At 41.9% G+C, this 251,536-nt stretch overlaps 7 protein-coding genes across 50 annotated transcripts; 3 read left to right on the top strand and 4 right to left on the bottom strand.

Moving 5' to 3' along the window:
* Positions 1-9,632: 9,632 nt before the first annotated feature.
* On the bottom strand, positions 9,633-33,341 carry PACSIN3 (protein kinase C and casein kinase substrate in neurons 3). 7 transcript variants are annotated; one of them, XM_051620417.1, is made up of 13 exons: positions 32,905-33,014; positions 20,063-20,149; positions 19,691-19,856; positions 18,503-18,603; positions 17,922-18,078; positions 16,909-17,144; positions 15,201-15,356; positions 14,462-14,637; positions 13,528-13,648; positions 12,917-13,053; positions 12,223-12,288; positions 11,551-11,711; positions 9,633-9,946 (listed from the first exon to the last, which is right to left on the bottom strand). In XM_051620417.1, the coding sequence occupies exons 4-13, from the start codon at positions 18,554-18,556 to the stop codon at positions 9,831-9,833; spliced, it is 1,380 nt and encodes a 459-aa protein (XP_051476377.1). In that variant the 5' UTR covers positions 18,557-18,603; positions 19,691-19,856; positions 20,063-20,149; positions 32,905-33,014; the 3' UTR covers positions 9,633-9,830. The 7 variants fall into 7 exon arrangements, with proteins under 7 accessions (XP_051476377.1, XP_051476376.1, XP_051476373.1 ...); XM_051620416.1 differs by lacking the exons at positions 19,691-19,856; positions 32,905-33,014 and adding an exon at positions 33,215-33,340; XM_051620413.1 differs by lacking the exon at positions 19,691-19,856.
* A 7,527-nt stretch (positions 33,342-40,868) lies between these two features.
* DDB2 (damage specific DNA binding protein 2) lies at positions 40,869-55,549 on the top strand. 4 transcript variants are annotated; one of them, XM_051621991.1, is made up of 11 exons: positions 40,869-41,062; positions 41,966-42,149; positions 44,977-45,095; positions 46,177-46,368; positions 49,060-49,226; positions 50,329-50,428; positions 51,850-52,027; positions 52,717-52,862; positions 53,102-53,266; positions 53,583-53,628; positions 54,321-55,549. In XM_051621991.1, the coding sequence occupies exons 2-11, from the start codon at positions 41,978-41,980 to the stop codon at positions 54,494-54,496; spliced, it is 1,461 nt and encodes a 486-aa protein (XP_051477951.1). In that variant the 5' UTR covers positions 40,869-41,062; positions 41,966-41,977; the 3' UTR covers positions 54,497-55,549. The 4 variants fall into 4 exon arrangements, with proteins under 4 accessions (XP_051477951.1, XP_051477952.1, XP_051477954.1 ...); XM_051621992.1 differs by lacking the exon at positions 49,060-49,226 and adding an exon at positions 47,217-47,362; XM_051621993.1 differs by lacking the exons at positions 40,869-41,062; positions 41,966-42,149 and adding an exon at positions 42,156-42,240.
* LOC127385831 (uncharacterized) lies at positions 40,984-41,577 on the bottom strand. Its single transcript, XM_051622008.1, has one exon. The coding sequence runs from the start codon at positions 41,575-41,577 to the stop codon at positions 40,984-40,986; it is 594 nt and encodes a 197-aa protein (XP_051477968.1).
* A 355-nt stretch (positions 55,550-55,904) lies between the features above and the next one.
* Positions 55,905-65,820, bottom strand: ACP2 (acid phosphatase 2, lysosomal). Of its 7 annotated transcripts, XM_051621997.1 has the most exons (11): positions 65,602-65,816; positions 65,409-65,504; positions 65,253-65,339; positions 62,282-62,434; positions 61,812-61,910; positions 61,560-61,649; positions 59,186-59,318; positions 59,022-59,110; positions 58,309-58,415; positions 57,915-58,090; positions 55,905-57,826 (listed from the first exon to the last, which is right to left on the bottom strand). In XM_051621997.1, exons 1-11 carry the CDS (start codon positions 65,761-65,763, stop codon positions 57,690-57,692), a joined length of 1,329 nt encoding a protein of 442 aa, XP_051477957.1. In that variant the 5' UTR covers positions 65,764-65,816; the 3' UTR covers positions 55,905-57,689. The 7 variants fall into 7 exon arrangements, with proteins under 7 accessions (XP_051477957.1, XP_051477956.1, XP_051477958.1 ...); XM_051621996.1 differs by having other exon boundaries at positions 59,022-59,318; positions 65,602-65,820; XM_051621998.1 differs by lacking the exon at positions 65,253-65,339 and having other exon boundaries at positions 59,022-59,318; positions 65,602-65,820.
* Positions 65,821-66,087: 267 nt separating this feature from the next.
* Positions 66,088-96,087, top strand: NR1H3 (nuclear receptor subfamily 1 group H member 3). 4 transcript variants are annotated; one of them, XM_051622005.1, is made up of 11 exons: positions 66,088-66,337; positions 78,091-78,184; positions 79,064-79,194; positions 83,189-83,431; positions 86,351-86,617; positions 90,098-90,306; positions 90,554-90,733; positions 91,161-91,260; positions 92,795-92,908; positions 93,713-93,807; positions 94,187-96,087. In XM_051622005.1, the coding sequence occupies exons 4-11, from the start codon at positions 83,314-83,316 to the stop codon at positions 94,331-94,333; spliced, it is 1,230 nt and encodes a 409-aa protein (XP_051477965.1). In that variant the 5' UTR covers positions 66,088-66,337; positions 78,091-78,184; positions 79,064-79,194; positions 83,189-83,313; the 3' UTR covers positions 94,334-96,087. The 4 variants fall into 4 exon arrangements, with proteins under 4 accessions (XP_051477965.1, XP_051477964.1, XP_051477967.1 ...); XM_051622003.1 differs by lacking the exon at positions 66,088-66,337 and having other exon boundaries at positions 76,563-78,184; XM_051622004.1 differs by lacking the exons at positions 78,091-78,184; positions 79,064-79,194.
* A 2,126-nt stretch (positions 96,088-98,213) lies between these two features.
* On the top strand, positions 98,214-172,738 carry MADD (MAP kinase activating death domain). Of its 26 annotated transcripts, none has more exons than XM_051622470.1 (38): positions 98,214-98,253; positions 111,282-111,474; positions 113,562-114,176; positions 117,028-117,331; positions 117,665-117,796; positions 119,399-119,512; positions 120,147-120,227; positions 121,858-121,914; positions 122,658-122,836; positions 123,425-123,660; positions 124,024-124,180; positions 125,128-125,231; positions 126,084-126,277; positions 126,934-127,214; positions 127,830-127,969; positions 129,228-129,329; positions 130,192-130,230; positions 131,252-131,311; positions 131,767-131,869; positions 132,910-133,096; positions 133,271-133,421; positions 135,868-136,074; positions 142,412-142,465; positions 145,487-145,584; positions 145,935-146,018; positions 148,984-149,142; positions 150,825-150,933; positions 151,465-151,527; positions 151,829-151,949; positions 153,051-153,156; positions 155,497-155,607; positions 156,573-156,680; positions 156,765-156,929; positions 158,133-158,205; positions 159,259-159,365; positions 164,652-164,721; positions 169,557-169,603; positions 171,267-172,738. In XM_051622470.1, the coding sequence occupies exons 2-38, from the start codon at positions 111,413-111,415 to the stop codon at positions 171,372-171,374; spliced, it is 5,088 nt and encodes a 1,695-aa protein (XP_051478430.1). In that variant the 5' UTR covers positions 98,214-98,253; positions 111,282-111,412; the 3' UTR covers positions 171,375-172,738. The 26 variants fall into 26 exon arrangements, with proteins under 26 accessions (XP_051478430.1, XP_051478425.1, XP_051478426.1 ...); XM_051622465.1 differs by having other exon boundaries at positions 126,883-127,214; XM_051622466.1 differs by having other exon boundaries at positions 98,214-98,266; positions 126,883-127,214.
* Positions 172,739-184,585: 11,847 nt separating this feature from the next.
* MYBPC3 (myosin binding protein C3) lies at positions 184,586-244,104 on the bottom strand. The gene is made up of 35 exons (XM_051622493.1): positions 244,080-244,104; positions 234,197-234,463; positions 231,925-232,020; positions 231,567-231,653; positions 231,241-231,389; positions 230,325-230,442; positions 228,923-228,971; positions 227,617-227,661; positions 226,012-226,068; positions 225,370-225,372; positions 221,382-221,405; positions 220,402-220,568; positions 219,457-219,589; positions 219,224-219,226; positions 218,657-218,781; positions 217,939-218,044; positions 213,839-214,005; positions 213,328-213,493; positions 212,290-212,396; positions 211,945-211,974; positions 211,650-211,786; positions 210,054-210,131; positions 208,667-208,826; positions 207,377-207,481; positions 203,972-204,160; positions 201,837-201,971; positions 200,502-200,669; positions 199,070-199,158; positions 195,203-195,398; positions 190,622-190,761; positions 189,693-189,852; positions 189,012-189,148; positions 186,234-186,420; positions 185,229-185,271; positions 184,586-184,711 (listed from the first exon to the last, which is right to left on the bottom strand). Exons 1-34 carry the CDS (start codon positions 244,102-244,104, stop codon positions 185,261-185,263), a joined length of 3,816 nt encoding a protein of 1,271 aa, XP_051478453.1. The 3' UTR covers positions 184,586-184,711; positions 185,229-185,260.
* Positions 244,105-251,536: the final 7,432 nt, after the last annotated feature.

Genomic DNA, 251,536 nt, shown 5'->3' with positions numbered 1-251,536 from the left:
GAGAAGCTCCTGGCTGACACATATGCATTGAGCTACTCCAAGATGAAGCCTGATCTGGCCTGCCAGGGCTCATTCTTGACACCAGTCTTGTCTTAAGCAGCCCCTGGTATCTGTTGCTCTCATGCTGCTGCCTTAATTGTGCCTATATGCCCATATCTGGGGTCACATAAATGGTACTGAGGAATCAATTCAGGTAAACGTAAGTGATAGCTTTTCCCCCACAGCTATTTTTAAACCAGTTGAGTTCTCTGATCCCATTCAGGGTGCAGCTGTCCTGACAGTCATACCAGGAGTGCTGATGTCACCCAGCAAGGGCTGGCAGAAACCTAGAGGAAAAAGAGCTGTGAAGGGAGCATTCCCAAGGGCAGCAGGCCTGGGCCCTCATCAGTCATGGTCCATCCCCACAGTACCTGAGCAAGGAGAGCTGGGCAGCCCCAGGTTTCACCAAGAACTGAGACAGCTGGGCAAGCTCATGGTGATGAGGTAGTAGTATGCAGTCAAGCTGGGAAGTCAATCCAGGGGTCAGGATCAGGCCAAATGATTGCCAGGCATGTCTGTGGTGACAAGGCAAGGCAAATCTGAGGTCAGGCTGGTAAGACAGCCTGCAGGTTAGGATCAAGAAGGTACAGCCAGAGACCACTACTCCTTCAACTTAGCTCAGACAGAGACTGGTAAGACACTGGCACAGATTATCCAGAGAAGTTGTGGATACCCCCTCCCTGGAAGCATTCAAGGGCATGTTGGATAGGGCTTGGAGCAGGCTGGTTTAGTGGGAGGTGTCCCTGCCCATGCAGTGGGTTTGAAACTAGATGATCTTTAAGGCCCCTTCCAAACCATTCTGTAGTAGCTCTGGGCTGAGCTTAAATGAGAACCCCCACATCCACGGGCAGGGGTGTGGATAGAGGCTCCAGGTGAGGCTGTTCAGGCTAATTAAGGCTTGTTAGTATATTCAGGGGTCTGAGAGCAGAAACTAGACAGAAAGACAGGAGTGTAAGGTGGCAGGGTGAAGGCTGTGTAAGCTGCTTCTTTTCATGTAGAAGAGCAAATTCAGGTGATGAGTGTGCATGGGGAATGGTGGTGTTCCTGTTGGCTTGAGCAGTCTGAGCCTGAGTTGCTTGCTCCTGCCTTGTCAGGGTTTGTTGTGCAGTGCTGCTCCCTTCCTCTGCTGGCTTTGTTCTCACTAGGTGTGTTTGGCTGTGTGATGGAGGTGTCGTGCAGGGGTTAGAAGGACAGTCTGTTCATGCTGGTGTTACCCCAGCTGGGGCTTGTGAGAGAGAAACTGCATGTGCTAAGGAGGAGCCAAGGCAGTCTCAGGCCAGTAGGTCAGTGTCACACAGCCTGTCTGTGCTAGGAGCCATGTCCCCTCCATGGAGGGTGCAGTTTTTGTTCACTGCTGTGTGCCTTAGGAAGGCGTGCTGCAGCAGAGTTACTCAAGCTTCTGTACCTCAGCTGGGTCCCTTGCAGGCCTTCCAGCCCATGCTGGTTGCTCCAAGTCCTGCCAGAGCTGCTGAACCTGTCCATCAGTTTTACATAAAAGCAGCAGGAAGAGCATGCTGTTGGCCTGAGAAACAGTCAGCTTCTTTTTGTGGCCTTTGTCAGTACAGGAAAGACCTCCTGCTGCTGACTCTTCCCTGCGAGCACATGCTGTCACTGCAGAGCTCTTGCTATTTCCTGCATCTGTTTCTTTTGCATCTCATGTGCTTTGGCACTGAACTTCTGAGCTCCAAACCAGCAGCCTGCTTTTTGGCCCTAAGCTTCCCTGTCCATCTGCATCACATCTGACATCTGACTCGTTCTTCCTGACTGCTGGGACACAAGACCCTGAACCCGATGTAGCCTCCTAATTGGAAATCACCTTGCTGATTTACCTCTGTCAGTAAAAGACAGTCCCTGGCATCATTCCAGAGAGCAAAGGAAAGAAAAGGATAACAACTGGGTTTGTTCCTGGAGTCTGTCATACCTCTGGGGACACTTTTTCAGTACAGAAGTCTTGTCTGAGGTCATGGGGTTACTGTGAAAGAGACAGATGGAGAGGCTTGGGAGTGAAGTGCTGCAATGGGGATAAAACCTGCCCTGCACTTGCAGGTCTGAGCCAAAGGGAAGGGAAAGTGCTTCTCTGGGAATCTGTCCAGAAGCTGACTGACAGAGGGGAGCAGGGGCCTCGCCCTCTTCCCACTACCCAGCAAAGAACACGAGTAAAAGAACTGTGCAGGAGAGGGACAAGGTGGCTGCATCCTCATCTCCTGCTCACACCTGTTGGCCTCATGCATTTGCTGAATGAGACGATCAGGGAAGGTCAGCAGCAAAGTCAGTAAACTACGCAAAAAATATCTGGGAGATACAGTTTTCTATGGATCACAGTGTGAGTGGTGGGGTACCAGGAATCTACAGTGATGCCCTGGGGATAGCAGAGTTCCTAACACAAGGGGTTTTTGTATTTTTTTTTCCTTATCAAGCAGTTTACAGTCACTAACTAATCTGCATATTTTCCCCAGGGCATAGTCAGTAACCCTGGGAGAGAGCTCTGCTCAGTGTTTCAGGGCAGCCTGGCTATTTCCAGTAGTGGGAAGAGTATAGCATAGCCACAAACGGAGAGGGAGAGGAGAATCAGGTAGAAAGCTTTTTCAGTCCCAGAGCAAGGGACAGGTTCTCAGCAGGTATGTCTCTTCCCAGAGTGTGTAAGAGGATTCTCCCAATTTCTTGTGTTTTCCGGAACCATACAGAAAACTTTTCCTTTGGTTAGGTCTAATTGCCCTGCGTTCCCATCAATCTAAATATTTCCTAGGATTGATGCAAGGGAAGCAGCTAGCTGAGGGTTGTGGGTGACCAGCCTGCCACCATGCCAGATTGAGTGCAGTTAGTAGCTGCCTCCCTAGGAAGAAGTTTAGCTCCAAGGTGGGCAGTCACCTCACACACTGACTCCATGCAATGCTTCCAGCAAGATCTAAGATAAGGAGCTAATACACTCTGTATAGAGTGAATATTTTGTTTACAACTTAGACAATTTTATGCAGTCTTACAGATGTTGTGATTTGGAGAAAAGCCAGCAAAGGTAGAAAGAACACACAAATTAAGGAACACAATAGATGGGAAACTCGAGAGAAACTGAGGAGCACAGTCACGGCTGGCTTTTCATAGAATCATAGAATGGTTAAGGTTGGAAGTGACCCTAAAGATCATCAGTTTCACCTCACACTAGACCAGGTTGTACAGTACCTCATCCAACCTGGCCTTAAACACCTCCAGGGAGGGGGCATCCACAACCTCCCCAGGCAACCTATTCCAGCACCGTACTACCCTCATGGTGAAGAATTTCTCCCTAATGTCCAACCTGAATCTCCCCTCTTTCAGTTTAAAACCATTACCCCTTGTCCTATCACTGTACTCTCTAGTGAAAAGCCCCTCCCCAGCTTTCCTGTAGCCCCTTCAGGTACTGAAAGGCTGCTATAAGGTCTCCCTGGAGCCTTCTCTTCTCCAGGCTGAACAGCCTGAACTCCCTCAGTCTGTCTTTGTAGCAGAGCTTCTCCAGCCCTTTGATCATCTTGGTGGCCCTTCTCTGGACCTTCTCCAACAGCTCCATTGTCTTTCCTACGCTGAGGGCTCCAGAGCTGTATGCAGTGCTCCAGTTGGGGTCTCACGAGTGCAGAGCAGAGGGGCAGAATCACCTCCCTGGCCCTGCTGGCCACATGTCTTTTGATACAGCCCAGGATGTGATTTGCCCTTTAGGCTCCAGTGCACACTGGTGGCTCATGTCGAGCTTCTCATCTCCTGCCACCCCCAAGATCAAGTTTGTGTTTCATCCAAAAGGCTGGTTCTGCTGCACATGCTGTCCCTTGTACCCACTCTGGCAAGTGGTGGCTGGGGGCTGGGCCGTGTCCCTTGCCCTGTGCAAACACCGATTGTCTTTGCATTGCTGAGCAGATCTCCTCCTACTCATGTGATTGCTGAAGCAAGTAAGGGAAGGACGAGGAAGGTTTGACAGGGAGAAGAGAAGACTGTCCCTTTCACCTGTGCCAGCTGGTGTTGCTGTGCTGCCAGGCAAAACTGGTGCTTGGTGGAAGGGGCAGGCTGCTCCTGATTGCTCCTGAGAACTTGACTGTTAAGTGAATGTGTGCGTGCACATGTAGCCATATTTTCTTCAGGCATTTCTTTTGTAACTGTTTCCAATATTATAATCAAATGTTTATTTTCAAACATCTGGTAACATTGCTTCTGAATGGCCTGGCAGGTTCTTAGGACTTGACAGGCTTTGGGGATACCCCAAAGCAGAGAGGAACTGGCAAATGTGTCCTGGCCTTTCCTGCATCTGAGAACACATTCTAGACTTTGCTATAATGGTCAGTTTGGAGATGTTACACGTGTCCCTGCTGAGAGCAGACAGTCACTCAGGTGATGTATATCTTCAAGTCACGCTCATAATACCCCATGGAAGCAGGGTGGAGAGACTGAACAGTGAGCAAGTCCCAAGCTACCTCACCCTTGAGGGCAGGCCAGAGCACAGGCATTAACTTGCTGGAGGTCAGAACTGATAGGGCTGTCCTCCTATTAGACATGATGTGCCAGATTTCCAGCAGACATGTAAACTCTCTTTCCTGCAGATCACCCCACTCTCCAAAGTTTTCTAAACTGAACCCCTCTAGTACAGGGACTAGTTGCCTGCAGCCCCTGTAAGTGCAGGGCACATGGCTAGAGACAGTCTTGAAAGCAGAGCAGGCAGAGCTGAGGAAACGGCAAGGTAAGAAAGGCAAGACAAGAAAGCTGTTGGTTTATTATGAAGCTCTTTTGAAAACATATAATTATCCCACAGTGCAAACACCACTGTCAACCAGGTAATTATGAAGGATTTGGATGGAGAAGGAGTAGGTAGCAGCACTTCAGCTCCGCAGGTGGCCACAATGTGTGGAGGGGATGCAGGGCCACTGGTGAGATAGATTCGTAGCACTGTGGATGTAGCATTCCTCAGGAGTTGTGTGGCACCTGTGGGGAAGCCCTGTGGAGAATCTGAGAGAAAGGGCTGGTGTGGTCACAGCTGGGGGCAGTGACTGTTTTGGTGTCGGCCTCCTGCTGAAAGCGGGAACAATAGGCTCAGGAAGGAAAGAGGTAGTGAAGTCAAAGGGGTAGAGTACAGGACCGGGAAGAAGACTTGCAGCTGGTAGGATAGAAAGGAAACACAGGGAGGAAGAGACCACAGGATTTGTAAATAGCTGGATCCAGTGGAAGTGCTGAGACTAAAGAGAGATTATGGCCCCCACACCAAGGGGGAAGAGGTGCCAACCACCACTATGCTGCTTGTGGAGAAAGGAAGTCTCAAGCTGCAGCTGTAATTGCCTTAAACTGAGAGACTGACAAACCAAGAACCTCTGCAGGCACGGTTACTGGATGATGAAAAACAGGACATGGCCAGAAACATAGATGTGTTGAAAGCAGCTGAGATGATTTGGCCTGAAATTTGGTTTGGAAAAGTTCACTGGAACCATGCTGCTTTGTCAAGAGATTCCAATGGAAAACCAGCCGATTTCTTCCAGTCACAGGGCCTACTCCATTGCCATCTCCCCTCCTTTCAGCAAGGTCCTGTACATCTTCTCCAGACACATTTCGTATTTATCCTCTTTGGTCTTCTAAGAACCTAGATAGCTTGGTAAAAATTCTCACTCCCTCACAGCCTCCCATTTTTCCAGCTCCTTGTAGCCTGGACCTGGGCAGTGGTGCAGCACTTTTTGCAGGTGTTTTTTCTGTTTCTCCTTTGTGTGCGTGTGTGCGTGCAAGGTCCCTCTGAGGACACACTGCCTCACATCGTGCAGCTTCACTATTCTTGTTTTGCACAACCTCTCCTACCATCCTCTAGTGGGTATTTTCCAACCACATTTCCATGGGTCAAGATGGAGCTTGTGGCACTGGCTTTGTCTCAGATTCAGCACAACGACCAGTCTGCTGCCAGTCTCTGGGCAGTTACCCTACAAGTGATCACCTACCAGTCTGAGCGGTGTTCAAGCCCCTTATAACTCCAGCACCAGCCTTCCTCACAAGCAGAGCGGGACTTTGTAGCCTGCTGCCTGTAAGTGTAATGCCTGCAGCTCTAGGAATGTGATGGGGGCAGCCCCAGCTCCTGCACAGCCCATGGCAGAACCAGGGAGAACCTACCCGAACCAGCAGAGCTGAGCTCTGCGCGGCTGCCGCCTTGGGCTGCGGCTGCAAACAGAGCAGGGGCGGCGGGACAGTTTGTAGCAGCTCTGAGGGGCTCTGTGCAGGATTGCCACACACTCACACCTGCCTCAGCGCTTCATGCCAAACACACCAGCCACAACAAGGACACAGGGGACGGGGAAGTGGGATGGAAAGTGAACTGGAGCACCAATAGCCCCAGGCTCCAGGCAGGGCTGTGGGAGTGCCACCAAGATTTAAGCTGCTAACTGCAACTCCCAGCTGCCCTCACAGAGCACAGCTGCCCTGTGGGCTCTGAGACCAAGATTTTGCCTACAGGACAGAAACATCATTATGGGTTCAGCAAGCTCAGCTGCTTCTTTGGGGAAATGGGTGTGATCTGTCATAGAGAATCTTTAACTTCCTCTTCCTAGAAAATTCATTATCAACAGGAAATCCAAGCTTTGGGTGATACTATAGAAATCCTTTTCCAGGGAGATGTCAGAACAAAATTAATTATCTGCTAACCACATATGTACAAGCTTTATGAAAATAATAAAATATTACTAGATAATGGTTTCACTAAGTTGTCAGTCAGGCACAGAGATGAATCTGTACATTTTTACAGAAGCCAGAGGGGAAGAAAAAGCTTTGCCTTCTGGACTTCAGGCACAGCAATTAGTTCATGTGTGCATCTCTGTTCACACACAAAAACTTTTGGAATGGCATGGATGACAAGTTTCAACTTGAGCCTTTGTGGTTAACAAAACCTCATTTGCTTCTGTGGAAAACTAAGTCTCCAGGCAGAGCTATTAGTTTAATATATGATTGTTAGAGGTGCTTGGTTATTTTTATTTCTCCCCTCCAGCTGGGTCTTCACTACACAGGCTCTCTTTTACTAATCCATTTGGTTTTGGGTAGCCAGGACTAAATGCCATGCCAAAATTTATGAGGTACAGTCCAGCCAAGCAATTCTTCATTCTTGATGTGTTGTCTCCTGTCCACTACTTCAGCTCTTGGCAGAAATTTCTTATGTGCAAACATTCCTTTAGGGGACTTGTTCACATAAGCTGCAGTGCGTCACTATTTCTGGAAACCATCAAGCAGCCCATGATGATCAGGTGGTTGTATTTTCCTAGGACAAACAAGTCTGTTCAGACTTTGTCCTGTGGAATTTCAGGTTGTTTGTACTGTAATCAGAGGTCCTGTCACTGGACATTTCTGTCCTCATAGCAGGTTCTGGCCACACCTAACTCCATCCCTAATTATAGCCTGACTAGAACTCAGAAGGGGAATTAAAGTCAAGCCTCCATGTTATCCTTCATAACCCCCTTCTAGAATTGTTTGACCTTACATGAAAGGCTAGCATTAGTGTTTGAAAATATCCAGGCTAACAAGGTACATCTCAGTAGGCATTATAGCACATCTCAGGTCATTCCAGCCCTGACTGTTTTTGTCTGCGTTATCTCCCTTGCCTGGCAGGCATGCTCTCCTCACATTCAGGTGTGCCAGGACAAAGCAGCAACAAATCATTCAGCTGTGGGCCAGCAAGTGGAACACTTGCAATTACTGTACAACACTGACAATACTTTACCAGGGACATAACACTGAAAATGGAGACTAGATCCTTAAATAAATCCAAGTGCTTATACACCAAAACCTCTAATTACATGGCATAAGCTTAGAGGTTTCTTCAAACACTGGATGTAGAATAATAGGTAAATTCATAACTAAATCCAGGCATTTTTGAGGTCTGTTGCTTAGGTCTTTAATTGCCTTTTAGGAATACTTGTTATTTTCTTGTGAAATGACATAACTGATTGTGAACAAAATGCTTTAGCTCTTTGGTGTACAGACCTCTTTCCCCATTCAGGAAGCACAGTCCTAGGGATCCTTTCAGCAAGACTTTACAAAACCTGATACATTTCTGTGGTTTCACAAAAGCACTAAATAGCATTATTCTCAGATCTCTTTGTGGCAGACTGCATTTCAAGGCATCCAGTGTGCTGTAAAAGTTACTTTCAGCTCTGGCAGGCAGGCAAAATGCTTTAATCTCCCATAAGTTAACAGTGTTTGAATCTGTCCATCCCCACATCCTTTTCAGTCTACACTGGTTAAAACACCCATTTTGGTTCAGTAGCTGTTGTTAACATTCCCATCATTTAATCCCAAATGTTCACCTATGACTTCAGAATTCCTTATCTGTATCACCCCTTCTCCAAGCAGCTCTGAACCAGTTTACCCTGGTGTGATTGGTGGGGCACCAACTGAATTTTGTGAGCCTGACAACTAAGTTCCTCATATGTGCTAACCCAGAATAGGAATTTCACTACATAATGCTACTATGAACTCGAAATGCATTTCAGCAACAATCTCTAGTGGATGTAGTAAGTAAACAGTTTTTAAATTATTGTTTTTTCCAAAAATGGTAACTCTTCCCTTTCTTGCTCCCTCAAGCTCTCAGGTTATCCTATACAGAACACATTCATCATCCCTCATGTTTGAATATGCAGAGCACTGATCAGGACCACACTTCATCTCAGCAGCCTCTGATGCTTTCCAGGGCAGAAAGACAAGCCAGATAAAGGGGTCTGATAGGTCCTACCTGCTGAACAACACTTAACAACTTTCAGCAATTGAGAGCAAAAAGAATTATCCCTCTATAGCTAATATGCCAGGCAACAGGTAGCTTCCATACTCTGCTACCCTTCATCACAGTGTAGAGGTCTTGGGCAAAGCAGGGAGTGCACTTCTAGCATGTGTAAGTCAAGAATATGTAGAAGGAAATAGAAGGTGTCTGCTGTGCAGAGCATCAATGAAGAGTGGTATAGCCAGAAGCAGAAGCATTAGAAACTCCAAGAGATACTAGTGCATTTAGGGGTCCTAAGCAGAACAACACAGGAGTGTGGCTGCCTCTTTGCTAATACCAGCCTTCAGTGTGTGACAAGGTCCATTCTAATTGACACCGACTCAACTCCAACCTGCTGCCAGACAGTTCAGTTCACAACTTGTTAGTCTAACAACCACATCATGCAAGCAAGAAGCCTCTTTCTCCTGTTCCCAAGCTATAGTATAATTAGTTCCTGGTGTTATTCCAATAAATCTGAAGTCTGTGGGAGGGAACATACAGGTTGCTGAAGCTGTATCACTTAAACCAGCTGCCTTGTCAGGGGAGCCAACAAGTCTGAAGGTGAAAGATACTGAAAGATGTGGGAGAATAAATAGATTTCTCCCAGTCAGCTTGATTGAGCCAAAAAGCAGAAGCAAGACTAGAAGTTCCCTATGGCCCTGCACATCCAAAGTTCCTTGAACAGGAAGCCTGGGGGCAGGGCAGACCCCACCACACCACAGATACATGTGCATTGAAGCCAAGGAAGTCTTGTTTTTCTGTTTTGAAGAGCCACACGTGACACTTATCTCCCTTCACTGAGTACAAGTCAAGAGGATCTGTTCCCTTCTGCACTCCCATAGTGCTCACAGTAACAGAAGTCTTTACTCATCCTTGTTTATTTATTAGAAAATCCCTACAGATCTAGGCATTTAAAATGAAGCATTAGTTACATGGAATACACGCCCTCAAAGTCCAGAAGTTGCTGGATATACTGCAAAGGTGGATTCGGGCCAGCAGTGGCCCAGTGACCTCTGCAGGAGATGCTGCTGTGGCTGAGACACTAGCAGGGCAGTAGCAATCATGATCCAACCTTCTCAACATAGTTAGCAGGATAGAGTCCAACTTGGCCATTAAGAAGTCGGCCCTTGCACCAGCCCTGCTCATCTTCCTCACTAATCTTCATTAGTTCTTCACCTAAAAGCAAAAACAGTCATTAGGAAGCAGCCTTGGGAAAAGCAGCATGGCACTTTTCCTCACCTCGAAAGAACTGATAAAAAGCAAGACCTATTGGTCTGAATCACCACACTTCCATCCCCTTATCACATTGTATCATACTGCAGTTTAATCAAAGGCAGAGTTACTGTCTTCTTCGGTATCTATTCTTAATACCATCCCCTAGGCCAAGGAACTTAGAGACAAACCTTCATTTCTGATGTTCAACATGAGAAATATTTTTGTGCTCTGTATTTCTGCCTGCTTTTCTCCCCCAGAGGAACATGTGTACTACCTAGAGTGATCAGAATGATCAGATTTCTTTCTGAGGGGCTTCTCTGTAGCAGGTAGGAAGTAAACATAAGAGGCTGCTAAGCTCTGGCTGTTAGAACTCAAAATGACTATTCCATGATGGAGTGTCTGGTTTGGCCAGCAAGGCATGGAATCAACTCATTTTTCAGACTGTGACCAGGCAAAGCTTTTAACCTTCCCAGATCTACTTTGGGAAGGGGCAGAAAGATCCCCTTCTCCACCAGCAGAAGGTCATACTTCTGCCAGAAAGGGAATTCTGACTGTATCAATAAGCACATCCCACACTGGCAGAAGTTGAGAAAGAAAGTCATCTGCTGTGAAGCTTAAGCCTCACTGGTGCATGCTGCTCAAAGAAGACTCAAGAAGGGGATGACTAAAGCTAACCAGTCATGCCTCCTTACATCTGCTGGGTGGAAAGAGAGAGCCAAGTCAAGTTCTAGAGCACCCAAACTGTAAGATATCTTAAAGCAACAAGTTAGTGTTAGGACATGTACTAGTGTGGTAACACTGCAGCACAGATAGTGGCCTCAGGCACAAGCCCCTGCTACTGAAGGACTTCAGTGCCTTTTAAAAAGGGGTGTATTCTGGAAAGGTATAGGACAGAGATACCATGTAAGACTCAAACCAAGCAAGATTAGAAACGCTCTCAAGATCCAGATGTCCTCCTGCAGTTGGAAAAGATGGCACAAGCAAACTAAATTTAACTAAAGGGAGAAAAGAGGAAGGTTCTGTTTGCTCCACTGTTCTCTCTCATTCAATCCTCTGCTAGGAGCCAGGGTCTCCACTCTCCAGATACCCATTTTGAGCAACAGTTTGCATAGTTCTTTTATGCCACTTGAGCTCTGCCTTCAGTAGTGCGTGTCAGTCAGCTGAGCTTTCTCCCAAAGCATCTGTCTTCTGGTTACTTCAAAGAGCAATTCAGACCACCTATATATATTTTCTTTTGTATCTATGGCATATAGGAGAAGCAAGACACAGTGCAGAGTAAATGCTTTTAAGAGGAGGCAGGATTTGTCTTACTGCTTGGGGTCTGCTCTCCCCACACAGTGACCCAGGCCTGCTCTTTTTATGTGCTCTCACTATCCCTTAGTCTAGATGAGTTGGGCTGCCCAGTGGATCATCCACCTCAGATGAGTTGGCAATGGGTCAGGCCAGGGGAAGAAGAGTAAGTATCAATTTTTAGGGGGACATCCAGTTCTGAAAAAGCGTTTCAATCATTCAGTCAGCCTGAGTGGGGACAGCAAAAGGTTAGTAAGAGATTAGTGCTTCTGTACCTGCTTTAAAGCTCAGCTCATCAGCCTCCTGTCCTGTGTAATCATACAGCGCTCGTACCCGTACACCTGGTACCTTTATGTCCTCCTCATGCCCGTTGGCATCCAGGCACTTCTTGGGAGTGTCCTCATCTGACCACTCCGAAATTTCTTCCTTTCCTCCGCTTTGTATGTGGAAGGAGAGAGGGAACAAGATGGTTGTTAGCAGACTCATCTCTCACCCATCTCCTCCTGAATCATGCACCACCCTGACTCCCCCCTAGACTGCAATGCTATAGAACAAGGTGCAAGAGGCCCAACAGCCAAGTGAGGGCAAAATGGGGAGGAGAGACATCAGGAGATGCTGAATTTGATTGAAAGCATCCCAGCATTAGAGCATGAAGGGCCAGGTTAACTCATTCTCAAAGTATTTTCACACATGCACACTCTTCATGACCTCACCCTAACTCTAGCAGACCCTCTCACACAAGGAAAGGCCACTCCCAACTGGAGAGCCCAGCTGTGTCCAGTTATTCCAGCTGAGAATAAGACAGACAGGAAAAGCCATGTCTCCCATCCCAAAGACACGTCTGGAATGCTGTTTTCCAAGTCAGGAAAAAAAGCAGAAGGGAAGAGCAGCAGAGGACAGGCATCTGGAACCCAAACACCCCTGAAGAGGCTCTGTTCCATACTAACTTCAGGCAGGTGGGTGCCTTTAGGCTGTCATAGAAGAAGCTGTTCTGCTCCTCTTGATAGGAAAACCTGTAGGTTGGCAAATAGGGACCTTGAATCCTGTGAAGTGCAGTAGTGGCCTTGAGACATCTCTATATCACCATTCTTTTTTTGCCAAGCCCACTTAGGACAGAGTGCACTTTTCAAAGCAGGATGGCTGCTGAAACTGTAGACCATGAGCGTCTTCAGCCTCTCCCTATTCTCCAGCTTGCTTCCTGGCAAGGGAAGCAGCTATACCCAGACTTCTCAGGTAGTACTCAGGACCATGCTAGAAAAAAACCACCAAAACAACCCACTGCCTGCATTTAGAAAACAGCACAGCTAACTGGCAAAGCTGCCAGTTCCCAGTTCTCACTGGGAAGGAAAAATAACTGGGGAAATGTGTGTCAAAAATCTCATACAGCATTAGTCTGACCAGGCTAGATCTCATTACTAGAAGGATATTTACAAGGAAGGCAGCCCGTGAGGCAATACATACTAGACAAAATTAAAAAGATACCCAAAGACCCCTTTCCTACCCTGTCATTTTCAGAGTGGCACAGGCAAGGCCATGGCCAAGGGCCAGGAATGTAAGAGATGACTCCTATCGATGCAACTTAATGACCCTAGGCAGAATGGTACTTTTCCTAACCTGATGGATCCCTGACTTAGCCCTTACCTTTGCCTTCCCTGCAGAGGAGTTTGTGAAACAACACCATCCCGTGTAGGCAAAATGCTGGTCAATGTGACATCGTCAGCCATCTTGCCACTCTTCTCCTTCTTGGTAATTGGCCGCTGTGTTTCGAGGGACCATTCCTATTCAGGGAAAAGCAGTAACACCATCAAGCCACTCAAATACAAAAGTTCTGTGCATCTTTGCTGACCAATACAGAACGAGAGAATACAAAATAATACTTCAGTTGCCACTGAGCTGGTCAGCCAAATGGCCTTGCTGGTGTAGCAGCCACACTCCTGTTGAACCCCAAGGTGCTACAAGAAAGGCCATGGAAAAATTTTAACAGGAACTCAAAAAGCCCTGAGCGCCAAGCCCTGTTTTTTGATCTTGCAGTTGGATGGCTGAAGCATTTTCAGTTTGGCAGGGTTGCATGTATCCCTTTGGACACCAAAGGGCTTGCAACACAGCAGAAGCTGTGTTTAGAACAGCCTTCCATCCTGAGCCTGCCAAGTGAAGACATGGTCTTCCCAACAAAAGACTAGCAATCCACCAATTTCAGTAAAGCAGCTAGATGTTTAGAAATAGTCATAGTACACTTTAGAATGCTACATCACCTCAAACTGAGGCCAATTCATTGCCATGCCTGGTCCGTGAGTGTTGCGCCACCACTTCAGGTCCTCCTGGTTGTCTGCAGCCATGATGACTTGATAGAGATCTCGATACAACGCATGAAAGCTATGACCAGGAACAGACAGAACCATTAGTAACTCAGCCCCTCAGCAATTTCCCAAAAGCCATGAAGGAAGAGTGTAAACTCATGCACAATTGCATAGCATTCAAAGTCTCACAGGATTAAGGATGCTAGAGCAGCACCTGTTCAGCCCTAGGAAAACAGAGCCACACACTTACAGAAGAGTCAGCCTGGCAAACAGGACAGACTTGTTTGGTGTGGCAGTGGCTAACATCTGCCAGCTCTCAGCACAGCTCATCAGATGAGCACTGAAAAAGCCTGGCACATTCTTGCACAAAGACAGATGTTTTTCAGATTTGTTGCCTCTATCTTTAAAGTACAGAAGCACAGAAGATATTTGGCTGCATCTATTTCACCCATGTAACCTCTACATAGGGGCAACTGGTAGGCTTACAGTTTTTATCTCACAAAAAGTCTCTTTACTCAAGGCAGAATAGATGAAATAGCTACAGATACCAGAAGGCAACATAGCTTGAGATTACATATAGCAACGTGGAGGCATTTCGTAGAATAAAAACACACCCACAGGACAGTACTGGACAGCAGTGGAAGAGGAAGGATTCAGAGGCAGAAAGAATCCTTTCTAGGGAGCCTGGTGCTGTCCAAGATCAGAGACACCAGCACTGCTCAGCCTAAAGGGACCAAATGCCAGTTCTCAGACACACTTGAAAGGGTAAGGAGCAAGACCTGCCTAGTGCAAGCCGTCAGCTCCCTTTCAGACACTAGTACTGTCACCCCTCACCAGAGCCCAGGGGACCTCAGCCTGGCAGACTTCCCTCCTGTGTCAGGGCTGGTACCTTTCACTGGTGGACAAGTTGAGATGCTGGTGCAGATTCAGGAACATCTCCTTAAAGAAGCACAATCGCTTGCGCTCTGCTTCCTGGCAGCCCTCAAACACTTGCTCCATGTCCTCCATGTAGCGGGGATTGTAGCGGTTCAGCTCTTCCAGCATCTTCTCATATTGATCCTTGCACTGTATCAACCCGAGACAACAGCAATGGTGAGATGTGTTGCCTTGATGTCAAAACCAGTGACACTCCCCCTGCTCTGGCTTGGGGCTGACAATTTTTTTCCTCCTGCACTGCTGAACAAATACAGCACAGAAAGAAGAAGAAATCCCACTGCTGGTATCCCAGTCCATTGGTCTCCTATTATTCTTGACAGTTCTTTGTTCTTCCTTGCCACCCTCTTCCACGGAGGACCTTCTGCACTTTCATTCTTTTGGGCAGGCAGATCAGCCACTTTCAGTAGCCAAGACTTCCAGCTCTGCAGCTCCAACGCCCTGCACCAAATCCCTAAGTTGTTGGGTTTTTTTTCTTAATTTACTTATAAGTTAGATCTTACCCAACACCAAAAATAAAGAGACCTTAGTCTAAGTTGCTGAAGTCTCAGTGTAACTGGCTAAAACCTCAGGCAACGGAATCTCACTCCTCCTTTCAGGCTTCAGCAGGAGCCATTTCACTGAGTGATGTTACAATCAGTGCTTTTTCCTCATGAGGAGCATCTTTGTGACCCACATCCATTCAACATACTCACCTTCTCAGCCTCCTGAGTGCACTTCTCTACACGCTCCTGCAACTTGCGCAGCTGTTCCTGTGAGACAGATGAGTCTGCCTTGGCATGGTTCTCCCTCGTATGGGCTGTCTTCTCCTCCTTACGAGCTGCATGATAGTTTTTCTTTGAAGTCTCCACCTGTAGGAGGAGTATGCAGAGAAAGGCATGATCCTGACCACACCGATCCTCTGCTACTCAGAGAGGGCAGGTTAACATTTGTTAGTCAAGAGCAGTTGTTTCAGGACAACCTAAAAAGAACACCAATTTGGCATTTAGTAAACCTAACGTTTGGCATTTACCTTTTGGCATTTGGTATCCCCAGATGATCTTTCAGTGCTCACCTGCTATGCAGGAATATAGAGCCTGTTACCAAAGTTTGATGAGGGAAAAGCTGTGGATGCTGTTTATGTGGACTTTACTAAAGCCTTAGACAGTTTCCCACAGTATTCTCCTGGAGAAACTGGCTATTTATGGCTTAGACAGCTGTACTCTTTGAGTAAAAAGCCTCCTGGCTGGCTGGGACCAAAGAGCTGTGGTGAACAGAGTTAAACCCAGTTGGCAGCTGGTCAAAAGTGGTGCTCCCTAGGGTTCAGTGTTGGGGCCAGTTCTGTTTAATATCTTTATCAGTGATCTGGATGATGGAATCAAATGCACCCTCAGTAAGTTTGCAGACAACACTAAGTTGGGAGGGAGTGTCAATCTGCCTGAGCACAGGAAGCCTCTTAACAGAGGGGCATGGACCAGGTGGATGGATGGGCTGATGCCAATCATATGAGGTTCCACAAGGCCAAGTGCCAGGTCCTGCACTTGTGTCACAACAACCCCATACAACACTACAGGCATAGGGAAGAGTGGCTGGGAAGCTGCGTGGCAGAGAAAGACCTCAGGGTGGTTATGAGCCAGCAGTGTTTCCAGGTGGCCAAGAAGGCCAACAGCATCCTGGCTTGTATCAGAAATAGTGTGGCCAGCAGGAGTGGGGAAGTTAATGTCCCCCTGTACTCAGCACTGATTAGGCTGCACCTCCAGGACTGTGTTCAGTTTTGGGCCTCTTCATTGCAAGAAAGACATTGAGGTGCTGGAGCAAGTCCAGAGAAGGGCAACAAAGCTGGTGAAGAGCCTGGAGAAAAAGTCTTACGAGGAACAGCTGAAAGAACTGGGGTTATTGAGGCAGCTGAAGGGAGACCTTAAGGCTCTCTACAACTACCTGAAAGGAGGCTGCAGGGAGGTGGGGGTCAGTCTCTTCTCCCTAGTAACAAGTGCTAAAACCAGAGGAAATGGGCTAAAGTTTCGCCAGGGAAGGTTTAGATTGGAAATTAGAAGAAAATTCTTCACTGAAAGCATAAGAACTGGAACAGGCTGCCCAGGGAGGTGGTTGAACCACCATCCCTGGAGGTGTTTAAAAGATGTGCAGATGTGGTGCTTAGGGACATGGTTTAGCTCTGGAATCAGTAGCGTTAGGTTAACGGTTCAACTCGATGATCTTAAAAGTCTCTTCCAACCAGAAAATAGTCTGTGATTCTTCCCATACAGGAAGAAAGCTAAAAAATCACCAAGAACAAGATACCATCACGACATCCCTCCCTCTCTGGCATTCCCTGCTACCCTGGCTAAACCTAGTCCAGTGGCTCTCACAATCAGGCAGCCAGCTCAGTGGGCCTTCTCCCTCCTTCCCCATTCACACTTTGCTCACATCTTTCATCTTCTTCACCCAGGGTTTCTGGGCCTTGCGGAACCCATCCTCTGCCTCCTTTGTCTCTTTGAAGCCTCCAATCATCTGCTTGTGGTAGGCCTCCTTCTGCCAGGCCTTGATCTTATCCGAGTCTTCACCAGCCAGGTGGTTCCGGACAGCTAAGTGAATTTCACTCAGCTTGTCTGCAGCTGTCAGGAAGGCATGCCAGGCCTTCTCCAGAGTACCATACTGTGGACCTGCAGGAACAAGCACCAGAGAGGTTCTTACACCTTCTGCCCACAGAAGGTAACGCAGATTCTTTTCCTCCTACACACATGTATCAGTATGGAGTCACTTTCTTAACTCTTCCCCCATCACACAAGTCAGCATTGACTGGTCTCCACACTGTCCCAACAGGCAACACCTTGACTGTCTGTCACAGCTGGTCAAACTGGCCATTTATTTTGGGCAGCCTGAACTGTCCCAGATAGTGCCTGCTAGAAGAAGGTTTCTGTAAAATTCTCTTCACAGATCCAGCCTGAGCTTCAGGACAGACAGCAGCAGTAGTTCATGACTGAGGCTGAGCCTCTGCTTCACACACCAGTAGGTCCTCTGGGACATCTATCCCAGTGTTTCCCATTACTTTGCAAGATGCTATCAGTTTGAGCCCACTGCTGCTAAATCACAGCATTAGTAGTTATTTGACTGAAGAAGGAGTGACAGCCAAGCCATCCTTAAAAGTGGAGATCTACAGACTGATTTAAGATTTGTGCTGTCCAAGGACTTGCAAAACTAAACAAATACATTTTCTTTTTTGTAACCAAACATCTGACAATGCAGAGAACACCTCTCCAAGTGAATAAGAGGTCTGGCTACAAAAACACACACAAAAAAGACACCCAAGAAAGTCACCCCCTTCCTGCACAAGGGAAGCCTGTCCCCCAAGGAAACAGCATAATCTCAATAAGAGGTAGTACTCAAAGAAGAGAGTGCAATGATTGCATCCTGTTCCCAGTCCAACGTGACACCTTTACCTTTCTCCACATTGGTCCTCCACTTACGGGACCACTCTGTGAGCTGTTGGGCATAGTTCTTCTCTATCTTGGCTCGCTCCTGGAAGCAGGAGATGAGGTCATTGCAGAGCCGGTACCCATCGTCCACACGCTTCACTGTCCGCCTGTAGTTTCCAGCCTGAAATTTCACACAACATAATCATTTGTACTGTACTGACTTTAATGTTTTTTCAGAACAGACAGCAGCAGGTTAGTCAGTGCATGGGGAGGGAGCACAGCCCCTTCTGAAGCCAGCAGCTGGGGTCAGACCCTCTTCTGGCACTCTCAGGCAGGCACAGCAGTAGCAGGAAGAAGCCAAGTTGCTTTGCTCCTCTCTCACAGCTCAGATCAGCGTTAGCTGAACAGGGAACTCTCACCCCACAGCATCCATGGAGGAAAGGGTCACCTCCTCCCACTGCGTGTTACTGAACCTCCCATAGTTCCTCCCTTCCACTCCCCAACAATATGTCACCCAGGAATCTGAAACTCAACCCCCTAATTCCACAGGTGGGAGGTTAAGAAGACATTCCTACCTCCCTCACACTCTGATTATCCTTTCTTACCTCCCAGAAACTGCCCCCAGGGGCCTCCCCGCCAGCATCATCTTCTGATGACATCACCCCTGTTTTCTTGCAGCAGAGAATTTTTGCAGATTTCAGTTAAGCTGAGAAGAGAGAAAAGTGGTTTCTAACATAGCACTGGCTGAGGCTTTGTAGACATCACGGTTCTCCATGACTTTTGGAGCTAGAGGAGCCCAACTCAGTGCCTTGCAGGCAAGTACTGGCATCACTGCACTGCCAGCAGCAGATGGCTAGATCCAGCAGAGATGTCCAGGACTGAACCTGCCTCCTCCCTCCCTGGAAACAGACAGCCTCCTTTGGCAGGTCTGTAGCACACTGTAGAAGACAATCTTGCCAAACTTCAACTGTACAGATATTGGAGATGCTACTGAATCCAACACTCTTCAGCAGCACCAGACACCTCTGCAGAGATTCCTTTCTTAACCAAGGCCTTCTCAAGAGGGTAGCAAAAGCTATAAAAACTGAGCAGCTAAAGTGAGTTGAAATCTGCCTTGAAAGTAAGTCTTCTGTCAATGGAGAAGACTCCAGCTTCCCAATATGACTCAGGATTATGGTATTACAACAACTGACTGGAGAAAACAAGGCTGAGCAGTCAGCAAGCAGGCATGTCTTGGATGGGGAGGAGCCCTATAAGCTGGGCTTGGGCAGAACTACAGAAACATGCTGGAGCCTACCCAGCCAAACACAGCACACATGCTGGTTACCCCACAGCACTGCTTCCAGAAAACCATCCCTGTAGAGCTGGTGTTTTCATTACACTCAGCTCACTACATTAGGCTCAAGACCTAGGCTAGAAGGTAAAAGGTTCATCTCATCCTCTGTGGTCTCAGAACATTTGCCCATTCCCCATTGCTAGTTTGTGCTGCCAGTTTGTGCCTGACATGGTGTGACACTATAGAATTCCTTGGAGAAAGGTTCAGGGTTGCTCTTGTGCAGGAATGAGAGGGAGGGAGTAATGGAAAAAGGCTGAAGCCTAGTCACACAAATCCACTCCATGGTAGGCAAGCCTGGGTTAATGCAGCATAGATGTCCTTTGCTGCCACTTCTCCTCTTGCACATTCCTAGTTATAAAAAGCTTCCCTCACACCCCAGAGAGCTATCTGCTCATTCTGTCAGTCCACAGAGCACACAGCAGACACGAAGATTAGGTCAAGAGTCCACATCTCCCACCTCCTGCAAATCCTTCTTAGTGGCATGAGTTACACTGTGAAGCACCCCAACACAGATTGCAGGAATTTCCTACATTTCTTCCAGAAACAGTCTGGCTCTGTTTGCCCAGTCTCATCCCATGGAGAGTATCAGGAATAATGCTGTTCCTCTGGATTCCTCCAGAAGGCTGAAAGTTCAATTTCCAGTCACAGAAACAAATTGTTAAATGGGACATGACACTTAGGTGCACGAACCCTGAAACCCAAAGAATACCCCCACCCATGCCACCAGCTGTCCCTGTCCTCCCTCCCCACCATCTGTCAGTAGGCTGCAAAGCTATCTTATTTGCCTCCAAGGCATGGAACTCTACTCTTGTCCCCAGTAACTACATACCTGAAAGCTGAAAGTGAGATGCCACAGAGCAGCAGTGGGCAGCTGGCAAATATGGCCTGAGCTCTTCAAAGTCTGTAAAAAAAGAGACTGGAGGAAACAGAGATGGGCACAGTTAGACACTGCCACTCCTTTGCGGGAGGATGCTGCCTGTTCTGATGCATTGCAATCCTCAGGGTGTCCCCTTCTGCCAGCTACTAGGAGGGGCACCCTCTGATATAGCAGCTGCAGCTACCATGCCTCCTGAGATGCCATGTCCCAGCACGTAGGAGAGATGCCAAATCCCTCTGTCACAAGATCTAGCCCCAGAGAGAGTTAAAATAGAAACACTGGGGCGGCATGACAGCAGCATTCAGGAAAGGTAGCATCACAACAGCTGAGCAATGGGAACAGCTTGGGCCAGAAAGTCCCCAAATAAGCACACTGCCCAGGCCATGTCCATGGGAACTGGTTCCCCCTGGCCATACAGTGTCTGGTTTAGCAAACTCCACCGCCTCGATTCACTGCTGCCCACACTTAAAACACATATCTGGCTTTTGGACAAAAAAGGAAGCACAAACACATACACTTGTTCCAGTCCTTTCTACTAAATATGAAGAGGATTTACATACAAGACAAAGGACTTGATAAGTCTACATTTAAAAAACCCAAACCAAAACTTACAAGAACATATATTCTGGTTTAGAGGCTTGGAGCAAAGCACCAAGCACAGCCCTAGTAGGATGTGGCTCTCTACCAGCAGACCTTTTTAGACCCTTAGTTCTGTAAGCTGCCTGCATCACACTCTCAGAAAACCTTTCATTATGGTATAGGTAACTGTCATCAACTTTCCACAGAGAAAAGGGAATTAAAAGGCCTGCAGACGATAAGGGAAGAAAGGGCAGAAAGAGGCATTTTTGTTTCCCTCCAACTTATTTCCCTAAAGATTTACTTCAATGTCAAAAAGAGCAACAAGCAAAAACCTTCTGCTCAGTCATCAATACCGACTTGGCTGAGCCTGGAAGGTTAGGGCAACTGAGAGTTCATACAGCTGAGAGCAGAAACTGCCAAACACAGGAGGAAGTTGGGTTTTTAGCCAGACATTAAGACAATGTTGGAGGAGTGAAAGAAGATAGGAAAAGAGGAAGAAGGAAAGAAAAGCAGACTGGGTTACTGCAAACAGACTAGGGATCTTTGGTGAGGAAGCGGTGAGGGGAAGAATCGAGATACTTTTGCATGATCCAGGTCACTGGTTAAGAAGTTATAGCTCATCATAAACCTTCTAAGATTTCCCAGTGGTCCCCAGTAAAAGCAGGCTACACAATCCTAAAATGTCAAAGACAAAAAAACCGTAATGAATCACTATGTAAAAGTATATTTAAATCTGTCACAGACCCTTCCTTTCTTTCTTCTAATGAAGATGTAGATCAATTAGGTATGACACACAAAGGTTGTATCACTTTTTCTATTCCACATCCCCATCCCTTTTATCAGGAAGCAATGAATCACAAACATGCCTTCCCTCTCTGGTTTCAAATTCAAGCTGACTACACTGTGCTAGAATTTGGGGGTAAACATGGAAAGCTGCCGAGTGTCAAGAGTGTGGCATCTGATGCACAGTCAAGCAAAAACCAAACATCAAAAACCTGAATCCATTCTTTCTGTAGTTTCCACAATAGATTTGAGCCATACCTACTTATTTTCTCAGGGGTTACATACCCAAATAACTGGATCTACTATCACTAAGAACAGCAGGCTCTGAAACAGAATAGTAGTCGTGCTGAATCAGACTAAGGGTTCTTGCAGCCTCACAGTCTCTGTAGACAGCAGCCAAAAGCAGATACCTTCCCCTGTTCTGAGAACAGAGCAAGCATACATGATGCCTTCCTGCACGCTCTCCAAGCCTCTAACCATTTGTTGACAGGAACTTCCTGAGCGGGATGTGGCACCTATGCATTTAGTAACACTCAATGGATTTCTGCACCATTAATTTCTCCAATCTGCTTTTGAACCCATGAGAGTTTTCAGCATCTACAGTATCACGTAGCAAAGTATCCCATGGCTTAAGGCTATACCATAGTCACTGGCACAGTAGCTAGGTGGGAGAATACAATAAAGTGGTATAGTATTTCTACAGGCTAATCTCCATGACCTGAGTTGCAGCCAGTTGAGCATGTATTTCCATAGCAGTCATATAGACATTATAGAAGTAAAAAAAAAAAATCTAGCCTGGTACAAGCAAAAAGGTCAAAGAACAAGGAGGACCCCTTTCTGCCAGGCTTTTTCTAGACTTCACATACTCCATGAGCCCATGTCAGTCAGCAGATCAAATTGGATCTGCATGCAGACATAGGGAAGGTACTTAGTACTGCACACGGGGGCTGAAGAACAGCTGCTGCTGTCACCCTGAGCCCTAGAAGAGCAATCAGATTGCCACTCCACCCTCTCATGCTCATACCTAGTTATCCCCAAAACACCGCATGTGTTGTTAGCCACCAAAAGCTTGAGACCAGGGAAAACTGAATTTGCCAGGAAAAGCAGACATGAGTTATACAGGCCAAAGCCTGGAGGCTGATGTACAGCAAACCAGAGATGACAGGGATACTTTGTGGACAGCCTGATAAAGCAAGAGCCACCACAGGATTCAGGAGAGCTGGAAGAGCCTGTCCAGTATGAGCAATATAGGTGGAATTAAACTGGGTCAACTAGAGTTGTACGTGGGTCAGCATCACCTACTAGACTCTTCCTGGTGCCACTGCCACCTCTGCTAAGAGGAGGCTATCTAACAAATCATATTTACAGGGCAAAGGAATGTTTATGCCTACCTTCTTGCCTTCCTCTTTCAGCTATCACAGTTAAGAGCTACTTGAGATCTCACTGCAGCTCCTGCAAGACAAGCTCTCTGAAGAAGGAGGAAGAGAGTGACTGTGTCTCTATGCACTTCACACCTTCACCAGATGACGGATGAACATACCACAGACACCACTACAACAAGCAACATCAGGTAGACAAACTAAACCATGCAAATGGAAATTCTGTAGAGCTATAACCCTTCTTGCTAGTCATGTTATAAAAGATACTCCCCTCCTTCCTCCAAATACCTGATCTCACTTATGACCAATGTAATTTTTAGGCCACACCTGCTATCAACTCCCTATTAAGTTATCAAAAAATGGCTCTTGGTCTTCAGCTACAGAAAGATAGAATGGCTCCTGACTGCCTCATTGATACTGCACTCCATTGAGGGAAATAAATGCCAGAGGGCTTGTCATGGCAGAGCTGTTTCCACCTTTAACCATGCTGTTAATCTCACCACCGCTCCAGTCAGTCACACATCTCAGACCACAGATCCCTGCCCTCAACCCAAGGCTGAAAACTTCCCTTTCAAAACAAATGCAATTCTGGCAGCACACAAGATATGTCTTTGTTTCATGTCTGTACATGAGTACAACAGGGTCCTGATCCACAAATAAAAACTTCTAGAACCAATAATCACTCTTCTCCACCTCAGAAACCCTTCTGTAAGGCAGGTAAGCCACAAAGATTCTCTTCCCTCTACACCGCTCCAGTACTTTCAGTCTCCAAATGCCTAAGGCATCACTTCTGTGCAATGTTTGGCTGTCTCCTGAGACTCCTCGTGAGAAACTGTTTTCCTCTGTTTGCCAAGAACAAACCTCTGAACTCTACAAATGCTCAAAGGGCTGGTGCATGCAGCCCTGCAGGGATTCATCCACAGAAACAGAGCTTGTACACTGCCGCACAAGGCCTTCTGCCCAATTTCTGTCCCCTTCCCCAAGTGCAACAGCCAACTGCTGGATACAGACACACAGGAACAAGCCGAGTTATATTTATCTAGTAACAGCAACTGGGACTTGGTGGAGGGACATTTTTATTATGGACCTCTTTTTATTTAGATTCTAAAGTCAAGCTATGCAAGGGTTTTAATCAGGAATGGGCTGCTACTAACTGATTTCCACCTCAGTACAACTAACACCACAAGGCAGCAATGTGAGATTTCTGCAACCAGTTTGTTTGATTCCCAAAGAGTCACTTTTCCTGTACAGCAGGCAATGGTGAAGGTATTATTTTCACTCCAGGGCACTTCTGGTGTAGGTCTCATCTGCCGTTCAAGACAGTTGCAGGTAAACATTTCAATCTCAAGAATCCAAACACACAAAGGGACAACAGCCTCTCTCTTCTTACAGAACCACAAACATGAAAACCTTTTATTTTTTTCCATCAACTTGTCAGAAAGGAACTAGAGAGCTGAAGCCAGGAGGTTCCACATGATGCCAGCAGTATAATGAACTGGATTGCTACTGGTACAGAAGTGTTATGAAGGTTCCTGATGGAAAGAATTAAATGGAACATGGGACAAGGTGTCCATTCCAGCCTCACCACCTCTGGAGGTGCACATCCAATAGGTCTGAACCAGTGACTGTTATGGTGCCCAGTAACATGCTCTCCACTGCCATTATATAGGAACACTGATATTTACAGGTGTACTTACCTTACTGAAGAGGGGCCGATTCTTGTCTGCAGTGAGAGAAGATGCCAAGTAACATGAAGATCCTCCAGAACTTCCTTTAAAGATATTTATCTTATTGCTGTGGTCACACCCTCGATAGAGTCACCTGACTGGGAAAGGGACTAAGAGCCAGTGTTTTCCAGCCGCTCCCTAAGGAATGAAGCCTGCCAGGGCCGCCTAATGCAGTTTCGAGAAAGATTCCAGCTGATCTTTCCAGCCAGAGAGAGGTCAGAGAGACATCAGGCAGAACAGTAACTACACACAAAGGTCACTTCAGTTACATGCAAGCCTGTAACAGAAGCCTATCTCCCAGACAATGATTCTCTAGAGATCATGTGGCTGTCCACTAGCAAAATTCTCCATGATTATACCAAAGTCCTGAAATACAGACAAGATCCTGCTCCACTTGAGGGGTAGACTTCCTGAGGCTACATGCTGCTTTATTACTCTCTTATTTCAGTCCACAGCTGCTTTATATTGGTCTTCTCCACATTCAGACCAAGATAATGTACTGAAGACAGACATCCCCCTATATGTTACCCCAAATTGATTTCAAAAGGTTAATTTAGAATTAGATACTTAGCACATCCATTACCTATTCCCTGACAGGTTCTCAGCAGCCAAGGCTATAGAACAGGTTTCTACTAATACATTGCTGCTAATCTAAGAGTTAGGGTACCTGACTGGCATAGCTTTACCAGGCAGAAATTGCTTCTCCAAGGAAAGAAAAAAATATACTTCCTTTTCCAATATGATGTAGGAGACCTTTAGTATTACAGGAACACTGATCTATCTTCGTTAACATAATAATATGAGATAATGTTAATGAAGGAATGTATTGGCTATCAAGATCTGTGGTAGTTTATCCCCAGTTGTTCTTCATATGAAAAATGTTATTATAATCTCAAATATCCAGAGTTAAAGGAGGAAGGAAATCGATGTTGGACCATGGGATACCATACTCTAACAGGGCAACAGGCCATGTTCATTTGGTATGTTTAAATGGCTGCTGGAATAATCTTGACATGTATGCTGTGTCTATGTATTTAACAGGCAGCTACAAACAGGATCAGCTGATAGTTTAATAAAGACACACATCCAAGCTACCAGGAACAGCACTACACTAGCCTGCTTTCCTAGCCCTGTCAATAACATAGCTCCTGTTCCACACATTCTCCATTTTACCCACTACCCAGTTCTCACACTCCCTGGCTCACTGCCCTCTCAGGGCAAGGTTCTAACCCACGCAGATGTAGGGAACCTGTAATCTCTACAGTCCCAGTACCTGAGCCTCTTCACTACCCTCTTCCAGGCTGGGTACTTCCCACCATGCTGCATCAGTCTCCACAAATAAACACCAAGCATGCCAGCAAATGCAGGCAATTAACACATCCCTTTTAATCAGAAGGGGTCCCAAACAATTGGAAGCTATTTCTTTCTAAGCCACTGATAAACAGTTGCTTAAAGCTCCAGTCAAAGCTATTATTATACCCCTCCTTAGCTGTCTCATTCTGCACTGAAGGCAGTTTTTTCCAGGATCTACATTTTTCCTGGTCATGTTTTTTCTGCACTCAGTCACTGGCAAGAAAAGATCATTAGTCCATCCTGTAACATTTAGTAAAGGTAACTCATCACAACAGCAGGTTGAGCTAGTCCACCCACTTTCAACCACACTTTGAGTAAAGAAGTTTGTTTTGTGCAGCTTTTTACATGTGATAGCAGTGATCCAAACAAAACAAAATGCCCCAGCCTCATCCAGCCCTGAGCAAAGAAGAGCAAAATAGTGGGGAGTGAAGACAGGGGGAGTTTTCCCTGGTTGGGGTGAGAAAAAAAAACAAACCAGCAAACTCCTGTAAGTCCCTTTGTCAATTGAATATTCACCTCCTGTGATTGAATCACCTTGCAACCCCCAGAGCAGGGATCAAGTTTACTTGAATCCATTAAGAAGTCTTAAGGAACCAGACCACAATCAATGCAATCAACCTTTAGAGGAGCCACAAGCCAGTTAGTTCCATCCTAACACTGAGCTGCTGGTGTTTTCTTGCCTTGCTAGACTGCACAGTAGTCACATGTCTCCAATCAGCCTTCTCTGCCCCTTCCTTCCATTTGGAAGTACCACAGAACCCAGCTACAGTTCTGCAACTTCTGGCTTCATTTTACCAATAGTTGTGCTTTCCATTAGCTGCCTTTTCACAGAATCACAGAATTTTTTGAGTTGGAAGGGACCTTAAAGATCACCGAGTTCCAACTCCCCTGCATGGGCAGGGACACCTCCCACTAGAACAGGCTGCTCAGAGCCCCATCCAACCTGCCCTTGAACACCTCCAGGGATGGAGCCCCCACAACATCTCTGGGCAGCCTGTTCCACTGTCTCACCACCCTTACACTGACGAATTTACACCTGATCTCTAACCTAAATCTCGTCATTCAGCTTAAAACCATTACCCCTTGTCCTCTCACTGCAAGCCCCTGTAGAAAGACCCTCCCCAGCTTTCCTGTAGGCCCCTTCAGGTACTGGAAGGCCACTATGAAGTCCCTCCGGAGCCTTCTCTTCTTCAGACTGAACAACCCCAACTCCCTCAGCCTGTCCTCACAAGAGAGGTGCTCCAGCCCTCGGATCATTTTCATGGCCCTTCTCTGGACACGCTCCAACAGGTCCACATCTTTCTTGTGCTGGGGGCACCAGAGCTGGATGCAGTATTCTACACAAGGGCAGAGTAGAGGGGCAGAATCACCTCTCTCGATCTGCTGGCCACACTTCTTTTGATACATCCCAGGATGGAGTTGGCCTTCTGGACTTCCACTGCACATTGATGGCTCATGTCCAGCTTTTCATCCACTAGTACCCCCAGGTCCTTTTCCACAGGACTGCTCTCAAGTGTGACCTCCCCCAGCCTGTATTCATATCTTGGGTTACCTTGGCCCAGGTGCAGGACCCTGCACTCATTAGCGAAGATATTAAACAGCACTGGGCCCAGCACTGACCCCTGAGGGACACCACGTGTCACTGTTTTCCTTCTGGACTTCGAGCCGTTGACCACTGCCCTCTGGACACAACCATCTAGCCAGTTCCTTATCCACTGAACAGTCCACCCACCAAACCCATATCTCTACAATTTAGTGAGAAGGATTTTGTGGAGGACCATGTCAAAAGCCTTGCAGAAGTCCAGATAGATGACATCCACTGCTTTTCCCTGGTCGACTGATGTATTCACTCCATTGTAGAAAGCCACTAGGTTGGTCAGGCAGGATTTTCCCCCAGTAAAGCCATGCTGGAAACGGGAGGTAAGAGTTGGCAAGTACTTTGCCATTCAGACCAGGTGTGTGGCAATGATATGGCCAATGAATTCAAAGTACTGCATTTCTTTACCTCTGGTTGCATGAAACAGTTTTCTGGTTTTACTTGGTAAAAGCTGATTCACTAAAACTCTTTACTATGTGAATACTTTCCTTCCAAATACGCATATAATGCAGACAAGAACCCGAATCAAGATCATCATCATCAAGGTATTCTGAAGTTCATCCAGTTCCCTTGACAGTTCAAGTCCCAAACAGGCTATAGGAGTACAACCAACTTTTAAAAATTAGAACTGAATAGGCTAAAATTGAGTGCCATGACACCTCTTATGGTAAAGGAGAAGAACAAGGTAAAGCATCACACCCATTGCTTCTGTTCCACACTGTGGTCAGCTCCTCCAGTTTGATGGCAAGGCTCTTTGTTCACCTTTTGTCATCAGAGCTATTTGTTCACTCAGTTGCTTCCTTGCAGGAAAATCTAAACAACATAAAGAATAACTGCAATCATAAGGCAGACTTCAGTAACACATGAACTGGCTGGACTAAGATCAACTTTTACACAGAGTCATTTTGCAGTATTTTATTGGACCAGGCATGTAAAAAGAAAGCATCATTTGCTCTGTGGACTGGAGAGAACATTCAGTAACTCAAACCCACTTTGTGGCATATCCTGTTCAAAAAACAGCTCGGCAGACTCAATCACTTTGTAGGTTCTCCATTCGTTAAGATACCCATATGCCTTTCTGACATACTTCCCAGAGATACACACAAATAACAAGGTTGAAGTAGGGCAGCCAATAAGAACTGGCCTGTGCTGTGGATATTCATACTTCATACATTCTTCTTGAAGTTCATTATCCTGTATGTCATGGAGCAACTTTTATCTACTTTCATACTATGCACAGAATTTGCTCTTTGGAATCAGTAGTGCCTCTTCAAATAATTTTTTTGATCTCAAGCTGAAGAACAGGACTATTAATATAAATTACTTCACATCCCTGGTTATCCGCAAGACTCCAGCAGAACACAAGCAAATGCGACAGTCAGCCCAAAGGGCACACATTACAGAATAGAATTTAACTGTTCACAATCAGTGGCATGTCATTTACTTTCTCAGCCCATTGCCCAAAGCAATGATCTGTTTCTGACCCTCAGGACTCAACCTGACATGTAAGGAAATAATACTGGAAGGCTTTTTAAAAACAGCACAAAGAGAGCAGTCCAGTGGGCTTTATTTCCCTCCTCTGGCCTCCCAAAGCAGCTCCTACCCCACAGCTCAGAACCCCAGTTTTTTTCTTGCATTGCAGTAGGAGCCTGCTGGAGTCAACAACACACTGCCACACAGGTTTCTATAGCTCAGAAGTCCTAGCACAAGGAAGAGCTGACTGAAAACACCAAAAAGCAAAACTAAGTACCTACAACCACTCAAGAAATTAAATATACTGCATCTTCTCCTAATCCTCCATAAAAGCTTCTTGCCCTTGTCAAATACAGGCAGCAAGACTACTTCAGAATTCTCCACACCCCTGCTGCAGCTGATACAACCTGGCACTCTCAGGAGCAGGAGAGGTTTGGCTTGGCAGCAGGGATACTGAGGGAGAGGAGGAAGTTACTGCCAACAGATAATTGTCTATAGGCAACTGAAAAGATTCACCATGTCCCCAGTAGCTCAGGAGGCAAGTACTGTATCTGCAAACATTAAGAGACACAGCTTGGGCAAGCTCATAGCGTGGACAGGACTGAGGAGGCTGAAGACTTGATAACACTGTTAGTTATAGGTTGCCTGCAGCAATTCTAACTCCTCTAGCCTGGAAAAAACTTATTGACAGGTTGTGATAAACAGAATCCTATCACAGTCACCTACTAAGGGAGCATAAAAACCCACACAAGCCTAATGCCTCTGGATCCAAGCTCCCGGTACCATGGAGATCTCTCACATGCCTCTTCAACAAATTACAAAGCCCAGTGACAGCCACTAGATTTAACACACAAATTCTGACTATCCCAGGTCTGGAAGGCTCTTTCCCATTGTGAGGAGAAACCACTGAAGGCTGAAATATGATTAGGATGCCAGTCACACGTATTGCTGATAGCAGTGCCCAGCTTCAGCCCGAAGGAACATGAAACTTCTGTACCAGTCACAGAAACAAAGCTGGATAATTACAGCAGAGCATGCACCACGTTCTTTGCTTTAACATTACATTTTGTGCTGCTGGACAAACTTGTGCCTGGACAGTTAAGAGTGCATTTAGATGCTAAGTTACAGTGGTCACCATGCCACAAGGTAGCAGGCAAAAAGCTACCTCTTGAACAGCTTCTTAACTGCTCCAAGGATGCAAAGTTCTTTTGTTATTATTCAAAGAGAACAATCCCAAATTCTTCATGAAAACTTCCAGATACAGTAGTCACTGTTTTCTGTCCCACCCACTAAGGCCTTAGACTAAAATATTAAGGTTGTTCGTGGTTTTTTTTAATCTATCTGACACAGTTCCCTGTCATACAGCCTCTACGCCCATCATGCTGAGTAACTAGTGATAAAATAGCTTGCCTGATCAGAAAGTCTGTTTTTAGAAGATAAGAGTCCCTCAGAGGTCTTGAACAGCTCTTCTATTGTTTAGACATTTCCCCATGAACTCTCAAGAGCAGCCCAAATTCACACATCACTGATCAGCTGATGGCAAAAATAGAGGCAGTTTATTAATGCTCTCTGATCAAGAGCATAGCTTTTTCCACTCAGGCTACAAGCTTTTATGCTTTTGAGGTCCCCAGTTCAATCCCTGAATGCCAGCCATGACACAGACCAAATCGTTCAAACAACCACCAAATAATTTCAAGCCCTCAGATGGCCAGAATAAAGAATATACAGTATTTGCCACACTCAGTGATATCATATGAGTTCCTAACAGGAGGTGATCTTGCCCCTGGTGCAATGACTAATGTGTTCTCACAGTTCTTCAGTCATCTCCTAAGAGTGGTCACATTACAAATATACCTGACTGTATTGCTGAATATTTATATATATATATATACACAGAGAGAGAGATATATTTATTTTATTTCAGGCTTGTTTTTTTTTTAACTCATGTTCATCCAGGGAAAGCCCAGAAGATTCAGCCTAGTTCTTGTATGATCCACAATAACCTAAAATACTAAAAGGATCAATCGTTGTCATGTAAAGAATTAATTTATGTCCGCAAGATGTTCAGGCTTTTATGACTTGGTTACGCACACAGTCTGCCAAGGACCTAGGGCATTTTGGCACAGTCCAGCCACACACAATCCTTATTCACTCACTGATGTTGGCTAATGGAGTTCCAAGGTGGGCAGCTGTTCTCAGACCTATGCCTAGCTGACACACTGAAGTGATCCCTTTTCACAGCCCGATGACAGTCTTCACTTGAACAAGTGCGGGCAAGCCAGAGAAGCTCAAACTCATAGTTCAAAACAAACAAAAAAGCACTAATAAAGCAAAACAAGGCATCAGGCACACCACAGGGAAGATGGCAAGTAGCTGATCCAGCTCACACATTCACTCTGTTCCAAGCTGCAACTCTAAGGACAACCTTGTAAATATTTTAGGGCATCTCTAGTCAAATACCATTAATGATACAAAACACTGTCAAAGGAAAACAGACTCAGTCTCACACAGAGCACATTGTGCACTTCACAGAAAGGTGAATCCCTGCCTGAAAGAACGTGCCCAGTTATGCAACACACAGGGAGAAGCTCCACTTTGACTCCACCCAGAGACCAGCTCACACCTGGACCAAGGAGTATCTGGACCCTGTCATGTTACCCACACGCTATGGTTGTGCATTCTGCTCCCATTACGAACTGAGAATTATTTGAGTCGTCATAAGGCTTAGTGACTTCTTGGTGACATCTGAATTCCAGGGTGGAGTGGGTGGCTCTGCTAGGGTTCTGTACTGCAATCAGTTACTACAGTATCAGAAATTCCTTTGTGCAAATTAGACCAGCAGTGGATTTGAAGGGGAAAAAAGACTCATCTTCTGTTTCAGAAGGCAGGGAGCATCAGTTGGGTAAGGAAGGGTTAAAGACTGAAAGAAAAGCCCAGACTACTTTGGAGGGCCAGGAGCAAGTGTGCAAAGGTGGTCAGCTAACTTCCCCCTCATCACTGAGCTCTGAGTCTTCTGCAAGCCTGAAGAACTGAAGCAAGCAAAGGACACGTAGTTGGCACAGAAAGTGGTGAAACTGGTTAAGGCATTTGGGCCACGCTAGCTTCACTTATTGATAGCTTTGCAGAGATCACGGTTCCCTCCTCCCATGCGCACTGACAACTCATACGCTGTCTTCTCAAGCGCTGGATGTTCAGGCCCACTAATACCCTCCACGTTTATCAGCTTTTTCTTGCCCTGGGCCAGAGAGGACACGGTAACCCCCGCAGCCTGCGGGGACCAGGCGACACGGCCGCGGGCAGCGCCCCTCAGCCTGCCCCGCACCCTGCCCTGCCCTCCCTGACACCAGGGCTGCTGTCGGCAGCCAGGAGGGACGAAGAGGACGAGCAAGGCCAGGACTGTCCCGTTTACCGTACTCCTCACTCTGGCTGTCAGGAGCCACCAGATCGCAGCCCGACACGAGTGACCCCCGCCCCGAGCCCAGGGGGTGCAGCCGCCCCGAGCCCGGGCCCCAGCGCGGCCCCTTCCCCCGGGGGGTCCTGGGAAGCCGCTTTACCCCTCTCCGCCACAGCGCTGCCAGCGCCCGCGGCTCCGGTTTCAGAGTGGGAAGCGGCTCAGCACGGATTCGGCACAAAGGGGCCCCTGTCCCCGCCGCGGAGCAGGACGGAGGCGCTGGCTCCGGAGGGAGGGGAAGCCCGCGCAGCCCCCAGCGACGGGGCGGCGGCAGGCGGGCTGCGGGGAGGCCGGCGGCGAGGCGCCCGGTGAAGGTCAGGCCGGCCACCGGGCAGCAAAGGGCGCTAAGAGACCGGAGCTCTCCCAGCAGTTTTGCCCAGACCCCCGCGAACAACCTGCCGGGGACCGCGGCCCCGCTGCCCCTCCCGGCCCCGCCGCTCCCCTGCGCCTACCGGAGGTCTCCGCGCCGCTCCGAGCCGAACCGAACCGCGCACGGCCGGAGGCACCACCGCCTCCCGAGCCCCCTCTGCCCGCAGACAGCGCCCGGCCGGGCACCGCCTCCCCCGCCCGCCCCTTTCCGTGAAGAAACTTTTCCCTCGCAGCCGCCAGCGCCGCCCGGGCCGCGCTGCCCGCCGCGGGGAGGCGGCGGCGGGACCCTCCTTACGGGCACCAGGTCCGGAAGGCGTCCCGGCGGCACGGAGGGCGCTCGGCCCGGGGGAGCGGAGCCCTCCCTGCCCCGGCAGAGGCGAAGCCGCTGCTTACCTGGCAGACGGCTCGGCGGGCGGGCAGCGGCCACCTGGGCTGGGAGCGGGCCGGGCCCTCCCCCTATTTCAGGCGCGGGGGCTCCTGCTCCGCCTCCAGCAGCTCCCGGCGGGGCGGACCGGCCCGGGCGCTCCGGACACTCCGGTGGTGGCGGGGGAGCTGCAGCGAAGCTCCCGCCTCCCCGCCCCCTCCGCCGGGCCCTTGATCCAATTAACGGGCCGCCGAGCGGGCTCTGCGGGGCAGGTGGGGCCGGGCTGGGGGCCGTGCCGCTCTGCGTCGCGGTCGCCTCTCCGCGGGGAGAGCCTGGGCTCGGCCCGGAGATGCGGGGCCCTGCTTCTGAATCAGCGGGGAGGGGGCTGCCTCCCCCTCGGAGAGGCCGGTCCGGCCGGGTCGTCCCGCGTGATGGCGGGCGCCCGGGGGGTGGGGAGGCGGCCGTGCGCCGTGCTGCCCGCCGGGGGGGGACGCGCGGCCCGGCCCCGGGGCGCTGGGCTGGGGTCTTCTCTGCGTTGCCCGCTGGATTTGGGGCTTTAGTCGGTTTTTGGTTTGTGTGCTGTACCGGCCAGCTGACCCCCAGGGCCCAGCCTGGTGGAGCAGGAGGCCCAGCAGGTTCCCTAAGCCCCACTCCCACCCAAGCGGAGTGGAGAGCTTTAGAGCGTGATGTTAAGTCACTCTCCCTGCGGTTGGAGAGCAGCTTCGCCTCGGCTTGGCATCTTTCTTTCAGCCTGATTCCGCTAACTCTGTTCAGTCACTCGCCCTTTCCTCCAAAAACCTTTATCTGAATAATACAGACCTCATCTTTAAGCCCTCAGAGACTCTCAATATTAAGCCAGGCTTTCTACATGCCAGGGATTTTGCTTGCCAGAGTTTCCATTTCTAATGCCAGGCTCTGGGTGCGATTCCCCATGACGCTGGGGCAGGACTTGCAGGAGGAACACTGGGAGGCCTTGCTGGCCTGTCTCCTCTTGAGTGCTTTCAAATGACATGGGACACAACTCCAAGGACCAGCTGTGGGTTTGCAGTCATGTTTATTTAACTGATGGAGAAAGGAAAATCTGAGAGCCTTGCAGGAGGAAGGGAAGAAAGAGCACGCTGTAAATCTGTGCTCCCACTTTTCTGGAACAGTACTGGGATGTTTTCTCTCTCTTTACAAATGCCCCAGGTTTCATAGGAGCCAGAAAAATAACTGTACTGATGCCCTTCAGATATGATGAATTGCTGTGTTGGAAAGTGGACATTAGAAACCATTCCACTTAATTTGCTTTGAGGCCAACCCTCTGTTCCTTTTTACCTGCGTAGAGTCCCTGGAAGGTGGGCACCCACGGCAGGTCACTGGGTGTGGTGTGACCATGAGCATCCTTTAAAAAAGTGATGTAAGATGCTTATCGTGTCCTCAGACTTAATAACAGTTGAGAGTACAAGCATCGATTTTTTTTACAGAAACAAAACCAAACACAACTCTTTGACATAGATACTCCCAAATCAATTCAATTCCGAGATTTTAATTCTATTATCAAATTAATATACATTAATGAAGTACAGAAGTGGTAAGCATCTGTCATACATCAATATTCTAATCCAGCATTTGCCCCATGATATGTTTTCATGCTGATTTTAATACTGATATCTCATGTGCTGAGCATCTAAGATAGATTACGTCCTTTTAGGACCTGGCTTCCCCCAGTGCTGACTGCAAGGCGAGGTTCTGACTTAGCATGGCTGCTGCAATGCTTTCCTCCAGTGCTGGAACAGCTTAGGGAAAATGGGATGATCAGGTGAATTAGATCATTACAATAGTGATATTTTTGTTCCTTTTCCTGGTACAGGGCAGCTTAATAATGGTCATGGGATAGAAGGAGGTCAGACAGCATGATACTTAAACTTTCTTTTTTGTCTCTAGGATTATATATTTTTTCCTACTTCTTAGTGGAATATAGGCTTCTTTTCATATGCAGGCCAAACTCTTTACATCAGTAGTCATATTATAGTAGCCAAAATATTAATGCTTTGGAAAAAGATCCTGGTGACAAGGAGGCAGAATACGTAATGGTATTACAAATACTGTGAAGCTGATGATCTTACTCACAATATAGCTTTACCAGGCCTGGTGACAAAACAGCTTTATTCTGCAGTAAAGAACCACATCCCATAACTAAGGAAGAGCCTCAACATAATTGTATCTCAGACAAAAGGCATAATAAAAATAAGCCTAATATACTACCCCTGTATAAATTATACTCCTCTGACTTTGCTGTGTACTGTAGTTTGTAGAGTATGAGACTGTAAATACATATCAGAATACTTTTTTCAAATTGCTTTTTCTCTGGCATGCTTGGTGTAGTGTACAGACAGTTCAGTGTGGAGACACTGAATTGTGGCACCCTGGGGCCAGGGGCATTTCTTCTGTGCATGATTTGTGTACTATCTGCTATTCTTGTCCTCAATGGGTAATAATTGCAAAAATACCTGGCGAGTCTCTAGACAAAAAGCAAAATGGTGTTAGTAATTGAAAAAAATTACTGTATTTAGCATATTGTATTTTGCATTGTTGTGGCCTCACCTTGAGTACTGTGTGCAGTCCTGGGCCCCACAATGTAAGAAAGATGGGAAAGTCCTTGAATACATCCAGAGGAGGACAACAAAGCCAGTGAAAAGGCTGGAAGGAATGTCCTGTGAGGACCAGCTGAGGACTTTGGACTTGTCTAGTTTGGAGAGAAGGAGGCTGAGGGGCAACCTCATGACTCTACTACAGCTTCTTGAGGAGGGGAAGTAGAGAGGGAGGTGCTGATCTCTTCTCCCTGATATCCAGTGATAGAACATGTGGGAATGGTTCAAAGCTGCACCAGGGGATGTTTAGACTGGACATTCAGAAGCATTTATTTATCAACAGGGTGTTCAAACACTGGAACAGGACTCCTAGGGTGGTGGGTGGCCCCAAGCCTGTCAGTGTTTACAAGGCATTTGAACAGTGCCCTTTCTACTATGCTTTAACTTGGTCAACACTGAATTGTCAGGCAGTTGGGCTAGATTATTGTTGTAGTTCCCTTCCAACTGACATAGTCTGTTCCGTCCCATTCTAAAAAGTGCTAACCATGATAGCTCCAAGAGGGAAACGTGCCTGAGGACTGAAGGATAGCTAATGTAACTCCAGTCTTCAAGATGGGCAAGAAGCAGGACCTGGGTAACCAGTCAGCCTCACCTCGATCCTTGGAAAGGTGATGGAGCAGCTCATTCTGGGGGTCATCTCTAAGCACATGGAAGAAAACAAGGTTTTCAGAATTAGCCAGCATGGATTCACCAAGGGGAAATCATGTCTGACTAGTCTGATAGACTTCTATGATGATGTTACAGAATGGATAGGTGCAGGGAGAACAGTGGATGTTGTCTTCCTTGACTTCAGTAAGGCTTTTGGCACTGTCTCCCGTAACATCCTTGTGGATAAGCTCAAGAAGTGTGAGTTAGAAGAGCGGACAGTGAGATGGATCAAGGACTGGCTAAAGAATAGAGCCCAGAGGGCTGTGATCAATGGTGCGGACTCCAGTTGGAGACCTGTGACTAGTGGTGTTCCCCAGGGGTAAGTACAGGGCCCAGTCTTATTCAACATCTTCATCAATGACCTGGATGAGGGGATGGAGTGTATCCTCAGGAAGTTTGCTGATGACACAAAGCTGAGAGGATTGACTGATACACCTGAAGGCTCTGCAGCCATTCATCGAGATCTAGACAGGCTGGAGAGCTGGGCAAAGAGGAACCTAATGAGATTCAACAAGAATAAGTGTAGAGTCCTGCACCTGGGGAGAAAAAACACCATGCACTCATATAGATTAGGGGTTGACCTGCTAGAAAGCAGCCCCATGGAGAAGGACCTTGGGGTCCTGGTGGACAACCAGTTATCCATGGGACAGCAATGTGCCCTTGTGGCCAAGAGAGCCAATAGTATCTTGGGATGTATTAAGAACAGTGTGACCAGCACATCAAGGGAGGTTTTCCTCCCCCTCTACTCTGTCCTGGTAAGACCACATCTGGAGTATTGTGTCCAGTTCTGGGCTCCCCAGTTCAAGAGGAACAGGGATATGCTGGAAAGAGTCCAACAGAGGGCTACAAAGATAATTAAGGGACTGGAACATCTGATATGAGGAGAGGCTAAGAGACCTGGGGCTGTTTAGTCTGGAGAAAAGAAGACAAGAGAGGGACCTTATTAATATCTACAAATATCTGAAGGGTGGATGTCAAGAATGGGCCAGTCTCTTCATTGGTGCCCTGTGATAGGATGAGGGGAAATGGCACCAAGTTACAGCACAGGAAGTTCCACCTCAACATGAGGAAAAACTTCTTTACCATGAGGATGATGGAGCCCTGGAACAGGCTGCCCAGACAGGTTGTGAAGTCTTCTCTGGAGACTTTCAAGACCTGTCTGGATGTGTTCCTGTGTGATCTGCTCTGGGTGTGCCTGCTGCAGCAGGGTAGTTGAACTTGATGATCTTCAGAGGTCCCTTCCAACCCCTATGATTCTATGTTTCTGTGTAGATTACTCTGTGTGTACTCTGCACGGGGATGCTATTGCTGGGAGACAAATGGAGCAGGGATAGGTAATGCGCATCTTTGCTGGAGATAACTTGGATAATGGTGTCAGAGTTTTCTTTGGGATTAATACATAGAACATTGAAATAAATACATGTATTTCAGTCTACTTCGGTCCACCTTTTTCGGTTACAAATTCAGAAATCTACCCTTTTTAAAGCATACTAAACCCAAAAGATATTAAGATTTATGTAATTTAATTGGTGCTTTGTTGATCATTCCTGACGAACTCCATAGATTCTGTCTCCAATGATGATGACTTATGCAGACCTATAGGTGAAACTGTTCATCACTGTCATGAAGAATCATTTTCTGTAGTGGTTTCCCTTCCTGTAAATCAAGCCATTGAGGCTTTGGAGGTAAGAAGGGAAGTAATACATTCAAATATTCCTCTTGCTATTTTTTGCTAATGGGGACAGTTCTAAGAAAAATGTGTGTTACAGAGGTGCTTGTGAAGATTTAAGATTTGCTAATTGGGCTGATGTCTATGTTAAAAACCAGACTGTATTGTCTGATGGTGCTTAGAATGTTGTTGTGTATGTCACTCTGATACTCATTCTTAGTGTGAGAAACGTTTGTCGCGCCAATGAGCAGGCCCACACAGATCCTTCAGCGAAGCACAGTTTATTTACATCCTTGCAAGAATAGGTGACCTAAGCAAGTAGGCACACCTATAGCAAGGTGAATAACGGTTTATATTTCCTATTCCCGACGCAAAATTCCCTCCCCTGTTTCCCCACTGGCTGAGTACTCCAGGGTTTACAGCCTATCCGACGCTTCAAATTATCCTATAAATTTCCCGCCCCTGTTTACACATTCCATTCTAGCAGTTTACTTTTTACCTTTTAAGGTAAAAATTTGACCTTTCTTGCCCCCTTGGCTGTCTTCCCAATTAACAATCTACTGGTGTCATCCTGCCCTGAAAAGCAGCATAGAAGTAGCTTTGTTCGGCCTTATCTTGGGCCATAAATCCTTCTCCATGTTCAGATCCTCCAGATGGAGCCCAATTAAGTCCCTCAGTTTCTTGGCCCATAAACCACTCCAGGTGTCATTGGAATGTGTAGATACCTCACTTATCTCAAACAAACAATTATATTCCTAACACTAAAATATATATCTCAAACAAACTATATATTCCTATATGTGGTCCTAATATAAATGTGGTCAAACAAACTATATGTTCCTAACACTAGAATATATATATATGTGAACCAAACCAAACACTACATTTCTAACACTAGAATGCAAAATCAACACTACCATTCATTTCTAACATTAGGAAGGCAGCAACTAATACAGTGTTGATACAGTTCAGGAAAAAAGCACACTGTGCTGGTTTGGTGGGTTTTTGGTAGTGGGGGAAGGGCCCCAAGGAGGGCTCCAGTAAGAAGCTGCTCCAAAACTAGCCGAGGAGCCATTAGAGGGACAATAGATGCGCCTCAGTGATTAACATACGAAAGAACTGAGATAAGAGCTGAGCAGAGCAGTTAAAAAGGAAGAGCTGTGCTAGAGAGGCAGAGCTGTGCCCATAGTTGGTGAGGAAGAAGGGGAAGAAGGTGCCCAAGCAGAAGTTTCCCTGCAACCCATGGTGAGATGGCAGCTGTCCCCCTGCACTCGTGGAGGAATGTGGTGGAACATTCCCTGAAGGTGCCAGGAGGGGTGAACTTGGTCAGTGGACTTGGATTTTGTGGCCGGAGGATTTGCTGCCAGTGGACTCTGATTACGCAGCTGTGGAAGACCCCGGCGCCAGGGGAGTTTGTTCCCGAAGCACCCGTGACTCTGTGGGAAGCCCAGGCTGGAGCAGCTCCGGACCTTGTGGGAAGGACTCATGAAGGAGAGGTTCGTGGAGGACTCTCTCCCATGGGAGGGACCCCGTGGGGAAGCAGGGAAGGACTGTGAGGAATCCTTCTTCCTGAGGAGGAAGGAGCAGCAGGAACCACCAGCCTGTGAACTGACTCTAAACCCCATCCCCTGTCCCCCTGTGCCCCTGGGGGGAAGGAGGGAGAGAAACCGGGAACAAAGTGATTTGGGCCCCAGAAGAAGGGAGGGGTGGGGGTAACATCTGCAAGCCCTGCTCTGTGTGTTGTCTGTGTCCTGTGTGTGTTTGATTAGCGTGAAATTAAATTACTATGTTTCCCCAAGTTGAGTCTGTTTTGCCAGTGACCTTAATTGGTGAAGAACCCTCCTTGTCCTTTGTCTCGAGGCATGAGCTTCTAGTTGGGCTTTGTCCTCCTCATCCCAGTGTGTGTGTGTGGGAAGCTGAGTGAGCGGCCACGGGGCTGTTCTTTGTTGTCGTGTTAGGCCCAAACCATGACACACAGTCTGGGTCTTTGTTGTTTTCCTTAGCAGTATTTCTGTGCATTTCCTACTATGTTTGAAAACGCATCCTTAACTATTGTTAGAGTGCAAACCCTGTCCCCAACACCCAAAACGAAGCCCTAAAGCCCCACAACTGAAGCAGTGGTTATGTGCAGCTATTTCAGGACCTGTGTTCATAGGCCAGCTGTGTGGATAAGAGACTAATTCCTGGGCAGTTACAGGTAGCCCCGAAGCTCCGGAGCAGGCTGCCCTGCCGCGGGAGGGGTGCGGAGGCTGCCTCAGCTGTGCTGGCAGGGCTCTGCCTTCTGCGGTTTTGTCTGCCCAGCGTAGGACCTGGTGCCCTCTGAGCTGATCTTGCTGTGGTTTTTTGATCAGACTTTCAAGTGCGGTTTTTTTTCTGTTGCATTCCCACACCTGGTGCCTTCTGGAAGTTGTCTTTTGAAATAGCTTTTTTTTTTTTTTTTTTTAAATTTTAATTGCTGTTACTTTTGAGCCCTTATCATGTGGCTTTAATGTGCCAATTTGGTGCTCTAGAAACTAAAAAGCATGCAAGATTTGAAGCCCTGTGCCAAAAAAACCAACGGCGTTCCGCCAAAGGACACCCCAGAGACTTGGCGTGTTTAGAGCCAGGCCAGGGGGGCAGCGTGGGCCTCGCGGGCACCTCCCGTGCGTGCCCGGGGCCCGGGAGCGGGGCGGGGGCGGCGGCGCTGGGACAGGCGCCCCGGGCCCGCCCCGGGCCCTCCCGGCCTCCCCCGGCCGCAGGGCCTGCGGGGCACGGCCTGGCGCGGAGGGGCTCGGCGCCGCTCCCCAGGGGCGGGCCGCCCGGAGCCTTCCCGCGGGACCGCGCCGGCTGCCCCCCCTTCCCGCCCCGGTTATGAAACCGAGGGGGAGGGGCCGGCTGCTGCCCGCCGCCCTCGGCCGCGCCGGGGAGCGGAGGCCGCGGGAGCGCAGGTGAGAGCGGGGCGGCCCTTCCCGCCGGGCGGCGGGGGAGCCGGGCCGGGGCCGGGGGCCGCGGCGCTGGGAGGCGGCTCCGCGGGGCCGGGGGAGGCCGGCAGGCGCGGGGCGGGCGCTGTGGGGGCAGCGTGCGTGGTGCCATCCCAGCCCTGCTGAGCGCGGGCAGAGCCCCGCGGCAGCCGCTCAGGAGCCCTCCCTGGGCTGGGCGGTGGCGCGGGCTCGGGCGGTGCCAGGCTGGCGGCGGAGGGTCGGGGGGACCCGGCGCTGCTGACGGGGCGTGACGCGCCGGCCGCGGGAGGGAGGCCCGCGCCTTCCCCCGGCCCGGGGCCGCTCGGCTCCTCGGAGCACGGGGCCCTGCGTCCCAGCCCCGCCGAGGCGAGCCGTGCTAGGGGGGCTGCCAGCCAGCCCGGGAGCCCGGCCCCAGCGCCAGGTGGTGGCTGCGAGGAAAAGTGGCCGTTACGTGGAAGTATCTCCTGAGTGTATCCGGTGGCAGAGCAGTCTGCCATCGCCATCGCCAGACGCTCTGACCTTTTCGTAGCCGAGTCTGAAGAGCTCGGTGTGAGCCGCTAGGGAAACAGTTAGGGCATTGTGTGGTTTTGCAGATGTACTTTATGCAGATCTGTGGGTTTTAAGCTTAAAAGTTTGGTAGGAGCACATCTGTCAAAACATATTCTAGTGCTTTAGGATATGTTCATTTTCATACATGAACAAAGAAGAGTTTATTGAACCCGTTCCCCTCTCCAGCAGAGCACAACAAAAAGCTAGTGTCATGCAGATGGAAGAGGGTACAGGTATAATAACTACTTTCAGACCACTGGGTTGTTTCCTTCCAGCTTTTCTCTCTTTCTTCTAGTTAAAAATGTGTGGCAGCCTTACCTTCGATGCTTTGTTTGCTTTTAGTGGCCAGACAGAATGGCTCCAGTGAACCAGTCAAAGGACAAGAAGCATGAGAGGGCACATGAGCATTGGCTGGAAGAGGCAAGATCAGCTGGGAAGAGGAAAGCGGACTACAAGGAGCTAGGGAATGAAACACTGGCAAAGAAGTTGTTTCTGAGAAAAACGTCCAAACCCCCCAAGAAAATTGGTAACATTTCCTCAGAACCTTACTGTTTCTTCCAACCAGATTTACCCTAAATGACAGGCATCAACTAGTTGAAGAGGGACAATGCCAAGAGGTGTGTTCAGACATGAGTGTTCAGATGGAGTTACATATTGAAGTGATCCACAGACATATATTGGGGTAGTAAATCGTCCAGTCACCTCTCCTAGCGAGTGTGTCCATGTGCACATGCTTCATTTTTGAGACTCTGTACCCCTTGGTAGGAGCCTGCTAACTGAAGATGCTGTCAGAGCTCATTTGAGGGTGGTTAAGTTTTGTGGAATTCCTGAATTACCAGATGTCTACTTCAGTGTAGGACAGAACAATCCTGGTAATACAGTTTTTTTTTCTCCCATAAAATTCTTAATGCAGTTTGATAATCATAAGGTTGGTACCCTGCAGCACTCTAAACTGGCATTTCCACCAGTTTCTTTGCATATTGTAACTTGTGCTACAGTAAGTTGGAATACTTTCTACTTCTCTGTTCAAATTTATGACAGAATTTCCACAAATCACTTATTGTGGTTCCTTGTTTTTTTTTTCCTTTAGTATGTAAATTAAAAAAAAAAAGTTAAAGATTTTTGATATAATGAGGACAAGTTCTAAGATACTGTAAAAGTTAATTCTTTGCATTATCAAGGAAATTCTGTAGGCTTCAGCTACAGCAAGGACTATTTTCATAGAATCATAGCATCATTTATGTTGGAAAAGATGCTTAAGACCACCCATTAAGTCCAACCATGCACATAACACTGCCAAATCCACCACTAAACTGTGCCCTTAAGTACCACATCTACACATCTTTTAAATACTTCAGGGATGGTGACTCAACCATGTCCCTGGGCAGCCTGTTTCAATGCTTGACAACCCTTTCAGTGAAGAATTTTTTACTAATATCCAATCTAAATGTCCCCTGGCACAACTTGAGGCCTTTTCCTCTTGTCCTGTCACTTATTTGGGAGAAGAAACCAACCCCCACCTCTTTACAACCTCCTTTCAGGTAGTCTCTTCTCAGCCTCCTTTTCTCAGATAAAAAACCTTTAAAGCCATTGTTTGTTTAGAAAATCACTAGAGTTACTGCCTTGTGTGGCAATATTACACACTTTCTGCACAATTCTGTCCTTAAGGATCTAGAAATCACTGAAGTGTTTCTCAACAGTCATAGGTACAGGAGTGCTATGATTTTGTACATTTCCATTGTCTGGTCTATAATTTCAAACTTGGAGCAGTTGGTAGTGTGAAGAGTGGATGTGGAGAAAAAATACTCTGTTTGAAAGGAGTTCTGTGTATAATTGTGGATTTTTAAAGCATCTTCTGTAGTTTATTTAGCTACATAATTTTCATTCTAACTTTATGGACTGATTTTCAGATTTGTTCAGCATCTGCAGTTCCTGTAAGATCAGAGGGAACTGGATGTAGCTAATACTTGGGAAAAAATGAGGCAAATAATATTTTTCCCTTAAACCTTTTAAAAAAAGGTTAAGCCCTTTGCATTTGTGCTTTTCCATGCTTTGCTATAGTTTGGATTTCTGAGTGCTTTGAAAAAAAGGGATTTTTTTCTCCTGAGCCATATAGGACAGATACAGTTTCTTGCCACTGAAACACCTTTTTCAAGGGTTTCTTCAGCAGATTCTAAAAAGGCCTAAAGTTTGTTTCTTAACAAATTATCCTTGGCAATAAAAAGGACTTTGGAAAAAACGCCTCAATTTCCATCACCTCTGAAGAAGGAACTGTAGATGCTAATTCTTCTGTGAAGGAATTAGAATATAAATACTTTTGTACCTATTTCAACAGGTGTGACAAGTGTTGGTACTATGTTGGCATGTGAACAAAGAAGTTAATTTGTGCATTTCTAGGCTCCAGGATTGCATTAAAGAAAGATTTTAATTTAGGTTCTAATCGTATAGAATGATTCCCATGTTTTTGGTCTTCCATTTTTTTTAATAAATATCCTTAAATGAAAATAGCATTTTTGTTTTTAAGAAACACTTCTTTCCCATTTGATGTCTTAGATTCCCTGGGGTGTTACAGACCCATTACCATGGGGATGACTAGATCACAGACACAGGACTCAACTAAACCATTTTTTATATAAAGGTCCCTGAAGATAAAAACTTGGAACGTGAACAGAAAGTAGAAGCGTGCTGTACTCTCAGCAAAAATCCCTCTGAACAGAAAGGTTTCCAGGCGATGAGGCGTCAGCAAGTCTATTATCACAAACAAAACTCGCAGTGCTGCAGGCAGAGTGGACAGGCTACAGCACAAGCAGATGGAAAGTTCTGATTCACTAGCAGGCATTTCAGGAACTGTGTGGGAGCTCATGTTGCTAAGCTCGGGGAATTTTCAGGTGTTAACTTTTCAGCTGGTCACATGTCTGACCTTCCCTTTGCTGTACCCAGGGCCGTACCACCTCCCGTGGTGTATTTCAGAGTTGCTGGGGCCTTGGATAACTTTGTTGAATTTTGGGTATGATCCACTCAAATTGTATATTGTGTAAGAAACGCACCACCTGTGGTATTGCTTTAGTCCTCTCCTGTTGTCTTTTTGATAAATGTTTGGCAAGGAGAATGAAGGTTTAACAAACTGAAGCATACATAAAGCTCTGGGAGGCTGTGTAAAACACTGGATTCCATAATTGTAGAAGCTGTTGTACCTTAGACATGTAAGAATAATATTTTAGAGACTTTTATCTTGTGGCTGAAGCTTTTAATGGATGTAGCAGCAAATGCAGATGTCTTCCCCATGTTGTTTAGTGAATGAGCATGACAGGTGTTGGCCCTCAGAAAGTTCTACTCTTTTTTTTCTCTGGCAGGTTGGAGTGGAGGTGGGTCTGTGGTGAGAAGCAACCATCAGCTGGAGAGGCAGTGCAGCATTGTCCATTATGTCTACCAGAACATGCTGGGAGGCTCCATTCGATCACGGCTCAGGCAGGTGAGTAGTTTCTCCTTCATAATCAGTTGGGAATCTCAGCTCCATACAGAAAAACATCTTCAACAAAAGCAGGGAAACTTTAAAGGGGCTTTACATACACCGTTTATGGCTCCAAGTCTGGCACACCCTTACTTTTCTTAATCCTGTAAAATGCAGGAGCTAAAATGGCTTTCCCTTTTGATTGACCCAGCCCTGCCACTCTGCATTTTGTCCTCAGTTGATTTTGTGCTTCCTTGAGTTGTATTTAAACCTATCTACTCTACCAGTTGTTTTATTACACAGTGCTACTTTTGCAGACTGATCTGACTGTTTTGTTGCACCTTTTTTCTATCCACTCTACTTGGCTAGTCATGTCAGGTTTAGTGTTGATTTCCCTCTTCACATATATATGCCACCATGTCCATAATGTTTTGTTGATTTTTAGAGCCATTCTCCTCCTTCATTTGAAAATTAACTTTTTTGTGTAACATACGTAGGTGGGAAGCACCTGGTCTAGCTTTATCTTCCAGATGATTTATCTATTTCAAGTATCCAAATGATGAAGGAATCACCAAGCTCATCCAAGCAGTACCTGTTCCTCAGCTGAATAACATTACAATCCTGTCAGGGTTTCTCATCCCCTATTTCAAGTGTCCTGTTCACTGTTACCCTGTGTAGTTGAGCTGCAAGCAATTTAGATGGAGGACCATAACATTGTATCTCTGGGTGATTTGTAACATTTTGGGATGCTCAGTAAAGACATAATCCTAAGTGCTTTTTACTGATGTGCAGGCATGTTTTTCTCCCTTGTTAATTATCCTGCCTTTTTAGCTCAGCCCAGGAGGCTTAGCTCCCTGTACATCATTTTAAGTCTGATACCTCTTAGTTCTTTGTTGCTTTCTGAGTGCTGTGGCTGATGTGGATTTGTGTAGTTACAGGCTGTTTCCTTTGGGGACAGCATGGGTTTTTCATTCTACAGAGAGGCTAAGAATTTTGTGTGACTGTTCTAACACTGATGGCAATTAGAAATTGTTACCGCTCCTCATTCAGATAATCTCCAAGATCCCTGCAAAAGCTGTAATTCTTTTTATCTTTTAAACAGAGTCTGCAGCTGCCCTTTCTGCGTTCTCTTGCCTCTTACCGCCTCTTTCGAACAGCAAGTCCCTTTGATAGGAGAGTGACATGCCTGGAATGGCATCCAACACACCCCAGTACTCTAGCTGTTGGTTCCAAAGGCGGAGACATCATCCTTTGGGACTACGAAGTGCTTACTAAAACCTGCTTCATAAAAGGGGTAAGCCTCTGGGTGCATGGAATTGGTGGGAGGGAAGACTGGAGTACCATGAAATACTGCAGATCACAACTGAGGTCTGTTGTGCAAAGCACACAAAGGTCTCGGGCTGCAGGGTAGCCAGTCATGGCAGGACTGAGATGCAGCAGCATGTCTGTTGGGTCCCAGATTGTTCTAGCACTGGGGAGAACAGAGACGAGTTGATTAAATTCATAATGAAACAGTACTTGGTGTGTGCTGAGTAGAAAAATAATACAGCAACTGGCAAAACAGTTCTCTTAAAGAGATGCCAGAAACCAGCAGGCAGAGAGGGTCTGTCTGTTTTACGTCTTGACTTTTCTCTGCTCACCTTTTATTCTTTGTCAGATGAGAAAATACTTTTGGGGAGAAACAAAGTCCTGTTATCTAAAGTGAGAAACTTAAGACAGAATTAATGGTTTATATAGCTGTCATGTCCCCTCGTTGCTGTATTCAGCCATCCCCATTCTGACAGGGGTTCAAAGACTCTTAACTTTTATCCCCTTTCTAAATTAACAGAGGTATATACTGGGAGGAGGTATATCCTCCAGAAATTCCAGTCATCTTTCTCTTTTTGTAAATAGTGTGGTGCCAGCCAGCCAGGGAATACGTTGCCTGGGGACTGAAGGAGTTGCAGTTTTGTCCTCCAGGAGGGCAGCTGCCTAGACAGCTATCATGTGGGAAGACATGGTTGCCTTTGCATTCTTGAAGGGCTGTGGTGTGTTTCGCTGTTGCTGTTAAGGACATAGCAGTGAATGCAGACTTGCAGAACACACTTTTCTCCTTCCCCATCACTCAGTGGATTTTTCTTCTGTTCATCCCCTTCCTTGTAGATGGGAGCTGGAGGGGCCATCACAGGAATGAAGTTTAACCCTTTTAACCCTAGTCAGCTGTACACTTCGTCAGTTGCCGGCACCACCACCCTGCAGGATTTTAATGGCAATACTGTCCGGGTCTTCACCAGCACCGAGGACTGGGAGTAAGAAATTCAGCAATGCTTGGGCTTCTGTGTCCTGCTGGCAGGAGCGCTACAGAGACACAGAGAGAGAGAGAGAGAGAGAGAGATATGTTTGTCTCTTCATACGTGGGCGCTGGGCTTTCTCTTCTCCACATACATGTCCTTTATCCTTTGAATTTCAGGGATCATCTCTCCTCCAGGAAGTCTCACTCACTTATTTTTCCCTGAAATGGGGTGGTGGGTAGGAGAGAGCTTTTCTTCACGAAGGGGGAGGACTCTTTGATGCTGCTTCCTGTTAGACATGGGAGAGTGTGGGGATGCCAGTGGATTTCCTCAGTTACCTGTTGTTAAACCTCCCATAGCTCTGTGCCCTGGGGACCGTCTAGCCTCTTCACCTGTCAGCAGTGCTGCTTGTTGTCAGGCAGTTTTTACAGGACAATTTATAGTCCCCTCCATGTTTCTCCATAAATGCCACTGACTTCAAGTCAGGATCACCCCAATTGATTCCACCCAACTTCTGGCACTTACTTAAAATACCAAAATTAGGACTCTGGGCTCCTTCATTATGATTGGAAAGAGGAGATTAATTGCTAGGCACCACTTTGCCTGTGCTTAGAATCATCTTCCCAGCCTGTTGCATTTTTGTGGAATTACAAGGAAGCCTGAGCTCTTTAATTAGTTACTTCAGTTCAGTTCTTAAAGGTAAGTGAGGGAATTTGATTCAGCTTCCTCTTTGCTTTTCCCCACCTGATTCTTTCTGGGTGGCAGCTTTCATGGTTGGTTTCCAAACTGGGTGTTCCAGCTGCAGACTTGTAATAGGGCAGAAGATGAACTCAAGCAGTGCTGAGATGGCTGGCCAGGTGAGCAAGGAGGGGTAGACTGGGTCCTGGGACATGAGGATCTTAAATCTCAGTGGGATGCCTGTCACAGCAGTGATGCCTGGGCATGCCATCTTCCTTCTGCTGCTGTGAGGACAGGCAGCCTCTATGGACGCACCTTTTGTAATTTTTCATTGGCTTCTCAACATACGTTTACAGTGAGACTTTGCTCTGTGAGCAGTAGTTGGAGTGCACTTGAGTATCAGAGTTTGGGGACTCCCAGCTAGCATCCTTCTTTTCTGTCTTTGTGTAGAGTTTCTACATTCCCTCAGTAGACAGCTTGGGAGGAAAAAAACAAAACAACATAACATAGTAACAATATAATGCAGAACATAAGATTCCTGTGCCATTGGGTTAGCAGTAGAATTTCTTTCACTGCTCTCATCCTGCCTGCTGATACCTTGAGAAAGACCAGATACAGCACTGGAAGCACCTTGTAGGGAACTGGTGAATGAAGCCTCTGTAAGAAAAGCTTGGTGCAGGGTTGTCATGAGACTTTGTGGTTTCTGCATGGGATTGTGCTGGTTTTGCGTGTGATCTCCTAAGCCTGGTCTGAGCCAAGTAGTCCACTGCAGAGTAGTCCTACCCCACAGCACAAGCAGCAATGCTGCTGATGAGGTTTGCAGCCCGAAGTGGTGGGGTTGAAGTTAAAGGCTCAGAATGTATGTGCTCAGAGTGGAAACAGGTTAGAAAAGAGGAGTTCCTATATATGTGCTCTGTCAAAGAGCAGTGTATATTGTACCTAGGGAAGCCAGCAGTGTGTTCAAGACAGGAGTGTTGTATTAAGATTTTGACTTCCACTTTTAACCTCGATGCCTCTTGGCTTTGTGTGTATTCCAGAAAGGGCCAGGAGATTCTCTCGGAGACATGAAGTTCAGTCCTTATGAGGCAGTGAAGCTTTATGTGGCATCAGGGGATGGCACCCTAAGTCTGCAGGACCTGGAGGGCAGAGCGGTGCAAGTCATCTCCCGTGCCCCAGACTGCGGCCATGAGTACCATAATGTTTGGTGAGAAGGGAGCACCACAAGGTTGAATCTCTGTACCTTGGGGTTAATGCTGTGTTGCTTCTTGTGCTCTCTAACATCTTCATCTTTGTCAGTAGTAGGAGGCTCCTGGTATGAATTTGTCCTGTGAGGGAGCTTGGAAACAGGCTCTTGGTTCTGACCCTAGCACTGCAGGGTGGGTAACAAGCTAGGCAGCTGCAGGGCACTTAAGCTTTTGCAGTAGCTGAGCTTGCTCCTTGTATCTTCTGGTGACACCATCTCCTGTCTTGCAGATACTGACAGCTTTTCATTTCACAAAGTGTGACGTGAGAAGAGCAGGATAGCTTCCTCCTCTTCCTTGTTATCAGTGTTCTCTTTTGTCTGTAGCAACACAGGTAGCATAGGAAAGCCACAAAACATTCCTGCACAAGCTGAGTTTTGGGTTACTGAGTTTACTGTGCTGCCCTTCTGGTGGTGTCAGGCTCACCACGCTAATTTCCATTACCTTGAATTCTAGAGCAATTTATTTTTGCAAGTGAAGCTTTCCCAGTAAGTTCCTGAAGGACCCCAGCTTTATTATTGCTGCCATTCCCCTCCCAGCAGAGCTGGGGTTAAGATGTGTGTCTTTACCTATGTCTGTATCAGATAAGCATTCACTAATGTTTCCTGGAGCATGGAGTTGAGACAGTTTGATGTGCAATTTTACAGTCCAAAGCTTTTGTCTTGCCTTTACTGCTGCTTCAGTGTTTTGTGGAAAATGTAATTTTAAAGCTATTGCTGTACATTTGTTGATGTCAGAAGGCTGTTTTGATCTTTCCCAAGGTGTGTCCATGGGCAGGCACCAAGCGGCTTTTCAGCCTCTGTTATGTTCTACCATCCCAGTGTGTTACACGCCATCTAATGAACACTTCACAAATTACTAGAAAGTTACTTCATATTCAGACACCAACAGAAAGCAATGCTGATAAGCTGTCCCCCTTCCTGATGCTCAGGCCCACACCATCAGGCAGGAGATTGCAGTTACAATCTGTTGCAGTCTCCCTTGTCAGGGATGAGATGTGAACCAGACCTCCACTGCCTTCACTTGTCTGTGGCAGGCAGCACTGATTTGTGTCTTTCTCTCTAGTTGCTGGTACTGCAGTGTTGATGTTTCTGCAAGCTGCCGTGCTGTGGTGACAGGTGATAATATAGGCAACGTGGTCCTGCTCAGCACTTCTGGTGAAGAGGTTTGTATGGCTCCATGTGGCATTTCCTCTGTGGGAATCTTTGTGGCTCATGCTTTCCTACATTACAGGGATTCTGAAAAGAGGAGCAAGTACCTTGCAGCTCAGGAGAGGAGCCCACTCATTGTCTAGGTGGTGAGAAGTCCTCCACTTCTGCCATTCATTAGACATTTTGACATTGTTGAGTTTAATGGTAACAGTTCCCAAACAGGGACTGTGCCACTGTGCTACCACTTGCTTGAGCATTTTTGCTGTTGGCCAGAGTAGTTACCATGTAACCTGAAGATGTGAGCACCCTCTGCCAACAACCTTCAAGCTTCCAGAAACTTAGTGCACCGATGGGAGTCATTTAGAAAATAGTTCTTTGATATATATCCTTCCGTGACCTTGGAGTAGGTACTCAACTGTAATTCAGCCAGTGTTGGGACAGAAATTGCACTACTGCCATTAGACACGGGAGGGCAGGCAGAGGCAGACTGTGCCATTGCCTCTGAAGTAGTGCAGGCACGTACTAGAGAATAGTTGGAGTGGGCCCTGCTTTCCAGAGCCTGTGCTCTAGCGTCACAGTGGAATTACCATTTCTCCTGCCTGTAAGAGGAACATCTTTAAGACTTTGCCACCCAATGAGCTGTGGCTCGAGGCAGCTGTGTAAATTAGTGGGCAGTCAGGAGTGCTCCAAATGATACATGCTTATTCAAGGCTAGCTGCTTCCTTTCCTTTTTTTCCTCTTGCAAGTGTATGACAGTCTTTTCTGCACTTGGAAAATATCCATTATTGTAGGGAGGATGGGCCAGCTTCATCCTTTTGATTAGAAATAATCTTTAAGCTTCAGATATAATTTTTTTCATGGCCAGTTTATATTCAGTTGTTCTTGTTAATTGAAATATTTCTTCTACCCTCATGTTTTTTTGTGATGTATTTCTAGAAGACAATTATATCTCCTCTTACTTTTTTTACTAAGATAAAGCAAAGTCTTGTTGTCTTCTCCCACAAAGCAGGCCTTTCATTATTATCTTGGCTGCACATTTTCTGTACCTATTCCAGTTTGTTTTAATCTTTCTGCAGATGGAAGGCTGGCACTGCATAAAGTATTCCAGATGTGATCTTGCTTTTTACTATGGCACTAGTACTTCCCTCCATGAACCCAGGATTGCATTTTCCTATTTCATAGCTGTAATAAATTGGTAGATCAGAGTTCTAGAATTAAACAGTTCATTTTCAAGGTCATTCTTCTCCTTTCTTGTTTCCAGTGGATAAACTCTTGGTGTATTTTAGAAATGTTATTACTCTGTAAAACTGCAACCTCTTTACTCTGCACTAGTAAATTATTATTTCTTTACTCCAGAACTTGTTTTTTTGTTGGTTTTTTGTTTTGTTTTGTTTTTTTGGTTTTTTTTTTCTGTGTGATCTTCTGTTTGCTGCAGATTTGGAAGCTGAAGTTGCACAAGAAGAAAGTGACTCATGTGGAGTTTAACTCTCGATGTGAGTGGTTGTTGGCCACAGCATCTGTGGATCAGACAGTCAAAATCTGGGACCTCAGAAACATCAAAAACAAAACGAATTTTCTTCATGTGCTTCCTCATGACAAACCTGTCAATGCAGGTGAGTTGAGATAAGGCTTTCTTTGCATGGATGTCTGCAGAGAGTCCACTCAGCTCGACTTTTATTGTTGTGGTAATGTTAGCTTTTGCTCTGATTCAAAGTTGCACAGTACCTAGAGTTTAAAGTAAGGAAGACAGTGGGAATGTGTGGCCAGAGGCAGGGAGGAGGACAAGGCAGCTGCAGCACACTCTTAGACTTACTGTACAAACTTGCACTGTGCCTTGAGAGGTGAATGTGGAAACATCAGCAGTGGCTGAGATTAGAAAAATGAAATTAGTGGTGCAGTTTCTTTGACAAAAGCAAAGCATAAGACTCAAAGCTTTGTTTGTTGTGTGCAGTTTTACCAGTTCATGGAAGTCCAAACTGTGGATGTCTGTCTCCAGCTTTTCCACTAGCTTTACAGGAGAACTAGCAAGTTCCTTTCTTTGCAATGCTTCTTTCTGTGATTCTAAAATGAGAAATAAAGTCTTGCTATGTAACTCTGTGCTCTAAGTTTCAGCTTTACTGTCTGTTAGAGCTTTGAGTTTGTTTGGGTCAGGTGAAGTCTTGTCTGTTGGGACACATGGCCATATTCACATCCCTATTAAAGAAACAGCTATGGGTTTCCAATTAGAGAAATGTGACTTTTATGTTTCTTGCCAGTTACAGCATTGTGATCTTTTGTTTGCCTTACTGTCCCCCTCTCCTAGCTTACTTCAGCCCAACAGATGGTGCCAAGCTCCTGAGCACAGACCAGCGCAGTGAAATCAGGGTTTACTCATCCTCAGACTGGTCCAAGCCACAGCATCTGATCCCACATCCACATCGGCAGTTTCAGCACCTCACACCTATTAAGGTGAGTTAAGCCAGTGCAGTCTGAGAGGAGCATCTCCTTGATCCTGATTCCTGCTACATTGCTGGCTGGATGTCCACACTGCTGCAACTCCCAGCAGAGCCCTGTTCTGAGGATGCCCGTGTTCCTCAGGTTGTGGGTGTGATGTACAAACTGCTGCTCACACTGCTGGTTTTCTGGTGTGTGTCAGTATGAGCCCAGACCCTTTCTCTGAACTCCCCCTCCCTCTGCTCTGTCACCAGGCGACCTGGCACCCTCGCTATGACCTGATCGTAGCGGGGCGCTACCCAGACCCCAAGTTCCCAGGGTACACGGTGAACGAGCTGCGAACTATTGATGTATTCGATGGCAACACCGGGGAGATGGTTTGTCAGCTCCATGATCCAAATGCTTCTGGTATCATCTCGGTGAGTTGAGCTCTGCAGCTAAAAGGACCACTGTGTGCAGAACCACAGCCAAAAGATACGAGTCAGGGCCTAGAACAATAGGAGCATCCTCCTCCCTTGTGACAGACTCATGCTCTCGTGGGGTAGGGCTGCCAGCTAAAGCTGCTGACTTGAGCAGGGTTGGGCCATGGTCATCTGTGGGTTTTCTCTGATACTTGTTAGGTAACATTGGGTTTTCCAGATCGTTGGTTGTTGTTACATAAGCTGTGGTACTTTATGACTGTGTTACATAAACAGTGATGCTCTTACAGACTCTTGATTCTGTTTCCATTTTCAGCTTAATAAATTTAACCCCATGGGAGACACGCTGGCTTCTGGCATGGGTGAGTAAAAAGAACCTGGAGCACAAATGGCGGGTGGGTTCCAGTCCTAGAAAAGGGTAGGCTTCTTTCTCCAGACAAAAGCAAGTTGTCAGTGAAGGTTTCCCAAACCCCACTTGCTAGTAGTGCTCTGTAATTTCCTACATCTGTAAGAGATCAAGACCTTCTTCCCAACCTTCCATCTTTGCAGTTAAAAAACAGGTTGCTAGTCATCTCCAGTGAAACATTCCTGAGAGCAGGGAGTCTGGAGGAGCTAGAAGCCTCCCCACAGCAGGGATTTGCTGCCATCTGCTGCCCACGTAACAGGAGCAGGAGACATTGGGCGGGCGAGGGGAAGCCTTTTCCTGCTAGGCTGTGCCCTCTCCCTTCATTTCATTGATCTCATTTCCTAGGCTGCAGAGCACAGACTACTCAGTTTTTCACAGGCTGTTTGGGATTAAGGGAGCTGGCTATAGATTTAGGACTTAGACTTGTAACAGATGAGTTTGGGAATTACTTGATTATGTTCCTTAATTAGTTCAAATTTCCATGGTTGCGTGGAGGTAGCATCTGCAATAAATCTTTGCATCCTCTGTCCTTGGAAGTATCTTAGAACAAACAAACCATTTTGCATTTCTGGCATTTTAGGAACATGTCCTAAAGTATTATATCTGATGTAGACTTTCTGATGCATGCCGTTCAATTTTTCCCCTCAGGCTTTAATATTCTGATCTGGAGCCGGGAGGAGATGGTGGCCAAGAAGCAAGAACATCTTTTGAAAGCCATGGCAGTACAGGGGCTTGGAAGCTGGAGTTTGTCCAGACGTGGAGGGCAGAGGCCAGCAAACCCTGGGACAAGTAAACTCAAAGCTAAATTACTGTCTCGAAGCTAAATTCCTGTCTTGGGAGCTGGAGGAGATAAGAACAAAAAAGCAATGATTTTAAATCATAGGGAAGGAAGCAAAAAGGGAGGGATCTAGAGAACGGATTTAATATTTTGGTCCTTTCTGGATGACAGGGTAAAAAGTCAGTGTTGGCAATGGGCAGTGTAAACTGTGCAAGGTGTTAGCCTTCTACTTTGTCCTTTCTCCTTGGACCTGATCTTGTTTTCCCGATTCCCTTTGCTTCCCCTTCTAGAAATTTGTGTCAGTACTCAGTTCCTCCTCCAAGTGGAGTTACCACACATTTTCTGAGGCACTAGAAAAACTTCAAAGATATTCTCAGATCCTGCTGAAGTTACTGCTTCCAGCCTGCCACATCTGCTTGTCATGACTTGTCAGACGTTACCATCTCCTGTAGTCTGCTGTGGAGCAGCTCACGACAGGGTCCCCAGCCTGTTCTAGTCAAAATGAGTTAAGAAACCCGTTGTTAATAAGGTTAATGTCCTAAAAAGGTAGAATGTTTACAGGGGTGAGGTGATGGGTTACTTGGGTAGCCTAGGGAACACCAAGCTCTCCCATATGCAAGCTTCTTGGAAAATACACATCTGTAAAGACCTCAGGCTTAGCCTATTCTGTGCTTGCAGCCATTTAACTATACTACGAGGAACATGATGATGCCAGAGCTCTTTACCTGTCTCAGGGGATGCAAGGGCAGTATGGAGCTGGGCACCTACTGATTGTGTAGTTTCTATTTTCAGAGCTCTAGGCTCTTGCTTGCCACTGATTAGGTAATTTTTTTTTCACCCATGCCTACATGCTTTAGAATGCTGGAGGAAAGTATTGTAAAGCAGAAATGAGCAATTTCTTCCAAACACCTCTGCTCAAAGCCAAATCTTATGACTGCTGTTAAACTGAAAAGTTTTGCTTTTTCTAGTTTGTTTACAAGGCTGCCTGGGCCTTGCTGCTGTCCCGGAGGTTGATGGATGGAACAGGCTCCAGGCCTGCTCAGATTCTCTATGTTCACTTTTATAGTTCTGCATAATAAAGTTTTGTACTAAATTTAAAGTTTTTCTTTGAGAGAGTGGCTGCTTTGAGCATTCTGCTGAACTGCTTTTGTATGGGGGAAGAAGTTACCTTTCTGCAGAGGGGCTAAGAGATCTAGAACAGCAGTGGAACCCCCAGTGATAGTCCTGTGTCTATAGTGGATCCTTCCAAGTTGTATGGGTTGCATGATAAGCTGTACCAAGGCATGGTTGCTGCAGTCAAAAATAGTTTATCTCAATTCTCACTCTGCTCTAAGTGGGACTGTAAATCAGGGATGTACTTTAGGAGGGGGAATGCTGCAGTAAGTTCTGCCTGTTTTCCAACACTGAGCACACTGGTGCTGGCCCTGTGAACTCTTTAAGAAGAAGAATAACAGTTCAGTGCGAATTTGATTTTAATAATGAAATGTATTGGAACAATTACAGAAAGTCATTCATAGTCTAAACATCTAAATCATCATAGAAATCTTTCCTCTGTGTGTGCAAAATTTGCTGTCTTTAAAAATAACAGGTCTGATCCTCTTAAATGCACTTTCTATTACCTCCTTCTTGTGCCTGTTCTCACAGGCAGTAGCTTTTTCTTTATGACTGTCTTGCTGTGCAGGAGACCTAGATTGTATCTTCAGAGGACAAAAAAAGGTAAGGAAGATGCTGAGAACAGCAAGCTGCTGCTGCTGATTTACAGTTCCCATGCTGGCAGATGCCAGTTATGGTATAGGGAAAAGTCCCCATGGTACTCCATAGGAGAAGAAAAGGAAATGTCTGTATTGTAAGAGCCGGCTTCTGGCGCCAAGAGGGGAAGGGAACTGCACCAGAAAGGGAAGTAAAAGCAAGAAGTGAATGTGCAACATCACCATGTGAAGAGCCTGTGCTTCTGGTGCCTGCTGCAGCCTCTCATTATCTGCCAGAAACTACAAGGCAGGTGATGAGCACTAAGCGTGAAGTTCCCTGCAGCAGCTGCAGTGCACACAGAGGGGGCAGCCTGGAGAAAAAAAAATCACACTTTGGACAAAATGCCAAATAAAGGGATCAACCATCACCTGCAAACTGATCATTAATGGTTTTGGGTGTTGTTTTTTTTTTTTTGTGGTTGTCCATCCAATAGGGAAGATAGAAAGAAAAACTATAAAACTTGGCATTTCATCTAGTATTCGGTAAACAGCTCTGCTGCGTCTCTTTAATTAGAGTATAAAAACATTCTGCTAGTAAAGCAAATTTCTTGGGCTTGTAGCTGAAATGTGGACCACCTGCAGTACTGGATATTCCCTGTAATAGGTACTTGAAGTTTGGAGGTGGGGAAGTAATTCAAAGGCTGAATCTTTAGAAGGGGCCAAAGTTTCTAATCTACAGGGACTCTCCTTTCTAGAGACAACATTATACAAGAAATTGGGTGTGGGTTTGTTATGGTCACAGGAATCCATCTCTGATGCAGCTCTTGGAGCTTCTTTGGACCATATACAACCTACTCTGAGCTGAATCTTAGAAACTACTGCCAGATTTTCAATCTTTTCCTAATTCCAAGCCAGTTTTCTCTTGAACCACAATGTGAGGAGGGGAAAAAAAGACCAGTTGCCAGTAGCAACCTCGAGAAACACTGGTCACTGTCTTCCGTCATCTGCAGCAGTTCCATCTGCATGGACTGTCTAAGTCTGAGTCTTGGTGCGTTGTTGGTGAGCTGGGCCCTCTGCTCCAAGCCCAGCCTTCACAGCCTCATCAGCCCGATGGCTTGAGAGAAAAGCACTCAAAGCATCCTGACTAAGAAGAGAGATGCAGCTCCTGACTGCACTGGATATGGCAGCTGATGGAGGCCCAAGCCCCTTTGCTACAGTGATAGTGAGTGGTAACATTTACAATCACTGAAAGGAAGAAAACTCTTGACCAGCTCCAACTGGCTATGTTGGGAATCCCAGACTGCATAAGGTGCATAAGGACTGGGGGCACCACACAGTATACTGAGACTTCAGAGTTAAAGTGTCATTTCCATTAGAGTAGGTCAGTCTTCTCTGGGATGTCACTTTCAGAAAGCATCCAAAAATCAAGTCCAGCTTCATTCTGGGAAGCAATGGCCAAAGCAGAAGAATGCACAGTAACCAAAGGTTCCCAATCATCCTTAGGGGCAACACTGCTCTCTCCTACTGCCTGGAAAGGAGCTGAAGCAGCTGTCAGGCTTGCTCTTCTCCCTCATTGGAAACATGGCGGTAGCCAGGGGGCTGAGATTGTATGCGAAAGAATACAGTCAAGAGGAGGATTATAAGGAGAAGGAGAATGGATCCACACACAGCCAGACCCACAAATACCTCTGCAAAGAAGAAGACAAGTGGTCAATATGAATATGGTATCGTCCAAGCTTTCTCTTTCTGCCATGTTCTGGTCCAGCCTGGGCTCACCTGTGTCATGTATGCTGTTTGCTACTTGGCATTCTTGCTTCCAGTCCTGGGGAACAACAGGATCTGTGAGTTCCAAAAATCTCTGCAGTGGGCATTTATGCTGACATCCAGGGATTTTCAGTGGGAAGGGTTCTTTCCCACTCTCGTTCCGGAAAAACATCTCCACAGAGAAGTTACTGAAAACAAAACACAGCTAGATTTTTTTGTTTCCCTCCAGTTAAGGTAATCCCTTCACAAAAACTCAGTGTGCCCACACTTTCTTTTATTCTGGTGGTAGTTTTCCTCCTAAGAGTCTGTCCCTAGGAGCAAGATTGCATACCCTAGAGTAGAAGCCAGCCTAGGTATCTAACCATTGAGGTGATACCACAGCAGACATCTTTACTGCAGCCCTCACCCATCATCCTCTTGGTACAGCTCAAATAAATGACATGAGGCATATGGTGCTTGAATCTTGTTGTAGACATCTAGAGCCATCTGCAGTGCCACAAGTGTGGTGTCATGCTGAGAAAGAGGGAAAAAAAAAAACGAATCAGTCACCCTTACGGATGTGGCAGGGCAGCTCGGACCATACCAGTAATGGGCAGTGCAGTGCTGAGGGGATGCCACCTTTGGAACTTCCATCTGGAAGAAAGGAGAGGAGCAGTACTGCTAGAACAGTGATCTGTGGCACTGCCAGTGAAGAAGAGAAAGCCAGCCACATATGTTCTGCATTCTAGAATTAACCTCTAGGGAGCAACTTGGGAGAGATGTTAACTTTCCAGTCAGTAGGCTGCTGGAAGTGGGGGATGACTATCTGTACTGCTGAAACACCAGATCTGAGTGTCATCAACTCATCTACCAAATAAAGATAGCAGTGGCTCCCCAAGGTCTGCCAGTCTCATCCACAAGCCTGAGCTAACAGGAACAAAGTGCAGGCTGGGAATTTTCAGGGGCCCCAGAGGAATGATGCCAGATCCTGCATATCCCACCCAGCCAGATGCAAAGATGCCTGTCTTGATCACTGCACGGGCTGTGGAGAAGCCAGAAAGCACTGAAACCATCATCAAGCCCAAATGCTCTTTGTGGAGGAGGAGGTAGAGAAAAGCTAGCCTCCAAGCTCTGACTTACCGCTGAATAGACAAGTAGCTTCAGGCTCTGGTGGGCAGAAACATTTGCTGCTTTGGTTAGGTTTTCCCTTATGTGACCCAGCAGGACCCCTGAGGAAAGGCAACAGCTTGTAAAAGGCAAAAAATAGACAGAACAGCATGAAGCTCCCTCCCTGGTGCACTCACCGCCTTGCAGACGAGATTTTTCTATACGACTGTGGATCCCAAACAGAAATTCAAAACCAAAGTCTTTTAGTTGTTTCAGTTGAGTCATGACATCTGGTGTCACCCATACAGGCAAATCCATTTTGTGTGTTTGCTAGAAAGAGGAACAGAATACTCATCTGCAGGTGACACACATCGTAGATTAATCCCAGAATGGAAGTCAGGGACTCTGGAGCCCTGCCCGTGCTGCTGCTGATTTCCTCCATTATTGTAAATATGCCCTTTTTTATGCTTCTGTCCTCATGCTGCTGTGCTGCAAAGAATATGGCTGGGACTTCATGTTTCAGAAAATAATAAGGCTAAAGATGAAAATCTAGAGGCTACATTTCTGTGAAAGCACAACTGAAGTGCAGTGTTACGTCGTAACGTGGGCACAACAGTCTTGGGACATTTACTTTATGTATGGCTGATTCTGCCCTGCAGATGGCATGCAGTCAAAAAACGAAAAAAAACAACACAGTAAGTGAGAGAACACACACAAACTCCAGGTTTCTGGTGTAGCTGCAGCATAATTTCCTGGCAGGCTCTGAGGGCCACTGAAGGATACTGGAGAAAGTTAAGTGATTGCTCTGCAGACGTAATACTGAGAAGCACCACTGACAAAGCCCGGTAGTCAAGCGCAGAAGAAAGAGAACTGGGAACCAAGAGAACAGTTGATTTGCAGGCAACCAATTACACAAAAAACAGCAGTTGTGGTTCCCTGGCATTACTCAGAGCAATTTTCTTTGCCACATCCCACTCAACTGCCAGAAGATGAGGCTGAATATCCTTAAGGGCCCATTCTGTCAGAGCAGTTCAGAGAAATTCCCATCAGCAATTCAGAAATTTAGTTAGCTTTTCATTAATTTACAAATATAGTATCTGCTAAGTTCAGCAATTTCTTGGACTTTTTTATATTCTCCGTCCAGATGGTAGAGTGAAACTACTGGCTCCAGTGAGAAAAACAATTCTTCTCTTCAGGGCATTGTGAGAAAAAAGGAGGAAGCCCAAAGCAGCTGGAGAGACTCATCAGCCTAGGGGAATAATTTTGAGAGTAAAATTCCCCTTCCTCAAAACTTTCTGGTTTCATTTTGGGATAGTGAGCTAATAATCCCCAAGTTCTTGTGGATTATAGTGGTTGTCTGTTGGCCTTCTGGGCCCAATAAGTAAGCTCATTAAGTCAGTCTTGAAAAGGAAGATTTGAAATTCTTGATCTCTCTGACCAAAGGATTTTTTGTTACCAACAGAAGTTGCTTCACTGTGACTGTTACAAAAGAGAAGATAAGGTTTGTGAAACAAAGGGCAAATGTACATAGTGCAGTGAAGTGCAGTGCAGTGCACTGGAATATTCTCGGCTTGCAGCAACTCAAGCTGCTACTTTACACAGCAAAGTACAATTCCATGCAGATTTATCTTTTACATCCCCCAAATAGTACATATCACTGTATACCACTGCCAGCAAGCTAAGTAGCCTTGCACCTTAGTAGAATTAGCATGACACAGTGTCAAATGCTTGGGTTTCCTGCTTCTTCCACAGTTAGCTAGTTTGACATGGAAGATCTCTGTAAGTTACTTAATCATGCTGTATAGTTGCACACAAATAAACCTGTGTGCAACAACAGCGAGTCTCCTGATACATGACCTTCACTTTATCATTAGCACAGCACAGCTAACCTGTTTTTTTATTTTATTTGTCTTCCTAAGATGTGCTTTCCACAAAACTTCACGAGGAATATAGTTTGTTACTTCACCCCAGACAGTAAAAGGGTAACATCTGTCTCTAGAGTCTTTCACTGGCAAAGTACTTTATCATAGGTCAAAAACCAGATATGGGTGAACCCCGCTTAACCTAGACAAGCATTATTTTCTTTCAGAGATGGCATTAACAGAAGCACAGAAAGAAAAGTGATTAATCTAAAGTAAAAGAGAAATAGAGCTAGAACCAGGAAAAGTCCTAATTTAAGCTCCCAACTTAAATCATAGAGCTCCTTCCGTTTCCAGACCTTACTTAACTCAGATTTGTCCACAGAAACCTAAAGATTTCAGATTGCAGTAATTTTCTAGTGACTTTCAAAAGAGATCTGTATTATGCAGGTGGGACTTTTTTCTGGCTTTGGCACAATATATATATATAAGCTACAAAGTGGGAGGTTATAGGGTGCAAAAGTAGGTAATTCTTGGCATATGCTTCTGGAGAGTAGGAACTGTTATCTTCTGAAAGTAGAACATGGCTTCTAAGTGTAGGGTGGCAACTGTGAAAAGCTGTTTTATGGCATTTTGCACAAGTATCTTCTACCAAACCCAGCGAGTCCTAAAGATCAAATTCCTGCAGCTGTAAGATGATGGCCAAACTTACTTCACAGAACAGTGTGTCATACACACTCCAAACGCTCTCGAGAGAGACATCCCGGATCCCAGTCTCATTTGCCACCATCTGCAGGAATTGCTGTAGGTTTGAGAAAAGAGAAAGGCCTTCAATTTTCTAATCTCCTGCCGTGCGACAGGCACAGGTATTCCTCCCCTTTTCTCAGAGCTCTCATTCTACAGAAGTGATAATACTTTAACTACAAGCCTAAGACCACCTTATCTCATGCAAACAATCACTTACCCAATTCTCTTTGGTCTTATTTACGTATTCTGCTGAGTGCCGTGTTTCATTCTGTAGCTGCTCATACCGTGGGCAGGGGGTCAAAGGAAACTTCAGTAGCTGAGCGGAGACAACAAGAGCAGCTAGGTCATGGAGAACACTGAAGTACAGAATTTGCAGTCAACATGTGCAACTGTAACGAAGCCCTGACTAACAGGATGCATCTATAAACAGTCTCAAGTACTGCCTTCTACCATACTCCAGATCGTGTGTGGTCTGCTGAGGTGCTGCAGCTGACACGTTGAGTGAACACAGCCCCTGAATTCTCATCTTGTTCTGAGAACAGAAGAACCTCTGCAAGGTAGGTCCCAGGAGAAGTTGAAGACTATCTGAGTCGAGATTGAAGCAAAGACTTCTAGAGAAATCAGTATAACTCAGTATAACACACTACTTGAGTAGTTAGTATGTATCCTTGAGACTAAGGGACTTACCCTTTCGGCAGACTCAGGCACTGTGTGCACAGGGATAGGCTGCCAGGAAATGTTAGGGTTGAACATCTGTTGTCCCTCTGGGGGATACAGGCCTGCCAGATTGGCCTCCGCACTCATCAGCGTCCGATCACAGTCTGTGCTGCGGATGAAGATCTGCCAGGACAGGGACAGCCCACCATTAGTAATGCTACTGGAAGCGGTGACACTTGGACGCAGGATGATGCACTTGCTGGGGACCATTGCCAAGTGCCCTGCAGCTGCTCACGAACAACAGGATGACAGGAGTTGAAGTGACTGAGCCTGTTGATGTCAACCTGGGCAAAACTAAGGATGGACACAGAGACAATTTGGTGTGTCATACTGGAGCAGTCTGTTCTGGATCAGTGGGGTAGCCAGATGCACTATGTGGAGATTATAGACAGGAGTCTGAATGTGAGGAGGTCAGACAAGAGCAAGACCAAGATGCAGGTAACAGTGGGCACAGCTAGGAAATAGGCCCCTCACTACAAGGACATTGAGGTGCTGGAGCGTGTCTGAAGATGGGCAACGAAGCTGATGAAGGGTCTAGAGCACAAATCTTATGAAAAACAGCTGAGGGAACTGGGGTTGTTTAGTCAGAAGAGGAGGCTGAGGCGAGACTGTATGATTCTCTACAACTACCTAAAAGGATGTTGTAAAGAGGTGGGTGTCAGTCTCTTCTCCCAAAAAAGAAGTGATAGGACAAGAGGAAACAGCCTCAAGTTGTGCCATGGGAGGTTTAGTTTGGATATTAGGAAGAATTTATTCACTGAAAGGGTTGTCGAGCATTGAAACAGGCTGCCCAGAGTCATGGTTGAGTCACCATTTCTGGAGGTACTTAAAAGACATGTACATGTGGTACTTAGAGACATTGTATAGTGGTGGACTTGGCAGTGTGCTATGTTAACAGTTGGGCATGATGATCTTAAAGGTCTTTTCCAACCAAAATGATTCTATGGTTCTATGAATGCACTGTATTTACAGAGAGGACTGGGGCAAACTCCTGCTTTCAGTTCTAGGAGTGACCTGCTGAAAAAAACTGGCTTCTCCAAGGCTCATTTTTTCCATCTGAGAAACAAAGACAAGAATTATCTGACTCACAGGAGAGGAACAAAAAGGGGAAACTGGGATTTTGTTTGAGCATTGTGGACTCTTGGGATCAACAGGCCAGGATTTATAATTACAGAACTCAGAGAGAGAGAAGTCTGAGCCAGAAAAAAAGAGAAACAAGAAAAATACAGAGAAGTTCAGAAGGTTAAAATGGCAACATTTTGGTATTCTGGTATCTGTACTGAAAACACTTAGGGGTAGATTGGAGAGAAACCAGCGATAAGAGGAACATATAAGAAATCATGAATGTATGTCGTAGAAAACAGCATATTGAATCTGAAACAAGAATAAAAAGAAGAATGAAATACAGTTTCAAGATTGGGATTTGTTTTTAATGTTAAATGAGGAGAATCATAAGAAAAAATACATATGCTCCTTCCATATAGCATTTCCTCCATGAAGTGTATCTCAAAACTCAACGGTCACAAGGAAAAAAATAATTGTCTTTTCTCTTGACAACTTCTACCCACTTTTTGCCTCGTAACTGTGGCTTGGAAACAACTGACTCTGTACTCATTAGGATAGCTTTCATCTTTGGCAAACTCTGAAGAAATAGAAAGGAAAATATTTTAAAAGATAAGGATCTAATTCTAGAGTGTCATAAAAAACGGTTAAGCTCTGAGTGTACATGCTTTCTTCAGCACCTTTTGCCAGGGCTCCAGCTTGTCGCTGAGTCAGGTGACAGATGGTCACACGGTGTCACTCAGAGGCACCACTTCTAACAAGAGGGAGGTTGCTCAACTCGAGCAGGGGCTCAGGCTTGGTTAGCAGAACAGCTTTTGTTTGCACAGGCCTTGGTTTGTTTTTCCTTCCCAAGCAAGAGAAGGAAAACAGTTTCAGCTAGCAAAAGCTTTGTAAGAGTGAAGCATGTTTGGAAAGGAACTACCAAGGAAGGTTAAAGGATCTGTGTTTGAGCTGATGCTGGAAGTTTTGTTGATGAAGCAAATGTCAAAAAAAGGAAGTAATCTGAACTATGGCAAGATGGGTATTTACTGGGGATCTCAAAAAAGGGGGGAAACAAAGACAGAAAATTGTATGGGGATTCTCAGTTTGCCCAATCCAGTTAACCTCCCCAAGTGAGCTCAGATAAAATGAACTGAACCAACCCAGAGGGTCTTCACTGCCCAGCTGAACCACACGACAGCATGCTTCCCCTCAGGACACTTGCTCATGTTGCAGTGTGTTCACTCACACCTCTTGGATCAACCAGCATGGGCATCTGCGGGAATTCTCTACTTCCTTACTTTCCTTCATCTTTCAAATTTCCCCCTGTGCTGAGCATGTGGTTCCCCAAGAGCTCTGCAACGTTTTATAAACTAAACCTAGCAATTTCTCAAGAACCATTATAAAGTGTAGCAACATCCTGGAGAGAGAAAGGCAAATTAATAGCTCTGGGGAACTGAAGGCGTCGATACTTGACAGGTGAATAAAACCCGAGAGGTTCACTCCTGGTTCGGAACTACTGCTTGTACGTGCGGACTCCCGCGAGACCGTGCCTGGGGAGGGCAGGGCAAACACGGGCTTCATTCCTGCCAGCTGGGAGGACAAAAAAGTAACAAGCAGCAGCTCCAGGCGAGCACTGCCGTTCCGCCCCGGGGCGGCGGGTCGAGCAGCCCCCAGCACCGCCGCGGGCCCCGGCCCGGCTGCCCCGGCCCCGCCGCGCTCCCGCGGCTCAGGGGGGAGCCCTCCCGCGCCGCAGCCCCGCAGCCCCGCAGCCGCGGTGCGCACGGGCCAGCAAACAAGAGCGCTCCGAGCCGAGACCCGGCGCTTCCCCAGCGGGAGAAGCCGCAGCCCCGCTCTCCCGCTGCCGGCGGGGCGGCCCGGGGCGGCAGCGAGCACTGACCTCCTGCCGCCGGTACGTGTCGCTGAGGAAGCCGCGGTAGCGCCGCCGCAGGGCCTGGCCCAGCTCCCACTGCTGCCGCATCCCCACCTGCAAAGGCACCGGCTGTCACCGGCTGCCACCGGCCGCGCCGGCCCCGCCCCGCGGCCCCGCACGCACCTGCGTGAGCTGCCCGAAGCCCTGGGGCCAGGCGCCCTCCTGGAAGGGGTCCCGCGGGTAGGCCTTGATGGGGGAGCGGTCTCCGTGCCGGTACACCTGCGGCGGCACCCGGTCACACCGGGCCGGGCCGGGCCGGGCCGGGCCCCGCCACGGCACAGCCCGGCGCCCTCCCGCGGCCCCCCTCCCCCCTCACCAGAGTGACGAAGCGAAGGCTGCGGGGCCGTGCGGGCTGCAGACAAAGCGCCAGGAGGAGCAGGACGGCGCCTCCGCAGCCGCGCCCCGCCGCCATGGCTCCTTCCCCCGCCGCCGCGCGGAACCGAGCCGCTGCCCCCGCCACGGGCCCGCACGGACACATTTTTCCTGCGCACACCGGAAGCGCCGTGGCCGGGCCCGGTGGCCGCCGCTCCCGGCCGGGGCAGCCGCTCCGCCCCGGGGCCGCACTGCGCGTGCGCGGCGGGGCGGGGCGGCCCCGGGGGCTGCGGCACATCCCCCGCGCGGCGTGCGGAGGGGCCGGGCCGCGGGCGGGCCTGGGGCGGGGCGGCCGGCCCCGCTGTCCGGCCGGCGCTCGGTGGCGCGGGGCTGCCCTGCATCCCCGGGGCTGCCCCCGCGTAGGTGCCGGGGCGGGCGGGCAGGCCAGGGCTCGGCTGCGGCTCCTCGCCGAGGCAGCGTTACCGTGAGTCTGTCCCGGAAGCGCCGCGGCCGCTGGCGTCACCCGTGGCCGCTGAGGGGAGGCCTGGACGGGCAGAGAGAGGCTCCGGGATCGCCGCGTCCCGCGGGCCGGCCTGAGGGGCCGCCGTGGAGACGGAACCGCGCGGCAGCCCCGCCTCGGTCCGTCCTGCCGGAGCGCGGTGGAACCGCGCGGGTGTCTGAGGAACCCGGGCTCCGGGTGCCGCCGCCCCGGGGTCGGCTGCGGGGCCGGGCCGGGCCAGGTAAATAGGGGAGATCCCAGGCGGTGAAACGGACGTCGTGCGGCCCGGTGCCCGTCTGCCCCGCCGGGCCAGGGCGCGTCTCCGGGGCCCTCAGCTTTCGCTCCTTGAGCAGGAGGAGGAAGCGTGCACGCGTGTTTGCCGGGGAGCCCCGCGGAGCTGCAGCCGGGCGGCGCAAAGATCGGTCCCTCGGTGCGGTGCTTAACGCTCGGGGCGGGGCCGGGGCGCGGGGCTGCCGGAGAGCGGGGGGTGCGGGCGTCACCCCGCGCCGCTCCGGTACCGGGGCAGCGGGAGGCTGCGTTGTGTTCTGCTGATGCCGCTCCAGGGCAATTCCCGGCGGCGGCTGCAGAGAAAGGGCTGTTGGCGGGCGGAGGCTGCAGGTTTGTTGCTCTGCTGCGGGGTTGGCCCCGCTCCGCCGAGCGGGAGGTGGAGCTGCGGGCACCGGCCGGCCCGGGAGCCTGCGGCAGGGCCCGCCACCGGCCCGCCGGTACCGGGCCCGGGAGCCTGCGGCAGGGCCCGCCGGTACCGGGCCCGGTGCCGCTCGCGCGGGGGGCGGGCCCGGGGCGGCCGCGCCGGCCGGCGGGGGGCGGGGCCAGCAGCGCCGGCACGTGACCCGGGGCCGCGCGGCGCGTGACATCACGGGAGCTCCGCCGCCGCGTCCCGTCGGGAGCAGGGCCGGGCCGGACCGGGCCGCCCTCCCGCCCGCGGCTCGGGCACCTGCGCCACGCGGGGCAGCGGCCGCCGCTCGTCACCGAGGAGCCGCGGGCCGCGCCGGTAACTTTCCTCCTGGGCTCTGGCTGCGGGGGCGGCGGGGCTGGCCTCACTGTCCGCCGGGCCGGCACGGCCGCGCTGCCTGCCCGTGACTCACGGCGGGGGACGGGGACGAGCTGCCCCAGCCCGCAGCTTTCCGGCCCCGCGGCCTGCGCCGGCCCCAGCCGCTGCAGCGCTGCCCGGTGCCGGCGGCCCGGGCGGTGCTGCCGGGAGGAAGCGGGGCGGCGGCCCCAGCCGCCCCCGCAGCTGCCCGCGGGGAGCAGGGAGCGGAGTGCTGGCGGCTCCCGGTTGTCCGGGGCGGGCCGGCCGGGGCTGCGCGGTCGCGCCGTTGCAGAGGGTCCCTCTGCCAAAGAAGTGGGGGAGTGGGCAGTGACAGGGGGTGAATGGACCTGTCGAGTTAAGGCGGGCGCTTTGGGAGGGGGGTCGGTCACTCGTGGTTGTTGGCAGGCATCCGAAGAGCCTGTATCTGCTGTCTCCAGCACGCTATCAGGTGCAGCGTGGTGGTGTGCACTTGCTTGGTTGCAGCTTGTTAGCTTTCCTCTTCCCTCCTCTTCCCCGCTCAACTCTGCGTTTCTCTGTCTTGTTCACCTGTTGCATCTTGTCAACCCCTATGGCAAGCTTTCTGGGACACGAACGTGTCTGTTTGCAGGGTGCTGTTAGAAGGTAACTGTGCTTTGGTGATGGCTCTTCATTGTGCTGTTTCACTGCCACTCCTTGTGCTAAGGCCCACGGATCTGTCACAACGGGTATTTCATTATGGGACTGAAGGAAACCTTGCATCATTAGTGGAAGGAAAATGCTTTAGCTCCTGGAATTTTGTTGTGCCCCTCCCCCCCCCCTTTCATTTTTTCTAAAGGCACAGCAAGGCTTTTTTGGAGGGAGTCTCCAACACTGAGTCATACTACTGACTAACCATTTGTATCCCTGCGTGTCAGCCAGTTTCTGGTGCAGATTGTGTGTTGGTAGAAGGAGTCCTTTCAGCTCTATAGCATGTTTCAAGGTACGTGTAGTATCTGCTATTCCTTAGGTGTCAGGAAGAAGGCTGTAGTTGAGGGCAGACAGAAGAAAAAGGAAAAGCTGTTTTTTTACTTCTTTAAGTGAGTGGAGGGATTGGTCTGTGGAATAAGCATCTTCATCAAGACATAACCCTCTTGCTGAAGTAGAAACAAAAAAGAAAGTTATCTTTCAGTTAGGGAATCAAATACAGGTTGAAAATTTCAGCTAAATATTGCAGAGCTCAGCCCTTCTTCCCTGTGGGTTGTGGAAAGAGGGTGTTGGATCAGGTACGTATTGTGCCAGGACCACACGGAGTTTAGCCTTGTTGCCCTTCTCTGCGATCACACCTGTGGCACCTTCACCAGAAGGTTGCTGCTGCAAGACTTGCAAGGGCAGACTGACTGTGTGGCTTCGTGGTGCAACTCCTTGGAATCCGTCACTGAGTTCACTGATACTTCTTTCTCGTGTGCATATGCCCATACATCCTTCTTCATACAGGAAAGCCAGCTTTTGCAGGAGAAAAGCAGGAGTGAAAACAATTAACAGCCCTCTCTCCCCCTAGATAAAACTAGGGGGAGTAAACCAAAATAGCCTCAGGTAGGACAGAATGTGGTTTGTTGCAGAGCTGCTCCCAGGTTCTGTAGCTGCTGGAGGAAACCTGCAGCTACTTGTATTGTGAAGGGAAGCAAGGGGGAGTACTGTAGCATGGACTATATATATAAATTGCCTAATCTAAAAAAAATAAGAAACAGGAAGCTTTATCAAAGAATTAGTGCGTCCTAACTCTGTGCCTTGGGTTACTGTTGTCTGTCATTTCCAGCTACTGCTGCCAGAGCTCTTTGTGCCTTGTCAGCATGTTTCCTTTACCAGCTGGCTGTGCAGCGAGCAGGCAGGCAGAGGGTGTGCAGAAGAGCAGGCACGTGGCCATACAAATACAAAGCATGAGTTTGCTGCCTTATCCTGATCTCACACCTGCAGGAAGAGTTGAGTTTCCAGTGGGTTAAAGTGCATTTGATTGCTTTGACTCTTCTTTTTTCCAAGAAATATGCTTTTTCTAGGATTAGTCATCACAAGTCAGAGCACTTGTTCTGTGGTAAACAGGACATATTTTTTGCTATTGTTAAATGTTAAGTTGTGATGGTCTCAGACTTCAAAAGTCATGTCTCTTATAATCAGATCTGCTCTGATTGTTTGGCTATCAAGATTGACAGTTTTAAGTTTTGAATTTAAGGTCTTTAACTGGTGCTGTTTTTCAGAAGTTGCGTTCCCATCTGCCCGAGGAAGAGTTAGAATATAATGTGCTTTGTCTTGAATGCATTTAAGGGTGATCTTGCTCTCTCCTCTGGAGGCAGCTGCTGTGAAAGTCTCATTGTTACAGATATGTGGATCTCTGCATATTGAATAGAAAAGCTTATCAGATTGTATGTCACCCTCCCTCCCTTCCACATCCCTCAACACCCCCACCCCCGAAGTAATAAGTTTCACAAACTTGGCAATATTGGATAAAAATCAGTGTTTCAGAACAGAGGTTAAACCTGTCATTCAAAGATACCTTGTTTCATTAGGGAAATTGTTCTGCTGGTCTGCAGTAGGATGTTACCTTGCTTTCTTCACAGCCTAATGATTTAGGAAGACAGAATCACATTCTCTTGACTGTGGGAAGGAACTTCATCTTAGGAGGGGGGTTCAAGGGAATGCTTCCCTTGCTGAAGGGCAGTGCTGACAGGTACAGGTCTGCATCAGGCTGCCAACAGTTGAACTTGGATATTCGATCATACATCTGCTAATATACCAGTACAATGTTTGACTTAGCAATTTTGTTCCTGTTACTGCAGCTAGAAGCTGTATTGTAGTCAGTGGGTTTGTGATGTGTATGATACTGTTAAATTAGAAGAGAAATTTTAAAAATTTATCTGTTAGAAGTGGTGTGATGGGTTACTTTAGCATTTCTGTGTGGTTGTTTTCCTGTGACTTCCTGCTTAGGACAAAATACCTTTTTTCCATTTTTGGAGTGTAGACAAATTCCTTTCTTGTGTCCTCACTCAAAAATGGAGACATCCCTGGAGCCGATGTAGTTTGCACTTTTAGATATGAAGATCTCAAAACCAGATTTCTTGTAAAGCAAAATAACTTGTTTTATTTAGAGTAAAAAAGAAACAGTTAAGGTTCTTATTTTGAACAAACCCAAACTAGTGTTGGTAGGATTTGGTAGAACTATCCTGTGGGATGTGAGGATTGAAGCAATTTAAAAGCCATGCTCCAGAGTCAGCTTGTATTGTGTATGCATAGAAACTTCTCTGGGGTGTACATAAAAAGATGCTAGGTGAGTATCAGACTGATTACTAAAGCAGATGACTGACAAGGGAGTGTCTCCTAACATGTAAGGCTTTCTGTTTTGTTATAAAGTTTTTTTTAAGTACTGGCAAATATAGTATACTTGTAAAATTTCTTGAGGTGAACTGGGCATGGAAACTCTATTCTGTCTCCCCCCAGGGAGGCTGGTCTTGGCACAGCTCTGAAACAAACAAGGTTAATAGGTTTAAGTCAAGGCTTCTCACTTGCTGATTAAAGTAATTACTGAAGTTGGTGATGTAAATTTAGTTAATATAAGCTTTGTTTTGCATTTGATACTTTCTTAAAAGGAAGGTTTATTCTAATTGGTTAGGTTAATTATTACTATTTCTTGCTGAACAGAATGATACAGTGTATCTACCTCCACCCATTTATGCTACTTTATTACAATAAATGTTTACATAAGAAAATGGTTTTTTTGTGCTTTGTAGATGAGTATTTTCTTCCCTCCTGTCTTGTTCAAAACAGCATTTGAATAAAAAGGTCAAATTAAAGATGCAAGCTTTCTTATAATTAGACTGTAATCATACAGTGGATAGATAAGAGAAAGTGCACTTGCTGAAGTGTGTGCTATTAAAACCAACTTACTTTATCAGATTAGTATTATCTGTACTTGGCAAAATGAACCAGTTGGTTTTGGTCATTGTGTCCTTCCAGATCTTAGAATGAGTGTAAGTCATCCTCCTTTATCTTGTTTAAAGAGGTTGGAAAAGAGAAACAGCTCCCCCCCATTTTATGCTGCCTCACCCAGCCTTGAGTGAACGGAGCTAATTTAAAAAGTGAATTGAATAAACTAATTTTACTGTGCTCTTTAAGAAAGATTCTTTTGGCACTTCAGTGCATTCTCAGTCTGCACACTTAGTGACTTTTTAGAGTTAAGGAATTAAAGCTCTTATAAACATTCTCCAGCAACCATGGTGCTGCTTGGATAGGGTGTGTATTTGTTTGTCTAAGTGACTGTTTTAGGCTTTATCATAAATTGTCATTACCTTACAAAATAAACTTAATGATTGTAATCTTGAAAAATGTCAAGTCCACTTAAAGGAAATTGTTTGGAATTCAAAGTCTGTCGAGGGCCCTTATGAAATGAGGGCAAAAAAGCAGTATTCTGCAACAGCTTTGTAGCAGATCTCAGTTGTCAGGGATATACATGCAGAAATGCATTACCCCCAAAGGATTCCACGTGCCATGCCAGTGAATTTTCCTGCAGGATTTTACACAGTCAGCCTGTCAGATACACACGTGCAGTGGCTCCTTGAGCACCTACCAGGAGGAACCCACATGCAAATGTTTACAGGCACATGAAGTTGGACTGGAACAGCCTTGGACACTTGTGGTGGCGCCTGCCTTGACATGCATGCACACGTGCACACAGGGTCCCCTGGCCAGCCCTCCTCACCAGCATGCTTTGGCTTGCATGAGTCCTGCTGCCTGGGCAGGGCAATTCACCCGGCTGTGTGCTCTGAAAGTAGGACAAGCTTTCACCTTGCCTTCAAACACCAATTTTGTGACTTCTCACCCTTGGCTGTTGTCTGTAGGAAAGGAATCATATTATGGTTTCTTTGAAAAGGCCAGGAAGATGTTCAAAAGGTGGCTTCTGAGTTTGCAACTGCTGAGGGGGACAGAATCTAAGGCATCTGCAGGTCTGGGCAGGAAATCCGAGCAGTATGGTTTAAGTTCCATATAGCATTCAGATGGGCAGAGTTGCACTGCTAGACCCGTAAGGAAGGTGTCAGACTCCCTTCCTTAGGAAAGGAAGAGGGAACTTCTGTTGTGAGGAGTGTTTTAAAATGTGTAATACCAATAAACATAGATTATATAACATATCTTCTGCTATCTAGGCATGTCTAAGAAGAGGGGACTTAATTTTCTAGCTGATAAGGCCCTGAAGAAAAATTTTCCATTGGTCTCTAGAAAGCTCCCAAGTTACTGTTTGTTTTCTTAGAAATACAACAGGAGTGAAGAAAGCAGAAGCCAGGAAAACCTCAAGAAAGCATGAATTTTCACACCATCACCTGCACTTTGAGGGGATTTTCTATCAGGCTGCTTTTAAGCAGCCAGGTAGGGTGAAGGCTGAAGAAAGAACAAGAAAACACTGCAGACTTTGTCCTCCCCTCGTTTCAGTATCATCTCCAGCTGCTACTCCCTGATACTTGCTCTGGGTGGTGCCTTTAATAGTGTCCCAGAATCGGCAGGCTATCCCCACCCCTCTCCCTTGATACAGGGATCAAAATAAGAAATCCAGCCACCTGGTGGCTTAGCCCCATTGCCTGCTCCCACACACTCCTACACATGCTCACATTTTCTAGCGCTCATCTCAGGTTTGCAGTTATTTCTGAGAAGTCGGTGATAAAAGCTCTGTGACAGTATGTTTGCTTGCTTGCTTCATGAAGACCCTTCTGGAGTATCAGTCTTTGCAGAACCACTGCCTCTTGGTTCTTCAGTGGGTTGTGTATGATGGCTTTCTTCTCCTCATGGCAAAGTTGCAGTGGGGTTGGGAACAGAGTGGGGTGCTTGCAGCACATTGCTTGTAACAAACCTTGTTTATATTATTTTGCTTGTTTCTATTGGAGCCTTTATGCAAATTTTCAGTCAGTTCTGGGCTATGTTATTTGGGCAATGGAAAAGCATTTGTCAGTTAGCCTCTGATCTCTTTGTGCCTTGTTAGGGGTCCTTCTGGATGGATGAGGGTGAGGCCTCCTGGGCGCTTGGAGATAACCTGCAAACAAGTTCAGTGGCTTTTGTTTCCCATCTAGTGGGTGTGCTGTGAGTGCAGCCATTTCACTGGTTGGTGTTTGAGTGGTGGACTCTCTCCGGCTCTGGACTGCTTTCCAGCTGAGTATTTGTGGTGATGTCAGGCAGTGTGAGAAGGGAACATGACTTGGCAGGACAAAGTCTTCAGAAAGTTCAGCTCTACATTTGGCCAAGAGCCTCGGAGGGAATGAGATCTACACACACATTCTGCTACACAGCCTGTCACACGCCCTCTCACATGCTCCCTTCCTGTCACACAGATCCTCTTTCTGTCATTTTCAGACCTTTAACCCTTCCCTCTTAGCTTCCACCCTGTGAGTTTATAAAAAAACAAATAAAAAAAATCCCCCCTTCATATTTTGCTGTTACTGTACCTTGTAAGAGTTTAGTTGCAATGACCCCCAAAGCAGAAATAGACCCTACAGGCTAGGATCCAAAATAGTTAAGTCAAAAGCAAGGCAAGTTTACTTTGCAACAGAGCTCTCAGTAGTCCTTTATTCTGACCTGCACCCCTGTGCCCAGTCTTCACCGTGTTTCTTGGCAGCTCTTTTGATCTCTCTTCTTGCTCTGCTGCAGTCTTCTGGCTGATCTAGGTTTGGACATGTACATTCCCTGCAGGTGGGAACCCCTCTCTCTCTTTTCCCGTTCTTCTAAGAACAGTATTAGCAGAACCTGCCAAAATAATATCCCTGGTAATGGATGAGTGAAGAATAGAGTAATGGTCAAGCTTATTTTGAAGCAATTTAAAACTCCTTTCCATTAACCCTCTGATGTGTTCTTTATATGGATGTTTCTGTAGTACTGTCATTTCTTCTGACCTCTGTGCTACATCTAGGGATGATATTTCTATGAATGGGAATCATTACTTTTCCCCTACTGCCCTTAAGGGAATCTTAATGAGTTTCCTGCCTGTTTTGCAATCCAGTACTGTATTTCTGTTTTGTCTTTGAGAGGTGTATTTGTTTTGATGGATGCTTTTAGGTGGGCTGGTGCTTGGATACTAAGTGCTGTATAGATGTGTTACAAAAGGGCTGTTTCCCAGAAACAATCCTGTTGCAGTTATGGTGATAGGCAGCATGTTGATGAAAGTACTCCTGGGGTGGGAGGAAAGGAGGAAATCAGGAAAATGGACAAACAATTACACCATAAACAGCCCTCCCTTTAATTCTGTTCTTTCCTCTTTTACCTCTTATTCTTCATGTTTATTTCATAGCTACTGGGGGATAGAGAAGACTAGATTGAATGAGAAAGTGGTCTGGACAAGAGTCTAGGAGTTGAGGGCTTTTAAGTTACCTTCCTGGCTTTGCTGTGATACGTCCTGCAGCTTGTCCTGGGTCATCTTGTCTTCCTGGTAAAATATTGCAGCTGCTTCTTACTGCCCTTATGTGTTTTGGGAGTAGTTCAGTGCAGACAGTAGACTGATTTGCTTTCCTGTTCAGAGGAGTCAGCAGCATTTTGGGATACTGATGTTGAAGAGATAAGCTGAGACAACCTGGAGAGCTAAGCAGATTTCTCTTATGCTAGTTGATAAAGAGATGTGGCTGGAGTAGGCAAGGGTGATGAAATATTTTTCCCTGACTGCATAGCTTAGTGGAGATTTTTAAGGAAACAATCAGGTAAACTGTATGTTGTGTGATTATTTATCAGGATTGTTTTCCACATGCAGAAAAAAAGCCTGCAGTGTTTTTTTCTACGCATAATCTAGTTTGTTTTCTTATTGCTTATGGACTATGTTTAACACTTTTCCCTGTAATCTGCTCTGTCAGGATGTTATTTGGATATTCATTCTTGTTTGTTGGGGGGTTTTGCCTGGTTGGTTTGTTTGTTTGTTTTAATTTTATGTTTAAAGTCCTGATCTCTTGCTTCAATTTGGAGATGACATCAGGATGACATCTCAAATCTGCCGTAAGTCAGACTTGTGTTCCCTGAAGCAGAGCTGTTAACGTTAACCTCTGTGGGGCTGAGTGAGGATAGTAAAGGAAGAATGTGGGATCCAAGATAGAGCTTTCTTTTGTTCTCCAATGTGGCATCCCTGTGAAAGGACACAATGATTGAAGAGAGAGACTTCTGTAACGTTTTTTTTTCTTTGTTTCCATGCAAGCCACACTTTAGAAAAAAAACAGCTTTTTGAGCCTAGCTGGTTATTGCCATTACCTCTGATCTAGATGACACTGTGTATTTCCTGTCTCTTTTGAACCATGTTCTCTGTAAAGACTAAGGAGGCTCTGGGTCTTAAAACTATTGCTTCAAAGAATAAGCAGCTGTTATATTTTGTCCAGCTATTTGTAATTGTGTAGAAAAAGGTGTTAAAGGCTGAGTAAAGCTAGGGAAGTAATCTAGAAAGAAAGGGAGTCTGGACATGTTTTCCATGCTGGCATGCGGTGGCATTTATAAGAAAACTAAGGTGGTGGGGTGAGATTTCAGCCTTCAAGTAGGATGTGAGGAGCTGTCACTGGATGTAGGGTGTGTAAGAGCTGGACAGCAGCAGGAATAGTCAGCTGCAAGCATCTCAACTTCAATTTTCCAAAGCAGGGTCTTGCAAGTTATTTCATAGTAGGAAGTTTTCTAGGCTGCTTGAACGCTTTTAGAGTTTGATTTTCTTCTTTTCGTGCTTGTGTATCTGTGTCTGGTGGTGTGGTTAGAAGTGTGAAAGAATTACACCATTAGCCAGCATGGGGGCCTCAGGAAGAAAAAAGCCCATGCAAACCAAACCCGCATTTGCATAGATACATTTAGATGTGCAAGGGAGAAAAGACTTGCTGGTAGGATAGATTAATTTGCTTGAGGAAATAATGAGTGGTCCTGGCAAAAGAATGCTGTTGCTGTTTTTACCTGAGTTACCATAGGAAGAGTTTGCTATTGTAGCTGATGCTGACAAACATATTCTGTAGACTAGGGCTGGAACCCCTCCTTTCCCCTTCTTCCAAAGGAGTGGTGGTGAGCTGCCTTTTGCTCCTTGGTTTGCAGGAGGGGGCAGCTGCTTTGCTTTGTGTTTCGTCCTCCTGGGAGGAGCACAGATGGGATTTTTCCTGTTGGAAGCTCCCGTCAAAGCCTCCGTTGTGCTTCCTGCCATCTGAAGGTCAGTGCTGATAGCGGTGCCGGGCTGTTGATGAGCTGGGTTTGCAGCCACACACGGGGGATTATTGCAGTTCAGCTACAAATGGCAAGTTCTGCTTGTGTTCATCCCTGTGGGGGCTGCAGAAGTTGGTATTGCTCCAAAGTGAATGTTCTCTGTCTGCTCCCTGTGTCAGGACACTGGCTTCACAGCTCATTTGGCCAGACAGAGTTGAAGAAGGATGACTTGTAATTTTACAAGATGGCTTGGAGGGGAGAGGGAGGTGGGGGGTGCTGCTTCTGTAACACCTCTCTTGCTGTAACCACTCAGTGTGTGCCCTAGTTTTTGCCATTCCTGAGGTGGTTATGCTTGGGGTTAGCCAGAAGCTTGAAAGCTGAGGTCACAGTAGAAAGCCTCAAAGGGGTAGAAAGGACTAAAGGTTTGCTACCTGGACCTGGCTTGTGCCATTTTCTAGAGTTCAAGGGAATTTGTGTCAATGGCCTTTAAGGGAATTTCATGGCAGCAAGGTGGCCACATCACTCCTGATATCACTTGTTATTAATTTCCAGTTCATTAAATAGGAAAAAAGTTTATTCTCTCTTACCACCATCTCCTCTCTTTCCCTCTCTGTCTCTCTCCCTCTTCCTTTGTCAGAGGGACCAGCTTCTATGCAAACAGGAAGAGGCAAGAGCAGCCCCTGTGCAGTGTGAATGAACTCCAGTAACCTCGTCTTCTTTCTCCTCCATTTAGTTACAGGACCAAGGGCATCTGGCAGTTGGGAAAGAAGGAGGGGGGAAACAGAAAGGCACAGCCCATTTCAGGTTCTTACCTATCCTAAAAGCAGTCACACATACACTGTTTTCCTCTTGCTGCTTTTGTGGATGTGGCAGTCTTTGATGAGGCAGAAACCAAGAGGTGAAGACAAGGGCAAAACCAAAACCTCAGCCTTTGGCAGGCAAGGAATAATGGGAGGGAACATCTGGATGAGGCATGTGAACAGGAGAGCAGATGTCTTGCAAAACAGTTGCTGTTGGGGTGAGGAGATTTTTTGCAGAGCTTGTAGGTTCCTGGGTGGGAGTGGACACAGTGCATGCTCTCTTCATCTGATGTACAGTCTGGGGGGAATCCACAGGCTATGTAGGAAAGAAAGAAATCCTGTTCTCTAAAGATCATAGACAAGGAGTGAGTTATGGTTGTGTTTTGTGAGGTTTTTTTGTTGGTGGTGGTGGTTTTGGTTGTTGTTGTTTTTTTTTTTAATGTGGAGCAAAGCAGAGTTACTTTGAGCTGATTCTACCCTGAATTATTGCATTCTGTGTAGTAGTACAATTGTACCTTATGATCCTAATACACTTTTCAAACCACTTTGTTCAATGGAGAGGACTTCCGTTTTGTTTCAGTCCTTTATTTCTTCTTACCTGAGGTGGGAATTGGAATTGGCTTGGAACTTCTGTTGCTGCCAGTGTTTGTTTATAATAGCATATTCTGTGGATTGAGAGCATCTAAGTTGTATTAGGTTCAGATGCAGAAATGTCTGCAGACCTCTTTGCATTTTGTTTGTAATATAAGGTCTAATTTTGGAAGGAGAATTGTATCACTGCCAGTCTCCCAGAACTCACCTTTACGGTGTTTTCCTGTAATAGCTTGACTTCCCTTTCTTGGTTTGCTTCTATTCCTATTAGGCTTGCTGTCTTTAAGAATAACACCTTTTGTCCTGCTGTAAGTCATTGTTATACCTTCCTGGGTCTCCTCCCAGTACTCTTTCAACCAAGTGACACATTTGTTTCTTTTAATCTGTTCAGTTGTTTGTCACTTTTTCTGCTGTTCTCAGAACTTTCCCGTGGCATCCATACCTGACCTGAGTAGGAGACAGTATGCTGTGTCTTGAGACCAAAGCTAAAGGAAGTCTTCACCTTGAGAGCTGGGTGAGAATTGAGTCAATCTCAGGGTTGCACTAGTTCAAAGGAAGAGGCAAATGTGTGGGCAAGGGCTATGCCAGAAGTCAGCAAAAACATGGGTAATAAAGTTGTGGGTCAGCAGCAGGAGTGAAAGCCAAAGAAAGAGGAGGGAGTGGGCCTCTAAAACTCAGCTAGAGAGGCAGAGGTGGGAATAAGATGCTTACCTTGGGGGCAAGAGACCAGAATGCAGCTGTCCATCTCTGAGGAGCAGGCTGCACAGCTTGGTGGGAAGGACTCTTTTGCATAGCTGGCAGAGGCAGCAACAACTTGCACAGCTCACAGGCCAGTGCTGCACACTTGGGCAGCTGCTTGTGGTCAGCTGAAACTTAGGTCAGCAGCAAATGAAAGCAATCAGGAGGCTGTAGTTCTTGGGTTTTTTTTATCAGCTTGGGACAGACAGTGACTTACAAACTCCTCCCAGTTTGTCGTTGTCTTTTTGCTTCTGAGGGATCAAAATGGATAATGTGATTTCAAACTGTGTCCCTGCAATTCTGTGTAGAGAGGGATTAACAGCAGGGGCAAACAGCTATTCTCTGTTCCCTGAGAGTTACAGAACTGTTCTTTCCATTTTTGGTAAACATACTGTTCAAAGTTATTCTGCATGCTATCCTGTTGCACTGGTTTGCACACCTTGCATTTTCATGGTTTGTCCCTCCCGTTGGCAATCTAAAATTTATTTTTCCTTACGAGTTTTAACAGTTTTCACAGGTAATATTACTTAATATTACTTAATTTTCAAAGTGACAGGTTTGCATAGGATTCTTTCTGCCCTGAAGGGTACAAGTGTCTCTGTCAAGTTTTTCCTAATCAAAACCTGTTATATGTGTACTTTTGCCCCACTTACAGACCTACTAGCTGCTCCAGCATTTATTGAGAAATGTGATGATGCAGAGGGAAGGAAGAGGAATGAGCCAACGTGAACTGGAAATAACCATTGTTTCTCTGATACAGCTACAAGTACCAAGTTCCTTGGGAAGGTTTGTGAAAATACTCTGGCTGCTACACCAGAGATGTTATAGGAAGATCATTAGGTCTCAAACTACTGGTTGCCCCTTATGAAAGGTTTGGAACAGTGGTGTCTTCTGAGAGGCTTGGTTCTGTGCTGGTGCTGTGTAGTCCTGTGAAATCTCAGTCCAACAGATTTTTTTTTCTTGGCCATTTAGATCTGCAGCCATCTTTTGATACTTGAGTGTTATGGTTTGGGCCTAACTGACAACAAAGAACCAGCCATGTGGCTGCTCACTCAGCTCCTCCCTACATGGTGGGATGGGGAGGACAAAGGCCAACTAGAAGCCTGTGGGTCAAGACAAAGGACGAGAAGGGTTTCACTTTCAGATTACGGTTACAGATTCTACTTGGGAAAAAATAATAATGTAATTTCACACTAATCAGATGCAAACAGGACACAGCACTGCTCTTTGTGTTGTCTTGCATGTGTTACCCCACCCCTCCCTTCTTCCCGGGCCCACATCACTTTGTTCCTGGTTTCTCTCCCTCCTTCCCCCCAGCGGCACAGGGGGACAGGGGATGGGGTTTAGAGTCACTTCACAGGCTGGTGGTTCCTGCTGCTCCTTCCTCCTCAGGAAGAAGGATTCCTCTGCTTCCCCACAGGGTCCCTCCCATGGAAGAGTCCTCCACGAGCCTCTCCTTCCTGAGTCCTTCCCATGAGGTCCAGAGCTGCTCCAGCCTGGGCTTCCCACAGAGTCACGGGCTGCTTCAGGAACAGTCAGTTCCTCTGGCATGGGGTCCTCCACTGCTGTAGATCCAAGTCTGTGGGCTGCAAGTTCACGTTTGCCCCTCCTTCAGGGGTTTTTCTGCCATATTCCTCCATGAGTGCAGGGGGACAGACTTGCCACCTTTCAGTTGCAAGAGTGCTAATCTTGAGACCATCAGTATCCCAGTTTTTCTCAGAAAGGAAGGGAGGGGGAAGAAATGGAGTAGGGCAAAGCTGGTGGTGACACATCTCTGAAGTGTTTAGTATCTTACTTTGAGACCTGGGTGGCAAGGGCTGGAAGAAAATTGTTTTGCTTAGTCTTTCATCAGTATGTGCTTCCGTGCTGGAGTATGTCTGCTCATCAGGTTCTTCAGTTCTAGACACTGTTAGAGAAAAGTGATTGCTTTGTCTTTTGTTACTTGGCGAGTCCTGATTTCTAAAACTGACAGACGGTAGGAGGCAACACAGCAGATTCTGTCAAGAAGGCCGTGTTCTCTTTTGCAGTTACGGCTTGTATCACCTTTCTTTGCAGTTAAAATGATGGTGCACATTGGAAGATGTGAACCTTTAATAACATGACTATTGGTACAAAACGAGTTTTAGTAATTTGAAAACAATCATAATGCATTTATGTGAAAACTAACTCCCATGCCTAGTCAAATAGCCTCTCACTTGTGTGCCTGCAGGGAAAATGCTAGTTTGTTTTTTTACCTAGCATCCAGAATCACAGAGTCACCAAGGCTGGAGAAGACCTTTAAGAGCATCAAGTCCAGCCTATGGCCTAATACCATCACATTTGCTAGACCATTACAAGAGTACTGCTAATTGTAGTTAGCTCAGCTTTCCAGAGCCTGCAACTGTTACTGCACCTACAAAACTAAAAAATGCGGTGTTTTAGGAGCAGAGAAAGCAAAAGCCTCTCATATCTGGCCCATTCTGTTTTGGGAAGGCTGGAGACTGGTGCACAAAGTAGGAATCTGTGGATTGGTTTTACAGCATGAAGATAGTGACTGGTAGGCCTTCCCCTTCACTGTGTCCTGGGTGTGTACACAGATTTGTACTCCCTTCCCTGTTGGTAACTGCAGACCTCTCAGACATTGCCAGGAAGTCTGCAGTCTCTTAGAAACTCCCCTTTGGGCTCCAGATGTCCTGCTGTGACAGCAAGTTTCACTCTTGCAATGTCAGTCATGGCTGTGTGGATGACATGTTTTGAAATCCCATCAAGCTGGACTCTCCTCTTTTGCTTTCTGGAATAATTGCAGTTGTGGCTGGGACCCCTGAGTTCATGTACTGAAGGCGGTGGGGCCTGAGCATTGTCACTCAGTTCCTCAGCTGGGGGCCAAACTCTTCCTTTGAAAAATTAACTGCAGTACTGCTGCTATTGGCTCATTCTGCACAATGATTAATGTTTGAGTGAGTCTTTTGCTTGGTTTTGCTTGGTTTAAAGGAACGTGGAGATACACTGAGGCAGTACACTTAGCTTTCTTATTTCATGCCTGAACATGTCCAGAGGCATCTGATATCGGCATCAGTGAGAAACTTATATAGGACTAGGAATACAAGTTGGGTTTGGCTTTATTTCATTGAAGTTCCTACCTCCACCTGCTGCTCTGTGTCTCTCCACAAGGTTTTCAACTGCTGCAGGATTTACTGTAGAGGCCTCTTCGAAGAAGAGTTGATTGTGATAGCCATGTTGTTCCTTTGAGGACTGTGAGTCTCTTTGAATTGGTTGCAAATCACATCAGTTAGATTGTAGACTCCCACAGTAGGATTTCTTCCTTTCTATGGTTTTGAGTTTCGTATTTGTTGCCACTTCTTCTATCCTAGATAGTCTGTTTCTCCAGTGATTCAGTGGCTGCATGCACGGAGGGGAGGGAGCTCTGAATTCCTTGTACAGGCTGAGGCTGAGTTTACAAAGGTCATGTGAATTAATATGCCCTGTGGTTTTTAACACCTGCACCTATGATCTGCCACAGTGTAATGGGAGATGGCAGGAGTGCAGCAGGCTTTGACAGTATGTCTGCATTTATACTCCATTACTGTTTCAGGGTACTGGGAGGGGGTGGTTTGTGGAAGTATTGCTTTTATCTTTGCTTTTGACATTCTAAGAAGAGTTCCGTGTTCTGGTCCACATACCCAGGAGGGAAGAAGGGACTTGGGACTGTTGTTGTCTGCCTCTCCCCAGTCAGCACTGTAGGCATGTCCCTGCTTATCTGATACTTTTGCATCTGGGCACAGATTTCTGTCACCTGTTTTTCAAAGAGTGGCAGGCTTCCAGTCCTGAACACAATTACTCAAGGTAAACAGGTACAGGCCTTTAACGTAGTTGCTTTTTAAATCAGTTAATCCCTTTAGCTTGCATTGGTAAATCGCTGAGTTAAGATCAACTGGTCAAATGCATGTTCAGTCAGATTAGGGGTGTTTACATGAGCAGTTTGTATCAGTTTCACTTAGTCTGTGCAGTCAAACCAGTAAAGCCTTTTTCTGTGCAGGTGAAGCTTTTTGAAAAAAGTGATTGGATTTGCTTGCCAGGTTCAGGCTCTGTAGTGGAGTTATCGCAGTATAGTAAAGGTGCTTTTCAACATGGTTTCCAGAAAGGGTGTCCTCAGAAGGTTGGTAGTGAACCTATTTCCTGAGGGTGGCATAATGGTCATTCCCATAGTTGTGACGCTGGCATTACATTTCCTGCTGTAGGTGAGGGGTGGATTTGTCATCCTCATCTTTGATACATCATTGGTCTTTGGCTACTGATATTAATAGGAAAATTCAGTGTTTTGCAGTCTGTGCTAATTAATTGTATCAAAATGGTCTTCTACAGTTTTCTATGCGCTCTGCAGTACATGCCACAAAATCCAGGGCAGCTTGGCAGCAGTGAGCTATTTGTTACTGGAAACAAATTTAACAAATGCTACTGGTTGTGAAGTATGGAGTTTCCCTCTTACACACTTGGAAAGGTCAGGGCTGAAGTCCCCTGGTGGTGTTAGCAGAAAGGAAGACTTGACATGCTTTGATTAAATATTTTGGCAATAAAAAGACAGTTTTGCACCTGCATGTGCTAATCTTGTACCTTTTGCCACAGTTTGTTAAAATGTTGTGTTTCAAAACATGGATTATTAAAAGGGACAATTGACTTTTTTTTTTAATAAGGAAACAAAACCTTGATTCTTGCTTGTGATGCAGCTTGTTAATAGATTTCAGGATTGAATAGTCTCAGTAGTTGAACTCTTGCCTCTTTTCCATCTGTGTTTTTTCCACAGGTACTTCCTTTCTGACTTTCAGTAGCAGAGAGAAACTGAAGAGCTAGAGACACCTGTGGCCCCTTGCTTGGCACTTACAATGCTGCAGCGATGAAATTATCGTGAGCCCTTCCTGTGTGGCCTCCATGGGTCCCACTCAACTCAGCACACAAGATCATGGGAAGAGGGTGGCAAGCGTATTTGAGATGGAGGAGGAAGGGCTTTCGCTCTTCCCTGGCTCAGAGAATCCCCCTGAGCATGCAGGTATGGAAAAATTATTGCGAAATCCATGCAAACTAAAGGCTTTCCATTCTTTCAGCTGCAAGTAGAAGTGAGACTTGGCAAAATTGTAGGGTGCAATTCTCCTCTGCTTGATGCACTGAGAGAGCATGTCTGAAAATAAGAATGACTTACTGATAGTTGAAGATGACTGGGTTTATCCAGGTGATAAATGAGTTGAATATTTCACATTTGATCTTTTGAAAAATTAATTTATTTTTGTTAGCCATATCAAAAGCTGATGAACAATAAAGCTTTACTACAGGGGACAGCTGAAGAGGGGTTAGTGATGCAAAGAAGTAAGTTCTTGCACATTTATAGAATGGTTTGTTTTGGAAGAGAACTTAAAGATCATCTAGTTCCAAGCCCCCCCCATGCCATGGGCAGGGCCACCTTCCACTACACAAGGTTGCTCAAAGCCTCATCCACCCTGGCCTTGAAGAGTCCCAGGAATGAGGCATCCACAGCTTCCCTGGGCAACCTGTGCCAGTGTCTCACCACTCTCGCTGTAAATTCATGTAAGTTCCTAAAATGGATTAATTTAATGGAAAGACAGTAGAAGTTTCTTCTATGCATTTCTGAGGTTAGAAGAGAGTAGGACTGAGATTTTGCATTTATAATTGCTGCTGACGCACACAATCCTACACTTTTAAACTGTAAGAAGACGTAGTAAAAAAAGTCTAACAGTAAAAAAAGAAAAGCTCAAGTGAGGTGTCCAGCAGAAGATCAGCAACTTAATGAAAATAGGACAAATTAAGGTATTTGTTGAACAGTGAGGCAATGGACAATCCCTGATATAAAAAGGTGATCTAAACATTGAATGAGGGCTCATCAGTAGAGTAGAAACAAAGACAGTAGTTGAAAGTTGAAGAGATATTATTTGATAGAGGTCCATAGAACAAATGTGAGGACAGGAAAAGAAAAGAATTGATAAATTCCTTACAAAATGAAAGAAAAGAAGCCACAAAATGTGGAAAAAGTTATGAAGTAGGCAGTCTATCAAAGAAGGAGGATCCTAATGATACTTAAATGTACAGAGATGGCAGTCACGCTTGATACAGCTCACATTTCTGTGTTATCTTTGACTACAGAAAATTACAATAATCAGCTATATAGCTAAAATGGTTAGTGTTCAGAGGTGGAAAATAATTTGCACAAATCAAAGAATAAGCTTATCTGTCTCAATAAAACATGATAATCAGATATTTCTGTAACATCTTAAAGACAGCTAAGGAATCTACAAGATAGACCCATCTTGTGGAAGTAATTGGATTACTCAGAAATACATTAACATAATTTTTAATATATATGCAATGGCATAATAACTAATTTGAAATAACTGTAGGCATTGCATAATTTCCTCCTGGTAATAGATTTTGTGAAGAGAAATACAGTAGAACAAGAGAGGGTAATATCAGAGACTTAACCTTTTGAGTGACATTTTGCTGCTGTCCAATCTGCAATGAGAAGTACAGGCTGAAAGGAATGACCTCCAGACCTCTGCAAAGTCAGTGGGATTGAAAATCAACACCAAGATACTTAAGACTGAAAACCCATACGTAGTGAAGAACACTAATAATACATTCTGAGACTGACCTAAGACTATTTACCATTTTGGGAACTCAAGCAGAATAGTGAGAAGAACAATATGTACAAAAATGAGACATGCCATTGTAACCCTGGTGCTGATCAGGAAAAGCAGCAGCCTTGTCCTGCAAACCAATCCCTATGAATTAACTCCAGTGTAAAGGCTTTCCAGGAATACCTAAACACAATCTGCAGACTTATCAAGACATGCTGCTGATAATCTTTATGAACAGCTGCCACAGAAGAATACATAGTATCTGACATACAGAAAAATACTTGCACTATGAGCTCTGCAGAAGGCCATGTCAGATGTCAACATGGCAAGAATTAAATGGAATTAAAGGAGAGATGGCTGTTAGGGAGAGAATACACAAGTGACATCAGGAAGCATTTGGCTGAAACACTTAAGGTGAGACACATTGGAGTAGACCGAAGATGTTTTCATCTTTGGAAATGCACTGCTAGAGACAAGATTAAGATCTGTCAGAATGACACAGAACAGGGAGCTGCTGCACAAGACCAAATTGTGAGGCAGTAGTGAAGGCCCTGTGTTTCAGACAGAACAACAAGGTTTAGTAAATGAACTGTCAGTATGAGTGTGCTTCAGTTTTAGGAGTGTAGAGAACTCTTCTTGAAGAAAAAACTATAGCTTCAGGTTCCAAAGATTCACAGAGCTTGTGCAGTGTTCTTCTTCCCTGTGTATTGCCCTGAACTCCATGAAGTTGCTGTCTCCAAGTGTTCCCGGTTACAGGGGTTGCCTATTCAATCTGCTTTTTTGTAGGGTCACGGTTTCAGCACTTGTTTTCTGCCACTCTTTTGACTGCTGAACCATTTCTCCTTTTCTTTGTGTGTGAATGTGGCAGTGACAGAAGTAAAAGAACTAGAGGTGAATTCTTAATAAAGATAACTTCTGCACAGTCTTTGATTTCAGCTCAACATTTTTGCAGCTCTTTCTCACGTTGCTAACTTAACTGTCACTCCTGCTGATGGAAAATGCTGAAGAACATCTGGCCTGAGTGTGTTTTAGCTCTTTCACCCTGTTTTGGAGGGGAAAAAGGGTGAAGCTACATCTCCTTATATAGCTGAGGTGAAACAGTTTGCATTATGTCAGCAGTTGGTTTGTTGCAGAAGGGGAGTCTGTGGAATGGGAGACTTGCTCTTTGCATCTGTGTGTTTGGGAGACAGTGGGTTTGAGTAGGGGTATCAGTTACTGTAAAGGAGTGGGGCAGTCAGCTGCAAACACCATGCTTCCCTCATGCGTCTGGGCTTTCTTTTTTTTTTTTTTTTTTTTTCCATTGGCACTGTTCATTTTGGTAGAAAATCCCCCCCTGAAGCGGAAGAAGGGCCCAGCCCCTAAGATGCTGGGAAACGAAGTGTGCAGCGTGTGTGGGGACAAGGCCTCCGGCTTCCACTACAACGTGCTGAGCTGTGAAGGCTGCAAGGGCTTCTTCCGCCGCAGCGTCATCAAGGGTGCGCAGTACGTCTGCAAGAACGGCGGCAAGTGCGAGATGGACATGTACATGCGGCGCAAGTGCCAGGAGTGCCGGCTGCGCAAGTGCCAGGAGGCGGGCATGCGGGAGCAGTGTGAGTGCCGGGAGTGGGGCCGGGCTGGGAACGAGGGCTGTGAGGAGAGGGGCAGGGAGTGCCTGGGGGCCGCGTGCGCGCCGTGTAGGCTGTGTGTGGAATGCATGTGGGAAGTGGCCGAGAGCAGGGATCACGTGGAGAGGTGAGACTGAGAGTGGAACAACACCCAGAGCCCAGGCCTGCTGTATTCCTTGAATGTGCCATTCTGAAGGAACTCGTGGAATATGACATCAGAAGAAAGACTCGCGACTAAGATTTACACATTCTTCAGTGCACTGTCAACTGGATCAGTAAACTCAGGCTTCTGACTGTCTTGTGATCAGGATTTTCAAGGCTGGTCACCGTGCTCCTTAAACAACAGGCACTTTCCTCTGCCTCATACTGTCAGCTCGTGCCAGAGGTCAAGGGCAGCACCACAGTACTGCAGCTGTGTTTGTGCAGGACTGATCTCACTGCTCCCATTAGTGAACTCTGCTGGTTTTCTCACACGAGCCATAAGGCTGCTGTTTCTGAATATCCAGCAATGGTCCTGCTCACATATCAGGAACAGCTCTTCTTGGCCAAGGCATCCAAGTTTCACCCTGTTGCTGGTCAAGACTGACCAAATGGATGGTTGTTTAATGTTAAATCTGTGTGAAGTCTTTTTTTCTGACATCCAGCACCCATAACAGTGTAGTTTGGAAACATTTTATAGAAATACTCTTGCTGAAAATAAGTCCCATTGAGTTGCACCGAGGAAACATGCTGTTCAGTTTTTTTTCAATGTGAAACATGGCACATGTGACACATGTAATCAGTACCTTTGTCACACTGGTTTGTATCAGCTTTGTGGATGCTGTCTTTGCCCCATTTCTCATTGCTCCTGAGAGCTACGAAACATGTATTTGAAAAGCTATGTAGCAAGGGTACCTGTCCACCTTGCTTTTGTTGCAGGTACATAGTAGAGAGCTTCAATGTGTCTGCATTTACTCATTGCCTTGTGTTGAAGACAGGTCAGGAAAATAAGGCTAAAAGGAATCTTCATGTTGTTATTAGCAAGTGCTAGGGAATTTTTGTTGACCCTGTAATCCCTCCTGCAAATTTACCTTATTAGTCTTGACAAAAACTGAGGACCTTTTCCTCCAGCTCTTTCACTTGGAAGGTCACTCTAGAACTTCCCTCACTAATTGCTGGCAACATTCTTCTAATTTCCAGACTAAAGTTATTAATGGCCAGTTTATTGTTCTTAAGCCAGTGTGAACCATGAGGTTTCATAGGTCCTTCATGCCAAACTGCGTAACTTGGATTGCTTTGGATTTAGCATGGGGTAGTAGCTTGCACGTAGGCAGTGTTCCACATAGAGTAGTATCTGGTAACATGTTACTCAGCTGTAAATTTTGTGTGCATCTGAGTGCCAAGGTGAGGGACTATAATCACTTGGATCAATTACTTCCCTTCTTATGCTGACACTGTGACTAACATTCTCTAATCTTACAGATCTCCCTTAATTTGGTAATTATATCGAATGTTTGGTGTTATCACTGTAATTTTTGCCCGTGTGTGTACCTGTGTATGCACCCTCCCTGTTGGAAGTCAGGGATAAAGATTACTCTCAGCTTGAATGAGCGATGTTCTTTGTCTTTTCCTCCAGTCCCATGAACTGTCCATTTCAGAATGCTCTTTCAGAGCAAAGATCCTTCAAGTTTAACATGATTCTTTTGAGACATGCACATAAATATTTGTTCAGTTTTGGGGCCTGCCTTCCTGTGTAGCAGCAATGTTTCCTCATTACCTCTACATAAAAAATGGCCAAAGAAACGTTATTTTTTAAAAATCTTTGTTCCTGAAGATAAGGTTTCTTTTCCAGTCAGTCCCTGTTCTTCTTTTTTGTTCCTTCATCACTAACTGACAAGATGATTCTCTTGAAGATACTATTTGAATCTGGGTATATCTGGTAGTTTCCTATTTATTTATTTATTTATTTTTGGATGCAGCTTCCAGATAGTTTTTGCAGCTTTGACTTGAAGATATAACAAACCTCCTCTACATCAAAATCAGTTAGTTCTTCAGTTAACTTATTTACAGGCCATTAACAAGTTTTTGTATTTAAATTAGCAAATGTGCAGTTGGTCCAATACAAATTTTCACGACACATGCCTCCGAGTTGTTTTATTCCTCACACTGTTACATCTAAATGGGATATCCTTTGACTTGACAACTGAAGAAGACTTCTAGCCCTGCTCCTGAAGGACTTGGAATCCTCAGTGCGTTTTATGCAATGTTTTTATTTCATTATTAATTTTGTGTAATGTTACTCCTCACCAGTCTGTTGCATATGGGCTTTCACTCTCGAACTCCATTCAGCACTTAGTCCTCAAGGGGAAGATGAAATGACACAAGCTGTTAATTTAGCAATATTTTTTAAAGCCACAACAGCAGATGGTACACAATGTACATAACATGGCATGTGAAGAGACCACCTGTTGGAATCAGTTATGACATTTCCATAGAATCACAGAATCGTTCTGGTTGGAAAAGACCTTCAAGATCACAGAGTCCAGCCATAACCTACCTACCAACCATTAACCTAACTCTGCTGAGTCTAGTGCTTAAACCAGTGTCCCTAAGCACCACATCTACAGGTCTTTTAAATACCTTCAGGGATGGTGATTCAACCACCTCCCTGGGCAGCCTAGTTCAGCATTTAATTGCCTTTTAAGTGAAGAAGTTTTTTCTAATATCCAATCTGAACCTCCCCTGGCACAACTTGAGGCCATTTTCTCTCATCCTATCACTTCTTATAAGGGAGAAGAGACTGAACCCCACCTTGCTACAACCTCCTTTCAGGTAGCTGTAGAGAGCCATAAGGTCTCTCCTCAGCCACCTGTTCCCCAAACTGAACAACCCCAGTTCTCTTAGCTGCTCTTCATAAGACTTGTTCTTCAGGCCCTTCATCAGCTTTGTTGCCCTTCTCTGGACATGCTCCAGCAACTCAGTGTCCTTCTTGTAGTGAGGGTCCCAAAACTGAACACTTTATTCAAAGTGAGGCCTCGCCAGTGCCAAGTACAGGGGGACAATCACTTCACTGCTCCTGCTGACCACAATATTTCTTGGCCACCTGGGCACACTGCTGGCTCATATTCAGCCAGCTATTGATCAACATCCCGAGGTCTTTCTCTGCTGGGTAGCTTTCCAGTCATTCTTCCCCAAGCCTGTTATTTTGGGGAATTGCTCAACTGGGAAAAGTCAGTATTGTCTATCTGAGATCTGCAGGGCATCTTGGAGGGACTTTCTGTCCTTTGTGAACACTTTGCATGACAATATGATTGAAAAAATAGTCAATGCAGTAATAATTGCCTGCTGTCTGTGTTGTATGTACTCTGATACCAGATACAGGCAGCTGTGACTTGTGCCTCCCCATCCATAGCATGTTCCCTGGTGCATGGGGTGTTTTCAGCATGCTCCTATCACTTGATTGATCTCTGGCTGTTTCTGATTTAGATGTTCTGTCTGAAGAACAGATCCGACTGAAGAAATTGAAGAAGCAGGAAGATGATCAGGCTCGGACAGTTGTGGTGCGTCCGAACCCTCCAAATCCGCCAAGTCCCTCCCACAAACTGACACCTGAACAGTTGACCATGATAAAAAAGCTTGTGGCTGCTCAGCAGCAGTGCAACCAGCGCTCGTTCACAGACAGACTCAAAGTGACGGTAAAAACCTTACCAGTTTTACTCAAAATAAGAAAAAGTCATGTTTGGAGAGTTGGGGTTGTGGGTAAATGATTCGGGAGAGCAGAGATACTTTAGACATTGCATCTGTGGGCTAAAGTTCTGTAAAGAACAGCAAGGGTTGATGCTGCAGTGTGTCTGTTTTTCTTCTTTGTTCACGTCTTCTTCTCATGTTTGTGCCCTGGCTGCATCTTTCATGTATATTTGTTGTCTCTTTGCCTTCCCGCAGCCGTGGCCCCAAGTTCCTGACCCTAATAACCGTGAAGCAAGGCAGCAGCGTTTTGCTCACTTCACAGAACTTGCAATTATCTCTGTGCAAGAAATTGTGGACTTTGCCAAGCAACTACCTGGCTTCCTGGAGCTGACCAGGGAAGATCAGATCGCTTTGTTGAAGACATCTACCATAGAGGTGAGAGTTTGGCTCCACCACAATACGTAGTAGCAGAGATGAAATAATTTGGGGTACCCACCTGGAGAACTGGTACCATCCCTTATTTTGGGATGGGATGCTGAAGGACCTCAACTATGGGACCATTTCTGCATAGGTAGGCTGTGCTGGCAAAAGGGCTGTGGAGGAGAGTGAGGCAAGAGCCTTGGTAGTGGTAAGCAGGTATTTCCCCCTTCCCAGAAGCAGACACTGGAAAGGATACTGCAGAATTTGCCTTGGAATTTTCAAGCACTCTGAGAGAAACTGCTTGAAGGGGTTTTGTTTGCCTTTTTTTTTTTTTTTCTAAATTTTATTTTTTATTCCAGAGATGCTCTAACACACAGCAAATTATCAATGTTGAAATGTTCTTTCCTGATCTCATACCAAGTATATCTATTTCGGGTTTCAGGTGATGTTGTTGGAGACATCTCGGCGCTACAATCCAGAGATTGAGAGCATCACCTTTCTTAAGGACCTGAGCTATAATCGGGATGATTTCGCCAAAGCAGGTGGTGCATTAGACAGGTGTTTCTTCCTTCCCTGTGTCTTGTGTTTTCCTTCTTAATCTGGGCTACTGGAAATAGTATGTGGGGGCTTAAAGCTGAACAGCAACAGACCAATAACACCACAAACCTTTTTTGCTTTTAACATGTGATGCTAGCTCAGTTAGTGTCTTTATTTTTTTAGGTGTGAACTTTCTTCTGAAGATTTGGACTTAAAGCATGAAAACCTTGTTATAAGAGTGCACCTAGGGCTAGAAGCTGGTGGAAACTTCCTTGCTGATAGCAATCTGATGTGGACGTGTGGTCTTAGTGCGATCACACAATCAATTAGTGCCATCACAACAAATGAAACACCAGTCTTCTCTCCTTTGCAAGTGTATCACTTGCTAATCTGGGTGCATGCTTTGAGTGATGACTTCAGTGCCATTACATTTCAGTTGATATGAAATCTGTTCTGTGCACTAAAGATCCCAAGAGAGTGCTTTACATGTGTCATTCACTCAGTATATGATGGTCTGTGGTGATGTGATTTCTGAAGTCTGTTTCTCCAGAGGCAATGAATGTCTGTAATTTCAGATGAAGGAACAGGAGGTGTATATCTTCAGCCTTTCTGAAAACAAGACTTTGGCTGTCCTTCATGTGTTTTTTTTGTTTGTTTTTTTTTTTTAATTCCTTGGGTAGCTATTTAACCATTTATATTTGAGATGGCTTTTATATACAACTTTCTTCTTTGACACTCTTCCTTATGACCTTTACTTCAGGTTATTAGGAAAGGAAAAAGCAGGCAGCTAGAAAGATTCCTTCTTTCTTGTTCATCCATCTCTGATGCAGTTGTATTGCAGGAAATGAGAAACTTGAATCTTGTTTTTGGGGAAAGGCTTGAAGTTTTCAGCGTGATTGTATAGCACATAGCACAAAGAGATGTGATTTGATAGTGGCCTCTGTGTGTTATGACAATAAACATCTGTGTATTTCTGCCTGACTGCATTGATCAAAGGAAGTGATTGGAAGCCTAAGTCAGGCTCTGCCTCAGCTCTCCCAGCTTTTTGAGCTGAAGGAAATGGCATAGTTCAGACTTCTTGAAACTATATGTTTTTAGCTCAGAGTTCAGATTAATCTGGAGCATGGGATTAAAGTTTTCTTTGAAAGCAAGAGGGCTGCTGGGTTTGAAGGAGGTGATGGCATGAGAGTGGAAAGTGTAGATGTACACTTTGGAATTTTGATGGACTTACTGATAGTTGATGTTGTGTTCCTTTAGCTGTTGCCTAGTGATTTGCTGTGGGGTATTTAAGGCTCTAAGAAAACCCAGAAAAAGCATCATTTTACAGCTAGAGCTGAACCCCTTAGCCACTCTTGCTGGTGCTAACCAGTAGTGGTGGGATGTAAAGGGAGATTTCCACCACACTTGGAACATAATGTGAGGGTTTTACCTGCCTGCCTGTCTTCCCCGCTCCCTGGCCTGCTGCTGTGGTTTTCTGTGAGAGGGAAAGAAAGAAGACAATTTTCATTGCTTCACCTTGTTCTCTTCTGTTTGTTGCAGGTCTGCAGCTTGAGTTCATTAACCCCATCTTTGAGTTCTCAAAGGGAATGAATGAGCTACAGCTCAATGATGCTGAATATGCACTTTTAATCGCCATCAACATTTTCTCTGCAGGTAAAAGGCCAGGGAGATCTGAAGACCTGCAGTAGTGAGTCAGAGGACTGAGAAAGTGCAGTTAAGGAAGGTCACAAGCTGAAGAGGAGTAATAAATAGAGGGTGTATAGTGTCTAGTGATGAAAGAAGCATGTTGCTACATCTGCTTAAGGATATTAATTATATACTGAATTTTCTAGTGCCACCTCCAGAGGAAATCAGATTCCCATTGCTGGAAAAGCGTATAAAAAAATAATCAGCCAACATTTATCTTCCTTATTTAGAAACTGCTCTTTCACTGTTCCCTGAATGGAGTTGGCACCTCTCTGGTGTGGTGCGTGTCACGCGGCTGGAGGGACATCTAGTGGTAGAGTGTTGCGAGGACCAGTGTCGCTCTGGGCCAGGACAGGCCTGTGCAGAGAAGCCACTTCTACTCTTTACTTGTGCTTGCTGTCTTGTGACTTGAAAGATGGCTCAGCTGCTGGAGAGACTTTCCCGTTCCCTCCTGAATGGACAGCTTGTCATCTTTGCTGGAACAGGAATGTGAGACCAAATGCATTTAGTTAGCACTTAGTAGTGCTAACCTTCCACCTTTATAGGAGTCAGATCAGACTCACCATGTGCAGTAGGCATGACTGAGGAAGAACAGTTACAGAAAACTGATATAGCTGCTGCAGTCATGGATGACTGTCCCAGCTGTGCTAGGTGAATGCTAGATGACATTTTGGGGAGAGACCATACCAAGGGACTGGGGTTAGGCAGGGATGTCAAATCCAGGGAAGGTGCCTGTGGCAACTTGCTGACTTCTAACCTGCTTTTTGGCAGACCGACCAAATGTACAGGACCAGTCCCTGGTGGAGAGACTGCAGCACACCTATGTGGAAGCCCTTCATTCTTATATTTGCATCAACAGACCAAATGTAAGTGCCTGACCAGATCATTCCCAGTGATGACACACACTGATTTTGTGTTTAAGTTCCTGCAGTACTGTCTGTGACAGGTCTCTGGCTGCCTGTACTGTCATCCTCTTCCCTTCTGCAGCTGTTTGGTAGCAGCTGTAGATGCAGGATGCAGCCTGCTGTCCTATATCATGTTCCACAGTTCAGCCAGCAGGGAAAGTCTGGAGTTTTGGGATGTGGTGTACTATTCATGTTCCTCCACACTGCTCCCTCCTGGGCAACGTTTGGTTTAGAGGAAGTCAGGGTTGTGGTTTCAGTGCACCATCTGGTGTGGTAACTTGGTTTTGAGCAAAGTGTTGTGTGAATTTACTAACAGCTGTCTGTTTGTCTGGCTCTGCAGGACCGCCTGATGTTTCCACGGATGTTAATGAAGCTGGTCAGTCTTCGGACGCTAAGTAGTGTCCACTCTGAACAGGTGTTTGCCCTTCGGCTGCAGGACAAGAAACTCCCTCCCCTGCTCTCAGAAATCTGGGATGTGCATGAGTGACCACCTGCTCCCAGGGCACTGATATGCTGACTTAATGCCATCTCCCAGCCTTTGCTAACAAGAAGCCAGCCTCCCCTCTCTAGAGCACTGAACTCTAGGCTAGGCAGTGCAGGGATTGATGAGCCTGGGGTTTCAATGTTGTCATGAGACTGTGTAGGAGGCAGCTGGGGTAGATCTGATGGGGGGGGCTGGTTTCAATGTAGTGCCCATATCCCAAAAGAATAGCATGAAACATCTGAAAACGGTAGAAATGAAGACCTTCCCCCCACACACAGACACCTCTTTCTTCAGAGTCTTTCCCTTCTCTAAGCATGTCCTGAGGGCCTGCCCACTGATCCTCTCCTCTCGTTGATTATGAAAAGGAATTTGCAGGAACTTGCCAAACCCTCTCTATAGAGAGTAACCCAGCTCAAAAGGCTTCTGCAGGGTCACCAGTGTACCTGGATCTGAGGAGCTCAGGGAAGTCAATGTGGATGTTCTAGGGGTTTCACTGGGTTTCCTATAAATAAAATCTATTGTATGTGCTGCCCTTTACAGCAATTCCAAGAGAAGTAGCTGTTATTTCTTTGAGACTTCATCTCTAGAGGTGCCCTTTCATTCTGGCCCTCCTTTGGAAAAAGGATTCTTCTAATTTTGTAGTGCCCTTTGTCTAACAGGGAGGCCCTCTGGGTAGGGAACATTTGTGCATCAGAAAGATACCAGGCATTAAGTAGTGGATTTCTAAAATGTAATACATCACAGTTTTATCTCATGGAGGTTCTCAGCCAGCTCACTTCACCTTTGATTTGCTAACAGCTGGAAAACTTCAGTTCAAAACACATCAAAGCATAGATTTTATCTTTAGGCGTGGAATAGAAGAAAGTGGAAGGGACTGGTACCTAGGCAAGGTAGGTGTGGTGAAAGGATCTCAAAAACTTCCAAGAATTTGGAGCATGTTGTATGTGTTCCAAGGTGGCTGTGAAGATGTATCAGCCAAGGAATGAGGACACATTGCATCTAGTGAAATATGTGGGCATTGCGTAAGGTATTGGCTGCACAACTCTCAGATCATGAGCTGCAGGAATATTGAGTGTAATCAGATCCACTTGTGTCTTCTTCCTTTTGCCAAAGTCTTTCCAAGGAACTTACTCAAGGTTTTAGTGATGGTCATGGGAAATGGAGGTCCCTCCTGTATGAGGAGTGCCAGCTGCTTTAGAAGGACACTTGGATCTTGTATCCTTTCTTCACTTTGGGCACTGTGAGATCCACACTGGATTTATGCCCCATAAGTATTCTAGGATTTACAGCAATATTTTATCTGACAGAAGAGAACTATGCTGTTGTAACACATGTTCCTTATTTTCCAAGAAACAACATCTTATGGCTGATCTCAGAGATGTAACCTTAAGTATCCTGGTAGCTTGGTCTCATGAGTCTTCTCTGTCATAGGGGTCTATGTTGCTTGCCCGGTGAGCATCCCAAGAGCCTAGGTTCACATGGCTCATGTTTGTTTGTTTTTTGGTTTTGTTTTTGGCTGTGTATCTGAGCGCTATGCCCGTGGTGAGGGTATCGTGTCCATTTTGCACTTGAGGTTGGTCCCCTGCCACTGGCCTTCACTCTGCACCTTTGTAAAGCACTTGTAACAATCTGTAAAATAATCTGTTGTTTTTTATAACTCATTGCAATTGCAAAAATTCTTGTTTAAATCTGTATTTTTAACTAATCTGTTTGAGAAATGTTAATGTTTATATAAAAGAATAAAGCCTAATACAGGATTTTGACATTCTCTGATGTACTGTTATTGGAGTGGAGGAGGGTGGAATAAATTTTTGATGTAACATGCTCTAGGCTGGTATGAAAGTGAGTATATAGGTTGGTGTGAAGCAAGAAGCAGTGAAAAAGAAATAGCAGTGCAAACCCTGGCAGTTATTTTGGACCTCTACTATTGAGATTGTAGCTGGCTATGCACCTTGCTGTGTGTCAGAGCTGGCAGGTAGGTGAGGTGGATTAAGTGCATGTTGTGAAGACTATGGATTATTCATACGTGCCTCACGGTGATTTGTACAGCTACGTTCAGAATCTAGCCCTTTTATCCCATGTGCTCTACTCCATTTTCTGCATCTCGTGGGTCACCAAAGTTGAAACAGGAGTCAGTGTGCCTCTGGCTGTTGAGCAGATTTCAGCAGGATCCTAGCTGATACCTGGTATGAATGCATCAGAAATGATCAGCATAGGAGAAGCAACAGGAATAGCTGTCCATCCAAAGGGAAGGGGAGAAGGGGAGAAGCAGAGATCTGTCCAGCATCAGCTGCATCCCAAGCACTTGGGCATCCCTTAACCACGATGGGGCAGGGAAGGCTCCACACTTTTCTGCTGAACTCTGCATTACTTGACAGTATAAAATTTTAATTGGAAAACTTAAATCAGAGGAAGAAGGAACAGGAGAAGGCTTATAGGAGGCTGCAGAAGGGTATGGGGTGAGAATAACAAGCAGAGCTCAAGAGCTTAAGCCAGCCCTAGGTGTATTAGAGGGCAGCTGGGCCCTACTCCAAGGATTTACTAAAGAATGAGGCTGTCAGCAGTCAGAGACAGTGGCAATGAAGCCACAGCTTCATTTCTTAATTTTTAGCTGCTTCTCAGTTTTATCAATTTGAAGAGAAAAAGCATATGTGAATTGGAGGGATTTTCAAGGTACGACCCATAATGTTGCTGCTGAAGGCAGAGGTGAAAAGTGATTCTCCTGAGCTCTGGCTTTTCCCATCTCTTCCCATTATTGTGCAATCAAATATAAGCTGCTTGTTTATGTATGCTCCTTGCTTACGTAGTCACATTCTATCTTTTTTAAAGAGCAAATTGGTACAGAACTAGATTTTTAGTTTTATAGCAGCTTCCCAGGTTAGCCCAGGGAGATCCAGTGAGTGGGTGCAGGGGAAGAACTTTCCTTGAGCTCAGTGGCCCTTTGTTCTTAGGAATTTGCAAAATGCTACCGAGACTTGAGGCCCAGTCCTGCAGCTCTAAGTTTCTGTTTCAAATTATTCATTTTGCTAACTTGGCCACTGGAGAAATCCTGGGGGGCTTGAGCTACAGCCGGGGGCCGTGTTCCGAGGGGCTGTTCCCTAATGCAGCAGCTGTGCTTGCTCGATATATTCAGATCAGCAGGGGCAAGAAGATGGACACGTTTCTGAAATCCCAATTCCTCGACAACGGGCAGAGTGTAGATATGGAATATCGGATCAAGTATTTAACAGGTTTGCACCTTTTAAAAAACCAAACCAAACACTGGGATAATGGTGATAGCTATGGTTGCATTTTGGGTTTATTTTAGTAATTCTGGTTTTGTTGATAAACGGATTTTGTTGTGCAGCGTACTGGGTTTACAGGAGCTTGGGAGTAATTTTAAAAAGCTTGATCTCAAGCTTTTTATAACCAAATTATCTGGTAATCTCACGAGGGCAGCGGCAGCCCGGCAGGTGAGCAGCCCGGCAGGTGAGCAGCCCGGCAGGCGCGGGACGGGGGCTCTGAGCACCGCATCTCCCCGCGGTGACAGCGGCGCTTCCCCGCCCGCCGGCCTCGCCTGCCGGGAGCGGCGCCTTCCGCTGGTCGGGAGGCGGCTCGGGAGCAGGAACTGGGCGCTTCGCGCGGCAGCAAGGCTGGAATAACACGACACCAGCCCAGCGCACCCTCGCTCGGACGCGGCCCGGTGCGGAGCTCCCTGCCCGCGCAGCCCCGCTCCCCCCGCGCCACCGCGCGCCCCTCCCGCCGGCGGCCCCGCCCCGCCCCGCTGCCCTGGGCGCGGGAGCGGCAGCGCCCCCTGCGGGCGGCGGGCGGGGCGGCTCCCCCCGCGCTCCGTGCGAGTGGTTCGCTCCTCCCCCCCCCCCCGCGGGTGGCGCGTCCTGCCCCCGGCGCTGGATGCGGAACCGGGCGCGGGGCCGGCGGGGCAGGTGAGCGGGGCAGGTGAGCGGGGCCGCGGCCGGGCGGGGCCCGTGCGGGACGGCGCGCACATGGCAGAAGCAGCGAGCCTGCCCCGGCGTGGCTACGCGTGGGTCGGGCGGGAGAGCCCCGGCGGCCGGCGCTGCCCCAGGTGATCCGCAGTCGGGCAGCTGGCGGCAGGGGCTCCCTGCCCGCCCCCGGCTTTGCCCCCGCCGCCTGGCCGGGTGCTGGGGTGATGCTCGGGCGCTGCCAGCCCTTCCGCAAGGTCACTGCAGGGTGGCCCTTGGCTCCTGGGAGCGGGCCGGCCGAGCGCTGCTCCATCCCCGCGGGGTCTGGCTGCGGGGTGCGCGGCGCCGCTCGCCTCGCTGGCTGCGGTGCGGTGCTGTCCCCGCGGGGCTCTGCCGGCAGCCGGTCCCCGGGCGGGAACGGGCAGCAGCCCCTGGGGGGTTGGGTTGCGGGTTTCCAGCGCTGCAGGGGCGCGGGGCGCGGCGGGGCTGGCCGGCCCTGGCCGTGGCGGTGCGGGCGGCCCGGGAGGGGGCTCGGGCGGCGGCGGGTGCGGGGGCAGAGCGGGGCTCGCCGGGCGGGAGCCGGGATCCGGCCTCCCCGCCGCTTTTCCTCGCTCCCTGCCAGGAGGAAGCGGACAGAAGTCCGCTGGTCTCTTTTGGAGGGATTGGAGGTGGCAGCTTGGTGAAGGGACTGCTGCAGTAATGTGACTGGGAAGGTGCTTTTACTCCTCGGTTTGTAAACAGCAGATCCTGTTACTCCCTAAGATAATAGAATAGGAAATCCACTTTATACTAGGCAATTTCTAATGAAGTGACCTATAAATCAAGAGCCTTTTCCCTTAGAAATGGGTGTCACGACCTTGCTGTGTTGCTCACTTTTATTTTCAGGAGGGGGAGGGAAAGAAAGCTTGGCCTGCATTATTGTTTGTCTGGAGTAATGATAAAGAAGTGCTTAGAGAAGTGATAAGGCTTGGAGGAAACTGATTTGTTGTCTTGCTTTCTTCTCTCCCTTTTCCCCCTGAACTTGCCCCTATACTATGCTGTTTTCAGATCTACACAAATTGACATACATTACAGATTTTAAGTCCTATGTAGATAGGATAGAACTGTGAATCTGGCAATACGTTGTGCTTTCCCTGGGCAAGCCAGCCATTTTCTCTACAGTCAGTGCAACTCTGGGTCAGCATTTCTGTTGGCATGCTCTCAAGTGTCCTTGCTGTGCTCTCTGCAGCATCACTTATCTGCAAAAAGGATGTTACTGCTAGGCAGAAGCGAGGCAGGGAATATATATAGTGGTGTCCTGAGGGTCACATAACCAAACCAAAGTCATCTGGATATAGATTATTTGGGAAGTGTCTGCATTTTTTTATTTCATTCTGCTTGAACCTTGGGAACTGTTTTGAATGGGCACAAGAAGTACTTGCTGTTTTCAGCACTAATGAAAATCTGCAATCCTGACACATCAGAGAGGAGACATCTAACATAGCTAAAATGCAGTTTTTGCAGGATCTAATCTGGCCATCCTCTCGTAGCCTGTTATGTAACACTGAACCCATCAGTCATTCTAGCTATAAAATAGTTATTTTGCTTGACTGTTGCATTGTTAGGAAATCCATAGCTCTTGTACCAAATTTAATACAGTCTGGAACTAATGATAAGATTATTAAGCATCTTACTGTGTATTAAAAAAAAACCACAAAATCATCAGCAAGTCTCTAGAACACTCTTGTTTGGAAATCTTGCCTGCACTAAAAGATCTCGTATGTGCTATCCAGTGGTCCTGCAGTTATCTTGCAAGTCTGGGCTTCAGCGATTTTATCAGATTAGCAGCTTTCAAGCTGTCAGTTTCAGAGTCCTGTAACGTTAGTTTCCACATCATTACTACTTTTAAAACAGTTCTAGGTTTACTGGGTGGACAAAAAGGAAAATAATGTCCACACTGAAGGAATGCTGTCCATACAAAATGTGCAACATGGCCGAGATGTATTTTGATGCTGATACATGCCAAAGCTGTGAATGGTGTTGAACCAAAGGCTGGGTAGCAGCTGGCAAAAAAATAGGTCTTCTAATTTGAAGTTTTCATGGAAAAACATAAATAAATGTTCTAGAAGGCAAGCCTCTTCTTGAACCTTGATACTATTCTGTAACTCTTTGGAAAGCAGATGAGGTATCCAGAAGGATTTTCAAGATGGAAAAGTTTCAAAGGATTTTTGGCAGCCTTGCCTATCTAGCCAAAGTAGCTTTTCAGTTTTTAGAGTATCAGGACTGATGGGTCAGTAAAAATGGTAGAGGCATTAGTGTGTCTCAGGTCTTACTAAAACATTTGTTCATATCTTCCTACGTTAATATTGGCCTTGATTTTGTCTGGCTTGGGGCGAGAGGCACTGAGGCTTATCATTTATAGCTCCTTCCTTCTAACCTCAAGCCATATCAAATATTTAATTTATGTATAGACAGGATATACTAGAGGTACCTCTGGAAAGGTGTTCAGTCTGGTCTATTTAATATATTTTGCAGTGAGTTGCAAAACCAAAAATTAAAATTTCTGGTGTTAAATTAGCAAGTTACAAGGACTGCTGAATTTTAAGAGAATTAATCTCTTCACAGCACTTGAGCTAATAGATTTTCTCTGATGCTTCTTCCCCGATAAATTTGTTAGATAAATTACTTTTTTTTTTTTTTGAAAATTACAGTTAGAGATTTAGTGCATGGGAGTGCATAACAAATGATGTAAAATTTAGTGACTTGGCTGTCATTTCACACAGTAGGTTGTTAACTAGTGACATCATGCTGACAAGATGGAAATTGATACTTTTTTGTTAAAGTTCTGACTTGAATGTTTCACTTACTTTCCATCAGGAAGGAATTGGAGACAGGCAATGCATATGCTACAACCCAGATTAATTCCTGCAAATGTCCTTTGGCCCTATTGTGCCTGCATTTAAGATAAACTGCATTAAATTCCCAGGCAGCCCCTTGGCAGAATGGCCTTGACATAGTTATTCAACACACTGGCACAAAACACAGAATGCAGCTACTGATTTGGGATTTGCAGCAAAGATGAAAAAGGCTTTAGAAACAAAAATAAAATAACTTGATACGCAAGATTAATATCACTTCCCTAGTTTAAATGATTTGCATCTGTCTACAGGCATAAATTTTCATGAAGGAAAAGCATCGTCCGTGACCTAAAAAGACACGAAGTGAAATAAAAATGAGCAGTGTGAGGCATCAGTTAGAAGCAAGTGTTTTTTTAGTGGAATAATCTGTTGATCTGTGGGTTGTGATACTTTTGATGATGGAAGGGGTTGCTGCTTTTCCTTCTCTACCTCAAGAGATATGAAAAACTGTTACAATGACCTACGGTTTGCTCTCTGTAACTGAACCTGTATAATTCAGCTGGTCTTTGCTCTGTTGTCTGAGCTAGAAAATAATTTTAGAGCAATTAGGTTCTTTGTCACTGGAGGCCTTTAAAGCTGTCACAACCACATGAAAATTACTGTTGATGACTGAGAAACTTGTTCCTGATTTGTCTGTTGGAACTAGAATAACCAACTGAAACCCCAGACCGAGCAAAACTCTAAAGAATCGACCCATGGTGCTGCCAGGAGCTCTAGAATCTCCTTATACCAGAGAACTCCCAAATGGGGAGTGCCTTTTTGTGCTGAGAAACCACTGAATTGTGAGAGGTTATGTTTACTTTTAATCACTGCTACTAGTAGGACCCTTGCAGTGATTGAAAGGTAAGAAGTGCTGCTTGCATATGCCTAAGTTACCCATGCTGAGTCAGGTCTTGTGTTGTGTTCATAGGCACAGTGGTTAAATAAGAGACTGTTGTTTCACAGGTCTCTGTGAGAAATAATGCATCAGGGTAGCAGCAAGGAACAAAGTTTTATGGTTTTCTGTTTCTGCCACAGCCTTCAGTATTTCACAGCAGTGGCAGCCCTCAAAAGAGAGCCTGGCCATCGTGTTGCCTTTGATGTACTTGGTAATGTCAGATCTCTCCTTTTTGTTTTCTTTATAACTAATTGATAAACAGTTGTTCCGAGTGGTATTTGTGAGAATCAGGAAATTAACCTTGTTGTTTTACACAGGGGACGAAAATAGCCAGATTGACAGCAATGTATCTGATGACCTCCAGGAACTGTGTGTTATCTTATTAGCAGAGCAGCCTTTTTTTTCTTATCTGTTCCTTTTCTTTGTCATGTCTGTGAGTTCAGTGCTGTGGTTGTGTCCTCTTTCCCTTAGTATTCTGAATTTCCCATGGTCAGTATCAAATGTTTGATTATCTCCTTGCCCATAGCTTTGGCACCAGGTTCCCTGGGTCTTTGCTTGCCTGAGTATATTGTACTTGCTCGGGAACGACCGTTGTGGTAGGGGATGGGGAGTTCTGCCTCTGCCTGTTCGCATCTCATCAGACAGCAGGAAGAGAGGAGTGCTTTCTGTGATAAAGACAATTAAGAATCAAAACCGGTATTCACCAAAATTGCTTCACCCACAGACACTGAACCACTCTGCTGCCATAATCTGCATCTGTTTCCACTTGTTAGCAGTTAAACTGTGCTCTGCTGGAGCTACCAGCTGGGCATGCTCTTTCTGTCCTCTTGACCATCTTGTTTCTCTCTTCCATCATTAGTCTGTAGACATTCCCAGCAGGTGGTGTGTTTTCCCTCTTCCCTTGCTGTGGTGACTACTGAAGTCTAGAAGGTCGTCTCAGGACCCCTTGTTCTGTCACTTGCTGGCCCTAGCAGCTGCTTTAGGTGGTTCCTGTACCTTCTTTGCTTGGAGCATGCTTTCCCCACTGTTGACTTGTGGGTGAGTCTGCCAAATGTGTGCTTCTTGTGTCCCAGAGCTCTAGCAGAGAGAAAATGTTACTTCCTTTGGGTTTTGACCAGCTGGTACTATGATTCATCACCAGAATTAGTAGTAGGATCGGTTTGAGAGTAGAAATTTCTGCTCTTCTGTAGTGTTGATGAAGACGATGGGAAGGCGTGTAGAGGGGAGAAGTAACAAGGCAGGTGGCATATGGGGAGACAGGCTGAGTGTTTCTGAGATGAGACAAAACAGATGTAGAGCTGAGTACCAGTCCTGTGGTGCTAACAACAGCCAAATAACTGGATTATTTAAAATGCTTCTCTTTATATTCCTGTTCTTATTATCCTGAGCAATGTGTCAGTGTTTTCACACTGGTTGTGTGTGTCCACCTTTTTTCTGCCTTATAAATGGCTGGAATTTATTGTTGGGATCCCAGCAAACCTGTTGTTTGTCCCTGTGTGGCCCATCTCCAGGAAGGAAAGTTGAATGTGCCTGCATTTGGTGTTGCCCTGAGTGATGTCACCTGTGAAATGAGCAGGTGAATAGCTTGAAACCTGCTTGAGAGAAGAAGCTACTAGTCACTGGTACACTGCTGTGTGTCTTTCCTACCTGCTGTGCCCTTGGGCAGGTCTTCTCTGAGCTTTTGGCCAAGAGCTGCTTACTATGGCTATGGCAAGGAAGAGCACTGAATAATTTAGCAGTTGCATCTGCTTCCAGCAGTTCTCTCAAATGTCACATGCTTTGATGTTTTCTTGTTAATTTTTTATGGCAGTACATTTGGAGTGTTTGGCTTTTGGAAAAAAGCTGCAGGTGGCTGTGTTACGAGAACTGTGGCCTACTTCTCAAATGGGAACGGGGCAAGAGGGCTAGGAATGGAAGCATCTCTTGGGTGCTAGGGGGGTCTAGGCTGTCCTTAGAAGCAGCAAGGAAGTTTCTCAGCTCAAAGCTGAAGCCCAAAGCAGTTCTGGTTTGGAAAATAATGTTGTGCTGTAGTGGCTGTAGACAGTGAGACTAATTCAGTTTGGAGGCATTGTGTAGGTTTTGGTTTGCCCTTCCTTCCCTTCCCCTCCCTCCCCCTTGCAAAGTGTATGAGTGACTGCTACTGGAGATTTGAGGATCAATGAAAAGCTGATGAGGTATAAATAGATGAGAAGGCTGTTGTATTTTGTGATGGTGACATTGCAGAAGGAGGGACGGGGAAAAGTGGACAGACTTGAAAAGAGTGAAGGGCAGGGAGCCAAAGCTCCTCTCTCATGCAAGTCTCTGGAGATTATTTTAAAATAAAAGATGAATTTAAATTCAAACAGCGTAGAGAGTGAGAACTGGTCAGGTTGACAGAAGGTTTTTTGCCAGAATTTATGTTCTGTGAGAAGATGGTGAGTGGTGCTCTGTGTGGAGCTGCAGGGAGGATCATGAGAGTGGGGTTTCAGGCAGTAAAGGAGGGGAGGAGAAAAAGGTCTTTAACATAAATTCGAAGTGTGTGAAATGAACTGGGGCTGAGGCTAAAATCTGGCATCTGCTTCTTATTAGCAAGCAGAGTACTGTGAAAGTGTGTGCTTCTCCTGTATTGGTTTATTGTTGATGATTTTCCCCAAGAGCCTAGTAGAGTAAAATGGGCAACAGCATTTGCATACCATTCTTTCTCACATGCTTATCGCTCATGGCTCATTCAAGGCCTTGGTCTTGATTTTTATTTATTTTTTTTTTGGTTAAAAAAGCATTTGCTGCTGCCTGCAAGTTCCTATTGGGATTATGCTTTTGCGTTGGCACACTTTGCACGTCCCTTTTGCGCAAGACTTAAAGGAGCAGCTGCAGTGGGTGCCCGGGGAAGCATCCTGTGTATACCTGGGTGAGCGGATTTTGTCAGCTGCCACTGGTACTCAGCTTTCCATGAGCAATCATGACTCCTGATATTTGTAGTATCTGTGGGAATGGAAAACCTCAGTGACTGTGAGGTGTTTAAGGTGCTGCACATCCTACGCTGCCATCTGGCTTGGGGGCCTGCAGTCCCAGGAGGGGCATGTTTCAGCCTTGGCTCCAGGCAGCCCTTGGGTCTGGGCGAAGCGCGTTTGTGGCGTGGGCCATGCGGGGAGCTGTGGGGGTGGTGGAGCAGAGGGGGTAGAGCGCTGCAGCTGCTCTATAAATAGACATGACAGGCTAAGATCTAGGGACTACAGATTGGGTTGCTATGGAGATTGATCTGAATCAGATTACCTGTGGGTCTGTTTTCACAGCATGTGCATGTGTGGCGACTGTGTGGTCTTGCATGTACAGCAGGCTGCTTTAGCCAAGCATTTGGCTGAGGCAGAGGGGAGAGAGGAGGCAATGCTGAAAGGCCAGCATGTGACAAGGATGAGGAGGTCTGTCACTATGGCAACAGAGAACCAGAATCAGTCCAGCTTCACTGTGTGATGCTGCAAAGATGGTGCCTGTCTATGTGGCATGATACTTCTGTTTGTCAACTAATTCTGGTCATATTCAGTTGATTTGTTGACATACCTGTCCATGCTACCTCCATTTTGCTCTGTAAAATGGGTGCAGAGGCTAAAGATGTTTGGATGTGTTAGTACTGTTTTCAGAAGGCAAAAGGATAATATCATTCTACAGTAGAATCATAGAATCATTTTAGTTGGAAAAGACCTTTAGGGTCATCAAGTCCAACTGTTAACCTACCACACTGCTAAGTTGACCACTAAACCATGTCACCAATTTACTCTCTAATTTTCTTTAATCTGATTTATTCTGTCCTCTCCCTCAAGCTTTATGGGTAGGAGGAAAGTGAAAACAGTTGGGTTGCATCTGCTGTTTTATCCATAAGGAACTCAAGTGATGCCTGTGCTTCCAAGGAGTATGCTTTTAGAATCTCTTCGCAGTCCTGTTCTCTACTGGGTGATTTATTGTGCTTGGAACAACCCCTAGGCATTTTGCAGGACCACACCTGTATTATAGACTAACTGTACTAGATAACTATGCCGTTTTCTGTTTTAGACATGCTTGCAATGCTTTGAAAATACTTTTTTTTTTTTTTTTTTTGGTGCCAAAGTTCTAGTATCCTTTTAGGAGTCACATCATTGGAATGCACTGCTGCCTTGCCAAGGTGGATGGTAGCGCACAGAGCAGCTGCACCAGTATAGCAAGTCTGTCCAGGTCTGGCTTTAGAAATTGCTCCATGTTCTGTCAAGTTCTTCCATCAAGATCTAGAGAAGGGGGCATGTTCTCAACTCACCTGCACTGTCATCTGTGTTTCTTGTGTTAGTAGAGCCGCTGTAGTATCTGTCTAATAGGGATAATGGGCTTCCTAGAATGTCACATGTTTATAAGTATAAAACTGCTAGCAGTGTTTAATGTTAATATAGCTGTTAAGCAGACAAAGTGTAAAATGGCTCATATCAAATGGGGACTGCTTGTCTGCTTCTTTAAAAGTTTAGTACACACAAAAATAGTATATGCTATATCAGAGATAATGGTTGGAATCACTTGAAATAGACTCAGAAGAAGTAGTAACCAAAATTTCGGTGGTAGAGATTCCATAAAGATTAGTCAAATGTCTAAAGACGGGTCAAAGCTACCAAGAGTAGTTCATGTTGTGCTTCAAACTGTAGATTCCAGTTCTACAGTGCGTTATGTGAAGTTCCTGGCCACACAGGTGAAGTTGGCTGATCCTAAGGTACTTCCATCTATTTCTCATAGCTTAGCAGATGGCTGTCTCAGTATACTCAAGGTGTGTAACATGAGAAAAAGAAAAATAAGTCAGCTGAAAAGTGTACATTGAAACTCCTGGCCTATTTGTGTTTCAGCTTTCAGTTTAGTCTGATTGGTGTGGGTCTTAAGTTCACAGTAAATGATGCGCTAAGGTCAGGTATAGTGGCTGTAGATCTGGACTGAGTACAGACTGTCTTGGCTGAGAATGATAGAAATTCAGAATATTCCAAGGATGTTTGAGAACTGAAAATTTAGTTCGTTTCAGACATGACTGGAAATTTTGTCTTTTGCAAGGTGAGATTTCAGTGAACCAGAATTCATGTGGTTTCTGTCCTGTAATTCTGGCTGTGTCTTTCACAGTGTCCTCTCTTTTCTCTCAGAAATTGATGATCCATTCCATGCTTTTCACTCAGTCTGTTATTAAATTTAATTGTATGACCCAGATTTGTATTCTAAAGGTATCCATGGGCTGGTGAACTGTGTGGTATGATCCATACCAGATAAAAGCTGGAGATAATGGAAGCAGAAGCTTTTCTGATACCATGCTAAACTATGGTAGAGTTGAAGGGAAAGCAGGGCTTAACATCTGCCTGTTGGAAAAGAATCTTCTGTCCTAATATAATTTTTTCACGCAATTATTTAAATATGTGTTGACTATCATACAGTTGAGTGTAAGGCTGGCCTGTCAAAGCTGGAAGCTTCTTCTTGAGGAAAATGTAAGTGAGCAAAGTTGGTTTAACAGTTGGTTATGTTCAAGTCATTCTTGGACTAAATGGCTTTGTTCCTCTAGCTTTTAAAAGACTGAAGAGCCCAAGGGGGAGATAAGACATGGGTGCTGCACAATTCATGTCTCCTGGGACGAATGCTGGGTATCAGTCTAACACAGATGGCTCTAAGCGGATAAAAAGTCTGCTGCAGTTCTTTCACACTGCCATATCCGTTCTGTGGTGTGGTGCTTTTCCTGAGTGCGTGTTTGTTTATATAGGCTTGCTTTTCTTGGAGGACTTTAAATTGCAGAATACCATGCAGACTGTCCTCTAAGAAGTTGTGCTACAACCTAAAACGTGGGCGTTTGGGGAATTTTGAAGTGCAGAGTAGAGCCAGTAAGAAAAGTGTTGTTTGAACACTTCTTATCTTGCGTTACTTGTGTGTTGTGGGCTAGTGCTGGCTCTGACCTTTGTCTTTGCATCTAGGCTACTGTGCCAATTTCTACTAGTTCGTGAGTATTGCTGACAGCTGCTACAATACATGGGTAGTGTTAATTCTTACCAACTTGTTCACCATCCATATGAGTGCTTATTTAAGTTACTGTGTTCTCTGATGTGATATGTTTGTGCAGTATGTTTCTGTGGTGGCCTTCACTTCTTTATTTTTTTCCTTTTCTTGAGCTAAAGTTACAGGAGGCTTCTTCTCAAGTATTGCTTGAGGATTCAGCCTTCAAAGGGCTGGTTCCGAGATGTTTGCAAAGAGAAAGCAAATTGCAGAAGGCCTTTCTAGAAAAAGCAACGTAGACTTAAGACAGCTTTGGAGAGAGAAAAGGCCATCAATGTCAAAACCTGCACCATCGCAGAGTCAAGATAATATCTCAGTTCAGGTCGAAACGCCAACATGAAAGAGGAGAAATGGAAGTATCTGTCGGCGGTTTGATCTCTTTCTGTTCTGATGTACTTAGTTTGCAAAATCAAGGAGCTAGAGGAAGTATGATATCACATCTCTGAGAAAGAAACTACCTCTTTATTCCCTGCAGAGAGGCTGTCATCTATAGTTCTGTGATCATATTACATTCAATGAAATTTTTCAGATTACCTTAGTTGCTCACTCCTAGATTTTCTTTGTGCCTGCACAAGCATTTGTATGGCCACTTGTTGAACAAAGTTCTAGAAATAACCCAGTGAAAACAAATGTGGCAAGGGAGGAGAAGAGAGGGTATTAGTTTTAGTTCAGTTCCACAATCCAGTTCACCATGTAACTTCTCTAGCACTTATACCAGCACAGAGGAGGAAATGGCACTGGCCTGAAAACAAGCTTTTGGTAGATGTGGAGAGAGGCAGGACTGTAATCTTGGAAAGTGCTCAGATTTAAAAAAAAAACAACTGTCAGAGACTGATGTCTGGCATTGCTAGGATGCAGCTTCAGCCGTTCTAGGGACACTGGAAGCACTGCATATGCCTCTTGTACTGCTCTGCTCAGATACTCTTTTGAAAATGTTATGGTTTTCATGGAGGTCCTCACTAGCACTTTTGCAGAACTGTGGAAAAGCTGTGTAATGAATAGCAGTCATAAGACATAATCTCCAGGCTAGAGAACAGGATTAAAAATACAGAATGCTGACAAGTTACTGAAAGGTAAGTTAAGATCATGGTCCTGTACCCTCTCAGATACTCTATAGTAATTGCAAATGTTTTTGCTGCACTGTGAATGCAGTTTACTTTCTTCACCTTCACTAGTCTCTGTTATAGAGGAAGAATGTACCTTTGGTTACCACTGAGTAGCAGAAGCTCCTCAAAGTCATACTTCTAGGTTACCTCATGGTAACTTATTCCTGTGCCCGTATCTGTAGCAGAACAGTGAGTTCCTTAAAGAGTTCTGGTTAAAGCTCTTTGGAGAGAAAGCAGATAAAGTAGTTCTTCAAACAGAAGGCAGAAAGATTCACTTGATCATCCTTACTTAATCTTGTTCCTCCCAAGTTTATCTATGCCAAGGTATTTGCAGAATATGTTGGTTCAAGAGCTGTCGCAGGATAGATTCTACAGTGTTTTCAATGATTCTCTTAAAATGAAGAAGCTTCGCTTCCTGTGTCTGTATTTTCTCTGTTGTTCAGAGAAGATAATTTCAAAAGGGATTGCTGCTCAGAGGAGGTAATTCATAGTGCTGTCACTTAGGAACCAACAGCAACTGCAACTGAGGATCTAATAAAACTATGCCACAGAGTCTTACAAAATGGGAGGGTTTTGCTTGTGTCTCTCAGGGTTAAGTTTTCTTTCAGTTTGTTATTTCATAACTATTACTTACTGACTACTGTGCTTTTCCTTTTTTGATAAATTGCATATGTACTTGTTCTGTGTGTTTATGTCCCTGCTGGTATTTTAAGGGCTAATGAATAAACTTCCCCAACTCTTTTCCTGGAATGTAAAGGGCTGGTGGAAAAAGCAAATACGTTGCCAGACTTTGAATGTGGTGAGATGCTGACAGTTATGGTGCATTTGACTAACTTTTGGTGGTGAAGTAATGAGAGCAATATCAAGAAAATTACCTAATTTTGCTGAGATTTGCAGGCTGTTAGTATATCTGTTATACTTTTATACAATCAAAATCTAAACTTTATGCTGCAGAACTGAAAGGTTTTAATAAGGTAACAAAAATTCTGTAAGTTCTGTCATAACCTTAGGATGTGAACATGAACTGAAATAGAAACCTTAATCTGAATATGGCCCAAAGAGCAATCAATTCAGTTTATTTTTTAATATAAAATAACTTTTTTCATTCTTTCATTAGAATGTTTCAGAAACTTGTAGTACAGTTTGAGCATCTCTTCCTTTAGTGTGTCTGGAAACTTTCTATTTCAGGAAATGTCTATTTTCAGATTGTTTTCAGTTGTAGGTAGGGAACATTCTAATGTGAAACTTGATTAGTTTTTAAGATTCCACACCCCCTCCCCCCCCCTTTCATGAATTCAAGGAGTATGAGTGGTGAGATTGGAAATAATGATTTAATGATTTTACTGTACTTACTGCATTCTGGATGTCTATCAAGTGTCACTATTGACAAATAGTTATGCTGCGGTACAATACTAATTGTGCCAAGAGGGTGTTTCTGTTTTAAAATGAGCAGAGGAAGTAGCTGCAGAAGGAGGCATAGGTTTCAAGAGTCAATGTGAAGATACACGAAATAAATTACATTGGATAAAGTGAGAGAAACAGTATGGCTTACAATAAAAACTTGTTATTGCAAGCTGCAGTGCGCAGTTTGGTATCTTCCCAGAAGACGTGCTAGAGATCGCAGTCATTTGGGACTGTGGAGATCATTCTTGCTCTAGGCCATGTCCAGGTTAGGGAGGGTGAGGTGCATTATATCACAGAATCTCTCAATATTACCACTTTAGTTATCAGACAGATATATTTCAGGTTGAGTGTTTTTCTTCAGTTGTGTTTAACTGTACAGAATTGCCAGTTAAAGCTGCTTTCCCAAGCACTGCGGGAGTCCCAGGCTTTTACCTAAATAATAGTTTTGCCTCAGACCATTTGATGAATAGCTCTTTTTGCCAGTGATACATTTCTCCGTTTGTCTGTGGTCTTTCTTGAGATCCTCTTGTATTTTTTTGTGCTTTTTTTCAGCTCTCTTTGATTTTGTGGGCATGTGGTTGTGGTTTTGTACTCATGAAGAGAGAGATCTGTGGATGGCCATGACTGCACAGAACATGGAGGCTTTTTGGGAATGTAATTAAGGTCATGAAGATGCTTCCACATGTTTGGTATTCCTGATTGTGCCTTTGACACTCTTGCTTTTCCTGATCATAGGTTGAACCTGCCAGACATTTCCAAGCAGATTGTATTCCCCAAGGCAGTCAACTACAGCTGACTGGATAACTGGCTGCTGGATTGATGAACAGGAATTCACTGAGATGACATAGGGAGGTGTGTCAAGGACAATGGTGCAGAAAAAGAAAATCTGCCCTCGGTTACTCGACTACCTTGTGATCATTGGAGCCAGGTAATGTGAAGAGTCCCAGCTCCACTTTTCCCTGGGCAGCAGAATGGGGACAAACAGACTAGCATCCATTGATGAAGCCTCACTTGGTGCTGTGGAAGTGCTTTCTGGAATGCATGCATATTGCTACCATGATGGGAGCATCTACTTGGGGTAGAGCACATTTTGGAAAACACTAGTGCAGCTAAAGATTTTTAACTTGCAACTTAACCTGAAAAGGGTAACTAAGAGTAGCCAATTTATATATGACTCTGTTAGACTATGTATCTGAACTTCTTTGCTTCTACTGGCATCAGTATAGAGGGATTCACAAACTGAAAATACTGAAAGCCACATGCAGGTAAAATACTAGTTTGGGCTACTTGTCTAGCTTTTGAAGTGTAGTGTGTAAACTCAGTTAAAAAATAGTCTGGAACTTGCCTTACTTGACTGCTTCCCCCTCTAATACTAGTTTATCCTCATAGGAATGACATGAATGCTTTATTTTTAAATAACTTATTAACTATCAATAGGTAAAATCTTAAGCTTATTTACTTAAAGCATATATGAAATATGGGGTTGATATGTGTGCTGTTTGTCAAATACATAGGTGCTCAGTAAATGTTATTTTTCTTTGTTCAAAGTTTATGCAGTAATTTTCTGTCAAACTATTTAATGGGTGTATTCTGAAGTCTATTGTACTTCCATTTCTAAATACTGAAGGTTTATGTTCATGAGCTTGTTGCTTTATATCTCACTTTCTTTTCAGAATGCTTTAGTGCAATATTTAAATCAGCTAAGTGGAGGAAATTACAAAGTCCTAAATAATAATTTATGCTGTATTACTAAGCATTTTCATCTTTTCTTTTTATTAAAGTATTAGCTTGGGAGATAGAGTCAGCAGAGCTATTAAAAGCAGTGATTTTCTTTTGTAAATTGCAAACATTCTAGTATTACTAGTTTTCTCATCTCTCAGATAAGAGAAAAGCCAGTGTCATTTGTATTTTGAAACGGGCAAATCTGAAGTATCAAGGTGAGAATGTCTTGTATGAGATCCTGCAGGAGAGCAATGGTGGAGTCAGTCTCCTACATCCCATTTACTAAATGTGGTAGTAAGTGCTAATTACTTAAGAAAATACTGAAAGATCAGACTTCATAGCAAAGGACTCAAACCAAAGAGAGGCTATTCTGGGGACATATTTTTCTTCCGTAACTATGTTGATGTCATACTATTTCTTTGGCAGTTATTAAGTAGCTTTCATTCAAAAGTAGTGGTAGGAAAATTGTTAATGCCTTGAAATAATCTGTTTTGGTGGAAAATCTGGAATAAACAGTATTGTCTTTCTGTGTTTGTGTTCCATTAGTGATTTGTGGTACAAAGGCTGGTGAGCCAGTGTTAAATTCAAGTCTGCATTTTACTAAGTTAACTAGGTTAACTAGGTTAATAGTAACTTACACGTCAAATCCAACTTGAAAATCAAACACAGATTTATATATAAATGATGTATATCTATGGTTACTAGAAATTTTTAATGAAAATTTTACAGGATGAGGTCCGTATCATTCCACCACTTATCTGAGCTTTTTCCTAGTAAATTCTTCTTTTTCCCACTTAGGAATTGATACTGGATTTTCTCTTAAATTTTCATTTTATGGCTGAAATGGCTGAAATCCAGGGGGTTTTAATCTGACTGTGTATTTGGAGAGAGACAATGTATTTCCTACTAAACTGCTGTTCAGAGACCCATGCAGTTAAATTCATTTTGGAAGTCAAAGTCAGGCAAACATGGCAGTTCAATGTTCTTCTGGGAACAATGTATTCCTGGAAATCTTTTTCGTGGTCAAATTTAAACAGGCACCTTGTGGGCCTTGATAACGATGATACAGATTTTTTAATTTAACCTTTCTGCAACTGTGGCCTTGTGCTAGTGATTGAGCATTGTGGTTAGTGACTGTGAAGCTGTGCTTTCCCTGGATAGGAGGAGAGAGAAGAAACAAAGGTGAATCTGAGCCCACGGGCTCCTGACATGTTAATAGGCAGATACCAAACATTTGTATTGATGTTAGTCAACTATACATGGGTTGTATTTTTTTTGTTTGCTTTTTTGTAGGCAACCAAGTAGTGATAGCGTTGCTCAGACTCCTGAACTGCTGCGGCGTTACCCTCTCGAAGACCACGTGGACTTCCCTCTGCCACCTGATGTTGTGTTCTTCTGCCAGCCAGAAGGATGCCTGAGTGTGCGGCAAAAACGCATGAGCTTCCGTGATGACACTTCCTTTGTCTTCACACTCACAGACAAGGATACAGGTGTCATTCGGTATGGAATCTGTGTCAACTTCTACCGCTCCTTCCAGAAGCGAGTACCCAAGGAGAAGGGAGAAGGCACAGGGGGGCATCGAGCTCGGGAGGGACAGAAGATCCCCAAATCTGGGGATGCATCTGCACCCCAAGAGGAAGTGGGCACCGAGAGTTTGGAGAGTGGTTCTTCATTGCAAGCTCCAAGTACAGAGTCTACCCCAGATGTGAATCGATCACCACGCAGTAAGCGTCTGGCCAAAGGCAGCCATCGCTCCCGGAACAGTACCCTGACTTCTCTGTGCATCCTTAGTCATTACCCCTTTTTTTCCACCTTCCGTGAGTGTCTGTACACCCTCAAGAGACTTGTGGATTGCTGTAGTGAGAGATTGTTGGGGAAGAAGTTGGGGATTCCTCGTGGGGTGCAGAGGTATGTTGAAGGGGAAGAAAGAACTTTTTCCTCCCACTGTTTGTGTCCAAAGCTGCAATTGTCTGCATCATTAATTGTGGCTAGAGGTGTGGTTACAGAAGCAGCCAAACACCAGTAGTTGACCTTTTTGCTCTTTTAACCCAGGATCTCTGTAGAAAAAAAGAAATTATTGTGATGATTTATTTAAAACTTTTCTGTCTGATTCTGTAACCTAGTATGGTTTTCATTTTTTATAAGCCTAAAGCAGCAGGAACCTGCTGACAACTGACTGAGCATGATCTTTTCTGAAGCAGAGCATGGGAGCTGTTTTGGCATATAAGCTCCATGGCAGTGTACGTCAGGCAAATTAGAAACAGCAAAGAAATAACAGGGAGAATTTCCACTTGGGGCAAGAGGAAAACGGTGAAAGTGTGCTTAATGAGCTTATGAAACAATCTGAACTTCGGTGCGGGGGAGAAAAGATTAGAGAAGCAAGAACAGCTGAGGGAGACCAAAGTACAATATTTGAAAGGGAGACTGAGGAGAGGTAGAAAACAAACATGTTGTCTAGGAATTATATGGGAATGGGCGTTGCTAACAGCAAATTAACAGGAACTTGGTGTATTTTTAGTGTAATGTAGTCATCTTACATTTTTACTATTAACATGTTGGGTATGTAACAAAAGCTGTTGCACTGTGGGGTACAGAAGGAACAATGTCTTTATGTATATCAGTCATGGATGTGTATCTGCACTATTGTGTCTGACACCTACACTCCAAGATGATATTTTCCTTTCCAGTATGTTAAGCAGAAAAGAGAAAACATAAAATGAATCTCTGGAGAAGGAGAAAATTATGTTAATAGCAGGAGTGTTGGGACTGTGAGATAGCTCATAATGCGAATTAAATAGCTTGGTATACTCCAAATTTGTCAAAACCAAAAAATGACAGGACATGTATAATTTTTATCTTTATAACCTCTTTACTTTTTGCATGAAAGGGGAAATCTGTCCCATTTGCAGAGCAGTAGTCTACTTCTTGGGTTACTTCTCTGGAATAGTTGTAGGAGTGTGTCCTGGGTACGAGAGTGTCCTGGGCTTAAGACTGGCTCCTGCCTTAAGCAGATTTATCACCTGAATCCACTGACTGCTGGGGAAAAAAATATTCTGTTAGAAAAAACCTTTTTATTTTATTTTATATTTTTTTAATGGAAGTATGTATTAAAGGGAGCTCATTTTGTCACTTGGGTTAGTCTGATAATTACTAAGGCAGAAAAAAAGCTAAATTTCATTATTTTCCTCAACTCTGTGAGTTCATCTGATTTTTTTGTAAGGGGTGCTAAAGTATTCCAGTGTTTGAATGGCATGTGGTGTTTGAAAAAAATTGCTCTTGTTGGACATAATTCTTAAAAAGAAGAACGGAGTGACAGATGAGGAGTGTAAGGGGAGGAATGCTGAGCGTACATCTCTGGGAACAGTAGAGCAGCAGGTCTGAACTACCATGTGGTTTGCAAGCCGTGACCTGGAAAAGTAGAATAGATTTGAAGTGGTGGCAGAATAAAGGTGAAAGTGAATCCTTACAGTTTGCAAAGGGTCCAGTGTGCCCTGTTAACAGCCCAGTGTCCTGTGTTCTACAAGCAGCTGAGGGAAAAGTGAAGGGTAAGAACCATCACAGTTCCTGAAAGGAACTCAGCATTATCTCAAATTGCCTCCTTTTGACCTCTGTAAATTTCTTTAATTTTTCTTGCTTTCTGAAGCCTCTAGTGCCATAATATTTTTTTCTTTTCTTTATTTTTATTAAAGTTGTTATTTTTTAAGTCGTGAACTCTAAGGTAGATCACCTCATTGGAACCCATATCATTCTGAGGGATCTGTTACAGTAGCTGAAGGCATTTATCAGGTTAAATCTTTTTGGAGAATGGCTACAGCAGGAGTGCAGCCTCCACTATGCTACCTTAAGGGTTGAACTGGACAAGCCACTTTGTTGCTATTGTCAGACCCAATTTCAGGTTTTGAATCTCTGAAGGCCTTTAGCAGTGCTGTGCGTGTGTTCTGGCCAGCCTGTCTGTGAGCTATAAGTTTGCAGATTGCTAGCTTAGGACATGGGAAAATTGCTGCCTGATTTGCCACGGTAACCAAATGATTTCTAGACAGCTTTCAAAAATTTATGTTCTCAGCTGAAATGCATCCACTTCTGCCATGGTTTACTCAGATTTTAAGAATGATAAAATGCAATCTAGGATAGGAGGAAAAATAGTATTTTATCGTGCCAAAACATCTGAGGGATCTTTGTGTAGCATATTTTTATTATCTGAGATTTATTTACTATGCTTGCAAAGGTTTGTAGGACTGCTGGAAGCAGAGTTCTACAGTCAATGAGTCTGCCACAGTTCTGGATCAGATATGAGAGTATCCTAAGTACATGCTGGATTTCAAGCAGCAGGGTGATGAGAGGTTTTCAGGGATCAGCACCTAACTGAACCCCTTAAATGAATGAATGAACTCGTAGATGGAAGTGACACTTCTGTGCTACAGAAAGATATTTTACCACAGTGGTTGTTCCAGTAAGATTAAATCCCTGCCTTCCATTCCTCTGTGTGACCAAGTGTTTGTTAGCTGCATCTTTTAATTCTTGGTGGGTCTTCTTTCTCTGGAGGCTTTCAAGACCTGTCTGGATACCCTTCTGAGTGACCCACCCTAGTTTTTGGCTTTTTTTTTTCAGTCTTGCTCTGGCAGGGGGCTTGGACTCTATGATCTTTGGAGGCCCCTTCCAACCCCTAGTGTTCTGTGATTTCCTTTCCCTGGAAGAGCCTTTCAGAATGGCTGTTCGGTGCAGCTCTTGGAGTACTCACCTTGTTGTTCTCCCTGTACAGGGATACAATGTGGCGGATTTTCACGGGCTCCGTCCTGGTGGAAGAAAAGTCTAGTGCATTGCTACACGACTTGCGGGAGATCGAGGCCTGGATATACCGGCTGCTCCGTTCGCCGATGCCTGTTGCTGGTCAGAAGCGGGTGGATGTGGAAGTCTTGCCACATGAGTTGCAGCCAGCTTTGACCTTTGCTCTTCCTGATCCATCGCGCTTCACCTTGGTGGATTTTCCATTGCATCTGCCTTTGGAGTTGCTGGGAGTGGATGCCTGCCTGCAGGTGCTGACCTGCATCCTTCTGGAGCACAAGGTAAGAAGGGAAGAGCTGATCTTTTATATGTACATAGGAAGCTCTGCCCTCTCCAAAACCAGGGTAGGCTGGATGTGTAGAACAACTGTCTCCTGCACTGTATGGAATCAGTTTGTCTGCAGAGGGAAGGAACAGTTCCTTCTGACGTTCCTGTTTTGAAATTTTTGCCCTCCAAAAAAAACATCTGAGACTTGTTTTCAGACAGATTAATGGGAGGTCATGCAGTTGACAGCCATCACATCAGATGCCTGCAGGCTATGATCTTTGTGCACACCTGGGGGCCAGTATTAGAACTGAATGATTGCTGCAGTGGTAACGTTTCCTTGATTGCAGGTTGTGTTGCAGTCTCGAGATTATAATGCTCTCTCAATGTCCGTGATGGCTTTTGTGGCTATGATCTACCCATTAGAGTACATGTTCCCAGTGATCCCTCTGCTTCCCACCTGCATGGCCTCTGCAGAACAGGTACATATTTTTCCTTTATTGGTCTTTTGCACAGGAAGTTTTTGTGATGTCTAAAACTCATATAGGAATAGTCCTTGTTTCCTTCCTTGCTGTTTTCTCAGGGATTGTAACAAGGTCTGCCTTGCAAATAACATTCTTTGAGCACCACTAACTATTTAAATTGCAGGTAACACAGCTTATTTAGGATATCTTCAAAGCATGCTTAGCGAAGAGTAGGATTCAAGGCAGTAGTTCATAGTAGTTCACAAGCAATGGACTGAAAGGCCACAGTCCACAATATTATGGAACATTTCCCCCTACCCTCCCCCCAACCAAGTATTAAGGTTTATTGATGGAAGCCCAGAGTAATGTTTAAGGACACTTGAGGGTTCTTGATTCAGGATTTAGAAATACTGCCTGCAGTTTATTCTTCTCAGAAATTCTTCTCTGCAGAAGCTCATTATTTTGCTTGGAGAGAGAATTTGGGCCATCCTACTACTTCAGTGCTATCTTCCTATTGATACTGAAGATTCGTTCTTGTACCACCCCTTGGAGATAACCAACTGTTCTAAATTTAGAGAATAAATTAGTCTCTCAAGCTGCTACATGCCTTATTGATTTAAACCTTTTTCCTCTGCTGATTCTCTTATCAGAAGCAACCTGAATTTTCCCCTTAGGTTTTTCATATACACTTTAAAAAATATCTATTTCTCTTGCTTCCTAGAAACATAAAATCATTTTGGTTGGAAAAGGCCTTTAGATCATCAAGTCCAACCATCAACCTAGCACTGCCAAGTCCACCACTATACCACGTCCCTAAGTACCACATCTGTCTGTCTTTAAAATACCTCTAGAGATGATGACTCAACCACCTCCCTGGGCAGCCTGTTCCAGTGCCTGACAATCCTTTCAGTGAAGAAATCTTTCCTAATATCTGATCTAAATCTCCCTTGGGACAACTTGAGGCCATTTCATCTTGTCCTATTGCTTGTTTCTTGGGAGGAGAGACCAACCCCCACTTCACTACAACCTCCTTTCAGGTGGTTGTGGAGAGTGATAAGGTCTCCCCTCAGCCTTCTGTTCCCCAGACTAAATCAGTTCCCTCAGCCAGTTCTCATAAGACCTGTGCTCTAAACCTTTCACCAAGCTTTATTACCCTAGAGATGTTACTGTTTTGAAACCAAATTGCTATTACAAGGGTACAAGTAAAGCCATATTTACGATGGCACAGACTCAGTTTGAGCTGAGGGTGTATTTGTCTGTGACTTGCCGCTTCTATAGTTAGGCTCTTACTCTGAGCATCTTTTTTGTTGGTCTGTGGTAGACCTGTGAAGCTCTTAGATTAGCTCTTTATTTCCAAAGAGCCGTGCAGCCATACAAATTGGGCATGGGAGGCTGAAATTTATTTTCTTCTAGATGAAAATAGAAGTTTTTTGAGCAGAATCTTTTATTCTTTTATAAATTACTTTTTTAATGCCTCTGTTTTATGGAATGAGTTACTTATCAATGCCTTGTGTGTTATATCTGCTTTGACCATATTGTGGTTAATAAATAAATATTTGGGAAGTACATGATTATATCAATTGCAGATCTTATCCTTATTAAAATCTCTCTTTCTCTCAGTTGCTTCTGGCCCCTACACCCTATATCATTGGTGTTCCAGCAAGTTTCTTCCTTTATAAACTGGATTTTAAAATGCCCGATGATGTATGGCTTATTGACCTGGATACCAACAGGGTAAGTGACACCCATAAGTTCCAGGGAACTGTGCACTTCCATCAGTGTTCTCACTGAAAATTTAAGAATGCCTGGCCTCAGTCTGCCCACTGCCATGCCAAATTTAGGTTTCTGTTCCTTGTTGTGTCTCAAGGTCTCGATTGTTTTTGCTCATATGGCATTATTTTTCAGTTAATCCATCTGGCTATATCAATAGGAGATAAATCCTCAAACAAATGATAAAGTTATCTTCTTGGGTAATGGTGACCCTGTTTCTTATAGCCCTACCTAAAAAACTCAGTCTGTTAAGGCCTTCCAGCAGCATTGGTTGTCATGATTCAAATGGGACCATGCATCCTGCCTTCTGCTGGGGCACGAGCAGGGCTACTTCAAGGGAAATGTGTATAATATATTTTTATTTTTGGTGGCAAATGGTAGAGTAAGTCCTCCATTGTTTGTGATATTGTAAGCAATAATAACCATAAAGAAGTTAAAATCAAAGTCTTGATGCATATGTCTGTGTGTTGTGTTGTGGATTTTTTGAAGTTGTTTATTACTTTTATTCATTGGTGTCTGGAGTGGTGGAGATTCAGGAGATTCTGTTTTGGAAATTACTACAACTGGGGAATTTTCAGTCTGCTGTTCTTAATTCTAGGTAATAGTTCCCACAAATGCGGAATCTTTGCCGGCATTGCCAGAACCAGAAGCTTCAGAGCTGAAAAAGCATCTGAAACAGGTAATATGCACTTTGAGGAAAGGACTCAGATTCAGTAGAAGTTAGCAGATGTAGTCTTGCACAGCTCTTCTACTGCACTGGCAAGAATGCAAGTCAGCAAATGTGAAGCAAATATGTGAAAAGCAGATCCTGGCACCTCAGATGGATATGAAAATGTATCAAGCTATTCTTACTCAAGAAAGTGTCCCTTGGTCAGTCTTGGAGAGGTCTACTCCAAATGTGGAGGTGGGCTAATCAGCAGTGTGGCTAATTAAGAAAAGTTATAGGGATGTCTTCTTTTGAGCTCCCTGAGCTACATGATTTTCTAACATTGTCTTCCCCTGACTAAGCTAAAGCTGAGACTTAATTTTTGTTTCAGATCTCTCTGTAGTTTCTCTGAAGGACTTTGTTGTAATTTCCATTATCTGTTTAATCTTTTACTGTCTCTGCTGCTTCCACCTTTGCTATTTGTTGGAGGAAGCATAGAACTAGGAATTTTCTGTCAACCTCTTTAAGCTGTATCATTGGCCAGTTAGAACATCCCCCATGTTAGAATACAACAGCATTTTTAGCTTGAAAAGCAGTATCAGTTGATATAGATAAGTGGTAGGTATCCAGTTGCTGCGTTTCAAACTTAACAGAAGGCTGATTTGGAAAAGTGAGTGGTCACTGGGGCTTATAACTGCAATTAATTTCTTAGCCAGGTAAGGGATAATTTAAAATGCTCCCGGATGCAAGAGATGGTTTTGAGGCTAACCTGTTTCCAGTTGGTGCAGAAATTTCCAGATTCCTCCTTACATTTGCCATGTGGGCTTTAAACTCTGACCTGACCCATCAAGCTGTGATCATCTTTGTTTCCCCTCCATTCACAGATCTGTGTGTGAGGTCTCAGTCTCTCCTGTCAGGTCCTGCTAAACCATTAATCAGCTTGGGTCACCCCGGCTGATCGTGTCAAGCAGGTTTTATCTCTTTATTTCTGTTTTCCTTATGCACGCTGCATGCAGTATCTAAAGGTAAAGTGTGTTACTAATGTGATGAGGTGTGCTCTTTTCTCTCTCCTCATAGACCAGGAGAGCAAGTGTGTAACCTCTGTGATACCCTAATAGCTGCTGTCAGCACAGATGGAAGCAATATGTTGCTTTAAGTTTTGTTACATCCACCTTCCCCCTACTTCTGCCTCACCCCCTTGCAATTTCAGGCAGTATTCAGCAAAATTCTCTCACTGGGGCAAAGCTGAATACCAGAAGAACACATTGCAATTTCTTTGAAGATGTGTTTAAAATTCTCAAAGAGTTCATGCAAATACTGGTTGCGTTCCTGTGTCTCATGTGCTTTTGGGTCTTACTCCCAATGATTAAAATTCAGCATATCTGCTGTTCAATTGCAGGAGGAAGTTCTTAGCTGCATTGATAAGGCAGTAGCCTTTCCACTTGCTCAAGTGGCCAGATGTGAATGTTTGGGGGTGGGGCAGTTAGACCTCTCTCCCACAATGTGCCTATTTTGTGGTCCCTTTTATTTCTTCTCATTTGTGATATTTGGTAGTAATAGATTTTTTTTTTTCCTCCCTCCATCTGTTTCTCTGTGGTCATGTGTTCGTCTTGGCTCTGATGGGCTGCTGGTGTTATCATATGATCTTCCATCTTGCCTCCAGTGTCTGGTTAGCATGACTGCAATCACTCAGAAAAAGCTGCTCACTCCTGACAACAAGGTTCTTTATTTTATTCTTTTCCCCTCGATTTTCCATTTTACCCTTTTCCTTTGGAGTTTTGTTTTTTTGTTTTGTTTTCTCTATTTTTTAAATAAAAAGATGAAGACTCAGTGGGCAAATGGGAAAAATTAGGAAGATTTAGGATAGATCTGGGAGTTCAGGACTGATTTACTACTTGTGCTGCTCCAGTGCATTTCCCTGAAGATGTTACAAGAATTGAAGAGGATGGTAGCTTTATGAAGAGATGAAGACCTCATTCAGATGGGAAGTGGAAGTTTGCAGAGATACAGGCAGATGCACGTGTAAAGGTTTCTTCACATTGTTCTGGGATATCAAACTTACTGGTTGAATGGCCAAGTTAGTTTCAAGGCTGCTACGTCCCAAGATATATTCAAATTACATATGGGAGTAACTCTCCAGTAAGTTACATGTAGTGCCATACCAGTGGTCCAATCCAGACTCTGTTTTCCTGTCATGAATGATCTAGCAAAGTGGACTTCCATGCTGCCCTCTGCCTGGCTCAAGGACTCTTTCAGCACTGAGGAGATTGGTTTGACAATCCACATAAAGAAGGGCCTGGAGATATTTGTTGACCATAGGAACCATAGGAAATGGTTTAAGACAAATGAGTGGAGCATGCACAATTGTTGCAATTGCCTAGAGGGCAGGGTAGCTCTGATCTCTTTCTTGTTCCTTCAATAACTTCTTGTGCTGAATGTGTGCATAATATCATCCTTTGTTAGGCACTGGCCAGCATGAGCCTGAATACTCAGCCCATTCTTAATCTAGAGAAGTTCCAAGAGGGGCAGGAGGTGCCACTACTGCTGGGAAGACCACAGAATGATTTGCAATCGACTCCCTCCACAGAATTCAACCCTCTAATCTATGGAAATGATGTGGACTCTGTGGATGTTGCTACCAGGTGAGGCTGAAGGTAGTGTTGAGTCTTTATAAAGTTTGCACTTGAAGGCAGCACAGACACTTCTGTGGGTCCAGTGGTGGAAGCAGCATCTTCCAGACTCTACTGCAGGTTCTACTTTGCATCATGGGGAAAAAAAGAGTAGAAATTGCAGTGTTTATCTCAGATTAATTAACTGCATGCAGATAACTATGTATCTTGAGGGGATTTTTCTTTCTTGCGTTTTCCTGTAGATAATCCACTTTGCCAGGACTGTTACTGGTTCCTTAGCTTAAATTTCAAGCTTTGCAAAAAAAGCTAGAGACTCAGTTGTCACCTTAGCTAGTGCATATGAGAATGATGTGCCTCATTGGATGGGCGTTGGTGTTGAGGTGGTGAATTAAAACAAAGTGATTGTTTGTGGTTTGTTTTTTATATATATATTGTTTTTTTGAAAGACACCCGTTTTCTAAGAAGACAGTTTTTTATAGCGGGTTACCATTCTTCAAAGGTTTGAAACACTGCCTACTGCATTCCTTAAAAGGCTCTCTGTCTTCTTCTCTGATGTGTACTGTGTTTTTATCTGATATATTGTCCTCTGATTCTTTTTAGGGTTGCTATGGTGAGATTCTTCAACTCACCAAATGTTTTACAAGGTTTCCAGATGCACACTCGCACTCTCCGTCTCTTCCCACGACCAGTGGTGGCCTTCCAGGCAAATTCTTTTCTTGCCTCTAGGCCAAAGCAAACACCTTTTGCAGATAAGCTTTCCAGGACACAGGCAGTAGAATACTTTGGAGAATGGTCACTCAACCCTACTAACTATGCTTTCCAAAGAATTCATAACAGTAAGTGTTGATCTCGGCTTTCCTGCACTTGTATGTAATGCGGAAACATAAAAGACAGGGAGATTCATGGGAGGGACTTAGCTTAACACCATATTGTTTCTGCTGGGGAGGGAAATCTAGTTCAAGGAACATTTTTCTATTTTTATGTATGTCCTCATGTGTTTCTTCTAAGTTAGCCCTGCTATGAGCCACTCGTTCCTCCAATGAATTTTACCTCTTGTCTTGTTTGCTTACAGAGAAGAAGTCTTGTAGCCTTCTTAGAGTAGAAACTGTCCCTTTGTGCAAGACTAGCCTCACTGTGGATGAAGAAGCCTTTCACACCTTTAAATGAGTTGAATTAACTCTCTCCTTGTGTTTGTGCAGACATGTTTGACCCAGCACTGATTGGTGACAAACCCAAGTGGTATGCTCACCAGCTGCAGCCCATCCACTATCGTGTCTATGACAGTAATTCACAGCTGGCTGAAGCACTGAATATCCCGGTAGAGAAAGAAACAGATTCTGATCCCACTGATGACAGGTTAGTGGGGAGCATGACTCTCATTACATGATAGTTCCTTCAGATTGCTGGGCCTCTCCTCCTACTGCTCATTTGCAGTCTTCTAGCCTGCTAGGTTGCTGTTTCATTTTGTCTGGGCAGAAAACTGACACTGAACTGAATTGTCTCACTGCTCTGTCATCACAGCAACCTCTTAACCCTTTGCTAGAGTCTTCTCAAGCCTTAATTTAGTGTGATTCTCCATTTATATTTTCCTGTTTACTTCGCTACCTGTATGCCACTTGACATTTGGTATTTCCTCCCACCCTAATGCTTTTTTTCTTCCATGCTCTTCTTTCTTTGGTTATTTATATTCCAGTACTGCAAGTGCTCGCACCCATCTCGCCACTCTTTGAAATCTCTGCTCAGTGCACGTAGTTATGTGAAGCTTGTTAGCACTGCTCACTGCTTGAGACCTTGTGTGTTCACGAGTGAGAGTAAACTTTTTTGATACAGTAGTTTGTATTTCCCTGAGTTTTCCATCTGGTTTATTACCCTATGTTCTCTGCTAGCCTGTGAGATTTTTCAGGCCACGTTTTCTATATTTTACACAGCACCAGTGGTCCTGATATAGTGGGATTTGTCATTACTACAAGAAAGGAATGCTTTTACTTGTGATTTTCAGTTCCCTTGAAGTTGTCCCACACATACACACATATGCACTGAGAATTAATACACTACTGCCTGCTTATTTGTGCTTTACTGAGAGCCTTTAAATGTCCTCCCATATTGTGTATTTGTGTGCCTCCCAGTTAATTAATTTGCTCTGAGCTTTCATGAAGCTGGCTTCTGACTCTTGCCAGAAATGCGTTTGTAAAGATTGTAATATCCTTTGATATGAAAGCAGTGCTGATTCACATCTTGGGAACATCAGCCTTGCTATTGCTGTTTTGCTGCCACTCATCTTTCTTTCTCACCTGTTGTGGCAGTGGCAGTGACAGTGTCGACTATGACGACTCAAGTTCCTCCTACTCCTCCCTCGGTGACTTTGTCAGTGAGATGATGAAATGTGACATTAATGGTGATACCCCAAGTGAGTAACTTTGAGCTTTACTTTCACAAGGTACTCACAGGTTCCTCTTCCTCATTCATCTGCACTGTGGGAAAAATGCCTCCCCTAAGGTCCTGAATCCCAGTAAAGTATTGCTCCATTGTGGTTTTGCTCTGAGGTAAAAGTGTCTTCTATAATCCTGCAGTATCCAGTGGTAGGCAGAAAAAAAGACATTTCTTCTGCTTAGATACAATGCCCCCCATAGTACACTGGAAGGAAGAAGAACATAATTAGGTACTGCTGTACAAAACTGGCTCACAAAATCTGGAAACAAAGTGCTGCAGCCAGTAAATATGTGTAGTATGGGCAGCAGAGTACAAGCATTCTCCTGCCCCCCCATATTGGTTCTCAGTGCTGGTTTTAATGAGTCACTCCATCCTAGTGGGGACAGGAAAATACATTCTCTGTGGCTTATATGGAGGCTGCAGCAATAGCCTTTCCAGTTAGCTAAATCTAGGAATGCCAACAGATTTCCTGTGTCCCAAGGACAAGAGGTGATAATCAGAAGTTGCAACAAAAGAAATTCTGCTTGCACAAAAGGAAAAGATCTTCATGGTCAGTGTAGTTAAAACATGTTCTCAGCATCACAGTAGAATGTCAAGCCTTGGAGACTTTTAGAACTCAGTGGAACAAGGCCTTGAGCAACCTGCTTTAACTCTGAAGTTGCCCCTGCTCTGAGCAGAGAGTTGGAATAGATGAACTCCAAAAGCCCTTTACAACCTAAATTTATATACAGGCTTATTCTCCTGAGCAGTCCTCATGTGCTAGTGATCTTTAGATGGGCAGAAAGCTCAGGAATGCAGTGTTCTTTAATGCAAAATGATGTGTTTGCAGATGTTGACCCCCTGACTCACGCAGCCCTTGGTGATGCTAGTGAAGTGGAATTTGATGATTTTCAAGAATATTCAGGGGATCTGGATGAACAGGCCATGGACAGTGAAAACTCCCAAGAGAACAATCAGCCTCGTTCAAGTTCCAGTACTACAGCCAGTAGCAGCCCCAGCACTGTCATCCATGGAGTGAATCATGTGTGTACTGAGATGAGTTCAGCCCCAAGATCAGCATATTAGGATATAAAGAATGGGAGAATGCACGTGGTTCTTTGAGAAGGGCTAAAGCTAATAGGACTGTGAAACTCTGCACAGATTAAATTGCATGCTCTTTCTGGACTTCCTGAGCAAGATGGAGTTTACTGGTACTCTCTTATGCTGGAACAGAGCATTCCTGTACATAAGTCCCCATGCATTGAAAAATGCAGCATTAATAGAGAGCAGTGACCTAGGTTGTGACTGCAGGAATTGCTTTAAACAGAGTCTGGAAAGACTTGATATGTTAGAGGAACAAGGAGCGGGGTGGGGAAACTCATGCATTTTTGGTCATTTGGGAAGAATGGGAGTTGCTTGCATAACCCCAAAACAGGGCAATGGAGAGCTGTTACCCTGAGCTCACACTTACCAGTAAGACTTGTTTTACTGAGGAGTAAGTCCCTAGAACAATGCAGGAATACTGCAGTGTATGTAAAATCCTAGATTAGAGCCATGGATAGTGGGGATAGGGTTGGGACCCAGTAACAAGCAGCAAAGACCTTGCAGACTTCCCAGTTTGAAATAATTGTTCTTGTCCTGCCCTTCAGTTGTATGTAACGCAAATTAGCGAACAGATCAATGATTTGACTGGTCCACAGGAGTCAGCAGATTCAGCAGAAATGGAAGAGAAATTGGTTGCTGGATTTTCAAACCATCTTCCTTCCTTGCAACTGCAACCAAGCTTTCCTAAGATAAGTTTGGATCGTCATGAGAGTGACAGCACAGCTGGCAGCATGAGCTCCTCAGAGGCGGTGGTGAGGAAGCGAGAGTATGACAATCCATACTTTGAACCACAGTATGGTTTTCCCACGGAGGATGAAGATGATGAGCAGGAAGAGAGCTACACCCCAAGATTTAACCAGAATCTCAATGGAAGCAGGTGAGTCCTCCTTGTCTCCTTCCCTTTTGTACAGCACTATTGGGGTTTCCATCTCTTTCATGTAGTTTAACATTGGTTCATTCAAATGCCTTTTGCACCTGAAGTGTCTTGTTGATCACTTCCATTTAATATTGAAATTCTGTAAAAACCCTTCTGGTTTGAGTAAAGGCACTTGCTCAGTTCCCCCACATCTTTGCTTTTATGTAAGCACTAGGAGCTAACAGAATTTTCATTTTTTCCTAGAAACATTCTAGTATATCACCTACTGATTTCTTGAAACCTTTGAGCAATTATTTTGTGAAACTTTCTCTTTTGGGGAAAGATACTGTAGTGATTCATGACATTGGGTTTTCTTGTTACAGCTGTCAAAGCAGGACCTTTTCATCCCTGAATCCACCAATGCCCTTTTTCAGACAAGTTTTCAAAGCCTGAATGCAAAGAAGCTTTAATCATCTTGTTTTCTCTTTCCTTATTTTTTGTTTGCCAGAAGGTGAGGGTAGTGTGGTGAAAACTGATGAGGAAGAGACTGACATTGATCTCCCACAGTCATAAAATGTGTTGATTTGGGTTGGGAAGAGGGAAAGCTAATAACAGATGTATTTAATTTCTTTAAAGGTCTCAGAAGTTACTCCGTCCAAACAGTTTAAAACTGGCCAATGATTCTGATGCAGATTCAGATTCCAGGGCCAGCTCCCCAAACTCTACTGTCTCCAACAACAGCAGTGAAGGTTTTGGGGGCATCATGTCTTTTGCAAGTATGTAACAACGCATTTGTGAAGCTGGTTTTATTTATTGTATTGGAGTTTATGGAGAGATGGAATAGAGGGATGGCTAGTCAAGAAAATTACTTGGTTGGCAAATTGTTACCAGCTGTCCAGAAGCTATGCTGGGAGCCACAGAACCTGTTTAACTTAGAGTGCTGATAGCTATTGCTTTATGTATTTTTCAGTAAGGACGACTTTGGTTATGTGTTTAGACCCTTGTGTTATACAGCACTTTAGGGCACAGATCAGAATTTTTTTCCATTTCATTGAGACAAAAATGTGTGCAATTTCATGAAGTTGATAAAAAAATCTTACCACTAGTACACTTTCCATGCTGCTGTGTAGTATGATTTGGTGCCAAGTTACATTTCTTGCCTGTCCTCACCTACTTTCGATTACATTTTAACAATAAAACTCACAGCTGTGGAAAACAAATCTGGAGTTTTTAATGAGAGAAAGAAGATATGGCCAATTAAGTCTTGCAACTTAGTGGGGAACAGTGCAGGAAGTTTCCAGTAGTGGGGAAAGTATATTGGATGTTTCTGGTAAAATTGTTACTAAAATTAAGCTGAAAAAAAATAGAACCAAAGCAAATTAAAAGAACATGCTGACATTTTTAATGAACATCTTGAAGTGTTAATCAGCTTTTTGATCTACATGAGGTGTTTTCAGGCTGTCTTCAGGCCTAACCAGATGGTATTCCATTATTGTGTTCTTAAGACCTGTCTGTACTAGGAAGAACTTCTGTTTTCTTCTAATAAATGGAAGAGTTCTATTTGAAAGTACACTTCTGTGGCAGATTTACAGTGTTTCACAAGGCACAGTGCCCAGTCCCCACTTAACAACTACATATCCCAGAGATCTTCAGTTATCCTGTTTTCTTATGTGGCCCCTACCATTCATTTGCTCCAAAAATGAGGATAAAACTAGAAGACACAGCTGATGTGAGATTACCTGTTTAAGTGCAGGAAGACACGTGGATATTGCTGTTACATTTAGGACTGAAAGATATAACAGTTAGGATTATAATATGAAAGCTAAGAATTATGTTTTCGTACAATATAGAATAATCTGATTACAGATGTAGTTGCAACGTAAATGCAATGATGTTTTGCTCATGAGACTTTTGGGTAATAAAGAAGAACTTAATCATTAAGGATCTGGAATAAGAAGGTGAATTACAGCAGTTTTAGGAAGTTTGGATGTGTGCAGAGAGCATTAGGCATTGAATTGTTTTCTTCTATCATAGGCAGCCTGTACAGAAACCACAGCACAAGTTTCAGTCTGTCCAACTTAGCCCTACCAACCAAAGTTGGGAGAGACAAGAATACTCCTTTTCCCAGCCTGAAAGGTAATAATTTTTCCCTTTGTCTTCTATAGCCTTTACAGTTCTTGTGACTTGCTAGCCTGAGGACTAACAGGAATCCTAGGGGTGATGCATTTTGGTAGCTTGGCTTGGTAGTACCTGGCTTAAAAGTATCATGACAGTAAATTGTCTTGCTATTTCTCAGTCAGGCTTCTTCCCAACAATCAAGCTGTGTTGGGATGGGAGACTGCAGGTCTAGCCTCTGCTAATGGATACACTGTGAATGCTGGTTTTGTTTTGTTTGATTTTTAAGTACTTAGTGTAAAGAATGGGAACCAAGAGAAGAGGTAGGTCTACTTTTGTACTGTAGCAATCTTAATTATTAGAATTATTAGCTTTAGGTAACTTGTTAGAGCAATGATGGTGCATTTTTAAGTCAGGATAATGCCAGCCTTCCTGTGGAGACTGCAGTTTACATGGGTTTCAAAAGTGTTTATAGCCTTTTCAGTTCATTAAATAAAAATTTTGTGATCAAAATCAAATTATAAACATACTTCAGCTCATCCAGAGTGAAGGTCAGTCCCTAACTTATGTGCATAATCTTTTCACTGGAACATCTGTTTGTCTGTGGTATCATTAGATACTGTGTTTGAATGGGCACTAGAGAAATTACCCTCTTCCTGTGGGTAGACAGACAGCCTGGTCATCCCTGTACCAGATGTAATGACAGGAGGGTGACTGAGCACTTGCTGGTCCTTTAGCATTGAGACCTGTTCAGTTGCTAAACTGGGGAAAGGTTTTATTTTACCTTTTGAGTTATTCTATCTGATTAGAACTTACTGCTTTTGTTTTAATATGTTGAATTTTTTCATTTATTTTTTCTTCCTCATCATTTTCATCGGTAAAGATTACTTTAATCTGGAAGTGGGAAGGGATGTGGATGAAGGTTGGTATGATGTTTTGCTGACCTTTGACCTTGTAGAAACAAAGGCCAAAAGCTGGTTTTTGTGTTTCTGCTTTGGACTTTGTTTTTAGACAAGTAACCATTCCCTGTGTGTAAAATGAGGAGGAACAGGATTGGTATAATAAAAACACTAGCAGAGACTCTGCACAGCTGTTTTTGACAATCTTTTACCAGTTGGTTATGTTTTCATGTCCAATTGTACTGGATAAGAAACATGCTTTGTGTCAGGGTTATTTCCATGGGTAAACTTAATGACTGATTCCATGCATTGGAAGAAAACAGTGATGGGGTTTGCTCTTCCACGTTCATGCTTTGCACTTCATCTTCTGCACTTTTGTTTTCTTTCCTTGACTACTGTAATCCTGTAGGGCCTTTAATGTTACTATGCAGATATGAGGATGGGATTTCAGTGGTGTAGCCCAGTCTGGTTTTCACACGTGCAAGTGTGTGTGTGTGTGTTCATGTCCATTTACATGTGCATGCTGGCTCACTGGGATTCCCACTGAGTGCTTCACTGTTTTTTGAATGGTTTTGTCTCTATTGTACAGGTGTAAAATTGCTGCTTAATCTTACTGAGTGTTTGTGATATCCTGTGTTTCTAACTGTAATGGGAAATGATGCTGGGACTCCATCTCATTGCTGCTGTTTGACCGCTTTCCATCTTCCTTTTTAATTTTTATTTCAGGCACATCCATTGATATTTTTTCCTCAGTGATGCAGATGTTTTTGATAGTGCCCTTGAAATACAATATGTGCAATAACATCCTTGAAAATGCAATACATTCGTTCCACAATGCCAAATTTCAAGTCAAGCACTATCTCCAAGATTAATTATACTGGCCCTTGTTGTCTTGGACTTTCAAGCATCCTTCCTGCTCTGGCGTCATTTGGGTTTTGTTTTGAGGGAGGGCTGGGAAGAAGCTGGTAGTTGGATTCTTTTGATGCTGATGATGGGGAGTGCAGATATTGTAGTACACTACTAATTGTATATTTTGTGTCCCAGTATTTGGGTTAAATACTATAATGGAGATTATTACTGAAGCTGGCCCAGTAAGCAATGAAGGTGGGTTCCCTACAGCATGAGCTGTGCATGATTTAACAATTTCCAGCATTCCCTATGCCTGACTTTGGGCTACCTTTCTCACTGGGTAACCAGTGCCACATGATCTATACTAGTCACCCCCGATGCATTATGCTTTTACATATAGTGACTAATTTGCAGATGGTTCTTGTTGTGGAACTGCATGCAAAGCAGCCACACTTTTCCTGCTTATCACCTCCTGCTCCCATTACCATCTTCTCTTTTTCTCTCTGCATTACTCCCATTACTGTTTTCTGCCGATGTGTGATGCTAGAATATGATATATGCTGCTGCTTTTTTGGAGTTTCCATTTTATTTGAAGTCTGTTACCTGTAATCCGAGTAGGTGTGTTAGCCTTAGCATTGCTTGTTACCAACCTGGGATGAGGCTGCTTTTCTGCCACCCCTTCCTCTCATCTTGTTTCCTCTCCTGTTTAGGAAACAGACGAGCCCTCGTGGATCAAAAGTCTTCAGTCATTAAGCACAGCCCAACAGTGAAGAAAGAATCTCCATTGCCTCAGGGACGAACTAGCAATTCCAGGTAACATTTTTCATTTCTTTTTCAGTATAAAGTGTTTTTCAAGTGCTTTCATACTTGGCCAGTATTTCCTCAGAAGTCTAGCTGTTGAAAACTAAATACTTTTCTGTAGCCCCAAGTTTGCATGTATTACTGTCCGAGAAGATTTGGTATGGGTGGTTTTGCAGTTAATCATACACAGATATTTTTCTGTGCTTTGAAATGTGTCCTTTTTCTGTCTGAGATGAAACAATCTAGGTCCCTACTTCAACTCGGTAATTATTCTTAGTAATTGAGTCTGTTCTGAACAAGGTAGTTTAGCCAGCAGTTTTAATGCACCATGCAGGGATCAGCTGAGTCACATGAAGCAGTTTGGTTCCATAAATTAATGTGAAATGCTTTTCTCAGCCGTGGGAAGGGACTGAGAATAGTGCAAGTAAACATTGCCTGTGCCTGGACTTTCTCCTCCCTCGCTTGTATAACATGTTAGCACTCTATGGGTAGAGTGAAATTTACTTTGAGCTACCAGGGCTGGGAGACAATAATTGCAAAACAGTAGCTGCAGCTTAGACTGGGGAACGCAGCAAGTTGCACAGGAGTTCCCTTCCCATTCCCTCCCTGTGGCAAAACAAGGTGAAGCAGTACATGTGCCAAGTTGCTGCAGCAGTGCTGTTAGTAGTGCTGCACTTCCTCCTGCAAGGAAAGCCTGTGAGTCAGACAAAGCAGCTGTGGGAGAAGGTTGAGGCATAGAGGATTCCTATGGATTCTCAGGAGCGCTGTGAAGGTGGGGAGTAGAGTGATTGCTAGAGGGACTAGTGGAAAATCTGATTATTGCTTATTGTAGGAAATAACAGACAAAATAAAATATTTCATACTACACCTATAGAACAGAGCCTGGGCTGTGTGCAGTTATGTTAGCAGCAGGCATAGCTAGATTTGAACTTCTTTTGTAAACTTAACTTTGAAAATGCATTTCTGTGTGTATCCTGGCCAAATCTCTCTTCCCATGCAAGCCAAGGTCAGCAGAGGCCTGACTTCTCCTTGCTTCCTCTTAAATCCATCAGTGAGAACCAGCAGTTCCTGAAGGAGGTGGTACACAATGTCCTTGATGGACAAGGTGTTGGCTGGCTGAACATGAAGAGAGTCCGACGTCTGCTGGAGAGTGAGCAGCTCCGTGTCTTTGTACTAAGCAAGCTGAACCGCACCATCCAGTCAGAAGATGATGCTCGGCAGGATGTCATACAGGATGTGGTCAGTGCTGAGCTCAGCAGGGTCTTCGTGCCTAGTGTCTGCTGAGGCTCAATTCTTAGAAAACGTTTGTTAAATTGCCTCCTAAAAGCTGATGTTGCAGTGATTTTGCAATTTATGTTCTTGAATTACTTTCTCACTTCTGAAACGGTGACACTAAGGGGACTGTCGTTGCAGGAGGTGAGCCGCAAGGTGTATAAAGGAATGCTGGACTTGCTGAAGTGCACCGTGCTGAGCCTGGAGCAGTCATATGCAAATGCTGGCCTAGGAGGCATGGCCAGCGTCTTTAGTCTGCTAGAGATAGCACATACTCACTATTACAACAAAGGTAAGCAAAGTATTTATGAGAATACAGTGTTTATGAGCCAAACAAGATCCACCAAGGCAGCTGTTTGGTGGCTTCTGATATTTGAGGGGTTTTACGATCCTTTGAAAATAGGTGAGAACTGAGCCATTGTTACTGAAACCACACAAAGCTTGAAACGGTTTTCTCTTGCATACGTGTAACTGGTCCAAAGCAAAATAATGGCCATGCTGATACTTGATTGAAAATGGCAACTATGAAGCGAGATACAAAACCTGGGACTTTTAAAGATGAAGTGGAAATCCTGAGCGTTGGGGACCTTCATGTACACTGTCCTAACCACAGCATTGGAAAATTATTGCAGACAACCTGAATAGGGAGGGAAGTATTCCTAATGTAGAACCATACAAGGCTTACACTTCACCAGCCATCTTGCATTACACAGTGATCCTTGTAGCACTAAGTGCTATTGGAAAGTCTGAAAAGACCTCGTTATTTTTCAGCTCTTTCTTAAATTTTGATTCTGAATGCAAAATAAAAAAAATGCATGTATAAGGAAAAAGAGCAAAAGATGACAATCTCAAATGTTTTAAAGCTATGTATTTAATTGTAGTAGAGGATTAACATCTACTAAACTCTTTGTAGTTGGTGTTCTGCGTGGCTTGCATCAGGGATTTTATGAGTTGGCTTAGATGCCCCAGGGATTACTGGTGTTTATGTCCAATCATTGTTGGAAGGCTGAGGAAAGTAAGGAGGCTGTGCTGGTGTAACAGTCCTGAATGTGGGGAAAAGGCTGATCATGGTCATTATACTCGTAAGCATTTTCCTCTGACACTGAGCCTAAGGAGAATTACAGAGTGACTGATTAGTAACTGATTGAGTAACTCAATGGTTTTAGAGCAAGACTTGCTGATGTATTGCACAGTGCCATAATTTGATGCTAAGTAGTGTGTACTCAGTAAATCCATTATGGTCACAATAGACAGGATTTGATATAAACTTTCCAAGCCTTGAAACATCTTTGAAGGGCTTCTGTCATTATTACTTGACTTCTTGATTTATGGTCAAATTTTAGCGTTTATTATGTTTTACCTGTTGTCAGTGAGTTGATCTAGAGATTTCTAGAAATGTTTTATAGACATTAGTGCTTATCTTAATGTTTTTTAACACATAGTAGTGATCTAGTCATCCTAAAATTGTTCACTTTGCGTATGATGCATAGTGTTTGAACAGGACATGAGTGATACAGGTTATTTGTCCAGAGGAAGCTGAATCTTAATAAAGCATGGTTGTAATTAATTTATTTTAATATGGCCAGACTAAGGACTTATGTTTAGGAACAAGGACTGCTAACAATAGTAGCAGGATTGGGAGCTGTGTCCTAGGAAGCAGTGTCTCTGAAAATGGCAGCTATGTGTGAACTTCCTACTGTTTACTGTGTCTGTAAAAATTGGAAGGGGGCCACTCTGTAAACCTGGGAATATAGATTTGGGATGCAGCTATTGTATTGTCTCCAGACCCACAGCTGAGATAGTACTTCCAGTTCTGATCATCACATTTTGAAAAACTGAGGAGGTTTCTGAAAAGACCTGCAAGGAATTGGGAAAACACTTTTACTCTCAATGATGAAGCTGTTCAGTCTGTTAAATGTTAGGTGTTGATTGTTTTCAATTATTATATAAATGGAAAGATGTTACTGACAGCAAAATCTTAAATCTACCAGACAAAGGTATAACAAGGTCTACTGATACAACACACTCAGATATTAGGATATAAAATTTTGACTGTCAGTTTCATCAGCTATTGGCACAGTTTATGCAGGATTGCATGAGGTTCTTTATGGAAAACCTAATTTGAATTATTCTATTCTGAAAGTTTTGCTGTAATTCGAACTGTGGAGTTTGATACAGAGAAATAATCCAAACTGCCTTCACGGTCATATGATTATAGGAAGTCTTGGAGAACGATAGCTCTCGTTCGATAGCTTATTGGAGAAGAGCTATAACTGATAGCTTTTGAGAGTTTTTTCCCATCAAGTTTCATTGAGTGTTACCCATCAAAGGCTATTGTATTTGTCATCTTTTCACTGTGAGAGGAGCTCACTTATATTCTAGAAGTGTTATTATTGGTAGTTTAGGCAGAGTAGTTTAATTTTGCACAACTCAGCAGAGGAGATACTGCAGTTACTGTGTCAAAGGAGATTCTTAGATTTCAAATGTACAGGAAGGAGATACTTTGTGTATCCCAAAACCAGCACTTTGCCTTCCTCCTCTACTGTTTCCACCAGTGTGTCAGGCTATCTACAAGCTATGGTGACCTATGGGAATAAATATGGGACTGAGCTATTTCAGTGCCAGGCTTCATGATGTAGGCAAGACCATCTGTCGCATCTTCCATTTCCTGCTCTAATATCCTTTTTCCTTGTTTCTTTGTCTTCCCCCCACCGCTTTTTTTTTTTCTTTTTTCAAAGAACCAGAAAAGAGAAGACGAAGCCCAACGGATGGATCTGTCACTCCAGTTGGCAAGGATCCTGCATCATCCCCAAGAGTGGAGCCAAAACCTGCGAAGCAGCTGCCGGTACCTCAGCTGATGCCAAAGGCACCGAGCCCTGCAGGCAAAGGGCCAACAGAGTTTGACACAAGGAGTCTAAAGGAAGAAAATTTTATTGCTTCCATTGGTGTGTATTGAGGTGCATGTGAAGTGCAGGAGGGATATCTATTTTGGCATTAGGTTCTATTTACATTCTCTCCATTTTAACACACTACATTGCTGCTGTAACATGCTTCATCTACACCTTGGATCTCAAGGAACAATCATATGTGTTTTCACTCTGCTCTTGGATAAACTATCCAGGGTACTTTTCTCCCAGAAACTTTCTAATCTTGATTGTTTCTAAATTTCGTTACACTTTAGGTAACTTTCTTTTTTCCTCTGTGATTGATGTTTTCAAGCAATGAGAAATGGCAAAAGGGAAACAGGGCCAGCAGGGCTTTGGAAAGGGCAGCTGTGGAAGGGACTACATGAAACCTAAGAATTGATGACTGCCTGTGGATTATCTAGATTGCATCCTGATAAAAGTGGGACCCAGGATCTGCTGATTGTTAATAATAAAAGCTGCCAAAAAATGTCAGTTGTAGTGTTACAGTTTCCGTGAGCAGGACTGATGGATATTCCTTCTGTGCAATAGCAAATAGAATGTGTGTCCTTCTAAACAGCATCTGATAGGCTGGAAGTTTTCCCAGTCTAAGTTCTTAGCTGGTATAGCTTTTCTCTGTGTTTGAGAAAAAGTTAGAGGTAGGCTTTAAACTTTTATCTAAAAAAGGCTTTACAGACTTTTTTGGGTTAAAAAAAAAGGGGGGGGTGGGTTTTGGAAATTTAGTTGAATCCAACCTGCTGTGGATTGTAAACCAGAGAAAAGTGCCATCAGCATGCGAGAGAAATTCTTTGTCTACTCCAAAAATATGTCATGTTAAATTTTAGCTGTTGCTTCTTATAGTTTGTTTAAAATAACTTTCCAAATTCCAAATAATTTTAGGAGACACTAATCTTCTGAAATCAGCTACTGTGAGGCTGTACCTGCAGTATGTGGCATAAGATGAGAATGTGTGTATTGGGCAATTCTGTGGCAGGAGTGCAGACACTGGTTGTCATACCCATGTAGTGGCTCCGTGACGTCAAGTCCTTCTGAACTGGTACTGAACCCCTCTGACTTGATTTGCTTTACTGTTTCAAGAGGTCATCTATGGAGGCAGTTGCTCAGAAACTAGTCTTGCACTCAATTTGAAAATCTGTCAGGGAGCTAAAAGAAATTCATATTTCCAGCATTTCAGTTTAGTGGTTTGGTTTGCTCTGGGTACTTAATGTCTTTTCTGTAGAAAAGAGAAAAGGGAACTGGTGAATGAAGCTGCAAAACTGCTTTCCATCATATTTGAAAAGTCGTGGCAGTCTGGTGAAGTTCCCACTGACTGAAAAAGGAGAAACATAACCTCCATTTTCAAAAAGGGAAAAAAGGAAGACAGGAACTGCAGGAACTACAGTCTCACCTCTGTGCCCAGCAAGATCATGGAGCAAATCTTTGTAAAGGCTCTGTTAATGTGCATGGAAAATGTGAAGGTGGATGGTGGCAACCAACATGCCTTCACCAAGGGCAAATCGTGCCTGACAAATTTGGTGGCTTTTAGTGATGGGGTCAAAGTGTCGGTGGACAAGGGGAGAGCAACTGATGTCATCCCCCTGGATTGTGCAAAGCGTTTGACACCATCCTGCAATTCATCCTGGTCTCTAAATTGGCAAGATATTGATTGGATAGATGGACCACTTGGTGGATAAGGAATTGGCTGGATGGTTGCACTCAAAGGGTAGTTGTCAACAGCTTGATGTTCAAATGGAGAACAGTGATGCGTAATGTTCCTCAAGGGTCTGTACTGAAACCAGTGCTGATTAACATCTTTGTTGGTGACATGGATAGTGGGATTGAGTGCACCCTCAGCACATTTGCTGATGACACCAACCTCTGTGGTGTGGTCAACATGCTGGAGGGAAGGGATGCCATCCAGAGAGTCTGTGACAGGCTTGAGAGCTGGACCCATGCTAATTTCATGAAGTTCAAAAAGTTGCAAGGTCTTGCAACTGGGTTGAGGCAATTCCAAGCACAATTACAGGTTGGGTGGAGAATGGATTGAGAACAGCCCTGAGAAGAAGGACTTGGTGGTGTTGGTTGATGAGAAGCTGAACATGAGCTGGCAATGTGGGCTTGCAGCCCAGGAAGCCAGTCGTGTCCTGGGCTGCATCAAAAGAAGTGTGGCCAGCAGGTCAAGGGCAGTGAGTCGCCCCACCTTCTCACTGTTGTGAGACCCCACGTGGAGTACTCAACACAAGAAGGACATGGAGCTGTTGGAGTGAGTCCAGAGGAGGGCTGCGAAGATTATCAGAGGGCTGGAGCACCTCTCCTATGAAGACAGGCTGAGAGAGTTGGTCTTGTTTAGGAGAGAGGGCTCTGGGGAGTCCTTGTAGTGCTCTTCCAGTACCTGAAGGGGCCTACAGGAAAGCTGGGGAGGGACTTTTTGCAAGGGTTTGTAGTGATAGGACATGGGAAAATGGCTTTAAACTGGAAGAGGGGAGATTTAGATTAGAAAGAAAGGAAGGAAACCTTTATTGTGAGGATGGTGAGACACAGGAACATGTTGCCCAGAGAAGTTGTGTATTCACTCTCCTTGGAAGTGTTCAAGGCCAGGTGGAATGGGGCCTTTAGCAACCTGGTCTATTGGGAAATGTCCCTGCCCATGTAGGGGAGTTGGAACTAGATGATCTTTACAGTCTCTTCTGACCCAAACCATTCTATGAAAGTGTGCTTCTGACACAACTAAGAATAAAATAGACTTGAGGCCAGTGTTCTTTTAAAGAATTGAGAGATCTTTTGTTTGGATTGCTGAGACAGCTCCTTCCCCTCAGATGAAATGAAAGCTTCATAGTAAAGGAAATCATAGAGATCAGACACTCCATGTTTATGAAGCATCGTAAGAAGCACTGTTAAAGAGAAGAGCTACTTCTTATGTTACGTTAACTACTGTTGCCAGAATATGAGCCTTAAACAATTCAAAGTCTTCAAGGACAAGCAACAGATAAATTCTTATCAGTGGTTCTGATGCTCTAAGGATTTCCACTTGCCTTCTGTGGAACTAAGTTACAAGAAAGATTTGGTTTCACCAAAACTGATCAAAGTTCAAAAGACTTCATTGCTTTTTCTGAATTTTTTTTCTAACTGGTGTTGTGCATCACCAAGAACCATGAGCTAGTATGCAAGCCAGTTTTTAAGTAGTTGCTGTAAAAAAATATGTGGTGCTGTGTTCATCTGACTGTTGAGATCTAGAAGTAAAGGGAATTTCCATTTGTTGTAGGAAAATAGTTTGAAGCTGCTTGGCTATTACACTTTATGTTCTCTTATGGAAGCATCAGTATAAGACAGTACTCTGGATATAGAGGACCAGAGTTAGTCATGGCTAGGCTGAAATTCCTTCTGTAGTGAAATTCAGACTTCCTCATTCAAACCAACTTATTTAGGGAAGAAGCATTTTATAAACATTTGCATGTTGCTGAAATAACAAAATATTTTAAAATAGTTCAATTTAAACATGACAAAAATGTTTCTGCATGAAGATGTTCCTATACAGCAACAGGTTGCCTGGAAAGATTGTCCATTCTCCATCTGTGGATACAGGAAACTCCTGACTGGACATGGTCCTGCAGCTTCCTGTTCTAGTTGACCCTGCTTGGACCAGAGAGGTTTGACTAGAGGATCTCCAAATGTCCCTTTGAACTTCCTCAGTTTCTTGATTCTATGGTGTTTGGAGGGTGCTTATGGCCTTAGGTTGCAGATAAGTAAAACTCAATCCATTGGTATGTTATGGACAAAATGCAAATTGAACTGCTAACCTGTTGACCTAGTTATAAGAGGAAATACTAGGATGAAAAGTAAGTTATCAATGTGATGTGCTGAAGTCGTGTGTCACTGTTTGCAACAGCCATACATGAAGTGTGTTAGTGTGATGGTTAAACCGCATCTCTGAGACCTAGAAGTGGGGTAGCCAAATGTGTGCAGTTTTCTTGTACTACAGGAACAACAGACAAGTAGGTTTGGAGTTTCCAGATTTCAGGGTGGATGTGTTCCTGCTTCACCCCCTGGTTAATTTTTAGACAGTTGATGGTTTCTTGTGTACCTCTGAAGCATGTAGGATGCTTCCTGGTAACAGGGAAGTCAGTTGGTATTCAAAGTTCTTAATTCTTAGGTGAAGAGTGATGGATGTTTATCAGTATGAGGACTGATCTTTGCTGTGCCTTAATATGTAATTGCTTAGCTAGGAAATTCATTGTGATGCTTCTGATACTTTGTTTCCTAAAAGATCACAGATTATTTTCTTACTTCTGGGGTTCTTGTTTTCCAGGGTCCATGGTCATCACTGGTAGTGTTAGGACACTAGTGGCTTTGAAGTTGATAGTTAATAGTTGCCCCTTTATGTTAGTGGTCAGTTTGGTTTTACTGCATACCTGCAGTAACTGCTAATGAAAATGTCAGTACTTACTGAAATTTCTGTTACTATTTTTAAAATAACTGTTTAATACTGGCAGATTATTTTGATGGTTTTTTGAAACAGAAGAGATTGTGCTACCTACTTTATCTGCATCAGATCCCCTCTGGACTTGCTGTCCTGCTTAGTTCAGGTTCATGTATTGAATGCCACAGTATTGAATGCTCCTTGAGTTTATTTGATGTTTTCCTTTTTTTTTTTTTTTTTTTTGACAAAGTAGTTGAGAGTAAAATCTTGGCTGCTTTTAATATGTGAGGATATACTTTACCCTGAATTAACAGGCAAGTAAGTTAGAAGTGATTTAATGGCAGGTATTGTAGCATTCAGCCTGGTGGTTTTTAAGGTAAAGCCACGTGAACTGAACACTTAAGAGGCCAGATGTTTTCAGAGCCCTTTAACAAACAAATTTGGCATATCTTAAAGAGATTGTTGTCTGTGTCAGTGTATGCTCAGCTAGACAAGCCTACAGGATGCTGTTTGGATCCACAAGCAATTTTATCCTTTGCATCTGAGTACTTATGAAAGTTGAAGGAACATCCATCAATCATGAAGCAGATACAGCAGTCAGCTGGATAGCAGCTGTCTTTCTAGGGGTTTTGCACTTGCTACATTCACCTTGCTCCTCATAAGTTTAATGATAATGCTTTAGAGCCTTCCTCTACAATTGTAACGCTATGCTTTTTAAATTTTGTTTTCAGTAGATGTTTCGCTAAATAGAACTTTTTTAGAGCCTGTCTTGTCCTGATTTCTGCCATTTGTAGGGTGTGATGGGTTTCTGACACATTCAAGTGGCCTTTTAGTGGCTCAACAAGTTTCCTTGAAGAGCAGTAGAAGCCTGTACTTCTTTTTCTTTCTCTTTGCTTTTGCTGCTTTTCTAAGAGTGTCTTCCTCTGTAACGTTCCCAGCTTCAATTGTGGTAGGGAAGGCAGTGCCCAGCATTCAGTCAGTTCTGCCTGTCAGCTTGCAATGTTTCTTTGGCCAACAGGCCAGCACCTGGAATGGTCTGATGTTTCTAAGCAGAAAAGATTACTGCATTTCAGAGGGCTCAGGAATGTGAGTGATAGAAAAGTGCGAGTGCCTCATCACTGTTTTGTCTCAGGGCTAAGTTTAAATGAAGAGAGTGCATGCAGACTTCAGACTTTTGTCCTTTTCTCTGCATTGTGTTCTCTTACAGAATTCCTTGACTTCACTGGAGTGCTCTGACCTAGTTTGAATTTTGGAAGTTGGCCTTAAGCATGACTGATACCTTGCTCATTTTTCTTCTTCCCTGTTTTCCATTCTTTATACCCTGCTGGGAGCAAGTGGATGCAGAGTTCAGTTTTTTGCATGTAGTACTGGTCGATAGGCAGAGCTAAGCATTTAGTGAGAATGCTGTCAGGACAAAAATAACTTGTACTTTTAAACTTTGTGATAATGTTTAAGGTTAATATTGGTTAAATATTGTATTAACCTACAGTTTTCATTTTCTTGGAATTGCTGCTGCTGTTTTTGTGCCTTTTCATTTCAGTGGTATAAACTAGGGACATCAAAATGTTTCTGTGAATTAGAGCTTCTGTGATGCCTACATTTTTGAGGAATAAATATCTGACAATCTTAAAGGCCTTTCTCAGAAAAAGTGATTAACTGCATTATATGTGTTCACAATAGCTGTTTTTCCTTAGCTGGTTCACTGTACAAAGTCATCTCTAATGTTTGAATTTTGTAAATGAGAGATGATGCAGTGCTCAATTCCTAACATTGGTGTCTTGTAAAATGTAATTAACCCTTCACTCAGTAGTTGTCATAAATTTCTGCTTTTTTTTTTTTTCTTTCTTTCTTTTGAGATGAAGGGGTGGGGTTTTTGTTTCCAATTTTTTTCCCCATTTTCACCTGTCTGACCAGCTGCTGACTCTTTCTCTTTCTCTCCTGCTTTCAATGCATCTTGGGTAGAATTGTGGAACAAGCACCAGGAAGTGAAAAAGCAAAAATCTTTGGAAAAAACGAGTAAGGAAATTAAAAAACTTAGAAACTGACTCCTCCAGCCTCCCCATAACTGCCAACTCCCCAGGTGCAGGGTGAGCTTGCATCCATGGCACACAGTTTTTATGCCCACGAGAACAAAGGTCTATCAAGAAAGTCTGCCTTGTAGAGGAGACCCAACAGCTCAGTTTGCCTTGGGGAAATTGTGTTCAGTGTCTCTTCTTCTTTTTTTTTCTTTCTTTTTTTTCCTTCTTGTTGCCTTCTTCAAAGAAGGGGAAGCAGATACTCTGCATCCTTGTTGCATCAGACATATATGGAAGGATTTTAAGATATTCTATCTTGTTTCTTAAAAGTTAAAGATTTCTTTGGCATGAATATATTGATTGATTTATGAGGAATTCAGAATTCTCTGTTTTCTCAAGCTGTGGGATGGCAAATCTTGGTTCCTGGCATTAGCCATGAACAGTTTGTGACCACAGTCTGCGACAAGAAACATTTTTGAGGGGAAGAGAGAAGGTGTATGTGAAGAATTGTATTTAGTGATGACTGTTTAGAGAATAGCCTCATAATAAGGAATCAACCTGATTTTATTTTTTATATCCCATGTTAATGGCAGAGTGAAATAATCTGAGGCTGTTTGCAGAGTCTAAAAAGTAGTCTAAATCTACACAAATCATAACATCTGTTGAAATATGATACTGAATAAAAGATTGAATATATATTACCTGCAGGTGTAGGACAAGGTTTTGTTCTTTTGGTTATCACTGTTGTAAACAGGGACATATCACATAAGAATAATAGCTAGTTTATAGGAAACACCTATCACATCATGGTTGTTAATCATAAATGCAGTTTCTACTTTGCAGACCTAATGCCCCTTTTACAGACTTGAGGGTTGAGGACAATTAATAGCTAAGACAAATGGGTGAAAATTCCTGATGTTCTAACTAGGCCTGGTTTGCTACATTCATTTTAGGCTTCCCACTTAAATACTTAACTCCAGATGTTCTCTTGTACTTAGTTCAGAGAGAATGGGGCAAATGGGGCACCTCTGCAGTACAGCTTGCTACATTTAGGATCTGAATTGCTTTCTGCTGAGCCAGGAGTGTGTGCAAGACAGACAAACGCACAGCACATGCACACACCTGCTCTCCCCAACTGGGCCTTTCAGGGAGGTGCCTGTATTGGGAGGGATAAATCAAGGTGTGTTAGTGTTTTATCTATATTAGACATACAGCTCCATAAAGAAGGGAAGGGGAGGTTTTTAAGTGCCTGGAATTTGATAGTGACAACAATGTGATTGTAATTATTGCTCTCCTTAAACTCAGTTAACAGCATTGCCCACAGATGTCAAAAACCTGAACTGCTTCAGTCAGTTTCACTTGCTTTAGAAGTCAAATTGCTAGAAATAGATCTGAATTATGTGCTGGGACAAGGAACTCTAAGGTTGCTTAAAACACACAGCAGAAGTTTAGTATTCTTGCTGTAGTAATGAGATGTAAAACTTTTTGCTGCATTGTTATTCAGAATTAGAAATGATGGCCATTTGAATGAGTGGAAATAGAGCTTTAGAAAACAGCAATGTATGTTTCCATGGAAAATAAGATTCCAAATTCTTAGGATATCTTTTGTTCTTTTTCTTTTTGTAAATTTTGTTTATGCTTTCTCTTTGCTAGAATCTTTGATTATTTGATTTACATCAACAAAGGTTTATGGGTTTAGAGGCAGAAATCTATAACAGATGAAGAACACTCTGTAAAACACTTCACATAGAGAATCAGTCTTGAGTAGTAAGCTAGTATGTTCTGCACAGCCCACTTATGGCTTTGCTATTCATGAGTTTACATACCATCTCAAACTCACTCCCACAAATCTTTGTATATTATCTTTCTCTCTCTCTCTCTTTCCTCCCTTCCCTTTTTCTTTCTTTTTCACTGTCTTTCCCTCTCTAGTATTTACATATAATCCAAACTTCCGTATTTCCCAGGTTGTTGTGACCAGTGCTTATAAGAGAGAGTGGCATTGTTTGCTTGTAGATACTGGATGTAGTCATGGATATATAATACAAATACTCCAGCTGTCTTCCTTTACTGAATAGTTGGCAGATATGGATATGGCAGAAGTGTTGCATTCAGACTCTCCCTCTTTCTGAGAGCAGTGACATTCTATGTACAGTCTATAACATATTCTTGTCTTGTTATTTACCTTGTTCACTGCTTATCCAAATATCTTTTCAGGCTCTGTCTCTCCATCATTCTCTTTTCTTCCTGCCACCCCATCAGAGAACAATAGATGATATGATTCTAGAACTGCATGAGAGATTGAACATAAAGTTCTTTACAGTTTTTTTCCCCCATTTTTGGATTGGTGGATTAATGAATGCATGACTCAAGGCTTGCTGATTCCTTCTGTTGCTACTTACCTATGTGATTGCCAACTCTGGAGAGCCATTTCTAATGTAACTGGGGAATGTTGTGAAGTACAGCATCATACAAGCTTCTTCCTTAAAATTCTTACTGGTGTAGCACCAATTGTTGCTGTTTATGTTGTCACATGTTGCTTATTTGGCTAGATGGTTGCTACAGGCAACCTAACAAACTCAGTCCAAGAATTTGAGCAAATTAGCTGTTAAAAAATGGATTCTGACCTTAAATAAATAAGCATTCTTTATTTACCAAGAATAATGGAAGTGGCTTCCTAGAGTTGAATGGCAACTGCTCTGCATGTGTTATTGTAACTGGAAGCTACTTCACCTTTGTCTGTCCTCTTTTCTCTCTCTTTTCTCTCTTAAATGACTCAAAAAATTACTGTTTAGTCACTCCTGGACTGTGCCTTTGGAGTATTTGCAATTCTGACTAACTTTTGAAGAATGGCAGGTGTGTCCTGCTGAACTTGTTTGCAGTATCAAGGAATAACAAAAATCAAAGGATGAGAAAGCAAATTTATTTTCTTGATACTTTTCCTGCTTTCAGTCTGTTATCTGTTTTTCTGCCACAGTGTTTTTTCTTGATACAACAGTAATTATTTACTTTTTCCCTTGTTCAGGGCCAGAAGGTGTGAAACACTTTGATTTGGGAGAAACGGATGAGAAGAAATCCCAAATCAGTGCAGACAGTGGCCTCAGTTTGGCCTCAGGTTCTCAGGTCAGTGGCTCCCGTGCTTGCTTTGTTTCTGTCTTAAGAGAGAGCATTCTTCTCTTCACTACTTAATGGTGGGAAGAATTCTAGGGTTTGAGCATTCTTGTGAAAGGCTAATTCAGTAAAATTTCTTCCCTCCCTTCCTGCAGGGAACTGATCTTAGTGTATTCCTCAATTGTATGACCCCATGATCTTTTTGACATGCAGGCAGTAGTTTCTATTTGGCTAGCTAAATAAACCAAGTAAGTGTAAGGTGTGTGATTCAGGACCTCAGAGGAATGGGAAGTAATGTTCTCTCCTGATGATAAACACCAATTTGAATTTTTTTCCTGTCCTTTTTTATGTTTTGATTGCAGAAGAGTGATTTTGACTCTCTTCCCAGTGGAGCACCAGCAGTTATGGTCCGAAGTACAAGCCAGGATTCTGAAGTCAGCACAGTGGTAGGATATGGCCAGACTGAAATCTTGTGTTTCACTGCTTGCTAAAGTGAGGGAGGACATTTCATGCCTACATTTTGTGTGGTGTGGCTGCTTGCTGGTATGCGTGCATAATGTATTTCTATGGGTTCTGTCTCCAGAGCTTCTGAGAGAGTTGCAAGCATGTGTGTCTGACAGAACATACATTGTACTTTTTTAGCAGACTGCATCCTTCATGTATGGTGCTTATTCCTGTTACATATTGCTACATGTTGGTGTATTTATGGAACTGGTGGATTGCAGTAATTTTCTAAATATGCTTTAGTTGTGTATAAACCATCTATAAAGAATAGAAGTTAAAAAATGTAACCTGAGAGAAAAAAAGGCAGATAGTTTGATGCATTTAAAGCAAGAATAAACTTCCTGATTTATTACCTTAAAGCACTTCAATCATACCAAAATATATTTGCTTGCTTTCCAATCAGCTATAAAGCTTAGAGGAAAAAGGTAGCAGGAATGCATTCAGTAAAAAAAACAACTGAGCCTTCTCCATTCCACATGTTATTTGATGTGGCTTATTCTAGGGTTAAAACCCAAGGAACTTTCCTTTTTGTTATTGGTTTTTTTATCTCTAAACTGCAGCATACCTGTGAATATGTAGCTTTTCATGGTCTTTTCTCACCCTGTAACAAGAATAATACTCTGATTGTCTTTCCCTAGTGGACCCAGAAATATGTATTACAGAAATGTATTTTATGGAATACTGCTCCAGATAGAAGAGGGCTCTAAAACTCCAAACTCAAGAAATGTCCATCCTGACAAGTAGGAAACCAAGCAAAGGCAGCAGGAGGCCTGCATGGATAAGCAAAGAGCTCCTAACTGAAGTGAGATATAGAAAGGGAGTATACAGAAGGTGGATGCAGTGGCAGGTGATCCAGGAGGAGTATGCATTTGCTGTCTTATCTTTCAGGGATAGGGTTAGGAAAGCCAATACAGACCTGCAGTTGAAGCTGGAAACGAATGTGTATTAAAACAGGAAAAAGATTCTACAGTACATAAGCAGCAAGAGAAGGGACTAGAGAAATCATGGGCCTGCTTCCAAGTAGGGCAGGAGAACTGCTGATGGATGGAAAAGACTGAGGTATTTGGGGCGTTCTTTGCCACAGCCTTTTCTTGCAAAACTAGTCTTTTCCTGTAAAATTGACCTTCAGAAAGCCTTGGAGACCAGAGGAAAAGTGTGGAACAAGGAAGACTTACCCTTGGTTGCAGATGACCAGGCTAGAGAGGGCTTCTACAAACTAGATATATGTATATCCACAGTTCCTGAGGAGTTCAGCCACAGTTGCTGAGGGAGCTGGCTGATGCCATTGTGAGCCCACTCTTGAGTGTCTCTGGACAGTCATGCTGATTAGGATAGGTTCCTGAAGTTTGGAAGACAGCAAATGCCACTCTTATATTCAAGAAGGGCAAGAAGGAAGACCTGAGGAGATACAGGTTGGCCAGTCTCACCTCTGTCCTTTGGAAAGGTGATGGAGAAAATCTTCCTGGAAAACATTTCCAAATACATGAAGGCCAAGAAGGTGAATGGGACTAGTCATGGATTTACAAAGGGGCAAGCATGTTTATCCAACCTGGTAGACTTTTACTATGAGATTGCTAGCTTGGTGGATAAGGGGAGAGCAGCAGATGTTGCTTACCTCACTTTTGACACTGTCTCCTGTAACATAGATAAGCTGACACAGAATGAGTTGGGTAAGTAAGCAGAGATGTGGACTGAAAACTGGCTGAATAACTGGGCCCAGAGGGTTGTAATCAGTGGCATAAAGACTAGCAGGAGACAAGTCACTAGTGGTGTTCCATGGTGGTTAGTACTGGGGCCAAGAACATTCAACGTCTTCACTGATGACCTAGATGATGGTACAGAGCGATTTTGCAGATGATACAAAACTGGGAGTAGTGGCCAACACACCAGGTGGTTGTGCCACCATTCAGAGGGACCTCAACAGTCTAGAGAAATGAGCAGAGAGGGATCTATGAAGTTCAACAAGGGGAAAATGCCAAGTCCTACATTTGGTGAGGAATAATCTCAGGCACCAGTATACACTGGGGGCTGACTGGCTGGAAAGCAGCTTTGTTGGGAAGAACCTGGGGTCCTGGTAGACAACAAGCTGACCATGAGCCAGCAATGCACTGTTGTGGCAGAAAAGTCAATGGTATTCTGGCTTGTATTAGGGAGGGCATTGTCAGCAGGTAGAGGGAGGTGCTTCTGCTTTACTCAGCACTGGTGAGGCTGCATCTGGACTATTATGTCCAGTTCTGGACTCCCCAGTAGAAGAATAAAGACTTCTTGGAGTGAGTCCAGCTTAGGGCCAGAGAGACAATTAAGGGACTGAAGCATCTGCTGTGAAAGTAGAGGCTGAGAGAGCTGGGACTCTTCAGCCTGGAGAAGAGAAAGCTCAGGGGGTATCTTATCAATAGTTATGAATAACTGATGGGAGGGAATGAAGACAAGGGAGCCAGACTACACTCAGTGGTACCCACTGGCAGGACAAGAGGCAGCCAACACAAGAATTAAAACACAGGAAATTCTGTCTGAACACAAGAAAACAATTTTTTAATTTGAAGGTGTTCAAACCCTGGAGCAGTTTGTCCAGACAGGATGTGGATTCTCCATCTGTGAAGATGTTTAAAACCTGACTGGACATGATCCTCAGCAACATACTGTATTTTACCCTGCTTGAGCAGGGGGACTCACCTGTAGATGACATTAACAGATCACTTTGACCCTAAACAGTTCTGTGATTTTTCTGAAGGGCTTCTTGTGTCTTTTTTGATACTTTTCTAAAGTTAGGATTTGATAAGATTCTGTCACTGAAGGAGAAAAGGCAAATGTAGCCTTGAGTATTACTGCTTTACTTTTTGCCTTAAGAAGAAACATTTTACAACTTCCTTTATTTGTTGAAGGTAACTGCTGTATTTCTCTCTACAGGTTAGTAACAGTTCTGGAGAGACATTAGGAGCAGACAGTGACCTGAGTAGCAATGCTGGTGATGGCCCAAGTATGGAAAATGGTGGCAATCTGACAGGATCCAGAGGCACTGTGTCAGACAGTGAAATTGAGACAAACTCTGCTACTAGCTCTATTTTTGTAAGGGCATTGCAGACTTCCCTTTTGTATTTTTCTTTTCTTTTCAAAATTGAATCTTGTACTGTAATAATTTCAATGTTTATGTGGCAGAGGCTCTCTGATCCTATACTGAGGGTTAATCAGCAATGACTTATAAGATGTAATTTTGTATGGATCCACATACCCTTCTTAATTTCTGCTTCAGTACATGGTTCTTGGAGAATAGTACATTCACAACTTGCACCATGTTATGGGTTCTAGCAATATTTAATTCCCTCTCATTTAATATTTCTCTCAAGCAAATTGGCATTTAATTGCCCTTCAGAGGCAAAACAACATTGATGAGCATGCTTCGACCCCTTACCTAAGAGGAATGGATTCCATTGTTTCTTAGGAGCAGCTGTTTGATCCAGGAATGGGATGACCCACTGGAGGTTTAGCAGCATAATGTTTTGTTGTGTTTTTTTTTTAAAGCATTACTTTAGTCCTATTTTAAGTGTAGTCATAACTTTAAAATATATTTTCCTAATTAGAAGATCTGTATGCAGTAAAACTCAAATGACCTGAGAACTCTTTCTCATTCATTTTGGTTTTTTAAAGTATAACCTCTAATATACATGTTACCAAGAAAATAATTATATACTCCATTTGGCTGAATCAAACTGTCAGCAAAATATGAAAACAACTTGCAGTGCCTTAAGACTGGTCTCTGTATTCATTGTTTTATAATTCTGATAAGATTGTAAAAGGCTTTACAGGGTTTCTACTTCTAATATTAGGTGACAAAAAAATCATTGTGCTTCTTTGCAGATTTATTCTAAAAGAATGAAAATGATGTAACCATGTCTGCTTTTTTAGCTACAAGAGGTTGTCTTCTCATTTACTAAAGAATTAGACTTTTTTTTTAAACTTAGTTTTCTCCATTTTTCTATGTAACAAATTAAACAAAATAAAATTTTAAGAACCCTTGCAACAGATTTAGAATGAAGATGATGGGTGTACATTATATACAATAGATGTGAATTATCACACCATAGTTTACCTTGTGGTAGAAAAATAGATGGGCAACCTTTATTATCACATTTCTGCTGGCTGATAGTCCCAGTACACAGTTCTTCAGACTGGATGACATGTAATCATTTGCTTGACATCATACCTTTATGGTTGTACAGGTTTTTCTTTCATTTATCAGTCTGAATGTAAGAGAGAGCTCAGATAATCATGTCCTGCTTGTGAATACTCATTCACAAGCCTGAGGAAGCTGCGTATTTCTTCCTCCATTCCTCACAATCTGTACAATATCAGTACTATTCAGCTATTTCCTAAACAGTGGAAAAGATTTGTTATTAGTATTTGGGCAAACTTTCTGCATGAGCATATAATAGGGAAGATGACAGAAGAGGTTAATCTGTTCTTTCCTTTAGTTTGGGATTTGCAATTTTATTTTGCCTTAATTTTCCTTCAGGGAAAGCATTTTGCTTCCTCTGTTTTGTGATTTTTCTGTCTCTGTTTTTCTTGGTCCAGCTGTGGACTTCTAGGTGCATTACCTTGCTCTTTGGACAGGGTGATGTTTTGTGAAAGTTTAATGGAGAACTGTCTGTGAAGGATGTCTTGCAAACTGCATCTGTTTAGCACAACAGTGGACTGCAAGAAGCAGCTCTGTGCAGTGTTAAATTGTCTGACACTCCTTGTATTATTTTCAGGCAAAGTCTCACAACCTGAAGCAGAGTGTGAAGGACAGCAAAGGCAGTACCCCAGGGAGAGGCCCAGAAGATGGGAACCAACGTGTCTATCTCTATGAAGGACTTCTGGGTAAACTTTTGTTTTTTTGTTGGGAAGGGATCATTTAGACTGGAGTTCAGGTGAAGTCATGTCTGGGGCAGACCGGAACTTTTTCATTCCCAGAGATTGTTTTTAAACAGTAGAACAGGGGAGTGCATCAGACCATTCAGAGTAAAGGCACAGATTTGCTGGGGGGATTGAGTAAGAAGAGATGGGAGTGAGTGGTGAAGTTTGCATAAAATATAGCTTGTCCAAATCTCCTGCTGTTCTTGAATATTCATTCTTTAAACTGCTGGAAAAAGGGGAGAAAAAATTCTATCCATAGCTTAAGTAAATTCTAAAATATATCTTGATCTTGAAAAAAGGTCCTTCATCTTAAGTCACTGAGCAGAGGAATACTAAACTCAGAGCACTAATGGCCTTCAAGTGTATCCTTGAATTAGGAGTATATTGGCTTTTTAGAAATGTATTTCATCTGGATTTGCTGTTAATCAAGAGCTCTCTCTTCCTGTGTTTTTCATCCTTTCCATTTATCGTTCCTACCTGCTTGGAATGGTGCAGGTAGGGATAAAGGATCTGTCTGGGACCAGTTAGAGGATGCTGCAATGGAAACCTTCTCTATGAGTAATGATCTCTTATCTTTCCACTTCTCTGTGTGTTTGTCATGATCTGTGTTTGTGTGAGATATTCCTGCCTCTTTTGGGCTGTGTTAACGTTATCCAAAAAAGATGTGCTCCTTAAAGAATAGAGATGAAAGGGTTTGAAAAGAATGAGACATATGTCTTTTCTTTTACGCTTTTCTTCAGTTGTGATATTGCTTGTGTTTTAATTGTGTGTTGGCTTATGGTATTTTCAAGGAGTGGGAAGGAACAGGAATTAATCTTAAAAGTATTTGACTGTACTAAATTTTGTATACATTGCATAGGCAAAGAGCGTTCAACTTTGTGGGACCAGATGCAGTTTTGGGAAGATGCTTTTTTGGATGCTGTGATGTTAGAGAGAGAAGGAATGGGGATGGACCAGGGACCTCAGGAGATGATTGACAGGTAAAGTTCTTCAGTACACCTCCTGCCTCCTCATTGTTTTGCTTGGGGCTGAAATAGCAAAAAAAGAAAAATAATTTAAAAATCTGCTGAACATGCTATTGTCACTTTGTTACTATGCCTCATTGTTCCAGAGGGAGCCTTTTGTCTCTGTGCTGGCCAGTATCTCCTGATACTGAAATACTATCTTAACTTTCTGACATGTATTTTTTTAACTCTTTTGGAGAGGTGGTATTTCCAGGTAATGTAAGTGTAATCGCGGTATGAATAGATGGAACAGATTAGATCAGTAGTAAAGCAGGAAATGTCTGTGGCAAGATGACTGTATTCTCAAATAAAGGAAGATATCAGTGTGTTGATCTAAAGTGAAAGAATCAAACATCTTCAGAAACTGCATTTTGAGCCTTCTCATAATAGGTGTCCTTACTTTACAGCTTGTAGTTAAAAGAAACAAGCAAAAAATCCATGAGGGAACCACTCTCTAGAAATATCTGTATGGTTGCTTAAAGCTCTGCTTCTGAGATGTCAAGCTTCACTACCTGCTTGCTTTTTTCCCCCCGGCTCTGTTAATATCTGATCGTTCTCACTCTGCCACCTGCAGTGGTACCACCTGCTGTCATGTGACATGGGATCTGGTAGCCAAAATAAGATCTGGTTTGTGTTGTGCTTGTTTGAAAACTGTTTTTCTTTTTCTTGTACCTTACTGGAAAAAGAGAGTCCCTGTCCACTTCCCTTATCAATTCCCTTCTGCCTTGCAACTGCATTTAAGCTCTAAAGCCAGGTAGCTTTTGTACTGAGTAGTACATTCCTCTTCTGGCAGTTGTAATTGTCATGGAGTTGTGACTGCAGAAAAGAGGAACTGGGTAAGCACAGTGGAACACTGACAACTTTCCCACTGAGCAGATGTTATTTACTCCAGCTAGTTAATAATGAATGGAAATGTTTCATTAGCGATCACAGTGTATTACTGGCTTAGTGTTTTTGGAGGTTGTATCTGCCAAACACTTTACAAATAGTGCTCTGTCCTCTGCCAGTGAGTGCTCTAGTGAAGCGAATGAAGAGTGAGTGCCTATGAGCCTGCTTCAGATCTAGCTCTTCCTGCAGGTATCTTTCCCTGGGGGAACACGATCGGAAGCGTTTGGAGGATGATGAGGACCGCTTGTTGGCTACACTGCTGCATAACATGATTGCTTATATGCTTATGATAAAGGTGACTTCTTTTTCTTTTTAATAGATCACTGCTTAGATTTCAGGACTATATTTTTGTCGTTGTTGTCTTGAAACCATACATCTCTGTTCATACAGCTCAGAACAGTGAAGTAAAAAATAATGTTATAAAACATCTCCTGATCTTAATGAAAACATTGCTGCAGTACCTGGAGATTCTTTGAGGTATCTTGGCTGAGTTTACACAGTTCTGTACCATGGGTAGGCATATACATTGTCATTTAAAATAGACATTTTTTAACCATAACTTTAGAAGATGTTCTTATTATCAAGAGTATGGGTTATAAATTAAGTAGAGGCATCTTCTAATCTGGTTTCCTCACAGCTGACAATTGAAAACTTTAGAGAATTCAGAGGTCAAAGGAGGACATGGGGAGATTGTGAATATGCATATCAATAACTCAGTATGAAACTTGCTATTATTAGCAAGCAGCCCTTTTTACCTCATTTGGTGGGCTGTCTATATGCACCTTAATGCTGTAGGTGGCTAGAAGCAAATTATTTCTTTTAGTCTGAATAATTTCTTAGATACTCCAGATTCTCCCTCAAAGCCACTGGAATTCAGTCTTCTAAATTTTTGGTCATGTTTAGAACCAGCTTAGGTTTTACCTGTAACAGTTTTAACGTACAATACTGTCCAGTATAACAGCTTGACAGTGAGGAATTTGGGAGATAGAAAGAAGGTATTTATTTTTCTTCATATAAATGACATATGAAGGTAAATTTTAAGACGGAATTTGAGTACATTTGGAATGAGTTTATTTCAGAAGAAGACTATGGGATTTAGCCACTAGGACGTGCATCCCAGTGATACTTACAGTAGAAGTAAAAATAACCAGTGCAGTTATTTTCACAAGAGGATGCAAAAGAGGAGAGCAAATAATGTTTGTTTCAAAAGGCAGTCTTACGAGAGATATTGATAGAGTTAGTCCCAGAGGGGAAGAGTGTCTTTTGGTGTGGTGAAAGTTATCTGGTACCCAAGAAAACAGTTTCCTGAGAAAAGAGATAAGGAGGCAAACAGGATATTATGCCTTTGAAACTGCTACTGCTCTGGGCCTAGGGTTATAGATCAAAGGGGAATACAGAGGATCTGGGAGCTGTGATAAAAATAGTTTCTTTCGTGCATCTTCAGAGATGCTTGAGACTGAGGATGGAATGAAGAACTGGGCAAAAGAAGGGTTGTGGGGTGTTGGATTATTTTTCATTACTGATATGGTTACGTTTTTCCCCCTCTGATTATCAATTTGGGGATAAAAGGTGGTGGATCTAGAAATTTGTATATATTATTTGCATATAGGAGTTGTTCATGCAGAGTCAAGGCTTTAAGAGAATAAAGATTGTACCAAGGTAGCTCATCTTAGGGCAGCTTTTAGTAATAACTGCAAAGTTGGAAGGCTTTCTGTTCCTGAGAGGTGAATTCATCTGAGCTATCGAGGGATGCATAATCTTCCAAATGCAATACCTTGGTATTTTAATGTATTTTCTTGTCTTAGGATAGCAGAGCCTAGTAGTTTTTACCTAAAAAAATACTGAAAAACACAATGCTGTCTTTCAAGTGCCAAGAATTCTTGCCAAAGGAAGGAAGCAGGTTGAGTTTGTTTTATATGCTCCATAGCATTAAGGTAAAATAAAGTCCAATCTAACTTGAAGTCAGCACTCAGGCTTGAGTTTACTGTCTTCAAGCCTTCAGTATCAATGGCTGGCATTCAAAAAGCCTTTTGAAATGACACCTGGGGCAGAAATGTTTTGCTTTTGAGGTGCCCTGCAGCTCATCTTTGGGAGCTCTGCTGCTCTGTGAGGACTCTCTGGAAATGTTTGCTAGAGCCCTGACCTAGTCATCAGGAAACAGATTGTGAAAGCACGAGAAATCTGAAAGATATGCCTCTGTGTTAATATTTCTTTTATTGAGGGATCCACAGTTGACTAAATCTTCAAGTCCTTGCAGAGGAAGAGGTGGAGATAGATGAGACTATCTATAGAGCCTGATATGATAGATGAGACCCATCACATAAGTGGCAACATGGAGAACTGAGGTTTTTAATGCTAGTAGTTGTTAGTGGATGGCAGCAGAATTGCTGCCCTGTTGTGCAAGAGTATGCAGGAAATCTGTTGTGCACAGTATCTTTGTGCAGTAGCTGGTGAAAAACCTTGTATGTGCAGCTTCTGCTTGTACTTCTGGGCTAAAGGTCTCTAGCACGATTGAGCTAGAGATTGGTTGTTTTGCTATCCTAGCAATGGAAACCAAAGTATGTTGATCTGGGGAGACAGGCACTGCTGCTCGTGAACAGAGAAGAGTAAATAAATATCTATATTTGCTTTCTAGGTGAACAAGAATGATATTAGGAAAAAGGTGCGGCGCCTGATGGGAAAATCGCATATTGGGTTGGTGCACAGCCAGCAAATAAATGATATTCTAGACAAGCTTGCCAATCTGGTAAGTAAAATAGTGCTGAGTGATGTATCAGTAGGAGCTATAGTGGAGAAAAAAATCTGGAAATTCTTCTAGAAATGCTCTCCAACACTAATTTTAAATTATTGAAAGTATTTAATTACTAAATACTGCCTTCGTATGTATAAAGACTGTGATTGTATGAGCCTGTTTATAGTATTATAATGTTATGCATTTATCAATTAGAACTGCAATACAAATATATAAACATGACACTTCAGTACCACAGTTCTATGCAACCCTAATGTTGTCTTAATATTTCTTTTGTGGGTAGGAACCTTTTACTATGACTGTAACAAGTGTTTAGTTTTTCATCAGTTTCCAGGTCATTATAAGACTTGTAGCAATCAGTTTCTATACAAAACTGTTTTCAGTGTTGGCTGCCATGCAGAATAAACCTCACATCCTGTAATGCTTGTTAAGAATATAGTTTAACACTTAGTACAACTAGTCAGCTTTTAACACAAATGTTACCAAGGTGGATGCAAGTTAAGCTCTTCGAAAGCCAATTTTTTCAAAGCACTTTTATATTTGGAACTTTGTTTTATGCCCAGAAAGACAAAAAATTATCCTACAATTAGTTGGGAAAAAGCAGACTAGTTTACTGCAATGTTGCTGGAACCCAGACACCTCATTATCCCATACTGAGTATGGTACCAGTGTGAATGTTGTTGTATGATGTGGTAACTCATAATCACACTTGTTGCAACTAAACTTGTCAGACTTGTTGAAAACAAACTTGTCAGACTTGTTGCAACCAAACTTACTAGAGTATTTTACTGAAGGCTTTGTCCAAAATTGCCTCCCATCAGCTGCGTTCAACATACTTATTTTTTTCTTTCATTTGTTGACAATGCTTTTAGTGTCACCTAATGGACTTTTATTTCAATAGATCAGGAGAGGTTGGTTTCAAAGTTCATGAATGATTGCATGTTTTTTTTTCCCTCTAGAATGGACGGGAACTCCCTGTGAGACCCAGCGGCAGCCGCCACATCAAGAAGCAGACTTTCGTAGTGCACGCTGGGACAGACACAACTGGAGACATATTTTTCATGGAGGTAGAGAGAAAAATAATATTAATGCAACTAGCAGCATTCAAGAAATAATCCTGGAAATCTTATGTAATATGTTTGTGCTCCCAGGTGTGTGATGATTGCATTGTGTTGAGAAGCAGCATCGGAACGGTGTATGAACGGTGGTGGTACGAGAAGCTCATCAACATGACTTACTGTCCCAAAACAAAAGTGCTGTGCCTCTGGAGGAGGAATGGTCAGGAGACACAGCTGAACAAGTTCTACACAAAGAAGGTAGGCATCTTGTTTAATACACACAATACTGAGGGAAAGACACATTGAACAAAAAAAATCCTTGGTGTATCCTGTTCCATGTTAACAAAAAAATAGCATTCTTGCCCCATGCCAGAAGTTGGCATTATGCCTTCTCATTTACCCAAATTCAGTAGGACAGCAGGATGTCGTTCAAGGAATTAAATGTGTGGCTTTTATTTTTTTAGCTAGAAGGAAACCATCACTATTACTAAATATTGAGTTTGCAGGCTTATAAAAGCAGTAAAAATACTACAGTAGCTTCATGGGGAAAAAGCTAAATAAAACAATGTCTTAGTAATTGAGTTAATTGTGTCATTTTTAATGGCAAACCCAAACTGACAAAATAGGCCCATGAAGAAAATTTTTTACCAGTGTTTGATTTTCATTTAATGAATGCCTACGTTCTTCAGTAATATGAAAGTTGTTTTCCTCTCCTTATGCAAAGGTAAAGAAAAAGCTTAAGCCTACTAGCAAAACTCCAGTAACTCTTAGAACTCCAGTGGCCAGCAAACAAAATGTAAACATTCGTAAATGCAAGTAATACATTGAAAGGTTATTATTTTTGAGATGTATATAAAGGGATTAGACTTCAAATAATTTATTTTACATAGACCATGCCATCATAGTAAAGGTGTGAGTACAAAGGCATGGAGGACAAAAGTAGTACACTGCAGAAGTTACTTGGAAAGCTAATCGCACGTATCTTGGGCTTCAGAGAGAAAATTTTCTTAAATTTGACTCTGAGATGATGGCTTAATATTATTTGGTATTAGAGAGGTGAGTTGGAGGAAGATGGAGAGAAGAATGTAGCATAAGGAAATTGAGTAAGAAAAAGGTCATATGAGCCTGACCAGTAATGTTGATTGTTAGAAGCCAAAAGAAAGGGAGGGATTGTATTATTGTTTTAAGGATTTTTCTACAATAGGAAACTGAATAAAATTGGTTAGATTGCTCATGAGCATGTGCCAAGCCATGGAATCTTCACTAACTTGTGCTATGAAATTACATTAAATAGTTTCTCTGTCAACTAGTAAAACAAATATAAATACCACCTAGTAATTAGCTGTGAACTTCAGTTGTTTTTTTGTTTTTAAGCACCAAATTTTTGCAGATTCTTAGAATCCTACTGTTCTTTTCCCTTACTAATTTGGAAAAATAACCTTGTATTACTCTTATTTTTAGTGTCGGGAATTATACTACTGTGTCAAAGACAGTATGGAGCGAGCAGCAGCAAGACAGCAAAGCATTAAACCAGGTAAAAGATTTTGCTTGTTAGGAACCTTTGTGGTATAATTTGTAATCAACAACATTTTTTAATTAATAACTCATTTGAACATAATCTCCTTTCACTTGGAAATTGTAGGGTAGCTTTGCACATCTGTGTGTACATAGCAGACTTAATGTTATCATTAGCTTATTGCAAAATACCTCACTCTAAATACAAACAAAACCAAAACACCCCTATAAAGAAGTGATACATGTAAGGAGGAATATCTGCCAGTAGAAAGATAACTAGAAGACTAGGGCAGGCAGGCTGGAGAGGGTCCAGAGAAGGGCCAGAAGGATGAACAGAAGACTGGAGAACCTGCCATATGAGGAGAGACTGAGAAAACTGGGCTTGTTCAGCCTTGAGAAAAGAAGGCTTTGGGGAGACCTTATTACAGTGTTCCAGTACTTAAAGGGTGGCTACCAAGAAGATGGAGACTCCCTATTTACAAGGAGTCACATGGAAAAGACAAGGGGTAATTGGCAAAAGTTGCTCCTAGGGAGATTCCAATTGGACACGAGAGGCAAATTTTTCACCATGAGGACAATCAAGCACTGGAATAGTCTCCCAAGGGAAGTGGTAGATTCCCCCCCACTGGATAGTTTTAATTCTCAGCTTGACAGGGTGATGAGCCACCTCATATAAACTATAGTGTTACCTAGGAAGGTTGGACCAGATTAATGTAGTGTTAAACTGTTTGAAAGCCATTCTTCAGAGTTCAGTGGTTCTGCATAAATGAAAATTTTAAAAAAATCATTGTAAGAAAGCATTGTCTAGTTGAACTGAATGATGCACAAGAAACTAGATGAAAATGTGTAGATTGTCATCTATTACTGTGGTTCTCAGAAGGCTGTGAGTGGACTCTACTGAAATGCTTCCTACTGTTCTTAGTAATGTCCTCTTGCTATGCACATCAAATGGAAATGATGTTTTTATTTTTTTGATATTTCCTTTCCACATATCATGACTGCTTTCTGTACTTTCTCTGGTTATTTTTTTCTTTGGTTGGATTTTTATTTTTTTTTAATTAACATGTCACAGGCCCTGAGTTGGGTGGCGAGTTCCCTGTGCAGGATATGAAAACCGGAGAAGGAGGTCTTCTTCAGGTCACACTGGAAGGAATCAACCTGAAATTTATGCACAGTCAGGTATGAGGCAAATCTATGAGAAAACTGTGAGCATGAAGCTTCTTGCAGCATGCCTGTGTATGTGTTTCCTCTTCCCAGAATCTGAAGAAGGACGAGGGATAGCATAATGGTTAAAAAAGCTTTTGTATATTTACATACAAGCATCTATATATATGTGTGTAAAAATATACTGAAATTAAATATACTCAGGAAAACTATCATGAACTGAAGAAAAACACTGATACAGGTTTGAACTTCTTGTTTCTGGTAGTCTGAATTGTCTAAGCAAAAAATAAATGGTAGGCAGTATATTAAGGAACAGAGGTGGTGATCCGTAGTGATCTAAACTGCCCTAATGCATCACGCTGTGAACATATCCTGCTGGTGTAAACAGGTGACCTTAAAGATACAGTGTTGGAATACTGCAGGTGCAGAGGGCAACCTTCTGCATCATATATAATCTGTCTTCTTTTAAAATTTGAGAATAAAATAGGAAAGTGGCTCTTGCTGTCATTCACAAAAATAAGAAAAAATGATTTATTCTTTTTTTCCTTCCCAATAGATGATCATGTGGGCATAGAGGAAACAACTAGATTTGTCATTTCTTCCTTTCTCTGGATGTTGTTTCTGTTGCTTCCTCTGATTCTTGTTTTTTATTTTGCTTTGTGTTTTTTTGTTTTGCATATGCTATTAAATGCATGCTATGCTAGACAGTAGAATCAATTTTTAGGGGAGAGCAAGAGTGTGTGTGTGTGCGTGAGAGGTGGAGAGAAAGAAAAGCTTCTGTCAGTCTTCTGTGGAGTGTTTTTTCCTTTCCTCCTGACTAGACTTTTTTCTTCCCACACAAGCTTTGTTCTTCTTTGAGGATAATCAGTGTAGATCCCACTGGAAGTGCACGTGCATCTCAAACACACACGCTCAGAATCTTTAATACTTCTCCCAAGGTCACAGCAGCACCATGAGCCTCTTTGTGTTCATATGTGCCAGTATAAGGAGTGAAGAGTTGTGAAGTTCCTTCAGTTTTCTTCCTGTTTATTACCAGGGTAGAACTTGGACTACAGCTGACCTGCTGTAGCATTTCAAACCTACTCTGTGATGGAATAGTCTACCTGACTTAGAGATTTTAACTTTTTATTGGATGTGCCGAAGTATGAAGGACTCCAAGAGGAACTCACTGATAGCACAGAAAGAGTTTTCAGTTATTGGAAATGGCAGGTCTAAAGCCTTTGAAAATTAAACCCTGGCAACAGCTTGATAGCATTATAGATGAGAACACACCATAGAGAATGTTGTGCTTGCTTCTCTTTTTTCTTCTGCCAGAAGTAAATAATTACCTTGAGCTCAAACTGCTCATCTCGTGAACAGTCTGTGGTGATGACTACTTCATAAACCAACAGCCAGGCATATATGCATTTGCAGGGAGAAAAGATACATAAGAAGGTAGCTTCATCATCATGGTTTCTTAAGTGTAACAGGCATCTTAACAAGACAAAACACTCAGTGTTAAGCACACAGTGACCACACGTGCTTCTGTCCAAAAGAAAAACTCCAAATCCTGGAACATGTCCTTTAATTCAAAGCCTTTATTTTTCCCCAAAAAAAGACTGTAACAACATTCTGAAAGAAACCTTAGAAAAACCCAATACTGTTGTTATTACACCACTTTCAAGACCATTACCAGTTGAATTTCATACCACAAATACTGAGTCCTGTGCTACCACCAACTTTCCTAGAGTACTGCCTTTACCACATCCTTCCTTACAGACCAGGGTGTTCTAATGTGCTGTCTGTGATGAAAATTACTGTGTCTTTTCTAGAAAACGGTCTGTGCAGGTCAGACCCAGGAAACATGGCAGCTGCTTCCCCCACTTGAAAGACTGATTATGTCTCCTCTTCATCACCTTTCCCATGAGGCGGTAGCAGATGAGTTTCTATTAATTAAGATGGATATTGAAACAAGTACAGTTCTGGAAAATAGACTTCCTTTATTCAGTGTGTTTAATCTTGGTCTGTTGGATTTACATTGCCAGCTGGCAAGGGCATTCAGTGCCATTTAGTAGACCTAAGACATATCCTTATTTTCCTTCTAAAAATAAAGTGTCTAGACCAATATGAAAAGTCTGCCATTTGAGGGCCTGTATGGAATGGACAACTGTACTAGTTATGTGAAGGATACCTCATAGTTGCACCATACAAAAAAACCCCAAAACCTCCAATTTCATACTCTGTGAAGCTAAAGGATGTTTGCATTCTTATTCTGACACTCATCAACCAGTCTGCTTTTTTTAAAAAAAGGTCTAGGTGAATTGAGCTGTCCTATTTTCATATAAATTATATTAACAGCTCCCTAAAGCAGTTATTTCAGAATATGTATATGAGCGTGACTAAAACCAGGATCCTACAGCCATTTCTCTGTGTTGAAAAAGGTTTATTTTGTTTCTTTTGGGTTTGGATGAGGACTCTGACCAACAAATTTCTACAGGACCTCATCAGGCACAGCTTTCTCTTCATCTTCCTCTCCTTACTACATATCCAGGCCCTGCTCTTGACTCTCTTTCCAAGTATTCTTTTCAGCAATGCAGCTTACTAAAAGAAGAGATCTATGTTGCTCTGCTTCATTGGATGTCATAGAAATAATTAATTTAGAACACAGGAAGAGGGGTTTCCATTTAAAAAAAGAAAAAAAAAAAAGGAAAAAGAAAAAAAAGATAAAAAGTCTCTATTCTGTCCTACCTGAGAAGACTGAACATACTGCTTTGGTGTTACAGTGGTGCTTGCTTTCATGAAACTGTTTTTGAAGGCTCTTGATTTGCTGATTTGCAGTGTGTATACTTTCTTACCACCTTGTGAATTCCTCAGGAAATGTCTCAGGTGCATGGTGGGCCAGCCTATTATTGCCATGTGATAGTTGTCTTCAGTGTTCACAAATTGTCTCACCATGCTGGCAGCACATGTAAGTTTGAGGAGAAAAAATGTCCAAGTCTGTCTGTGCGTATCAGGTGAGAGGAAGTCCTCTGGAATAGGGAGGAATCGAGTGTACCTGTGGCATGGGCAGATTATTCTGAGTGACACCTTAAAATCGTGTTACAATATTGGGACTCAGTAACTCTGTCCCTGTTGTGAATTGATCTGTGTGAAAAACAGATGGAAGTTTAATAAAATGCAGCAGGCACATGCCCATCTGCAGTAGGATCCACACTGAATGCTCTGTCTTGAAGAACCACAGTTTCCCTAGGGTAAGTAATGTTATTTTCCTTTCCCGTTTTCTGATTGAGTGAGAGGAGAGCATCTCTGTCCCTTGAACAATGCAGTAAGACTGCCCACCGAATCGTATGTCTTCTGAAAATGGATAACTTACTGCAATTGAGAATTTATTGAGTTTATCACATCTTGCTTCTAACTTTTGTGGAAATGCAGCACTCCTTAACTTTATACTCGGATCATGAGCACCTGGGGCAGTCAAGTCTTCTAGGCAGCTTTACAGTTACCAGCTTAAAAAAAACAGTGTTTTGCCTGAGTCTTTATATTTAGTTTCTGAATTTTGTACTTTCGACTACTATAAAAAAAACTTTTCACAGAATATATTACAGAAAAAAACAAGTGCAATAAAGAAAATGTTCTGTTATTGACTTGTGTACTCTAACTTTTCCTCAAAAAATAAATGTTTTTACCAACTAAACTGATACAGATCATGGGCAAAAACAGGCAAACAAAAAAAATGGCACTAAGTCTCCTTTCCCTTGAGTGTTTGAATGTCAGCAGAAAGTAAGCTTCAGATTTTCTGATGAAGGAAGTGGAAGTTTAGGGTTTTATATTGAGCAAAAATACCCTGGGTCTGTTTGTTAGTTCTCTGTTACAAAAAAAAAACACAACAAAAAACCCTTTTAGCTTTAAAATCAAACTGACTTCTCTCAGATGCACAGTGCATTTACTCATCTCTATTGATACAGATAAGCCTGTTTCTTAAAAACAACACAATTTTTGGTGTTGAATTCCTTTGGCTTTCTTGGGTAGCACATCTGTGATTACATGGGTTGCTGATACTGGATTCAAGAGGGATGCAGAGTTTTCCTTTTCCTTCTTTCCAAGACAATTAAGTTTTTTAAAATAGGTCTCAAGATCATGGTGTTGTAAGTGTATAGTAACTGAAAGTACCAATCTGGAATATTATAATACAGTCCTGCAAGGGTCCTTCTAAAGTATTGGACTTCGTCTGAATGTTAGGGCAACGTTACTCTGTGTTTGTCTTGCCTTGAAAAAGCAAGTATATTAGAATATGGAATTGATTTCTTATAGGACTTTCTGTGGCTTCTTATGTCTGTGTACTGACTCTGACCCTTTTGGAGATGTGCATTTTCAAAGGACTATTTTGTATCTTGAAATAGAATGGATATTGAACAAACTTGTTTATTCATGCAATCTCGGCACCTAGGTTCTGGACTGAAAAACCCAGTCGTGTTGTTCTACTGTTTTGTCTATTGGTGTATGTATGTAAACCATAAATTTTAAAGCAGTTTGGTTTTCTAAGTGACTTCTCGTCTAACAGCAGCCATATGGGAAGTTAGCAAACAATAGAGAAGGGTCGAAACTGTCCCATCCTGCTTAAAGCAGAAAACTGGAACTGACTGTTAAAGGACACAGTTCCAAGAGTCAGTAGGCAGATGATGTATCATAAACTGTAGTAAAATCTTAAATGGCAAGGTTGTCAGAGAGAGGGAAGATTAGTTGTTCCTCACTGGATTAAATTTGACTACTAGATAGGTTAGGAGGATCAGTGTCAGGGTGGGAAGTATAGTGCCCCTTACCTGCCCTCTGTGCTGGAGGAGGATGCATGGAGGGGCAGACACTAACTGGGATGGATCAGAGGCTACAAATCATGCAAAATTTGGGAGCCAGCTTTTTTCTCGTCCCCCTCTTCTGTTGTATTTCAGGTGTGTTGGTATTCTTTTTGCAATAACTCATTTGAGTGCCTGAAGGGGTAGCAATGTTGGATATGTCAGAGTTACTAACTCCTTCGTTTCTCTTCCATGCTTTCTCCTCCTGCAAGGAGCGGAAGGTACTTCATCTTCTGCTGTCTTCGCTTCTTAGCACTTTTAAGTTATTTGTTAATTTCTAGCATTGTGGCAAGTTTGTCTTTTGAATATTTATTTCACCCTTTATTCGTATATTAAACTGTAAATGAACTGGTAGTGTATGCTACAACACTTCAGGTTGTATCTGCTGTGATGATGTTTTTGTTTAATTTTGGGTATTATTTTAAAACAAACCCGACTAATTTTATGTTACTTTTCCTCCTCTTTTTTGTAGGTTTTCATAGAGCTGAATCACATTAAAAAGTGCAATACTGTGCGAGGAGTCTTTGTCCTGGAGGAATTTGGTAATTACATTATTTTGATATTAGGTCTGTACTCACACGGCAGTAACTCAAATTTCCAGTCTTGACATTGAGAGTTGCACTGCATTTTCAAAGATGGGAGAGAAATGTAGATTCCACATGTTAAGTTGCCTAACTGAGAGATGGGTGACTTAACATAAAAATTTACATAGTAATTTTCATCATTTTAAGATTTGTGGCCTAGGTGCTTTTTATTAATAGGCATGTTCTGAGCCTTCTGAAGCAAACAAAACAATAGTTAAACTTGGACATGTGTAGGAATTTTCTGTGGTATGTTCCTTTTTTCATCTGAGAAACCACATTTTTAAGCAGGACTTACAGCTGATCTTTCTCAACACACTATGCTTTCATTCCAAAGAATTACCATTAATTGCAAAGTTTCCTCTTTGCTCTATGTGGAATTTCATTTTTGTTGTATGGAGCAGATAATGTTTTGACAGGTTGCACTTTATTTATCCTGTGGGTTTTGTTTCAGAGTGTGACTGTGGCAAAGAGTTGAAAAGTAAAGGTTAAGGAGAATAGAGAATTTGTGCTCATTTGATCAGTTATTGCTGTTATATATAATCTGCCTACAGTCTAGTTTGGGGAAAATTCTGGATTACTATACACTGTTATTGACAGTGACACTGTACTTAGCTAGCGTCTGAAAAAAATTGTGACTTCAGTCACAATTGTGACTTCAGATGAAGCTCTCTGAGAGAGTGATTCACAAACTTCTCTTGGAATAGTCCCCAAACCTGTATTGGTTTATTCTTCCACCTGTCTGTGACACATCTGTCTAGGTCTTAAGTGTCTGTATGGAACATTTAAAAGCAAGATAAAATTTACAACAATCTTTCCATAGCAGATCAGCATCCATATTTTAATTAATGAAAATCTAAATCAGCAGTCCAAGACCGTCATTGTTCTTTGGTGCTGTGAATGGAATATTCTAGCTGAGGGATTCTCTCTTTGAATGAAAAGACAATGAATATGAGATTGCTGACATGAATGTCTTTGTCCATAATAATGTGTTGTCTCCTTTCAGCAATACAAAGTTAACGTTATTAAAATTATAAAGCCTTTCTGACTACTGCAGTTAGCTTGTTTGCCATAAATAAATTAATCTCCCTGAAGTTTGGGATTTGAATTTGTGAACAATTTTTTCCTGTTTTCTGGAAATACTGTTCATGGTTCAAATGACTAAATCAGTGTATTTAAACCCTGAAAAAATCTCCAGTAGTTTAGATGTTCAGAAGTTATCTTCATTTTATGGTTGCCTATTTGTGTGATACCATGTTTTCACCCTGATGGGCATGATCTACTTACAGAAATTGTGCAAGGCTGTAAAAGACTATTGATGAGTTTTACAAATATGAGAGTTCAGAAGCCATAAAATTAGCTTAAAGAATTCTACTTTTCAGCTTCTGAAATCTCGAACTTGAAAAAAATTACTTGGATCATGAATTTTCAATTATTTTTTGAGAGGTTTTAAGTCAAAGTATTTCTTTTAATAGTTTATTTATATTGCACAAGAAGAAAGACAACTTGACTTAATTATTTCCAGTCAACTTCTATTGATGACTGTAATACAGCATTTAGCACTTAAACAATGATTGTAGTAACTGTAAGAAAAAGAAGAATTTTTTACCAAAAATTTTGTAATCAAAGACTTATGGCAAAAGCTAGAATTGTGATATGGAGCTTATAAAAGGGTAATTTTAAGATGTAATTAAAAATAAACTGGGAGTTGGACATTGCAAACAAAAACTGAGAAATTAAACTAAAAATAACCTCTCCCAAAACAGGGGTTACAGATAAGAACAGATTTAAATGTACCAAATGAGATTTGCAATTTGTCCATCCAGCTAATAAAGAGAAAGGAAGAAAGATGTTGCAGGGGAGCTAACCTTTCTTCTTGTGCAGAGATGAGAGACTGCCTAGGAGCTGCTCTTTTAATGGTTATAAAGATAAGAAGATATGCCAGTCTGTCTTATTCAAGAGGAACTAACATTGTTAATAATAAGCTAAAAGCATTCAGCAAAAACTCGGGTGGACTTCTAAGAATGAAGCTATTTAGCTGTGTTAAGCATTGTGAACCTTGCAATCAGATGCATTGTAGTAGGAGTATACCGAAGTACTGTTTCCTCTTAGAAAGGTAGGGAGTGGTAAGCATGGATACTCCAGCCTGATGGGAAATACTTCAATGCAAGATTTGTTTTTGATTTTGCCAAGCAGGAGTGCACCAAGTTTACTGCTATTGCAGCAGGAAATTAAAGGTCTGTTTGTGTTAATGCTGGGTTTAGATGGAAGCGTGAAAGTTGGAATTGTGATTTCAGAGCAGGATGCAAGCAGAAGTTCAGGAATTGTTGTCCACAAATGGAAGGGGAGATTTAAGCAAGTGAGGAAATGTAAGGGTCTTCCCTCTGGAATTTGAGTTACTGCTGTGTACTTGTGCTTTACTTTCTTGTGGCCCTTTCACCGCCGCTGCTATGAAAACCTTCTTTCTCCAGCAGGTAAAGTGATGTCCCCTAAACTCATTCTATGCTAGCACCATGTTTTCATTCACAGGAGCAAAGGCTGCAAGATGGTGCTTAATAATTTACTTCCTTCATCCACTTAGTTCAACACCATCAGGAATAACTTTTAATGTTGGAAGAAAACTGTTTCTGATAATCTCTTAATTTGAGGCTTGGGACTTTTTTTTATTTTTATTTTTATTTTCTTCTTCTTTTTTCTTAGTATTCTGCAGAGTTAGTACTTTGACTTCTCTTAGTGTAAATCCAAACCCACCCTTCTTACTATTCCTCAGTCCACTCATGAGAATTTTCCCCACTGGAAAGACTGTGAAGGAGTACTTTACTTAAAGACAAGGCAACTTCCTGTGAAGTGGGGAGACAGTATCTTGCCTAGGTGCTCTCCTGTTCCTTCTCTTCCTGTTCTGAATTATGATACAGGACTTTACAGCTTCCCTTCTCTCCTTCCCTCATGGCACAAGGTCCTTACAGCTTTCCCTTCCTGCTTTTTGAAGAGTATGTGAACTGTTGTATGTTATCCAGTGGGCTGTGAGACACAGCTGTAAAAGTCCTACCCTATTTGGCTGTGCACCAGCCCCACTCCTACCTTTATCCCCTGGTGACATGGAGGTAATTTGGAACATCTGGTGCCAACGGGTAAGGTAGCTTGGATGTGCACCTCCTTATCTCTCCAGCTCTAGTTATGGGTATCACTGGGGCAGTGCAGCCTGGGTGTGCACTTCCCCTGTTTCTCCATCTTTAATCTAACTGCTAACTCCAAGAAAAGAGAGAATTGAAACATTAAATGAAAATATTACATTACTTTTTACAATCCTGTACTTCTCACTAGATTTTCTCAAGAATGGCAATACCATGATATATGAGAATTAGCAGGCACTGGTTTATATTTAGAGTACTTTCTCAAACCCAGTCTGCACTGCCTACTTTTGGCCCCTTAGAGTGTGATCCGTCCTCCTCTCCAGCATTTAGCTGTGTCTTATCATAGTTGAAAAGGATGACATCTGCATGGATAGGTTTGTTGTGGACTTTTCCTAGCTATTCATACTGACCTCATCTGCCTCTGTTTCTTTTCTTGTCACTAGTACTATGTGTAATAAAACATTTCCCCTTCCTCTATGAACCTCGTATGATTTGGTTTTGCATCATTTCTGTATTGCTTCTTCTAAATGTTTTTGTTGTGACACAGAAATTCCATGGCAAATTTCAGCTATTCTGGAAGGGAAGTATTCAGAGTTGGTCTTGGTATTCCACTGATCTTAACATTTTTAATTTGCTGTTTGTATGTTCTTAGTGTGGTCCTTGTTCTTTCCTGGTTTCCCATGGCATCTGTTCACAACAATATTTGTAGACCAAGTGTGGGTCAAAGGCACAGTTCAGATGCAATGCACACTAAAAGGATGGTTACAGCTTGTATTTTATGTATTCCACAATGAGAACAAAAGGCAAATTTTCTTTAGCTGTATTATGACTGTTTCCTTTCTGTTAGATTGAGGCAGAGCAAGGGAGCAAGATGAAATTTTCTGGATAATTTTTTTTTTTTTTAGTGCCCTAATCCTCTTTATGTGAAAAATCTTCTAGAAATCCACAAGTTTGGTATTTTAAGAATATGTGCAATGGAATTCAGTATTTATTTTAAGGCAACTTGTTCAAAAGCCATTAACACTGTCAGTGAGTATATCAAGTAAACACCATCACACATATCCTAGACAGGAGGAAGAATGTCAAAGAGAAACTCTTGAAACAGAACTGGGCAACAGTCTTCCAGTTTAGAAAATTTTCTCTCTCGGTTCCTTTTTTTTCTGGATTTCACTAATTTACTACAGAACATCCAACATTTCTTCAGAGATCTGCTTTTCAACAGAGAAGGATTCAAAAATCAAAAGGATAAAATCTTTGGGAACTGCATACTGACAAATTCCAATGGAACTGTTAGCATATATTTAATCATAGTAGACATTAGGCATATTTTGTCATTCATTTTGCCATCTAGCAGGAATAAGTAGTGTGAGAAAAGCCAGAGTCTCTAAGAACCATCAAATATCTTATGGTTTTCCAAACAGGCAGTGAAATATTTTTGTCAACCTGAGTAATTTATGCTGACATTACCAGTATCTTCAAGGACTTATGTAATATAAATGAAGGAAGAGTATCTAGAAGTGAGGAATAGTGAGGTGCTCTGTACCTGCACCTGCTGTCTGTGTGCATCCCTTCCCTTTCCTATGGGAACATTGTGCTATTTCTTTCCCCTTTTCCTCTCGTTTTTTGAACTTTTTGTTTTGTCTCTTGCCCGTCCGGTTTTAGTTCCTGAAACTAAAGAAGTGGTGAGCCACAAGTACAAGACACCAATGGTGAGTCAACTGTGATGCCTTCTGGTAGCTCTTTAGAGGATGTATCTTTGCATTTTCGTATTGTGAGAAGAATTACATTGAGATGGCAGGATTTGCAATGCTAATACTGCAGTGAAACACCAGCTGCTCTGTTGGGATAGTTTTCCTTAAAGGAAGACAACAAAACTTGGTGGTGATTGTTTCTATGAAACTAGAGGAACTCACAGACAGTGCAGAAAGTATGGTCTCTTGTTAAGATAAAGATGCAAGGTAGCTGATCTGGCATGAACTTTAGCATATAAAGACCTAGTGAAATTGTTAAATTTAAGATAGCGCAGAACACAATCCTTAGTACACAGATGGCAAGGGAGACTAGTTCCTGAGCATAACATGATTTCTAACTGAGTTTACTAAGAATTCCCATTTCCTCATGAAAGTGAGCAGTGAGACACATGAGAGCAATATAAGTATTGATTTCTGCCATATATAGGTGAGTTATTGCTGTGGTTTAGTGTTCAGGTTTTATAATATTATTTGAACACTAGCAGTTGATAATGATACTCAGCACTTTTACACATAATAGTTCAATGATCAGGCTTATATGCACTTATGAGGAAGAAATAGAAACCAGTGATTATCATCAGAACTGAAATTTATTCAGTTATTTTTTTCCTGAAGTGCAGTGTACTGAAATCTCAGTCCTTCAAGAAGAGAGAAAAAATACTGAAGAAGCTAGAAATGTTTTAGAAACAAAATGCTCAGAATGTATGTATTTTAAGAAGATAGCTGTATCTTTTAGTAAGAAAGCCCAGTTTAGTGAAAATTAATTATATTTTACACCATTGTTTTAGTTTGTACTATAATACAACAAAACCTGTTATGATTACTACCTTTACAAATATTATAAATGTCAGTTTACAGGACAAGAACTTTTAAGATCACCAGAATAGCCAGTATTAGACCTAGGAAATAAACTAAGTCTAAGTCTTACCTTCACTGAATTGTGTTGCCAGTCACATCCCAAAACAGGATTTTCTGTTAAATAATAGCACACGTAATCAGTTAAAAGCAGTAATTGTAAATCCTCTGCTTTAAGGTAGTGACAAAAATTTCTTAGTATTTTTCATATAAAACATGCAATGTTGGGTTGTGTGGGGTGTTTTTTAATTTAAAAAAGGCAAGCTTGATTCTCTAACATTGGTTAAAAATTACAAGGATTAGCAGTCCTTGTACTTTTGAGCATAAAAAGACAGTGTTGAATAAGGATCCGACTATCTCATGAGTCAAAGTACAGTGTTGAGTGTTTAGTTTTTGTCTTTTTATCAGTCCCTCCCAGAAAATTTTTGTACCTTCATACAACAGCCCAAACCAAATATGTAGGATGTTTTTTTCTAGAGCCAACTGGCAAACTTTCCAGCTTATCATAGTGTTCCTAAAAATGATTAGAATCATACTATCAAACTACTAATGTTTTTGTCCCAAAGGTTTTTTTAATTTGTTATAAGGCTTTTCTTCTCTATGCATCTCAGTTATAAGGTAGTATAGGACATTTTTTCTTGATTTTGTCTATATCCAGAGCAGTTATCCCATGAAGGAAGACACGCAGCAAAGTGGAAATGTGCAGTGGATTTTGTAAAACACTAAATCATCTGAATTTCATTATCTCATTTCTAAATTCTTGTAGGCTCATGAGATCTGCTACTCCGTGCTGTGTCTATTCTCTTATGTGGCTGCCATTCGTGGAAAAGAGGCAGAAAACAAAAGCAAACCACCTCGACCAGTTTCCAGTTGATCATGGTACTGGGAAATGCCAACCCTTTGGCTCACTGAAGTGCAGTACTCTCTTTTTACTGCAGTTACTGGAGCTCACTGTACTGTCTTTTAGGAGAACTTGGTTATTCATATATGACCCTGCAAGTCTTTCCCTATAGGAAAACTGAAGACTTCATTACTCAGTCTCCTTCAATTTCATCCTTAATGGAGTTTTGATATGAGCTGTTATCAGACAGTTTTGATCATCAGCATCCAGCTGTGAGTGACCTACTGTGGCCATTCCTTTCTAATTCCTTTTTTCTTAAGATGACTAACAGCTTCAGTTTGGTTGTTTTTTGGTTTCTAGTGGTACTTGTTACAGATTAATCACTGTACAACTGCAGACTTCTGCTTTCAGATTCTCTGGTATGTGCACAGTGGAAGCAGTCTGGTCCTGCATGTTGTTTAACTGTAGTGTTTTTATTATTTTCCTTCTGTGTTGTTAATTTTTAGCCACCAACGTGGAGTTCTGGTCACATGGTTCTTCAGACCTTTTTGGTAGAGATGAACAATTTACCTTAGTCTTAAAATATCATGTGACAACTGAAGTTTGGCTATTAAATCTGTGGAGGTGATTGCTTCTCAAGTGGGAAAACAAGTGGAGAGAGAAACTTTGAAGGCAGTGTATTGTGAAAAACCCTGACACCTCATGGATTGTGTGGATTTTAAAAGGGGAGTTATCCCACCAGTAAACAGATGCAGATAAGCACTATCTAAAGCAGTTAATCACAGGCATTAGAAAATTAATAATGAAATTTAAAACTTGGAAACATTGGCAGAAGCACACAGCAGACCCATGCCTTTGGGTTTGTAACTACAGTCTACACACAAATTTTCTATTGCAATCTGTAGAACTTGTTCAGAAGCCCAAAGGATTATGCTCTCTCCAAATTTTTAAGCTATTGCTTTTTTCCAATCTGTATCTGTATATCAACCTATCTTGCAAATACTGGGTTAATGTATAACAAAACTCCTACAGTTAATACTATCCATCATGTTCCTTATTTTAAGTAGGCAGAATATGAATGTTTTTTTGCATCCTGTTTTTGTTCTTGAATTGTGCTGCACTTGTCTGGAAAGCTCTTAGGATGCTGGGAAGAGAGACTGTCTAGAGAAAATAATGTTACATGTAAAATACCTGGGAAAAAATGCTCTGATGCAAACTGATGTATGTTTTGACATGTAAATGCACCCAGAAATAGCCCTATTTTGGCTTGGTCAGGGTGTCCACTGTTTTGAATGGGATACACTAGTAATGGGTGAGGAAATAATGTAAATATTATAGTACCATATCTATTTATAGAAACTGTACAGCTGTCTGAATGTGAAAATAAAATGTCATTCAACCAGCAACTGTTTTCATCCTCCTGTGCTTTTCTGTTGATACAACTTTCTCGGAAATTAAGGTAACCAAATACAAAAGACATCACACACTTATATCAAATAATGAAAAACGTAAGACTATAAATGGAAAAATCTACATTTCTTTCTACATAAGCAGTTCAAACTTTTGGGTTTTTTGCTCTTTCATAACATCCATGCAATTTGTCTTTTCAACAAAAACTGAAAAACATGAATAAGGAAAACAGACACACCTGAAATACTGCAATTTTTGCACATGTGCAAATAGAAACAAAGTAAAGGATTTTTCATGCTTTCCTAATGTAAAGGAAAAACTGAAATAAGGCTGGTTTATATTTTCTTGCTTTTGTCTTCTGAGACTATAAATTTTCTTGCAGCAATATTTGAATTTTTAGCAATTGTAGTATTCTTGATACTACTGTGTACAGTGAAGACTGAAATCACTTTGGTCTACAAAGATATTCTGTCTACTGCTATACTGGGTCTCACTTAAATTGTCAATATTAATTTTTAAATTGCAAATATTATTTTAGGCCTATTAACATATTCAAACAAGTTAAAATTATAAGGGAAAGATTATAATTTAAAATAATTAAATACACAGCATTGCTTACTATATACAGCTCCTTTATTTCCCTGTAGAAGCTGTTTTGTTGCAAGTATATATTTCTTAGCCTCACAACTGCAGTCCCTAGTCCTCATGGGAGATTTTAACTACCCCGATATCTGCTGGAAGACTCACACAGCCAGCCTTTCACAGTCTAGGAGGTTCCTCCAGTGCATTTGATGATAACTTCTTAATGCAAATGGTGGACAAGCCGACTAGAAGAGGAGCGCTGCTGGATCTTGTACTAACCAACAAGGAGGGCCTTGTTGAAGCAGTGGTGGTCAGTGGCAGCCTTGGCTGCAGTGATCATGAGATGGTTGAGTTCAGGATCCTGTGTGGAAGGAACAGAATACCCAGCAGGACCAGAACCCTGGACTTCCACAGGGCGAACTTTGGCCTCCTCAATCAACTGTTAAGGGAAATCCCATGGGACAGGGTGCTGGAAGATAAAGGGGCTCAAGATAGCTGGTCAACATTCAAGGACCACTTCTTGCAAGCACAGGATCAGAGCATCCCAAGGGTTAGGAAATCTAGTAAGGGAGCTAGGAGACCAGCATGGTTAAAAAAGGAACTACTGGGCAAACTTAAGTGGAAAAGGAAAATCTACAGATCGTGGAAGGAGGGGCTGGTCACTTGGGAGGAATATAGGAATGTTGTCAGAGAATGTAGGGAGGCAATTAGGAAAGCTAAGGCCTCCTTGGAACTTAACCTTGCAAGTCAGGTTAAGGATAATTGAAAGAGCTTTTTCAAATACATAGCTAACAAAACTAACACTAGAGGCAATATTGGCCCACTGAGAAATAAGGTGGGAGCCCTGGTGACAGAGGATATAAAGAAGGCAGAGGTGCTGAACACCTTCTTTGCCTCTGTCTTTACTCCTGCAGGATTTCCCCATGAGTCCCAGATTCATATAGCCCCAGAAGTAGTCAAGATAGGTGAGGACATAGTAGATGAGGATTGGGTTAGGGATCAGTTGAGTAATCTGGACGTCCATAAATCGATGGGTCCAGATGGAATGCATCCAAGGGTGCTGAGGGAGCTGGCGGAGGTCATTGCTAGGCCACTGTCCATCATCTTCAGTAAGTCATGGGTAACAGGAGAGGTGCCTGAGGACTGGAGGACAGCAAATGTCACTCCAGTCTACAAGAAGGGCAAGAAGGAGGACCTGGGTAACTATAGACCGGTCAGCCTCACCTCCATCCCTGGAAAGGTGATGGAACAACTTATTCTTGTCTCTATCTCTAGGCATATCAAGGACATGGGGCTCATCAAGAGCAGTCAGCATGGTTTTATCAAGGGTAAATCATGTTTGACTAACCTCATAGCCTTCTATGAGGAAATTACTAGGTGGATAGATGATGGTAGAGCGGTAGATGTGGTTTATCTTGATTTCAGTAAGGCATTTGACACCGTCTCCCACAGCATCCTTGTAGATAAGTTGATCAGGTATGGGTTTGGTGATCAGGTAGTGAGGTGGATTAGGAACTGGTTGATGGGAAGGAGTCAGAGAGTTGTAGTCAATGGGGCAGAATCTGGTTGGAGGTGTGTGACCAGTGGAGTCCCTCAGGGGTCGGTACTGGAACCGGTGTTGTTCAACATCTTCATCAACGACCTGGATGAGGGTATAGAATGTACCCTCAGCAAGTTTGCTGATGACACCAAGCTGGGAGGAGTGGCTGACACACCAGAAGGCTGTGCTGCCATTCAGAGAGACTTAGACAGGCTGGAGAGTTGGGCGGGGAGAAACATGATGAAATTCAACAAAGGGAAGTGTAGAGTTTTGCATTTGGGGAAGAACAACACGATGTCCCAGTATAGGTTGGGGGCTGACCTGCTGGAGAGTAGTGTAGGTGAAAGAGACCTGGGGGTCCTGGTAGACAGGAGGATGACCATGAGCCAGCAATGTGCCCTTGTGGCCAAGAAGGCCAATGGCATCCTGGGGTGCATTAGAAAGGGTGTGGTTAGTCGGTCAAGAGAGGTTCTCCTCCCCCTCTGCTCTGCATTGGTGAGGCCGCATCTGGAGTATTGTGTCCAGTTCTGGGCTCCTCAGTTCAAGAAGGACAGGCAACTGCTGGAAAGAGTCCAGCGCAGAGCTACTAAGATGATGAAGGGAGTGGAACATCTCCCTTATGAGGAAAGGTTGAGGGAGCTGGGTCTCTTTAGCTTGGAGAAGAGGAGGCTGAGGGGTGACCTCATCAATGTTTACAAATATGTAAGGGGTGAGTGTCAGGGAGATGGAGTTAGGCTCTTCTCAGTGATGACCAGTGATAGGACAAGGGGTAATGGGTGTAAATTGGAGCATAGGAGGTTCAAGGTGAATATCAGAAAAAATTTTTTTACTGTGAGAGTGACAGAGCACTGGAACAGGCTGCCCAGGGAGGTTGTGGAGTCTCCTTCACTGGAGACATTCAAAACCCACCTGGATGCGTTCCTATGTGATGTACTCTAGGTGACCCTGCTCTGGCAGGGGGGGTTGGACTAGATGATCTTTCGAGGTCCCTTCCAACCCCTAGGATTCTATGATTCTATGAAAATCATAAATTACATAAATTGCTGTACGCTCTACACTGCTGAGGAACTTCAGTCCAGAATAAGACTTTAAAAGGCCTGATAATGGTCCTCTCTCCCTTTTGCTAGATTTATTTTTTTTAAAAAAAGACCAAATGTGGCTAAATATTTGTAGTACTTGATGTTCAATGGCAAGAGAGAATCAGTAACAGCTTTAGACCCTGGGCTTCTTTTCCGCTCTTTAGGTGAGAGCAACTGATGTGGCTTCAAAATTGAAGAAATACTTGAAACATAAAAAATCTTGTGCTTGATGATGGTGACTTGGCAGGTGTTTTGGTAACTGAGAATGTAGACTATTCATCTGAGACAAAGGCATGCCACGCAGTGTTTCCACTATTAAATGCCTAGTGCTGTTCTCTGGATACCAAATGCAGTTCTGGAGATTGGGCTTAAAATTGGTATACGAGCAAAAGTTGTCTGGAATGCAGTCCTCCATCCTTCTCACCTTCATTTCATCACACCTAAGCATTGATAGATACATAAACTTCATTTGTGAGCAAAAAATATATGGTAATTGCATGAGTTATGTCATGTCCCCACTTATTTTGACCTTTAGGTAAGAATTCCTTAGCAGCAGTAAGAACTTAGAGGTTTCTAAACCTTCCAGAACCAAATGGAAGGCTCACTGAGATTAGGTGGTAAGAATAAATAGTGCCAGAAGATTCTTAAAACAAAATTAATAATCCTTCCGGTTTTACCACTAGGAGGAGCCTGTGTCTTAGTTTTCAAGTGTTTCAAGATTACAACCTTTTTATTTTGACATTTGTGATATTTCCAAGGCACTTATACAAATATGACGGAAGATTAACAAACTGGCCTTAAAACTTAAGGCATTTGCTTAACCTGAACAAGTTTATTTTTTCTGGTACAATTCCTTTTTTGTGTAAGTTGGTCTTCAAAATTACCTTTATGTTCTCTGCAAACACTGGTTTTGTGACGTCATCCTGGCAGTTTTCAAAGTGGAACCAAGGTTACTAATTTATCTGTCTTCTGGATTGCAGAACTTTGTTACAATGTTCCAAAAGAATGCCCTTGTGTCTGTGAATGCTGTATCAATTTCTAATGTAAGTGGGTCCACATTTTAAAGGTTAAAGATTTTAACATAAGTGACTGTCACAATGATAGTACTTAAGTGATATTTATTAAAGATACCTCTGGAGAAAACTTGGAAGATACCTGTTGAAGGAAAGAATTAATTACTTTAAGAAAGCCATTGTAAACATTTCCTACACCTGGTTACTAAACTCAGATAATCTCTGCCCTCCTACTTTGACACTTTCAGGATAGCAGAGTTTGTAAGTGAAAATGTTCATCTGGGCATTCAAAAACTAAATTGCTAGTGAATGTAAATAATGAAGAGATTTTATTCCAACTAATGTTCTTAGTGATCAAAGTGGATGTAAAAACACGGCCATGATTCTAAGCCTTCTTAGGAACTTTTATGTAACAAAGTTATTGAAGGTATTTCTCAAATCATGCTGCCTATGTCAGAGGAGGACTTTTTGTTCCCACCGAGTGAATTGTCAATAAGGAAGTAGTTGCTTAGAATAGGAACAAACTGGCTGCTTGCTCCTGTGTCAGGCATAGGCTCCTGTTACTACTGAATTCAGAACTAAACAGAAAATAGAAGCTAATCTCACAGAGCAGTATTTACATCCCAGTTCCCCTTGATAGCCAAATCAAGGCTGATTGATCAATCAGCCAAATCAAGGTAGATGACTGATGACTTCTGAAAGTCAGAAGACATTGCTTCTGAGGTGAGCTCTTCCTTTTGTTAGAAAAATGGCTTCTGTTCAACTCCAAGTCACTGCTCTTAGAGAAGCCAGGTTTGGTGAAAGACATTTCCTAGTTCCTAATGATGAGGGAATTAGGACCAACAAGGAGAAGATTTGTGCAAATGACTTTGTCAGAGAAAAGGCAGTGCCAAAGAGCCTCTTGCTCTTCCAGAAGTCACAACTGAGCCAGAAGCAACTGCTTCTCACAAGGTCAAGACATTTCCAAACAGATGAATGGTGTAACTTTGCCTCTGCTGGCAGCAATGGCTTCACATACAGCCCTGTAACGGCTCTTGTAAGATGTTCAGTGTGAGCAACAGCTTGAGTTCCTACAGCTGTTTCCACTGTGGCCATTTCACTAAAACAGCAGAAATGTGATGATGCTTTAAAGAACAGTGTATCCAGCAACGTATCTGGAGATTTAAAAGCTTGGTGTCAGTGACAGATGAGGTTTGAATGCAGTTTAGTACAAACCAGACTTAGAGAGGACCCCTTTCAGATTCTGTGCTAAGATAAGATAAAAATCAGATCAATATTTCTACCAAGGTTATTAATATAATTAATTTTCTGTTTGTATGTACTTAGTATAATTGCAAGTTTTAAGTTAATTTTTTGTTTGCTTGTGTGCAATGTCTTGAAACTTCTGTGGCCTAATAGTTCAAGCATTGACTAATTTTGTTTGAAAACATCAGTCCAATAAAGAATCATACATACAACAGCCAAGGGCAAACAGTCCTGCTTCTATTGCAACAGTTGCTATAGCGATAAACGTGGTTTAGGAACCTACATAGAAATAGAAATCCCCTCTCCCAAAATAGCTATACATAAAAAGGAACAAACAGTGGTAAGAAAAACACCAGTAAAACTCTATAAACACTTGCTTCCTTTAAGTATATGAGAATTCTGTATTCCCGTTCCGTCCACTCTATTTTTGCCTTTTCAGTTTCTCTTAACTCCAGTGAATGCCAGCCTATCCATAGAGCCCTATCCACAGGGTGACTAAGTGACCTTTTATTTCCTTTTTACCCATCCCCCTGCTTGGATTCCTCTCAGTTTCTTCACAGTTTCTTGGCCTACACTCTATTCTGCCAGTGAGGTTCAGTTCTGCACCTCAGCTTCTCATCAGATGTCTCCATCTGTTTCCCTTTGTCTTTTTTTCATACATTCTTCTTGCCTCTCTGACCACCATCATCTTCCAGCCTCTTTGCCCAAACAGTTCAGATTTGTTCCCCTCCCTGGTCTCTTGCTAAACCAGTCTCTGCCCCCTTACAGCTTCCAGTCATAGTCATCTTCCTCTCTCCTGTTCTTACCAAGCTTTCTGTTATCTTCTTTCATCCCTCAGCCTCATTCCAGCCTTACTCCCTTTGCATTTAAGTAAAATTATTTTTGGTGAAGTGCTGTAGAGGGAAAAGATTTCCAGTCTTAGTTCTGCTGTTATGTGATAGCTCCCAGCAGCAGCTCTTCCCCACACCCCTTGTTAGAAATGGCTCAACCATTTGATATTAAACAAATTTGTCTAAAGCAGACTTGCAACCTAACAAATTGTCTAAATTGTTAAGAGTTTTTCAGTGCTGTAGGAAGCAAAAAAGTGTAAGAGGAAATATGCTTAGTAAATAGGTAGTACTGTTAGACGCAGAACAAGTCCTGTTTCCAGGTATAATTTTTTTAGGACTTCCTAATGATCAAAATCTACTGTAATTGGTTGTCTTTAAGGCAACATGTATAGGAGCTGACCTACAAAGTGGAAGAAAAGCTTAGAGTTTCAGCCATTTTTTTCTAGGTTTGGTGTATGAAAACCAGCAGTAAACAACACGACTGTATTTGAGAGTGATATTAGTAGTCTTTTTGTCATTTTATTTCCTGGAGTAGATCAGGATTACTGGGCCAGTTGTTATCATTATAGCAGGTACCAAGCGAATGCAACCTTACTGAATGTTAAGTTACTTCCATCCACATCCTGGGTTCATATATTTGGGTCCCACAACTTACACTTCCAAGCAAACCAATAAAAACTGTATGTGATATTCCTTATGTTTGTTAAATAAACCATAATGAATATAAAATCAAGTTCAGATCCATGGTGAAGAAAAGGGGCACACTTACCACTTATTTTTTCCACCTCATATCAATTTCCCTACATTTCCGTATCTGCTGATGTTTGATATACATTCCATGCAGTCACTTTTTTGGATTGTCTTCTGTAAAGCTATCCTAATACAGAATTATGACTGAAATGTGCATGTAGCCATGGCAGTTATCTGTGGGTTTAGGGCTGCTTATTGTCAACATTTCTGTCTGGCACAGAAAGCAGATGCTAGACTATTTTTTCCACATTAGGATCTAATAAATGAAACTGTTCTTATCTGTTGCTTTAAAACTTTCACCAGTTCAACCTGTTTTAAGATGTGGTGCTTATGCAGACCGCTGTATGGACCCTGCTCAAAGGCACGTAAAGGATATCTCACTGACAGCTTTTGTTTCCCTAAAATAGAGTTCTGTGGTTGGGAAGCACTTGAAAGGTATCAGTGGGGCTATTTTTAATCTCAGCAGGCTGTTCTTACAAAATCCATTTGTAAAGAGACAGGAACGGCTTGTGTTTCTAAACCTGCTCCAAGATGATATGTTAGTGGCAAACCTCTCCCCTAAACACATGTAACGATTTTATTTCCAAGAAATTCGGTGATAAAAAGAATATAAATTACTTCTCAGATTTCCAGAAACGTCTTTTCCCTTGCTGCTGTCATTTGAATGGCCATTGTATGATCAAATTAAAGAAAAAAATGCTATCAACTAGTATTTTCTTGTCATATCCTACTCCACTGCAGATCGCCCTTGGAATAGCTAGCACAATAATCCTTTCTTAGGACGAATGAAACCTATGAAGCTATCTTAAATCTCTGTCTTGCCCTGTATTGAAAAGCTTTGTTACAATAACATATGGGAACCTCTTTACCACTCACTGCAATTTCCAACAAATAGAATTTGGCTTTTAAATATTATCGTGTAAGCTTAGACAAATCTGAAAAAGTCAAGATAACTGTTCCCTCCTGTAGAGGTAGCAAGAAGGTAAACTCATGACAGGTAAGGCACGTTGCTATTTTAAGCATTCTGTTGAGACAATTTGAGCTGCATCGATTTCATTTGCATTTCACCCTACTGTATCACTTAGGTGCTGCAATTTAAGCAGCAAAGCAGAGGCACAGATCTTCAGCTTGTGCTAAAGTCAGGTGATGGGTTGACTGAAGTGATAATCTAAACTAAAACAATGCAGCAAGGACAATGTTTTAGAGTTTCCAAGCTAGTAAGGAAAGCAAGATTTTTCTCTACTTGTTACTGAAGGCAAGGAGTTTTCTTTGTATTACTCTGATTTTTGCTTAACATTAGAAGGATCTTCCAAGCAGTACTTTATTCACAAACATGAATGTGTGAAAATTCAGGACTTTTTCCTTTTAGGATATTTGTATCAGCATAACAATGCCAGTGCACCTTCAGTTACGAGTATTGACTGGTGTAGCTAATCCTACCTTGAATAACTATATAAAATGCACCAGTACCTAATCTGCAACAACATACACTGATGAAAACGTTTCTTACTACACAGATTACTATTCCTTGGTCACACAAAGATACATCTGCATTGAGGACATAAAATACATATTTAGTAGTTGGCACCTTTTCTACAAGAATAGCTGTAGTACTAGAGCATATCGCTGGATTCACAGTGGCTTGGGGATGCAATGCTACGTGGATCTTTATTAACCAGATTAGGCATTAATCTAATGCGTAGGCAAGACGCAGTGAGCACGTTTATGCTGCATCTGTTACCATGGCTATGCCTGCTAGTGTAAAACTAGGAGCCATGGATTTATGATAGCAGAGAACTGGCTGCAACCTGAGCCACTCCACCAAACGCAGCCACTGCTGGGACTTCAGCATGGAGACAGGTCTTAGACTCCCTTCTTCACCTCCACCTGATCCACTTCCGTTAACAGGAAGAATTAATCATCAGCGGGGGCGGGGAATCATCAGTTAATTCACTCACCGCCTTTCACAGCTTCTGCCTAAGCCCGCGGCCTTCAAACCGGAGGAGGAGGAGCAGCAGGACGAGGCCTGGCGCGCCCTGCCTTAGGCCCTGGTGAGGCCCAGGCCCGGCCTCAGGCCAAGCTCCCGCGCCTCGGGGGCCGGGCCGGGCCGCGCTGCGGGGTCTGCCCCGAGATGGGGGCTGTGCTGGGCTGCCCCAGCCGGCCCGTAGTGCTGAGGTGGCCTCGTCAGCTCCCCCCCGAGCCCCTGCAGAGGGCTGGATTTGAAATCCTCCTCAGGTGCTGGTGCAGCCACTACCCAAACTTCAGGCCTTGGCATTTAGGGCAACCCCCCCCCCGCTGTATCCCTGCTCTGAAGTTCAGTCCCTCAGCATCTTGCTGAGAAGCTGCCTTTTGTGCCTTTCCAGTAAGTTTTAGGTAAGGGCAGTAAGTAAGAAAATAAATGATACAGGCTTGAAGGAGCTGATCCTTCGTCTTTGAGAAGTGAGGATTTGAGCACTAAAGTTATTTCAAGTCACAAAAGGAGAGAAGGAATTCTGGTAAGGTTTGCTTGCATTTGGCAATTTAATTCCCTCTTGTGACTTTTATAAAGAGTATTAAGTGAAGCTTCCCATTGCCAGGAGCAATTAAACATTGTTTTTTAGTGTTTATATAACAGTGCTGAAATTCAGGATGAAACATAATTGATGCTGTGGTGTGTGCAATGTCTGCTATATGGGCTGCAGTGTCAGCTGAGGGTTTATTTGGCTAGCAGGCAATGACACTGAATTGAGGTAGTTTGAGTATTAGAAATGTTACTTAGCATCTCAGTATTTTTTTGGGTTAACATTTGTTTTAAGTAGAGTTTTAGGTGAAGCATGGGGCTAGCTTGACTATTTCTGTGCTGTGTGGTACTGTGTATTTACTAATGCTCTGCAACATCCCGAGGTTTCAGCTAAGTCTTCTGTACTTTAATTAAAAACATCTAAGTATCTCTCTTCCTGGTATGTAGTTAGCGGTAAATTCTTTGAAGGAATGGCATGTGCATTGTATTAGCAGCAAGAAGGTGGAATTAGTAGGTTTTAAATGGAAATTGTGGCAGCATCAGAGTCAGTTTCACATCCAACTGGAAAGTAATAATAGGCCTGAAGAGGTTATGTTTGTCTAAGTCACATATTTTTCACATGAAAGGATTTTTCACTTGAGCAATAACACAGCTTTTTGTCTCAGGAAAACTGTTGAAAGAACTTCAATAGGACTGTTGTTTTTGATGGTAGTTGCTGTCACCTCTGAAAGGCACTTAGTATGCTAAAAGAGAATGCTAGTAGATAAGAATTTTTTTAACTGTATGGCTTATGGTTTTTTGTTTTTTTTCCTGTTGATCTTACCCTGCACACTTCTTTCTAACAGTATGTAGTAACTAGAAAGTAGAATGTTTATCTGCTTAAGTAGTTTTAAACAGATTTGGATTAAACTAATTTACTAACAACACAGGGCATGACAGTATACTCTCTGTGTGAAATACCTTTCTGATAATGATAACAGAATGTATTTGGTACAGAACCTAACTGTGGCACCTGTCTTATTTTTTAAATAACAGTGTTGCTCAGAAAACAAAAGTATGAAACAATGTAAACTTGTTTGCATATTTTCCATAATATTTATTTGTTAAATAATAACAATGTGCAACAGTCAAGTGTTAACCTTTGATAAGTTGACTTTGGTTTTAGAGGTATCCTTCTTTGTTCTAATACTATAATAATCAAAATACACATCTCGTTATCATCAATGTTTTTATTATGAAAACATATTTATGTGTTTAGTACAACTAACGTGATGTGTCTGACACACTTTGCTATCTCAACTGGCATGTTGGAGGCGGGGGAGTAGTATTACTTTAGTCCCTTTGTGTTGGTTCTTCCAAAAGGCAGTGCTTTCTGATTTAATTTTTATCTTTCCATCTTCCCTTGTACTGTGATCATGAAAAAGTACGTTCCAGACAGAAACTACTAACAACTACTGCAGGTCCAAAAAAACCACCTCAATTACTATTCAAACTAGAAGGTGAGAAGCCAGAAATGCTATTGTGTCATTTGATCAGACAAAATTACCTGCAAAAATACATAAAATACCATTTCAATAGCCTTCAGTAGCACTTGATGAAAGTAAGTTTATTGCATTTAACACAAGCTTTTTGTTTTGAAAGTTAATTTATGTGCAAATAATCTTCTTTGCTACATCTTTCACTATTTTGTTTGGTGTACAAAATTGTCTCTATAGGATGTCTATGATTGGTTGCAGAAACATCTAATAACTGGAATTCTGTGCCTGTGTCTTTTTTAAAAGCTAGAAAACCAGTAGTTATCAAATAAACTATTTTCCATATAAGTCAGAACAGTAGCTTTAGCCAGAGGTTCCCAAATGGTGTGTTTTCGATATTGTTCTGCAAAGATCTGCTCAAGACCACAGAAGTGGATATTTCAAGCACTGACAGTAAAAGCAGTAGGAATTCAAGTTACTTTCTATTATGCAGAGATCAGTATAATGAAAGGTGATTTAAATATTATAAATTGTTAGTTAGTATTCTTAGAATTCTGACATTGTTCGTAATAAACAGAGAAGAGGAAATTGAGAGAACTGTAGGAGTGGGGAATTTTTGTTCATTTAGGACATTAGGAATGGATTGTGTTTGCATGTAATTGTAATTTTTGTGTTTTTCAAATATCTTTTGTCTGTAATGGGAGGAAAGTTGTATCTTGATTTCCCCAAATTTCTTCACATGGAGACAGGGGCAGTGTAACTAAAACAGATGTATGAAAAGAGGAAATGTTGTCTGAAAACATGCTGAGTAAGCACGACACTACAAGACACTGTTACCTCCTACTACACATAAAATTAATTAAAGATTAACAGGAATCCTAAATGTAACTGAAACTATCCTTCATTAATTTCTTCAGTTTTCGTCTTTTCGAGTTCCATTCCAATGCTGAGACAGAGAATGGGGAGAAAGATTTATTGTCAATTACATTTCCTTACATGTATTATAGCTATTTAATTTTTTAAAGTAAAAAAATGTACACTTCTAGATTAATTGCAATTTTATCTCTAGTTGCTTGGTTAAACTAATGCCCACAGATTTTTATACTCTTTAGCTCTATGTTAATAAAGGAGCAGTCTCATAGAGCGAGTGCTTGTTGTGAGTTAAGAAAGTCAGCTAAGTGTTCTGTTGTTCTTACAGATTTTTACACTGGCACAGTGTGTTAAAGGTTGAGAGCCATGAAATCCTGACTTCAAAGTAAACCAAATAGATTACTTTGCAGGAATGTGTTCTTAGTATGATTATTGAAAAAACAAACAGAAATCAAAAGCAGCACACACACTCCCCTGCCAACATTGTAATAATTCAAAAAAGTCTCTAGCATGAGTATCTAACAACTGTTTCATCTTATATGTACCCAAACAGCCATTGCTCCTTTATCCAGCTGAATTATTTTGATGCATACCTTGACTTGCAGATGAGTTGAGATGCAGAGTTTTACTGAGGTGCTGGAGAATGAAAGAAAAAAAAAATAAAAATTAAGGTATTGCAACATGTAAGAGGATGCTAATCTTAAATTCAGACTTGGTGCTGAAGGTGAAGTATGATAGCTTTAGAATAGATGTTTTTTCCAGTTATTTAAGGAGATGTAATGTTCCTAAAGCAAGCTTTGGAAGATGATATTATTAAGCTTTGAGCCATGTGTTCACTGTGCCCTAAAACACTGGACAGAAATACTTGAGTTGGCCATTAAACTGCAGGTGAGGTGTCTTAAGCTGAACTGCTTGCTGCCAAGACCCCAGTGAGGATATCAGTGCCCAGCACTGCAGGGGCTACTGTGTACACATTTCTAACTTAGCACTGAGTAACTGAGTAAAATGTTGAACTCTGTGCTGTGTGGAAATACCTTCAGGCTTGCCATGCTGAACACTGATCTCCACAAATGGCTTTTATGCAGGTTGCTTTCACAACTTTTTCTGGTATTGATTCGTATTGACAAGTAGATACATGTGTAGCAGCTTTACCAAAAATATGTAGTCAATATTTCTTACTGTGTTGTAAATGTGACTTTTTTTTTTTTTTTTTCCACTCCTCCTGCCCCTTTGGACAAACAAAATAAATTTAAGACTTTGAATTACCAAGTATGGCACAAAAGATAATAAAATTACTCAAAACACAGTGTTTGTAGATAGACCTCCATTCCATTAATAAGTATCTTCTCTAGAAATATTGTCAGAATTATAATAATTGTTCACCTTCATACCTGTATTACCTAGCAAGTAACCTGACTCTAGAACAACAGTGTAGAATGAAAACCACAGTCTTGCTGGTGCATGTAATTAACAAACTTTTTATATACTACCGAAGAAGTCAGGGTTAGATAAAGGGCAATTATGGTTTATTTTTTTAGATATCCATTACTCTTTCTTCATTGCAGTATTAGTGTTATCCGTAAGATTTGTCTGATTACCTCTGACATCCAGTCTGCATTCTATTTCAGCTTCCCCACACTCATTAACAGCTTTACAGGTGTAACAGCCACCGTCAAATGGAGTGGGTTTCCGGATCTCCAGGGTCAACACACCCTGTTTACTGAACATGCGGTATTTGGCATCCCCAGAGAGATCCATTTTGTTTTTGTACCAGAATATCTTTGGCTGGAGAACAAAAAAAAAAAAAAAAAAATAGAAGGTGGAAATGGAAGACTTACTACTGTTCTTACAGCTTTAATTCAGCCATCTATGGTTTATGCATTACGAGGGCTATATATTACACAGCAGTGTTAATTTTTCAAGGAATCTGTCCTCATTCAGTGCAAACTCATGAAACTAATAATGCAAATGTTCAGTATTTTCTTTAACTTTCAAATAGCATGTAGAGAATGTAGGTCTGTACCCCATTTTATTGAAAATTTAGAAAAACCTTACAAACTGGCTACAAATTAATTCCTTTAGGAATTATTTAATTGTTCTTATTAAAATATCTTTGAATGCCTCAAGTATCTTACAGAGATTATCAGAGCAGAAGTGTCATAGTGGTCTGTGAATCCTGTGTGACCATCTTAGGATGCTGTCACTGTTTGACTCGGGTCAAACCAGGACAGATGCTAAGGGGTTAGACTGGGAAAGGGTTTTCCAAACCATTTAGCATATCTTTATTTTGAAATCTGTGGAGTTGCTAAAGTTCCTATTGGCTTCAGCTGAGCCATAAAGTGGTTGGCTCTGTACCAGTTCAAGCCGTTTTGTTTTGTTTCTGGTATGTGAAAATTTGTCTTTAATTTTTATTAATGAATTTTGACAAGGAAAACCTTGATAGAAAGCAAACTGCTTTTGTTTATCCAAGCTCATATAGTGAAGAAATAGGTTAAAAAGAGTAGAAATCCAAGCTCAGCATTCATCTGCTTTACTTTCAGAACTAACATCTTCTGTTTCTTCACTCATAAAAAACCCCAAAACTACTGTACTGTTTTAGAGTGCATTCAAATCCATTGAATCTCTTGTGTCTTTGACCTGTGATATGCAATTCCATGCATCTCAGTTGCCATGCTTAATTTTCTTTAAAGATATCAACCAGATTTTTTCCTGCCTCAACACATTTTGCTTGTTTTCTATAACCTCTTTATCTTTCTGGGTATGTGTCTTTTTTTTTTTTTTTCCCAACACTGCTGCCAGAGAATGAATATTTGCTGTACTTGAAGTGGTAACTTTTTAATGCCATACAGATCACACTGGTGGCTCATGTCAAGCTTCTCATCTACTACCACCCCCAGGTCCTTCTCCTCAGGGCTGCCTTATGTTTGCATATTATGTTTGATAATCTATAGCTATTCTGAATTTCAACAGCTCTGTCAACATAAGCTACTCTCTGTGAAAAGGATCCATTCCAGAGTTCTGCAGCGGGTACAGAAACATCTTGTTAAGGCCAATTTGGGCAATTCAAGTACAGAATGTATTTGGAAAAGCTGCTTTAAGAGTGTTAGGTGTACTGAAGAATGAGGACTATTTGTAGCCTTCAGGCTAATGTGGAAGGAAGAGTTAGCATGCTCACATTCAAAAGCCTGTGGCTACTGTATTTAACAGCTATAAAATGCAACGTTTTTCTTAGAATCTTCTTAAAACCATGGAAGCTGAATGAAGTGGATACAGATGCACAAAAAAGTCAGTTTACCAGGAGGGAATATCATCACTAACACTAATTTCATGATGAATCTAAGTTGAAGTGCATAGTGAAGGTGCTGGTATTTCTTCTATCGTATTCTTACTCTTTTGCAGATATTTATGTGAGTATGGTTCCTTATTGAATTTTGTCTGGAGTTTGACCAATGAACTGCAGCAAATTATTGCATTAAGACTATCTTTATTTGTTTGAACTTTGAGCAATTATCTTATATGTTTTGCTGTGCAGTGATCAGATCCTTGTACAGGCATGAGGAAGGGAGAAGAGCTGGAAATAAGCATCCAAAAGGGGAAGGATAAAGGGTAATGCATTTTTTTGTCATTGTGCTTATTTAAAGTTACAACAAGATTATGTCATAATACGGTAAATTCCTTCACTGCAGACAAAACCCCTATTTCCCTTTTTTGAGAAACCTAAATTTAGCTCCTAGCTTTTACAGGTTTACTGCTTGTTTCTGACAAAAAAGCACAAATTTTTTTACTTCTTGAAGAGGCTTCAACACATATATTTAGACTGAGAAAATATTCCTGTGACATTAAAACAACAAAAAAAGCCACAAAATGTCACACATGACAGCAGGTCTTACTCTAGTTAATTTTGCAAAATAGCTTAGACTCTCAATAAATTATGTGGATGAATTGACATAACAGAAAAACTGGTGTTCCTACAAATCATTAAGGTTAATGGAACAATATATTATATTGGCTGCTGTTTTCTTGAAAGACTGAAGAGAACAAAGTATACACTGTGAGAATACACTTTGTTGTTGTTGTTTACCTTCTTCAGAGAGTAGATTTTATGTACACATAATACATTTCCAGTGGTATGGTGTTACCATAAGCAATGAGAGTCCTTTCCTCTGTTTTACTGTATTGCCCCACTGGTTCTTTGCACAACCACACAAATGCTTGCACCAGGCATTCTGGCTAAGCACCAGTTATGGAGGGAAGTAATTGGGTGACCTTTTTTCTTAATATAGTGGTGATGTACTCCTGTCAGACTGAACTGGCATGAATTCTAAGGCAGCATCTTGGCTTGTAACAGTATCAATGACAGCTGGAGTAAACTGTACCTTGGGGATTCCTCTTACAGCACAGCTGAGGGTGGCGTTGTATCCTGCAATCACAGAACGATTTACTAAAGGATGAGTGAATTTAGGAGGTTCAGAGAAGTCATGTTCTTTGTAACTAGGTGGCTTATAAGTGGTGCCTGCAATTCAAAGAAACAAAACAGTAAAAACTCTGTTTTAAATTCTGTTGACTTGTGTACAATCTATTTGTCAATTTGCCCGCATGACTCGGAGAAGCTTCAAGCTATGGCATGTACAACAAATCTTTAAATTCACTCTAAAATACACCTCATCTTTAATGCTTGAGTTAAAGTAGGATGTCCTGGCAATCATGGGTTTTCAGCTTCTGTTAAAAATAAGAAAGCCACATGTCTGCAGGGGAAGGCTTCACCACAGACAGCTTAAACTTTTAACCCCCAGAATATAACACCCCTCCAGTTGTATTATTTTCTTAATATAGTTTAGGAAGACTGTGTGATTAAATATTTTCAACAGACATTTGTGTTAGTACAGGAGTTCTGTCTGGATGAGGACTCTGGATGCTAAAATACTTTCTAAATGCTAGTTAATAAGTAAGGATAGTATCTGTAGCAGTGCATTTAGTAATGCTGTATTTTCCATTTACCAGTGTGTTAATTCTATACTTAGTGGCTTTCGTGATCTTTGTTTTGAAGAATATGTTACCTGTTTTTTGGATGTAGGCAGGATTTTTGGTGGTTGCAGCAGTTTCACTCAATCCACACAAATTTTCACTGAAGATTCGAAAAAAATACTCATTTCCCATAATCAGGTCTGACACTACACAGTTTGTGCGACGATAGTGATCAAAAACAGTATACCATTCCTGTAACAAGACTATACTGTTTAGAAATATGCTATGAGAAGTCAGACATGGTGCTAGTTTTGATATGGAGAGATCCTTCTGGCTACAAGGAAAAGACAGGTAGAGAGGTATTTAACACTAGCCTGTGAAATGGGTATTTTGTTGCTTCCTATTAAGATCAGCTGATCTGTTTTCATTTATTTTCTGCCTGGTTGGATAGATGTATGAATACCTGCATTTTGGGGGAAAAAAACCAAACACCTCTGTATGTTTTAGCCCTATTGATATCTTGGGAACCTAATTGAGGATGTGTCCTCAGAACTTTACTGCTTGACAGGGGCTTCCATGAGAAAGATGTTTTCCAGTTTGACTTGCATACATACTTCTCCCAGAGTATACCCTACTACACCCAGCATCTGTGTTCAAGTCTAGTTTGTTCTCCCTCCCCATAATTTTTACCCTTCATTTATGAAAAAAATATAACTAAAAATAAAAAATACAGTTCCGCCTTCTGAGTAGTGCTATCTGTCCAGTCACCACCAGAGATGGGGCAGGCTAGGTCTCTCTTTTTATATCTTCTACAGGGCATTTTATACAGTTCTATACATAGTCTTTTTAGGTTTTTTAGATCCTATTCTTCAGCGTTTAACTCCCTCTGATATGCCACAGGACAACTTGGACACGCAACTGATTGTCATTAATTCAGCTGTTTCCCTTCAGTTTCTATGTTCCCAGAGCAGATAGTCATTCAAGCTCCAAGCAAAGTAACTGACTCAGTGCAGTTTCTTACCATAGTCTTTTTGTCGGCTTTCTGGACTGTGTAGCCCAAGATCTGTGCATTGCCATCATCTTGTGGAGGTGTCCACTCCAGGGCTGCATTAAATCCCCAAACATCTACAAGCTTTACATTTTGAGGAGGACCAGGCTTGTCTGCAGAGGAGACATGAAAAACGCCCTTAGTTTTTGATTCAAGATCTAAGAGCTTTGTCACTTTCTCCCATGCAGTGAACAAAATGGAACTTGGTGGAAATCTGTAATTGTCCCATAGCAATGCACTTCATATGTGAAGTTGAAACTGTAAACTGGAAAGTTGGGAAATTTTCAAATACCATTGTGATACCCTTCTGAGAGGCCTGAAACCTACCGAGAAATGGTCAGCACAGTAGAATTAGCAATATACAAACCAGACAAACTCTTCCCTAAAAAGGAATACAAAGTTTGTGTTACTTGCATGGGTATTCTTAATTCTTTTACTACAGTTTTATTACTTACTTTGTTACCTCCGTGAAATTTCTCAGCTATTTAGATACACTGAGAGTAATATAAACAACAAAGGAAACTAGGTATATATTCCTCTCAGCTAAGGAGAGCCATCCATTTGGGAGTACACCTGTTGCCTCAGTGCTTGTCATCTTGCCCACTAGTGACATTTTTCTGTAATAACTAGAACTCTCAGAGAGATACCATAGTCTATGTCCATTTTAAGATACCTGGATACATATATATAGGAATATAGATATATTAAATTATAGTAATTTTCAGTTTTTCTCCTTTTAACGATCATTTGTATTTATATCAATGTTGTTTAGTCAAATGATGTAACATTCAGTTTAGATTTATGAAGTAATTTTCCTGTCAGTTTTATCTTGAAGATTCTAGTTCCCCTTTTTGGGCATGTTAGATTGTTGCTTACAGTTACAGGGCCTGTGGGGAGATGATCACTAGGTCTGGGTAGATGGTCTTGTGATTAAGAGAAGGATAGTTTGAGACCATTCTAGACAGCTGAATAGAAACTGTTTCCCCTTTTTGTAGTGAAGTTCGAAAAACAAAATTGTAAGAATCTAATGGATGTGGGTTTGAGTTGAGCAAAGCACAAGGGAATGTAGTTATGGATTGTTTGTAATTTAATTCCTTAAAGAAGGATATGCATACCAGTAATAAATCAGTCTCTGACTGTTATTAGGGAAACTGTGACTTTGTATGTCAAAGCATAACGTTGTAATTCTCTTTTCACTGATGTCCTTTGGAATCAAAGCTTTTGGTTACCTGCATGCTTGCCTAACTCCAGAGAAGATACTGGCTCAAGCTACAAGCATTACTCCATAATTAAGTAGACATTTGCCAAGGGAGGGTGGCTGATGCACCTCAAAAAGATCACTGATTGATTGACTATATCTCTGAAAACTGGGCTGGCTTTTCAGCATGCACTTCTCCAGCACCTAAATCATTATTAGTAGTACAGAAAGAGTGCCTGAATTACCCATACTTCTCTCCTGCTGGGAAAACACAATCTAGAGAGCAAAAAGTGCTGTTGACAGAATTGAAGAGGTAGTTCTGATGAAAAACTGAGAGTCAAGAATCGGAATAGATGGCTTGCTTGCAGAAGTATCTGCATATGCTACAAGCCCCTTCCCTTGGTCAGGAATTAAATGAAACCCGTTTATTCTTTCAGCTGAGGTCTCCAAATAGAATCTGTGCTCCTGATCACAACCCTCTGAACTTTGCCATTCAGCCAGTTCTCAATCCACTTCACAGTCGACTCTAGCCCACACTTCCTAAGCTTACCCATGAGAATGTATGGGAGACAGTGTCAAAAGCCTTGCTGAAGTCGAGGTGGACAACATCCACTGCTCTCCCCTTATCTACTTGGCCAGTTACGCCATCTTAGAAGGGTATTGGATTGGTCAAGCACGATTTCCCCTTGGTGAATCCACGTGTACTAGTCCTGATAACCTTTTCCCAGAGATGACATCTGGAAAGAACTGTTCCATCACCTTTTCAGGGATGGAGGTGAGGCTGACTGGCCTGTAGTTTCCTGGGTCCTCCTTCTCGCCTTTTTTGAAGACTGGAGTGACACTGGCTTTTCTCCACTCCTTAGACACCTCTCCTGTTTCCCATGACGTTTCAAAGATGGTGGAGAGTGGCTTAGCAATATCATATTCCAGCTCCCTCAGCACTCCTGGGTGCCTCCCATCAGGGCCTATGGATCTGTGGATGTCCAGTTTGCCTAAATGATCTCTAACCTGGTTCTTCTTGGCCAAGGGAAAATAAAGTCTTCCTTTCTCCAGACTTTCTCTCTTGCCTCCAGGGTCTGGGATACCTGAGGGCTCGCCCTAGCAGTAAAGAAAGACTGGAACAAAGAAGGCATTCAGTAACTCTGCCTCCTCTTTATCCTCCATCACCAGGGAATCCTCCTCATTCAGAAGTGGGCCCACGTTTTCCCTAGTCTTCCTTTTGTGATCAATGTACTTGAAGAAGCCCTTCTTGCTGTTCTTGACACCCCTTGCCAGCTTTAATTCCATGTGGGCTTTAGCTTTCCTCGTTACCTCTCTGCATACCCTGACAACATCCCTATATTCCTTCCACATGGCCATGCCCTTTTTTCACATTCTGTAAACGTTGTTCCTCCATCTGAGTTTTTCTAGAAGCTCCTTGCTCATCCATGCAGGTCTCCTACTTCCTTTGCTTGATTACTCATAGGGATGCACTGATGTTGAGCTTGGAGGAAGTTGTGTTTGCATATTAACCAGCTCTTTTGGCTTGCCCCTACCTTCTACAGCCCTAACCCATGGGACTACTCCAGGCTGGTCTTTGAAGAGGCCAAATTTAGCTCTCCTGAAGGCAGGGATGCAACCCTACTTATTGCCCTGCTTCTTCCAAGCAGGAACCTGCACTCCACCATCTCTTGGTCACTGCAGCCAAGTCTGCCCCCAGCCTTCCCATCCCCAACCAGTCCTTCTTTGTTAGTACAAGGTCCATCAGCACACATCTCCTCGTTGGCTCCTCCATCACTTGTGTTAAGAAGTCAATACTCTTCAGAAACCTCCTGGACTGTGTGTGCCTGGCTCTGTTGCCTTTTCAACAGATATCAGGGTGATTGAAGTCTCCCATGGCAAACAGAGCCTGTCTGTAAAAGGGCCTGACTTCCTGATAAGGTGGCCATCAGCAACCACCCACAAGAGTGTCACCCATATTAGCACACCCCTGAATTCTTACCCATAAGCTCTCAACTGGTTTTTCATCTGCCCCTGGACAGAGCTTGGTATCTCCCAGTTGCTCTCTTACCTAAAGAGCAACTCTACCTCCTTGACTTCCTGGCCTGTCCTTCCTAAAAAGTACCTAGCCATCCATGACAGTGTTCCAGTCATTCAAGCTATCCCACCACGTCTCTGTAATTGCAATGAGATCGTGGCCCTGCAACTGCACACAGATTCCTGGTTCTTCCTTTTTATTCATTGTGCTGTGGGCATTGATGCATAGGCATTTACTTCAGTGAGGTAATGCAAGTTTCCCCAAATGGGGGACAAGAAGTTCCACCATAGCCATATACACCCTTGAGGTTGCTTGCCTTCTGGTTCTCCTCTTGGGAGGCAGTTAAAGAACATTTGGTGCTGCTCTGGTTGGCATGGCTTATTCCCCAGCTGGGTGTAATAGCACGAGCATTGCTATTTCAGACCCCATCCCCTGAATCCTTCAGTTTAAAGCCTGCCCCACAATTCATTTAAATGACACTAGAAAAGAGATCAGAAATTGTATAATAGAGAAAAAGCCTCCACTAAGTCTCAAACTAACTAGACAATAGAGTAAGGCATTAAATGTGTCTCGCAATTTCTAATTCTCAGATAGTAGAGGCATATTAGTGCAATGATTTTTCTTCACTGTCCTTATCTGCTGAAGAAACCCAGTAGGAGTATATCCATTCTAGGGTTCTGGTTTCCTTCCTTGAGGACAATATGGCTATTCTCAAGAACACCAGAACTCTCAATTTTTTTGTGTCATTCTCAAAGTGGTAGCCAGAAGGTGATAAAGATGATCAAAGATATGGAAGGACATCTTTTGGAAAATAAACAAAGTCCAAAACTTCAGAAAGTTAGCTGAGGGGAGTGTGACTAAAGGCTATAAAATAATGATCAGCACAGAAAAGGTGAATAAATGATCATTCATATTCTTTCCGGTCCAAAACTATGTGGACATCACATGACATTATCAGGACAGAGACTCAAAACAAGCCAAATACACAGTTGTACATACACATAAGCCAAAAGGCCTTGACAAAAGGATATTTAGACTCTGAAACTAGGTCTGGATTAAAAAATTGACTGGATAAAGTAATGCAAGAGAAAATCCCCCAAGAATCAAGGGGCACACAGATAATCCGTCTCCCTCCAAATGTTTGCAGGACAGATCTTTTCAAAATATACTAAGAAAACAAAGTGACATGCTAGCCCTGCTCTTAGATTTGTCCTAGCCATCTGCCACCAACCATTGGCAGAGAAAGAATTCAGAGGTAGTTGGATCTTCAGATTGTCTCAGTGTGTCCACAGTTTTGGTTTGTATGGAATGTTTAATTTGGATGATGTCAGGTTCTTACCTATTATTTGAATTGTTATTGCAACTTTATCAGTCATGTTTTCTATCTGAAGAGTGATTTCATATGCTCCTGAGTGGTGAAGCTCTGCTTTTCTGATAAAAAGGATTGTGTCCGTGTTGCTGTTCCGAATTCCCACATCTTTGGAATCCAGAGTTTGGCCATCTTTCATCCATATGATTTTGGGTCTTGGTTTACCCTGAAGAGGAAAAGAAGGATTTATATTTTTTTTTAGGCTATAAAAGGTTTCCATTTTTGTTTTCCTGTTTTTTAGTGATCTGTAAGTCTAGAAAGCCTAATTTAATATGCAGTGTTGAGATGGTAAACTGTTTAAATACTTTCCAATTTCCGTTTTCTTGCAGACATTAATTTGCTTCCATCTCTGTGGTTCAGTGGCATCAGGTCTTGAGGATGCCATTTGATTATAGTTACAGAAGAGAATGAAATTATACTGAGAACACATCCAGAAGAAATATACTTGTGGTGGTCTGATACTCTTTTCCAGGCATCTGTGCAGCCAACAGTTGATCTGGCTCAGTCTGATTGTTATCAAGTAACAGAAGTCTTTAATATCTGAGGAATTTGTTGGCTGTTAGAGGAAGACATGGCTTCCCTTCTTTAGTTGAAGGCATAGTAGGGATTCGTGAATAAGTAGAAGGATGCATGTTGTGTTGTAGTGTTTGGTTTTGTTTGTTTGTTCGTTTTGGGTTTTTTGTTTGTTTGTTTTCACTTTTGTGCTTATGTTTTTGTTGGCTTTGTTGTTGTTTGTTTGGATATTTTTTTTTTGTTCCATATCAGTGTCTGATTTTTTTTGTGAACTTGACAAGAACTGACTGTCTTTTACTTTCCACATATGTATGCATTTTTAAATGATATGAGGATTCTGCTTGAAAACTTTAGCTAAGGGAATGCTTTCCAAATAACACCCATCTACTTAAAATGGTATAATTATATGGAAATTTTATTTACATTTCTAATCTGTCAAGACAAATACTTGGCTAGGTTTTCCAACAAGGTTTAATAGTTTTAAATGAATTGAATAATGAGGTGAGTCGAGGATCTAGCCCTAAATATCTTGGCAAAAAATGGACATGAGAACTGATACCATTATCTTTATCATAAGAAATATCCTAACTATAACTCAAACTTTGCTGCTGCTGGTGTTCTAGTGTGGTTGTTCAGATATGTTCACTCACAGCATCTCCTTTTTTGAGTGCCAGTGAGAGGCTGCAAGTGTTCAATGTGTTGGTTATCATATACTCTTATATTTATAGACTGTGAAAAGCATAAACACATAGAAAGCATGTTCCTAATACCTATCTCAGAGGATTGAATTTCTGCAATGTGTAATAGGTAATCTGAGAGAGAACAGTGAGTGACAAAGAGGATAAGTAGCACACCAGATAAACTACAGGGAGTTTACTGCCAGGGAAGAATTTATTTAAATGCTTTTAGATGTTTATATTCACACATATGATGGGCAAGAAGACTGCTCAGTAATACTGTGAATTTTATCCACTAATAGCACATAATATCCCTTCAATCATGTGCCCATGTAGTTAATTTTGAAACAAGACTGTGTTAATTCCCTTCCTTTCCCACCTGCTTACTGCACTCAACAGAAAAATGGTTAGTAATAATGTGATATTTGTCCTTTTCTGTACATTTTCATCTAAAGATTTAAATAGATTTGCAAGTAGTGTTTAGCCCAGAATACCTTGACATGGTATTTAATAGAAATTCAGTATTAAATGATACAGCAGTGACCACAGAGGTCACTGGCACGGTTGCACAGAAACTGTAAAGAGTTGAAGACTCTGACTTACAGTTTAGTTAGATAATCTACCTGTTTGTTCTCCCTAGCTCAGAGTTCACAGTAATTCCAGTGTTTATGTACTTTCTCCTGTTTTCTTTCTGTAATTTGAAGATTGCAGTAATATCTGATTAGAGTATTTTTCTTGAGTAAATTGAATAGAAATGGTCAGTGATCTAAACTTTTTCAAAATGTAAAGTGAAATGTTCTTTCTACTTTGCTTTTTTTGGAAGATCCTCAGTTTTGCTTATTCTAAATAGTTTTTGCAGTATTGAGAATTATAGCTATAGCTAGACAGTGCACTAGAAATCTCTAAGATCAGCTTAGTACATTTGTGAAAAATGATGATAGGGTGAAATACCAAAACCTCAGTTAGTGTGCCCACTGAGGAAATGTCAGAGGAGATTTGGTCTTTATCAATTTTGTTTGGCAACAGCTGAATGATCAGGCATGATAAGCAAAGCTCTGGATTAGTTGCTACATGTACTGTTTCTAGTCCGGGGAACTGAGGACATGTCAGCTAAGGACTACCTAGGGGGTAAAGAACTGGCAGATCTCTTGGACTATTGCAATGAGGCTGCTCTAAGCAAAAGAGCTGGGTTATTATGCTGCGCAGATGGTGATACAGGGGACGTAAGACACAGATCTATAAACTCCCAAACTTTAGCAGTTCCTCTGCTTATAAGACAGCTTGTCAATTTTGTGCAAATTTATTTCAACTTAGCGAAGCAGCAAAAATACCTGTTTGTTTAATTCAAGTTTTTTAAAGACTTACATAACTTGGATGTAAAAATCTTGCATTTTGCATGTGCCTAGACCTCAGTGAAGGGGTCAGTTTAACAATTTTGGAGATAAGAAATGTGAAAGAAAAAAACAAGCCTATAATTATGTCAAAGTAGTGCACGTATGCAACTTAAGGCAGTTACTCCATGTATTGTTTTGCAACTGTTTACTGATGAGATATATCTTCGTGAAAAAACAACTTTTCATGTAACCCACTAACCACAGGGCAAAAGGCACATTGTATTTTATTTTACATAGATTTTGCTCCTATATAGATTAATTTTTTTTCTTGCTTGTACTGCTCAAACAAAAGAATATGGGTAAAGTGTGCATATATGTCTCCCTTGCTTTTGCATTTCTCCAGCATGAGAATGATTTACATGAGAATTTCAAAACTTGTCACTAACAACAGTGCTTACATTTTCATAAATGTCGACCCTGGACAGCAGAGAAATTTTAAGTTTCTTCAAGTTATAAATGAGAACTAGATTGAACGGTATATCTAGTATTACTGAGGATGTCTCTGTCAGAGGCAGAATCTGCAATTTCTTTTCCTATATGTCACTCAGAAAACCTTTCCCTTTGGTGCACTAATTCTTGCACTGTGTTGATATTATAGCCCTGCAAAAAATGCAGCAGTCATTATAGTTGTGTTTAAAGCTGTACAGTATGCAAAAATAGGGTAACTGGTTAGGTCAATCTGTGTGTATATTTTAATAATTTTCTGCATGCCATAGTGGCTTGCTGTGTTTTCTACACCTTGAGATCCTGTAGAGTAATACCCAAGCTGCTAGTTGTAAACACAGAGATTCTATATAGGGCCAACTGCGATACTCTTTTTATGTACTAATTCTGATTTTTGTAGTCAGCCTTTCAGAAAGGAACATACACGCTTCTGGCAAAGAATTTGGCCATTAGGTACCTTGCCTTCAGAAGAGTAGTTAATTGAATTCTTATGTTTTTGTATGCTTCTCTCTTTAAGATTAATTCTGTGATCAATAAGCAAGAATTGGCTTGCACTTACATTTTCTTCTTCCCCAAAAGAAAGGCTTATGGAAGAAACTGTGACTCGAAAAAAAAAATTGTGACTGAAAAAAGAGTGGTATTCCTCCTCAGCCCCCTTTCTTTCATGTTTGAGAGATATTTTTTTTAAACCAGCAGCCATACTTTATGTAATACTGCTTAAGCAGTGAAGCAATGGGAACTTGCATAAGGGAAGCTACTTTAGGTAAGTAATAATAAATAGCCATGACAAAATATAAACTGATAAATACCTGAAAAGGGATCACAATATTGATGGTCTCACCCACTTTCTTCACCAGAGTCTGTCTGAGGTGGCGTGGCAACCAGATTTTGGGACGCTCTGCAGTGAAGCATTAATATATGAAATACAATGTTTTTTATAATTTGACATGTTACTTATAGGACAAATAAGACAAAACACCAAAGAAGAGAGAGAGGCTTGGATACTTGTAAACATAATAAAATTGTGCAAACATTGTTTATACAGTTAGGGAGTAGTTAATTCTCTAAGTACTTTCAAGTCTATTTGACTAATAGATACAAATTTAGTGGCAAATCTCAGTTATATATTTAAAACAGAGCAGGTTTCAATGACAGCAGGATTTGTGAAACTGTCACCTCTGAAATGCTGGCCTTGGGTGACTTACGTGTGAGCCTTCTATGTGGACTTTTTCTTTGGAGAACTCTATCAGGTCAGTAGAATGGATGGGACAAAGGGTTAACTAGGGTTAAAGAGTGACTATACACTATTATTAATCTATTGCTATATTGCTACTTCAGCTCCTTGTAAATTGCCATTTGGAGATATTTATGGACTTAGAAAGCAGAGCAATCAATGGATTTTCTTTACCTTTCTACAGTCTTTCAGTTATTTCTCTGAGATGGAAGGATTGAAGTCTCATTGTAGCAGCTTACTTGTCACTAGCAAAAAGAGGGCCATGGTGCATGTTTTTTCATCTTGTCCCTGCTTTCCTCTACCTCACTGGAAAGCTTTCTGTGTTCTCCATGTGTTCCCTATTCTTTTACTAGTCATTTAGAGAAAGAATTTCTTAACATACAGTTGGAGTATCTATCTTCATGTCCATCGGTTCTGAGATGCATTACAACTTCATTTCATTTACACTCATTTTACTGTCAGTGAGACTCTGGCAGACACTTAATGTGAGTCAAGGTTGAGGAATCCACTATTAGCAGCTCTTGATATTTTTTGGACTCCAGTCAAATTAAGTATAATCTACTGCTGTTGGGTGATACACAGGGTATTAACTAATAACATACAACAATCAAGTGCAGATAACTGCTTTTATTTAAATAGATCTCTTGCTAGAGCCAACATGGTAATTTTGCAGTAATATAACAGCTTTTCCAGCAGAATGCTAAATATTATAAAACGTCTCTTAAATTCTGATAGTGCCATTGCAAGGGGTAAGATGTGCATATTTTTAAAGTAAGAAGTAGGATTTTGTTTTAAGAGCTATGCTTTAGAAATATAGGATCTGGACAATGTAAGTAATGTTCTTACCAAAAGATACTGGGTACCTAGTCAAACAAAGAGTTGTCTGTGTATTATTCTCATAAGAAGACACAGGCTTATCAGTCCCAGGGGTTTTTATGCATGTGTACATAATTAGAATTTTGACCAGAGGAAATAAATAATAAGATTTATTCTGTCTAGATACTCACGCAGGATCTCTTGAACAGTAACGGGCTCTTTGATTATCGCTGCTCCGCTCTCACCAGCCAAGTTTATAGCCTTTATACGGAAATGTAGTTTGTCCCCTGTGGCCAGGTCTTTAATCAGTGCAGATGTACGCTCAGTTAGGCCAGGAAGAGCTGGAATCCATTCTGTAGCTGCAAATACACAATTTGCATATTGTAACAATACATTATTTTCCCAAACTGATGCCTTGTCTATAATAGTGAACATAAATTTGTGTTAGGGTAAAATGAATTTAACATGCAAAACCACACTTAAAAGGGAATAAACTAAGATGGAGAAAGAACTCCGGATCTAGAAGATCTTTTTACACATGGAGTTGAGGAATGTGTATGTTTTATTTATTCAAAATAGTTAAAGGTAAGGGAATTAAGGGTAGTTTCTTTGGCATTCTGTTTTATAGACTTAGAGCTGTGGGGCTTCTCTACATTAATATTCATTAACAAGAGGGGAGCGGAGAACTTTGGAAGTATTTTTAGTAAGAAAGTGAAGCCTTAATTTTTTTTCTTGGAATAGATATATCTCCAAATGGAATGGTGAGAGCCACATACGCTGAAAACAATAACAGATCACATAACTGTTGGAATTTATTATTAACTTCTCAATTGACACTGTAGAATATAATTCCTAGAGCTTCCTTAGTTATTCTAATGACAAAAATATAATTGATAAAATAATTAGAGGGATTCTGGTAATTCTATGATGGTATCTCATTAGAGACTATAAATTATTTCATGATACATTATACCCTGTAAAAACTCTAGTTGTAGGCTATATGGTCATTGAGCTTAGTGTCAGAGGAAATTTAATTATAAAAGTAATAATAAATTTAGTTATTTTTATGAGATAAATGTTACAATGTAACATCACAGTAAATTGAGTGTTGTAGATGTGGTGCAGGTATACTCTTTATTATCAGACCACAAGTAATAAATGAGAAAAGCTAATATTTATTGGAAAGTTTGACTGATGTTGCTACAGACATGTTGTTATATTGGTTTTAAGGAATATGCAATTTGTGAATGCTACAAAAGCATAGCAGTAACTATAGAACAGCACTGGTATTATTGTAGTATTTTTCTGTATTAAAGTTTATGACTTGTGAAAAAGAGGTTTTGGTTGATGATTTTCATGGTTTTACAATCATGTGGAACAACTGGTGATGGTTGGCAAGGATATTAGTCATAGAGTTCAAATTTAATGATACTGAATATGGTTAATTTATTGTGATATTGCAGTGAAGCAACTGTAGTGTTTTAATAATGTGCATTTGCAGCTGCATAGTACTTGTGCTTACTTACATCCATCTTTGCAGTATTCCACAATATAACCATCTAATCCCCCCGCTCCAATCCGTTCAGGGGGTCTCCACTTCAAGGTGACAGTGGTGTCAGAAACATCTTCCACGGTAAAGTGGGTTGGTTCACTTGGAGGAGCTATAAGGAAATATGCAGAAGTAAATGGTAAGAAACAGTAGCATAACTGTGAGAGTTCAAAGGTTAGAGAAGGAGTGATTAACAGCTGAATTGTATACTGCTCTCTGTTTTATTAAAATAAATTTAGCTGAAGTTCAGTGGTAAAATGTAACACCTAATACTTCATTGAAGTGCAACATAAGAATCCTGTAATAGGGGGAAACAAGAGGTTAAGGATAGTCATTCCTATTCACATATGCTCTCTTATGAGTAAGACCCAATAAAAAAATGAGTTGTAGAAGAAAATCAAATTGTCAACAGAAGTCTGCAGAAAAATTTAGAAATAAAACTGTATAGAATTTGTATGCTGTATTTACACCCTGACTGTAATTCGACAAAACTGACATAGTCAGAGGGTCAAATTAATCAGTGGCTAAATTTGACTTCACTCATTTTCCTCTAACAGTAGAGAAAATTATCAAAAGTTATGACTACATATTTACAGAAACACTTGTTCTAATTTGCACATTTGTAATAGAGATATGCCTGAGAAAAGTATTTTGGAGCTGAAGAATTGTCACTTCAGTTGTATATAGCTACTTCATATATTTTCAGAACATGAGCATCATGGCTCTTAAAATCTGTATTTCAGAAAGACTACTCACTACATTGTCTTCTTAAGCATGACTGTTGTCAACTAATTAAAAGCAATCAAGAAAACCCCTTACAGGAGAATCCCAAATGCACACAAATGCTACTGTGAAATAATTGATTCCAAAAAGCAAAGAGAAAGTTAACTTTTTCAAAATAACATTTAGAGTGCTGAAACATAAAATTTAGTACATATAGCGTAAAACCAATCGTTCTAGAAATGTTTGCCATAATGCCACACTATCATGTGTTTTGAATATACATAAAATATTTTACATATTAGAAATATTTAATATATAAAGTAAGTTAAATACAGGTTTATAAATTGTGCAACTGATTGAAATTTATCTTAGCTCCTAAAATTATTGTAAACATAAAAAAGAAATATTAAAAAATCACCCAGCTTCCTTTCTGTAGCTGTGTCAAAATTTTTCTTATTCAAATGGCAGCAAGAACTGTGAACAGCACACAGGAGGCAAAGGCAGTTGGGAACATACACAACCACAAAGTACATGATCAAAACCCCAAACCTCTTCTCTGAAGCAGTAAATGTGAACTTTATCCTTAATCAAGTAAAACTCTGCCTATCCCATGAAAACTTTGGACCTTTTTTTTCAGTAGCTCCACTTGATAGTTTTTGTTTGCCCTCTTCTGTTGCAGACCAGACGTTGTGTGTTTGAAATCCAGAATTAAGAGACCCTTCTTGCAGTTCATCCTTTCCTTCTGACCCCTTCACTGCATCATCTGTTTTTGCACTATCTCCTTCAGCAGGCTTTCCCCCTTCATTGATATTTGTAGATTTAGCAACTCTAGTCATTCTAATCTCCAGCTATTTGTATTTTTGTAGGTCGTCTTTCTAAAGCTCTTAGCAAGCAGGCTTCCTGAGGACTCCTCCTTGCTCAGGGACTGCAGGAGACACTGCACTGCTGTGTTGGGAAGGATTATTTATAGAAAGTCATTCCTCAAATATTTTCTTAATCAGTTATCCTTTTAGCTGTGGAGAGGGCTGGGATTAAGAGAGTACTGGGTGGTATACTCTGATATTTGCACCCATAAGGGAATGGGAGAAGCTGAGAGGGCAGGGAAATTTCTGTCAATTAGTTCTCCTTTCCAGATCCAACTAGACTCTCACACTTCTAATTATAACAACTAAAATTTCATCAGAAATTTCATGAAACTGGAACCTCTGTGCTTCTCAGGAAGAGGAATGAGAGCTAGAGAAGAGGAAGATTACAAAGGAAAAGGGTTGATTTAATACAGAGATAGTTGATGGCTTACTTCCTAACTTAGGTATAAGGGTAGTTGAAGAGGTGAAAATTATCCTGTCTTGGTTTTGCCCTAGAAATAATATAGAGTGTGGTAAAACTCACCAATTGGCATGAAGGGTTGTGAGGCAGGGCTTGCCCGGGACATGCCAATAGAATTCACAGCATAAATCCGCATCTCATAAACTACTCCTTCAATCATTCGCTTGGCTTCATAGGTGAGCTCTTTTAAAAGGTCAAAGTTCAGCCTCATCCATCGATAGCTCTTCTTCTTCTTTCTCTCTAAAATATAGCCTGGGGAGTATAGTTTTTATGTAAAAGAACTGCAAAGTATTCTCTTACATGCAGGAGAAAAGAAAAATCACTTTTTTGTTGTTTGTTTGAATTGCATAAAATAGCCAAATGTGATTCAGAATTATTGCATTTAACTGAATTGTTTGAAGCCTTAGTGTTTTTCTGCAGTTTCCTTTTGTATTCCTTCTATCTGACATTCTCACCTGAACAATTATACTTATTTAGTTATATGTAAATAAGTTATTTAGAACTTTTATATACATATTATTTAGAGTTGTCTGTGTCTGCCATTAAACTTTAAGCACACTTTGCTTGCTATACACTACTATTAAGGTATTTAATGGATGCAAAATAGAGATACTAGCAGAGCTGCTTTAAACATTAAATCCTTTCTGGTGAGAGTGCAATGATTCACTCCTAATGGCAGAGAAATGCATGAAGCAGAGCAGTTCAGCAGAAAGCTCTTTCATTGAAGGCAGAAATGATCCCGAAATGTGTAAAATGAGACAGAATTAAAAAGTTAATTTCTTTCTTATATTCTGCTGCAATTACATCAAGTAATCTTGATTTAACAGCATAAATCCCAAAGCAAAAAAAATCAGTTGACCAGTTTGTTCTTCCTGTTGTGTTTTGATGTGTTTGTGTGTTTTGGTGTGTTTGTGTGTTTTGATGTTTTTTGTTCGTTTTTCGAAATGATTTATCAAAGAACCTATGTTAGATTTCTGCATCCATTGCTAAGTGGTGTACTTGCAGAGTGCTTCCCAGACAGTGCAGATCCCAGCCCTTCTTCAGTGCTATAGTAGAGTGAGTCCTGGCCATGGACCATTTTTCTTGCTCTGGTTTGTTTGGAAGGAAAAGGGAATATGTAACCGTAGCAGCTGGAAGCACTGTAGGACAAATCTATAGTATAGCTTAGATGTAGTCTGCATGCACAGAATCCAGTCTGTAGTACATCTCCCTTGTCCATTGAACATCCACAGCCTTTCCCACACTACCATGCTGTATTTCAGAATGGGCTGGGCTATGAATTTGAAAGATAAACTTATTATTTCCCAAGACTGGGAATGGAATCTGTGAATATTGATCTGTAATATGGAGGATGGTTTTATGTCACATTGGAAATGTTAGTATAAATTATTTTCCAGTGACCTGCTGCAAAGAAGTTACAAACAATTTCTTTCTATCTAGCTATATTAAGGTTCTGCTGTGTTGCAGATACGGTGCCTGGATGCAATGCATGTAGACAGATTTTGCTTTGAAAGCTATTAAACCTTTTACTGTGGAGTGAATAATCAGAAGATAGACTGAATAGTGATTTACTTGTACCAGGTATCTTTGTGTGTTGTAAGTCTGTTTCTACCCATAGTCTACAGCAGATATTTCTCTAGCAGTTGTCAGCTAACTGTTAAATGCTCTAAGCAATAGGGTTAAATACTGTAAGCAAAGAGCCTATGGTTCCTTTGACACATTCCTGCCTTTTTTTCACTCTTCATCAGGTTCTGCAAGACTTAGACAAGTTTCAGCAATTCATTTTGTGTTGTTCTGCCATTTTTGATACTCACAGTTTCCTGTCAGAACTGAAACACTTCTTCACTGTTACATATGAGAATTGGTAAAAAAACAAAAGTGAAAAGGAGATAAAAAGACAATACTGGTATTACTGGTGATATTTGGTAAAGCAGATTATCCCCAAAATGCATAGAATGTATGATAGATCAAGATAGTGCTTTAGTAATATAAAAAGCACATCAGACCCCATGAAAGGTTTGTGTAACCGTGAAGATGGGGTGTGAATTTCTTTTCTATATCTGTTGGATACAACTCATAAAGACTGCAGCCAACTGCCTACAACGCCATCTGTAACAATATGAAGACAGATGAGAATGCATATGTCTTTCCCCCCTGCCTTTTTAACTTGCTTTTAAAACTCTGAATCAATAGTGCTGCATCTTGGCTTTTTTTCTTTCTAGGTGTGTTATTCTAGCTCTATTAGCAGTACAGTCCTGTGCTAACTGAAGAAACTTCCTCATGTAGGGTAAAGGGTTGTTAGTGAAATGTTAGGAAAATCAGTCCTTTTGCAATGAAAGCAAATCAAAGAACTTTCAAAAAATATTTGTCCTGGAAAATACAAAACCAAATCATGGTCTTTGCAGAGTCATGGCGGGGAAAGGTGGGCTGGTGGGGGTGTTGTTATGGTAGCTGGACAGCTATTGGTAAGTATCTTTGCATATAATAATTAAAATTGTTAACTTCTTGCTTTCTTTCTGTTAGAACAGGTGAAACCACAAAGTACTGGCCCAGTAGTATCTTGTTTATTCCTGCACAGATAACTTCTGCTGAATTCAGTGAGGTTGCTTTATTCTTGTGGAAGTGAATTAAGTCCAAATAGCTAAAAGCAAATACCAAACTCCTGTCTTCCAGTTGCTGTACAAGGAGTTGAAAGAATTTTGGAACATTCCTAGCCCTGGCATCCTCATGGGAGTCCATATAGCTTTCAGTGTACTTTTTTTGAAAAGCAGCTTAAACTCTGGTGATCTTTATTAAATTTCCCCTAAAATTGGCCAAAACCCTGCATTATTTTCTTTTCCTTCTGAGGATCTTAGGGAGTTTTATCTGAAAAACACCATGCTCTAGAGAGAACTTAAAATGGTATCAGTGATAAAAATTGCTTCTGCTAATTTCCTGTATTGCAGGACAACTTTGGCCTCTAGTTTTCAGTACAGATTTTAAGGTCATTAAAATGACTGAAAAGTGTTTTGTGTATCATGGTATGTGGCTGTACATGAAACAGAATTATGAAGTAGTTTTCTAAAAGGAACATGTATTGCATGAGTGCTTGAGAATGCTGATGACCGGAATTGATGGCTGAGGTGGCCACAGATTTGTTTTGGAATTACTGTATAGGAAAGGCCTGTATACTGGCTTAAAATTTCATTTCTGACTGAGAATGTTTAGCTGTAAGTATTTTTGGCATCACCTTCTTGTGCTTTGGTAACGCGTTGCTGAAAGATTTCTCTCATTCAAGTAGCACGGGCAGGGGGCACTCTCTCCCTAAAATTGAAAGGCTAGAATCCAGACCAGTTTGAAGCTTTGCTATATTAGTTAGTTTCTGAAGGTCGGCCTTCCTAGACTGAATAAATATAGAGGACCCTTCTGTGCTATTTTAAAAGAGCAGCAAATAATATAGCCAATGCTTTCTGTTTTAGCACTTCATACCAAGTACTGGTTGACCACCATCATATTTAGGGGGTTGCCAATGCACAGTACAGTAATCTTCTCCAATGTTGCTGATCGTGGGAGCTTCTGGAGGGTCAGGCACATCTGAGGAAAGTTAAGAATGAATTAGAGTTGTTACTGCTTTAATTTCCATATACAGGTCAACTAAATATTTTTCTTTAAAGTTTTTTCCCTCTGTTATTGGTACATTTTGTTAAATAGCAACAGTAGGTACAATTGAGAATGTATTATCTTAGTCCAAAGTGAATCCTGCTCTTTGATGCTTCTGTGCTATGCTGGTTTTTCTTTAATTAGCATTGATTATTCTTGTTCTTCCTGGGCATAATAATATGCAAATATGTAAAGTAACAAGGTGATTCTGTTCTGTAAGAAGAGACTTGCTCCAGGGTTTCCTTTTTTCAGATTTTGTTATTTTGGAGATATTTGTAGTAAATATCCTGAGTTGGTGTTTATAAAAGATTAAAAGAGACTTAATATTCACCTAAGCAGTGAATTCTAAATTTTAATACTGTAGGTAAAAGTAATTTTCTTTTATCAAATCTGCCCAGGGAGGTGGTTGAGTCACCATCCCTGGATGTGTGTAAGGGTCGTTTGGATGTGGTGTTGGTGGAGATGGTTTAGGGGAGAATTTTGTAGAGTAGGGATGATGGTTGGACTTGGTGATCCCAAAGGTCTTTTCCAACCTGAATAGTTCTATGATTCTATGTTTGTTTATAACCTGACCTTTAGTCATACGTGTGGAAGGATATAAACAAGTTAAATATTATGAAAAAATTTATAACAATTACTGACTCAAAATCATATTTCCCCCCAGCTCTTCTGTGACTCACAGTGCCAATCTGTTTATCTTATAACAGGTAGGTTATAGCTCTTTATTCCATTAACTAGTTACTGCTCATAGAATGAAGTAAACTTTGCTTAAAAACATAAACCCCAACAAAATGACAAGATTTTTTTCTTATCTTGGACAAGCATGAAGTATATACTTCAGAATGTCATGTATAAAATTATACATTCACCTGAAACTGGAAATATATAAAAAGGAAATTTATGGATTTATACTGGGAGTTTTTATCTTACCTTTTCACACAGAAAGCAACTACCTGTGAAAAATACTTCTGCCAAATTTTGTCATTGAAAGTATTACTGCCTTTATGATCCTTTTCTGTTTTTCTAAACATAAAGTTAGAATTTGTCTCCATTTTAGAGAAGGGTGAGTTTCAGTGAACTCAAGATACTCTCATATTCTTGTTTCCTTCCTTCACTTACCGATAACTTTGACTGTGATATCGGCCTTATCTTCTCCCACTGGATTCTTAACTGTAACTCTGTATACTCCCTCATCCTCCTTTTCTGCTCCTTCAATGATGAAAACACAGTGGTCTTCATGCTTCTCCACACGAACTCTGCCTTCAGATTCAAACAGAAGCTGTGGGCAGTGAAAGTGACAGGTATAGTCATTGTAAGTTGTGCCAGGGACAGCTTGATGACCCTGTATGTAAGCTGGTGAAAATCTTCAAATCATTGAATATTCTAAAAGTTATTGAAAAGCTATAAAGTTTTTCAAGTTCTATTTGTATGTGGAAAAGAGAAAATCTAGACTAAGTGGCTCACATAAATAACATTTGAAAAATTGGTTCTGAAAGTCTGCAGGTTGTTAAGATTCATTTTTCGTTACACATGGCCAGTTACATTGCAAAGAAGTTATTCAGTACTTCCACAAATTCCTACTTGGGATAGCTGCTAGTGTCAGTGTAAAGAGTTTCATGGGTAACAGTTGGGTAGTGTGTAAATTCAAGGTGGTTTGCTAATTCAAATCCAAATGGTTGAACAGACATTCCTGATCAACACTATCTACATTTGGCATCAAATAATGTGTGTTCGAAAATTTTCTCTCTCTCTCAAAAAAAAAAAAAAAGTACCATGTTTCTTGTAACTGTTAATGGCATCAGTGTGATTTCTGTCACTTGAGAATGTCAGATGGAGTAACTTTCTACGTTTCTCTGAGCTGAGGTCTAAACAGAATGACCACCCATTTTTTTTTGGCTTTGAACAAGAACCATTAGAAAGCATATGTGCCTGAATAGTGACTAGTACAAGAGAATCCTAACCCTGAGAAAGGCTTATTGTTGCATAATAAGTGTAAAGTATTTTTTACTCTATCAAATAGTTATTCATGACAAAAAGGAAACTTACTGGAAAACGAATCCTGTTTCACTGTTTTGTACATACATAGTCCAGTGTCTTAACCCGTTGTCATCCTTCCCTGTGTCCTGTAAGATCTTATCCTAGGGTTTTTTTCCCCTCTAGTTATTATTGAAGCTTACAGGTTAATGGGGAAAAAAAGGGATGTACATTCACAAATAGATTAAAAAGAGTTTTCAACTAACTGCTTTGATTCCTTGTAATCCATCCATCATGTGATGATAATTAGAGATTTCCTCAATCAGCATCTTGCTCTAAAATTACTCACAAGATCTCTTGTGCCTATTCAAAGCGTTTGTAAGTACCATTTTGAGGCAGAATGTTAGGCATGCTTTTTGTTTCACCAGTTCTAATATTGACTCACTTTGATTTTATTTCCTTCCGAATATGTCCTTTTATCTGGAAACCACTAAGCATATTTGTGTCTCTGCATAAGTAATAAGGAACCTACCTTACTATCAGTATTTAAATCATTGCCATTTTCTGTGGGAGTCGTGGAATCATCATTGCTTCGAACAAGGTCACTTTTCTAGACAAGCAAGGAAACGACATAAAGTCAGCCAAGGCTTTCTGAGCAGAGCAGTTAATCTGTTTCTGCAAGACTGAGGATAGGAGCCCATAGGTTTGTTGGGGGTGTTGAGTATAGAGGTATGAGCAAAGTGAAGCAGACCTGAGGAGGGAATAAACTGATAAAAAAGTAAAAAGCAGAAATAGAAATACTCACTACTGCAGTGAGTTAAGGGAAGGGTAAGTCAGCAAAACCAAACTGACAGCTTAACAAAGATGCATGATGTTTCTGCAGTAGAATTGTAACTGGCTGAGAATCCATGTCGTGTGATACTGTTACTCATCCTGTGTAACTACAAAAATAAGGATTACTTCTTTCTGTAACAATGGGATAGTCAGTCAGTGTAAATGTTTTAACACTCAGAAATAGCTGTGTAAGACATCAAACAGTGTATCCTGAAGCTGTGCTACAGTTTGTTTGGGATTTCATTAGCAAGTATATGTTACACATCCTTCAAATCAAGAACTGCTTCTTTTACTTGTATGTTGAAAGCTCATGCCTTAGAAATAACACTGTTTAGGGGCTCTCCGATACCCACTCATCATTTTATCAGAGAAACTTGAGTATGAGAGAGTTAATTCATCTTCGTTCCCAAAAAAAAGGCAAATGGCTTTTTGCTTCCATACTAATTCTGCACTACAGAAAAAAGTCCTAAGTGTTACTAAAGATGCTAACCTGAAGAAAAAATATGGCAGAATCATGAAGAAATGAGATTGGGGTGATTAATATAATGTTCAATGTTATTTTTGTCTGTATCTACACATAGGGGAAGTGTAATGACACTGTAGAATACTATGCAAATAACTTCTGTGTTTTGTGCTAGTTATAGCTCAAGAGCCTGCAGATGGTGAGGAGTGGGATGTTGTGATATAGCCAGAAAGGAAGCTCACTTAACATTTTCTGTCTAGCTTCTAAATTATTTTTTTTATGTTTTGTAATTGATTTGTTAAGGTAAATAGCAAGTGTCCTCTATTTTCATAATTGCAAATACAATTGTATCCCAGTGGTCTGCAAAGAAGACATTTTTTTCACAGACTGTAGAATTCTTGAGAAAGATTAAAAAGAGAAGCCGCCATCTCCAGAACATGTCCATCCTGTCAGGTGAAGGTGATGAGGATGACTCATCCTTTATTTATTTTTCTCTGAGGTAGGAAAAGAATAAATATATATGTTATCCTACTGTCTGCATGTACATATGGCTACTCAGATATACTCAGTACATTCTTTTGGAATAGAAAAGCAGGCAACAGTTCAGAAAAAGTACAGTTTAGGATGAGTCTTAGAAAACCAGCTAAATTACAAAAAGCTACATTGCAGATATATTTTTTTTTTCTTCAGGTTAAAAAAAAATAGAATTAAAACATTGAAATACTTGTAACTAAAAAAAAAAAAAAAGACATTCAAGTAAGATTTGAGAAAGAAACTGAATCTCCTGTTGTGACTTCTTTGCCTCAGACATTATGTCAATTTGCACATTACCTTGTTTACTTTTTGCCAGATGACAGTGGGTGTTGGGTCTCCTGATATGGGAACATCCAATCTCAATTTGTTCCCAGCCACCACGACAATAGTGTCAGGGGACTGGCCCAGACAGTCAAGGTGGATTTTGGGAGGTTCTGTAGCAAAGGCAGAGAAAATAAGTTTAAATATAGTTTGAGTGTTCTGTATAGAAAAAACAAAGTTAATATATAATAAATTAAAAATGAAAAAATATGGCTTCCTTTGCTGTTGAAAATGTATTTACTTACGTATAAGTAATGACTGCTGTTCTTACCTTCTCTTGGTACAAAATCAATCTTGACCTCTGGGGAAAAGGGGACGGGAGGAAGAGTAGGAGAAGTAAATCAGAAAATAGAATTTACATAGCATCTGCCCTCAAAAAGTAGTTTTAAAACCATTCATCAGTAAAACCTCATAAGGCATATGCATCAACAGATTAATGCAATAAAATGGAAAACAGGCTTGGTAAATAATGTGATAATGACCACACAAAATAATAGGGAAAAGCAAGACTGAGGCATAAGGAAAGAGATTCTGCATGCTCTTTCCTGGTATAACCATAATAATGACATCATTTTATCCCTCTGGAATTATCATTTCATATTCTAAGATAACTTACCCAAAAACTGAAGCTTGGCGGACAGGTTGTAAGCAAATCCCTGGGGGATGAAGGAATAATCAGCCTCATCATCTGGTGTTACATCCTCGATTGTTAGCTTATGGATTCTGGAAATATGAATAAATACATTGCACTCTCTTACCTCTTCAGGAGAAACAGGGCTGTCTCAAGAGACAAGGCGCAGGCTATAGGATATTAACAGACAACACTGCTTCTTCACCCCTTGCCCTAACATCAAGTCAACAACCACCAGGGCTCTAGACTGCTCAACTTTCAGTATTAAAGCAAATCCATGTCAGCCTGTTGTCTACGAGCAGGTTTTTCTTGTCAAGGTAGATGCATAGTCTAGTCTGAAAAGGAAGCAGTTTCTCTGCTTTAGTCCTGTCCTGCACTGTTACAAGGGCGGTTGTAACACTGCTGACAGGTTTCATTTGATCAGGTTATGTCTACAATAAATTCTGGAAAAACAAGATAAAAATTGGTACTACATCCCTGTGTTATTCTAAATGCAAAACTGAATACAGAATGGAAGTACCAAGGAGGACGTCACCTAACGTAATGCTTATGTATCTTCTGAATCTTCTTTGTCTCCATTTCCAGTGGTTAAACTGCTAAGAAACTTGAGCACAGAATTGCAAAATTCTGTGTTAATACAAACACTAGTTTTTCTGAAGGGGTTTATACATATGTGCTATCCTAATCTGTCTAAACACTACTGCTAATTTAAAAATTATCAGCAATGTGTTTTCTAGATTGTTTTAACACCAAGAAAACATGAAATCCTACTGGCAACGGAGGATGTATTCTGCTTATATACCACTGATGCTGTACATGCAAAACATACCAACACAGAAAGACTGCATGCATACCAAAGCAAATCTATGACTATACATTGGTTGTGCATGGGAAGGTTTTCAACTTTTTTCCTTTAATCTGCAGCTAGGACAAATTCTTCTTTTATATTCCCGTCCCCTGAGATAATACTTCCCATGGAGTGTAATCCCCAAGCTTGTACCTGCTTTCTGAAACAAGACTAACCTGCCAATGTGGGAGATCTTTATCCTTTCGTTTGGGACCACCTCCTTTCCATTTTTCAACCAGATTCCTTTCACATTTTCATCAGAAACTTCACACTTGAAGACTGCCTGGTCGCGTGCCTTCACTGTCAGGTCTGCAATGCTCTGGTAAACTTCCAGCTTTTTCTCTGATATTGTGAGAATAATCGATACACGCATCAACAAATCAGAATAGCAGAATAGTAGTAGAAAAGGCTAGGGTTGAGCAAGCTGTCTGTGGAAGAGCGAAATATGAAGGGGAAGCCACAGCATGCAGGGCTTTAACAGGACTGGGAGCTAAGCATCTGTTATCATCAGAGTATCTGTTACATCCGCACACAGGTCTGAGTTCACTTTGAGGCCTTTATTATCAGATGTTATGCCCCTTATTAAGTCTTCTTTTTCCCTGGCATGAGGACTACTCTGGAGAGGGCTGCCTTCAGCCTGTTTTAATTTTTCAGCTTCTCTAGTTCTGTAATAATACCTGTGCCTACCTTGTACAATTAGTTCAGCGACTGATACTCCACCGTTGGTCTTCACAGTGTAGTGTCCGCTGTCCTCCTTGGTTGACTCATTAATAATTAGATACTGCTTTTTTCCATCTTTCTTGAATCGGTATTTGAATGTTTCTTCCCGTGTCAGCTCAACCCCATCCTTTTCCCTGCAATGCCAAATAGTCTTGAATCATTTTTCTACAGTTGAGAGGAAAGAAGGAGTCAGCTCAAAGTTATCAGAGATTGGAAGACACAAGATAAATCCAATTTTTGTAGCATTTCAAGTTAGTAAAAAAGAGGCCATTGCACAAATGTTCATGGAACTACAATGCTTCTAGCTTAACCGTTGTCACTAGGTACTTGACTTATCTTTCAAAAGAGTTCACTCGCAAGGAATGACTTCTCTATAGCATACTATCTGTATTCTATAGATAAGCATGAAAGCATGTTAAATGCTGTAGGAAATACAGGTATGAAGACACATTTTAATCATCAGGGAATTTAATATCTTAAAAACTGCCATAAGGTAAATGGGACTTGCTTAAAAGTCTGAATTGTCCTGATGTGATTTACAATTACTACAAATTCATGGTTTGGGGGCATCAGTAAAAAATCAAGATGTATTTTGGATTTTGTAGCCTTTTCCATTTAAGGATGCCACAGTGTATTGAAGACATTACTAAATTAAGCTTCACCATCCAGCCTGGGAGGAAATTTAATTATTGTAATTTCCAGTCATCATTAGGGGAACAAGCAGAGAGGATTCATGCTGTTTAGTGAAGGTCACACAAAAATACATAAGACTTTTAAAAGATTTCCTCTTCCTAATCCTAAGTAAGATAAACAAGCTAAAAGAAAGTAACTTGTAATTTCTTCTTCCTTTTGTACCATTTTATGTTTTTCATTACTATTTGAATATATTTCTATTATGTTACTTGAATACTGCTGCAGCTTGTAAAAAAAAAAGTTTTTGTCTTTGACATCTACTCGTGGAAAAAGAAGTAAGAGTAAGATTTTTTGTTTGTTTTTTCCCTTATTTGTTACCAGTGACTGTTCACCTTAAGAGATGAGCTTACAAGACAGCAAATTGAAATGCTGCTTAGGGGCTCATTATAATACTGTCACTATAATTGCTAGCTAGGTGTATGCAAGAACACCTTGTGCTTCTGCTAGAGTCTGCTGAAGTAAATCAAAACCCAAAACTTAAAGCAGAGACAGGAACTCTACAACTTGTGACTTAGATATACCTGCTGCAACCGCATTTCAAAATAACTACAGGTTATTAGCTCCTAACTGTTCTTTACAGCATGGCTTGCAGGAACCTATAGTTGGTTTAGAAAAGCTCTGGCCTCCCTTACACATGACAGGAATATAACACTAGAAAGGGAGGAAAGAGAGGATGCCTGTAACAACTACATGAAACACACCACTCAGTGTTATGTCAGGATAATGTTTCCTTTGCTTTCTGAGTGGCAGGAGTCTGAGGCCTGTCACAAGCAAAATGCTCTCCTAAAGCTGATACTCTGACTCATGCAGATTGGTTCTGGAACAAGTGCTACAATGCAATGCTGAGCTGCTGAGAATGGATTGTAATCCAAAAGCTCAACATGCTGCTGTGGTGAGACCAAGCAAGTCTGTGGCCGGTGTTCCAAAGCTGAACTGTTAAATTTATTTTTTGGTGGTGTATTTTGACATGTGACTCATGAAAAGTATATGAATGTTCTATTCAGCCATTGGTAAGAAAGATCTCTTGAAATGTTTTCTAAATAATGAAAACAAGCTACTTGCAATTACTATTGTCTTAAATCCCTAAAAAGGGAATAGTATATTTAACTTCTGTTTGTTTTACTGACTACCACATTGCTGACGCTGTGTATGAGCAGTGTGTTTGCAGAGGGGTGTATCGACATAGTGGAGTGACAAAACTGTAAACCTCAAAAAAGAACTCCAGGTGTCATTTGGCTTAAAATAATACACTGTTGCAGTGAAAAGAGAAAAAACTTCATATAAAGTAGTATTTAGGGCCTTCATTTGGTAACTAGAGCAATTAAGTAGAAGAATCAGCTGATATTAAAGTCTAAGTGGGGGATTTTATAGAACCATAGAAGTGTTGTTTAAAGACCAGTGTAGGTCTTTTGATCTAGCCTCATACTTGTTGCAGAGCTAGTGCAATAACAGCTAGGTCAGCCACGGCTTAGTCTGTCCAAGTCCTGAACATCTGTAAGATCAAATATCTGTTCTCAACTTTGGCATTCAATGCCTGATTTCTTTGTCTGGAAATGCTTTCCTATTTCCTGTTTAGATTCTAAGGATAAAATCCTTAATGTCTTCTGAGATGTCACTGGTATAGGTACTATGTGACAATAGGGGAAAGTTGTTTTTTTTATTATTATTAATTACATTAATAATGCTTTCATTTGGAGCTGATAAGATGATATGTCCAGCATTCAGAGATGGAAAAATCAGGTCAAAATTGTGTATTTTATTGCATCTTTTCCTTCAATAATTGTATCATTTCTAAGACCATCTGAAGTTTAGAAGTACTCCATAGAACTACATACTGATAATGTGAGACCTTTCTGGGTGATCAAGGGAACATTTTTTCCTAATGAATTCTCTGAGCCCTTGTCTGATGGCCATGCCTAAGAGGCTGGTAAGCCTTATTTCTGTCTTGTGCAAGTCACATGATTGCTTTTGTTCATGTGCTTGTGATTTCATATCCCAAGTTTAAAGGGTGCAAGAGCTGTAACAGGTGTCCTGAGTTAGTGCCTCTTGGCTTAATTTGTCGTGTATTTCCCTAATGAGCCATAAAACTGGAACCCTTTCTCCACAGTGTGTTTCATGTTTTCCCTGAATGCTTCTCTCCACTGTCCAGAATGTTCTGGTTTTGCCAAAGAGCACTGACGGAGTATCACATAACAAAACCAGTAAAATACAGTGTTAATATCTAACTGCTCAGTTTTCTGTTGCTGTGATTTGGAGAGTTGCTCTGACCAGTTGCTGCATTTCAGGCTGAGACAGCTGCAGGTTTGCCCTTGTCGCACCAAATGCCCATCCCACAGATACCAGCTCTGCAAGATATATGGGAGTTGTTCAAAGGCATAGGATCAAAGTGTGGCAGCTGCCCTGTGCTCTGAGAGGGACAGATCTGGTTGTCCCCATCTCTTGTGACCAGGCATCTGTAAGTAGTTCCTGAAGAATAGCATGTGTGTGTCTGTGCATGAGGCTTTAGTAGTGTAATGCACATGCTGTACTAGCTCTTGGACTCTATTTAAATTCTCAGTTCCTTCCTTTGGGAGAGCAGATGAGTGGTTGGCACTTTCCAGGAATGCAATGGGCATTGTGGGGACAGTTAATAACCATGTGTCTGAAGCTGTTAACAAGCACAAGAGAATTTCATCTGGCAGAGAAATGAAGTGAGAACAGTGTGTGTAAGACCTGGTATGTGAGCACTGCCTGCTGTGCCTGCCCATGCAGTGTGAACCTTCCAGCTTCCGCTCAGCTGGAATGCCCAACAAAATGGACTCTATGGTCTAAATGTTTGTCATCTTAATCCCGCTTGCTGCGTATGCATAATGACTGGCTTTGCAGGATCACCACAACAGATATGTTAAAATAAGTCAAGGAGCTTCCCTCTCTGTCTCAAGAGACACTAACTTTTTACCTAAGAAAAAAATACTTGAACTCCCCCTACACCTCACTGCAGTTGAGAAGATCAGAAGATTCCATAAAGTCAGCAAACTCATCACAATACAAATCTGATTAATCTGGGCACTAGTTAGACATTACTGTCAAGTGTTTAGAAAGCATTAAAGTTAACAGTTCAGTACAATCAGTAGCATCCTATAGATGCTATAGCATATAGACTATAGAATATCTATACTTAATTTGTTTTCTGCCATGTTCTGGCCTCTTATTGACTCCTCAGTGTTTGACATATAGGAGGAGAATCAAACTTTTCTTGAAAACAATTATGTAGGATGCCTTCTTCCTTTTTATTCCACAACTCTTGTCCACAAACACTGGCCTTAGAATGTCCCATGAAGGTATATGTATGGTTTCATGTTGTTTGGATTTTTTCCCCTTTTCTGTTCCCTTACCATTTCACAGTAGCTCCTTCCTCAGACACTTCACACTCAAACTCCACTCTCTCTCCAACCATCACCATCTGGTCCTCCAGTGGGTGAGTGATCAGGATTGGAGGTTCTGGAAATGAAGAGACTTTTATTAAAACAGTATTCTGAAGACTGAAGATCAGAGGTGGATTTCACCACACTGCACTCCACAGGAAAAATCCCTGGCCAAACACTTGGTGATGCTGTCTCGGTTGGAACTTAACATTTGCTATGCTGGATCACATTATTAATATGGTCAAATTACCTTTTGTTTTTTGCTTTATGAGACAGAATACAAACACAGGATTAATCACTTTTCATGTCTATATTGACATTCTCAACTGGAGGCATTAGTTTTTAATACTGCTTGGTCTGGTTTAGGCTTGAGGCACACTTTTACCTTGAGCAGAATACAATTTTTTAAGTAAGCATCTAGCCTTGTTGTTGGGAAGATGTAAATCACATTCCAAATGAGAATTAATTGTAATTATTACTGTGATGTTTCCCTGTGCTTTCTTAGTTGCAGCTACAGAGAAAATTTTCCTTCATCTTATCTCTAAGAAAAGTATCTACTTCAATAAATACCAGAATTTGCTCATGTTTCCTTTCCTACAAGGTGAACTAATCTGAGGGTACAGCAGGTGACAGTAATTCAATGCTAAATGTTAAGGGAGATATCTTTCTGTTTGCTACCATTGCTCACCTTTTACAAATAATTCTGTGAAGCTCTTTTCCTCCCCTACCACACATTCATATGCTGCATCGTCAGCCAGAGAACAGTGGTTTATGGTCAGTATTCTCTTATTCCCAACAGCCTCAAAAATATATCTGAAAAGAGAATCTTAGTGTAATTATCAGAGAGTAATTCTTTTGGACCCAGTCACTGTCTTCCCCTGTCTGTCAGACAAAAAAGTTCCTACCTTTTTTTCTGACATGAGTGGCAAGTTTTGTTATGACTCAAACCCTGTATCTCTGTCCGGGTGCAGTGGACAACAGTAGTGTTTGAAAAACTAGCATAGGAAATTATGGAGAAATCTTCACACAGGTGTGAGACATACAAACTTCTGTGAGTTGTGTTGGCTGCTTTTCTAACATCTAGACATACAACAAACCTGACTACTCTTAAAAAAACTTTGCCATAGTTTCAGCAGAAAATCACTGGAAACTGGTGTTACAAACAAGGTACACTGAAGTATATCCCGTATCAAGAGAGAGTAATTTTGAAATCTGGATATACACATAAAGATCAGAATATAATCTGAGGACTTACTTGCTTAGTAGATAGATGTAAGCATCCAGTTCCACATGTAGATATACAGCACAGAGGGAAGAAAAAGAAAGTCATGAGAACAGCAAACTGACCCTGAACTTGTAGATTATTCCTCAGCTCCTATTTCTCCTTTTGTGTTTTTTTTTTCTTCTTCCCCCTAGGAATAGCTAGTTTTCCCACTTTGTCCAAACTATATCTCATTCCTTTTTGGCTTTTCCATATTTCTAGCTTACCTGCCACTCACTTGAATCTCTTGTCCATTCTTCAGCCATTTCACATCAGCATCTGGATTGGCAACTTCAACCATTAATTTAATCTTTTGCCCTTTGTCCACTTGGTAAGCTGGATCCAGTTTCTTGAGGAATGCTAAGATGAAGAATGATTTAAAAAAATAATAATATATTATTTTTTATTTTTTTTATTTTTTTAGATTCTCTGTCAGGAAAGTAAATCTTGGTTCCCTTCCCTGTTGTTTCCCATCTTCTTCATCCTTCCTCACTTTCTGCATCCCTGTTTGCATTTTACCATTTCTCTGTTCTTCATTCTGTTTTTCCTTAACATAGGATGAAAAGCATGGGATAGAAACTAAAGTAAGCAAAGTATAATTTCCTAAATCAGATGTGAACATGTACGTCAACACATCCTAAATGGAGGTATAGCTATGCCTGCCTGTGTAGGAAAGTTATACTGATCACTCAGTACCAGTGAAAGGCAGTTTGCCTTCTCTCTTTCAGACTTTTAAAACAAAGTGGTTAAAATTAGGACATTAATACTTCACAAGACTAGAAAAGGCTCAGGAATTCCAAATGTATTATCCCATTGGAAACTGAATTCTTTGAAAGTACCAAATTGATCATATTGATCAGTTTTAGTGGCAGGGGATGTGGGGACTGTTGTTTTATGCTCAGGGAAAGATAAGGGGCAGAGCAGAAGAAACTAGTAAAAAACACAGGTTCAGAAAATGCAATTTCAGAGCAAGGCAGCTCAGAGCCTTGGGCGTAGCTTTAATCGTTGGTAATCAGCGTTTCACATGTAAAGACTGTAAAACAATTGGAATAAGAAGCTCCTGTTTCTCCTGCTCTTGTATCTGGCTGCTGTCCAGTTGATGTTAATATTTGAAGAACTCCCAAAGAAGAAGATATGAACACATATCTTTGGAATAAATACAGCTTGCCAACCTGTACTTTTCTTCTCTTCCTTCTTGATGCGTTTGAGGCGTTTCAGCATCCCACGCAAGTCAGTGATTCCATACTGAAAAGCTATTTTCTCATATTCAGAAGGAGGGGCTTTCCTCAGGATTTCCCAGACATCAACATCAGATTGTGATTCAGATTTTGCTTCACCTCTGCAGAAAGGGATTAAAGTATCTGAATGCCATTATTGAGAGGATTTAAAAACATAAGATTGCAATAGGATTGGCAAGCTACACATTAGCTTGATGAAGCCATTTCTTAATAAAAATTTAGCAATCTAAATTTTTAACATATTATTACCTAAAATAATGAAATAAAACTGGTGACTAGTTTTACTTATGTTTATATAAAGAGTGATTAAAATCCAATTGCTGTCCTGAAGGGTTTACTTTCTAATAGCTGAAGCCAGTAAATATTAACTTCCCTTTAATGATGGGTAATGGAAACAAAAGGAGACATCTTCCTGAGGGAAAAGGTGTGACACAAAATGTATGACAAAGCAAGGAACTGAACTGATATCCTGAGAATGCCTTAGAAACAAGGCGGTTGGTTTATGTTAAAAATAAGCAAGTCCTTTTCTATTCAGAACACTTTTTTCCTTCCCTAAAATGAATCACAGATTATTAAAATATTTTTCATCCATTTTAAAGACAATTGTTTGCTATAGTAATCTCTAAAACATAAAGCCATGTAGACTGGTGAGCAGTGGCAAACAAGAAAATATTTACAATGGACTACTTATTTTTTAGTTTAACCAAAGAACTAGTGATTGGAAGATTGGAAGAATTCATGTTTGGTTTAGCAAAACCAAGTGAAAATTTGGTTGTCTGGGTTTGTGGAAGGCATATTTTCTGTATTATTATTATTATTATTATTATTATTATTATTATTATTATTATTATTATTATTATTATTATTATTATTTAAAAGGTCATAAATAGAAAAAGAAATTGGCATAATCTTACCCTTTTGATGAGCGCAAGAAGCTGCTGCACTCCAGAATGACGCAGAGAACCATTTGGAAAAATATGCAGCATCCCAGTGGGCAAGAAAGAGGGCATCATGTTAATGCACAAGGACTGTGAACGCAATCTTCGCCTTTAGCAGAACATGCCTGTGCTTAAGTAGCAGGGAGATGAAGGAGCTCATGCAAAAGCTCTGAAATAGGCCTATAAAATAAGCTGTTCCCTATTGCAAACAAACTCACTCTCACCTGCAGTTGGTATTAGGAGTGTGAGCACTTCTGCTTTATTCCTCATTATGGCTGATCACCTTATAGCAAAACAAATAGCTCTGCTTTGCCCTCTCATCAAGGAGTTGTTGCCTGTCAGAGTTTGCATTTTGGTAAATAGAGAAAGGATACAAGAAGTAACATTTTAAGGAAAAGGAGCCTGCTATGGCTATTGTTTCTGCTATCATCAGGACCAAGCAGATTCCAGTGCAGCAGAACACAGCCTTGTAATGAAGCCATGTTCACTGGTAAACCCCAAGCAGACAAATTTTACAGCAGGTAATGCAGAGAAAAGTGAAGGATTATTTGGCTGCTTTATAAATCTCCTTTCCCAAGAAAAGAGCAGACTGATTAGCCTGTGAAAATACAACTTGTTAAAAAGTGTGGCTGTAGTCAGTCTAGGCACCGTGTCTAACCAAACATTTCTGGTACTCCTTTTATTGCCCTCCAAAGAGCACTATGTTTATTATAGCCCTGCAGTTCAGGCCTGGGATTTCCAGCACCCTTGTGGCTCTTGAAGAGAAGGAAAGCAGGAGAGGAGGATTTCAGTTCAGTGAGTTTGAGATGAAATACAGCAGGCAATATTTTATCTCTTTGGAGTGCTTTGGCACTCACTAAGCCCTCACTAGCACTCACTGAGTTGATAGGTGCCTCTGAAGCTTGGACTCTTTATGATAAGTGCAACTTACTGAGTGAATATTTGCTTTGTTCTATCAGTGCATCAATATCACCCACAAATTTGATCAATTTTCCTCTTCTCTATATATCTATTATTTAGTTTAAGGCAGCTTCAAATGTTTTGTAGTTTTGCCTAGCATAAGGCAGGACAATTGAACTGATTTGCCAAATAGACCAAGATTTTGTTTTTAACATAAGGAATTCTTGGGCTAGTTGTCCTGATCATATCCATGAACAACTTAAAAAATATTTCTCAATACATATAAATTGGAATAAATATATAAGTACATAAAACTAGAAAAATATATTTCTAATATGTGCTGAGTTCTTTGTACTAGTACAATTAATGTTCTGTGGAGCAAAATGTATCTCAAAAAGAAATATAAAATAATAGGAAACAAGAAACACTTAACAGATTCAAAAGTTATTATTTTCCCTCAGGCATTATACAAATATTGTTTGGTCTGTCTGTCTATCTGCCTGCTTACATGTTCATCTGTACTCACCCCTTTACCTGGAAATTTGCAGGTAGGATAATTCATGGAGTTTTCAAAAATATTTTGTGTGAGTTATTTTTAAATACATCATAAGAATAATCTTCCAATTTGGAAGCAATTCCACAGTCTAGGATATCTCACTATTGAGAAGACTTCCTTAATTTCTGCTTTAGCTTTTCCATTATTCAGTGTCATCATTATATCTGGCAATACTCTTTCGGTACACGCAGACTGAAATACAGCAAATTTGATCATAAGCAAGAGTATAGGCTCTTCCTTGGGAATACTAATTTTTACTAATTACAGGGAAAGGCCTGTGAGTTGATGTAAAATGGTACTAAAAGCTAAAGGTAATTTGTACAGTGTTTAATGGAGTTATGAAAAAGAAAGAAATCTTTCTTTTCCTCTGAGCAAAAGTTTCCTGATCTCAGTACTCTTTGTCAGCATTTTGCACTTGTTAAAACATTCTCTTTGATCCCATAAAGACACCGTTTCCACAGCTGGGCTGTACTCTTCCACTACCCAAAGGAACTAAGTAGTGTATGAAAAGTACTACAGCACTTGGACTCCTGAAGTTTCTCCCACCCTTACATTACACTCCCTGATGTTGGGGATCTTTATTCAGAGAGATCACCTCATAGGTTAACTATGCATTTGGGGGCATTAAGATGCAGCTTAGTGAACCTGCTGTAAATGGAATATGCAGCTGATATGTTTTAAACATATGTAGAGGGGTTAAAAATAGTTTTGTACATCCCAGAGATGGTTCCTTCCTATCCCATTACTGTCAACTGATTGGACCCTGTCAGCTGTCACCTCCTTCAAGGTCTCTGCTCACTATCCCATTTAATAGTTCTGTGACAGCTGTTCCCTTCCTCTTCCCGATGACCTCTCCTTGGCCCATGACATCTGTATGTCAACACCAGTTAATTAAATTACAGCAATAGGAGATACAGTATTAAATGAAGCTCTCTTTATTATACAGGGAATGTTTGTTACCCCTGGACTGAGGAGTGCTTGTACATTAGGTGGGACAATGCGGAAATGGTAAAAGAATAATCTTCAACTCTATTTGAATCTGCCTAGCTCTTGAGAGTTCCTCAGCATGAGGTCCCTTTTAATATTCTATGCTATTTTAATATTTTCATCCCATGATGAGTTTGGATGTCTAACTGATCTTACTAACATAGGAGCGGTCTTCAACCTGTGATGTGCAAAGCCTGGAGGATCCACAAATGTGGCTGTGAAAAGCAACTAGGAGCAGTGAATCTCAGTGTGCTTAAATTCACTGAACAGATTCATAAGTCAAGAAAGGCCCAAAACACTGACAGTGACATTTCTAAGCTTCTTTTGATGAGTGATATTTCTAGTCTAATGAATAATGAATAATTAAATAAAAAAATAGAATATTTCTGGAAATACTGAAGAGTTTTACTACTTTTTAGAGTTTTATCACTGCTCAAAGCAAATTATACGAGCAGAAGGGAAAGGTACTAGGAGAGGGACTCTCAGTACTTAGCACTTCATTCCAGCTGTAGTCACTGTATGAAATTAGGTAAATATTTTCATGTTGGTCTCCATTTATGTGGAAATATTTAAAAAGAGATAATTTCTTTTTTGCCTTACGTTTCTATAGAAATTGGAACATCTGTACAACTACTCTATTTGAGCTCTCAAACTTCTACAGTTTGATTACTGCCATTATTCAGAAAGCATACTTAACATACTTCCAAATTACAAAAAATTTGAATTGACCCAAGTCGTTAACTGTGAAAACTTAAGCTAAGTAAGTTTAGATTTGCAAAACATGAGTCTAGTGACAAGTGTATATAGGAACTTGAGGAGCTGGAAAGGCAGAGTGAGTGGCTAGGGGCTGTCCACAAGAGGAATCATGCTTGGAGTGATGGGATGGTAGTGAGTGATGGAAACTATATGGAATAAAAAGAAATCTTTTGTAACAAAGCATCCTATACCTCAGTAATACACTCACTTAACATATTTAAGGATCAAAAAAAATTTCAGTGTGTTTTGGCACACTGTGTCTGCCCTCCCTGGCAGTGTTCAAGGCCTGGTTGGATGGGGCTTTGAGCAAACTGTTCTAGTAGGATGTGTCCCTGCCCATGGAGGGGGGTTGGAACTAGATGATTTAAGGTCCCTTCCAACCCAAACCATTCCATGATTCTACGATTTGATAGGCACCAGCAGGCACATTATGCAAATTGTTTTTCTGATTTTAATTGCTATGACAATAGGTAGAGAAATCTGGAAAATTACAAACTGCTTATAAAAGAAAGTAATGGTGAAACCAAAAAGATATTCAGAGAAATACACTGATTTTTATTGAATGGTCTATCCTTAATTCTACTAACTGTTTAAAAGCATTTCTGTCTCAGAAATTGTCAGCTGTTAATTTTCTTTCATCCTGCCTAATTTTTTGTCATGCTTTACACAGGAGAAAGATAATGATGCATGCATAATTTCAAAATAAATGGTTCTTATGTTCAGTCTGATCCATGCATTTATAATAAAATGAAATTGAAATCTTACTCTCTGTTGGCAACAGTGGAATCCAAACCACCCAGATTTAGGTGGTGGTAAGAAGAGAAAAACATAAGGAGACAGGTTATGAAAACAGATGTGGCAAGGCAGGATGAGAATAGGAGAAGAAATTCCACCCAAAAAAGTGAAAGTAAAAGCAAGAAGTAATAATTAGAATCAGAAGAGTACATATTTATATATTTATACAACATAGAATATATTTTTATAAATTACAAACACCTACATAATATATAATATATAATAGTAACATTTAAGTATCTAAAAAGTCTTGTCTGTCCAGTTCTCTGATGTGAGGTATTGTAAAAACTTAGGTCAGAATTTTCTTAATAAGGCAGCATTATGGACAGGTATTGTAAATTGTTGTTGTGGTTTGGGTTTCTTAGTCTGAGAATTTTTTGTCTTGGGAAAGACATTTCTCCAGCATACACCTAACAAAAATGCAGCAAATGCTAATTATTTGAGGAATTTGCCATCATTACCTGTCATCCTTTTTCTAGCTAGAGCTGCTTTAGGAAAAGTGGAAGGATTCTGAATTTATGAAACTTGTGTTTATTCTAGTTTTAGTGTTACCAAAGTTGTTCAGCATAAGCTGGTTACTTTATTTCTCTAAGTGGATGGATTTTTACTCACCTCTTTTTCAGCAGGGCACTAAAATTAAACTCTCCACCTTCTTCATGTCCTTCGGTACTGGGTAGTAACAGAAAACCATAATTAGTTTCAGCAGGCAATGGGAATAGCTGTGAGACTATATCATATTTTTTAGAGGAGTAGCAGATGGGTTTAGAATTATTTAGAATGTGTGCTGGCATGGAATATGACTTAATTAGGCGCTTTGTTCATATTGGCCTTTGTATAGGTTTAAGAAATATATTTAATGAAGTTGTAATTTTTCTGTACTGATTATGGTTAAAGTTGTACAGGGTACTAATGTGGTGATCATATTGATCTGGAATGCATGCATTATCATCAAGGTGTTGCAGAAACTTTCCTTTAGTATCATTACTGCTTTTGGAAAACTGTAGTTTCAGGAATGTGGATGTTGTTTACAGTACAGGGCAGTATTTAACCAACCTTTTTGTGGGACTTTTTACAATCTAAAATAACATTTTTCCCCCCCCTGGTGTTATCCCAGCGGTAATTGTTTCTTAAGGCTCTTTTTGATTCCAGAATTCATTATACTGGAAAATGAGTCACATCGCTGGGGCTTAGGAAAGTTAGAGGAAAAATTCTGTGGTCTGAATTTGATTCTGAGATGGGGTTTGTTGTGCAGTTGTTCTACAAGCTTCATGGTAAGCAATGTTGTGATGAATTGATTTTTGAGAACAAGAAGCATGGGGTTTTTTGATGTGTTTGTTACCTATGGTGAACTCAGATGGAATGCAGAGTGTTATTTTTGGTGCTCTGAATCAAAGTGTTTTAGCTGTGCTTCTTGTGCTCAAATATTCAAAAATCAGAATCTACAGCTGGCAGAATAACTCATCACCTTATTGCTTCCCAAGTGGTACTTAAATTTTCAGGAAAATCCAGGAACCAGTATTTAACTTTTCCGAAGAATAAGACCCTAATGATTGCTTGAACATGCACAGAGTTAAGTCTGATCTCAGAGTTCCTATTTTTGTTATGGTAGAAGACATTAGAACCAAAAGGGATAGGGAAGGAAATTCAATGACACTAGGATAAAGAGTGTGCCAGGAAACAATGGATTTTCATATACACGAGTGCTGGTACATTTCTGTGAGCAGTGGCAATTTTAGTCCAGCTGTGCTCAGTAGAGAGGAAAACATGTAAAACAGAGGGGGCAGACATGCATATAATTTGAAGTGACTTTTTTTCTTCTAACAATGGTGAGAAGATGCCACTTGCCAAACACATGCCTTTTCTGTAGATTAATCTGCCTCTCGCTGAACTATCAAACTACTTTTTTTCATTATTTATATTCATCTTATATTACAACTTAATTGTATGTATTCAACTCCTATAAATGCTACATACTATAAACAATTATTTATTTGGAATTTAAGCTGTGGCTAGTTCTGTATTTTTGTTGTTTGGTTGGTTTTGGTTTGTTTTTTGTTGTTTTGTTGTTTTTTTTCTTTGTATGGGTTTTTCTTGTTTGTTTTGGTTTTGGGTTGTTTGTTGTTGTTGTTGTTTTTTTATATGTATTTATATTCCTAAGCAGAGAGAGACAGTTTGCAGTTAGACTTGAATTTGTCTGCTGACACAGACAGTGGCTACCTGAGAAAGGCTGAAGTCATCCGTCTGCCCCCTCCTGCCAGGCTCCTGAGTGAGGGTATCAAAGACAAAGCTTCAGATTTAAACTGTTCAGTTCAAAATTTGGCTCCATTCTTATAGAAGAAACTGGAAATTTGAATAGCCTGAAGCTGTTCACAATGCACTCACTCTAAACTGATTCCTAATTATTTTAATTGTGCTAGTAAGAGAAGAAACTCTTGAAGCTGAATGTCACTGCAGTGTAATAACCCAGTGCAGCTATGCACTGAGTGTCCTCTATTTAATAGGCCTCGCAGTGAGGCTGCTCAGCTGCTCATAGATGGATTTGAGTGTAGATAAATTCTGCAGGCCTTTTTTAGTTCCTTGTGATAGAGTGGTAAAAAACCCCCTCATATAACATTGGCACTTGGAGGAAAACACTGAACAAGTTGCCACAGATTATTTGAGTCCTGTGTTAGAGAAACAGATGTCTGTTGGAATACTCTTGGTCTAGTAACTTTGTAAAAATACATTAAAACAGAAACTGAATTATGCAAAGGGGAAGAAATACTAAGCAGTGAAAAAATGTGGTTAATGTCTAAATAAAAGAAAACCCCTACCATTTTTGCAAATTTCTACTAATATAAGGGAACATTATTCCATTAAGTCATATATTAATTTAGACAGTATTACAGATGTGGGAAGAACAGCATTTTCAACACCAGTGCAATACCTTGCAGTCTTTAACGTCCCAGACCTACATATGTCTGTTTTTACAGAGATGCTTACAGTATCATTGTCTCCATTCAATTAATGTAGTTATAGAATATAAAAATTTAAACTATCAAAAAGCTTCTATTAATGTTATCAGTGATATGCAGCTTACAGAGCTCACATCAAAGTCCACTTCTTTATTTAAGAAGTGTTTTTATTAAGGTACATGCAGTTCCTCAAGCCAGACCAAATCAAGACTAGGCACGACACAGAATCTTTTCCTTCTCTATTGGTCTGCATCTGGAGTGCTCTTTACAGGTCTGGGGAAAAAAGTGCTGAATTTCTTGGTAGAGTTATACACATTATCAATTGTATAACTGAAGTAAAGCATGATCGTTATGCTAGTATAAAGTCTAAACTCTCTTAGGTGATTTCCAGGAGCTGTATGGTATTTTAATAGTAGAGATATTTTCTTAAAAGAAGTATCTTTTCAGTAGACATCCCTATCTCTATGCTTGTTTGCAAAAACAAGCTTTGCTTTTACTTAGTTTTGTCTAGGAAAGTAATGAATTCCATGAGGAACTATAAGCTGGTCTACATCATCTACTGTACATACGTGCGTCGGAAGGCAGCGCGAATATCCAAGTCTCCAGTTATTGGTGCTTCTGATGTGAGCAAAAGTGATGAACAAGAAGAGGAGAGCAAATCAAAATAATGCCAAAATACAGTGCTATTTCTAAACATTTTGGTTTGCAAACCTTTTTTTTTTTTTTTTTTTTCCTCTAAAGTTATTTTATTTTAAATGGTGGTCAGTTATGTATTGGAAGACTGAAGCATCATCTTTAAACATGTAGCCTTCACTAATTAGATTTCAACATCCAGTGTTTTGTTTATGACTGTATCATGCTTATTAATAACCTGCAGCATGACATACCATCTTATCTCTTTTTCATCAGTTCTCCTGCTGGCAAATTTTAGTTTCAATACTGAATTTCCAGGATACTTAAACCTTTATGAGACAAGCACTGGATATCAATTAAATATGATTACTACTAAGAAATTGTAATCCATCCTCTGAAAGGAAAGATAAATTTCTAGGAGTATGTAGAGACATACAGAAACTCAACTGAAGGTGTTGCATAGAGAGAACTTTATTACTCTGTTCTAAGCTTCTCTTGTATGAATAGGTGTACTGCTACTAGTGGAAGGAAAACTGTTCTCAATCACAGCTCCTATGTCTTAGGAGTCCAACAGCCAATGAGTGAAACTTCAAAAATTAACACTGCTGATTGAGTACCTTTATAACATTTGTCTTTGAATATTAGGCTCCTTGGTTGCTGGACACAAATTAATGTTGCAGTTCCATCAACAGAACCACTGAAACAGGAAATGGTCCAAATGTTCATCTCTTTCAGCTGATCCATCATTATACTGTTTTACCTACACTCTTCCGCGCTAGGGGGAAATTGATGTTAAAATGTACTTCCTTTTCAATTGCTGATAAGCTTTTCAGTATAGCTGTTGTGAGACTGGCACCAGGTATTATGTAAAATGAGTTATCTAATCTTAAAGCAATTTTATATCACAAGTTGCTTCTGCATGACTTCAATTTGTCAGGAAGAAAAGAATTCATAATAGGGTCAAATATCTAAATCTTTCCATTTGCCCCTTTTTCTTCTTTTCAAGTATCCATATTTATTACTAAGCTTTTGCCAAAGTAAGAATGGACCTCTCTTTTATTCCACTAAAATTAAATATCATGAGAGAATGGAGCTGAAATCAGAATAAAGCCAAAAAAGTGTTGGGCTGATTTGCATCTTTCTGTGTGCTTTCTTAAAGAGTATCACAGTTCTGACCTGAAGGAATTCTAATGCTTTATATGTCTGTAAGTGTACCTGCAGCTCTTCAGCTCTGTCCTAAAGATTTAGAATTGTCTAATTACCAGAGAGAATTATTGGTGGACATACTGGAGGGGGGGGGGGGGAAGGAAGAAACAAAGTGTCAGGAATTCATCTCACCATTGACTGTCAGGTTGAAATTACAACTATCAAACTTGTCCTTGGTAGACACCTCACATCTGTAGCCTCCTGCAAAAGTCATGTTTGCTTCTATGATTTCCATTTCAAAGGTGTACACCTGGAATAGGCATCAAATATACAGTCCATATGTTAGAAAATGAAATGCTGAAAGACAGAGAGAATGTACATAAGAGATGAAGTATGCCACTGTGTTTTAGAATTAAGAACCTCTTAGGCATGCAGCTCATTGCTGTCATTAAAATTACATACAATCCCCCAGTTCTGTAGGAACAGCTGAAGAGTGTTAGTACAGGTCTTCCAGAGATACGTCAGCAAACTATGCCTGTGTGGGAGCAAGTCTGTTCTGTTCCATCCAGAAGGGGGTAGTAGCGTTTCATATACTACACAGGATGAGAAGTCACGTACAGACTCTTGTATTCCTGTTTGTGTGTCTATGAACACATTTGTGGTAAAAAATGGATCGTACTCAGCTATTTAAAGTAGGCTAGACAATGCAAGAGAACAATAAATGCCCAAACTAATAGCTGAATGCTTCATCTGTTAAAACCGAGATAGATCTTACTTAAGTATCTGTATGATGTTTTGTTTTCTCTTAAATATTATGAGTATCTATTACTTGAGAGGAAGATGTAGGAAATATTGCAGTAGATAGTGCAAAACTGCTGCCCTAGTCCTCTGGACATGTTCTCATTTCATTGCCCATAAGATATGCAATGTCTGTATGTAGTGCTTGTCTCTTGCCTGCATAGTCAAAACATGGACTTCTATGCTTAAGTACAGCATTGTGTGTAGCTTTGGGTACCTTAATATCAAAACATTCGTACATTAATTTACATTTTCCCCATGCTAAAAGTTAGCATGTAAATGAGTGAGAATCTTACTCTGCCAATTGTACCTTTTTATTTCGATCATAACTGTCATGTAGCTGGAGATGTTGCCCCACTTTGCTTCCCAAGTCCATCCATTTCCCTTTGAACCATTTCACTGATGGTTTCTTCAGCAGGCTCTCACCTGCCACTGTGGCAGTGAATGTGATGTTTCCACCTTGTGAGGGAAGTACGTTAAAATAAGTTTTTAACTGTTATTTTTAATTATTAAAATAAGATTTTAATAGTGTTTAATTAATGTTATATCATTGCTGTCACCCTGTACATAGAGAGCTGGATAGTCAAGCAACAGTTACAGTTTACAAACAGTACCTGACTCACATTTTGTACTCACCAACAGTAACTTCTCCATCCTGGGGTCGTGTCAGAAAGAGCCCAATAGGGTCCAGAGGCTGTTCTGGTTTAGTCTCAACAGGTGCAACTGCAATAAACAGCAGAATTACTAGTTAGAACTTTCTGCATCAGCTTCTGTTACAGCCTATACAGTAAATTTAAGTAATTTTAAAATATCTCAATTTGTTTCTTCTGTCTCTGAGATTCCTTATTTTTTTATATTTTTTTCTTCTGTTGCTCATCACTACTGGTCTGCTTCCAGCTACTGTCTCTACCTCACTGACTCCAAAGATTCCCTGTTCCTGTTCTTCTCTTACTGCTAGTAAACCAGGCTTATCACAGTGTTAGTTCTCCATTACCTTCTGTCTTTTGGCTGCTTTCTACTGGTGGAGCAGGCGACTCTGAGGCAGCTGGGGCTGGAGCAGCTTCAGCAGGAGTGACCGTCTCACTCTTTTCTGGAAATGAATATAAGGCTAGATTAGGAAAAGTCATGTTTTTACTTCTTTTCTGAATAAATTTGACAAAAAAAAAGAACAGCTTTTAATACAGGTTAGCAAATGCAGAGACACCAGCTGTGTTCTTCTAGAATTTAGAGGATGTACGGGAAGGAGAATGGGCCTACTGGAGCTGGATGATGAGGCTTACTCTTTTGCTGAGCTTGGAAAGAACTGATGCCTGGGTTTTAAAATCCTATACCCTTGATGTGTAGAAACTTGGCAGCTGATGAATAACACTATTATTTGATGTTATCTTCAGTGGTCTAAATAGAGAAGGTAATGAAAAATGATGCAGTTATTATTTTTTGTTTGTTTAACTCTGCTGTTGGAATGTAATGTTCTGAATGCTATTGCCATTGTCAGCTTGAGAAAAGCTCTAGACACTGCTAGTAATCAATATGGAGAAAGTATTTTTAAAAATTAATCTATCATTTCTTCCCCTGACTTGTGGAAGTTTATGGCCTCTCAACTAAACTGTGACCTCACAGACAAATTCAGGCAAATGCATTTGGCACAAATGGAGAAGGTAGAAAAGATAGCAAAGGGAGTAGGAGTGAGCAACTGGAGCAGATGGAGGGAGGCAGAATTTCTTGAAACAGATCAGTTACAGAAGGGTTTTATTTTTTTTCCATAGGTAGCAGAGCCACTTCCAAAGGGCCCTGCCTACCTCTCACACAAACCCCACATAGAGTTTTTCCAGCTATTTGCAGTGCTTCTTCTACCAGAAGTTTCTGGCCTTTTTGTGGCCCTGTTGTGCCATGTGATGACTAATTTGAGTGGCTCCTCTGCTGCAAAAGGAGGTGGCTGTGTCTGGGCAGATTAGAGTTCCATTTTTTTGGATAATGAAGAGCTGAAATTATTTCTGTTTGTGAAAATAATAATGGGAAATCCAGTTAGTCTTTGACAATCTAATCTTAGTAAAGTCTGAAGAACAAGACAGTGTCTGTGAACATAACACGATTCAACCTCTCTTAGAAAACGTAAGTTTTCTGCCTGAAATGGTATTTGTGTCTTGAAAGAAAACAGCTTGATTTTCAATTGTTATTATTTTAATACTAGAGTATCAAATCCTACCACTTTTATTGTTAGAAGGTATCCCATTGGATCTTGTCCCATTTTTAATGCCTGTTAAATTGTCCTAATCCATACTAGGATTTTCCCTTCGTCATAACCTGTCATGCACTGTGTTTTCATCTGGAGCAGAATGTCTTATCTGCTGTTAAATATTCTCCAGTATCTTTTCAGCTGACCAGAAGATCTCACTACCATTGTGTTGCTAGAATAAACAGTGAGAGTAAAGGAGAGGATATAAACACTCTGAGTTTAAAGCTTTTTACCAAAATAAAAAGGGAAAACTAAAATGCCAGAAGTGGATAATTTGACACCATTTTGGAGGGGAAAAAACAGATTGGGAAGGTCAAATTGTTTCAAAAAAACAAGTTATCTCATCTATTGTCAGTATTTCCAGACATTTTCTCGTTAGAAAATTCCAGAGAATTTAGCTTTTTATAGTTTTTTCCCCAGTTTTTTCCCTGCAAAGAGAGGTAGTAACAATAGGTGATATACAGATAATACAAAGATTACACATTGTAGTCAAGTCCTCCTTGAAGTATACATTCTTCTTATCAGGTGATTTTGAGACAGTTTTTTGGAACATATGCTCTCCTAAAAACATTACAGCATAACTTGAATGATTTTTTTTATTTTTACAATTTTGTATAACAATAACATTACTATTATTATTATCATTATTATTATTAATAATAATAATCATAATACCATCAGGCCTAATATGCAGGCATCTTATTTTAGTTTAGGTCAGGTTATGTTAGATGAGCTTTGCTTTGCTTTTCAATAGTTAAGCTGAAAAGCTTGACAGATAATTCTGAAGATCTACATTGAGATTTTCTCTGTGTGTACTTCTGACATCTGAAAATGGGTGTCTGAGCCACAGGAAATCTATTCCTCAGCTTAATATAAAACAGGGCTTCAAATGACTGGGCAAAACAAGGTATTGTTGCTTGAGGAATTTTACAGTGTTAAGTTAGGCTGATTGCCATGGACCTCATTCATGAAGTTTGCATGTGGGACTGGAAATACTAATGAAATTAGAATTGCTTAGGAAATACTGTACCTGGTTCCTTGACCTTGAGTTCAAATTTGACCTTGGAACTTCCAGCTATTACAGCATATGTCACATCATCTTCTTTTCCTACATTATTGATTGTCAGTGAATGCTTGTTTCCTTCTGCCTTGATGCCATATTTCTCACTTTCAGTAATGTCTGTGCCAGCTCTCTGCCACTTCACCTTGATGCCAGCTTTTTCTGTCTCTGCCTCAAACACAGCTGTGCTTCCGGCCAGCACCTCTGTTGTCTTCGGCTTCTTGGTAAATGCAGAAACTAAAAAAAGAGAGAGAGCTCACTAAAATCCGTCTTGCAAATGTGGCATATCTGGTGTAGTCAGCTGTTGTGGCTGCAGCAGCTGTCTCCTTTCTCTCCCATCTGCCCATGCAAGATATAAATTACAACACTTTCCACAGAGAAGTTGAGGACTTGTCTTCGTGTTTATCGAGCTCTGACTGATGTCGTATGTTCTCCATGCTGTCATGAAATAGAATGGAATGGATAGCAAACCCATCTCACTGTCCATCTTCCTCTTTCTTTCCCCCATAATGAGCTTTGATTTTTTCATCAGTGAATGTTTTGATCTATTACAAGATTGTATGATATATATTTTTACATATCAAGCTCTCTACATCAATTTGCCAGGCAATTTGATTTAGAAATATTAATTCTGTCCTAACAGTTGCTTAATACAGTTGTTAAACAAGAACAGAATCTCTTCCTCCAACAAAACTGCAGTTTTTTTGCAGTAATCTGTGTCCTAATCTATCACAATGCATTAATGGTTCATCTTTGGTCTCTCTGTTTTAACTGATCAAGGCTTTAGTGGAAAGGGATGCACATTCCTCTAATGATCCTTGTAATTTGATTCCAGCTAAAATAATCAGTTGTTGTTTGCATTCAAATGTTCAGTTTAGCATTAGAAGTTAAAGTGCTTGCTTGTATAGCAGCACTCTACTATGAATAGTTTTCTAATTAATTACAAGGTGGATAAAAATATTTCCTCTGAGTGTCATGAGGTACTTATGATGCTATAATGAGAATTAATGAAATTATTAATATATGGAGTGAGCCAAATTATCTGTTTTGATTCCTAAATAATCAAAGTAGCACAATAGTTAGGAATTTGGAAAGCAAGTGATATATTTTGGTTCATGAGTATTCTAATCTTTCTCAACATTAGATTTTGATAAGCTAACTTATTTTACTAATTTCCTTACCCTGTTTTATTCCTTTTTTCAATTTTATTTTGGATCAATTATTTCATTTGATGCTCATATTTTGATCCTAATGAAATCTGTTATATTTTTGCTGATTGTCTATCCTGAGCTTTATTCATGTGTAAAAATATCAGTAATTAACATTCTGATTCATACACTGAATGGTTTTTGTGCATCATTAGATCATGATTTTATTGACTTACTCCACATAACCATGCTTTTATAAAATATTAGTAATTCCATCACATTTAATTATACCTGTCACCTTCGTGGCAAATTGTCTATGTCTTTTCTACTTGGCAGCAACAAGAACTCTTCCAAACACCACAGCAATGGTTATAATTAGCTTTAAACTTTTAATGCTGCTTTATAAAAATGAAGGGAACATGACATAGAAATATTTGAAAAGAAATAGTTGATACTTGTGTTCAAACAGGCATTACAGTTAGTATAAGCAGTATATTACTAATAATACCATCTGTTCACTGCACAAAATCTCTATTCCTGTAGCATGTCTTCAGACTGAATAAATTAATTGACCTCAGTAGAGTTACATCTGCAAAGATTTCATCTGATGGCCTTTGTGCTTCAGTCAAAATGCACTTCATGTTTCTTGCATTGTTTTGCAAAAGATTAAAAGCCGCTTAAACATCAATTAAAATGTAATTTACATATATATTTAGAATTTAGTAGGTATTGTATTGTGTCTCTTTGTTATGTAAAACACCTAAATGACATTTTTCTCCTTCTTTTTTCCTCACATTTTTTATATTTGATGAAAAAACAGTTTTAGTTTGCATTGAGCCCGTTGCAGCCTTGACTGAGTTCCTGTTGTATTCTGCATGTGTTTCTTCCATGTTAAGATTTAAGTGTGTGAAATTTCCTCTGGGAGTGGAATGTCCATGGATGCTTTTATCTGAGTTTTTTTCCAATCTCAGGCCTGTAAGTAGTGTAATTGTTCTTAATCAGAATATAGCACTGTGTAGAGTATAGGGTCCTATACTATAGTGTAATATTCAATTGCCTGTTGCCAGCTGCACATCTTTTGATATAGTATTGCACTTCAGTCATTGACACAGCAGAATGTGCTTTGATGAATTATATTGTGAATAATTGCAGAAGAGTTATTGCAGACAGCAGGTTTGATGTGCAGAATTCAAAAGACGTGTAAAGGTGGCCAGGCTATTTCAGAGTGGGTCTGGAACCCACTCCTGAAATACCTACTATCTTGCTCCTCTCCCTATGACGCTAGAGGCAGAGCAGCTAAGAGGCATGTTCTTTGTCTGTGAGTGCTATCATCATCACTCTTCTATTTAAGCACGAAAGAATCTATAAATATATTAATTACTTAACTGCAGTGTGGCCTGTAAAGGTTCCAACCTACAAATGGCAGAGTTTCAAGACATGCATACTTGGAAGTAACTCTCTGATCTGCTACACACCCTGCAAAGTGATTAGGTTTCTTACATTTACTTTAGATGACTCAACAAAAACAGATTGTTGGCCAGAACTACATGCACAGTGAGAAATCTCCACCACATAATATTTCTGACTTTTGTGAAATCTAAATGCGTATGTAGAAGTACCTATGTAAGTTTTCTTGTATTATTTTTTTTCTCTCTCTCCCTTTCCTGCCAAAAGTTTCAGTTCCAACTTAAGATGATTGTGAATACTTCCACTAAAGCTTAGAAATGGAAAAGCCCAAAATCTCCCATCGGAATAAAGGCATGCAAGAACAGTTGTCATGAATCCACTTTTTCACAGGTAAAGAAGGATACTCTAAGAGTCTTTTCCTGTACTTGATATGCAGTCAGTGAGTGTGTTCAGAGCCGAGTCTCTCTGGATCCATCTGTATTCCCTCTCATCTTTCACTGTTCATATTTGCAAAAGAAAAGTAGTGATGTGTGGCTGGAGATCTTACAGAAAGTTGCTTTGTTGCAGAAGGGAGATTGCTGAAAAAGCATGCAAAGAGAATGCCATGCATCATTTTTCTTTCTGGGGGGAAGGGGTTAAGGGCTGCTTACCAAGAGAAGAGTTCTGCTATCCATTGTGGCTGCTACTTGAAGTAATATATAAAGACAAGTTTACCAGCAGTTTTTTTTTTCTCATGCCAATCTAATCCAGCTATTCCCTCATTAAGGATGTGCCTAAACACCTCCATTCAAACCTTCTTGTCTGTTGCAAGAGCCTCTCTTTTACCTGCTTTTATCAGAAACACATTCCCCGTTTGGCAGTCTCTCACTTTGACATTTGACTTCTCTACCCCGATATGCTCCTCTGAGTTCCCGATATCCATCCCATAGTCAAAAACACTCTTGGATATGACCACCACCCTCAGGCTGTGGAAAATCCAATGACTGTGACACCTCTCATGCGATGTTGCGGAATGCCTTGTGGCTCTTGTGTCTGTCAGCCACTATCACATATTTATCCAGACTCCTGTCGAACATGCACACAGGAGCCCTTGGGCCAGACCTTCCTAATCACTTCTAGCTTCCATAATGCAAAGAACTTCATATAACTTCTAAGTGATGTAAAAGAGCAAATTTCTACCCAAGGCAGAAGAGGAAGCAGGATGCAGGTGGTCTGAAATAGTCATGCAGAAAACCTTTTGGTGGCTAATGCTGCTGCTTCTAGAACTTGCATGCTGCACTCATCCTTTCAAAGTCTTACAAGACCTGCAGGTGTACATATCAGCCATACAGTTATGTATGTTACATGAGTTACAGCTTTATTAACTAGTAATATAAAGCTCTATTTGGAGGTCCATGATCAGACTGCATCTTGATAATAATTTATTAATAAAAGTCTTTCAATCAGGAGGCTGAAGAAATATAAATTACATTTGCTTTTGGCCAAATTAAACTAGAATGAAATAAGTTTCAAAAACAATTTCCTTCACTTTTCACTAAAATGAAATAATAAAACTAATGTTCTGCCTTCCTGCTGCTGCCATTTATTGAATCTTCATACTAGCACTTTTATGTTTTCTTTCTTACTGTCTGACTTGCTTTGAAGCAATGTCCCTTTAACATCCGCCACCAACCTAGTTGTCTATTTTGCTTCAAAACTTTTTCATACACTCCTATGCAAAACCCTAGAAAATGGCAAAGCTGTTACTCAGGTCACTATTTGTCACACTAATAATTGTTTCCTTTGGTCTTTTGTTGAACTATCTGTCTACTTACTGGGCTTTTATTTGTGTGTCTCTAAATTAGACAGACATAGACTTGATGGATGGACCACTCAGTGGATAAGGAATTGGGCTGGATGGTTGCACTCAAAGCGTTGTGGTCATCAGTTCAATGTCCAAATGGAGACCAGTGAGGAGTGGTGTTCCTCGAGGGTTGGTGCTGAAACCAGTGCTGTTTAACATCCTTATTGGATACATGGATGGTGGGATCAAGCACACTCTCAGCAAATTTGTCAATGACACAAAGTTCTGTGCTGCAGTCAACACACTGAAAGGAAGGGAGGCCATCCAGAGGGATTTTGACAGGCTTGAGAGGTGGGCCCATGCCAACCTCATCAAGTTCAATAAGACCAAGTGCAAGGTACTGTGCATGATTTGGGGCAAGCCCAAGCATAATTACAGGTTGGGTGGAGAATGGATTGAGAGCAGCCATAAGGAGAAGGACTTGGGGGTGTTGGTTGATGAAAAGCTTAACATGAGCTGTCAAAGAGTGCATGCAGCCCAGAAAGCCAATTGTGTCCTGGTCTGCATCAAAAGAAGTTGGGCCAGCAGGTCAAGAGCAATTATTGTCCCCATCTGCTACCCAGTGGTGAGACCCCACTGGGAGTACTATGTCTGATTTTGGAGCCCCCAACACAGGAAGGACATGGAGCTCTTGGAGAGAGTCCAGAGGAGGGCCACAAAGATGATCAGAGGGCTGGAGCACCTCTCCTATGAAGACGGGCTGAGAGAGTTGAGGCTGTTCAGCCTGGAAAAGAGGCAGCTCTGGGGAGACCTCATAGCAGCCTTCCAGTACCTGAAGGGGCTACAGGAAAGCTGGGAAGGGGCTTTTCACAAGGGCTTGTAGTGATAGGATGAGGGAAAATGACTTTAAGCTGAAGAGGGGAGATTTAAGTTAGATGTTAGGAAGAAATTCTTTAGTGTGAGAGTGGTGAGACAGTGGAACAGGTTGCCCAGGGAAGCTGTGGATGTCCCCTGCCTGGAAGTGTTCAAGACTGTGTTGGACTGGGCTCTGATCAACCTGGTCTAGTGGGAGGTGTCACTGCCCTTGGCAGGGGGTTTGGAACTGGATGATCTTTAAGGTTTCTTCCAACTCAAATATTTTTATGAAGTGTTGTGAGGCAGAGACTGTTTTTCTGTTGTCTTTGTACAACATAATATTCTTAGTAAGCAGCTATTGATGTATCCCTAATAAAAACAGAAATTAGTATTGGAAGCTAGAAGTGATATTCCCATTTGATTGTTGTCAGACAAAAGACAGATGAGATATATATTAATGTTAAAATAACTGGCATAATTTCAGTTCCTAGCCACAGTCTCTCAATAATTTGTCTTGTTAAGAATCACAAGCACTGGGTGGACACCTTTCCTAAAATCACTGAATTTCAAAGTATGTATGAAGTGAAAGTATTTGTGAAATGAAAGTGAGGAAGAAATGTGGATTGCACAAGAATGTTTTTAATGAGAGAGTGATAGAGAAGAGCCATTCTCTTGGGATTTCTTGGGAGGGGGTTTGGTTTGGTTGTTTTTTTTGTTTAAATTATTATTTCATCCTGCTTTTCAGATTAGTGGCTCTGACATCAGCTCTTCACCAGTCTTTATTTATGATATGTATATGGAGGAGAAGGATATAAGCACTAAAGGAGAAAGTGTGTTAGATGAAGCTTTGGAATGATATTTCTGCCTTTCTGAAATAAAAGCTGCTAAAGGTATAAATGCTTTAGGATAATCTAGCTTATCTGCCGGAATGCACATGCTACAAACTCCAACAGAAATATGTGGTGAGTGTAATTAGAAAAAAACTGTCATGGCTTTTCTCCCACAAAGCTGTGTTATCTTACTGCACATTCTGTGTCTTTCTTATTCAAGTATTTGTCTGGCCAATGTATTCAATTAATATTACAGAAATAGTATTAGCTTTTGGAATTCCTTAATTTGTTAAGGCTTCACACTGAAAATTTATCTTTGCTTTAGTACTTGTCCTTGGCATCTGGTTTTCCTTTTATACCAACCATTTGCTCCTCCATTGAATTAAAAACCAAACTGCTGATAAGCAGACCAGCCTGTAAATTGCTTGCTGAGGAACTATATAAAGATGCTCTGCATTCCTCAGTCAGGACCTAAATGGCTTCTTGTAATTACAAGCTTAATCACGCCGTGATCCAAAAGCTATTGAACTGCTCAATCTTATCATTCCTTGCCTACTTCAGCAGCTGAGATTGTAAATTCCTGTAACATGAGCAACAGGCGAGGAATAGTTTCACTAAACAGAGTCCCCTCTCTCTATGCATCCATCATACTTTCTGTAAGATGGGAATAATACTGTTCAGCTTGCTTTGAATCTTAACTTAAAACAGAGGAAAATAAGATGAATTATTATTATTTATGTTTGTATTGCTGCAGGGCACAGAAATTCATTATCATGGAGCAGAAGTTCACCCTGCTAGGGACTCACAAACATAAAATGATGAGCTGATATTCAAACTAAAATTCTGCAGTCTACTCTGCATTATACAACATTATTATTATTAATGCCACAAGCCTATGCATGCAAGCCAGGTTATTTATAAAGCCTTAATAAAATTCCCTAATCTGAACTGCAAAATCTAGTCTCCTCGATCTATAAAATACGTGAATAAAAACTGACTGATTTTCAGAGAAGGGGAGTAATACCAGACTTCTCCTTTTCCACATATAGTAATGCACATGATGCCCATTAAGTACCATTTATCTACTAAATTTGGTGTTTTAAGAAATCAGCTGTTTCCACTTAAAGTCATAAAATATTGTTAGGGAGAGGGTTGGGGTTTCTTTTTAACTTTTCTGAATTTTCACAACAACAAAAAAAGTGATCAAAACTTTCCAAAAAGCAAACCTTTGAGCAGAGATTAACTATGAAACATTTAAATAAAAGGGAGAACAACACAAAGTTTCTGCAACAGAAAGCTTCAATAAGTGATGCTGTATAAATGATTGATTGTTTGCTCTGACACTAAATTGCTATATCCTCTTGCTCTTGGGAGCATATAGATTTCTGCAAAGCTATGACAGTTCTCTTGGTATTCTGTAAATAAATAGGGCAGTGCCTTATCATGAAGTACTTTAGCTGTACAGTTTAAAGTAAAAGAATGTCTATTGGAAAATCTACTTCACTGATTTAGGTTTTGTGGATTGATTGTTTGTTTGTTGTGTGTTTGCTTTTTAACATGTTTAACATGTTAAAAGGTTTGTTAAAACAGCAGATACAGGTAGAATATCTTTGATCATTCTCTGGCATGAAGCATTTTCCTTTGTGTGAATCGTTAGATGATTATTCAACCCTCTTGAGATTATGCTCAACATTATCCCATCTTGAAATGGCTTGAACTATATAAACAACATGAAATAGAAACCCAAAGGGATTAAAGTCTCTTGGCAAAATAAGAAGAGCCTCTCCAGAAGTTATGGGGCATGTGACTGGTTCTGTCTTGGTCAGGGTGGGTAATAAGAGCTTTTCCTCCCCTGCTGTGATAATCACGGTGTTTGAGTTGGTTTGCTCCTAAGAATTGTGTTGGACTAGTGATGTTAGACACCTGTTAGTTTTCTCTGCAGAAATAAGCTAGAACAGAATTTTCCTCACCATTAGCTAGCAAAGGTGAGCATCTTCACAGGGGAGTTTCCTCTCATCTACCGAGACTGAAGATGTTAATTTCAAGGCAGTTAGAAATCAAAATTCACAATGCCAAGGTGATTACACTGTCATGTTTTGCCTACTACTATTTTTATTTAACAGCATGGTCAATCACAAGCACTAGACATTTCAATAAATCTCAAAAATCATGTGACTTTAAAAATAGAATATGATTATGAATGTCTTAGGGATGATCGCTGGACCTTTATAGCTTATATTTTCAAGTTTTTCTCTACAATTACAAGGTCTGGTATACTTATTTTTTTTATATGATTCCACTTCTGTCTGAGTTCAGAAACTACATATTTAAGAACATCAAATGATGTTATAGTTATGATAAAATGGAAGGACTAGTAACACCACTGTTGCTTTACAATTATTAGATAGGGGAAACATAAAGAATCTGGTTGGAGTTAATCAAGCTTTGGTGCTTTGCAGTTCTTAAATGGGAGAGAGGGGCTGGATTTGTGCTCTGCCTTTGGCAGTGGCTGATTAAAAATATTTTGGCAAAACTGAAAGTTCTTCTTAACAAGTTCTTTTTTGTTGTTGTGGTGACCATAGAAGATTTTCCCATTGACTAGCCTAACAGGACACTGATATCTGTTCAGTACTTTACAAATCACAAAAGACTACATTAATAAGTATCTACGAATTACTGGCTAATTTTAGAAAAAGCATGTTATTAAAAAAGCATGCACCTTGTACTGTACATGCAGGTAGTAGTAATTCTGGGTATTCATTGGCAGCAGTGAAGAGAGAGCTCTGAAACTGAAGGATCCCAGATTTAGTACAATTTTATCTAGTCTTGTGTATTGGATATGTGCAGACTTTTCAAACAATCATAACTTCAGCTTTTGACAACTTTTTTTCCAAACTTAATTGTGGACACCAAGTGCCCCTGAGACACCTTCCTCTACCCAGACACAGGTGTCCTGAAACTAAACTTTCCCTACTTCTGCTTCCTAGGCTCTCTTCCTCCTTCTGAGACAAACAGATTCGTTGCGCTTTACACCTCATCCTAGGCCTTCCCTTCTTTCCTGTGTAGGCAGCCTCTGAGGGATTCCTTATTTTTCAATTTTAAATTAGAACTTTCCTAAATCTGAAATATTTTCCTGATGCACTTGACCTGGGCTATGTGACCTTGGCTTTCTGAAAATGGCTAATTATCTTCTGGCTCAAGGGGAAAGAATGGGTGAGGGTGAGTGAATAGAAATACACCTAAATTCTTTGAATTACAATGTTGTCTTTTTTCCTAGAGCTCTACTGTCACTGGCTGGAAAAACTAGGAAGAGTGAGGTCTGAAATAGGTGCCATTTGCTTTCATTTTCAGAGATTTCCTTAAGAACAAATACCACCAAAGTGTGCTGCTTACACTTCCTCAAAAGTATCAGGAAAAAAACAAAAACAAAACCAGGAGAGGTATGTACTGCCTAGCTGCCCAAGAGAGAGACTACAAGCTTTTTTTCAGAGTCCTAGAGATGACTGGGAAAGGAAATAAGACATTAAAAGAATCTGAAAATTTCATGTATTTCACCTTTATTCTTTCCTCATCCGGTGTCTCTTGAGAAAATTCTGTGGCTGAGGACTGCCAGACTAGCTGCTTTCTCTGCAAGACCACTCAAAATCTTTTACATTTATAGCTTCATCAATATTGCCTCTTTTTCCTCTCTGTTGGTTTTTTGGTTTGTTTTGTTTTGGTTTGGTTTTTTTTTCCCCACAGAGGCATCTTATTTCTCTAGTATACAAAAGCTACTCGGGTTTTCTCTGTTAAGCTGTTCTTAGGTTTTGTCTGTCAGTTATGATCCTTACCTGTTTTCTTTGCAGGCTCTGGCATCTTCACTTCTTTTCTGATGAAGGTCCCAGTTTCATCTAGAAAGCAGAGTCTGAGCTAAACAGGAATGAGGCTGCAGGGCTTTTGAGACCCCCTAAAGAAACAGTCGGTGGAAGCCCCCATCCTGCTCCTCCCCCTTAATCCCCCACTGTTGTCATCTACGGCACCTTATCAACAGCAGGACACACTTGACAGGCTACATCAGCTGGGCTAAATATAGCCAAGTTCCAGGAGCCAGAGTGCTCAAACCACCCAACACTGGCTACCACTGAGCTGTTGGTAGAAACCAGAGCACAATCTGGTATTGCACATGCATACAGTGCATTTTCCAGTTCATGTATGTATTGCATTAAGAATTCCTACAGTGCCATTTCATAGCACATGCAGCAAACTAGATCTGGTAGTTGCATCTCCTGTATGCTGGTTCTGTATTTACTTTCATTATGTATCTGCTTCCATTCCTGCTACCTATTTCAGTCTTTTTTATTGTTATAATTGGGTCAGAACTGAACAGTCCCTCACAGATTTTTTTCTTCTTTCTTGTTTGTTCTCTTCTACTGAAGACTGTATTTGTAGAACTAAATGTGAACCTTCAGGAAATAACTTTCTTTTTCAGAGACACACAGTACTGACATTGGCAGTCACAACTAGACATATACTTAAATAGTTCTCCCTCCCCATCCACCCACATGTATTTATTGAAAACTAGCAAGTTTGATTTTCTTCACTTAAATACCATTTAGAAAATTAGTTCTGAGGTTCCATTTGATTTCTCTAGAAGTTTTAATTTTGCTTAATTATATAGGAAAGAAAATTACTCTGGTATTGCCATTTCATGCTCCAGTCATTCCTTCTTATTTATTCATACACTTGGCATATGTCAAAATAATAACTGTGGACAATCATCCCACTATTGGACTGGTGGTCTGCCCGTTTCCTGTCACTTTTATCTGTCTCATTTTGAGTTTTGAGCTTTATCAGAGAAAATGCGCAGGCCAAGCATTTAGCACACTTCAGCTGCCACTAATATTAAAAAAAAAAAAAAAAAAAAGTTTTTTTCAGTTATGCTAGCCTGTAAAAACATGAGTCTAAAGGATTTTGGCAGGGAGCTCAGAACAAGTGTACATGAAGCCCTTCAGTCACTGTACTTTGTGTCTGTCTTTCACATCTGACTCTCTGGTTAGACTGATAGGACAAACGTGAAGAATGCCTGCTGCTGCCTCTCCTGATGTTAGGCTAAATTCTTCCTCCCCTTCCCCTGAAGGAATTTTTACATATGAGTGAGTAAGATGGGCAGCATGTAACCTGTGTGCATCTTCCATTGCCTCCGTTTCTGATGGAGCACAAGTTAGTGTGATATGTTTTTGACCACTACGCTGCTGCTTGAGGCATTTCACTGGGAGTCAGGGAATCTCGGCTATTTGCTTTGGCTTGAACTCTTCCAAAGAGTCTGGGTCCCACATTATGAAAAATCTGTCACTCGATTCCTGAAGATTGTTATTCCTTTCTCAAATGTTTCTCCCTATTAGAGAGCTGCCATTAACTCCCTTTTCTCCCCAGAGCTGATCCCCAATACCCTGTTGGAACTTCATCCACATCCCTTCTGGGAAGACAGTTGTCTCCCTGCAACCTTGGACCACAAAGGGCACAGGAGGCAGAGCTGCCATGGACTGATACGGAGAGAAAAAAAAGGTCTATGCTGATTATCCAGAGGTGGACTGTGATCAGAGTTACACTGCTCAACTTAGTTGCCTCTCTAGTATGTGCCCTTGAAATAATGTTTACAAAGAAATTTAGCCGACTAGGAGACACTTCTACGACATTTAAAACATGAACGTCTTGGAACAGCCATCAAAGCGTAATAATCTCCATCAGGAATGATTTTGCCAGGAGAATTCAGTTTTGCAACTTCATCTTTTCTCCCTTACCTATTAGCAAATAATAGTTTTTACTGAAAGCCTATATGCTATGTTCTGAGGATCTTGATTTGATGAAGTACATAGTATGCTGACCTGTTATGTTAGATTTGGAGTCAAGAGATTATTCAGTTCTGAAGTTTGTTTCACAGTTAACACCTTAAACCTTTATTAGCTTTAACTACAATGTGGAAAGTAAGTGGAAATAATCCCATTTGTATGGGTTTAAAGGAATATATACTTATATAAAAACTTTTTTAAATGCAGGCAGGCAGTATTTATCATATGCTTCAAGACTGTATTTGTTCTCTGAGAGTGTCCAGTAGGAGGTGCTTCAAAGCGAGAAACTTGGAATAACTAAATAAGGGTTAATGCATATCTTAACACAGAACTCATTCTGAATGCTGATAGATACTGGCTTCAGTACATCTTAAATATTGCTTCTGAGTTCTTGGAACTCTCAATAGTATTGATACACCTAAATGCTAATTTCTCTCTAAAATTATATGAAGTCCTTGGACTCAATACTTTCCAATAATGATGATTCCATTATTGAAATGCATATTGTAAAAATAGAAATTTTATTATTGATTTTGAATTTTCCAGCTTTTAATTTTAATATTCTCTTGTCCTGGGAGAATGGAAATTGCCACTGAGTGTATGAGTGTTGGTAGTTTTCTATACTATTGTCACAGTGTTTCCAATTTTTTAGGGCAAAAAATATAGCTGTGAAATCTACATTAAACCACTTTCAAACCTGACATTAGATACAGAAGCATTTTATTTTATTTGCCACTCCCTTATTGTCAGGTATTTGTCCGTAATCTTGTCAGGCATGTGTCTGATGATGGTGAGTCTGTGAGAGGTCACTTCCATCACTTTGATGGCAATGGAAAGGTCCTGCTTCCTCCAAGGTAAAGGGGGAGTTCATCCTGCCATCACTTCCAGAGTAACTGTGTTCTTACATTTCTCTGGAAATTTAGGGGATGATCTAAACTATGTTGTTCTTGAAAGGAGATGGAGTCATTCATTAGATTGACTTCTAAGGGAGCATTGCTAGAGGGTGGTACCTCAGTAACTGCCTAGGAGCCATTATTTCTGAGGGAACTTGAAATAAATGTATGCTAAACTAAAAAATCTGATATGCTAGGATAATAGATCTCTAAAAATATATAGTAAGATGATGAAGCATTCACATTGTATGTTAGAGAGGAAAGCTAGACCATATACTCTGCATCTCTTTATCAATGTAGGGAGTACAGGGTGCAGGAGTTCGTTCCAGTGATGCTTGCTGAGATCATGTGAAGAAGTTTTTTCTGTTTTGCACACTCTCCTGCTTATTTATCACAGATACTTAGAAAAGTATTTTATATTTGAAGAGATACAGACTCTTATAAGTGCCTGGGAACTTTTCCGCAATACATTTCATGTGTCCCAATCTTTATATGTGGGTTTTTGTGTTTGTTTTGGGTTTTGGTTTTGTTTGTTTGTTTGTTTTATCTGTTTAAATAAATATTCCTTATTTAGTGTGGTTTTAGCATTTTCCTTTTCAGGAATGGATTTTCCACTTATGATGACAACTAACATCTTATTTTCTTTTGATCTCTTTTCTCAGGATTTAATTTTATTTGTTTCATATCCTTCCCACTGTAGATTTGATTATTTCTATAAACACTTAGCGATACAGTTTTAAATCAGCAAGCTGCTGGAGGGCGTGAGTAAACGTGGACTAAAGTGTGTCTGCTTTTGTATTCAAAAGCTGGAATTTTTAATTCAATACTATGGTGAGTCAGTCCCTTAGCAGGCTATTCTCCATAGATACTTTCCAGGATTCAGAATCAACTTTAATCTGTGGAGCATATGAGTTATTTCTTCCCCACAATGAAACAGAACCACGAGAATTATTTAATTTTATGCAGGGAAATGATGCTATTCCACTTAGAATTTTGCAACTTTTGTAGTTTAAAATGTTATTTAAAATAGTGCCTGCACATTCTACACAGAGCATAAGGGTTTTTTTCGCTGCTGTTACACTTCTGGTTACCAGGTGGCAGCATTGTTGTAATAGTACATTTTTTCTAGTATTTTCTACATTTTATTTATTTATTTATGTAGCTGCTTTTAACAACAAACCTGCTATGCAAATGAAGTACATGGTTGTGATGGCTACACAGGCCCCAAAGAGATGTGTACTAGATTGTGATAACTACTTGCCAGTGCACTGCAACACTAGACAATTTTTTAGAAAGTGTGGGAAGATTCATCCCATATTCGAATGAAACTGATATAAAAACCTAGTGAAGCAACACATAATAAATGTCTCTGGGCCTTTGCTAAAAAAGTGAATGAGAGGGACAAGGGTGTCCTTCCTCGTCAGAGGAATTTTCTTGTATATCTGAAATTATTATCTTGTCTGTGACAAGAACAGTGACACTGAGTGCACTCTCAGCAGGTTTGCGGATGACACCAAACTGTGAGGTCAATTCACTGGAAAGGAGGGATGCCATCCAGAAGAACTTTAACAGGCTTGAGAAGCAGGCTTGTGCAAACTGCGTGAAGTTCAAGGCCAAGCCTAAGGTTCTGCACAAGGGGTCAGGGCAATCCCAAGCACAAATACAAGCTGGGTGGAGAATGAATCAAAAACAGTCCAGAGGAGAAGGACTTGTGGGTGTTGGTTGATGAGAAGCTCAACATGAGCTGGCAATGTGTGCTTGCAGCCCAGAAAACCAAGGATATCCTGGGCTGTATCAAGAGAGATGTGGCCAGCAGGTCAAGGGAAGTGATTCTCCCCTTTTACTTGGCTCTTGTGTGACTCCACCTGGAGTACTGTGTCCAATTCTGGAACCCCCAGCATAAAAAAGACATGGAGCTCCTGGAGTGAGTCCAGAGGAAGGCCGTGAAGATTATCAGAGGGCTGGAGCACCTCTCCTATGAAGACAGGCTGAGACAGTTGGGGCTGTTCAGCCTGGAAAAGAGACGGCTCCGGGGATACCTCATAGCAGCCTTCCAGTACCTAAAGGGGCTACAGGAAAGCTGGGAAGGGGCTTTTCACTAGGACTTGTAGTGATAGGATGAGGGGAAATGGCTTTAAACTGTGAGAGGGGAGATTTAAGTTAGACATTAGAAAGAAATTCTTTAGTGTGAGAGTGGTGAGACAGTGGAACAAGTTGCCCAGGGAAGGTGGTGGAAACCCCATCCCTGGGAGTGTTCAGTGCCAGGTCTCTGAGCAACCTGGTCTAGTGAGAGGTGTCCCTGCCCATTCAGGGGGGTTGGAACTGGATGATTTTTGAGGTCCCTTCCAACTCAAACCATTATGTGAATCTGTGATTTATTCTATGATTTAGTGCCTCAGACTGGCTTTCATCCTTTAGTTCCAAGTCCGGTTCAAAAATGACAGGAATGTGTAGCCTGCAGTGACAGGCTGTGTGAAGTGTCTTCCTGGGTTTGGATACTTGCAGCATGCCTTATGTGGAGAAACCTGAGAATTTATTATTCAGAGACAAAGTTAGCAGCACCTCTTTCTAATAAGACTATCCAACTTCCTATTGAAAGGCTTGGACCTGATGTAGCTATCCAGGTAGAAAATTACTATGTTACTTTTCTATTTCAGGGCTTTTTTTGCTTTTAGTTTCTGTCATGCTATTTGATTTCTTGTCTCTGTCTCTCTTTGTCTCTCTGCCTGTTAGTTTTGTTGTGTGAAAATATCACCTCCTCCATGATTCAGTAGTTTCTGAGGACAAGGTCATATCAGTATCTCTTGGTTCCAGGGGCTGCAGGTTTCCTGGTGTGAGTGGTAGAAGAGCTGAGCTGGCTCAGTGCAGAGCACTTCACTGAAGTGCTACTCCCCAAGAAAACAGGCAGACTCTTTCCTTTGTGCTTGTGAAATACAGAGCTCTGGAAAGTCACTTGGTCACTGACAGAACTTGGGTTTACTAAGGGCTTATGAGATCCTAGTAACACTGATGCTGCTTATTTGAACTTCCCTCTGGACAATGATTTTGTATCCCTACACTTTGCACCTTGTATTTGGGAACTTTCTGGACATTCAACAGTTAACTTGCTTTCATTTCAGTGATGTGCTTTCAATGGGCTTCATGTTAACCAACCCAAGTTGCTCCATATTCTAGACTACAGAAAAAAATGCAGCCTACATATGCTCAGTGAGTATCCTTCCAGATTTTGTCCTCTGAAGAAGTTTTGACTGTGTCCCGTCAGTCCAGCGTGGAGGCCAGCAGAATTTTCTCCGTGGCTACTGTGGGCCTTGGGCTGAGCCCCACCCACTGGAATGAAAAGCAAACAACATGTACATCCTGTGTTCCAAACAGCACCTCTCTCAGGTGCCTACAAAATGGAAGGGAGAGCTGTGGGGGGCAAAGAATTAGACCTTCAGAGACAGAAGGGAACACACCAAGTAGAACAGGACAAAGAAATTAAAATATGTGAAGGGTATGGGTGGGGAGAAGAAAACTGAGGCTAGCGGTTGTGGGAGGGGTCTGAAATAGATTCTCAAAGGACAAGAATATTGAATGGGGCACTGAAGTTCAAATGGGAGTGAGGGAAGAGAACTGGGAGTAAATAGGTGATAACACTGAAACTGTAAGAGGATGTGGGATAGGTAAAACTATAAATGGCTGTACAAATATGTTGGAACTGAGAACCTTTCACATGAAGAGAAGCTGAATGGAGGCATATGTGAGAAAAGCTGGTCTGAGAGGAAGAAATAAGACTTTGCTAGGCAAAAGTTGAAATCTGACATTGAGAATAAAGTAACTGGGATCTACTAAATATGGAGGCATATCATGGCTGAGTCTGGAGATGAAGAATAAATGAATGTAGTGCTGGAGGTGGGTAGCTGGGACTGTCTGAGATAGGAACAGAGTAGAGTGTTGGTGAGTGGGAAAAGTGGAAGAAGGAATATCTGAAGAAGAATTCCTGAATTATGTTTCTAAAAGCAAACACTCAAAACTCAGAAAATTAGTTAAATCTAGAAGAAACCAAAACTGATTTGTATATTCAAATACCCAGCTCATCACCCAAACATTCTTCGCTTTGCATAAGGCAGAGGCACTGGAGCATTCTGCACAAAGGTGTTAGTGGTCAAAGGGTTTCTCATATGCAGACACTGCTCTTCTGCTGCTGGGGAGTTAAGAGCTCAGAGGGAGCCCTTAAAGCAAGGAAACTGCATTCCTTCCTACCACAAAGCCGCTTCCCCAATCCTTTGCATAACCTTGGTCTCCCCAGCACCTCCTCCCACCCTTCCTTCTCCTCCACCACCTCCTGCTAGACCTTATCTGCTCTACCACATCCTCATTCTCCTCCTGTCCATGGACTGCTCTGCTCATTCTCACGTACTGCTCTGACTCCCCACTAGTAAAAAGTAATACTGTGTGGAACTGAAGGCATGAAGAGGGGGGATGTGGCTGTATGAGTGGAGAGAATGGAAAGAAATGGAGAATGGAAATATAGTCGCCCTAAGAAATCTGATTTAATTGGCCTGCTTTGAGTAGGGGCTTGGATGA

The sequence above is a fragment of the Apus apus genome, chromosome 5 (genome assembly GCF_020740795.1).
Source record: "Apus apus isolate bApuApu2 chromosome 5, bApuApu2.pri.cur, whole genome shotgun sequence".
Taxonomy (NCBI): Eukaryota; Metazoa; Chordata; class Aves; order Apodiformes; family Apodidae; genus Apus; species Apus apus.
This window is presented reverse-complemented; position numbering and strand designations above follow the sequence as displayed.

What these genes read in the sequence shown, in the direction of transcription:
- NR1H3 (XM_051622004.1), top strand. Translation starts at nt 83,314, where the DNA reads ATGGGTCCCACTCAACTCAGCACACAAGATCATGGGAAGAGGGTGGCA. An exon ending in GGCGGGCATGCGGGAGCAGT is followed by an intron (nt 86,618 to 90,097) that starts GTGAGTGCCGGG and finishes TTTCTGATTTAG; the next exon opens with ATGTTCTGTCTGAAGAACAG. An exon ending in CAGACAGACTCAAAGTGACG is followed by an intron (nt 90,307 to 90,553) that starts GTAAAAACCTTA and finishes GCCTTCCCGCAG; the next exon opens with CCGTGGCCCCAAGTTCCTGA.
- PACSIN3 (XM_051620419.1), bottom strand. Translation starts at nt 18,556, where the DNA reads ATGTCATCAGAAGATGATGCTGGCGGGGAGGCCCCTGGGGGCAGTTTC. An exon ending in GAGGACCAATGTGGAGAAAG is followed by an intron (nt 17,145 to 17,921) that starts GTAAAGGTGTCA and finishes TTGTTCCTGCAG; the next exon opens with GTCCACAGTATGGTACTCTG. An exon ending in GGGTGAAGAAGATGAAAGAT is followed by an intron (nt 15,357 to 16,908) that starts GTGAGCAAAGTG and finishes CTCCTCCTACAG; the next exon opens with GTGGAGACTTCAAAGAAAAA.
- MADD (XM_051622465.1), top strand. Translation starts at nt 111,413, where the DNA reads ATGGTGCAGAAAAAGAAAATCTGCCCTCGGTTACTCGACTACCTTGTG. An exon ending in TTTCCAAAGAATTCATAACA is followed by an intron (nt 123,661 to 124,023) that starts GTAAGTGTTGAT and finishes GTGTTTGTGCAG; the next exon opens with ACATGTTTGACCCAGCACTG. An exon ending in CCTCAGGAGATGATTGACAG is followed by an intron (nt 151,950 to 153,050) that starts GTAAAGTTCTTC and finishes CTCTTCCTGCAG; the next exon opens with GTATCTTTCCCTGGGGGAAC.
- DDB2 (XM_051621991.1), top strand. Translation starts at nt 41,978, where the DNA reads ATGGCTCCAGTGAACCAGTCAAAGGACAAGAAGCATGAGAGGGCACAT. An exon ending in AAACCTGCTTCATAAAAGGG is followed by an intron (nt 46,369 to 49,059) that starts GTAAGCCTCTGG and finishes TGTGTATTCCAG; the next exon opens with AAAGGGCCAGGAGATTCTCT. An exon ending in AGCACCTCACACCTATTAAG is followed by an intron (nt 52,863 to 53,101) that starts GTGAGTTAAGCC and finishes CTCTGTCACCAG; the next exon opens with GCGACCTGGCACCCTCGCTA.
- LOC127385831 (XM_051622008.1), bottom strand. Translation starts at nt 41,577, where the DNA reads ATGGCGATGGCAGACTGCTCTGCCACCGGATACACTCAGGAGATACTT.
- MYBPC3 (XM_051622493.1), bottom strand. Translation starts at nt 244,104, where the DNA reads ATGCCAGAGCCTGCAAAGAAAACAG. An exon ending in CACAGAATTATTTGTAAAAG is followed by an intron (nt 218,045 to 218,656) that starts GTGAGCAATGGT and finishes CTTCATTTCCAG; the next exon opens with AACCTCCAATCCTGATCACT. An exon ending in TGGTGGTCAACCAGTACTTG is followed by an intron (nt 204,161 to 207,376) that starts GTATGAAGTGCT and finishes TATACTCCCCAG; the next exon opens with GCTATATTTTAGAGAGAAAG.
- ACP2 (XM_051621996.1), bottom strand. Translation starts at nt 65,763, where the DNA reads ATGTGTCCGTGCGGGCCCGTGGCGGGGGCAGCGGCTCGGTTCCGCGCG. An exon ending in ATAAGACCAAAGAGAATTGG is followed by an intron (nt 61,650 to 61,811) that starts GTAAGTGATTGT and finishes TCAAACCTACAG; the next exon opens with CAATTCCTGCAGATGGTGGC. An exon ending in AGCTACTTGTCTATTCAGCG is followed by an intron (nt 58,416 to 59,021) that starts GTAAGTCAGAGC and finishes CCTCTTTCTCAG; the next exon opens with CATGACACCACACTTGTGGC.